At 44.5% G+C, this 288,358-nt stretch overlaps 4 protein-coding genes across 7 annotated transcripts; all 4 read right to left on the bottom strand.

Annotated features, from left to right (window-relative positions):
• Positions 1 to 17,355: 17,355 nt before the first annotated feature.
• On the bottom strand, positions 17,356 to 18,504 carry LOC140065266 (protein BTG4-like; the record flags this gene model as incomplete). Its single annotated transcript, XM_072112865.1, has 3 exons — positions 18,305 to 18,504; positions 17,534 to 17,668; positions 17,356 to 17,440 (listed from the first exon to the last, which is right to left on the bottom strand). Coding segments are annotated over exons 1-3 (393 nt in total), but the record flags the coding sequence as incomplete, so codon positions are not given.
• A 36,561-nt stretch (positions 18,505 to 55,065) lies between these two features.
• On the bottom strand, positions 55,066 to 56,061 carry LOC140065265 (chemerin-like receptor 1). The gene has a single exon (XM_072112864.1). The coding sequence runs from the start codon at positions 56,059 to 56,061 to the stop codon at positions 55,066 to 55,068; it is 996 nt and encodes a 331-aa protein (XP_071968965.1).
• A 9,918-nt stretch (positions 56,062 to 65,979) lies between these two features.
• On the bottom strand, positions 65,980 to 267,342 carry LOC140134559 (chemerin-like receptor 1). Of its 4 annotated transcripts, none has more exons than XM_072154956.1 (3): positions 80,351 to 80,579; positions 78,695 to 78,773; positions 65,980 to 68,793 (listed from the first exon to the last, which is right to left on the bottom strand). In XM_072154956.1, the coding sequence occupies exon 3, from the start codon at positions 68,759 to 68,761 to the stop codon at positions 67,697 to 67,699; it is 1,065 nt and encodes a 354-aa protein (XP_072011057.1). In that variant the 5' UTR covers positions 68,762 to 68,793; positions 78,695 to 78,773; positions 80,351 to 80,579; the 3' UTR covers positions 65,980 to 67,696. The 4 variants fall into 4 exon arrangements, 3 of the variants coding, with proteins under 3 accessions (XP_072011057.1, XP_072011058.1, XP_072011056.1); XR_011856359.1 differs by lacking the exon at positions 65,980 to 68,793 and adding an exon at positions 75,075 to 75,201 and having other exon boundaries at positions 80,351 to 80,614; XM_072154957.1 differs by lacking the exons at positions 78,695 to 78,773; positions 80,351 to 80,579 and adding an exon at positions 267,242 to 267,342.
• LOC140134558 (chemerin-like receptor 1) lies at positions 137,176 to 141,781 on the bottom strand. The gene is made up of 2 exons (XM_072154954.1): positions 141,617 to 141,781; positions 137,176 to 139,610 (listed from the first exon to the last, which is right to left on the bottom strand). Exon 2 carries the CDS (start codon positions 139,597 to 139,599, stop codon positions 138,502 to 138,504), a length of 1,098 nt encoding a protein of 365 aa, XP_072011055.1. The 5' UTR covers positions 139,600 to 139,610; positions 141,617 to 141,781; the 3' UTR covers positions 137,176 to 138,501.
• Positions 267,343 to 288,358: the final 21,016 nt, after the last annotated feature.

Genomic DNA, 288,358 nt, shown 5'->3' with positions numbered 1-288,358 from the left:
CACGGTGGGGGGGGGGGTTATAGCCACAACTGAGGGAGAAGCTCCTCCTGCAATTAAGGACCTGCCACTCAGATGAGATCTAGAGGACGCTGTTCCTCTGCCTTACACATATACATAACATATGCCTAGAGTAGGACCGGGCATTGTGCAGCCGCAGGTCACATCCGGCACAGGGAATATTCGGCACTATTGTGGTGGGCAGTCAGGCAGGGACATTGGTGGCAGGACATGAGCTGGTGCTGTACAGCAGTAGGGATCGCGGCTTGTGTGCAGTAATACACTCCCTGCTGCCACTAGGGGCAGCACCGCTCCCAGCGCAGGCACCCTAATGCTACATGAGGGGTCAACATGAAAAAAAACAAAGGGGGCACTATAAATTAGGGAATAAGGAGATGGGGCATTATATATGGGGGCATAATAAGAGGGGTATGATGAAGGGGGGCACCAGGTATTACATCTAAAAGCATTCCACTTTCTCATGTGGCCACAGGGAAAGATTATTTGCCCCCTTGTTATGGAGGGGGGTCTCCTATTTATATCTATCAACTCCAAAACCCCATAAGTCATTGCGCTATACATGGTGGTCCCCATGTGCTAGTCCTTACATGTCACACTATATATTATATTTTGGCTGTTGCATATTTACCTGTATGTAAGATACATGAATGGCGGCCTCCCCTGTAGTAAGATGGCGGCAGGGAGGTGACCAGGATATCTGCCAGTAAGGAATCCCTCTTCCTATAATACTCCGTATGGATGATGGTGGACAATTTCCAGTACTAATGACTGTCCCACATATCTACGGACAGATTGGGAGAAGACAACTATCCATACACGGTGGGGAGCTTCTACCCAAAGAAGCCTCATCATCCAGATCCCATAGAAGAGCAGCAAGTGTCATCTGGTTCCAGTCCCATCACTGGGTCTGAGTGGGGAAGAAACAGACAGCGGTATAGATATTAACAGCGATGGGACTACTCCAAGATCAGAATGTGGAGGACATATGGGAGAACCCTGCACCAATAACAGGTGAGGAATGGTTTATCCAATCAGGAGTTTGCCCAGAAGTTCCCTTCACTTGCTCAAGTTACCAAAATTTCCTATCGCTATTGACAACCAGTTAATTACTACAAAGGATTTCATGAGTGATCTGTATACATGTACTGTCCATGGTCAGATGTAGAGAATTCCCTGCATCGTGTATCGGCAGCTTCAAACATTTGTAATGGTTTTTATATTGTGCCATTATTATTATTCTATTTCATCCATTTCGTTTATTGAAAACAATTCTAAAGATTCCAACATCGATTCATCAACTTCTCAAATAAATGACAGTTTTATTGTCCCTATAATAACCAAAATAATTCTCCCCACTGGTCCATGTCCAGATCTAGAATATTTCAATGTTGGTTGATAAGTAATTAACCACTTTTATTCCACATATTTCATTCCGTGCCCATAAAGTTCTCATCTTGGTCCTTCCATATAGATCTATCAGGATATCTAGATGTGAAGTTCTCAAAACCCATCATTAATCATCTCTAGACGACCTCATGCAGGTCCATCAGGATCTTCTCTCTAACGTGTAATATTTGCCTATTTCAGGTGTATCCGGGTGAACAGGAATGACCGGGAGGAGACCATCCTGGAGACCTGTGTCCATAGTGGCCTCAACTACCAGGACCTGTCCCTCCCCAAGGAGATGACCCTGTGGATCGATCCCTATGAGGTCTCCTGCCGGTGAGTTGTCCCTCCTCCTGTAATACTCAGTAGGGCTGGTGGTGGATGTTTCCGGTACTAATGGCCGTGTCTCACATTTCTTTCTATGGACAGAATGGGTGAGGATAATTATCCTTATACGGTAGCGAGCTTCCATCCAAAGAAGCCGCGTCTTCCGGATCCAGTAGAAGAGCAGCAAATGTCATCTGGATCTAGTCCCATCACCAAGTCTGAGTGGAGAAGAAACAGACAGTGGTATAGATGGCTCCAGTCCCATCACTTGCTCCACAGTCCCATTATCAGTAAGTGGGGAACAAACCGGAGTAGATACTAATAGTAATGGGACTACAACCCCCACAAGTGTAGAAGTTCCAAAGTTAAACCTTCATTGTCCAATAAGCGAGACATTGCCTCTTGTATACATAACTGGGTGCTCTGGGCACAGCTACAACTAATCAGAACCACCAGCTGCCATTTTTCATGGAAAAAAAAAAAAAAAAATTGTTAGATTGAAGTCTGAAGGACCTGCCAACAGGATAATGTGACAATGGTTCATGAAACTAATTTGGTGGCACCGTCCTAGCACCTCCGGGAAGCATTTACATGGAGGGGGGGGGGGGGTTGTTTAGTTCTTACGAACCAGAGGAACAGTGAAAACCCAGATACAGTGCATGTACAATATTGCCAGGAGCCGCATAAGATGGAGGAACTGGAAGTCTTAGTGTTGGAAGGGAAATACGATAGTGGGCATCAGTGAGACATGGCAGATAACCACCAGGAAATTATAGAAGATTCCACCACTCAATCTCAAGAAAGTCCAACATCATGGTGCTCCAGGGCTTCCTGCCTACAAGCTGAATACAAGACTCCAACACAATTACAAATTGGGCAGGTAAAGAATTTTGATTTTAGTAAGAATTCTATAAACCTCAATATAGGTCACCAGCGTCTGAGCAACTTCTATTTGTCATACGGATGTATCAGGATCAATAGATGTGAGACCATCTCAGAAGCTTGTGTCCCCGGTGTCCTAGAGTACCAGGACCTGTCCAGAGATGACCCCATGGATGAACCCACATGAAGTCTGCCTGTGAGTAGCCCCTCCAATACTTGGTCATCCACGACTAACCCTCAGAGGTTCAGCTCCTTCTACAGTTTGTGAGAAGAAAACCCAACTAACTACATTTCATGTTCTGTAATTCTGCAGGACGACTTCTGTAGGTCATCACCTCCAACCAAACACAATGTCCCACACTGCCCTGCAGAGGAACATTTGATGGCGGAGCTTTGGAGAACACTAGCTCCTTGTCAGACAGGTTATGCATGGAACAAGTCACAGCAGGTTATACACAACCGGCAGTGATCAAAGGATAATTAATAACTTTAACAGATTGATAAATTGTGGCCACCATGGATGTGGAGTCTCTATACACTAACATCCCCATATAGATGGGATAGCAGCATGCCGGGCACAAGGAGAAGCACAACCTACCTACAGAACTGGCCTCAGATCTCATACAATGTGTGGTCACCCACAACTATTTCTCATCCGGAGAGGATCTGTACCTACAGTATATGGGAACATCAATGAGGTCAGGGTGTGCACCACAGGATGCTGATCTGTTTATGGCTGAACTGGAAGCTGCTTACTTATCCACATGCCCCACAAAACCCATGACCTACCTCCGGGATATTGAGGATATTCTGATTATCTGGACGGCAGGTGAGGAGGTCCTGATTCAATTCCATGAGAGCTACAACAACGTTCACCCCAACATCATCTGAAACTAAGTTATTCAGATAAGGAGATACTTTCTGCATTCCACCATACAGATTAAAAGACAGAACGACCTACCTGAGTAATAACAGCTTCCACCCCAAACATACAAGAGAGTATCACATACAGCCAGGCCATACGCTACATCCGTATCTATCATATACAGCCAGGCCATACGCTACATCCGTATCCATCACATACAGCCAGGCCATACGCTACATCCGTATCCATCACATACAGCCAGGCCATACGCTACATCCGTATCCATCATATACAGCCATACACTACATCCGTATCTATCATATACAGCCAGGCCATACACTACATCCGTATCCATCATATACAGCCATACACTACATCCGTATCCATCACATACAGCCATACACTACATCCGTATCCATCACATACAGCCATACACTACATCCGTATCCATCACATACGGCCAGGCCATACGCTACATCCGTATCCATCACATACAGCCATACACTACATCCGTATCCATCACATACAGCCAGGCCATACGCTACATCCGTATCCATCACATACAGCCAGGCCATACGCTACATCCGTATCCATCATATACAGCCATACACTACATCCGTATCCATCATATACAGCCAGGCCATACACTACATCCGTATCCATCACATACAGCCATACACTACATCCGTATCCATCACATACAGCCATACACTACATCCGTATCCATCACATACAGCCATACACTACATCCGTATCCATCACATACGGCCAGGCCATACGCTACATCCGTATCCATCACATACAGCCAGGCCATACGCTACATCCGTATCCATCACATACAGCCAGGCCATACGCTACATCCGTATCCATCATATACAGCCATACACTACATCCGTATCTATCATATACAGCCAGGCCATACGCTACATCCGTATCCATCATATACAGCCATACACTACATCCGTATCCATCACATACAGCCAGGCCATACACTACATCCGTATCCATCACATACAGCCATACACTACATCCGTATCCATCACATACAGCCATACACTACATCCGTATCCATCACATACAGCCATACACTACATCCGTATCCATCACATACGGCCAGGCCATACGCTACATCCGTATCCATCACATACAGCCAGGCCATACGCTACATCCGTATCCATCACATACAGCCAGGCCATACGCTACATCCGTATCCATCACATACAGCCAGGCCATACGCTACATCCGTATCCATCATATACAGCCATACGCTACATCCGTATCTATCATATACAGCCAGGCCATACGCTACATCCGTATCCATCACATACAGCCAGGCCATACGCTACATCCGTATCCATCACATACAGCCAGGCCATACGCTACATCCGTATCCATCATATACAGCCATACACTACATCCGTATCTATCATATACAGCCAGGCCATACACTACATCCGTATCCATCATATACAGCCATACACTACATCCGTATCCATCACATACAGCCATACACTACATCCGTATCCATCACATACAGCCATACACTACATCCGTATCCATCACATACGGCCAGGCCATACGCTACATCCGTATCCATCACATACAGCCATACACTACATCCGTATCCATCACATACAGCCAGGCCATACGCTACATCCGTATCCATCACATACAGCCAGGCCATACGCTACATCCGTATCCATCATATACAGCCATACACTACATCCGTATCCATCATATACAGCCAGGCCATACACTACATCCGTATCCATCACATACAGCCATACACTACATCCGTATCCATCACATACAGCCATACACTACATCCGTATCCATCACATACAGCCATACACTACATCCGTATCCATCACATACGGCCAGGCCATACGCTACATCCGTATCCATCACATACAGCCAGGCCATACGCTACATCCGTATCCATCACATACAGCCAGGCCATACGCTACATCCGTATCCATCACATACAGCCAGGCCATACGCTACATCCGTATCCATCACATACAGCCAGGCCATACGCTACATCCGTATCCATCATATACAGCCATACACTACATCCGTATCCATCACATACAGCCATACACTACATCCGTATCCATCACATACAGCCATACACTACATCCGTATCCATCACATACGGCCAGGCCATACGCTACATCCGTATCCATCACATACAGCCAGGCCATACGCTACATCCGTATCCATCACATACAGCCAGGCCATACGCTACATCCGTATCCATCACATACAGCCAGGCCATACGCTACATCCGTATCCATCACATACAGCCAGGCCATACGCTACATCCGTATCCATCACATACAGCCAGGCCATACGCTACATCCGTATCCATCACATACAGCCAGGCCATACACTACATCCGTATCCATCACATACAGCCAGGCCATACACTACATCCGTATCCATCACATACAGCCAGGCCATACACTACATCCGTATCCATCACATACAGCCATACACTACATCCGTATCCATCACATACGGCCAGGCCATACGCTACATCCGTATCCATCACATACAGCCATACACTACATCCGTATCCATCACATACAGCCATACACTACATCCGTATCCATCACATACGGCCAGGCCATACGCTACATCCGTATCCATCACATACGGCCAGGCCATACGCTACATCCGTATCCATCATATACAGCCAGGCCATACGCTACATCCGTATCCATCACATACAGCCAGGCCATACGCTACATCCGTATCCATCACATACAGCCAGGCCATACGCTACATCCGTATCCATCATATACAGCCAGGCTATACACTACATCCGTATCCATCACATACAGCCAGGCCATACACTACATCCGTATCCATCACATACAGCCAGGCCATACGCTACATCCGTATCCATCACATACAGCCAGGTCATACGCTACATCCGTATCCATCATATACAGCCAGGCCATACACTACATCCGTATCCATCACATACAGCCAGGCCATACACTACATCCGTATCCATCACATACAGCCAGGCCATACACTACATCCGTATCCATCATATACAGCCAGGCCATACACTACATCTGTATCCATCATATACAGCCAGGCCATACGCTACATCCGTATCCATCATATACAGCCAGACCATACACTACAACTGGATCTGTTCAGACAAGAAAGTCCTGGAAAAACACCTCCTGGAGCTCAGGTCTGAATTTCTCCCGTTGGGCTACAGGCCAAAAGTGACAGATGACCAAATAAAATTGATAGCCCCACGGCTAAGCGCCTACGGGCTAATGACTGCCTGCAAGTTTGGGCATAAAAGTTAGTGGGGTTTTTTAGCAGGTGCAGCATGGCCCCTTTAAGAGAAGTTGGTTTATTTCTGGGTGCATGGGCTACAGGTGTGAGTGGTATTAAGGGGTGGGCTACAAGTGTGGACTCCCCCTCTTTCCTGCCCTCCCTTCCCTCTTTGCGGTTCTAATGTCACAGTGCAGTGACCCAGAGGGGCCACTCTGGTATGTTTAGGGTTTTCCTGTACCTTTGATGGCAGATGTTATAGTGGCACTGCATAGGTCATGTACGGCACTGCATAGGTCATGTACGGCACTGTGTTTTACAGGTTTGCACAAATACACCTATTTTCAGATTGATATTGTTTTATACTTCCTATACTGACTTGATATTGTGATTGAAATGTGATTGCTACAGTTATGCAAGAGCCGATAGGTCACTGTAGGGATCTTCTCTCCTCCTCTCTCACTCTTGGATTCACTCAGAATATTCTGGAACCCTCCGGAAGTCCCTGTGTGAAGGCCTTACATAGTGGGTTTACACACTATTTGGCTGGGGAGACCCTGTAGGAGGTGGGTTTTTGGTTAGTTATCCCTGGGCCTACACAGGTAGTGTGTGCTGGGCCTTAGCCAGAGGCCTGCTCCTGCTCTCCATCCATAACCTACCTTAAGCCGCTGCCCTGGTGGCTAGAGTCAGACTCAGGTTTGCTATTTTGATTCAAAGTATACTACATGAACTTTTGGGACCAGCTCCGCAACCAGGAGGAAATTTTGGTATTTTTCTTCAACACATTCCTGCAGTTATTCATCAGAGAAGATAACAGTAAGTCAGGGGCTTCTCTGCCGAGTATTGTTGGTTCCCCAGCGCAGTACGCTTAAGAAGACGGATCCGTTAATAGAGTTGGACCGCCTCATTACCCACGGTAAGCCAAGCTGTGGAAGTCCCTGGATTGCAGTAAAGTCATTGAGCTCGGAGCCTCCATTTTCCTAACTGGCACAAGAGACTATCCTTAATCCTTGCCTACCCATCCCAAGAGAGAGCGTGAAGGAGATTACTGGAGAATCTATCAGCTATACTCCGCTAACTAACTTATATTACACAGGACTGAGAGTTTTCTGGCACCACATTCAGTAAGAAGCTTCACCTGAACTTTGTGATAGAAGTTATTTACCCTGCACACTGCACTAAGGTGATCCGGAAGAACTGTCGGGGTCCGTGTGGTACTTGGGAACTCTAGGGCTGCGTACTGCCACGTGACACCACAACAACCAGCAAGCCCAATGCTCCCAGGTTACTGCAACAGCTGGTGGTTTTTTTTATTGAGTTTGAGACCTACCTGCCCTCTGAGAGGTGGGTACACAGGGGCCCGGGTTTATCTGTTATATTTATCAGTAGAAGTTATTTGTTACATAGTTACATACAGCTGTGCCTGACTCTCTCGTCGTCATACCACAAAGTTAAAGGTTTAATGTGTCCGGTCTTTTAGTTGAGATAAAGGGGCAGTTCGTTCGGCCGATCCGGGTTACAGGAAAAGATATGCAGGCAGTCAACAACAGATTATTTACTCACATATAAGGAGACCCCACCGGAGGCCAGAGTGCCCCTAGCAGTCACTTACAGCGACAACTGGAGATCCTACGTCACATTCCAAGGAACTCCAACCGATCCTACATAAGGACACAAGACTAAAAGAAATATTCCCGGTCCCTCCTCTCCGGTCCATCCGGCAACCACCAAACCTGAAACTGATTGTCCGGAGCCCTGATACCTCCATCAGAAAATGTCCCCTCACCTGCCTGCATGCGGGTGTAACACATGCAGCACATCCGCACATGGGGGACCAGGTACATGAGATGAAGGGAACCTTCTCCTGCAGGTCCTCTAATGTGGTACCTTATTATGTGTCAGCAGTGTCCAACCACAGGCCTTTATGTCGGGGAAACATCCAGAGACTCCATCAGCGCATGAACTCGCACAGATCTGATATTACACATGAAAGGAAAGATCTCCCAGCGGCTGCACATTTCTCCATAGGACCTCACTATGGGGGATCTGCAGGTCACTATTATAATGGGATATAAGACCCAGCACTCTGCTGCGCTCCATGGAGTACATCATTCCTTCTCCATGAAGAATGAGCCAAGCACAATAACCAAGAGGGCTCCATGTAGTTCAATAATAAAGTAGAGAACCTTCAATACCAGGAGTCTCTCCGATTACTCGTCCAGGCCTGGAGCAGAGGCGATTACATATCGGAGCAGAGGCGATTACATATCGGAGCAGAGGCGATTACATATCGGAGCAGCGCAGGGTCTCATGTGCAATACAAAGCAGTGGCCGCGTCACCCCAAGAAAGACTCCACTTCTCGTGGTGGAGTAGATGACCGGCCTATAGCTGGAGCCTTCTCCTGAGATCTTGAAGATATCTTCATACCAGACTTACCACTCCCATCATCTGTGGAGACACTGACAAGGGGATAGGTGGCATCTGGAGACTATGACCCCAGCACCAATATCATGGGATACGGCTTCAGTACAGCTTTGTAATACTACAACTTCCATTATCTACATAATGTACAGCAGGACACCAACACTTGGGGCGCAGGATGAGGGCTTGGGGTTTATTTTGTTGGAGTGGAAGGTAAAGAAGCGGATGGAAGAACAGTCCGGTGTTTCTGAAGTCTCCTCTATTCCCGCACTAGGATCACTGAAGGCAACAAACCCGAGTCTGAACTGCGCCCTAGGAGGGATAATTGCTCCCAAATTCAGTACATTAATCCTGTACAGGAGCCTTTCCCCGGCACAGACACATCAGTGGCTCCGCACGTGCCGCCTTGTACAATATCCACATAATAAATACAAATCTACAAAAATTGTTAAGCATCAAGTCACATAAAACGCCCTCACCTGGGGGTCTCCAAGCAAAAGACGTTACTATGAAATTACTGGGACCGGAAATAAAAAAAGCTGAATTTACCCCTAGATGCTGACCTGATGGAGGCGCTGTTCCCTGTTTCTGCAGCAGTACACATCACGAATCTGCAGCAGACAGAACGATGCATCTGTGGCCTCCATACTGGTGTAGGGTTTGATGTTCTGTTGTGCTAGGAGTGAGAAAGTGACCCCCTGAGCTTCCCACAACCCCTGTCCCTACCTACTTGCCAGGCCCTGTGCTAAATCACAGGCGGCAACTGGGCGGCGGTCCCTACACTGGTAAGTGCTCAGCAAAAGAGATGAATACAGACAGACAAACAGCTAAAGGTAATGTCATACTAACTGGGTCAGAACCAAGATGGCTGTGAAGTACAAAACCTGCCACAGGAACTCAATATAGGTACCCAGCTATATACTGCTGCACTAGGACAGGGGTGAGGTGTGCAGACCACCAGTGATCGCTGCCAGCTCCAACATAAAGTCCTCTCTACCCAAAACTTAACCCAAGACTAAACATTTAGTCTTTCCAGAAAAGGATAAAAATCCAAAACTCCGGCTCCGAACAGGAGATAAGAAAAATAAATAAAAACACCCATCAGTGAGACAATGTATAGCAGAGGGGAGAAGGCTCCGCGCCCCCTATAGGTGTCAGACACCTTAGTGACTTGGTGAGTATTGGAAGCACCGAGGAGCAGGAGGAGGTCACCACAATAGTCCAACCTATCCATGTCAGGAGAACTTCTAACAAGAGACACTACGAGACCTCCAGCACCGAGCACCCGCATGTTACCTGCTCAGGGACACCCAACCAGAAAACACACAATGAATGAAGCACTTACAGTCTGAGATACTTGGATCTGTTCAGACACAGAAGAGGTTTTCCATCAACAAAGGCATCGCCCACCGGTCATAGAGTAACATCCAAAGAGCCACAAGTAGTCCTGGAGCCGCCTCCTGGATAACATACACAGAGCGCCCCCTAGTGGTCACGTGTCACCCTCCTGGATTATATGCACAGAGCGCCCCCTAGTGGTCACGTGTCACCCTCCTGGATTACACACACAGAGCGACCCCTAGTGGTCACGTGTCACCCTCCTGGATTATATGCACAGAGCGCCCCCTAGTGGTCACGTGTCACCCTCCTGGATTACACACACAGAGCGACCCCTAGTGGTCACGTGTCACCCTCCTGGATAACATACACAGAGCGGCCCCTAGTGGTCATGTGCAACCCTTAAAGACAGACAAGAGCCGCCTTGACACGACTGCATGGGGACACCTGTACGACCACAAGCTTTGGCCGGCGCATACGTCCCCTATAGCCAGCAATTGCCGCACGGGGTGATACGGTGCCGCACTGTACACTGGGAAAAAAAAAAAAACTTGTGCACGGACCGTACCTGGTGCATCTGTGGAGAGGGGAAGGGTCAGTGGAGGTGTTCCCGCCCGGCCAGATATTTGGCTGTAGGCAATGAGATAAATATGAGGAACCTCCTGGTCAGGAGAGGCTCTCACCACCACAGACGGGCACCTACCCTTCCCCAGCTGGGGTGTCCGGCATCACAGGGGTCGGAGGTCCCAGCAGCTCTAGTACATTGCTAGGTCCTGCTCATCATTCCCACCCATAGCGGTGGCAGAAGACATCTCCACCCCAAACACCCGGGTTATACTGGGGCAATTACCACCCATGTGCCCTTATGGCATCAGCACACTAGTGATGGGTCATTCATGAACGAGCCGGCTTATTCATGTGAATGCCCTGAGCCGGCTCACTAAACCCCTCCCCTAAATGGCTCACCACACCCCTTTACCCAAATAAAAAAAAAGTTAAGTGCAGAGGCGTGGGGTGACTGCCCTGCGCCAGGAGAGCCGGCTCTTAGTAAGCAGAGCCTAATGAGCCGGATGACTAAGAAGAGCCGGACTCCCCATCACTACTGCACACGATCAGCCTTTCGTCAGGGTTCTGCATCAGTATCTTAGTTATGACCAGGAAGGGTCCAGAGCGGATAACACACAGATCCTGCGCTACACGTCCTCACATACAAAACCCTTACACTGAGCGCGTGCAGACGCCATTGGGGCGCGTTCACACATTCAGTCCTTTACATGCAGTTTTTGATGCCAAAAAGAGAAAAAAAAAAGCTGCTCAACAACCATAATCCACATGTGGACCTGCACCCACCACACAGAACCACACCCACATTATCACAGGCTCCTCCTCTGTCCTCCAAAACAAGGCCCCTTTATCGGGTGAAGTTACTATGAAGTGTTGATCAGCAAGGGGTTAACCTGAGTATTTTTCATATGGACCACTGAAGCCTCTTCATTTATTTAAAGGGATTGTCCAGTGACAACGAGTTAACCCCTCCCCTATTCTCAGGGTCCATGGTGGTCCCATCACTGAGCCCCACCATCAGCAGGTCCGGCCCGATCCTATGGAAAGGGGTTAATGTGCTGAATGGACAATCCCTTTAATCATAGAACCTTCATGCTCTGAACCCAAGAGATCGTCCCCGAGATTCTCCGAGAAATGTATCATTATATAACATTCCAAACATAAAGGATAAGAACCGGAGGACTGGACCCAATAATAATCTGCCCCCCGGGGGGTTACCTGCACCTGGGGGTCGCTCCAAGCCCCCAACATCTTCACACAACCAAGAGATGACGACCCAAGGAGGATCCGACTCCCATCCCAGGACCTCACAAGGTCCAGTATCGTCCTCAGCCAAGACCAAGATTATCAGAAGCAGCAGAGAATCAGTGACCCAGAGGAACCAGCAGCAGGTCCAGACTGAGGACACCTGAGTATATATGGAGGGTCAGGACCCGCCCCTGCAGCTGATTGGTCCAGGCTTCAGAGACACACCCCCAGCCCAGGGAGGCGGCTTCTTGTCAATCATCAGAGGATAACCCCAGGTGTAGCCTCCAGCCCAGAGACACCACAGCAAGAACCAGGACACAGAGTTCTACCAAATGGTTCTGATCCACAGACAGGACCGGTGAAAATGTGGGTCCAGTATTCAAAATGCAAAACTACATATCACAGGTCCTGACAGACTTATCACAATCAAGTAATAGCCCCACAGCTTCACCAGATATTACACTGATAGCACAACAGCTTCCCCAGATATTACACTGATAGCTCCACAGCTTCCCCAGATATTACACTGATAGCACCTCCCAGCAGATATTACACTGATAGCACCTCCCAGCAGATATTACACTGATAGCACCTCCCAGCAGATATTATACTGATAGCACCTCCCAGCAGATATTACACTGATAGCACCGAACCTCCCAGCAGATATTACACTGATAGCACTGCACCTCCCGGCAGATATTACACTGATAGCACCTCCCAGAAGATATTACACTGATAGCACCTCCCAGCAGATATTACACTGATAGCACCTCCCAGCAGATATTACACTGATAGCACCTCCCAGCAGATATTACACTGATAGCACCTCCGGCAGATATTACACTGATAGCATCTACCGGCAGATATTACACTGATAGCACCACACCTCCCAGCAGATATTACACTGATTGCACCATACCTCCCAGCAGATATTACACTGATAGCACCACACCTCCCAGCAGATATTACACTGATAGCACCTCCCAGCAGATATTACACTGATAGCACCACACCTCCCAGCAGATATTACACTGATAGCACCTCCCTGGAGATATTACACTGATAGCAGCTCCCAGCAGATATTACACTGATAGCACCGCACCTCCCAGCAGATATTATAATGATAGCACCGCACCTCCCAGCAGAAATTACACTGATTGCACCTCCCAGCAGATATTACACTGATAGCACCTCCCAGCAGATATTACACTGATAGCACCTCCCGGCAGATATTACACTGATAGCATCTACCGGCAGATATTACACTGATAGCACCTCCCAGCAGATATTACACTGATAGCACCTCCCAGCAGATATTACACTGATAGCACCTCCCAGCAGATATTACACTGATAGCACCACACCTCCCAGCAGATATTACACTGATAGCACCACACCTCCCAGCAGATATTACACTGATAGCACCTCCCAGCAGATATTACACTGATAGCACAGCACCTCCCAGCAGATATTACACTGATAGCACCTCCCAGCAGATATTACACTGATAGCACCTCCCAGCAGATATTACACTGATAGCACCGCACCTCCCAGCAGATATTACACTGATAGCACCACACCTCCCAGCAGATATTACACTGATAGCACCTCCCAGCAGATATTACACTGATAGCACCTCCCAGCAGATATTACACTGATAGCACCTCCCAGCAGATATTACACTGATAGCACCTCCCAGCAGATATTACACTGAGCACCACCTGCAGATATTATCAGGGTGTGATACCCCGGATATTATATGTAATAGAGATGAATTGTGATTTCATGTGTTTTATATTTTATTACTTCATTACATTTGATTACTTGGTATATTTGGTATTCGATGTGTTCATGACAGCAGGAGGGAAGGTCCTGCACCTGTCCTGGCTCTCCTGCCATCTCTCTGTATTGGAGTCTATTCCATATTCCTTACATACAGGAGGAGACTGCTGACCCCGCGGTGATATCTAAGCTTCTCCCTCCCCCTCCTCCTCGCTGGCGTCACGACCACATTCACATCCAAAGCCGGAAAGTGCAGGAGCCGGTTATCTCCGTCTGTCATACAGATGTACTAGGGGCAGAGTGTCCTCCCCACTCACTGTAGTGACTCACTGCTGCCCCCTGCTGCCGGGGGGACTGGCTGCACCGGGACATGTGAAAGGAGCAGTTCGACCCCCCACCCTTGGGAAACAGCTTCTCCATGTGACCTTTTCAAATATATGAATAACTCCCATCACTTGGCTTAGCGACGCCCCCTGCTCCTCTACAGCCAATCCCGAGTGAGGGGAGTTATTCATATATTTGAAAAGGTCACATGTTTCCCAAGGGTGGGGGGGGGAACTGCTCCTTTCCAGCCCCTCCCATTTGGCAACTGCCTAGTCGCACAGCAGATGCTAATGAAAGGTACAATATAACATCTTTTTTTCTGTAAAAACAATTTTTTATACAAAAACACTTTGGCAGTGTATGTACTATGCTCTGTGGGGACTGGGGGAGTGCTAAAAAAGGGTCTCCTGGTGACAGGTTCCCTTTAAATCATCAATCTGGGACATAAATCCTTATCTTGAGGGAATAAATCTGGGGGAATTATTGATCACATTTCGTGTGGGATCCAGTTTTCTCTGGAATATTCCCCTTGTGTATGTATATGAGGGGGTGTGGTCTCCCCAAACCCACTAACCACAGCGCCCCCTTGTGTATGTATATGAGGGGGTGTGGTCTCCCCAGACCCACTGACCACAGCGCCCCCTTGTGTATGTATATGAGGGGGTGTGGTCTCCCCAAACCCACTGACCACAGCGCCCCCTTGTGTATGTATATGAGGGGGTGTGGTCTCTCCAGACCCACTGACCACAGTGCCCCCTTGTGTATGTATATGAGGGGGTGTGGTCTCTCCAGACCCACTGACCACAGCGCCCCCTTGTGTATGTATATGAGGGGGTGTGGTCTCTCCAGACCCACTGACCACAGCGCCCCCTTGTGTATGTATATGAGGGGGTGTGGTCTCTCCAGACCCACTGACCACAGCGCCCCCTTGTGTATGTATATGAGGGGGTGTGGTCTCTCCAGACCCACTGACCACAGCGCCCCCTGGTGTATGTATATGAGGGGGTGTGGTCTCCCCAAACCCACTAACCACAGCGCCCCCTTGTGTATGTATATGAGGGGGTGTGGTCTCCCCAGACCCACTGACCACAGCGCCCCCTTGTGTATGTATATGAGGGGGTGTGGTCCCCCCAGACCCACTGACCACAGCGCCCCCTTGTGTATGTATATGAGGGGGTGTGGTCCCCCCAGACCCACTGACCACAGCGCCCCCTTGTGTATGTATATGAGGGGGTGTGGTCCCCCCAGACCCACTGACCACAGCGCCCCCTTGTGTATGTATATGAGGGGGTGTGGTCCCCCCAGACCCACTGACCACAGCGCCCCCTTGTGTATGTATACAAGGGGGTGTGGACTCCCCAGACCCACTGACCACAGCGCCCCCTTGTGTATGTATATGAGGGGGTGTGGTCTCCCCAAACCCACTAAACACAGCGCCCCCTTGTGTATGTATATGAGGGGGTGTGGTCTCCCCAGACCCACTGACCACAGCGCCCCCTTGTGTATGTATATGAGGGGGTGTGGTCTCCCCAAACCCACTGACCACAGAGCCCCCTTGTGTATGTATATGAGGGGGTGTGGTCCCCCCCAGACCCACTGACCACAGCGCCCCCTTGTGTATGTATATGAGGGGGTGTGGTCTCTCCAGACCCACTGACCACAGCGCCCCCTTGTGTATGTATATGAGGGGGTGTGGTCTCTCCAGACCCACTGACCACAGCGCCCCCTTGTGTATGTATATGAGGGGGTGTGGTCTCTCCAGACCCACTGACCACAGCGCCCCCTTGTGTATGTTTATGAGGGGGTGTGGTCTCTCCAGACCCACTGACCACAGCGCCCCCTTGTGTATGTATATGAGGGGGTGTGGTCTCTCCAGACCCACTGACCACAGCGCCCCCTGGTGTATGTATATGAGGGGGTGTGGTCTCCCCAAACCCACTAACCACAGCGCCCCCTTGTGTATGTCTATGAGGGGGTGTGGTCTCCCCAGACCCACTGACCACAGCGCCCCCTTGTGTATGTATATGAGGGGGTGTGGTCTCTCCAGACCCACTGACCACAGCGCCCCCTTGTGTATGTATATGAGGGGGTGTGGTCTCTCCAGACCCACTGACCACAGCGCCCCCTTGTGTATGTATATGAGGGGGTGTGGTCTCCCCAGACGCACTGACCACATCGCCCCCTTGTGTATGTATATGAGGGGGTGTGGTCTCACCTTCATTAAAGACATAGCAGCCGATTTATCTCCAGATGTTTATTACAATATAAAAGTTTACAGTTTTTTAGTTTCTTTACAAAAAAAATAAATAAAATCATCTCTATAATATATATATATACACCCCCCGCCCGGAACCCCCATAATTATCAGCCAAGAGGATCTGCTACCCACACCTCCTGTGCCCAGAATCCTTGCCGATGGTCTTCAGGGGAATTTTGATAGAACTGTGGGGCCCTCCACCCGGGGATCCAGAGGGGGGCCGCGGTCCTGAAGACAGCTCGGGGGGCCTGAGGAGACAGAATAAAAGAAACAACATCAATCATAGGAACTCATCTCGCTATAACCCCCGAGATCGTCATCACCCTGCACCCCCACAGCGTCATCACCCCGCACCCCCACAGCGTCATCACCCCACACCCCACCTCCCCTGAGTGTCCTCATCCCGCACCGCCCCCTCCCCTCGAGCGTCATCACCCCTCAGCTACAAGTGTCAGGTTAATCATTCCTCACCGGTATAGGGACTGGGTCCTCCACATTGCGGCTCCCTGGTCTGGTGGGGGTAGTAGTCCCATCCTCTATACCGCTGTCTTCCCCACTCAGACTCGGGGATGATGGAACTGTGGCGCCGCCATCTTCTGGTGGTGGGGTGGAGGAAGTGATGGGACCGGGTCCAGATGGCACCTTCTCCTCTCCTACTCGATCCGGAAGACGCGGCTTCTTTGGATGGAAGCTCGCTACCGTATAAGGATAATTATCCTCACCCAATCTGTCCATAGAAAGAAATGTGAGACACGGCCATTAGTACCGGAAACATCCACCACCAGCCCTACTGAGTATTACAGGAGGAGGGACTACTCACCGGCAGGAGACCTCGTAGGGATCGATCCATAGGGTCATCTCCTTGGGGAGGGACAGGTCCTGGTAGCTGAGGTCACTATGGGCACAGGCCTCCAGGATGGTCTCCTCCCGGTCATGTCTGTTCACCCTGATGCACCTGAAATAGGCAAATATTACACGTTAGAGAGAAGATCCTGATGGACCTGCATGAGGTCGTCTAGAGATGAGGATCCATGATGGGTTTTCTAGATATCCGGATGGATCTATATGGAGTTATCGAAAGATTTGATGGTGGGAAATTTATGGACATACAAAGTAATAAGGAAAAAAATGGCAAAATGCTGAAATACAGAAATATTCTACACCTGGACATGGATATAAAACATCTCCCAATAGAACAATGGAGTCATTTATGTGAGAAGCTGATGGATCAATGTTGGAATTTTTAGAATTATTGCCAATAGACAAAACTGGGATTACTAAAAAGAACAATAATGGAACAATATAAAAACATTCAAGAATTTTTGAAAATGCCAAAACCCAATGTAGGAAATTCTCTAGAAGCGACTTTGGAGCAGGATGACATTGTCAGAGATCAGTCAGAAAACCATTTGTAGTATTTTCCTGGATGCTGCTGCTCATATACCGGGAATTATTCCATTTATTCAATGAGCAAGTGAGGGAAACTTTTAGGCAAATTACTGATTTAGGAATTTTGGTAATTGATCTAAATGGGAGATTCTGATGGATCAATTCTGGAATGATGTTACCACATATAAGAGCAGTGCGTTACCTGTAGGCCTGGCCTCTCATTGGCTTCTCCGGGTACCAGTGTCCAGTGTATTTTTTGGAGAGTATTTCTAAGACCTTGTCTCCGAATATATTGATCTTCATTGGGTCCAGTTTTTGGAATCTGTTGGCCAGAGTCTTAATATAACCAACCCCGGCCAACAGCTCCTCTCTCATCTCCAGGGGGACGAATGTATATGAGGCCATTATATCTATGGGAGGAAACAAGAACAGGGCAACTTTTAGTAAGAAAAATAAATCTCTATAAGATATTGGTGGGGGGGGGGGGGAGTTAGAAAGATGGAGGAGATATGGGAAGAGCAGCAACAAGACCGGATACAGAAAGGACCCCGAGCTCCTCTATACAAAGAGAAATAGACAGCCAGAGAGCGAGAGCCCAACCCCAATAGTAGAGCAAGAGCCCAACCCTCGATACTAGAGCGAGAGCCCAACCCTCGATACTAGAGCGAGAGCCCAACCCCAATAGTAGAGCGAGAGCCCAACCCTCGATACTAGAGCGAGAGCCCAACCCTCGATACTAGAGCGAGAGCCCAACCCCAATAGTAGAGCGAGAGCCCAACCCCAATAGTAGAGCGAGAGCCCAACCCCAATAGTAGAGCGAGAGCCCAACCCCAATAGTAGAGCGAGAGCCCAACCCCAATAGTAGAGCGAGAGCCCAACCCCAATAGTAGAGCGAGAGCCCAACCCCAATAGTAGAGCGAGAGCCCAACCCCAATAGTAGAGCGAGAGCCCAACCCCAATAGTAGAGCGAGAGCCCAACCCCAGTAGTAGAGCGAGAGCCCAACCCCAGTAGTAGAGCGAGAGCCCAACCCCAGTAGTAGAGCGAGAGCCCAACCCCAGTAGTAGAGCGAGAGCCCAACCCCAATAGTAGAGCGAGAGCCCAACCCCAATAGTAGAGCGAGAGCCCAACCCCAATAGTAGAGCGAGAGCCCAACCCCAATAGTAGAGCAAGAGCCCAACCCCAATAGTAGAGCAAGAGCCCAACCCCAATAGTAGAGCGAGAGCCCAACTCCAATAGTAGAGCGAGAGCCCAGGCCCGATACTAGAGCGAGAGCCCAAACCCAATAGTAGTGCGAGAGCCCAAACCCCGATAGTAGTGCGAGAGCCCAAACCAAATAGCAGAGCGAGAGCCCAAACCCCGATAGTAGTGCGAGAGCCCAAACCAAATAGCAGAGCGAGAGCCAAACCCCGATAGTAGAGCGAGAGCCCAAACCCCGATAGTAGAGCAAGAGCCCAAACCCCGATAGTAGAGCGAGAGCCCAAACCCCGATAGTAGAGCGAGAGCCCAAACCCCGATAGTAGAGCGAGAGCCCAAACCCCGATAGTAGAGCGAGAGCCCAAACCCCGATAGTAGAGCGAGAGCCCAAACCCCGATAGTAGAGCGAGAGCCCAAACCCCGATAGTAGAGCGAGAGCCCAAACCCCGATAGTAGAGCGAGAGCCCAAACCCCGATAGTAGAGCGAGAGCCCAAACCCCGATACTAGAGCGAGAGCCCAACCCCGATACTAGAGCGAGAGCCCAACCCCGATACTAGAGCCGCACCAAGACTGAGATACAGTGAGACAGATATAGATGAGATAAATAGATAGATAGATAGGAGATAGATAGATAGATAGATAGATAGATAGATAGATAGGAGAGAGATAATGGATGGAGATAATGGATGGAGAGAGATGAGATGTACAGATTATAAAATTTAAATGAATGAAATTAAGAAACCCAAATAGAAATTAAAAAGGAACATAAAAATGTTGTTCCCCTTCCCTATGGGATGTCGGGATATATGGATATATGTAAAGATAGGTGATCGGGGGTCATTAGTTGTCAGTCTATTTTTTGCACCTCATTTGTCTTTGTCGTTTTGGCTCTTTGTGAAATGCAGTTTTTTTTAGCCTTATTGGGCCAAATTTGAAAAAAGATGCAATTTGTTGCACAAATCCCTCCATTGCCTTTCCTAAACGTGGTCAGGACTGGCGAGTCATTGCCCAATTATTTGCGGCCATGTAGGCGCAGGAGTATAATAAACAGGTGGAAACATCTATAAATAGGGCGCAAAGTAATAACAAATGGAACACAACAACACGCGGCGAACTGAGGGGTAACATTCCAAAAAAAAGCACAAAATAGGCGCAAAACAGCCAATACACAGCAAAAAGGGGCAAAAACACAAACCACAAGGGAAAAAGAAATGATAAATGACCCCCATAGAGAGATGGAGAGATGAGATTTATAATATAAATCACATGTAAGAAAGTAAAATAGAGAAAAGCAGAGATAAGATGATGATGAGATGATGATGGATGTGAGAGAAGAAGGAAAGATCCTCATTACAGACAAATAAGGGAAAAGCTAAAGCTCCAAAAGTAAGAAAGTAAAGTATAAGAAATAAATAAACCATGTAGAGAACCTTCCATGGTCTGCAGTGAGACCTGAGGTGCCTGGGGGTCACTTACCTTACAGGTGATTGTGGAGGTAGGTGTGCGCTGTGCAGGGTCTTCACCAGGAGTGATGGAGGAGGGAGGCAGGAGCCGGGTTATATCAGGGCAGGGGGCGTGGCCTCAATTGTGTCATCTCATTTACATATCACATGTCTATTCACTGACCACAGGCCACGCCCACAACATCCCATCATACAGGGGTCCCTACAACCCCTGCCCCCCCCCCTCCTGTCTGCTATCTACTGTATTATCCTATATCTAACTAATATCTATCTACATCATATCTATCAAAAATCGGAGAGAAGCGGCTCCAGGACCGGCGGCCGCTATCCAGGACATGATCCAAAGGATCCAATGTAATAATACGAGAAATAGGAGCAAAACAACTTAGAAAAGTGACAACGTGTAGATTCATTCCCCCATATACAAAACCTTCCCCGTCCATCTATTCATTTCCCTGGTGTCTCTCTGGTGTCACTCAGTGTGAACAGTCTCCTAAGAAGGAGCAGGGGGGGGGGGGGGGCAGCGGATACAATGTATCTATTGTATATATTTCCTGTCTATCTCATATCTAAGAATCTATATTGATATCAGTCCCTGGTGTCACACGTGTCCCAGTCTGTGGCAATGACATCTTGTGTGGCTGTGGCCATTGTGGTCTCCTCTTCCCGCAGCAGGATGGATCTTCTATCTAACCATCTCCATCTCCTATCTATCTATCTCATATATATCTATCTATATCTATCTATCTATCTCCTATATATCTATCTATATCTATCTATCTATATCTATCTATCTATCTCCTATATATCTATCTATATCTATCTATCTATCTCCTATCTATCTATATCTATCTATCTATCTCCTATCTATCTATCTATCTATCTCCTATCTATCTCCTATATATCTATCTCCTATCTATCTATCTATCTATCTCCTATCTATCTATATCTATCTATCTATCTATCTATCTATCTATCTATCTATCTATCTATCTATCTATCTATCTCCTATATATCTATCTATATCTATCTATCTATCTATCTATCTATCTATCTATCTCATATCTATCTATCTATCTATCTCCTATCTATCTATCTATCTCCTATCTATCTATCTCCTATCTATCTATCTATCTATCTATCTATCTATCTATCTATCTATCTCCTATATATCACATATCTTCTATCTATCTCCCATCTATCTCCTATCTATCTATCTATCTCCTATCTATCTATCTATCTATCTCCTATATATCACATATCTTCTATCTATCTCCCATCTATCTCCTATCTATCTATCTATCTATCTATCTCCTATATATCTATCTATCATCTATCTCCTATCTATCTCCTATCTATCTCCTATCTATCTCCTATCTATCTATATCTATATCTATCTATCTATCTATCTCCTATCTATCTCCTATCTAGCTATCTCCTATCTATCTATCTATCTATCTATCTCCTATATATCTATCTATCTATCATCTATCTCCTATCTATCTATATCTATCTATCTATCTATCTCCTATCTATCTATCTATCTCTTATCTATCTATCTATCTCCTATCTATCTCTCTATCTATCTATCTATCTCCTATCTATCTCCTATCTATCTATCTCCTATCTATCTATCTCCTATCTATCTCCTATCTATCTATCTATCTATCTCCTATCTATCTATCTATCTATCTCCTATCTATCTATCGATCTATCTATCTATCTATCTCCTATCTATCTATCTATCTATCTATCTATCTATCTATCTCCTATCTATCTATCTATCTATCTATCTATCTCCTATCTATCTATCTATCTATCTCCTATCTATCTATCTATCTATCTATCTATCTATCTCCTATCTATCTCCTATCTATCTATCTATCTATCTCCTATCTATCTATCTATCTATCTCCTATCTATCTATCTATCTATCTCCTATCTATCTATCTATCTATCTATCTATCTCCTATATATCACATATCTTCTATCTATCTCACATCTATCTCCTATCTATCTATCTATCTCCTATCTATCTATCTATCTATCTATCTATCTATCTATCTCCTATCTATCTCCTATCTATCTATCTATCTATCTATCTCCTATCTATCTCCTATCTATCTATCTATCTATCTATGAAATGATCTCCTGCCCCCATGTTCCTCCTCCTGCAGGACGCGTCTCACTATTGGATATTATCTCTCGTACATATTATATATTATATCTCTCCATCTAGATACATCCCGGTCACTGATAATGAGAGACATAAAGACCTGAGTAATAATCTTGTCTCCTCCGGGGGGTGAATGTGATTATATAATGGACCTTATAGAATTATCTATGAGACACAATGTATAGATGTCTCCTATGTAGAACAATGCGGGTGTAATCCCATCATCCTCTGTAGTGTAGTATATGACACGTCCAGCAGCAGGAGAAGACCCCGGCACATCCCCCGGAGACCCCGGACACTTCATATGTAGATGCCCGGAACAATCACATGGAGAGCGGATAGAAGACACTACACACAAGGTGATGGGTTACACCCGCATTGTGCTGCATAGGTGACAGGTATCATTGTGTCTCATAGACTTCAATAAAGGGTTAATTACATAACACAAGGCACAGACGTCCCCACCCAAACCCCCAGTGTCCCCGACCCCAAACCAAAATATCCTCCATATACAAGGTCAGTATCAGGGGGAGGGGAGGGGGTTCCTGGCATCACTTTCCTTCCTTCCATGGGGTTTTCTATTTCCATCTAAATTGGTAGAAAGTAAAAAAAACTGTAGATGGGAAAGAAACAGAAAGATGGAGAAATATACAGATAGATGGATATATAGATATATAGATGGATGGAGATATAGATAGATATATAGATGGATGGAGATATATAGATGTATAGATGGATGGATGGAGAAATATATAGATAGATGGATGGAGAGATAGATATATAGATGTATAGATGGAGATATAATAGTAGGAGGTAACAATGGGACATAATAAGTGTCTGTAGATGGATAAATATATAAATAGATATGAAATGTATAAATGTCCACATAAAAGAATAGAAATAGTTTGGAGCGTCTCATGTTAGTGGAAAGGCCGGACCCGTCCACATCAATATCCAAAATGTACAAAGTGATGAAGCAGCAGCCGAAGAATCCGCCAGATACTTGGGGGAATAAGATGAGACATTGTTTGGCTGCTTCAACATTCTTTAGGTTTTTCAATACAAAGATGTATAGTCCCCCAGATCCATCCATCCATATAATATCTATCTATCTCCTATCTATCTATCTCCTATCTATCTATCTATCTATCTATCTATCTATCTATCTATCTATCTCCTATCTATCTATCTATCTATCTATCTATCTATCTCCTATCTATCTCCTATCTATCTATCTATCTATCTATCTATCTATCTATCTATCTATCTATCTCCTATCTATCTATCTATCTATCTATCTATCTATCTATCTTCTATCTATCTATCTATCTATCTATCTATCTATCTATCTATCTATCTCCTATCTATCTATCTATCTATCTATCTTCTATCTATCTATCTATCTATCTATCTATCTATCTATCTATCTATCTATCTATCTATCTCCAATCTATCTATCCATCTCATATCTATCTTTCCCCCCAGATCTTTTAGGTTGAATTCTAATAGTATTTAGAAAATCTTCCTCACGATAAAACCTCTTATTCCTTTGTTTTCCTGGAGTCGGATACATAAAGACTTCGGGTGACTTTCCAGATTCCAGTTATTGGTTTCGGTGAGAAGTTTATAAAGAAATGTCACTTTATTGTATTTTTTTTTTGTTTATAAAACTTTATTTTCAAGAACTTCAATAAAGGTGAGGCCACACCCTCTCATTTACATACACATGGGGGCGCTGGGAGGGAGGGGGATCATGTGACCACAGGTCCTACAGCACGAGATGAAGTAACAACTTAATGTAACCACTAGGAGGCAGCACAGCAATAGAAGATGAGAAGAATTATGAAGTGTACATGACGGGGGCAGAACATAACTAGGGGGGGGGGGGCGCTGTGTAACCACATCATTCTCCCGCTGTCACATGATCGCGTTTTGATTAAACTGAATCAAAGACAATTGCATTACATTCAGGCTGACGATTACTGGCGTTTACATACAAACACTTATGGTCAGAATAAACTTCTATTCATCGCACAGAGAGACCTAAAGAGACTGATACATAAACCTGATACATGTTTACACAACAACATCTTATATCTGCATAGAAAGCATTTCCTCCACACATAGAAATCTCTGTAATGGAGAAACAAACCTTCCGTATTCATGGAGCCGGGGACGGGAATGCCGGATAATCCTCAAAAACTCTTATTCTCTGCAACTACAATACAAAAGACTCTGGGGGTCATTTACTAAGGGCCCGAGTCACGTTTTCCCGACGTGTTACACAAATATTTCCGATTTGTGACGATTTTCCCTGTATTGCCCCGGGTTTTTGGCGCACTCGATCGGATTGTGGCGCATCGGCGCCGGCATACACGCGACGGAAATCGGGGGGTGTGGCCGTAAGAAAACCTGACGGATTCGGAGAAACCGCCGCATTTAAAAAAAAAAAAAGTGTCATGGGACTCTCGCTTACCTTCACCAGGTATAGGATGGTGCATTCCGGCGGGCTTTGGGGAACTTCAGCGCAGCAGCGACATCTGGTGGACGGCGGAGGAACTGCCTTAGTGAATCGCCGGAAGACCCGAATCCACCGCAGAGAACGCGCCGCTGGATCGCAAATGGGCCGGGTAAGTAAATCTGCCCCATTATATAAAGTGGTATCCAGGTGATATAACACTCCAGAGCAGCTGCACAGGATAGATGGTCTGCAGTGAGACCTGAGGTGCTTGGGGGTCACTTACCATATATACTCGAGTATAAGCCGAGGCCCCTAATTTTACCACCAAAAACTGGGAAAACCTATTGACTCGAGTATAAGCAGAGGGTGGGAAATGTATTGGTCACAGACCCCCCCCAGTATACAGCCAACCAGCCCCCTATAGTATACAGCCTGCCCCCAGTAGTAAACAGCCAGCCCCATGGAGTATACAGCTTGCCCCCGGTAGTATACAGCTTGCCCCCGGTAGTATACAGCCATCCCAGCCTGCCCCCAGTAGTATACCGCCACCTCAGCCTGCCCCCAGTAGTATACAGCCAGTCCCCAGTAGTATACAGCCAGTCCCCAGTAGTATACAGCCAGTCCCCAGTAGTATACAGCACAGCCCAGCCAGCCCCAGTAGTATACAGCCTGCCCCAGTAGTATACAGCCTGCCCCCACTAATATACAGCCAGTCCCCTGTAGTATACAGCCAGTCCCCTGTAGTATACAGCCTGCCCTCAGTAGTATACAGCCTGCCCCCAGTAGTATACAGCCAGTCCCCAGTAGTATACAGCCTGCCCCCAGTAGTATACAGCACTGCCCCCAGTAGTTTACAGCCTGTCCCCAGTAGTATACAGCCAGTTCCCAGTAGTATACAGCACCCCAGTAGTATACAGCACCCCAGCCTTCCCCGTGTAGTATACAGCCTTCCCCCAGTAGTATACAGCCTGTCCCCAGTAGTATACAGCACCCCAGTAGTATACAGCACCCCAGCCTGCCCCGTGTAGTATACAGCCTTCCCCCAGTAGTATACAGCACCCCAGCCTGCCCCGTGTAGTATACAGCCTGCTCCGTGTAGTATACAGCACCCCAGCCTGCCCCGTGTAGTATACAGCCTGCCCCGTGTAGTATACAGCCTGCCCCCAGTAGTATACAGCCAGTCCCCTGTAGTATACAGCCAGTCCCCAGTAGTATACAGCCTGCCCCGTGTAGTATACAGCACCCCAGCCTGCCCCAGTAGTATACAGCCTGCCCCGTGTAGTATACAGCACCCCAGCCTGCCCCGTGTATTATACAGCACCCCAGCATAAAAAAAAAAAAAAAACTTATACTCACCCTCCGGTGGCCCCGATGCGCAGTGCTGCTCCCCCGTTGTCCGCGCGGCTCGTCTTCAGGCTTCTGCGCCCGTCTTCCTTCTTCTGTGGGGCACCGCCATTCCTCTCTCCCGGGCCGGCGCCTAGTATGACGAGCCGCTGCTGACGTCATGCTAGGCGCCGCCCGGGGGAAAAACAATGGCGGCGCCCAGCAGAGGAAAGAAGACGGGTGCAGAAGCCTGAAGACGAGCCGCGCGGACATCGGGGGAGCAGCGCTGCGCATCGGGGCCACCGGAGGATGAGTATATAAGTTTATTTAAGTAATTCTGACTGACTGACTCGTGTATAAGCCGAGGGGACGTTTTTCAGCACATTTTTTGTGCTGAAAAACTCTGCTTATACACGAGTATATATGGTACCTAACAGGTGACTTTTTTTTTTTTTTTTTTTTTTTTTTAAGGGAACCTAATCGTAGTGATCCATAGAATAAAGATAATATAGTATTTTTAGTGTACGGGGAACGACCCCCAAAAAATACCAAAAGAAAGTTAACCAAAATTGACAATTTTCTTTTCACCCATACATTCAAGAGTTAATAAAATGTCCTCAATAAGCTAATGACCCACTAAAATGAAGTATTTGTAAAGTGCATCTCATGTCGCAATAAATAAGCCCTTATATGTCCAAATTGCCAAAAAAATAAAGATTGTATAGCCAATAAAAAGTGACAATGCATAATCTGCTCTGAATGGCGCAGCTCCCCCCTAAAATAAGAGGATGCATAAAAAACCTTGTCCACATAAAGTAGACTTTCGGTGAATGTTAGTTATTAAGTATTTTTGCGGTTATGACTATGTGTGGAAAAAGTAGAACATTTTGCAGTTCGAAAATTAAGAATTTTTCCAAATTTTCACCAAATATCTGATTTTCTCATAAATAAATGCAAAACATAACACCAAAATTTTTCAACTAACATGAAGTACAAAGTGTCACAAGAAAAAGATTTTAAAATCACTTGGATATGTTATAGCGTTCCGAAGTTATAACCACTTATAGTGACACAGGGGAGATTTGAAAAAAATGGGCCGTGTCAGGAAGGTGAAAAGGGGATTCGGCATTAAGGGGTTAATATAAAAATTGTTATCCAGTAACTGATCGAGGAATTTGATGGATCAATATTGGAATTATTTTACCACATATAATACAGATCAGTGAGTTACCTTTAGGCTTGGCCTCTCATTGGCTGCTCCGGTGCCAGCATCAACTGTGGGTGTTACCAGTGGGTGTTTGCTGCAATATACAGCAAACACCCACCTTGTATGGAGAAGGCTCAGCCCTTGGGTCTGCTCCAGACACCCGCAGCCAACATGTGACAACTATTACTTCACATGTTGGTAGGGACTGGAATCTGTTGACGAGAGTCTTTGTGTAGTCCACACCAGCCAGAAGGACACGTGGTGATTATTCTGTGGGAGAAACACTATATGAGGAGCATCAGATACATGTGAGAAGTCTCCTGCCTCCTCCACCGGTTCTCCTCCTACTCCACTTCTCTGGGTCTGATCCATATAAGCCTCCTCCACCGGTTCTCCTCCTACTCCACTTCTCTGGGTCTGATCCATATAAGCCTCCTGTGGAGAGCGGTTAGAAGATGATTACGGTCTCTTGGACTTTCTGTGGAGAACCATTAGAAGATACATTAATAAATAATGAATTCTAGATCTGACCCAAACATCTGGTCTCCGGATCTTTCCCAGTTCCAGGTTTATCTTTTCCATTCGATAAGTTTTCTACATCTATAAATCCTCATAGTCCCGTTAGAATAGTCGTTTTTATCCCCTTTTCTGTCTATACAAGTGAGATGTTTGGGTAGAACATTAGAAATCTCTTGTTGCAGATGATGAATATTTAGGAGCATTAAATTATCAATCTGGGACATAAGACTTTGGGGCAGATTTATCAAGCTTTCTGAAAGTCAGAATATTTCTAGTTGCCCATGGCAACCAATCACAGCTCAGCTTTCATTTTACCAGTGCTCATGAATATTTTAAAGGAGAGCTGTGATTGGTTGCCATGGGCAACTGGAAATATTCTGACTTTCAGACTGCTTGATAAATCTGCCCCTTTATCTTGTGGGAATAAATCTGGGGGAATTATTGATCACATTTTGTGTGGGATCCAGTTTTCTCTAGAACATTCCCCAGTGTTATAAGATGTCATATAATGGTCACCGACCTTCTGGATTGTGCTTCATCCCGTCCTCTATATTCATTAATGGCGGGAGGTGTCGGCGTGTGACGGCGTGATGTGAAGCTGCACGTCACTGCCACTTCCTCCCTGAGGATCCTCCCCCGTTCCATGCGAGCGAGAGATGCCACGTACCGTGGGTGGAATGAGCGCTGACCGGCGCTAACAGGCTTGAGCAGCTTGGGCTTGGAGCACGCAGGGTCCCTGGCATCTCGGAGCTCACCTCTAGGTGAGAGCAAAGGTCGGGCAGAGGTGACAACGGGCCAGCGCAGCGGGGGATTGATGTACCGATGGAGGCCCTTTTTTTTTTTTTTTTTTAAGAAATGTCATTCTGTAATACGAAAATATTAACATGGAATGTTAGGGGTCTGAGCGACCGGATAAAAAGGTGTATCGTATCGTGCATCTGCCAGCCATTGTATGCCTAAGAGAAACCCATCTGACGCCAGATCTCAGAAACAGGGTTAGGAAGAAATGGGTGGGGGAAAGAATTCCATTGGTTGGTAGCATCTATTGGAGAGGGGTTTCAATATTGGTTCATTCGAAAATTGATTTTCAGATTTTGAGTAAACAAATTGATCGGGAGGGGAGATATGTGTTTTTGGGTGGATCTCTATACGGTAACAAAATTCTACTGGTCTGTGTGTATACCCCCCCCCCCCCCCTCCTTTTCGTTAGAGGTCTTTGGGGAGATTTTGAAGTTTAGGGAGGGGAAGGAGGATTTTCCAATTGATCATAATGGGGGATCTTAATGCAACCTTTGATGAGGGTTTGGACCGTGTTAACCTGGAAGGGAAGCGGGATAATCGCCCAGGAACTGCAGTCTCTAAACTCGCCCTTTTCTGTGAGGAATTCAATTTAATGGATGTTTGGCGATCTAAACACGGAGCTAAAAAAGTGTTTGACATAATAAGACACATAGGGGTCATTTACTAACGGCCCGATTCGCGTTTTCCCAATGTGTTACCCGAATATTTCCGATTTGCGCCGATTTCCCCTGTATTGCCCCGGGATTTTGGCGCACGCGATCGGATTGTGGCGCATCGGCGCTGGCATGCACGTGACGGAAATCGGTGGTCGTGGCCGAGCGAAAACCCGATGGATTCGGAAAAACCACGACATTTAAAAAAAGAAATGTGTCGCTTGGGAAGCGCTTACCTTCACTTGGTCCGGGTCGGTGAACTCCAGCGCGTTCAGATGCTTTTCAGCGCAGCAGCGCCACCTGGTGGACGGCGGAGGAACTACCTTGATGAATCCCGGCCGGACCCGAATCCAGCGCACAGAACGCGCCCCTGCATCGCGAATGGACCGGGTAAGTAAATCTGCCCCAATATACGCTATCTAGGATAGATCACTGCTTGGTAAGCCCCTCCTTAGTTTCTAGCATCAGCAGAATAAGGTATGAACCAATCGTAATTTCTGATCACGGTCCGGTGGTGGTAACTATGGGCGAAGTGGAAACTAAGAATCTTAATTTTAGATTAAATTCACATTCACATTGTCTTTCTCTTCTAGGAGATAATCCGGATGTAAAAAGGCTGCTGGCCGAGTTCTGGAAGGGAAATATAAGAACAACAGGCCTATCAGAAGTATGGGATACGCTCAAAGCTTATTTGAGGGGGATATTTAAGAAGGAGATAGGGGAAACTAGACGTAAATATAGCCAACAGGAGGAGTAGTTGTATAAACAATACAAATTAGCTGAACAGGATTTGGGGGATCGGTTGGACAATGTTAATAAGAGGCGGTTAGAGGAGGCTAAAAACGAGTTTTTGACAATTAAGGCCCAACATAAAATGTTCTTCCGTGGTCAAAAGTTCTTCTCGGAAGGGGTTAAAGCGGGGAAAATCTTAGCCCAGATGGTGTGTGCCTCCAGAAACAATGGATATATTGTGGCTATCAGAAGTGCCCAGGGGGCAATAGAAAAAGAACCACATCGGGTAAGGGCACAATTTAACCGGTTCGCGACCGCCCGCCGTGTATTCACGGCGGCGGTCGCGTTCCGATACATGGAGAGGGTTCGTGGGCCGAGCCCTCTCCATAGCCGGTAAGTCTCTGCTGCATATTGCAGCAAAGGCTTACCGGTAACACCCGCAATCGGTGCCGGCACCGATCGCGGGTGTTTTCTTGCTGATCGCCGCCGGCAAAGCTTTCCCTTTCCCTAGAACTGATATAAATATAAATAAACAGCAAAAATCATAAACACATTAGGTATCGCCGCGTCCGAAAATGCCCGATCTATCAAAATATGATAACGGTTTTTCACTGTGTTTAACCCCGTAACGGAAAATCGTGTCCAAAGTCAAAACTGGAACTTTTTTGCCATTTAAAAAAAATTTAAAAATTCTATAAAAAGTGATCAATGTCGTACAGTCCTAAAAATAATATCATTGAAAACATCATCAAAAGTCGCAAAAGATGACACCACCCTCAACTCCGTACAACAAAGTATGGAAAAGTTATAAGCACAAGAAGACGGCAAAATAAGAAAAAGATTTTTTGTACATGAGGTTTTAATTTTTGTAAATGTATGAAAACATTATAAAACCTATACAAATTTGGTATCCCTGTAATCGTATTGACCCAAAGAATAAATTAGATGCGTCATTTGTGGCGTGAAGTGAAAGACGTAATATCCAATCCCACAAGAATACGACACAAATGCGTTTTTTCACCATTTTCACTGCATTTGGAATTTTTTTCCCGCTTCCCAGTACATAGCATGGAATATTCAATGCGATCACTATGAAGTGCAATTTGTTACGCAAAAAACGAGCCGTCACATAGCTTTGTAAAAATAAAAAAGTTATAGATTTTTGAAGGTGGGGAGTGAAAAATGGAAATGAAAAATCGGGGAAGGGCCCGGTCCTTAACCGGTTAAAATCTTCTATGAGGAACTCTATAAGTCTAGCTTAGAACCAACAAGACGGTCCGCTGAAGATTTTCTGGGGAAAATTACATTTCCCAAGTTAGACGAGGGACAGATACAAATGCTAGACGCCCCAATAACAATCGAGGAATTGAGAGACACAGCAATAGGATGCACAAAAGATTCCTCTCCGGGGACAGGCGGATTTCCGTTTGCTGTGTATAGGAAATACGGAGAAGAGCTCTTGCCCTTATTATTGGAGGTTCTGAATGAATCTAAAATCACTGGTAGATCGCCCGGATCTATGATGGAGGCGGATATCGTTTTGATTAAAAAAAAAGATAAGGATAAGTTAGAAATGGGTTCATATTGGCCCATTTCACTTCTAAACACGGACGTGAAGATCATAGCGAAATTACTAGCCAATAGGCTGCAGAGGGTAATCGCCTCCATCATACACGAAGATCAAAACGGGTTTATCCCTGGAAGGAAACTAAATAATTGTATACACCGACTGTTAGAGATGGGTGAGGGGGGGGGGGGGGGGGGCTCCATCCTGTCCTTAGACGCGGTGAAGGCGTTTGACAGGGTGGAGTGGAGCCTTCTTTGGTTTGGTTTGGGCCAGCCTTTATAGGTTGGGTACAGGCACTATACACTGCCCCGGTTGCAAGGGTGGTGATAAATGGGGTCCGCTCTGAACCTTTCACATTATCTAGAGGGACAAGGCAGGGGTGCCCCCTATCTCCGTTATTATACGCTTTATATATTGAACCACTAGCAATTTTACTAAGGGACGACCAGCGAATAATGGGAGGGGGGTGCGGGGGTAAGGAGGATAAGCTGTGTTTACAGATAGCGTCTCGGCAGTACCTGGAGTAATAGAGGTGATAGAAGAATACGGGGAATGGTCAGGACTTCAAATAAATTGGGCAAAGTCGCAATTGCTCCATCTGGACCAGAAGGTTAAAAGGGGGCTAGCAGACTATGAGATCTCTATCTGTGACGAGAGTTTCAGATATTTAGGTATACAAGTGGCCAAAGAGCTGGATAGGTTTGTGGAAATGAATTTGTTGCCACTATTGAAGGCTATAAAGAGAAAGAATGCACTGCTGGGATAGGTTACCGTTATCACGAGCAGATAAAATCGGTCTTATCAAGACGACGCTCCTCCCACAAATCTTATTTGTTCTTGCAGCTAGTCCAGTCTGGATAAGAGGAGTCGATGTTTAAGGTCATCGAGGCAATGCTGAATGACCTTATATGGGGACGGAAAAAAGTTTGCATGAAGATATGTCATCTATATCGCCCCCTGGAGGAAGGGGGATTGGGAGTCCCATTCTTTAAGGGTTACTTTATTGCATCACAAATTAGTAGATCAGTAAGATGGGAAGGTAATCCGGCAATTTTGGGGGTGTTAAGGGATGCACCGTTTTCAAAGGATTCAGTAGTGGAGATGTTAGAGAGTGGCAGAAGGAGAAGGAATTACCTAAGTTACTATTTAAATGTTGGATAGAGGTAAAGAAAATGTTGAATATTCACTTTTTTGGGAAAAAACACAGTTATGGGAAAATTATCAGATAAAAGAGTTATTTAGTATCCTGGATTCCGGGTTTTGGAAAAGGTTAGGGGTTAAATATGTATCACAATTTTTGTCTGAGGGGGAGATTAGACCCTTCTCATATTTTGAAGGAGTATATCACTTAAAAAAAGGGGACTTTTAATAATTAATAATATATACACATTCACTTCCTTACTGGACGTTAAATTCACCCGATTAAAGGGGTATTCCTCTTACAAAGACAAGTTTCTTCTATGTTCTCAGGATAACAAAATAACACATTCTCTAAGTTACTGTTATTTACAAAAAATCCAGCATTTCACAGATAGACTGACCTGTCTCTATCAGTCCTGGTGTACACAATACCAGTTTCCCATAGACACGACCCTGTAACTTCTGACTTGGGGCTGGGTGTTCGCCATCTTAGAGTTTGTCTCTCTGCTGTGTGCCTGTAGCCCCGCCCCCTGCACGGAGCTCACACTGATTCTCTCTGCTCACAATCTCCTAGGAGGAAGAAGAGGCTGCAAACTACAAGGAGATAAGTGATCCAGGGGAAGGGGGAGGCAGGCACATATCTGTGATATGTAGCAGAGCTCACAGTGTAAAAGTCTGTTAGCCTCTTTCTAAGTGTCAGTGTGTTAGTACAGTGTCAGAAGCCAGCCCACAGAACTAGATGGATCATAATGTGTCTGCTTAGAGACCCTGCCCACACCCTGGGATTTTGCACTGAGCAGCCTAGGGAGTGATAGGCGTTAAAAAGTAAGGGGTTAAAATTATCTTTATTGTGATAACATCACTAGGGGATTGAAATGTCAGAATTTTCTTTCGTGTGAAACCCCCTTTAATAGATGTAGGTACAATAGAGCGTCTAAATCCATCTGTCCTGCATTGTAAATATCTGTTACCAAAAACACTTTTTTGATCTTTAATATATTGTGGATTGGATGCCCTCAGCGCCTCCAGATCTCATCTAAATTATGTATTTTTTTTTTAATACAACTTTTATTTGGATTAATTTTCCTGATAACTAGAGATGAGCGAGCACTAAAATGCTCGAGTACTCGTTATTCGAGACAAACTTTTCCCGATGCTCGAGTGCATTTTTCAAGGGGACCAAGGCTCTGCACAGGGAAGCTTGGCCAAACACCCGGAAATCTCAGAAAATGATGGAAACACCACGGAAATGGACAGGAAACAGCAGGGGCAGCATGCATGGATGCCTCTGAGACTGCTTAATCGCACCATTATGCAAAAATTATGGGCAACAGCATGGCCATGACAGAGTGACCGAATGAGGCTAGATAGCATCTAAAACATCCAATAATTGACCCTGACACTATAGGGGATGGCATGCAGAGGCAGCGGCAGCAGTGGCAGGCTAGAGAGTCTCATGACGACATACCCTAAATGGACTCAGGCTTCAAACCAATGGGTGGCAGAGAGGAATCAAAGGAGGTGAGCAAGAAGCGCTGAAATGATTTCCTATGTGAACAAAAGTTTGACGGTATATTTAGTCGATAACACAGCATGGTGGCGACATAGTGACCAAGTTCCATAACGTATCTGGTGAAACACCTGAAAAATGAGCCTGACACAGCTCGTTTGATAAAGGGATGACATGTGGAGGCAGCCATGGAGACGACTTCCATGATTAAGAGTGACAGTATGGGGCATTCATATTGCGCTGCTATGATTGCAACTTCAGGTCTCCAGCATGGCGGCGACAGATGGGCCGAGTTCCACTATGTATCTGGTGAAACACCTGAAAATTCTGCCTGACACAGCTCGTTTGATAAGGGGATGATGTGCTGCATATCCTCTCGTGCTCCAGCATCTGGGGTATAGACAGTTGATATGAGACATTGATGGACGCTGTGGAGGATCGTGGAGGCAAACAGCAGGGGCAGCATGCATGGATGCCTCTGAGGCTGCCTAATCTTGGGATGGAGCTGGCGGTCCACTGCCAGGCGAGCTTTCGCCTGTCCAAGCCCCTGTCTCTCGGCTCCTCCCCACCCAAAATGGGCCTGGGGGCCAGAAGCGTTTACTTTGAAAAAATTATAATTTTCAAATCAGGCCGGGTCGTTTGAATATTTCACCTAGGAATAATGGAATAGCATAGTGGTTCTATTTTTAATTGTTTTTACGGAAATGGTTCCATGATTAAGAGCGACAGTATGGGGCATCCATATTGCGCTGCTATGATTGCAACTTCAGGTCTCCAACATGGCGGCGACAGATGGGACGCGTTCCACTATGTATCTGGTGAAACACCTGAAAATTCTGCCTGACACAGCTCGTTTGATAAGGAGACCATGTATGGAGGCAGTGAACTAGTAGTAGATTAAAGGTGCTGCAGTTAAAACTATGTTAGTTGGATCTTGGCATGGAGCTGGCGCTCCGCTGCCAGGCGAGCTTTCGCCAATCCAAGCCCCTGTCTCTAGGCTACTCCCCAAACAGCACTTCTAAGAACCTTTTGTATAAGATCAAGTGTAGTAGCGTTCTTATAAGTTTGGGATATGGCGGGTGAGGGGAATGTAAACAGATGCGCAAGAAGCGCTGAAATAATATCGGTAAATGATAAAAGTTTGCCAGTATATTTTGTGGATTACACAGCAGGGTGGCGACAAAGTTAACAAGTTTGATGTGGAATCCATGAAAACAACCCAAAATTCTGCCTGACACAGTTCGTTTGATAAGGAGACCATGTATGGAGGCAGCTATATGGACGACTTTTGGAGGCAGCTATGGCGATGACGTGTGGAGGTAGCAATGGAGACAACGTGTGGAGCCAGCTAAAAGACGACATGTGGAGACAATTTAATTTGGATAGTGCCTGTATGTGGCAGTCCAAAAAAGTTTTCAAACCAGAGGAGCAGGTAGGTGGTCCTCCAGAAAAATTAAATAGATTGAGTGCCTGTATGTGGCACTCCCAAAAATTGCTTAAAACAGAGGACCGGGTAGGTGGCCCTCCAGAAAAATTAAATACATAGAGTACTATAGCTAGAGCCAGTTGGCCCTGGCAAAAAATAGCCAGTTTCCTCTGCTTTAGTGTACAAAGAGGAGGAGAAGGAGAACAATGAGGAGGAGGATTGCATACATTATTCAGATTGAGCTTCTGTCACCTGGTGGAGAATGAAAATCCAGAGAAATCCAGGCTTTATTCATCTTGATAAGCGTCAGCCTGTCAGCGCTGTCAGTCGACAGGGGTGTACGCTTATCGGTGATGATGCCACCAGCTGCACTGAAAACCCGCTCAGACAACACGCTAGCGGCAGGCCAGGCAAGAACCTCCAAGGTGTACAGCGCCAGTTCGTGCCACATGTCCAGCATTGAAACCCAGTAGTTGTAGGGAGCTGTGTGATCATTTAGGACGATGGTATGGTCAGCTATGTACTCCCTCACCATCTTTCTGTAAAGATCAGCCCTACTCTGCCGAGACTGGGGACAGGTGACAGTGTCTTGCTGGGGTGACATAAAGCTGGCAAAGGCCTTGTAAAGCGTACCATTGCCAGTGCTGGACAAGCTGCCTGCTCGCCTACTCTCCCTCGCTACTTGTCCCGCAGAAGTACGCCCTCTGCCACTAGCGCTGTCAGAAGGGAAATACTGTTTCAGCTTGTGCACCAGAGCCTGCTGGTATTCATGCATTCTCACACTCCTTTCCTCTCCAGGGATGAGAGTGGAAAGATTTTGCTTGTACCGTGGGTCCAGGAGAGTGAATACCCAGTAATCGGTGCTGGAAAAAATTCTTTGAACGCGAGGGTCACGGGATAGGCAGCCTAGCATGAAATCTGCCATATGCGCAAGAGTCCCAACGCGCAAGAATTCACTCCCCTCACTGGCCTGACTGTCCATTTCCTCCTCCTCCAACTCCTCCAACTCCTCTTCTTCTGCCCATACACGCTGAACAGTGAAGGACTGAACAATGGTCCCCTCTTCTGTCTCGCCAACATTCTCCTTCTCTTCCTCCTCATCCTCCTCCACCTCCTCCGATATGCGCTGAGAAACAGACCTAAGGGTGCTTTGGCTATCAACAAAGGAATCTTCTTCCCCCGTCTCTTGTGACGAGCGCAAAGCTTCCGACTTCATGCTGATCAGAGAGTTTTTCAACAGGCCAAGCAGCGGGATGGTGAGGCTGATGATGGCGGCATCGCCACTGACCATCTGTGTTGACTCCTCAAAGTTACTCAGCACCTGACAGATATCAGACATCCACGTCCACTCCTCATTGTAGACTTGAGGAAGCTGACTGACCTGACTACCAGTTCTGGTGGAAGTTGACATCTGGCAGTCTACAATCGCTCTGCGCTGCTGGTAAACTCTGGATAACATGGTTAATGTTGAATTCCACCTCGTGGGCACGTCGCACAACAGTCGGTGAGCAGGCAGTTGGAGGCGGCGCTGCGCTGCCCTGAGAGTGGCAGCATCTGTGCTGGACTTCCTGAAATGCGCACAGATGTGGCACACCTTAGTGAGCAAATAAGACAGATTGGGGTATGTCTTGAGGAAACGCTGAACTATGAGATTTAACACATGGGCCAGGCATGGCACATGTGTCAGTCTGCCGAGTTGCAGAGCCGCCACCAGGTTACGGCCGTTGTCACACACAACCATGCCTGGCTTCAGGTTCAGCGGTGCCAGCCACAGATCGGTCTGCGCTGTGATGCCCTGTAATAGCTCTTGGGCTGTGTGCCTTTTATCGCCTAGGCTCAGCAGTTTGAGCACCGCCTGCTGTCGCTTAGCGACGGCACTGCTGCTGTGCCTAGAGCTACCGACTGATGGCACCATGCCCACGGATGGTAATTCAGAGGAGGAGGAGGTGGAGGAGGGGTGGGAGGAGGAGGAGGCATAGTAGGCCTTTGAGACCTGGACCGAGGTAGGCCCCGCAATCCTCGGCGTCGGCAGTATATGACCAGCCCCAGGGTCAGACTCGGTCCCAGCCTCCACCAAGTTAACCCAATGTGCCGTCAGCGATATATGGTGGCCCTGCCCGGCAGCACTCGTCCACGTGTCCGTGGTCAGGTGGACCTTGTCAGAAACTGCGTTGGTCAGGGCACGGATGATGTTCTCTGACACGTGCTTGTGCAGGGCTGGGACGGCACATCGGAAAAAGTAGTGGCGGCTGGGGACCGAATACCGAGGGGCGGCCGCCGTCATGAGGTTTTGAAAGGCCTCGGTCTTTACCAGCCTATAGGGCAGCATCTCAAGGCTAAGCAACTTGGAGATGTGGACGTTGAGGGCTTGGGCGTGTGGGTGGGTTGCGCTATACTTCCTTTTGCGCTCCAGCGTCTGGGGTATGGAGAGCTGAACGCTGGTGGATGCTGTGGAGGATCGTGGAGGCGAAGATGGTGTTTTCGCACGGGAGGTGTTTGGGCCGTGGTCCTGGGCAGGGGGCTGACTAGCAGATGACACAGGGGAAGGAGCAGTGGTGTGCCCGGCCGGAGGTGAATGGGCTTGGTGCCATTGAGTGGGGTGTTTAGCATTTAGATGCCTGCGCATACTGGTGGTAGTTAAGCTAGTAGTGGTGGAACCCCTGCTGGTCCTGGTTTGGCAAAGGTTGCACACCACAGTCCGTCGGTCATCCGGTGTTTCTTTAAAGAACCTCCAGACTTCTGAAAATCTAGCCCTCGCCACGGGAGCTTGACTATGGGCAACATTTGGCGCTGATGCACCAGCTCTGGCCCTGCCTCTCCGTCTGGCCCCACCACTGCCTCTTCCAACCTGTTCTGCTATAGGACTCGCCTCCGTCTCAGAAGCACTGTGTTCACCCGGCCTATCAACCCAGCTTGGGTCTGTCACCTCATCATCCTCCGATCCCTCAGTCTGCTCCCCCCTCGGACTTCCTGCCCTGACAACAACTTCACCACTGTCTGACAACCGTGTCTCCTCATCGTCTGACACCTCTTTACACACTTCTTCCACTACGTCAATAATGTCATCATCACCCACAGACTGCGACTGGTGGAAAACCTGGGCATCGGAAAATTGCTCAGCAGCAACCGGACAAGTGGTTTGTGACTGTGGGAAGGGTCCAGAAAACAGTTCCTCAGAGTATGCCGGTTCAAATGCCAAATTTTGCTGGGAGGGGGCAGACTGGGGGGAAGGAGGCTGAGGTGGAGGAGCTGGAGGAGTGCTGATTTCGGTGACATGGGTGGACTGCGTGGAAGACTGACTGGTGGACAAATGGCTAGAAGCATTGTCCGCAATCCACGACATCACTTCTTCGCACTGTTCTGGCCTCAACGGTGCTCTACCCAGTAACTTGAGACATGATGAACCTATGGAGTGTAGCTCTGCGGCGTTCCCCTGCTCCCTCATCAGCAGGTGGTGTCTCACCCCACCCAGGACCACGGCCTCTGACCCCTGCAGTAGTTGGACGCCCACGTCCACGCCCTCGTCCTCTACCCCTAGCCCTCGGGTTGAACATTTTCAAAATTAAAGTGTAAACATCAAATTTTTTTTTTTAAACAAAACGATGCTATCCTATTGCTATGGCTAGTTTCTAACCTACACTGACAGCACACAACTGGATTTTGTGCTGTGCCAGATGACTTTGAGTTATAAGAGAAATAAACGTAAAAAATGAATAAATCAGCAGACTCGGCGTAATTCTAATCAAACCCCTAATAAATTGTCCCACTTCGGTGTTTGAGGTGGATACGCGTGTCACTAAGAGCTAAACACAAGTCTCCCTGCAAATTCCTCACAATATGGCACTAGCTGCACTACTAATGCCAGCAAGCCCAGCCACAAGCAAACCAAAAAAAAGGAAAATATAACGCTATTGTAGGCCTAAGAAGGGCTGTTGGGTTCTTGTAGAATCACTCCTGCCTAACACTATTCTAATAGAACACCCTAACGCTATCCCTGCAGCAGCAGCTCTCTCCCTAGCTGCATCCAGACAGAGAATGATCCGAGCAGCGCGGGCAGCGGCTAGTCTATTCCAGGGTCACCTGATCTGGCCAGCCAACCACTGCTATCGACGTGTAAGGGTACCACGTCATGCTGGGTGGAGTGCAGAGTCTCCTGGCTTGTGATTGGCTATGTTTCTGGCCACCAAAAAGCAAAACGGCGGGAGATGCCATTTTCTCGAGCTGGCGAAATACTCGTCCGAGCAACGAACAGTTTCGAGTACGCTAATGCTCCAACCAGCATCAAGCTCGGACGAGTATGTTCGCTCATCTCTACTGATAACATCTGAATCTTCCATAATCATCTCATGTTTACACTATAAAACACACATCTTGTACATTACAAATATATGTAGACTCCATCTATTTTTACTTCTTTCCCCTCAGAATTATTTAGTTCTGGGTTTTAGGACCCATGGTCACTTGTTCCTGGTAGCAGGTGTAAGTATACAAGTGGGTGTGGTCTCTCTTACCTTCATTAAAGACACAGCAGCGGATTTATTTCCAGATTTTTATTACAATATAAAAATTTACAGATACAATTATCTCTCTCTATACACACACATCCCCCCCCCCCCCCCCCGGGACCCCACTATCTTATTCGGCAATGAGGATTTGGAACCCACATGGCCTGTACCCAGAATCCTTGCTGAAGGACTTCAGGGGAATTCCGAAAAAACTGTGGGGCCCTCCATCCGGGGATCCAGAGGGGCGACGCAGTCCTGAAGACAGGTCGGGGGGCCTGAAGAGAAAAAAAAAATCATAATTAATTATAGGAACTTATAACTCTGCACCCCAGCATGTCATCAGCCTGCATGGGCCTAGAGCCAAACCCCACCCCAAGAGTCTTGCACAACGCCCTCCCGAGTGTCAGCACCGCACTCTCCTGACCATCATCACCCTGTGCCCGCAACTGTCAGACTGTGTAGAGGAGGGCAAGTAAATCATTCCTCACCTGTAATGGTACAGGGTTCTCCCATATTTCCTCCACATTCTGGCTCCATTGTCCCGGTGTAGACCCGTCATCCTCTAGTGGGGGCGTAGAGCGAGTGGCTGGACCGAAACCAGATGCCACCTGCCCCTCTTCTAATGAATGACGAGGCTTTCTTGGGTCGAAGGTGGCCACCGTGTACGGACCGCTATACTCATCCAATCTGTTCATAGAAAGATATGCAAGACACGGTCATTAGTCCTGGCAGGACAGTTTCTAGGTAATACTTTGTACAGTTAAAATCTCAAAAAGTTGTGCAATAGGCCATCATTTTTAGCATAAACTGTCCCAGTTAACTTAGACATTGCTCCCCCCAAATTAAAACATTTAGAGCCCCCCTTTTAATAAAAATGTGCAGAGTCTTCCAAATTATAATATTGTGCCCGTCAAGAATTATTATAATGGTGATATACATATATACCTCACCAGAACAAAGCTTATTATAAATACAGCACCAGTATTCAGTCCAATACATAAGTACAGTACTAGAACCGAGCTTCATACAGAAACACAGCACCAAGGCCAAGTCCCGGTCACACTGTCCGGTATACAGCAAACTAGTATACAGCAGACTGCCGCCCCCCCTCCCCAGCTCGCTCTCCCCCCTACAGTATATAGACAGTCAGTACACTGCCCCAGCACATAAAACTCCATCTCTGCTCCTCTTCAATCTGTAGCAGTAGCGGGACCCAGATTTGTGCGCTCTGCCAACGCGCACACTATGACCTCACACGGAGCTGGGTCACGCTACTGCTGATGATAGAAGAGGAGCACTGGATGGCGAGTACTTAGTTTATTTTTTTTTTTTACTGGGTACTGGCTACTAGAGGACACGGACCAAGTACTGGAAACCAAATATCTCCAACCCTACTGAGTTATAGAAAGAGGGACTACTCACCGGCAGGAGACCTCATAGGGATCGATCCACATGGTCATCTCCTTGGGTAGGTCCAGGTCCTGGTAGTCAAGGCCACTATGGACACAGGCCTCCAGGATGGTCTCATCCCGGTCATTCCTGATGACCCTGATACACCTGAAATAGGCAAATATTACACGTTAGAAAAGTTCCTGCTGGACTTCCACGGGGTTGTCTAGAGATGATGATCCATGATGGGTTTATGTATAAAATTTTATCAAGTAACCAATCCAGGAATTTTTGAAGATGCTGATGGATATTGCAATTATTTTACCACATATAATACAGAGCAGTAAGTTACCTGTAGGCCCGATCCTTCATTGGCTCCTCCGGAAACCAATGACCTGTAAATTTTTTTGAAACTATTTCCAGCAGATGTTCCCCAAATTTCTCGACCTTCACCGGGTCCAATTTACGGAATCTGTTAGCCAAAGTTCTGATATATCTCACCCCGGCCAACAGCTCCTCTCTCATCTCCAGGGGGATAAATGAATATTTGGCCATTTTCTATCTACAGGGGAAAACAAGAACATACATTTTAGTAAGAGAAAAAAAATATAAATCTCTGTAAGATATGAGGGGGGGGGGGGGTGGAGGGTAGTTAGAAAGATGGATAAGATATGGGAAGAAGAACAGCAGCAACAGGATCAGATACAGGAAAGACCCCGAGCTCCTATATACAAAAAGCACAGGGTGAACCTTAAAAGGTTGGGGGCCACAAGTCCTGGCTTGGACCTTACATACATACAAATGGAGGAGGCAGCGCTCACAGAAATCCAGAAAATACTTCCATGTGCAGACACAATGTTCCAGAACTTTCTCCATAGATAATTGGTGGATGGAAGTGACAAGATATATATATATATTGGATTATTCACCCAGAGAGCTAGGGCCCATCCCCGATACTAGAGCGAGAGCCAAACCCCGATACTAGAGCGAGAGCCCAAACCCCGATAGTAGAGCGAGAGCCAAACCCCGATACTAGAGCGAGAGCCAAACCCCGATACTAGAGCGAGAGCCCAAACCCTGATACTAGAGCGAGAGCCCAGGCCCGATACTAGAGCGAGAGCCCAGGCCCGATACTAGAGCGAGAGCCCAAACCCCGTTAGTAGAGCGAGAGCCAAACCCCGATACTAGAGCGAGAGCCAAACCCCGATACTAGAGCGAGAGCCAAACCCCGATAATAGAGCGAGAGCCAAACCCCGATAATAGAGCGAGAGCCCAAACCCCGATACTAGAGCGAGAGCCAAACCCCGATACTAGAGCAAGAGCCCAAACCCCGATACTAGAGCGAGAGCCAAACCCCGATACTAGAGCAAGAGCCCAAACCCCGATACTAGAGCAAGAGCCCAAACCCCGATACTGGAGCGAGAGCCAAACCCCGATAATAGAGCGAGAGCCCAAACCCCGATACTAGAGCGAGAGCCAAACCCCGATACTAGAGCGAGAGCCCAAACCCTGATACTAGAGCGAGGGCCCAACCCTGATACTAGAGCGAGAGCCCAAACCCTGATACTAGAGCGAGAGCCCAAACCCTGATACTAGAGCGAGGGCCCAACCCCGATACTAGAGCGAGAGCCAAACTCCCATACTAGAGCGAGAGCCCAAACCCCGATACTAGAGCGAGGGCCCAACCCCGATACTAGAGCGAGAGCCCAAACCCCGATAGTAGAGCGAGAGCCCAAACCCCGATACTAGAGCGAGGGCCCAACCCCGATACTAGAGCGAGAGCCAAACCCCGATACTAGAGCGAGAGCCAAACCCCGATACTAGAGCGAGAGCCAAACCCCGATACTAGAGCGAGGGCCCAACCCCGATACTAGAGCGAGAGCCCAAACCCCGATAGTAGAGCGAGAGCCCAAACCCCGATACTAGAGCGAGAGCCCAAACCCCGATAGTAGAACGAGAGCCCAAACCCCGATACTAGAGCGAGGGCCCAACCCCGATACTAGAGCGAGAGCCAAACCCCGATACTAGAGCGAGAGCCCAAACCCCGATACTAGAGCGAGGGCCCAACCCCGATAGTAGAGCGAGAGCCCAAACCCCGATACTAGAGCGAGGGCCAAACCCCGATACTAGAGCGAGATCCCAGGCCCGATACTAGAGCAGCACCAAAACTGAGATTAAAATAAATGAACAACATTCATCTGTCTAAGAAACTAGAATAGAACATAAAGATAAATCTGGTGCTGCCCTTACATATAAGATGTATGGAGAGACATATAGATAAATATGAGACAGATCCGTGATGCAAGACAAATAACTGAAAGATTAAAACCTCTAAGAAAGAAAGTAAAATAGAAGAAATAAATAAACCATGTAGAGAACCTTCCATGGTCTGCAGTGAGACCTGAGGTGCCTGGGGGTCACTTACCTTACAGGTGATGGTGGAGGTAGGTGTGCGCTGTGCAGGGTCTTCACCAGGAGTGATGGAGGAGGGAGGCAGGACCCGGCTTATATCAGGGCAGGGGGCAGAGGGCGGGGCCTACACTGTGTCATCTCATTTACATATCACATGTCTTTTCACTGACTACAGACCCCACCCACAACATCCCATCATACAGGGGTCCCTACAACCCCTGCCCCCCCCCCCCCCCCCAGGACTGGAGATTCACCTGTCTGATATCTACTGTATTATCCTATATCTATATAATATCCATCTCCTATCTATCTTATATCTATCATCTATCTACCTCATATCTACCAAAACCCAGAGAGAAGAAGCTACAGGACCGGCGGCCGCAATCCAGGACATGATCCACCTGTAATAAACCACGGAAATAGGAGGGTGTAATAAGTCCAGGCCTCCAGCGGATACAATGTATCTCATGTGTCGCTCTTCTATCTATTATATATACATCTCCTCTCTATCAATCTCTCTCCCATCTATCTATCTATCTATCTATCTCCTATTCATCTATCTATCTATCTATCTACCTATCTATCTATCTATCTATCTATCTATCTATCTATCTATCCATCTATCTATCTCCTATCTATCTATCTATCTATCTCATATCTATCTATCTATCTATCTATCTCCTATCTATCTATCTATCTATCTATCTATCTCCTATCTATCTATCTATCTATCTATCTATCTCCTATCTATCTATCTCTTATCTATCTCCTATCTATCTATCTATCTATCTATCTATCTATCTATCTCCTATCTATCTATCTATCTATCTATCTATCTCATATCTATCTATCTATCTATCTATCTATCTCCTATCTATCTATCTATCTATCTATCTATCTATCTATATATCTCCTATCTATCTATCTCCTATCTATCTATCTCTTATCTATCTCCTATCTATCTATCTATCTATCTATCTATCTATCTATCTATCTATCTCCTATCTATCTATCTATCTATCTATCTATCTATCTATCTATCTCCTATCTATCTATCTATCTCCTATCTATCTATCTATCTATCTTCTATCTATCTATCTATCTATCTCCTATCTATCTATCTTTCTCCTATCTATCTATCTCTTATCTATCTATCTCCTATCTATCTATCTATCTATCTATCTATCTATCTATCTATCTCCTATCTATCTATCTCCTATCTATCTATCTATCTATCTCCTATCTATCTATCTATCTATCTATCTATCTCCTATCTATCTATCTATCTATCTATCTATCTATCTATCTATCTCCTATCTATCTATCTATCTATCTATCTATCTATCTGTCTATCTATCTCCTATCTATCTATCTATCTTTCTCCTATCTATCTATCTCTTATCTATCTATCTCCTATCTATCTATCTATCTATCTAGCTATCTCCTATCTATCTATCTCCTATCTATCTATCTACCTGTCTATCTCCTATCTATCTATCTATCTCCTATCTATCTATCTATCTATCTATCTATCTATCTCCTATCTATCTATCTATCTATCTATCTATCTATCTATCTCCTATATATCTATCTCCTATATATCTATTTCCTATATATATATTTCCTATCTATCTCCCATCTATCTAACATGTAACATTTCTGTCTCTTCCTATGTCATATCTGTATGAAATGATCTCCTGCCCCCATGTTGCTCCTCCTGCAGGACGCGTCTCACTATTGGATATTATCTCTCGGTACATATTATATATTATATCTCTCCATCTAGATACATCCCGGTCACTGATAATGAGAGACATATAGACCTGAGTAATAATCTTGTCTCCTCCGGGGGGTGAATGTGATTATATAATGGACCTTATAGAATTATCTATGAGACACAATGTATAGATGTCTCCTATGTAGAACAATGCGGGTGTAATCCCATCATCCTCTGTAGTGTAGTATATGACACGTCCAGCAGCAGGAGAAGCCCCCGGCACATCCCCCGGAGACCCCGGACACTTCATATGTAGATGCCCGGAACAATCACATGGAGAGCGGATAGAAGACGCTACACACAAGGTGATGGGTTACACCCGCATTGTGCTACATAGGTGACAGGTATCAATGTGTCTCATAGACGTCAATAAAGGGTTAATTACATAACACAAGGCACAGACGTCCCCACCCAAACCCCCAGTGTCCCCGACCCCAAATCAAAATATCCTCCATATACAAGGTCAGTATCAGGGGGAGGGGAGGGGGTTCCTGGCATCACTTTCCTTCCTTCCATGGGGTTTTCTATTTCCATCTAAATTGGTAGAAAGTAAAAAAAACTGTAAATAGGAAAAAATACAGAAAGATGGAGAAATATACAGATAGATAGATGTGAGAGATATATAGATGTATAGATGGATGGAGATATATAGATGGATGGAGATATATAGATGGATGGAGATATATAGATGGATGGAGATATATAGATGGATGGATGGATGGATGGATGGATGGAGATATATACAGATGGATGGATATGAGAGATATATAGATGTATATATAGATAGATGGATGGAGATATATAGATGTATAGATGGATGTGAGAGATATATAGATGGATGGATGGAGATATATAGATGTATAGATGGATGTGAGAGATATATAGATGGATGGATGGAGATATATAGATGGAGATATATAGATGGATGGAGATATAGATAGATATATAGATGGATGGATGGAGATATATAGATGGAGATATATAGATGGATGGAGATATAGATAGATATATAGATGGATGGATGGAGATATATAGATGGAGATATATAGATGGATGGAGATATAGATAGATATATAGATGGATGGAGATATATAGATGGATGGAGATATATAGATGGATGGAGATATATAGATGTATAGATGGATGGATGGAGATATAGATAGATATATAGATGGATGGATGGGGATATTTAGATGGAGATATATAGATGGATGGAGATATAATACTAGGAGGTAACAATGTGACATAATAAGTGTCTGTAGATGGATAAATATATAAATAGATATGAAATGTATAAATGTCCACATAAAAGATTAGTAATAGTTTGGAGCGTCTCATGTTAGTGGAAAGGCCGGACCCGTCCACATCAATATCCAAAATGTACAAAGTGATGAAGCAGCAGCCGAAGAATCCGCCAGATACTTGGGGGAATAAGATGATACATTGTTTGGCTGCTTCAACATTCTTTAGGTTTTTCAATACAAAGATGTATAGTCCCCCAGATCCATCCATCTCCTATCTATCTATCTATCTATCTATCTCCTATCTATCTATCTATCTCCTATCTATCTCCTATCTATCTATCTATCTATCTATCTATCTATCTATCTATCTATCTATCTATCTATCTATCTATCTCCTATCTATCTATCTATCTATCTATCTATCTATCTCCTATCTATCTCCTATCTATCTATCTATCTCCTATCTATCTATCTATCTATCTATCTATCTATCTCCTATCTATCTATCTGTCTATCTCCTTTCTATCTATCTATCTATCTATCTATCTATCTATGCATCTCCTATCTATCTATCTATCTATCTATCTATCTATCTATCTATCTATCTTCTATCTATCTATCTATCTATCTATCTATCTTCTATCCATCTCCTATCTATCTATCTATCTATCTATCTATCTATCTATCTATCTATCTATCTATCTATCTATCTATCTATCTCCCTATCTATCTCTCTATCTATCTATCTCCCTATCTATCTATCTATCTATCTATCTATCTCCTATCTATCTCCTATCTATCTATCTATCTATCTATCTATCTATCTATCTATCTATCTATCTATCTATCTATATATCTATCTATCTTCTATCTATCTATCTTCTATCCATCTCCTATCTATCTCTCTATCTATCTATCTCCCTATCTATCTATCTATCTATCTATCTCCTATCTATCTATCTATCTATCTATCTATCTATCTATCTATCTATCTCCTATCTATCTATCTATCTATCTATCTCCTATCTATCTATCTATCTATCTATCTCCTATCTATCTATCTCCTATCTATCTATCTATCCATCTCTCTCTCTATCTTTCCCCCCAGATCTTTTAGGTTGAATTCTAATAGTATTTAGAAAATCTTCCTCATGATAAATCCTCTTATTCCTTTGTTTTCCTGGAGTCGGATACATAAAGTCTTCGGGTGACTTTCCAGATTCCAGTTATTGGTTTCGGTGAGAAGTTTATTGTTTTGTTTTTTTTTTGTTTATAAAACTTTATTTTCAAAAACTTCAATAAAGGTGAGGCCACACCCTCTCATTTACATACACATGGGGGCGCTGGGAGGGATCATGTGACCACAGGTCCGACAGCACTAGATGAAGTAACAACTTAATGTAGCCACTAGGAGGCAGCACAGCAATAGAAGATTATAAGAATTATGAAGTATACATGACGGGGGCAGAACATAACTAGGGGGGGGGGGGGGCGCTGTGTAACCACATCATTCTCCCGCTGTCACATGATCACGTTTTGATTAAACTGAATCAAAGACAATTGCATTACATTCAGGCTGACGATTACTGGCGTTTACATACAAACACTTATGGTCAGAATAAACTTCTATTCATCGCACAGAGAGACCTAAAGAGACTCGGAGAAGACAATCTCCTCTCATCAACATCAAGAAAGGAGCCGCCCACTCAGAGATTTACATAAACCTGATACATGTTTACACAACAACATCTTATATCTGCATAGAAAGCATTTCCTCCACACATAGAAATCTCTGTAATGGAGTAACAAACCTTCCGTATTCATGGAGCCGGGGACGGGAATGCCGGATAATCCTCAAAAACTCTTATTCTCTGCAACTACAATACAAAAGACTCTTTATAAAGTGTTACCCAGGTGATATAACGCTCCAGAGCAGCGGCACAGACCTGAGTGAAGTCCCCCCCCCCCCCACACACACCTTGTTCAAATCTAACGAAATTGTTAAACTTTTGTGCTCCGTTTATGCAGCAGAAATCTTGTCATTGCTAAGATATTAATAAAAGTTTTCCAGAGGTCATCAGAGGTCAACCAGCACCCCCCCCCCCGACATTGGCCAAATCAAACAAAACTGGTGCCAATCAGTTCTGCTACGTTTGTGCTGTTTTGCGCTGCTCACATTTTTGTTTGTGCCGCTATCATTTTCAAGGTATGTTCAGGGGTTTACAAAAGTTAAAGGAAACCTACCCCTACTGCAAGCACGGAATGAGTGGAGCACACCACCCTGGAGGCTATTTTATGCTGATCACGACACATTCTTTGGTTAGTGAAATAAACCCATGGTTTATGTGAAAAAACGTTTTACTCACATATGCAAATGAGGCTCCGGTGCTACCCCTTCGCTATTTCGCTCCCTGCTGAACATTAATTATGCACGCCTCCCTCTTTCTAAGCTCCCTCCTTCAGTTGCCGAAAGCGGTGACGTCACCAACCTCTCGGTTGTTATCGCGCATGCGCGTACAGCAAATCTCGCGGTGCCTGCTTCTCCGCTCACTGCGGCTGCGCAAGAGCGGTCTGCGTGGGTTTTCAGCGCGACGGTATATGTCGCTATACTCCCACTTACACCAACGATTCTGCTATGCTCCCACTACCACCAATATATACACAGATATACCCACTGACACCAATGACATATATAAATATATATATAATTATTAGTATATATTTATATGTAATAGCCACTGACACCAATGTGAGTATATATATATACACTCACCAGCCACTTTATTAGGTACACCTGTCCAACTGCTCGTTAACACTTAATTTCTAATCGGCCAATCACATGGCGGCAACTCAGTGCATTTAGGCATGTAGACATGGTCAAGACAATCTCCTGCAGTTCTCCCGAGCATCAGTATGGGGAAGAAAGGTGATTTGTGGCCTTTGAACGTGGCATGGTTGTTGGTGCCAGAAGGGCTGGTCTGAGTATTTCAGAAACTGCTGATCTACTGGGATTTTCACGCACAACCATCTCTAGGGTTTACAGAGAATGGTCCGAAAAAGAAAAAACATCCAGTGAGCGGCAGTTCTGTGGGCGGAAATGCCTTGTTGATGCCAGAGGTCAGAGGAGAATGGGCAGACTGGTTCAAGCTGATAGAAAGGCAACAGTGACTCAAATTGCCACCCGTTACAACCAAGGTAGGCAGAAGAGCATCTCTGAACGCACAGTGCGTCCAACTTTGAGGCAGATGGGCTACAGCAGTAGAAGACCACACCGGGTGCCACTCCTTTCAGCTAAGAACAGAAAAACTGAGGCTACAATTTGCACAAGCTCATGGAAATTGGACAGTAGAAGATTGGAAAAAAGTTGCCTGGTCTGATGACTCTCGATTTCTGCTGCGACATTCGGATGGTAGGGTCAGAATTTGGTGTCAACAACATGAAAGCATGGATCCATCCTGCCTTGTATCAGCGGGTCAGGCTGGTGGTGGTGGTGTCATGGATCCATCCTGCCTTGTATCAGCGGCTCAGGCTGGTGGTGGTGGTGTCATGGATCCATCCTGCCTTGTATCAGCGGCTCAGGCTGGTGGTGGTGGTGTCATGGATCCATCCTGCCTTGTATCAGCGGCTCAGGCTGGTGGTGGTGGTGTCATGGATCCATCCTGCCTTGTATCAGCGGGTCAGGCTGGTGGTGCTGGTGTCATGGATCCATCCTGCCTTGTATCAGCGGGTCAGGCTGGTGGTGGTGGTGTCATGGATCCATCCTGCCTTGTATCAGCGGCTCAGGCTGGTGGTGCTGGTGTCATGGATCCATCCTGCCTTGTATCAGCGGGTCAGGCTGGTGGTGGTGGTGTCATGGTGTCTTTGGGTCCCTTGGTACAACGCCACAGCCTACCTGAGTATTGTTGCTGACCATGTCCATCCCTTTATGAGCACAATGTACCCTGTAACATCTGATGGCTACTTTCAGCAGGATAATGCGCCATGTCATAAAGCTGGAATCATCTCAGACTGGTTTCTTGAACATGACAATGAGGTCACTGGACACAAATGGCCTCCACAGTCACCAGATCTCAATCCAATAGAGCATCTTTGGGATGTGGTGGAACGGGAGATTCGCATCATGGATGTGCAGCCGACAAATCTGCGGCAACTGTGTGATGCCATCATGTCAATATGGACCAAAATCTCTGAGGAGCTTCCAGCACCTTGTTGTATCTATGCCACGAAGAATTGAGGCAGTTCTGAAGGCAAAAGGGGGTCCAACCCGTTACTAGCATGGTGCACCTAATAAAGTGACCGGTGAGTGTATAAATCAGGAAGAACATGCATTGCTGTGCTCTCCCCAAATACATTTTCATCAGAAGGCCTCCAGTGGGAAATCCCCAATCCAAAAAGTGAAGTAGCAACCACAAAATGTCTACAGTCATTAAAATCTATTTCTACAAGATGAGAAAAAGAGACGATGTACTGTCCTAAATAAGAGATTGTCAGACGATTCTTAGGGCCTGGACTATGACGATGGCCATTATGTCTCAATGAAGGAGACAAGGAATCTTAGGTAGATTTTCCTATAAGGTATCACACACAACTGTTTAGAGCCCCAGAGACCTGGGGACCCGACACAGTGATGGGATGCAAGTCCTTCAACCAGGGGAACCAGTGGGGAGCGGGATGAAGACCTGCATCCTCCTTATCTGCCCATTGACGTGATGAGATGCTTCTCTTTGTCTCAGTCCAGTTTCTTCCTTGTTGGCAGCACCACATCACAACAACAGGCTGTATAGCATTCGGGGAACCCCAAGACTTTGCTTAGTGCATCTAAAATGGCTAATTTTTCCATGATTATATCTTCTCAAATTGTATCCTCATGTATAGGACTGCACATACATACTACAGCATTCATGTTACCCCTAAAGAGGCCCAAGTGTTGGATTGGGGTTCCTTGTGTATACAAATTGATTATTGCTGGACTTCCAATGCCCATTACTTTGGTAAACGATTCCCTGGGACACTGATAGGCCAAACCCATTACAATGCCCCTTAAACTGAATGTCCGAGACGACAGAAGAAAAATGAGGTAGCCGGGGGTTGGCTGCAAAAAAAAAAAAAAATAACTAGTACTTACCTCTTCTGGAGCTCCCTATGTCCTACGTTATCCTCTCTCCATGCCACTGTTTGTTTACTGGGACATGGAAGCTCCACTCAGACAGCTTCCAGCCGATGCTGGGTCGGCAGGGGCAAAGCTTTCATGCCCCTGTGAACATGGGCATGGCTTTGGACAAAAAATGTGATGAAAAACATCCCCTCGGCTTATACACGAGTCAGTCAGTCAAAATTACTTTAAAAAAAAATAAACTTATATACTCACCCTCCGGTGGCCCCGATGCGCAGCGCTGCTCCCCCGATGTCTGCGCGGCTTGTCTTCAGGCTTCTGCGCCCGTCTTCTGTCTTCTGCAGGGCGCCGCCATTGTTTTTCCCCCGGGTGGCGGCTAGCATGACGTCAGCAGCGGCTCGTCATACTAGGCGCTGGCCCGGGAGAGAGGAATGGCAGCGCCCTGCAGAAGGCAGAAGACGGGCGCAGAAGCCTGAAGACGAGCCGCGCAGACATGGGGGGAGCAGCGCTGCGCATCGGGGCCACCGGAGGGTGAGTATATAAGTTTATTTTTTTATGCTGGGGTGGCTGTATACTACACGGGGCAGGCTGTATACTACTGGGGGCAGGCTGGGCTGGGCTGTATACTACATGGGGCAGGCTGGGGTGCTGTATACTACATGGGGCAGGCTGGGGTGCTGTATACTACTGGGGGCAGGCTGTATACTACTGGGGGCAAGCTGTATACTACATGGGGCTGGCTGTATACTACATAGGGGCTGGCTGTATACTACATGGGGCGGGCTGTATACTACTGGGGGCAGGCTGTATACTACTGGGGGCAAGCTGTATACTACATGGGGCTGGCTGTATACTACATAGGGGCTGGCTGTATACTACATGGGGCTGGCTGTATACTACTGGGGGCAAGCTGTATACTACTGGGGGCAGGCTGTATACTACTGGGGGCAAGCTGTATACTACTGGGGGCAGGCTGTATACTACATGGGGCTGGCTGTATACTACATAGGGGCAGGCTGTATACTACTGGGGGCAGGCTGTATACTACATGGGGCTGGCTGTATACTACTAGGGGCAAGCTGTATACTACTGGGGGCAGGCTGTATACTACTGGGGGCAAGCTGTATACTACTGGGGGCAGGCTGTATACTACATGGGGCTGGCTGTATACTACATGGGGCTAGCTGTATACTACATGGGGCTAGCTGTATACTACATGGAGCTAGCTGTATACTACATGGGGCTGGCTGTATACTACATGGGGCTAGCTGTATACTACATGGAGCTAGCTGTATACTACATGGGGCTGGCTGTATACTACATGGGGCTAGCTGTATACTACATGGAGCTAGCTGTATACTACATGGAGCTAGCTGTATACTACATGGGGCTGGCTGTATACTACATGGGTCTAGCTGTATACTACATGGGACTGGCTGTATACTACATGGGTCTAGCTGTATACTACATGGGGCTCGCTGTATACTACATGGGGCAGGCTGTATACTACATGGGGCTAGCTGTATATTACATGGGGCTAGCTGTATACTACATGGGGCTGGCTGTATACTACTAGGGGCAAGCTGGGCTGGCTGTATACTACTGGGGGCAAGCTGGGATGGCTGTATACTACTGGGGGCAGGCTGTATACTATAGGGGGCTGGCTGGCTATATACTGGGGGGGCTGTGACCAATGCATTTCCCACCCTCGGCTTATACTCGAGTCAATAGTTTTTCCCAGTTTTGGTGGGAAAATTAAGGGCCTTGGCTTATACTCGGGTCGGCTTATACTCGAGTATATACGGTATTATTAAAAATAACTGAAAAATCTTTAAGACACGCGATGCATATCATATATCATAGTTCAAAAGTAATTTATTAAATGACAAACACACAAAAGGAGAGCGAGCAGGAAGAATGTTTTATCCATTGGGCACTATATCACAAAATATTTTTTTAATGCTGCCCTGCTCTAAAGGGCTTGGTTTCTTTTATTTTTGAGTTGTATGAGGGGTGATTTTTTGTGGGACAATCTGTACTTTTTAGTGATCTTAAAGGCTACATAATGACGTTTTGATTTCGGTTTTATTCTTTTCTATTTTCTATGTTTCATTACTAGTATGTTGCTTTATCACGATTGTGTGGTTTGTGTGGCCATGAGAAGTCTTGGTCCAAAACACTGATCGGATAATCCACCGTTGACCAGTAGAGCCATGTGACAGGAATCATTGCTTGGGATTGGTTGGGGCAAGAGAAAAAGTCCCATCTGTGTCAGAATCAGTGGAGTTGGCCTCTTGAAGCAAAGCGTTGGAGTTGGCGGAAGTGAAGATAGTTTGTCTTGGAGTAGCTTTATAGCAGAGACGCGGTAATCTGACTTAACTCTCTATTCCCCGCGCTGGCTTCAGGTCTCCTAGAAGACGTGTTTTCGAAATCCTCATTGAGGACCTTTTCAAACAATCCCTGGCAAAGACTACACAGCTTTTTCTTAAAATCCCGACCAATAAAGACATAAAGTAATGGATTGATACAACTATTGATGATCATCAGGTTGTTGCTAATGACCGCTATGATACGAAATTTTCTCTTATCAATTTTCTCAGCTTCAATTGTCCTTAGAAGGGAAAAGACGTTATATGGAACCCAGCAGATGAGGAATGCCCCAATAATGGCCAAGATTACTTTATAGGGTCGCGATCTGGAAGTCAGGTGTTTACTTCTCATACGTAAGTAGATGGCTATATAACATGAGAGAATAACGAGGAACGGGAGAAGGAAGAAAACAACAAATTTTAGGATCCCCATCCATCTTATTTTACCATAGATATCAGCCTGGTGATAGCAGGAATTCTTCTTCATCTCATATTTGTTAGCGGCAATGAGGAAAGACAAACAAAATGTTACAGAAACAATCCAAATTGCCAGAGCCACCAACAAAGCCCGTCTTGGTTTCCGGTGGTTTTGGCACCAAACTGGAGAAAAGACACAGAGGAAACGATCGAGACTGATGACCATGAGCTGTAGGACACTGACAGTGGTGTTGAGGAAGAAGAGGAACCAGTATAGGTCACAGAGGAATGGTCCCAATGTCCATTGGCGAATCACATAATACTTTATACGGACAGGTAGAGCTAAAGTGAAGATAAAATCAGTGACAGCGAGATTGAGGAACCACACCACATTGACAGTCTTCTTCAATCTGAACATACCGAACCAGATGACCAGACCATTTCCAATGGATCCCAGTGAGAACACCACCGAGTAGACCACAATATTAAAAGTAATTAATCTGTGATCATGTTGAGTCTTTGTATGGTTAAGTGGTTGTATCCTGGTGACATTCTCCATACTTAGAGTTTGAGCCTAAAAAAAATTGATAAGACATTAGTTTAATATTATTATTATTATTATGCTTAATTTTGGTGTAGGGGATATATAGTATATCTTTTAGGGGCGCGGTGTGGGGCTGTAAGTTTGAGATACTGTAAGTGCATTGTTAAGATGATGACATCTCAGGACAAATTCACCAGTGATAATCCAAGGCCAGAAGTCACAAGGAAGTTCCAAATTGGAAGGAACAGATCATATCATGTAAGTTTCTAGATGCCACTTCTTTCTGTGTCTGTTTATTACTGTAGTCATAGACTAATCTTCTATTGTATAAGACATTTATATGAATGTCATATGAAACAATCTGCAATCAAGGCCAGATTATATGGAGGGGACACAGGACCACTTCCCCTTGGGGCCTCCGCCACTTTAGAGATAGTAAGGGGCTGTTAGCAGACCTGCAAGTGCAGATGATTAATCGTGATGATTAGAGATGAGCGAACATACTCGTCCGAGCTTGATGCTCATTCAAACATTAGCGTACTTGCAACTGCTCGTTGCTTGGACAAGTATTTCGCCAGCTCGAGAAAATGGCATCTCCCGACATTTAAATTTTTGGCATCCAGAAACAGAGCCAATCACAAGCCAGGAGACTCTGCACTCCACCCAGCATGACGTGGTACCCTTACACGTCGATAGCAGTGGTTGGCTGGCCAGATCAGGTGACCCTGGGATAGACTAGCCGCTGCCCGCGCTGCTCGGATCATTCTGTGTCTGGATGCCGCTAGGGAGAGAGCAGCTGCTGGTCAGGGAAAGCGTTAGGCTGTTCTATTAGAATAGTGTTAGGCAGGAGTGATTCTACAAGAACCCAACAGCCCTTGTTAGGGCTACATTAGCGTTTTTCAAAAGTTAAAGTGACACACTCAGTCACAGCACAAAATCCTTTTCTGTGCTGTCAGTGTAGGTTAGAAACTAGCCATAGCAATCATCTTCTGAGGTTGCTGTCTGATTTCTTCTGCATGTTTTGTTCTATTTAAAAAAAAGAAATTACAGTTTATATTTCTGTTTTGTCTATAAAAAAATTTTGGAAAATGTTGAACCCGAGGGCTAAGGGTAGAGGACGAGGGCGTGGGCTTGGGCATCCAATTATTGCAGGGGTCAGAGGCCGTGGTCCTGGGCGGGGTGAGACACCACCTGCTGATGAGGGAGCAGGGGAACGCCGCAGAGCTACACTCCCTAGGTTCATGTCTGAAGTTACTGGGACTCGTGGTAGAGCACTGTTGAGGCCAGAACAGTGCGAACAGGTGATGTCGTGGATTGCGGACAATGCTTCTAGCCATTTGTCCACCAGTCAGTCTTCCACGCAGTCCACCCATGTTACCCAAGTGAGCACTCCTCCAGCTCCTCCACCTCAACCTCCTTCCCTCCAGTCTGCCCCCTCCCAGGAAAATTTGTAATTTCATTCGGAATACTCTGATTTCTGGACCCTTCCCAGAGCCACAAACCACTTCTCAGGTTGCTGCAGAGCTCTTTCCCGATGCCCAGGTTTTCCAATGGTCGCAGTCTGTGGGTGATGATGACATTGTAAACGTAGTGGAAGAAGTGTGTAAGGAGGTGTCGGACGATGAGGAGACACGGTTGTCAGACAGTGGTGAAGTTGTTGTCTGGGCAGGAAGTCCGAGGGGGGAGCAAATCTAGGGATCGGAGGATGCTGAGGTGACAGACCCAAGCTGGGTTGATAGGCCGGGAGAAGACAGTGCTTGTGAGACGGAGGCGAGTCCTATACAAGAACAGGTTGGAAGAGGCAGTGGTGGGGCCAGACGGAGAGGCAGGGCCAGAGCTGGTGCATCAGCGCCAAATGTTTCACGTAGTCAAGCTCCCGTGGCGAGGGCTAGATGTTCTCAAGTCTGGAGGTTCTTTAAAGAAACAGCGGATGACCGAAGGACTGTGGTGTGCAGCCTGTGCCACACCAGGATCAGCAGGGGTTCCACCACTACCAGCTTAACCACCACCAGTATGCGCAGGCATATGAGTGCTAAACACCCCACCCAATGGCACCAAGGCCGTTCACCTCCGGCTGGGCCGACCACTGCTCCTTCCCCTGTGTCATCTGCTAGTCAGCCCCCTGCCCAGGACCCTGGCACAAACACCTCCCACTCGAAAACCACACCTTCGCCTCCACAATCTTCCACAGCTTCCACCAATGTCTCCATGCGCAGTGTTCAGCTGTCTATACCCCAGACGCTGGAGCACAAGAGGAAATACAGTTCCACCCACCCACACGCCCAAGCCCTCAATGTCCACATCTCCAAATCACTCAGCCTGGAGATGCTGCCCTATAGTCTGGTAGAGAAAGAAGCCTTTCGCAACCTCATGGCAGCGGCCGCCCCTTGGTATTTGGTCCCCAGCCGTCACTACTTTTCCCAATGTGCCGTCCCAGCCCTGCACCAGCACGTGTCAGACAACAACATCCGTGCCATGACCAACGCCGTTTCTGACAAGGTCCACCTAACCACGGACGAGTGCTGCTGGGCAGGGCCACTATAAATCGCTGGGTTAACTTGGTGGAGGCTGGGACCGAGTCCGACCCTGGGGCCGCTCATATACTGCCGACGCCGAGGATTGCAGGGCCTACCTCGATCATGGTCTCTCGGACCTACTATGCCTCCTCCCACCCCTCCTCCTCCGAATTACCATTCGTGGGCATGGTGCCATCAGTTGGTAGCTCTAGGCACAGCAGCAGTGCCCTCGCTAAGCGACAGCAGGCGGTGCTCAAACTGCTGAACCTAGGCGATAAAAGGCACACTGCCCAAGAGCTATTACAGGGCATAACGGCGCAGACCGAAGCCAGGCATGGTGGTGTGTGACAATGGCCGTAACCTGGTGGCGGCTCTGCAACTCGGCAGACTGACACATGTGCCATGCCCGGCCCATATGTTAAATCTCATAGTTCAGTGGTTCCTCAAGACATACCCCAATCTGTCTGATTTGCTCACGAAGGTGCGCCGCATCTGTGCGCATTTCAGGAAGTCCAGCACAGATGCTGCCACTCTCAGGGCAGCGCAGCGCCGCCTCCAACTGCCCGCTCACCGACTGTTGCGCGACGTGCCCACGAGGTGGAATTCAACATTAACCATGTTATCCAGAGTTTACCAGCAGTGCAGAGCGATTGTAGACTGCCAGATGTCAACTTCCACCAGAACTGCTAGTCAGGTCAGTCAGCTTCCTCAAGTCTACAATGAGGAGTGGACGTGGATGTCTGATATCTGTCAGGTGCTGAGTAACTTTGAGGAGTCAACACAGATGGTCAGTGGCGATGCCGCCATCATCAGCCTCACCATCCCGCTGATTGGCCTGTTGAAAAACTCTCTGGTCAGCAAGAAGTCGGAAGCTTTGCGCTCCTCACAAGAGACGGGGAAGAAGATTCCCTTGTTGATAGCCAAAGTACCCTCAGGTCTGTTTCTCAGCGCATATCGGAGGAGGTGGAGGAGAAAGAGGAGGAGATTGTTGGCGAGACAGAAGAGGGGAGCATCGCTCAGTCCTTATTAACTGCTCAGTGTGTATGGGCAGAAGAAGAGGAGTTGGAGGAGGAGGAAATGGGCAGTCAGGCCAGTGAGGGGAGTGAATTCTTGCGCGTTGGGACTCTGGCACATATGGCAGATTTCATGCTAGGCTGCCTATCCCGTGACCCTCGCGTTCAAAGAATTTATTCCAGCACCGATTACTGGGTATTCACTCTCCTGGACCCACGGTACAAGCAAAATCTTTCCACTCTCATCCCTGGAGAGGAAAGGAGTGTGAGAATGCATGAATACCAGCAGGCCCTGGTGCACAAGCTGAAACAGTATTTCCCTTCTGACAGCGCTAGCGGCAGAGTGCGTAGTTCTGCGGGACAAGTAGCGAGGAAGAGTAGGCGAGCAGGCAGCTTGTCCAGCACTGGCAAGGGTACGCTTTACAAGGCTTTTGCCAGCTTTATGTCACCCCAGCAAGACACTGTCACCTGTCCCCAGTCTCGGCAGAGTAGGGCTGATCTTTACAGAAAGATGGTGAGGGAGTACGTAGCTGACCATACCATCGTCCTAAATGATCACACAGCTCCCTACAACTACTGGGTTTCAAAGCTGGACATGTGGCACGAACTGGCGCTGTATGCCTTGGAGGTTCTTGCCTGCCCTGCCGCTAGCGTGTTGTCCGAGCGGGTTTTCAGTGCAGCTGGTGGCATCATCACCGATAAGCGTACACGCCTGTCGACTGACAGCGCTGACAGGCTGACGCTTATCAAGATGAATAAAGCCTGGATTTCTCCGGATTTTCATTCTCCACCAGGTGAAAGAAGCTGAACCTGAATAATGTATGCACTCCTCCTCCTCATTGTCCTCCTTCCCCTCCTCTTTGTACACTAAAGCAGAGGAAACTGGCTATTTTTTGCCTGGGCCAACTGGCTCTAGCTATAGTACTCTATGTATTTAATTTTTCTGGAGGGCCACCGACCCGGTCCTCTGTTTTTGAAAACTTTATTGGACTGCCATGTACAGGCACTATCCAAATTTAATTGTCTCCATAGCAGCCTCACTCGGTCACTCTGTCATGGCCATGCTGTTGCCCATAATTTTGGCATAATGGTGCGATTAAGCAGCCTCAGAGGCATCCATGCATGCTGCCCCTGCTGTTTCCTGTCCATTTCCGTGGTGTTTCCATCCTTTTCTGAGGTTTCCAAGTGTTTGGCCAAGCTTCCCTGTGCAGAGCCTTGGTCCCCTTGAAAAATGCTCGAGTCTCCCATTAACTTTAATGGGGTTCGTTATTCGAGACGAGCACTCGAGCATCGGGAAAAGTTCAACTCAAATAACGAGCACCCGAGCATTTTAGTGCTCGCTCATCTCTAGTGATGACCCTGCACCATGAGGGCACCTGGGGTGACACAAGCCCTGATAGAGCAGCACAAAGAGGATGGTTACGGACTCCTCTGTTATGTTCTGCTGGAGCTCAGGGTAGAAGCAGCCGCTGTCGGCGTGACCCAATAACTATCTCCCCTCTGTCTAGGAGGACAGACAATTATTGTGTCCAGTGGGTGGCATCATGGTCAAAACGATGCTACTTCCTACTAAAGCCGACAACAGGACAGTCCAAGAGGGGAGATGGAGAGGACAAGGGTGAGGAGGTAAATCAGATATATATATATACCATGGACCTACTTGTATGCCCCAGGCTGACTCCTGTGCTATCACTGTATACTTATAGACAGACATGGAGTAAATATATCACTTCTCTGTCTTTTGGCTAAGATCAAGTGTATAATCCAAAAACAATAAGTCATACATTAAGTAGTACTCCAGGTAATCTGACAGTAATATATACCAGAAAAGCCAAGACAAGACAAGAGGAAGAAAACAAGGCTACACAATAATTAATGAAAAATCGTAATCTTTATTACACATACATAGCACAAACAAGAGAGTAACCCGAATATACTCGAGTATAAGCTGACCCAAGTATAAGCCGAGTCCCCTAATTTTACCTCAAAACCTGGTAAAACCTATATTTTTTTTACTCTAGTATAAGCCGAGTTTGGGTTTCCAGCACACTTTTTTTGTGCTGAAAAACTAGGCTTATACTCGAGTATATATGGTAATACAGATAATAGATAATACAAAATGACAGGGACAGATATAATATGGCAAAAGGTAGCAATGCATAAGAGCTAGTATACATATACATGCTAAACAAGCAGTAAAGCTACCAAACAATATGGGGCACATTTACTAAGGGTCCGCAGCCGCGAATCCTTCGGGTTTTCCCGAATATTTCCGCTTTGCGCTGTATTTCATGGGATTGATTTTTGGCGCAATCGCGCCGACTTTCGCGCGACAGAAATCGGGGGGCGTGGCCACCGTACAACCCGAAGGATTCGGAAAAACCGCAGAATTTAAAAAGCCATTTGTGACGCAAGATCAAGCACTCACATACACCAGAAAAAAGCAGGTGAACTCCGGCGGACCTTGGCGCAGTAGCGACACCTGGTGAATATCGGCGCACGGACCTTACTGAATCCCGGCAGAACCCGAATCAGCGCCGGAGAACCCGCCGTTGGATCGCGACTGGACCGGGTAAGTAAATGTGCCCCTATGAGTCACAGAAGCGCGGCACAGCCAGGGATGAACAAATAAATGCCAGAAGGTGGCGAAAATGGCGCTAGGTGACAGGAAGGAGGACAAACTATTACCGGGCGTGCATTGTGTATCTCGCCCTGTGATGCACTCATATTATATACATATATTTTTTATGCTTTCTATGTGTAATAAAGATTACGATTTCTCATTAATTATCGTGTAGCCTTGTTTTCTTCCTCTTTTCTTCTTTTAGGTCAAACAGAGAAGAACTACAAAGTGGGGAAAAATGGTTCCATTAGAATTAAACCCATGAGGTGCCCAGAATTTTCCCTGGGGCCCCCCCACTGCTTGTAACATTGTTAATACTGGTGTCTTCTTATCTGGCAGGGGTGTTACACACCAGGTCCTCCACCCACTGTAGCCACTACACAGAGTACAATAGACAATGACATCATCACCAACCTGTGACCTCATGAGCCTAATCCCACATAGTGATCGCAGTCCACTCCGATGTGTCTCTGTGATGCCTCTCTTACCTGATGGTGTCCTCGCTAGGTTAGTCCTCTTCTAGATTCCTGCTCTTCGGGACGTCTGAAGAACTTCTCAGCCCTTTCATCAGACGTCTGGTCTGAGATGGCTTGTGGTGATGTTACTACAGTAGATTACTCAAAATCTTACCAAAGTTTCTTTTCGCATGGAATCCCATTTTTAGCAGCTGGAGAGTCACAGACATTTGAGCTGCTACATAAGACCCTTATTAGGGAATATTACTGGGGATAACTTAAAGGGCACCTACCACCCCGATTCTACCTATAAAGGTAGAAGGGGTGGTAGGTGGATGGATGGGACGTGAGGAGAGACCTTTTTTGGGCTAATCCCCATGTCCCGGGTGTCTTTTAGAAAACTTTATTGCAGGCATATGTAAATTTTTTTATGCGGCTACTGGGACGTGGAGTAGCCGGACATGAGGCTACTAGTCACGGCTATTCTACGCTCTCGTAGCTGCGCGCCCTCGTCCTCGACCCGGCATCTGCGGCCTTCCGCGCATGCACAGTAGCTCCGGCCTCGGAGCCGCGGCCGGCCAGCCGAAGGCGTGGAATAGCTGCGACTAGTAGCCTCATGTCCGGCTACTCCACGCCCCAGTAGCCGCATAAAAAAATTTACATATGCCTCCAATAAAGTTTTCTAAAAGACACCCGGGACGTGAGGATTAGCCCAAAAAAGGGCTATCCTCACGTCCCATCCATCCACCTACCACCCCTTCTACCTTTATAGGTAGAATCGGGGTGGTAGGTGCCCTTTAAGTATCAAGTCAAGACACCAATCACTGGTCCTCATCAACCAACAAAGATAAACATGAAAAAAGCTCAGAACAGATGGATATAAAGATACTCAATAAAGCCAAACAAATTAGGAAAAGGGCGAGGAAACGTACACACTTTAATGACACTACAACCGAAATGGCTTCATGGGGAATCTCATGTAACATCTGGGGTAAAGCAGGAACACAAACTCTAGCTGATTATACGCTGATAGGGTGCTACCTTCATTCTCAGACTTGTGATCTGGACCAGACAAGGTTTTACAGATACCTTCAACTGCGGCACAACCTTCATGGCCATAATAACTGCTTGCACATGCTCTGTTGCTTCTGCCTCCGTCCCTCCTACTGTAGGCTACAGGAATTGTCATGGGTCCTCCTTCTGGAGCTCGATGTTCTTGCATCCTGGTATTGTACACATCAGTGGGCCTAAGGTAGATCATGTTCAATAGCAGAAGGTGGGCACATGCACAAGAGTAGTAATAGTGAGGACAGAAGAAGAGCCTAGAAGTTTTGTCAGTGTTTTGTGTAAATGCGTATAGGATCTATGTGGTCTATGTGTGTATATAGATTATTCTATGGATGCCCGTGAATTGCTCAAAAACAAGAAGCTCCACACACAGGAAATGTCACCACCGCAGCAGACGTTGCTCCACACTGACCACCGAGGATCTCACCAGCTTCACCATCTGCTTCTTATGAAAGCACAAACACAACTGGAACATTTCCTGAATGTGTCTACACGGACATCACAGAAAGTGTCTAGACAGAGATACATTTATCCCAAAACCTTAACTGCGCTAGAATAACATGACTCACCTCTCCCTGGTACCATGGCCAGAGGTGGCTCCGCAGGTTTCCTCCTGTGAGGAGCAGCTCACCTTCTAGTGACCTGCACATGACGAGAAACATTGTTTCCAGTCATTATGTGATTTATGACCCAGATTTTCCAGCAGTTTTTCCCTCTGCAGACTTATGTTGCCTCAATGAGCATCTCTCTGTCTTGCTAGCAAGATGGAAGTCAGCAAAACTCACAAAGAGAAAAGCAGATTAGGAGGGAGGATGATGAGAGTCAATTTAAAGAGGACCTTCCACCACCTCAGATGTGATGATTAGCAAGCCATTCTGTTGGGGCTGCGTCACGGCGAATTTTATTTCTAGCCCCCACGGTATAATCCTCTCCAGTGTCAGAGAGGAGGTGCTGGAGCAGAGGAGGGGGTGTGTTTCATGCTACTCTTCACTGACACCACCCAATTATCGGCAGATGGTATTCGAAAAGCTTTTTCGTACAATCTACAGACTGGGGCAGATTTACCTACCCGGTCGATTCGCGATCCAGCGGCGCGTTCTCTGCGGTGGATTCGGGTTCTGCCGGGATTCACTAAGGCAGTTCCTCCCACGCCAACCAGGTGTCGCTGCTGCGCTGAAGTTCCCCGGAATGCACTGATCTTCACCAAGCCGGACCGAGTGAAGGTAAGCGAGAGTCCCGTGACACTTTTTTTAAAAAAATGCGGCAGGGTTTGTTTCGAATCCGTCGGGTTTTCGTTCGGCCACGGCCCCCGATTTCCATCGCGTGCATGCCAGCGCCGATGCGCCACAATCCCATCGCGTGCGCTAAAATCCCGGGGCAATTCAGGGAAAATCGGCGCAAATCGGAAATATTCGGGTAACACGTTAGGAAAACGCGAATCGACCCTTAGTAAACCCTTAGTGACCCCCATTGTGTTCACACATTGGCCCACATTTATTAGGCTTCTTGTGCCGGTTTTCTGGCGGTCTTTGTGCACACATCGTGCACATGTATTTATAAATCTTGTGCACCTTTTTTAGTACAAGAGGTTTTGATTTTTTTAAATGTATTAAAACACAATGGGGGACATGTATCAAACTTTTGGCTTATCTTTTCCTTTAATTTCTGAGACTTTTCCTTGTGTTTGTGTCATTTGTGACTTTTTTGGCGCCTAAAACTGTCTCCTTTCAAACGTGGCCATTGTTTAGTTTCCTCCAGTGTTCCCTGAGTTATCACCATAATCCAGATGTGAAACTAAACCTAAAGCTGCCCCTGACCAAGCGTAGTAATTAGAGTCACAAATTTGCTAAAGACCAAATGCCACATGTATCAATAAGGAAAAATATTGGATGTTCAGATGGCGCAGATGTGATAAGTATTCCTAGGTCTGTATACATCTATTTAAAAGACATCGCGTTTCGCACTCAGCGCCACTTTATAGATCTTTTCTTATTCAGCGGGTGTTACTCGTTGGTGTCTGGCCTGACCGAGTCCACTCATCACTATTTATTATCTGTTATACTTAATGCAAATCTCATAAGACTATCCTGCAGCGGGGAGGGGGGGGGGCTGAGGTGTCCGCTTGACAGGTGTAAAATTCAAGTATAAATGTGATGACTCATCGCAAGATAAATTCTTCCGTTTTTTAAATTCTTTTAAGTTTACTATTTAATTCACAATTTCAATTATAATAATAAAAAAATGTTTATTTACTGAACTGGTAAAATTAATTGTCACAATAGATGTAAGAATAAATGGTTCAATATCTTCAGAAGTGATAATCCTTCCAACAATCATTTTAAAAGAATAATAGTTGATATTTTAACAAATCTATAATAGGAAAATAAATGTGACTACCTGGAGCTATCACTAGAGGGAGCTCACAGACTTACTGTGTTATAAATTGAACTCTATGACAACACAGTATTCAATCAGCTAATGAGCTCCCTCTAGTGGTGGCTGACAGTTTTAATATTTAAATATATGGAGGAAATGTATAACTCCAGCATATTTTTATTGACTTATGATATTTTAACAACTTAAAGGGGGGTTACCAGTATTATGATACTACTTACAAATCTTTGAGATCAGTCATAAACATCCGTGGTGGTCCCACCCTTACTCTGAATACCTCATGATTTAGCTGTTGGAAAGGACATTGGCACTGGAGTCAGTATATCACCATCTCCCGCTGATGTCACATCCATTTGTTCCAGTTCAGTTCAATAGGGATAAGTTGCAACACCAAGTACACTTATAATACATTGAATAGCCCCAGCTTGGTGACCAGTGAAGAGATGGTTTCTGCAAACAGTTGAGCAGTCAAGGTTGGTTTTCAGAGCACCACTTGTTTCATATTGATGATCCCTTTAATTAACGCTGATATTAAGGGAATGTTCGAAAAAAGCAAATCTGCTGCAAAAGTTTTCTGAAGCTGTCACACAAACCATCCCATTCAGACCAGTAGGACTGGGCTTTCTATCCGCAGTGGGGTCCCTGTTTAGCCACGACATTGAGCTGCTACAAACAGTCAGGTGGATGTATTATTAGGGAGGTACAAAAAGTCTAAAAACACATAAAAAAATCTGGTGGAGAGAATGTACAGCATGTTTTGACACAAAATGGACCTGATTTCTCTGGAGGACTCAGCACTAGAGATGAGAGGACTTGACTTTCAAGTTTGGGTTCGGCCCCCTGACCAGGACATGTAGCCATGTTACCGGATTCCATTTACCGGATTGACTGTTCGGCCACCAATCCGGCACACAGCTGACCCATTGGAGTCAGACACTTGGTCAACCATTGAGACATCTCGTCCTTAGCTAATTTCTAAGGACATTATACAAAAGGTGGCTATGGTGTGATCTAATTATAATGTACAAATGTATCACCTATTACATCGAGACCGGTAATCACAACAAGGTCTACGGCTCAAGAGAATAGAAGGTTTGCAGATCTCATTCTCAGTTTTCCTGCCACAGGATCTTGTGAAGTTTCAAACATTCTACAAGTTACTGTGGTGCCCAAATGTGTATCCTGAAAGCAAGACTGTTACTCTATTAGAGCTAAAATCTTGAGATTGGATGTTGTTCTAGTGACTATTCTGCATGATACAAAGGGAAAGTCAGGTCCAACGTGAGTCCCACCCCGAACCCAACCCACTCAACAATGAAGTTTTAGAGGCTAGACTTTGTCCAAATGTATCTATTCAAGGTTGAATTTAGCTTTCGAGAGTAACTCTCACACTCTGGTAGCCTATAATTTAGGTCACCCACAATGCATTAAGACCAAACTGAAAATGTGTAGTTCTTTAAATAAAAATGTCTACCAAAAAGTCTTTAAAATCATCTTTCTAGGCGATTCAGTCCACCCATTAAGTGTTGAGGAACCTTAAAAGTCAAGGAAGAAGTTCATCTTTGAAGGTGGCTCCACGGTTCAGACCACCTGAGAGTTAGATGTTGACTTGGTCTTGCTGATAAGATCTTTTGCCACTGAATCCTCATTGAAAGCTTTCTCGAATATGCTGTGGAAAGACCTGCAGATGTTGTCCTTAAAGTCCCGACCAATGAAAACATAGAGGAAAGGATTGACACAGCTGTTCATGAAGGCCAGGCTGGAAGCAAAAGGAATGGCAGCACTTATCTTATAGAACAGATCAGAATCGTGATAAAAGGAATGTAATTCCAGCAAGGAGAAAATATGGTAAGGAATCCAACAGACAAAGAAGCAAATGATCACGGTGATGATGACCTTGAAGGGCTTGGTAGAGGTGGTCAAGTGATTTCTATAGATCCGTTGGGCAATCACAGAGTAACAGGTGACAATGATGGTGAAAGGTATTAGAAATCCCACCAAGAATCGCATTGTGACTAAAGACTTGTGTCGGATCCTAGCATCATCTATTGACCCATTAAGTTTATAGTTGTTACTACAACGGATTGTGTAATTATAATCTTCAGTGTCTCGAAATATGAAGTAAGGTAAGCTACATAGAAGAGCCAGGAACCAAACTACGATGACAACGAACAAAGCCAGTCTTGGAGTTCGGTGGTTTTGACACCAAACCGGGAAGATAACCGAGATCAAACGGTCAATGCTGATGACTGTGAGCAGGAAAACACTCGCAAAGAGGTTGACGAAAGCCAAGGTACTGTTAAACTTACACATGAAGCTCCCGAAGGACCAATGAAATCCATTAAGAAGATAGGATATGCTGAAGGGGAGAAATAAGGTAAAGGTGAAATCCGCAATCGATAAGTTAAGAAACCAAATAACGTTGACTGTTTTCTTCATCTTGAAGATCGAGAACCAGATGACCAGACCATTCCCGATAGTCCCAAGGAGAAAATCCAAAATGTAGACCACCGCAGTGAAATAATGCAGGGGAGAAAGTTGAAAATCTTCATAATCATCATAATCATAATAATCAGTGGTATTGGCCGAGGTGTTGTACACATTGGTAATATTGGTGGCCAGATAGGTTGTTGTGGTGGTCTCCATGACTTCAATGGTGGACGATGCGTTTATAGAACCTATAAAAAAAAGAACAAAAAAATATTACAAATAAACGATAAAATTGTCCAAATCCTCAAGGTTTTAAAAAAACATGTGACCTTTCACTATCAATTAAAGTTTGGTTTAGAGTCTGACAACAAGCAACTATGAACACATACTATATACATACACATCAACTGTGAATATGGTCTATATGTTTGTGTGCATTTTATTCACAGTTGATCTATATTTGTGTGTTTATGTATATTCACTGTTTGAATATATTTATATGTGCAGTGTATTCACTGCTGGTATATATTCATGTCTGCTATATAATCATTGCTGGTGTATATTTACATTACCACTAAAAAGTTTGGAGTCACTTAGAAATGTCATTATTTTTTAAAGAAAAGTACATTTTCATTCAATGAAGCTAACATCAAATGAATCCAAAATACATTGTTAAATGTGGTAAATGACTATTTTAGCTGCAAACATCTGGTTTTTAATGCAATATCTACATAGGTGTATATAGACCCATTTCCAACAACACCATTTCAGTGGTTTACTGGTACATTGTGTTTGCTAACTGTGTAAGACTAATGGATGTTAAGAAAACCTTTGAAACCCTTGTTCAAGTATGCTAGCACATCTGAAAACAGTTTGGCTGTTTAGAGAAGATATAAAACTGACTTTCCTTTGAGCCGGTTGAGAATCTGGAGCATCACATTTGTTTGTTCTATGAAACCCTCACAATGGCCAGAAAACAAGATCTTTCATGTGAAACGTCACAGTCTATTCTTGTTCTTGAAAATAAAGTCCATACCATGTGACAAATTGCCAAGATACTGAAGATTTCCTACAATGGTGTATACTACTCCCTTTAGAGCAGAGCACAAACAGGCTTTATCCAGAGTATAAAGAGAAGTCCCCCTGCACAACTAAGCAACAAGATAAGTACATTAGAGTCTCCGACGCCTCACAGGTCCTCAACCTCACAGGCCCTCTACATTGAAGAGACGACTCCAGGATGCTGCCCTAAGGTCAGAGGGCAAAGAAAAAGCCATATCTGAGACTGGCTAATAAAAGTAAAAGATTAATATGGGCAAAAGAACAGACATTGGACAGAGGAAGTGTAATGGACAGACAGATCTAAGTTTGAGGCATTTGGACCACACAGAAGAACATTTGTGAGAACCACTGAAAAGAGGGTGGATGACGCCTGACGCCATTTTTCACATGGTGAGGGTCATGTGATGGTCTGAGGTAAAGGGGTAAATTAGTGCAAGGTGAAAGAGATTTGGAATAAGGAAGGCTATCACTTCATTTTGAAACATCACCATACCCTGTGGACAGCGCTTGATTGGCACCAATTTTATCCTACAACAGGACAATGACCCAAAGCCTCCAAATTATACATGACCTATAAGGGAAGAAGCAGCTGCTGGTATCTATGTGTAATGAAGCGGCCGCCCAGTTACCAGATCTCACCCCATTCCGCTGTTGTCGGAGTAGTTTGACCATAGGGTACAGAAAAAGTGCCCAGCAAGCTGATGCAATTTGGCGTAGGGGCTTCTAGATGCATGGGGTGAAATTTCTCCAGATTACCTCAGCAAATTAACAGTTAGAAACCAAATGTCTGCAATTCTGTAATTGAAGCAATGCAGCATTCTCTGATGAAAGCAAATTTTGAAGGAGAAAATTAAAACTTCAAATGATGTGTATCATCTGGAGTGTATATTTATGTGTGCAGTATATTCACTGTTAGTGTATATTTATGTTTGAGGTATATTCACTGCTGGGGTATATTTATGTGTGCTATATATTCACTGCTGGTATATTTTTATGTATGTAGTATATTTGCTACTGGTATATATTTATGGGTATAGTATATTCACTGCTAGTGTAAATTTATGTGTGCTATATATTCACTGCTGGTATATTTTTATGTGTGTAGTATATTTACTACTGGTGTATATTTATGGGTATAGTATATTCACTGTTGGTGTATATTTATGTGTGCAGTTTATTTACTGCTGGTGTTAATTATGTGTGCTATATATTCACTGCTGGTGTATATTTATATATTAATACTTCAAATAAAAAAATATATTAAAAAAATTGTCAGTGTCTGGACTGGATGTGTATTCACTGCTGGTGTATATTTATGTTTTCAGTATATTCACTGCTAGTGTATGTTTATGTGTGAGGTATATTCACTGCTGGGGTATGTTTATGTGTGTGGTATATTCACTACTGGTGTATATTTATGGGTGTAGTATATCCACTGCTGGTGTATATTTATGTGTGCAGTTTATTTACTGCTGGTGTTTATTTATGCATGCTATGTATTCACTGCTGGTGTATATTTATATATTAATACTTCAAATAAAAAAATATATTAAAAAAATTGTCAGTGTCTGGACTGGATGTGTATTCACTGCTGGTGTATATTTATGTTTTCAGTATATTTACTGCTAGTGTATGTTTATGTGTGAGGTATATTCACTGCTGGGGTATGTTTATGTGTGCTATATATTCACTTCTGGTGTATTTTTATGTGTGTGGTATATTCACTACTGGTGTATATTTATGGGTGTAGTATATCCACTGCTGGTGTATATTTATGTGTGCAGTTTATTTACTGCTGGTGTTTATTTATGCATGCTATGTATTCACTGCTGGTGTATATTTATATATTAATACTTCAAATAAAAAAATATATGTAAAATATTGTCATTGTCTGGACTGAATGTGTATTCACTGCATGTGTTTATTTAAGTTTGTAGTATATTCACTGTTAGTGTATATTTATGTGTGCAGTATATTCACTGCTAGTGTATATTTATGTGTGAGGTATAATCACTGCTGGGGTATATTTATGTGTGCTATATATTCACTGCTGGTGTATATTTGTGTGCTATATATTCACTGCTGGGGTATATTTATGTGTGAGTTATATTCACTGCTGGTATATTTTTTTGTGTGTTGTATATTCACTCCTGGTGTATATATTTATGTGTGAGGTATAATCACTGCTGGGGTATATTTATGTGTGCTATATATTCACTGCTGGTGTATATTTGTGTGCTATATATTTACTGCTGGTGTATATTTATGTGTGATTTGTTCACTGCTGCAGTATATTTATGTGTACTCTATTTTAACTGCTGGTGTATATTTATGTGTGCAGTATATTCACTGCTAGTGTATATTTATGTTTAAGGTATATTCACTGCTGGTGTATATTTACGTGTGCACTATATTCACTACTGGTGTATATTTATGTGTGCAGTATATTCCCTGCTGGTGTATATTTATGTGTACAGTATATTTGATGCATGGACATATTTATGTGCAGTTTATTCATTTCCATATATATTTATACACCTACCGGCCACTTTATTAGGTACACCTGTCCAACTGCTCGTTAACACTTAATTTCTAATCAGCCAATCACATGGAGGCAACTCAGTGCATTTAGGCATGTAGACATGGTCAAGACAATCTCCTGCAGTTCTCCCGAGCATCAGTATGGGGAAGAAAGGTGATTTGACGCCTTTGAACGTGGCATGGTTGTTGGTGCCAGAAGGGCTGGTTTGAGTATTTCAGAAACTGCTGATCTACTGGGATTTTCACGCACAACCATCTCTAGAGTTTACAGAGAATGGTCCGAAAAAGAAAAAACATCCAGTGAGCGGCAGTTCTGTGGGCGGAAATGCCTTGTTGATGCCAGAGGTCAGAGGAGAATGGGCAGACTGGTTCGAGCTGATAGAAAGGCAACAGTGACTCAAATCGCCACCCGTTACAACCAAGGTAGGCAGAAGAGCATCTCTGAACGCACAGTACGTCCAAATTTGAGGCAGATGGGCTACAGCAGCAGAAGACCACACCGGGTGCCACTCCTTTCAGCTAAGAACAGGAAACTGAGGCTACAATTTGCACAAGCTCATCGAAATTGGACAGTAGAAGATTGGAAAAACGTTGCCTGGTCTGATGAGTCTCAATTTCTGCTGCGACATTCGGATGGTAGGGAACTCTTTGGGCCCCTTGGTACCAATTGAGCATTGTTGCAACGCCACAGCCTACCTGAGTATTGTTGCTGACCATGTCCATCCCTTTATGAGCACAATGTACCCTGTAACATCTGATGGCTACTTTCAGCAGGATAATGCGCCATGGCATAAAGCTGGAATCATCTCAGACTGGTTTCTTGAACATGACAATGAGGTCACTGGACACAAATGGCCTCCACAGTCACCAGATCTCAATCCAATAGAGCAGTGATGGCGAACCTTTTAGAGACCGAGTGCCCAAACTGCAACCCAAAACCAAATTACTTATCGCAAAGTGCCAGTACGGCAATTTAACCAGAAAACTGACGGTTTAGTTTAGAATCAATTTACACAGGACTGTCTGAGCTCGGATTCCAGCAGTCCTATACACACTGAAACGCCACTTTTACACCATTTTACATCACATAAAAGAGTAATAAAAAGTTATCGAAATGTCACGCAGTCCTCAAATTAAGCTCATTAAGCAAAAAAAATCGCACCTCCCCAGCTCCGTGCACTAAAGTTATTAGCGTCACAAGATGGCGAAACTATTTTCTTTTTCGTACACTGTTTTAATTATAGAAAAAGCATTAAAACACAATAAAACCTACAAATCTGGTATCACTGCGATAGGACCGAACCAAAGAATAAAGGAGACAAATGATTTGGAGCGCACAGCGAAAGTATTAAAATCCAGCTTCCCAGTACACGACATGGAATAATAAATGAGAAGTAAAATATGTTACGCAAAAAATAAGCCCTCACACAGGTATAAATATATAAATGCACATATAAATATATAATATGCATATACATAAATAAAAATACATATGTTACTTACTTACAGGTGTCTGTTATTCCGGGGGGGGGGGGAGGTGCAGCATCTGGAGTTCGGTTCAGTGTGGTTATGAGGCATGAGTTCCAGGGGAGGGGGTGATGGGGGGCAGTGACCGGAGTTGAGCGGGGGGGGGGGGGGTGTTTTAGTGAGAGCGGCCGGAGTTCTTGCGGGGGGGCGGGGGGGGTCGGCGGGTTGCGGTAGCAGGCATAACAGGCTGGGGTTCGGGCGGGCGCGCGCGCGGGGGGGGGGGGATCTGGCTTGTGGTAGCAGGCGCAGTTTGTGCCGTGAGTATCGGCCCGGTTGCGGGCGGAGTTTTATGGGAGGTGCGGGAGCGGGCAGGATGGATGCGCTGAATTAAAAAAAATAAATAAATACACTCACCTCAGACTCGTTCCTCCGGCTGATCACTGCAGCGCACACGGAGTAAGGTGCCCAGCGCTGGCAGCGTAATTACATCATTACGCTACCAGCGCGGGGATGCTTACCGTCCTGTGCGCTGCAGTGATCAGAGTGACGGCAGTGTCAGCGCCCCGCTCTGTCATGGCTGTTAGCAGTATCGGAGCAGCTCCGATACTGCTAACAGCCATGACAACCAGGTGTGGACAGTGGTTGTCCGCACCTGGCAGTTGTTGGGAGGATGGGGCGCGTGCCAGCAGTGAGGGCTTTGCGTGCCCTCTCTGGCACGCGTGCCATAGGTTCGCCACCGCTGCAATAGAGCATCTTTGGGATGTGGTGGAACGGGAGATTCGCATCATGGATGTGCAGCCGACAAATCTGCGGCAACTGTGTGATGCCATCATGTCAATATGGAGCAAAATCTCTGAGGAGCTTCCAGCACCTTGTTGAATCTATGCCACGAAGAATTGAGGCAGTTCTGAAGGCAAAAGGGGGTCCAACCCGTTACTAGCATGGTGTACCTAATAAAGTGGCCGCTGAGTGTATATTTCAGTGCACATATTTAAGTGCCGTTGTTTTGTGGGATTGTTACTCCACTGACTGGGGATATCAGTGAACAATAAGGGGCAATTTATTATCTAGCACCACAACGGCTACATGAGCAACTGAGACCATGGGAAGCTCCAAAATATTGAAGCAATTGGGCATTCTGGAGAATAGGTTAAACTTGATGGAGGTGGCCTTGTGCCTTTTCCAGTGTTGCCATGATACAATGTGGTGCAGAGTATTGCAGCGCTATACAGTGACCACCAGGTGGAGCTGTATAGTAGTCTCTGACTTCTTCATATGTTTATAGAAGTTTTAGCCTTAGAGGACAGATGGAAACAGGCAGTAGATAAATAGAAGAAACCCTCTTGTGTGGTTTTTGAGGAAATCTGTCAGCTTCCTTTTTGAGAACCTCTTGTACAAAAATGATCAAATCATCAGTTTTTGCAATTATGTTATTTATTTGGCTGACGACTAATGTACTAGTGCAGCATGTGACTAGGCTCCAATCCTGACGCAGCAGAGCTAATGTGCGCTCCACTCTGCTGCACCGGACTTCTAGGTCATTACTGAGGCTGTAATCTGGGCGCTGTTCACACTGATGAGTCCATCTATAACAACAGGCATAAGAATAGGTAAATAGATAATAGGTGGATGGATGTATAGATCGATGGATAGATAGATAGGAGATAGATGAAAAGATAAATAATAGATATATAGAAACAAAGGGCCACATGTATCACTCGCTTTTTTTCTGCACCATTTTTGCGATTATACGCCAAACTAGCCGCGCAGCAAAAATAACCAGGTTTCCCTTATCTATCTTACCAATCCAGATGTTTTGTTGCGCCTAATGATATTCATCACTTGCGACTTTTCATTTAGGCGCAAAAACACTCCAGCCCGAAGGCTGAGAAGTAACCACTGAGCCCCTGTGCAGAACAGCTCATTTCTAGCAGCAGAGCTCAGGCAGACACTAGTACAGATAATACAGACATTACATACACTGCAGACACTAGTACAGATAATACAGACATTACATACACTGCAGACACTAGTACAGATAATACAGACATTACATACACTACAGACACTAGTACAGATAATACAGACATTATATACACTGCAGACACTAGTACAGATAATACAGACATTACATACACTGCAGACACTAGTACAGATAATACAGACATTACATACACTGCAGACACTAGTACAGATAATACAGACATTACATATACTGCAGACACTTGTACAGATAATACAGACATTACATACACTGCAGACACTAGTACAGATAATACAGACATTAGATACTCTGCAGACACTAGAACAGATAATACAGACATTACATACACTGCAGACACTAGTACAGATAATACAGACATTACAGACACTGCAGACACAAGTACAGATAATACAGACATTACATACACTGCAGACACTAGAACATATAATACAGACATTACATACACTGCAGACACTAGAACATATAATACAGACATTACATACACTGCAGACACTAGTAAAGATAATACAGACATTACATACACTGCAGACACTAGTACAGATCATACAGACATTACATACACTGCAGACACTAGAACATATAATACAGACATTACATACACTGCAGACACTAGTACAGATAATACAGACATTACAGACACTGCAGACACTAGTACAGATAATACAGACATTACATACACTGCAGACACTAGTACAGATAATACAGACATTACATACACTGCAGACACTAGTACAGATAATACAGACATTACATACACTGCAGACACTAGAACATATAATACAGACATTACATACACTGCAGACACTAGTAAAGATAATACAGACATTACATACACTGCAGACACTAGTACAGATCATACAGACATTACATACACTGCAGACACTAGAACATATAATACAGACATTACATACACTGCAGACACTAGAACATATAATACAGACATTACATACACTGCAGACACTAGTAAAGATAATACAGACATTACATACACTGCAGACACTAGTACAGATAATACAGACATTACATACACTGCAGACACTAGTACAGATAATACAGACATTACATACACTGCAGACACTAGTACAGATAATACAGACATTACATACAACAGACACTTGTACAGATAATACAGACATTACATACACTACAGACACTAGTACAGATAATACAGACATTACATACACTGCAGACACCAGTACAGATAATACAGACATTACATACACTGCAGACACTAGTACAGATAATACAGACATTACATACACTGCAGACACTAGTACAGATAATACAGACATTATATACACTGCAGACACTAGTACAGATAATACAGACATTACATACACTACAGACACTAGTACAGATGATACAGACACTACAGACACTAGTACAGATAATACAGACATTACATACACTGCAGACACTAGTACAGATAGTACAGACATTACATACACTGCAGACACTAGAACAGATAATACAGACATTAGATACACTGCAGACACCAGTACAGATAATACAGACATTACATACCCTGCAGACACTAGTACAGATAATACAGACATTACATACACTGCAGACACTAGTACAGATAATACAGACATTACATACACTGCAGACACTAGTACAGATAATACAGACATTACATACACTGCAGACACTAGTACATATAATACAGACATTACATACACTGCAGACACTAGTACATATAATACAGACATTACATACACTACAGACACCAGTACAGATAATACAGACATTACATACACTGCAGACACTAGTACAGATAATACAGACATTACATACACTGCAGACACTAGTACATATAATACAGACATTACATACTCTGCAGACACTAGTACAGATAATACAGACATTAGATACATTACAGACACTAGTACAGATAATACAGACATTACATACACTGCAGACACTAGTACAGATAATACAGACATTACATACACTGCAGACACTAGTACAGATAATACAGACATTACATACACTGCAGACACTAGTACAGATAATACAGACATTACATACACTGCAGACACTAGTACAGATAATACAGACATTACATACACTGCAGACACTAGTACAGATAATACAGACATTACATACCCTGCAGACACTAGTACAGATAATACAGACATTACATACACTACAGACACTAGTACAGATAATACAGACATTACATACACTGCAGACACTAGTACATATAATACAGACATTACATACTCTGCAGACACTAGTACAGATAATACAGACATTAGATACATTACAGACACTAGTACAGATAATACAGACATTACATACACTGCAGACACTAGTACAGATAATACAGACATTACATACACTGCAGACACTAGTACAGATAATACAGACATTACATACACTGCAGACACTAGTACAGATAATACAGACATTACATACACTGCAGACACTAGTACAGATAATACAGACATTATATACACTGCAGACACTAGTACAGATAATACAGACATTACATACACTGCAGACACTAGAACAGATAATACAGACATTACATACACTGCAGACACTAGTACAGATAATACAGACATTACATACACTGCAGACACTAGTACAGATAATACAGACATTACATACACTGCAGACACTAGTACATATAATACAGACATTACATACTCTGCAGACACTAGTACAGATAATACAGACATTAGATACATTACAGACACTAGTACAGATAATACAGAAATTACATACACTGCAGACACTAGTAGAGATAATACAGACATTAGATACATTACAGACACTAGAACATATAATACAGACATTACATACATTACAGACAGGAGCTGCAGACTCTATTTACAGTTCATCACCTTCTATTTACAAAACATTCTGCAGAATCCTGAGCTCACAGCAAGAGAGAAGAGAACTTTGCAGAATGTTGCAGATATTACAGACAAGTGTCCCCCATGTAATTCTGCACAGTATCACCAGTGTGTCTGAGGGGGATACTGTGCAGAATTACAGGGGGCAGCAGGAGACCCTCCGGGAGAAGCCCCTGCTGAGGAGGTCACTGGGTGCAGGGTGTCACACACCTGGGTGCTGCTGAGGAGGTCACTGGGTGCAGGGTGTCACACACCTGGGTGCTGCTGTGAGTGTTATCTTCATTCTGGGCTGTGGGAGAAGCAGAGAGGAGCTTGTAGCAGGATGACATGTAAGTGCCTGAATCTAACATTGCGCCTAAACTGTGATAAAGTAAAGTGATTAATAAGAGGCAGGAAATTACCTTATCACAGATGGCTGTAGCTTGTGATAATTCTGGCAAAACAGTGCGCCACAATTTAGGCGCAACTACTACACAAAAGTGATAAATGTGGCCCACTAGATAGATAGATAGATAGATAGATAGGTAGATAGATAGATAGATAGATAGATAGATAGATAGATAGATAGGAGATAGATAGGTAGATAGATAGATAGGACATAGATAGATAGATAGATAGATAGGTAGATAGATAGGAGATAGATAGATAGATAGGAGATAGATATATAGATAGGAGATAGATAGATAGATAGATAGATAGATAGATAGATAGATAGATAGATAGGAGATAGATAGGAGATAGATAGATAGATAGATAGATAGATAGATAGATAGGAGATAGATAGATAGATAGATAGACAGATAGATAGGAGATAGATAGATAGATAGATAGATAGATAGATAGATAGGAGATAGATAGATAGATAGATAGATAGATAGATAGGAGATAGATAGATAGATAGATAGATAGATAGATAGATAGATAGGAGATAGACAGATAGGAGATAGATAGATAGATAGATAGATAGATAGATAGATAGATAGGAGATAGATAGATAGATAGATAGATAGATAGATAGATAGGAGATAGATAGATAGATAGATAGACAGATAGATAGGAGATAGATAGATAGTAGATAGATAGATAGATAGATAGATAGATAGGAGATAGATAGATAGATAGATAGATAGATAGATAGATAGATAGATAGATAGGAGATATATAGATAGATAGACAGATATGAGATAGATAGATAGGAGATAGATAGATAGATAGATAGGAGATAGATAGATAGATAGATAGATAGATAGATAGATAGATAGGAGATAGATAGATAGATAGATAGATAGATAGGAGATAGATAGATAGAGGATAGATAGATAGATAGATAGATAGATAGATAGATAGATAGATAGATAGATAGATAGATAGATAGGAGATAGATAGATAGGAGATAGATAGATAGATATTGGATCTTTTCAGATGTAGGCACTACTCCTGGGAAGCCGTCAGTATTTTGGGTGTGAATTGAGTTGTTACACGTTAAGTTCTTCAATGCAACATCCCAAAATGTCACATAAAATTGTCAGAAAGTCACTTCCACGGGACAGGAGCTAAACTACCTGCACATTACAGCAGCTCAGACTCCAGCACAACCACCAGTGAGAATTCCCCTGAAAGGGTTTTTAGAAAGTTCTAGAACTCTCTAAATACAAAGATTACATATGTGTATAAATCCTTGGGATCCCCCTATAAGGTAGGTAGGTAGGTAGGTGGGTAGGTTCAGGGGGTCATGTGATGTCAGTATCAGGCAATAGATGATGATATCCGTGCCGGGGACATATAATCCGGATATTATAGATGTAACAGCACATAATAACAGAATAAACCATTATATACCATAACACAGACACAGCGGCCACTTACCTGCTGATCTCTGGCTCCTGCTTCTTGTTTGTGTCACTTTCTAAGAAAAAAATATCTCCCAGATCTCAGCCCAATATATAGAGAACCCGGGCAGTGACATCACCGCACAAACCTCCGGTCACTAGGAAATCCTCTTTTTTTGCCTTGCAGAGAACCTTCCCCTGATACCATCTCCAGCAACCGCCCTGCCACACCCGGACCCTGTAAGTGAGTGACCCCCTGATACCATCTCCAGCAACCGCCCTGCCAGACCCGGACCCTGTAAGTAAGTGACCCCCTGATACCATCTCCAGCAGCCGCCCTACCACACCCGGACCCTGTAAGTAAGTGACCCCCTGATACCATCTCCAGCAACCGCCCTGCCACACCCGGACACTGTAAGTAAGTGACCCCCTGATACCATCACCAACAACCGCCCTGCCACACCCGGACCCTGTAAGTGAGTGACCCCCTGATACCATCTCCAGCAACCGCCCTGCCACACCCGGACCCTGTAAGTGAGTGACCCCCTGATACCATCTCCAGCAACCGCCCTGCCACACCCGGACCCTGTAAGTAAGTGACCCCCTGATACCATCTCCAGCAGCCGCCCTGCCACACCCGGACACTGTAAGTAAGTGACCCCCTGATACCATCTCCAGCAACCGCCCTGCCAGACCCGGACCCTGTAAGTAAGTGACCCCCTGATACCATCTCCAGCAACCGCCCTGCCAGACCCTGACCCTGTAAGTAAGTGACCCCCTGATACCATCTCCAGCAACCGCCCTGCCAGACCCTGACCCTGTAAGTGAGTGACCCCCTGATACCATCTCCAGCAACCGCCCTGCCACACCCGGACCCTGTAAGTAAGTGACCCCCTGATACCATCTCCAGCAGCCGCCCTGCCACACCCGGACACTGTAAGTAAGTGACCCCCTGATACCATCTCCAGCAACCGCCCTGCCAGACCCGGACCCTGTAAGTAAGTGACCCCCTGATACCATCTCCAGCAACCGCCCTGCCAGACCCTGACCCTGTAAGTAAGTGACCCCCTGATACCATCTCCAGCAACCGCCCTGCCAGACCCTGACCCTGTAAGTAAGTGACCCCCTGATACCATCTCCAGCAACCGCCCTGCCAGACCCGGACACTGTAAGTAAGTGACCCCCTGATACCATCTCCAGCAGCCGCCCTGCCAGATCCGGACCCTGTAAGTAAGTGACCCCCTGACTACACCGGCCAGCTGGGCATCTAGTCCATATGCTCAGGGGCAGAAGATCCGGGTGGTCGGTGTGTGGGATCACAGGTTTTATGGGAAATTGCTCAAAAACAACAAGAAACTCCAGGAAATGTCATCACCGCAGAAAACATTGCGCCACAATGACCAGAGGCGACTCCCAACCTACTTCTCCTGGAGTAATAACATAAACCCCATATACAGGATGGCAACATAGCGAAGTACCTACAGGCGGAGGAGATGTACACTTATGCTGTACAATGCCCCCTACTACACTGTATGATGCCTCCTTCCTGTGTCCCTCCTACAGTCACGGCCATAAGTTCTGAGAATGATACAAATGGTAATTGTTACAAAGTCTCCGGCATCAGGTTTTTTAATGGTAACTTGCATAAACTCCAGAATGTTATAAAGAGGGATCAGCTTATCAGCAATTAATTGCAAAGTCAATATTTGCCTAGAAAATGAACTTTTTCCCCCAAAACACATTTCCCCTTCATTGCAGGCGCCTTAGGCGGAGCAGCGGCCATGGTGTCAGTGATGTCTCCAGTAACACAGGTGCGGGGGCTGGTGAGGACAGGGCTGGGGGACAATCTGTCAGGAGTAAGTAAGAATCACACTCCTGGACACTTTACAAGGAGGCTGGTGCTTGGCATCATTGTTTCTCTTCTGTTACCCATGGTTATCTCTAATAAAACACGTGCAGTCATCATTGCACTGCACAAAACTGGCCCAACAGGGAAGAGTATCACAGCTAGAAAGATGTCACCTCAGTCACCAATCTATCGCATCATCAAGGGATTCATGGAGAGAGGCTCCATTGTTACCAAAAAGGCTCCAGGGCCCAAGAAGGACCAGCAAGCGCCAGGACCGTCTTTTACAAGTGTCTCAGCTTGGGGATGGGGCTCCCAGCATCACAGAGCTCAGGAATGGCAGCAGCAGGTGTGAGGCATCTGCACGCACCGTGACACTGCGGAGACTGGGGGAAAGTCATTGGGGGTCATTTACTAAGGGCCCGATTCGCGTTTTCCCGACGTGTTACCCGAATATTTCCGATTTCCCCTGAATTGCCCCGGGTTTTTGGCGCACGCGATCGGATTGTGGCGCATCGGCGCATGCGTGCGACGGAAATCGGGGGCCGTGGCCGCACGAAAACCCGACGTATTAGAAAAAAACGCCGCATTTAAACAAGGGAAATGTGTCTCTTGGGACGCGCTTACCTTCACTTGGTCCGGCTCGGTGAATATCAGTGCATTCGGATGCTTTTCAGCACAGCAGCGCCACCTGGTGGACGGCGGAGGAACTACCTTAGTGAATCCCGGCCGGACCCGAATCCACCGCAGAGAACGCGCCGCTGGATCGCGAATGGGCCGGGTAAGTAAATCTGCCCCATTGTCTCTGATGATTCCCCTTTCCGATTGTTTGGAACATCTGGAAAACAGATTGTTGGGAGAAGACAAGGTGAGCGATGCCCCCAGTCCTGGCTCCTGCACCTGTAAAGCATCCTGCAGCCATTCATGTGTGGGGCGGCTTCTCAGCCAAGGGAATCGGCTCTCTCACAGTCTTACCTAAAAACACATCCATGAATAAAGAATGGGACCAGAATGTCCTCCAAGAGCAACTTCTCCCAAAAGAGCAGTTTGGTGATGAACAATGCCTCCTCCAGCATGATGGAGCACCTGCCATAAAGCAAAGGGGAGAACTAAATGGCTCAGGGAACAAAACACAGAGATTCTGGGTCCATGGCCTGGAAACTCCCCAGATCTTATCCCAATTTGTGGTCAATCATCAAGAGACGGGTGGACAAACAAAAACCAACAAATTGTGACACAATGCAGCAGTGATTGTGCGGGAATGGACGGCGATCAGTCAGGATTTGCTCCAGAAGGTGATTGAGAGCTGCCAGGGGGAATTGCAGAGGTCCTGAAGAAGGAGAGGTCCTGAAGAAGAAGGGGCAACACTGCAAATACTGACTTGCTGCAGTAATTCCTTCTCATCTGCGTTTCTATGGAAACGCTTGTGATCGTGAATGAGCCGCCAGTGTTTTGCGTTAATTTAATGCGCCCCGGTGGGTGCGGCTTTGTTTGCGTTTTCAAACGCAGACAAAGCGTTACGTGTGGCATCAGCCTTAGACTGCAGGCCAGAAGCAGTAGGAGAGGCACTACCTGGAGAGCTGAAGGCTGGACCGTGTTCACACAGCAAAGGTAACTGAGTGCCTCCTGATATTCTGCTGGCCAAGAGTGTGTGCCAGGCAGCCTGGTACATGTATAGCTAGGTGCTGTTATTGTATTAGGCAGTGCCCAGTCGGGCAGGGTTTATTTTTGGTATTTTGTATGTGCCTAAGCCAAGGCTGAATTTGTGTTTTGTCAAGGAAGTGTGAATAAACACTTGATTTTTTTGGACTTTTGCGTGTCCCTGCTTCCTGCACTGCTACAAAGCATCTACCACACTGTACACTGTACTATGCCCCCATCCTGTTCCCCTTACACTGTACAATACCCCTGTTCTGTGCCCTCAACTACAATGTACAATGCCTCCATCCTGTGCCCAACAAATTATAATACCTCATTCCTGTGGCCCCTACAACACTTTACTGACTATATAATGACCCCTTCCAATGGCAAACTTAATGCCCCCTTTCTGTGACCCCTACACTGTACAATGCCCTCTTCCTGTACCCCCCTACTACTCTGTATAATGTCCCCTTACTATGCCCCCTAATCAATACTGGATTATTAATAGGCAGTCTGTGCGGCAGCCTGGGACCCAATCCTTCCACGGGGCCCATGGCCACCCAAACCACCCGCCAAATTGTATACTCAGTAGGACCTTCACCCATGAAATACTCTTACATCTGTACAATGTCACCTACTATACTGTACAATGCCCCCTTCCTCTGCCCCCTACACTGTACAATACCCCTGTCCTGTGAACCTCCTATATGGTACAATCACCCCCTCCTGTGCCCCCTACTATCAATGTCCTGTGCCCCCAACTACAATGTACAATGACCCCCTACTGTACCCCCTCCTACACTGTACAATCCCCCCATCCTCTGCCCCCTACTACCTCCGTCTCTGCAGTCGTGTGGATGACTTTATTAGATGTTTTATTAGTTGTGATGACAGGACAGATACCCCCATGAGGGGCAGTTACACCCAGTCCGGGGCAGGAGGGAGGTTACACATAGAAGCTAAAGCAACAAGAAAATGTCACCACTGCAGCCAACATGGCGCTATACGGACCAATGGCGGAACCTCGGGCTTCACCATCGGCAGATCATAAGGCTGTATCTACAGACAGGAAGATGTATCCTGAACCCTCAATTACCACGGGTTCTCACAATGAAACTGTTCTCAGTCTTCTCCGATACTATGTCTGGACTTGGCTCAGGTTTCCTCTTTCCAGTAATCGCTACATTGTAACAATGTTTCCAGTTACCTGGCGGGTTTCCCCTCTGCAGCCTCCATCTGTAGCCGGCAGCTGCTGTGACTCACTGCTCCCCCTCTCTTCTCAGTAGACTATGCTCTCACTGCTACCGACTGTCACTGCTTGCAGGATGGAATTCAGCCAAAATCACAAAGAGAAAAGCAGGAGGGACGGGTGAAGGATGACAAGGAATCACCCATAAAATCTCATCAAGAAATTACTCATAGATCCAGGCACCGGGACTGTGATTTCTTCTTATATTTCTTATCCATGGCCTCCTTCCTTCTAAAATCAACTTTTATAATTATGTTAATAAGCCAGAAGGACTCTGAGAGTGTTACTAGAGACCTTCCATGATGTAGATTCACAAGCTGTTACATTGTGTAAGAGCACATCCCCCTTCCACTGTGTGAGATTACATCAGGCAGAGGCAGGGGGTGCTGAGGGAGCAACGGGGAGACAGACAGTGTAACAGCCTGTGAAGCTACTGAATGGAGGGGCTCTGGTGACAACCCTTAAAGGGAAACTGTCACCAGGAGACCCATTTTTAGCACCCCCCAGTCCCCACAGAGCATATTACATACACTGCCAAAGTGTTTATGTATTAAAAACAGGTTTTACAGGAAAAAAGATCTGTTATATTGTACCTTTCATTAGCATCTGCTGTGTGACTAGGCACTAGGCACCTGGGAGTGGCTGGAAAGGAGCAGTTTCCCATCCCACCTTGGGAAACCTCTCCTCCATGTGTCCTTTTCAAATATTAAAGGTTCCCTTTAAGTCCTTAGACTCATAATGATGATTTTAGAAGTTGATTTCAGAAGGAAGGACATCATGGATAACAAAGTCACCAACGAAAGATACCACAGTCACAGTGCCTGGATCTATAATGTCCCTAACGAGTAATGTCCCTGGTTTATCGGGGTGGATGGTGCTGGTGGATTTCCGTTACCACTGATAAGACATATTTCACAGTTTCTTGCAGTCACTTATATTACTGATTTGACACTTGATAGTGACCCTGTAACTCCTTTGAAAGTTCCTTTTAATCTGCACTTGATGGAACTCCCCTTGAATAATTTTTAGCCACATTTTTACGCTGAGGTTAATGCAAGATGAGGATGTGGGCTCTGATAAGGGTCGCACCACTATCACTTTATCTCCAACTCCCCCACCCACACGCACACAGACAAACACTTATGTTAAGGGATTGTCTGGGGTCATTAATAAGGAATTCCTACACATCTTGTCTCATTGGGCGTCTTCCAATGGGCGCGTGCCCGTCACCTTATATCCTGGTGGGAGGAAGAATACGTGTTCACCGAGGATCATCCCCTTATTGGTCTGGCAGACTGGTTACCGGCTTATAGGCGGCAGAGATCACCGACTCTGTATCTCCATCGGAATCAGATAGTGGGGAGACCTTTGAACAATCCCATTGGTCCATCTCCTGAAGGATCTTACCCATGTGGGGTAATCGTTGTGTAATATGTATCTTCTCATAAAAATCATTTAACATCTGATCATATTAAAAAGGGGTCGTCTGAGAATAGAAACTCTTTGTATATGGTTGGGGGTGGGGGGGCAATAAATATGATAGACCAATTATACTCACCTCTCTCCAAGCTCCCATTCCACTGCTGTGCTGCCCATCACTGCCGCTCTCTGTATAAATACAGCAGCAGTTGCAGGCTGTAGCAGGCGCGCCCCTGTTGATATGATGTCATTGCCGCATAAAAGGTAGTGATAGAAAACAGAGGGTCGTCATTAATGGCACATTCTCAGATTGGGTTGACATTACCAGTGGAGTACAACTTTGTGGTAGGTGGCACTCACCACCTTTAGTAAAATTCTTCACTTTTATTAATCCATTTTAAAATTCGGCGTACACAACAGGGGAGGGTAGCGAAGGAGGATGCGTTCTATCACCAGGGACGAATCGTTTCGCACTTTGAGTTAGCGCTTCATCTTGCCTGTCTCTATAATCTTCTATAATGCACGGGACCCCTTAGACCAAGTTTACATTGCCATAGTAACGACGGACGCACATGAATAGCGTCCTCTTGGGTGGCGGAGCATCGCAGCTGTCAGTTTTCCTTCAGGTCCGCTTGCATTCACGCAGTACTGGCAGATACAACTGATGAACACGTGCCTTATATTAGCTCCGCCCCCACCGGCACGGCTTCTCTGATTGGCCAAACTCCGTACAAACTCCGCCCCCCCACCAGTACGCTTACCTTATTGGTCCGATAAGTAGTCTCCAGTTCTCCTTCAGGTCCGCTTTTATTTTCCTATCTGCCTCCATGCTCGCTATTGCCATTCAACTGGGGCGGGACAAAAACTTACTTCCCCACCCCATATTGTTTTTAGCCAATGTGTTAACCTTTAGATTGTAGGTGTGGCTGCACAGGCAGCGGAGTCTCCTGGCGCCCTCGTCTATAAAACAGATGAGGACGCACGGAGAGACAGGCAAGATGAAGCGCTAACTCAAAGTGCGAAACGATTCGTCCCTGGTGATAGAACGCATCCTCCTTCGCTACCCTCCCCTGTTGTGCACGCCGAATTTTAAAATGGATTAATAAAAGTGAAGAATTTTACTAAAATTTTGTTCCTTTTCTCTACCACGAAGTTGTATACTAATGACCTGTTACTGCAGTTAGAGCACCACACCGAAGTCTATATTCCTACAGTTTGGTCTCCATGCAAGCTATACGCTGAGGTTTTGTCTCCTCTGACGACCACAATAGTGCCCTCGAGCACCCTCTCGACTAAAATCTTATTACTAGTGGAGTGCCACAGGGGTCAGTATTGGGGCCACTTCTTTTTAATATTTCTATTAATGACCTTGTAGTGGGTTTACACAGTCAAGTTTCAATATTTGCAGATGATACTAAGCTGTGTAAAGTAATAAATACTGAGGTCGATAGTTTAGTATCAGAGGGAATTGTGGAAGCTTGAGGGATGGGCAGAGAAATGGTTGATGAGGTTTAATGTAGATAAATGTAAAGTTATGCACTTGGGACGTGGAAACACCAAGTATAATCATGTTCTAAACAGTCGATTACTTGGTAAAACTGGAGCTGAAAAGGACTTGGGGGTATTGGTGGATGGTAAACTTAATTTTAGTGACCAGAGCCAGGCGGCTGCTGCTAAAGCAAATAAAATTATGGGATGTATCAAGAGAGGAATAGATTTTCATGATAAGGAAAAAGTTTTGGCCTTATACAAATCAGTGGTCAGACCACACATGGAATATTGGGGGTCATTTACTAAGGGCCCGATTCGCGTTTTCTCGACGTGTTACCCGAATATTTTGGCGCACGCAACGGAAATCGGGGGGCGTGGCCGAACGAAAATACGATGGTTTCAGAAAAGCCACCGCATTTAAAATAAGAAAAGTGTCGCGGGGCTTGCACTTACCTTCACTAGGAATAGGCCGGTGAACTTGAGTGCGTTCCGATGCTCTTCAGCGCAGCAGCGCCACCTGGTGGACGTCGGAGGAACTGCCTTAATGAATCGTTGCCGGACCCGAATCCACCGCAAAGAACGCGCCGCTGGATCCCGAATGGACCGGGTAAGTAAATCTGCCCCATTGTGTACAGTTTTAGGCACCGGTGTTGAAAAAAAGTAGGATTGGAACGGGTGCAGAGGAGAGCAACCAAGATTATTTGGGGAATGGGGGAACTAGAATACAAGGAGAGATTACAAATTTTGGGATTATTGAGTTTAGAAAAAGACAACAGAGGGGAGACCTCATTATAATGTACAAATACCCGAACATGCAGATCTTTGGTCTCTCCAAAGATCTTTTTATACCTAGGCCAGTGACCAGAACAAGGGGGCATCCTCTATACCTAGAGGAGATTCTACCATCACCATAGACAGGGGGCATCCTCTACAGCTAGAGGAGAGGAGGTTTTACCATCACCATAGACAAGGGGCATCCTCTACACCTAGAGGAGAGGAGGTTCTACCATCACCATAGGCAGGGGGCATCCTCTACGCCTAGAGGAGAGGAGGTTCTACCATCACCACAGACAGGGGACATCTTCTACACCTAGAGGAGAGGAGGTTCTACCATCACCATAGACAGGGGGCATCCTCTACACCTAGAGGAAAGGAGGTTCTACAATCACCATAGGCAGGGGGCATCATCTACACCTAGAGGAGAGGAGGTTCTACAATCACTATAGACAGGGGGCATCCTCTACACCTAGAGGAGAGGAGGTTCTACCATCACCATAGGCAGGGGGCATCCTCTACACCTAGAGGAGAGGTGGTTCTACCATCAACATAGACAGGGGGCATCCTCTACAGCTAGAAGAGAGGAGGTTCTACCATCACCATAGACAGGGGGCATCCTCTACGCCTAGAGGAGAGGAGGTACTACCATTACCATAGACAAGGGGCATCCTCTACAACTAGAGGAAAGGAGCTTCTAGCATCACCATAGACAGGGGGCATCCTCTACAACAAGAGGAAAGGAGATTCTAGCACCACCATAGACAGGGGGCATCCTCTACACCTAGAGGAGAGGAGGTTCTACCATCACCATAGACAGGTGTATCCTCTACACCTAGAGGAGAGGAGGTTCTATCATCACCATAGACAGGGGGCATCCTCTACACCTAGAGGAGAGGTGGTTCTACCATCGCCATAGACAGGTGCCATCCTCCACACCTAGAGGAGAGGAGGTTCTACCATCACCATAGACAGGGGACATCCTTCACAAATAGAGGAGAGGTAGTTCTACCAACATCATAGACAGGGGGCATCCTCAACACCTAGAGGAGAGGAGGTTCTACCATCACCATAGACAGGGGGCATCCTCTACACCTAGAGGAGAGGAGGTTCTACCATCACCATAGACAGGGGGCATCCTCTACACCTAGAGGAGAGAAGGTTCTACCATCACCATAGACAAGGGGCATCCTCTACACCAAGAGGATAGAAGGTTCTACCATCACCATAGACAGGGGCATCCTCTACACCTAGAGGAGAGGCAGTTCTACCATCACCATAGACAAGGGGCATCCTCTACACCAAGAGGATAGAAGGTTCTACCATCACCATAGACAGGGGCATCCTCTACACCTAGAGGAGAGGCAGTTCTACCATCACCATAGACAAGGGGCATCCTCTACACCAAGAGGATAGAAGGTTCTACCATCACCATAGACAGGAGGCATCCTCTACACCTAGAGAAGAGGCGGTTCTACCATCACCATAAACAGGGGCATCCTCTACACCTCGAGGAGAGGAGGTTCTACCATCGCCAAAGACAGGGGGCATCTTCTACACCTAGAGGAGAGGAGGTTCTACCATCGCTATAAAAAGGGGGCATCCTCTACACCTAAAGGAGAGGCAGTTCTACCATCGTCATAGACAGGGGGCATCCTCTGCACCTAGAGGAGAGGAGGTTCTACCATCACGATAGACAGGGGGCATCCTCTACACCTAGAGGAAAGGGGGTTCTACCATCAGCATAGACAGAGGGCATCCTCTACACCTAGAGGAGAGGAGATTCTACCATCACCATAGATAAGGGGCATCCTCTACACCTAGAGGACAGGAGGTTCTACCATCACCATAGACAGGGGACATCCTCTACAGCTAGAGCAGAGGTGGTTCTACCATCACCATAGACAAGGGGAATCCTCTACACCTAGAGGAGAGGAGGTTCTACCATCACCATAGACAAGGGGCATCCTCTACACCTAGAGTAAAGGAGGTTCTACCATCACCATAGACAGGGGGCATCCTCTACACCTAGAGGAGAGGAGGTTCTACATCACCATAGACAGGTGGCATCCTCTACACCTATAGGAGAGGCAGTTCTACCATCACCATAGACAAGGGGCATCCTCTACACCAAGAGGATAGAAGGTTCTACCATCACCATAGACAGGGGTATCCTCTACACCAAGAGGATAGAAGGTTCTACCATCACCATAGACAGGGGCATCCACTACACCTAGAGAAGAGGCAGTTCTACCATCACCATAGACAAGGGGCATCCTCTACGCCTAGAGGATAGAAGGTTCTACCATCACCATAGACAGGGGCATCCTCTACACCTAGAGGAGAGGCAGTTCTACCATTACCATAGACAAGGGGCATCCTCTACACCAAGAGGATAGAAGGTTCTACCATCACCATAGACAGGAGGCATCCTCTACACCTAGAGAAGAGGCCGTTCTACCATCACCATAGACAGGGGCATCCTCTACACCTCGAGGAGAGGAGGTTCTACCATCACCAAAGACAGGGGGCATCTTCTACAACTAGAGGAGAGGAGGTTCTACCATCGCTATAAAAAGGGGGCATCCTCTACACCTAAAGGAGAGGCAGTTCTACCATCGTCATAGACAGGGGGCATCCTCTGCACCTAGAGCAGAGGTGGTTCTACCATCACGATAGACAGGGGGCATCCTCTACACCTAGAGGAAAGGGGGTTCTACCATCAGCATAGACAGAGGGCATCCTCTACACCTAGAGGAGAGGAGATTCTACCATCACCATAGACAAGGGGTATCCTCTACACCTAGAGGAGAGGAGGTTCTACCATCACCAAAGACAGGGGACATCCTCTACAGCTAGAAAAGAGGTGGTTCTACCATCACCATAGACAAGGGGAATCCTCTACACCTAGAGGAGAGGAGGTTCTACCATCACCATAGACAAGGGGCATCCTCTACACCTAGAGTAAAGGAGGTTCTACCATCATCATAGACAGGGAACACCCTCTACACCTAGAGGAGAGGAGGTTCTACCATCGTCATAGACAGGGGGCATCCTCTACACCTAGAGGAGAGGAGGTTCTACCATCAACATAGACAAGGGGCATCATCTACACCTACAGGAGAGGAGGCTCTACCATCACCATAGACAGGGGGCATCCTCTACACCTATAGGAGAGGCGGTTCTACCATCACCATAGACAGGGGGCATCCTCTACACCTAGAGGAGAGGTGGTTCTACCATCGCCATAGACAGGGGCCATGCTCCACACCTAGAGGAGAGGAGGTTCTACCATCACCATAGACAGGGGACATCCTTCACAAATAGAGGAGAGGTAGTTCTACCAACATCATAGACAGGGGGCATCCTCAACACCTAGAGGAGAGGAGGTTCTACCATCACCATAGACAGGGGGCATCCTCTACACCTAGAGGAGAGGAGGTTCTACCATCACCATAGACAGGGGGCATCCTCTACACCTAGAGGAGAGAAGGTTCTACCATCACCATAGACAAGGGGCATCCTCTACACCAAGAGGATAGAAGGTTCTACCATCACCATAGACAGGGGCATCCTCTACACCTAGAGGAGAGGCAGTTCTACCATCACCATAGACAAGGGGCATCCTCTACACCAAGAGGATAGAAGGTTCTACCATCACCATAGACAGGGGCATCCTCTACACCTAGAGGAGAGGCAGTTCTACCATCACCATAGACAAGGGGCATCCTCTACACCAAGAGGATAGAAGGTTCTACCATCACCATAGACAGGAGGCATCCTCTACACCTAGAGAAGAGGCGGTTCTACCATCACCATAAACAGGGGCATCCTCTACACCTCGAGGAGAGGAGGTTCTACCATCGCCAAAGACAGGGGGCATCTTCTACACCTAGAGGAGAGGAGGTTCTACCATCGCTATAAAAAGGGGGCATCCTCTACACCTAAAGGAGAGGCAGTTCTACCATCGTCATAGACAGGGGGCATCCTCTGCACCTAGAGGAGAGGAGGTTCTACCATCACGATAGACAGGGGGCATCCTCTACACCTAGAGGAAAGGGGGTTCTACCATCAGCATAGACAGAGGGCATCCTCTACACCTAGAGGAGAGGAGATTCTACCATCACCATAGATAAGGGGCATCCTCTACACCTAGAGGACAGGAGGTTCTACCATCACCATAGACAGGGGACATCCTCTACAGCTAGAGTAGAGGTGGTTCTACCATCACCATAGACAAGGGGAATCCTCTACACCTAGAGGAGAGGAGGTTCTACCATCACCATAGACAAGGGGCATCCTCTACACCTAGAGTAAAGGAGGTTCTACCATCACCATAGACAGGGGGCATCCTCTACACCTAGAGGAGAGGAGGTTCTACATCACCATAGACAGGGGGCATCCTCTACACCTATAGGAGAGGCAGTTCTACCATCACCATAGACAAGGGGCATCCTCTACACCAAGAGGATAGAAGGTTCTACCATCACCATAGACAGGGGTATCCTCTACACCAAGAGGATAGAAGGTTCTACCATCACCATAGACAGGGGCATCCTCTACACCTAGAGAAGAGGCAGTTCTACCATCACCATAGACAAGGGGCATCCTCTACACCAAGAGGATAGAAGGTTCTACCATCACCATAGACAGGGGCATCCTCTACACCTAGAGGAGAGGCAGTTCTACCATTACCATAGACAAGGGGCATCCTCTACACCAAGAGGATAGAAGGTTCTACCATCACCATAGACAGGAGGCATCCTCTACACCTAGAGAAGAGGCCGTTCTACCATCACCATAGACAGGGGCATCCTCTACACCTCGAGGAGAGGAGGTTCTACCATCACCAAAGACAGGGGGCATCTTCTACACCTAGAGGAGAGGAGGTTCTACCATCGCTATAAAAAGGGGGCATCCTCTTCACCTAAAGGAGAGGCAGTTCTACCATCGTCATAGACAGGGGGCATCCTCTGCACCTAGAGGAGAGGAGGTTCTACCATCACGATAGACAGGAGGCATCCTCTACACCTAGAGGAAAGGGGGTTCTACCATCAGCATAGACAGAGGGCATCCTCTACACCTAGAGGAGAGGAGATTCTACCATCACCATAGATAAGGGCATCCTCTACACCTAGAGGAGAGGAGGTTCTACCATCACCATAGACAGGGGACATCCTCTACAGCTAGAGCAGAGGTGGTTCTACCATCACCATAGACAAGGGGAATCCTCTACACCTAGAGGAGAGGAGGTTCTACCATCACCATAGACAAGGGGCATCCTCTACACCTAGAGTAAAGGAGGTTCTACCATCACCATAGACAGGGAACACCCTCTACACCTAGAGGAGAGGAGGTTTTACCATCATCATAGACAGGGGGCATCCTCTACACCTAGAGGAGAGGAGGTTCTACCATCACCATAGACAAGGGGCATCCTCTACACTAAGAGGATAGAAGGTTTTACCATCACCATAGACAGGGGCATCCTCTACACCTAGAGGAGATGCAGTTCTACCATCTCCATAGACAAGGGGCATCCTCTACACCAAGAGGATAGAAGGTTCTCCCATCACCATAGACAGGAGGCATCCTCTACACCTAGAGAAGAGGCGGTTCTACCATCACCATAAACAGGGGGCATCCTCTACACCTCGAGGAGAGGAGGTTCTACCATCACCAAAGACAGGGGGCATCTTCTACACCTAGAGGAGAGGAGGTTCTACCATCGCTATAAAAAGGGGGCATCCTCTACACCTAAAGGAGAGGCAGTTCTACCATCGTCATAGACAGGGGGCATCCTCTGCACCTAGAGCAGAGGTGGTTCTACCATCACGATAGACAGGGGGCATCCTCTACACCTAGAGGAAAGGGGGTTCTACCATCAGCATAGACAGAGGGCATCCTCTACACCTAGAGGAGAGGAGATTCTACCATCACCATAGACAAGGGGTATCCTCTACACCTAGAGGAGAGGAGGTTGTACCATCACCAAAGACAGGGGACATCCTCTACAGCTAGAAAAGAGGTGGTTCTACCATCACCATAGACAAGGGGAATCTTCTACACCTAGAGGAGAGGAGGTTCTACCATCACCATAGACAAGGGGCATCCTCTACACCTAGAGTAAAGGAGGTTCTACCATCATCATAGACAGGGAACACCCTCTACACCTAGAGGAGAGGAGGTTCTACCATCGTCATAGACAGGGGGCATCCTCTACACCTAGAGGAGAGGAGGTTCTACCATCAACATAGACAAGGGGCATCATCTACACCTACAGGAGAGGAGGCTCTACCATCACCATAGACAGGGGGCATCCTCTACACCTATAGGAGAGGCAGTTCTACCATCACCATAGACAGGGGGCATCCTCTACACCTATAGGAGAGGCGGTTCTACCATCACCATAGACAGGGGGCATCCAGTACACCTAGAGGAGAGGAGGTTCTACCATCACCATAGACAAGGGGCATCCAGTACACCTAGAGGAGAGGAGGTTCTACCATCGTCATAGACAAGGGGCATCCCCTACACCTAGATGAGAGGAGGTTCTACCATCACCATAGACAGGGGACATCCTCTACACCTAGAGGAGAGGTGGTTCTACCATCACGATAGTCAGGCAGCATCCTCTACACCTAGAGGAAAGGGGGTTCTACCATCACCATAGGCAGGGGGCATCCTCTACACCTAGAGGAGAGGAGGTTCTACCATCACCATAGACAGGGGGCATCCTCTACGCCTAGAAGACAGGAGGTTCTACCATCACCATAGACAGGGGGCATCCTCTACACCTTGAGGAGAGGAGGGTTTACCATCACAATAAACAGAGGGCATCCTCTACACCTAGAGGAGAGGAGGTTCTACCATCACCATAGACAGGGGTCATCCTCCACACCTAGAGGAGAGGATGCTCTACCATCACCATAGACAGGGGTCATCCTCCACACCTAGAGGAGAGGAGGCTCTACCATCACCATAGACAGGGGGCATCCTCTACACCTAGAGGAGAGGAGGTTCTACCATCACCATAGACAGGGGACATCCTCTACACCTAGAGGAGAGGAGGTTTTACCATCATCATAGACAGGGGGCATCCTCTACACCTAGAGGAGAGAAGGTTCTACCATCACCATAGACAGGGGGCATCCTCTACACCTAGAGGAGCGGAGGTTCTACCATCTCCATAGACAGGGGGCATACTCTACACCTAGAGTATAGGAGGTTCTACCATCGTCATAGACAGGGGGCATCCTCTAACGCTAGAGGAGAGGAGGTTCTACCATCTCCATAGACAGGGGGCATCCTCTACACCTAGAGGAGAGGAGGTTCTACCATCGTCATAGACAGGGGGCATCCTCTACAGCTAGAGGAGAGGAGATTCTGCCTAGAGACCTTGACTTAGATAGCAGACATACACATGAAAGACTTTTTTTACTGCACCTAGCTACAAGAGCTGGATCATCAATTTCATTTGAAGGAACCTCCATTCTCGAGATTGGGACAGTGGTGATTTTATGTCAATGTCTTGACTTTTAGGGCTCCACAAGAGGAGTGGTTGTGGATGTGATGTGACGGCTTTAGCTTCTGTTTGTAAACAGAGACTGATGGTGACAAAAGACATTGCGCTGGACCAGAAACGGGAAGGAAGTTAAGAAGGGGTTCATCTGCTACTAAACATTTGCTTCCTAACTTGAGGTTCATAGAAAGATAATGGTGGTAGTTCCCGGTCTGATCTTCATGACATGGATCAACTTTGGGGAAGTAGTTTTCTGCCAGGTGGAAGAAGGATAATGTAAGGAGAGTAGAAGCTATAGTAGGAAGCCAATGGTTCTCGGTGATGTTGAAAGCATCAGACTGACCTTGTGTCTATTATGTCACATTCTTACCCCAGCGCATAGAATAAGGAAGTCTTCAGAGTTGTGAAAGATTTCTTGTTGAGTAGGAGAAAAACTTATGCTCTGAAGTTCTACTGAGAAGACATAGTGGCTACATCGACGGTTAAAGGTTGACAGAAATGGAAGATGCTCTTCATGGTCTCTCTTTAGATATTGTTATGGTAAAAGTCTACATATCCCATATAAATATTGGAAAACAACTGGATTCCAGATTGTTTGGAGGAGGAGATTCCATTTATTATTGAAGAAACAAAGCATTGCTCTGGGAGAAGCATGTAAATAATCTTATACCGGCAAACCATGGAGACCCCTCTATAGACACCCACGTTGGGTTGTTTGCCCTCATCAGTACCGGGCAAGGTCCCAGATGGGTGATGACATTAAGTGGGGGGGGGGACTGTTTCTCAATGGACCATTCAGTGACTCTACACTATGTATGGCCAGATGACGTATAGACCCTCCAGTATGACCAGATCATCCAGCTCACTTACCATTTTGTAACCCTACTGTATCAGGGGGTGTATGGACCCATAACCATAAGAAGGTAAGTACATTTGACACCACATTACATATTGAATTGAAGTCTTTCTTCAGTATCACTCACATTGTAGGTTCCTTTTTCTCCCAAGCCTCATCCTAGTAAACCATAAATGGACGGCGGATGATGCATCTCCTCTCCCCCTCATTCTTCGTATTACACCAGACACAATGTACATCATCAGAAAATATTCCATCAAGTGAATAAGTCCTTTGTGTCTTTCTGTCACTGGACTTCATACTAAAGCGATTGTGTCTCAGTGATGTCTCGTGCAGAGGGACAAGAATAGAAGACGAGCCAATAAAGACTTTTCTTCCTGCACGACCCCCACAAAGATCCAATCATTGTACATCTATAATGTTTACTGAAGATAATGTAAAATAAAAGAAATTAAGGTTTCATATTGAACCCTTGCTGGTGATGTGAGGATGTAGAGGGATCCATGCTATACATATGGCGGCCATCTTTGAATTATACAGTGATATTTCCCCGGAGCTGGCGCTCTTATTTATGTTCCCTTGCAAAATAACTCTATTATGCCACTTAATTATGTCTTTAAGATACCCCGGTTGTGGCGATCCTTTGATGCACTCAAGAAAACTCAATGGATAGAAGCCCTTGGCTCAATTAGACATATAGAAGAGTTGTGGGCTGGCGATGACGGCACATCTGAGGTGTTTCATGGCTCGATTTAATGAGTCCACCAACTACCAATGACTGGTTGACTGCCGTCAGCTCCTCCTCTATGGTGGACACCTAGAAGCCGGTCACACCCTGATAAATAGCCCCTAGATTGCCACAACCCCTATTATGTCCCCACCACAAATCACAATAGGAGATATTTATGGTTCAACAATAGTTTATTATTTGTTGCACATGTAGAGCGTAAAAAATAAGTGATGTCACAAGAGATCGCAAAAGCAGAAAAATGTACAATTCAAGGGTGTTAGTTGGTACAACCATGAAGGTGAAGTCCAACTCGGATAACTATGGAAATGGCTAATAAAAATTAGGCGGACAAACATGGTCAACAGTAACTGCAAAGCTTAAGTGAATGCATACAGTAGCAGGTTAGAGGATAATATTTGGTCGCTGGGCTCCAGATATCTTCTCACCGATATCTTTCCTACGGCTGGTGACTGGATCCTACAAGACAACCGCAGAGCCTGATGGTCCCCTCATCCCCCAACATGTAGACATCAGAGTCAGATCTTCAGGTTCCTACCACAAGGAACAGACAAGTCGTCATCTTTGCCCCACAATATTCTACTCCAAAATGATGAAGATATTATTTTTATCCTTTGTGTCTGGTCGGGGAGTAGGAGGTGATGTCTTATGCCGTCACATCCAGTGATTCATGGTCTAGTTGTTCAGCTTCCTCATCACCAAAGGCCTTTCTTGACGTCAGAAGGATAAGAACTTTAGAGGGTCAACCTGAAATGTCCTCTTTTTTTCAGGAATTGTTTTTAGGGCATTACCATCATGATATTTGTTTTTTCAAATAATAAACTCAAAGACATCCTGGTGACCTGCACCAATCTGTGTACATTCCCCCACCCACAACACTCTATCTAAGCTCCAGGACCCCTTAAAAATACACTATTTTAGGGCATGGGTTTCACCATGTCTATGGTTAAAAAAAGACAAAATTACTATAGATTTGTAACAGGGCACCAGGTGTCGCTGCTGCGCTGAAGTCCGCCAAGGTCCGCCGGAGTTCACGATCCATTGCCAGGTGAAGGTAAGCACGTTTTTTTTTTAAATGCGGTGGTTTTTCCGAATCCGTCGGGATTTCGTTCGGCCATGCCCCACGATTTCCGGCGCTTGCATTCCGGCACCGATGCGCCACAATCCGATCGCGTGCGGCAAAAAAACCGGGGCAATTCAGGGAAAATCGATGCAAAAAGGAAAAATTGGGGTAACCCGCCGTAAAAACGCGATTTGGGCCCTTAGTAAATGACCCCCAGTGACCACTAACTTGGTGACGATTTCTTCCTATACTAAAGTACAAACCACGGAGACAAAGACAAAACAGAACAAACAGATAAGAGAAGTCACCAGAGCCGGGTCACAACAGAGAGAGCAAATGCAGCACAAAATCTATAGCCAATAGGGAAAAAACAGAAAGACAAGTGAAGGCTCAGAAGATGCCAAATATTAGTAGCTATATATAGTAAGAGAATACACACAGGCTTGCACAATTGTAAACTATAACAAGCGTTGAGGAAAGATTTTCCAAGCCTTTTATGTGATGTCAGAAATCTGATAGGATAAGGATTCTGTCCATCAGAGAAGCGAGAGAGTACAATAGGTGGGTAACGTTTGTTCCCAACCTCATCCACCTAGTAGGAAAATGTAGAAGTACAAATGGCGGAGAACTATAACTTAAAAAGGTATATTTTTATTGGAAATTCAAGAGTTAAAAACGAAGAAAAAGACACTGCCCATGGTCAAGGGTGTTTTAGACCAGAGCAGTACACCGACAGTAGAAAAAGAGTGAGCCTCTCTTTAGTGGACGAAGCGGGGCTTGGGTTCCCTCCAGAGAGACTAGGTGTCCCTGTTGTACCCTAACGGGGATATGAGAGACCTGTAAAGCCCTGATAGGACCTAAACTCGGGGTTGCAGCCCTAAGCAACTGCCCCCGACTGGAACCTTACCCTATTCTTGGTCGCCTAACCCTATGTCTAGAAGGGACGGGAGAGAAAGGGGAGGCTTCATTGACAACGAATAGCACTCGGAATTAAGTGCCGATTCATAGGCCAGTCTGTGCGATGGCAGTACCCGTCAAAGTGTCATGGTAACATTTGTTGGGTTCAATAAGACAATACGGTATGCGTATCGTTTTGCTATGTCAAAATTCCACAAGGAGCGGATAAGACGTATGCACACTCGTTAGTGCCCATAGAAACACACTAGTGCAGTGTTAATCTAATGAAGGTCAAAAAGAAGGTATCCAATCTAATTTGTGTAGGTCAGGATTCCCTACATGACATGTTTCGCCTGTGTAAAACAGGTTCTTCAGGGGAAATGCGACCGATGAGTTCCTGCACCTGATGTGGGCAACTTAGGGTATCCTCGGATGGGATGGTAAACCTATGGGGGGTCTGTGCTGATAATGGCTTCCTAAAAACATCCGAGGCCCAACTGGAGAAGAAAGGCGCTGTCCCGAATGAGCACCAGTGCTGCACAATGGTGATGCAGCGGTGCACGGGGTTGGAGAGCGCTTGGGCAGAGTTTGTCAGATGAGCAGACTCCTGCTCCAATGACAAACTCTGCCCAGGCGCTCTCCAACCCCGTGCACCGCTGCATCACCATTGTGCAGCACTGGTGCTCATTCGGAACAGCGCCTTTCTCCTGCTCCAGACTCCTGCTCCAGACTCCTGCTCCAATGACAAACTCTGCCCAGTCGCTCTCCAACCCCGTGCACCGCTGCATCACCATTGTGCAGCACTGGTGCTCATTCGGAACAGCGCCTTTCTGCTGCTCCAGACTCCTGCTCCAGACTTCTGCTCCAATGACAAACTCTGCCCAGGCACTCTCCAACCCCGTGCACCGCTGCATCACCATTGTGCAGCACTGGTGCTCATTCGGAACAGCGCCTTTCTCCTGCTCCAGACTTCTGCTCCAATGAAAACTCTGCCCAGGCGCTCTCCAACCCCGTGCACCGCTGCATCACCATTGTGCAGCACTGGTGCTCATTCGGAACAGCGCCTTTCTCCTGCTCCAGACTCCTGCTCCAATGACAAACTCTGCCCAGGGACTCTCCAACCCCGTGCACCGCTGCATCACCATTGTGCAGCACTGGTGCTCATTAGGGACAGCGCCTTTCTCCTGCTCCAGACTCCTACTCCAATGACAAACTCTGCCCAGGCGCTCTCCAACCCCGTGCACCGCTGCATCACCATTGTGCAGCACTGGTGCTCATTCGGAACATCGCCTTTCTCCTGCTCCAGACTCCTGCTCCAGACTCCTGCTCCAATGACAAACTCTGCCCAGGCACTCTCCAACCCCGTGCACCGCTGCATCACCATTGTGCAGCACTGGTGCTCATTCGGGACAGCGCCTTTATCCTGCTCCAGACTCCTGCTCCAATGACAAACTCTGCCCAGGCGCTCTCCAACCCCGCGCACCGCTGCATCACCATTGTGCAGCACTGGTGCTCATTCGGGACAGCGCCTTTCTCCTGCTCCAGACTCCTGCTCCAATGACAAACTCTTCCCAGGCGCTCTCCAACCCCGTGCACCACTGCATCACCATTGTGCAGCACATTGTACTATATATCCGGGGCGACATATGTCCGCGTTGACGCCGCGCTTGATAAATCTCCACCTATATATTTGAAAAAATTGACATCAATATTCTTTATATGGTTCAGGAGCTAAATATGTTCTAATGTAATTGAAATTGTATTTAGATGAAATACATTTCGGTTGTTAGGGGAATTATCACGACTCATCGCTAAAACCTGAAAATACATCAGGGCAGGAAGGAGAGCGGGAAAGATTCGGGGAAGGAAGTGGTTTTATTTTATTTTATTTTTTTCTACCATTTTTAAAGTTCAGGTAACTTTTTATTTCTATTTTCAGGAGGCAAAAAGGGAACAGAAAACAAAATGAGAGCATCGCAATTTGTTTCTATTAATATGGATGGATGAAGGCTGCACATAAATGTTACATTTGTTTAAAAAAAAGATTAAAAAAAGGAAATTATTTATTTGGCAGAGGATTTTATATCATTTTTTAAACTCTAAACACTAAACCCCGAACTAACTTCCATGTTATGTAGGGCTCTGCGCACTCCTGCCACCCAGGCCTCTGCTTTCATTTTTCTTCTTCTTATGAGACAAAACTTTATAAATATGCAAATGAGGCTGAAGTGCTTTAGGGGATGGCAGCGGAGCACTTTAGGGGGCAAGCTGTATACTCACTTTATTGTCCTCAAGGAAGCTCCTCAGTGAAAACAACGCCCCCTGCTGCACCTCCATCTCCTAGAACCTATCTCACTCCAGGACCCAGTGAGAGACATGCGGTCCCTCTGAAAGTACTTCAGCCTCATTTGCATATTCGTAGAGTGACGTTTTGGCATAAAATGTGAGGGCAAAGCCTATTGTAACATTCCAGTAAGTTCGCGTAGGGATATTGTGGTGACACAGTTAGTTTTGTAAAGGTATGTGGGAATGCCATCCTTCACTTCCGCAATATGCTGCAGTACATCTGTTTAGCAGTTATACGCTGCAGTACATCTGTTTAGCAGTTATACGCTGCAGTACATCTGTTTAGCAGTTATACCCTGCAGTACATCTGTTTAGCAGTTATAGGCTGCAGTACATCTGTTTAGCAGTTATACGCTGCAGTACATCTGTTTAGCAGTTATATGCTGCAGTACATCTGTTTAGCAGTTATACGCTGCAGTACATCTGTTTAGCAGTTATACGCTGCAGTACATCTGTTTAGCAGTTATACGCTGCAGTACATCTGTTTAGCAGTTATACGCTGCAGTACATCTGTTTAGCAGTTATACGCTGCAGTACATCTGTTTAGCAGTTATACGCTGCAGTACATCTGTTTAGCAGTTATATGCTGCAGTACATCTGTTTAGCAGTTATACGCTGCAGTACATCTGTTTAGCAGTTTTATGCTGCAGTACATCTGTTTAGCAGTTATACGCTGCAGTACATCTGTTTAGCAGTTATACGCTGCAGTACATCTGTTTAGCAGTTATACGCTGCAGTACATCTGTTTAGCAGTTATACGCTGCAGTACATCTGTTTAGCAGTTATACGCTGCAGTACATCTGTTTAGCAGTTATACGCTGCAGTACATCTGTTTAGCAGTTATACGCTGCAGTACATCTGTTTAGCAGTTATACGCTGCAGTATATCTGTTTAGCAGTTATACGCTGCAGTACATCTGTTTAGCAGTTATACGCTGCAGTACATCTGTTTAGCAGTTATACGCTGCAGTACATCTGTTTAGCAGTTATACGCTGCAGTACATTTGTTTAGCAGTTATACGCTGCAGTACATCTGTTTAGCAGTTTTATGCTGCAGTACATCTGTTTAGCAGTTATACGCTGCAGTACATCTGTTTAGCAGTTATATGCTGCAGTACATCTGTTTAGCAGTTATACGCTGCAGTACATCTGTTTAGCAGTTATACGCTGCAGTACATCTGTTTAGCAGTTATACGCTGCAGTGCATCTGTTTAGCAGTTATACGCTGCAGTGCATCTGTTTAGCAGTTATATGCTGCAGTACATCTGTTTAGCAGTTATACGCTGTAGTACATCTGTTTAGCAGTTATATCCTGCAGTACATCTGTTTAGCAGTTATATGCTGCAGTACATCTGTTTAGCAGTTATATGCTGTAGTACATCTGTTTAGCAGTTATACCCTGCAGTACATCTGTTTAGCAGTTATATGCTGCAGTACATCTGTTTAGCAGTTATACGCTGCAGTGCATCTGTTTAGCAGTTATACGCTGCAGTACATCTGTTTAGCAGTTATATGCTGCAGTACATCTGTTTAGCAGTTATATGCTGTAGTACATCTGTTTAGCAGTTATACGCTGCAGTACATCTGTTTAGCAGTTATACGCTGCAGTACATCTGTTTAGCAGTTATACGCTGTAGTACATCTGTTTAGCAGTTATACCCTGCAGTACATCTGTTTAGCAGTTATACGCTGCAGTACATCTGTTTAGCAGTTATACGCTGCAGTGCATCTGTTTAGCAGTTATACGCTGCAGTGCATCTGTTTAGCAGTTATACGCTGCAGTACATCTGTTTAGCAGTTATACGCTGCAGTACATCTGTTTAGCAGTTATACGCTGCAGTACATCTGTTTAGCAGTTATACGCTGCAGTACATCTGTTTAGCAGTTATATGCTGCAGTACATCTGTTTAGCAGTTATATGCTGCAGTACATCTGTTTAGCAGTTATACGCTGCAGTACATCTGTTTAGCAGTTATACGCTGCAGTACATCTGTTTAGCAGTTATATGCTGCAGTACATCTGTTTAGCAGTTATATGCTGCAGTACATCTGTTTAGCAGTTATACGCTGCAATACATCTGTTTAGCAGTTATACGCTGCAGTACATCTGTTTAGCAGTTATATGCTGCAGTGCATCTGTTTAGCAGTTATACGCTGCAGTACATCTGTTTAGCAGTTATACGCTGCAGTACATCTGTTTAGCAGTTATACGCTGCAGTACATCTGTTTAGCAGTTATAGGCTGCAGTACATCTGTTTAGCAATGTACTATCCTTTTTGTATTACAACGTTGAAATGCTTTTCACCCCTCCCCCACGTGTGTCATAGCAGATATGGGCACTGCCATTGTGTAGGCTTACTGAACACTATCAGTCTGAATTGTGAACTATTAGGATGGTTTTGCGGATTTGGGGATTTCCACGCCTAAACAATAAGCAGTAAATTCCTATATCTTTACAGGGATTTTTAAAAAAAACCAAATCTCTGCCAACTGGAAAGATAGATTCATAATTCATCAGCGCAGTAACCTGTTCCTCTTTTCCCCGTTGTTTCTCATTTTTCAGTCCTTTTATGACAAGTTTGATTATTACGCAATGTGTTGTAGGGATTGCTGGGGCCCTATGAGCGGGGGTTACACTATGGATGTGACAGTCAGATGAAACACTTTGATCTCTGTGCACATTTTGCCATTAAAGCATTGTAAATCCTTCACACTTACTCTTTACGTTGAGATTTATGACACATTCTGCCCCCTTCCCTTAGTCTGCTTAATGTTACAGGTAGCAGTAGGTCAGTACGCGGTCACGTATCTGCGCCTATAGGGAAATCTGCAGCTACGAGGGCTACAGTCTTCTCCTTTTACTCACAACTTACAGAGAAGATGTGACTGGATATAACTGGAGAGTAATCACTGTGTACAGCCGGTATACATACAATACAATGCGGTATCTAAGCTTCTATTGTAGGTACCCGACTTACACAGAGCTGCTGTATCTAAACTGCCATCATATACATATCCACCTTACATAGAGCTGAGCTGCGGTATCTAAGCTGCCATCATATACATATTCACATTACATAGAGCTGAGCTGCGGTATCTAAGCTGTCATTATATACATATTCACATTACATAGAGCTGAGCTGCGGTATCTAAGCTGCCATCATATACATATTCACATTACATAGAGCTGAGCTGCGGTATCTAAGCTGTCATTATATACATATTCACATTACATAGAGCTGAGCTGCTGTATCTAAGCTGCCATCATATACATATTCACATTACATAGAGCTGAGCTGCAGTATCTAAGCTGCCATTATATAGGCATCCACCTTACATGGAGCTGAGCTGCTGTATCTAAGCTGCCATTATATAGGCATCCACCTTACATGGAGCTGAGCTGCTGTATCTAAGCTGCCATTATATACATATTCACATTACATAAAGCTGAGCTGCTGTATCTAAGCTGCCATTATATAGGACACACCTATCATAGAGCTAAGCTGCTGTATCTAAGCTGTCATTATATACATATCCACCTTACATGGAGCTGAGCTGCTGTGTCTAAGCTGTCATTATATAGGACCCACCTAACTTAGAGCTAAACTGCTGTATCTAAGCTGCCATTATATAGGCATCCACCTTACATGGAGCTGAGCTGCTGTATCTAAGCTGCCATTATATACATATTCACATTACATAAAGCTGAGCTGCTGTATCTAAGCTGCCATTATATAGGACACACCTATCATAGAGCTAAGCTGCTGTATCTAAGCTGTCATTATATACATATCCACCTTACATGGAGCTGAGCTGCTGTGTCTAAGCTGTCATTATATAGGACCCACCTAACTTAGAGCTAAACTGCTGTATCTAAGCTGCCATTATATAGGCATCCACCTTACATGGAGCTGAGCTGCTGTATCTAAGCTGCCATTATATAGGCATCCACCTTACATGGAGCTGAGCTGCTGTACCTAAGCTGCCATTATATAGACATCCACCTTACATGGAGCTGAGCTGCTGTATCTAAGCTGCCATTATATAGGACACACCTATCATAGAGCTAAGCTGCTGTATCTAAGCTGCCATTATATAGGACACACCTATCATAGAGCTAAGCTGCTGTATCTAAGCTGCCATTATATAGGACACACCTATCATAGAGCTGAGCTGCTGTACCTAAGCTGCCATTATATAGACATCCACCTTACATGGAGCTGAGCTGCTGTATCTAAGCTGCCATTATATAGGACACACCTATCATAGAGCTAAGCTGCTGTATCTAAGCTGCCATTATATAGGACACACCTATCATAGAGCTAAGCTGCTGTATCTAAGCTGCCATTATATAGGACACACCTATCATAGAGCTGAGCTGCTGTATCTAAGCTGCCATTATATAGACATCCACCTTACATGGAGCTGAGCTGCTGTATCTAAGCTGCCATTATATAGGACACACCTATCATAGAGCTAAGCTGCTGTATCTAAGCTGCCATTATATAGGACACACCTATCATAGAGCTAAGCTGCTGTATCTAAGCTGCCATTATATAGGACACACCTATCATAGAGCTAAGCTGCTGTATCTAAGCTGCCATTATATAGGCATCTACCTTACATGGAGCTGAGCTGCTGTATCTAAGCTGCCAGTACTCACTTCCCGTTACTCAGTGGAACTTCCCCTCGAGATAAATCAGATGGAGTCACCTACCTCCAGGTAGATTATCACACAGATCTACATTATCCCAGAGAACTGAAGAACGGAATTATTGTCCGATTATTGGCTCCGGCTGTAACAATGGGAGTTTTGTAGCAGTGGAAGTAAAGATGTAGCAGAGGGGAGTGTGTCACTTACCTCACATGACAAGAGGGGATGGTGTCACTTACCTCACATCACAAGAGGGGATGGTGTCACTTACCTCACATCACAAGAGTGGATGGTGTCACTTACCTCACATCACAAGAGGAGGACCGTTTGCCTACCAAAATCAGGCAAATATGACTCTTCTCACCTCGTTTTCTCTTACATAGCACCTAGTAACGTGCTGTTGGTGTCATGTTAAAGATAAGGATCTCATCTTATGAACTACAGAACCAAAGACACAAGTAACTTAGAACACAGGGAGGAATTTATCATAGCCCGAAGCTTGTGAGCTGGTGTATGATAAAGGCCGCCCCCAGTCACCGCAGATGTATGCATTGGGTGGCAGCGCCGCCGCGCAAGGCTACGCCAGCAACAATGCAGGAACACCCCGTGCTGGCGCACTTTTCATCCGGTAGCCAAGCCCTGGCGTATAAGAACTGATATATTCAATCCACAGCTATTTCCCACCTATTTTTTAACTGTGCCTGTATCTCCAGTTCTGTAGCTCTCAGAACCATAATCCCGATGGACCTGACAGATGAGATTTTTATCTTTAGTAGGACACCAGCAGCAGGTTTCTAGTATCTATAGAACAGACAATAGGGGCGTTTGATGTGACACTGCTCCTGCAACCACTAAACTTGACTCATCTCATCAAAAAGGACAGACACTAACACTAACCGCAGGACGGACACTAACCGCAGGATGGACACTAACCGCAGGACGGACACTAACCGCAGGGCAGACACTAACCGCAGGACAGACACTAACCGCAGGACGGGCACTAACCTCAGGACGGACACTAACACTAACCGCAGAACGGACACTAACCGCAGGACAAACACTAACACTAACCGCAGGACGGACATTAACCGCAGGACAGACACTAACACTAACCGCAGGACGGACACTAACCGCAGGACGGACACTAACCGCAGGACGGACACTAACACTAACCGCAGGACAAACACTAACACTAACCGCAGGACGGACACTAACACTAACCGCAGGACGGACACTAACCGCAGGACGGACACTAACCGCAGGACGGACACTAACACTAACCGCAGGACGGACACTAACCGCAGGACGGACACTAACACTAACCGCAGGACGGACACTAACACTAACCGCAGGACGGAAACTAACACTAACCGCAGGACAGACACTAACACTAACCGCAGGACGGACACTAACCACAGGACGGACACTAACCGCAGGACGGACACTAACACTAACCGCTGGACGGACACTAACACTAATCGCAGGACAGACACTAACACTAACCGCAGGACAGACACTAACACTAACCGCAGGACGGACACTAACCACAGGACGGACACTAACCGCAGGACGGACACTAACACTAACCGCAGGACGGACACTAATCGCAGGACAGACACTAACACTAACCGCAGGACGGACACTAACACTAATCGCAGGACGGACACTAACACTAACCGCAGGACGGACACTAACACTAACCGCAGGACGGACACTAACACTAACCACAGGACGGACACTAACACTAACCGCAGGACAGACACTAACACTAACCGCAGGACGGACACTAACCGCAGGACGGACACTAACACTAACCGCAGGACGGACACTAACCGCAGGACGGACACTAACACTAACCGCAGGACGGACACTAACCGCAGGACAGACACTAACACTAACCGCAAGACGGACACTAACACTAACCGCAGGACGGACACTAACCGCAGGACGGACACTAACACTAACCGCAGGACGGACACTAACACTAACCGCAGGACGGACACTAACCGCAGGACGGACACTAACACTAACCGCAGGACGGACACTAACACTAACCGCAGGACGGACACTAACACTAACCGCAGGACGGACACTAACCGCAGGACGGACACTAACACTAACCGCAGGACGGACACTAACACTAACCGCAGGACGGACACTAACCGCAGGACGGACACTAACACTAACCGCAGGACAGACACTAACACTAACCGCAGGACGGACACTAACACTAACCGCAGGACAGACACTAACACTAACCGCAGGACAGACACTAACACTAACCGCAGGACAGACACTAACACTAACCGCAGGACGGACACTAACCGCAGGACGGACACTAACACTAACCGCAGGACGGACACTAACACTAACCGCAGGACGGACACTAACACTAACCGCAGGACAGACACTAACACTAACCGCAGGACGGACACTAACACTAACCGCAGGACAGACACTAACACTAACCGCAGGACGGACACTAACCGCAGGACGGACACTAACACTAACCGCAGGACGGACACTAACACTAACCGCAGGACAGGCACTAACACTAACCGCAGGACAGACACTAACCGCAGGACGGACACTAACACTAACCGCAGGACGGACACTAACCGCAGGACGCACACTAACACTAACCGAAGGACAGACACTAACACTAACCGAAGGACGGACACTAACACTAACCGCAGGACGGACACTAACACTAACCGCAGGACAGACACTAACCGCAGGACGGACACTAACACTAACCGCAGGACGACACTAACCGCAGGACGGACACTAACACTAACCGCAGGACGGACACTAACCGCAGGACAGACACTAACACTAACCGAAGGACGGACACTAACCGCAGGACAGACACTAACACTAACCGCAGGACGGACACTAACACTAACCGCAGGACGGACACTAACACTAACCGCAGGACAGACACTAACACTAACCGAAGGACGGACACTAACCGCAGGACGGACACTAACACTAACCGCAGGACGGACACTAACACTAACCGCAGGACAGACACTAACACTAACCGCAGGACGGACACTAAACGCAGGACGGACACTAACACTAACCGCAGGACGGACACTAACCGCAGGACAGACACTAACACTAACCGAAGGACGGACACTAACCGCAGGACGGACACTAACACTAACCGCAGGACGGACACTAACACTAACCGCAGGACAGACACTAACCGCAGGACGGACACTAACCGCAGGACGGACACTAACCGCAGGACAGACACTAACACTAACCGCAGGACGGACACTAACACTAACCGCAGGACGGACACTAACCGCAGGACGGACACTAACACTAACCGCAGGACGGACACTAACACTAACCGCAGGACAGACACTAACACTAACCGCAGGACAGACACTAACCGCAGGACAGACACTAACACTAACCGTAGGACGGACACTAACACTAACCGCAGGACGGACACTAACCACAGGTCGGACACTAACACTAACCGCAGGACGGACACTAACCGCAGGACGGACACTAACACTAACCGCAGGACGGACACTAACACTAACCGAAGGACGGACACTAACACTAACCGCAGGACAGACACTAACACTAACCGCAGGACGGACACTAACCACAGGACGAACACTAACCGCAGGACGGACACTAACACTAACCGCAGGACGGACACTAACACTAATCGCAGGACAGACACTAACACTAACCGCAGGACGGACACTAACCACAGGACGGACACTAACCGCAGGACGGACACTAACACTAACCGCAGGACGGACACTAATCGCAGGACAGACACTAACACTAACCGCAGGACGGACACTAACACTAATCGCAGGACGGACACTAACACTAACCGCAGGACGGACACTAACACTAACCGCAGGACGGACACTAACACTAACCACAGGACGGACACTAACACTAATCGCAGGACAGACACTAACACTAACCGCAGGACGGACACTAACCACAGGACGGACACTAACCGCAGGACGGACACTAACACTAACCGCAGGACGGACACTAATCGCAGGACAGACACTAACACTAACCGCAGGACGGACACTAACACTAATCGCAGGACAGACACTAACACTAACCGCAGGACGGACACTAACACTAATCGCAGGACAGACACTAACACTAACCGCAGGACGGACACTAACCGCAGGACGGACACTAACACTAAACGCAGGACAGACACTAACACTAACCGCAAGACGGACACTAACCGCAGGACGGACACTAACACTAACCGCAGGACGGACACTAACACTAACCGCAGGACAGACACTAACCGCAGGACGGACACTAACACTAACCGCAGGACGGACACTAACACTAACCGCAGGACGGACACTAACCGCAGGACGGACACTAACACTAACCGCAGGACGGACACTAACCGCAGGACGGACACTAACCGCAGGACGGACACTAACACTAAACGCAGGACAGACACTAACACTAACCGCAAGACGGACACTAACACTAACCGCAGGACGGACACTAACCGCAGGACGGACACTAACACTAACCGCAGGACGGACACTAACACTAACCGCAGGACGGACACTAACCGCAGGACGGACACTAACACTAAACGCAGGACAGACACTAACACTAACCGCAAGACGGACACTAACCACAGGACGGACACTAACCGCAGGACGGACACTAACACTAACCGCAGGACGGACACTAACACTAACCGCAGGACGGACACTAACACTAACCGCAGGACGGACACTAACCGCAGGACGGACACTAACACTAACCGCAGGACGGACACTAACACTAACCGCAGGACGGACACTAACCGCAGGACGGACACTAACACTAACCGCAGGACGGACACTAACACTAACCGCAGGACGGACACTAACACTAACCGCAGGACGGACACTAACCGCAGGACGGACACTAACACTAACCGCAGGACAGACACTAACACTAACCGCAGGACGGACACTAACACTAACCGCAGGACAGACACTAACACTAACCGCAGGACGGACACTAACACTAACCGCAGGACAGACACTAACACTAACCGCAGGACAGACACTAACACTAACCGCAGGACGGACACTAACCGCAGGACGGACACTAACACTAACCGCAGGACGGACACTAACCGCAGGACGCACACTAACACTAACCGAAGGACAGACACTAACACTAACCGAAGGACGGACACTAACACTAACCGCAGGACGGACACTAACACTAACCGCAGGACAGACACTAACACTAACCGCAGGACGGACACTAACCGCAGGACGGACACTAACACTAACCGAAGGACAGACACTAACACTAACCGCAGGACGGACACTAACCGCAGGACGCACACTAACACTAACCGAAGGACAGACACTAACACTAACCGAAGGACGGACACTAACACTAACCGCAGGACGGACACTAACACTAACCGCAGGACAGACACTAACACTAACCGCAGGACGGACACTAACCGCAGGACAGACACTAACACTAACCGAAGGACGGACACTAACCGCAGGACAGACACTAACCGCAGGACGGACACTAACCGCAGGACGGACACTAACACTAACCGCAGGACGGACACTAACACTAACCGCAGGACAGACACTAACACTAACCGCAGGACGGACACTAACACTAACCGCAGGACGGACACTAACACTAACCGCAGGACAGACACTAACACTAACCGCAGGACGGACACTAAACGCAGGACGGACACTAACACTAACTGCAGGACGGACACTAACCGCAGGACAGACACTAACACTAACCGAAGGACGGACACTAACCGCAGGACGGACACTAACACTAACCGCAGGACGGACACTAACACTAACCGCAGGACAGACACTAACACTAACCGCAGGACGGACACTAACACTAACCGCAGGACGGACACTAACACTAACCGCAGGACAGACACTAACACTAACCGCAGGACGGACACTAAACGCAGGACGGACACTAACACTAACTGCAGGACGGACACTAACCGCAGGACAGACACTAACACTAACCGAAGGACGGACACTAACCGCAGGACGGACACTAACACTAACCGCAGGACGGACACTAACCGCAGGACGGACACTAACCGCAGGACGGACACTAACCGCAGGACGGACACTAACCGCAGGACAGACACTAACACTAACCGCAGGACGGACACTAACACTAACCGCAGGACGGACACTAACACTAACCGCAGGACGGACACTAACACTAACCGCAGGAAAGACACTAACACTAACCGCAGGACAGACACTAACCGCAGGACAGACACTAACACTAACCGTAGGACGGACACTAACACTAACCGCAGGACAGACACTAACACTAACCGCAGGACGGACACTAACCGCAGGACGGACACTAACCGCAGGACAGACACTAACACTAACCGCAGGATGGACACTAACCGCAGGACGGACACTAACCGCAGGACGGACACTAACCGCAGGACGGACACTAACACTAACCGCAGGAGAGACACTAACACTAACCGCAGGACGGACACTAACCGCAGGACGGACACTAACACTAACCGAAGGACGGACACTAACCGCAGGACGGACACTAACACTAACCGAAGGACGGACACTAACCGCAGGACGGACACCGACTCTAACCGCAGGAAGGACACTAACCGCAGGACGGACACTAACACTAACCGCAAGACGGACACTTACCACAGGACGGACACTAACCGCAGGGCGAACACTAACACTAACCGCAGGACGGACACTAACCGCAGGACGGACACTAACCGCAGGACGGACACTAACACTAACCGCAGGACGGACACTAACCACAGGACGGACACTAACACTAACCGCAGGACGGACACTAACCGCAGGACGGACACTAACACTAACCGCAGGACGGACACTAACACTAACCGCAGGACGGACACTAACACTAACCTCAGGACAGACACTAAGCGCAGGACGGACACCAACTCTAACCGCAGGACGGACACTAACCGCAGGACGCACACTAACACTAACCACAGGACGGACACTAACACTAACCTCAGGACAGACACTAACCGCAGGACGGACACTAACCGGAGGACGCACACTAACACTAACCGCAGGACGGACACTAACCGCAGGACGCACACTAACACTAACCACAGGACGGACACTAACCACAGGACGGACACTAACACTAACCGCAGGACGGACACTAACCGCAGGACGCACACTAACCGCAGGACGGACACTAACCGCAGGACGGACACTAACCGCAGGACGGACACTAACACTAACCGCAGGACGGACACTAACCGCAGGACAGACACTAACACTAACCGAAGGACGGACACTAACCGCAGGACAGACACTAACACTAACCGCAGGACGGACACTAACACTAACCGCAGGACGGACACTAACACTAACCGCAGGACAGACACTAACACTAACCGCAGGACGGACACTAAACGCAGGACGGACACTAACACTAACCGCAGGACGGACACTAACCGCAGGACAGACACTAACACTAACCGAAGGACGGACACTAACCGCAGGACGGACACTAACACTAACCGCAGGACGGACACTAACCGCAGGACGGACACTAACCGCAGGACAGACACTAACACTAACCGCAGGACGGACACTAACACTAACCGCAGGACGGACACTAACCGCAGGACGGACACTAACCCTAACCGCAGGACGGACACTAACACTAACCGCAGGACAGACACTAACACTAACCGCAGGACGGACACTAACCGCAGGACAGACACTAACACTAACCGCAGGACGGACACTAACCGCAGGACGGACACTAACACTAACCGCAGGACAGACACTAACACTAACCGCAGGACGGACACTAACCGCAGGACGGACACTAACCGCAGGACAGACACTAACACTAACCGCAGGACGGACACTAACCGCAGGACGGACACTAACCGCAGGACGGACACTAACACTAACCGCAGGAGAGACACTAACACTAACCGCAGGACGGACACTAACACTAACCGCAGGAGAGACACTAACACTAACCGCAGGACGGACACTAACCGCAGGACGGACACTAACACTGACCGAAGGACGGACACTAACCGCAGGACGGACACTAACACTAACCGCAGGACGGACACCAACTCTAACCGCAGGAAGGACACTAACCGCAGGACGGACACTAACACTAACCGCAGGACGGACACTAACCGCAGGACGGACACTAACCGCAGGACAGACACTAACACTAACCGCAGGACGGACACTAACCGCAGGACGGACACTAACCGCAGGACGGACACTAACCGCAGGACGGACACTAACACTAACCGCAGGAGAGACACTAACACTAACCGCAGGACGGACACTAACCGCAGGACGGACACTAACACTAACCGAAGGACGGACACTAACCGCAGGACGGACACTAACACTAACCGAAGGACGAACACTAACCGCAGGACGGACACCAACTCTAACCGCAGGAAGGACACTAACAACAGGACGGACACTAACACTAACCGCAGGACGGACACTAACCACAGGACGGACACTAACCGCAGGACGAACACTAACACTAACCGCAGGACGGACACTAACACTAACCGCAGGACGGACACTAACACTAACCTCAGGACAGACACTAAGCGCAGGACGAACACTAACACTAACCTCAGGACGGACACTAACACTAACCGCAGGACGGACACTAACCACAGGACGCACACTAACACTAACCGCAGGAGAGACACTAACACTAACCGCAGGACGGTCACTAACCGCAGGACGGACACAAACACTAACCGAAGGACGGACACTAACCGCAGGACGGACACTAACACTAACCGAAGGACAGACACTAACCGCAGGACGGACACCAACTCTAACCGCAGGAAGGACACTAACCGCAGGACGGACACTAACACTAACCGCAGGACGGACACTAACAACAGGACGGACACTAACCACAGGACGGACACTAACCACAGGACGGACACTAACCGCAGGACGGACACTAACCACAGGACGGACACTAACCGCAGGACGAACACTAACACTAACCGCAGGACGGACACTAACACTAACCTCAGGACAGACACTAAGCGCAGGACGGACACTAACCGCAGGACGAACACTAACACTAACCGCAGGACGGACACTAACACTAACCGCAGGACGGACACTAACCGCAGGACGCACACTAACACTAACCACAGGACGGACACTAACACTAACCTCAGGACAGACACTAACCGCAGGACGCACACTAACACTAACCGCAGGACGGACACTAACCACAGGACGGACACTAACACTAACCTCAGGACGGACACTAACCGCAGGACGCACACTAACCGCAGGACGGACACTAACCGCAGGACGGACACTAACCGCAGGACGGACACTAACCGCAGGACGGACACTAACCGCAGGATGGACACTAACACTAACCGCAGGACGGACACTAACACTAACCACAGGACGGACACTAACCGCAGGACGGACAATAACACTAACCGCAGGACGGACACCAACCGCAGGACGGACACTAACCGCAGGATGGACACTAACCGCAGGACGGACACTAACCGCAGGACGGACACTAACCGCAGGACGGACACTAACACTAACCACAGGACAGACACTAACCGCAGGACGGACACCAACACTAACCGCAGGACGGACACTAACCGCAGGACAGACACTAACCGCAGGACGGACACTAACCGCAGGACAGACACTAACCGCAGGACGGACACTAACCGCAGGACGCACACTAACACTAACCGCAGGACGGACACTAACCGCAGGACGGACACTAACACTAACCGCAGGACGGACACTAACACTAACCGCAGGACGGACACTAACTGCAGGACGGACACTAACCGCAGGACAGACACTAACACTAACCGCAGGACGGACACTAACCGCAGGACGGACACTAACCGCAGGACGAACACTAACACTAACCGCAGGACGAACACTAACACTAACCGCAGGACGGACACTAACCGCAGGATCGACACTAACACTAACCGCAGGACGGACACTAACCGCAGGACGGACACTAACACTAACCACAGGACGGACACTAACACTAACCGCAGGACGGACACTAACCGCAGGACGGACACTAACACTAACCGCAGGACGGACACTAACCGCAGGACGGACTCTAACCGCAGGACGGACACTAACACTAACCGCAGGACGGACACTAACACTAACCGCAGGACGGACACTAACCGCAGGACGGACACTATCCGCAGGACGGACACTAACACTAACCGCAGGACGGACACTAACCGCAGGACGGACACTAACCGCAGGACGGACACTAACACTAACCGCAGGACGGACACTAACACTAACCGCAGGACAGACACTAACACTAACCGCAGGACGGACACTAACACTAACCGCAGGACAGACACTAACCGCAGGACGGACACTAACACTAACCGCAGGACGGACACTAACCGCAGGACGGACACTAACAGTAACCTCAGGACGGACACTAACCACAGGACGGACACTAACCTCAGGACGGACACTAACCGCAGGACAGACACTAACACTAACCGCAGGACGGACACTAACCGCAGGACGGACACTAACACTAACCGCAGGACGGACACTAACACTAACCGCAGGACGGACACTAACACTAACCGCAGGGCGGACACTAACACTAACCGCAGGACGGACACTAACACTAACCGCAGGACAGACACTAACACTAACCGCAGGACGGACACTAACCGCAGGACGGACACTAACACTAACCGCAGAACGGACACTAACACTAACCGCAGGACGGACACTAACACTAACCGCAGGACGGACACTAACACTAACCGCAGGGCGGACACTAACACTAGCCGCAGGACGGACACTAACCGCAGGACGGACACTAACCACAGGACGGACACTAACACTAACCGCAGGACGGACACTAACACTAACCGCAGGACGGACACTAACACTAACCGCAGGATGGACACTAACACTAACCGCAGGACGGACACTAACCGCAGGACGGACACTAACACTAACCGCAGGACGGACACTAACCGCAGGACGGACACTAACCACAGGACGGACACTAACACTAACCACAGGACAGACACTAACCGCAGGACGGACACTAACCACAGGACGGACACTAACCGCAGGACGGACACTAACACTAACCGCAGGACGGACGCTAACCGCAGGACGGACACTTACCGCAGGACGGACACTAACCGCAGGACGGACACTAACCGCAGGACGGACACTAACACTAACCGCAGGACGGACACTAACACTAAGCGCAGGACGGACACTAACCGCAGGACGGACACTAACCACAGGACGGACACTAACCGCAGGACGGACACTAACACTAACCGCAGGACGGACACTAACCGCAGGACGGACACTAACACTAACCGCAGGACGGACACTAACCGCAGGACGGACACTAACACTAACCGCAGGACGGACACTAACACTAACCGCAGGACGGACACTAACCGCAGGACGGACACTAACACTAACCGCAGGACGGACACTAACACTAACCGCAGGACGGACACTAACACTAACCGCAGGACGGACACTAACACTAACCGCAGGACAGACACTAACCACAGGACGGACACTAACCGCAGGACGGACACTAACCGCAGGACGGACACTAACACTAACCGCAGGACGGACACTAACCACAGGACGGACACTAACCGCAGGACGGACACTAACACTAACCGCAGGACGGACACTAACACTAACCACAGGACGAACACTAACACTAACCGCAGGACGGACACTAACCGCAGGACGGACACTAACACTAACCGCAGGACGGACACTAACACTAACCGCAGGACGGACACTAACTGCAGGACGGACACTAACACTAACCGCAGGACGGACACTAACCGCAGGACGGACACTAACACTAACCGCAGGACGGACACTAACACTAACCGCAGGACGGACACTAACTGCAGGACGGACACTAACACTAACCGCAGGACGGACACTAACCGCAGGACGGACACTAACCGCAGGACGGACACTAACACTAACCGCAGGACGGACACTAACCGCAGGACGGACACTAACACTAACCACAGGACGGACACTAACCGCAGGACGGACACTAACACTAACCGAAGGACGGACACTAACCGCAGGACGGACACTAACCGCAGGACGGACACTAACCGCAGGACGGACACTAACACTAACCGCAGGACGGACACTAACACTAACCGCAGGACGGACACTAACCGCAGGACGGACACTAACCGCAGGACGGACACTAACACTAACCGCAGGACGGACACTAACACTAACCGCAGGACGGACACTAACTGCTGGACGGACACTAACCGCAGGACGGACACTAACACTAACCGCAGGACGGACACTAACCGCAGGACGGACACTAACACTAACCGCAGGACGGACACTAACCGCAGGACGGACACTAACACTAACCGCAGGACGAACACTAACACTAACCGCAGGACGGACACTAACTGCAGGACGGACACTAACACTAACCGCAGGACGGACACTAACAGTAACCTCAGGACGGACCCTAACCGCAGGACGGACACTAACACTATCCTCAGGACGGACACTAACCGCAGGACAGACACTAACCGCAGGACGGACACTAACACTAACCGCAGGACGGACACTAACCGCAGGACGGACACTAACCGCAGGACGGACACTAACACTAACCGCAGGACGGACACTAACACTAACCGCAGGACGGACACTAACACTAACTGCAGGACGGACACTAACCGCAGGACGGACACTAATCGCAGGACAGACACTAACACTAACCGCAGGACGGACACTAACACTAATCGCAGGACGGACACTAACACTAACCGCAGGACGGACACTAACACTAACCGCAGGACGGACACTAACACTAACCGCAGGACGGACACTAACACTAACCGCAGGACGGACACTAACACTAACCGCAGGACGGACACTAACCGCAGGACGGACACTAACACTAACCGCAGGACGGACACTAACCGCAGGACGGACACTAACCACAGGACGGACACTAACACTAACCACAGGACAGACACTAACCGCAGGACGGACACTAACCACAGGACGGACACTAACCGCAGGACGGACACTAACACTAACCGCAGGACGGACACTAACACTAACCGCAGGACGGACACTAACACTAACCGCAGGACGGACACTAACCGCAGGACGGACACTAACACTAACCGCAGGACGGACACTAACCACAGGACGGACACTAACCGCAGGACGGACACTAACACTAACCGCAGGACGGACACTAACCGCAGGACGGACACTAACACTAACCGCAGGACGGACACTAACCGCAGGACGGACACTAACCGCAGGACGGACACTAACACTAACCGCAGGACGGACACTAACCGCAGGACGGACACTAACCGCAGGACGGACACTAACACTAACCGCAGGACGGACACTAACTGCAGGACGAACACTAACACTAACCGCAGGACGAACACTAACACTAACCGCAGGACGGACACTAACCGCAGGATCGACACTAACACTAGCCGCAGGACGGTCACTAACACTAACCAGAGGACGGACACTAACACTAACCGCAGGACGGACACTAACCGCAGGACGGACACTAACACTAACCGCAGGACGGACACTAACCACAGGACGGACACTAACCGCAGGACGGACACTAACACTAACCGCAGGACGGACACTAACACTAACCACAGGACGGACACTAACACTAACCGCAGGACGGACACTAACCGCAGGACGGACACTAACACTAACCGCAGGACGGACACTAACACTAACCGCAGGACGGACACTAACTGCAGGACGGACACTAACACTAACCGCAGGACGGACACTAACCGCAGGACGGACACTAACACTAACCACAGGACGGACACTAACCGCAGGACGGACACTAACACTAACCGAAGGACGGACACTAACCGCAGGACGGACACTAACCGCAGGACGGACACTAACCGCAGGACGGACACTAACACTAACCGCAGGACGGACACTAACCGCAGGACGGACACTAACCGCAGGACGGACACTAACACTAACCGCAGGACGGACACTAACACTAACCGCAGGACGGACACTAACTGCAGGACGGACACTAACACTAACCGAAGGACGGACACTAACCGCAGGACGGACACTAACTGCAGGACGGACACTAACAGTAACCTCAGGACGGACACTAACTGCAGGACGGACACTAACACTAACCTCAGGACGGACACTAACCGCAGGACAGACACTAACCGCAGGACGGACACTAACACTAACCGCAGGACGGACACTAACCGCAGGACGGACACTAACCGCAGGACGGACACTAACACTAACCGCAGGACGGACACTAACACTAACCGCAGGACGGACACTAACACTAACTGCAGGACGGACACTAACCGCAGGACGGACACTAACCGCAGGACGGACACTAACACTAACCGCAGGACGGACACTAACACTAACCGCAGGACGGACACTAACACTAACCGCAGGACGGACACTAACACTAACCGCAGGACGGACACTAACACTAACCGCAGGACGGACACTAACCGCAGGACGGACACTAACACTAACCGCAGGACGGACACTAACCGCAGGACGGACACTAACCACAGGACGGACACTAACCACAGGACAGACACTAACCGCAGGACGGACACTAACCACAGGACGGACACTAACCGCAGGACGGACACTAACACTAACCGCAGGACGGACACTAACCGCAGGACGGACACTAACACTAACCGCAGGACGGACACTAACACTAACCGCAGGACGGACACTAACCGCAGGACGGACACTAACCGCAGGACGGACACTAACACTGACCGCAGGACGGACACTAACAACAGGACGGACACTAACCGCAGGACGCACACTAACACTAACCGCAGGACGGACACTAACCGCAGGACGGACACTAACCGCAGGACGGACACTAACACTAACCGCAGGACGGACACTAACACTAACCGCAGGACGGACACTAACCGCAGGACGGACACTAACACTAACCGCAGGACGGACACTAACACTAACCGCAGGACGGACACTAACACTAACCGCAGGACGGACACTAACCGCAGGACGGACACTAACCGCAGGACGGACACTAACACTAACCGCAGGACGGACACTAACACTAACCGCAGGACGGACACTAACCGCAGGACGGACACTAACCGCAGGACGGACACTAACACTAACCGCAGGACGGACACTAACACTAACCGCAGGACGGACACTAACACTAACCGCAGGACGGACACTAACCGCAGGACGGACACTAACACTAACCGCAGGACGGACACTAACCGCAGGACGGACACTAACCACAGGACGGACACTAACACTAACCACAGGACAGACACTAACCGCAGGACGGACACTAACCACAGGACGGACACTAACCGCAGGACGGACACTAACACTAACCGCAGGACGGACACTAACCGCAGGACGGACACTAACCGCAGGACGGACACTAACACTAACCGCAGGACGGACACTAACCGCAGGACGGACACTAACACTAACCGCAGGACGGACACTAACCGCAGGACGGACACTAACCGCAGGACGGACACTAACACTAACCGCAGGACGGACACTAACCACAGGACGGACACTAACCGCAGGACGGACACTAACACTAACCGCAGGACGGACACTAACCGCAGGACGGACACTAACCGCAGGACGGACACTAACACTAACCGCAGGACGGACACTAACCGCAGGACGGACACTAACCGCAGGACGGACACTAACACTAACCGCAGGACGGACACTAACACTAACCGCAGGACGGACACTAACTGCAGGACGGACACTAACACTAACCGCAGGAAGGACACTAACCGCAGGACGGACACTAACCGCAGGACGAACACTAACACTAACCGCAGGACGGACACTAACCGCAGGACGGACACTAACACTAACCACAGGACGGTCACTAACACTAACCGCAGGACGGACACTAACACTAACCGCAGGACGGACACTAACCGCAGGACGGACACTAACCGCAGGACGGACACTAACACTAACCGCAGGACGGACACTAACACTAACCGCAGGACGGACACTAACCACAGGACGGACACTAACCGCAGGACGGACACTAACACTAACCGCAGGACGGACACTAACACTAACCACAGGACGGACACTAACACTAACCGCAGGACGGACACTAACCGCAGGACGGACACTAACACTAACCGCAGGACGGACACTAACTGCAGGACGGACACTAACACTAACCGCAGGACGGACACTAACTGCAGGACGGACACTAACACTAACCGCAGGACGGACACTAACCGCAGGACGGACACTAACACTAACCACAGGACGGACACTAACCGCAGGACGGACACTAACACTAACCGAAGGACGGACACTAACCGCAGGACGGACACTAACCGCAGGACGGACACTAACCGCAGGACGGACACTAACACTAACCGCAGGACGGACACTAACACTAACCGCAGGACGGACACTAACCGCAGGACGGACACTAACCGCAGGACGGACACTAACACTAACCGCAGGACGGACACTAACTGCAGGACGGACACTAACCGCAGGACGGACACTAACGCTAACCGCAGGACGGACACTAACCGCAGGACAGACACTAACACTAACCGAAGGACGGACACTAACCACAGGACGGACACTAACACTAACCGCAGGACGGACACTAACCGCAGGACGCACACTAACTGCAGGACGGACACTAACACTAACCGCAGGACGGACACTAACAGTAACCTCAGGACGGACACTAACCGCAGGACGGACACTAACACTAACCGCAGGACGGACACTAACCGCAGGACGGACACTAACACTAACCGCAGGACGGACACTAACCGCAGGACGGACACTAACCGCAGGACGGACACTAACACTAACCGCAGGACGGACACTAACCACAGGACGGACACTAACCGCAGGACGGACACTAACACTAACCGCAGGACGGACACTAACCGCAGGACGGACACTAACACTAACCGCAGGACGGACACTAACCGCAGGACGGACACTAACCGCAGGACGGACACTAACACTAACCGCAGGACGGACACTAACACTAACCGCAGGACGGACACTAACTGCAGGACGGACACTAACACTAACCGCAGGAAGGACACTAACCGCAGGACGGACACTAACCGCAGGACGGACACTAACCGCAGGACGGACACTAACCGCAGGACGGACACTAACACTAACCGCAGGACGGACTCTAACACTAACCGCAGGACGGACACTAACACTAACCGCAGGACGGACACTAACCGCAGGACGGACACTAACCGCAGGACGGACACTAACCGCAGGACGGACACTAACACTAACCGCAGGACGGACACTAACACTAACCGCAGGACGGACACTAACCGCAGGACGGACACTAACACTAACCGCAGGACGGACACTAACACTAACCGCAGGACGGACACTAACACTAACCGCAGGACGGACACTAACACTAACCGCAGGACGGACACTAACCGCAGGACGGACACTAACACTAACCGCAGGACGGACACTAACCGCAGGACGGACACTAACCACAGGACGGACATTAACCACAGGACAGACACTAACCGCAGGACGGACACTAACCACAGGACGGACACTAACCGCAGGACGGACACTAACACTAACCGCAGGACGGACACTAACCGCAGGACGGACACTAACCGCAGGACGGACACTAACACTAACCGCAGGACGGACACTAACAGTAACCGCAGGACGGACACTAACCGCAGGACGGACACTAACCGCAGGACGGACACTAACACTGACCGCAGGACGGACACTAACCACAGGACGGACACTAACCGCAGGACGGACACTAACACTAACCGCAGGACGGACACTAACCGCAGGACGGACACTAACCGCAGGACGGACACTAACACTAACCGCAGGACGGACACTAACACTAACCGCAGGACGGACACTAACCGCAGGACGGACACTAACACTAACCGCAGGACGGACACTAACACTAACCGCAGGACGGACACTAACACTAACCGCAGGACGGACACTAACCGCAGGACGGACACTAACCGCAGGACGGACACTAACACTAACCGCAGGACGGACACTAACACTAACCGCAGGACGGACACTAACCGCAGGACGGACACTAACCGCAGGACGGACACTAACACTAACCGCAGGACGGACACTAACACTAACCGCAGGACGGACACTAACACTAACCGCAGGACGGACACTAACCGCAGGACGGACACTAACACTAACCGCAGGACAGACACTAACCGCAGGACGGACACTAACCACAGGACGGACACTAACACTAACCACAGGACAGACACTAACCGCAGGACGGACACTAACCACAGGACGGACACTAACCGCAGGACGGACACTAACACTAACCGCAGGACGGACACTAACCGCAGGATGGACACTAACACTAACCGCAGGACGGACACTAACACTAACCGCAGGACAGGCACTAACACTAACCGCAGGACGGACACTAACCGCAGGACGGACACTAACCGCAGGACGGACACTAACACTAACCGCAGGACGGACACTAACACTAACCGCAGGACGGACACTAACACTAACCGCAGGACGGACACTAACCGCAGGACGGACACTAACACTAACCGCAGGACGGACACTAACACTAACCGCAGGACGGACACTAACCGCAGGACGGACACTAACACTAACCGCAGGACGGACACTAACCACAGGACGGACACTAACCGCAGGACGGACACTAACACTAACCGCAGGACGGACACTAACCGCAGGACGGACACTAACCGCAGGACGGACACTAACACTAACCGCAGGACGGACACTAACCGCAGGACGGACACTAACCGCAGGACGGACACTAACACTAACCGCAGGACGGACACTAACACTAACCGCAGGACGGACACTAACTGCAGGACGGACACTAACACTAACCGCAGGAAGGACACTAACCGCAGGACGGACACTAACCGCAGGACGAACACTAACACTAACCGCAGGACGAACACTAACACTAACCGCAGGACGGACACTAACCGCAGGATCGACACTAACACTAACCGAAGGACGGACACTAACCGCAGGACGGACACTAACACTAACCACAGGACGGACACTAACACTAACCGCAGGACGGACACTAACCGCAGGACGGACACTAACACTAACCGCAGGATGGACACTAACCACAGGACGGACACTAACCGCAGGACGGACACTAACACTAACCGCAGGACGGACACTAACACTAACCACAGGACGGACACTAACACTAACCGCAGGACGGACACTAACCGCAGGACGGACACTAACACTAACCGCAGGACGGACACTAACTGCAGGACGGACACTAACACTAACCGCAGGACGGACACTAACCGCAGGACGGACACTAACTGCAGGACGGACACTAACACTAACCGCAGGACGGACACTAACCGCAGGACGGACACTAACACTAACCACAGGACGGACACTAACCGCAGGACGTACACTAACACTAACCGAAGGACGGACACTAACCGCAGGACGGACACTAACCGCAGGACGGACACTAACCGCAGGACGGACACTAACACTAACCGCAGGACGGACACTAACACTAACCGCAGGACGGACACTAACCGCAGGACGGACACTAACCGCAGGACGGACACTAACACTAACCGCAGGACGGACACTAACTGCAGGACGGACACTAACCGCAGGACGGACACTAACGCTAACCGCAGGACGGACACTAACCGCAGGACAGACACTAACACTAACCGAAGGACGGACACTAACCACAGGACGGACACTAACCACAGGACGGACACTAACTGCAGGACGGACACTAACACTAACCGCAGGACGGACACTAACAGTAACCTCAGGACGGACACTAACCGCAGGACGGACACTAACACTAACCTCAGGACGGACACTAACCGCAGGACAGACACTAACCGCAGGACGGACACTAACACTAACCGCAGGACGGACACTAACCGCAGGACGGACACTAACCGCAGGACGGACACTAACACTAACCGCAGGACGGACACTAACACTAACCGCAGGACGGACACTAACACTAACCGCAGGACGGACACTAACACTAACCGCAGGACGGACACTAAACGCAGGACGGACACTAACACTAACCGCAGGACGGACACTAACCGCAGGACAGATACTAACACTAACCGCAGGACGGACACTAACACTAACCGCAGGACGGACACTAACCGCAGGACGGACACTAACACTAACCGCAGGACGGACACTAACACTAACCGCAGGACGGACACTAACACTAACCGCAGGACAGACACTAACACTAACCGCAGGACGGACACTAACACTAACCGCAGGACGGACACTAACCGCAGGACGGACACTAACACTAACCGCAGGACGGCCACTAACCGCAGGACGGACACTAACCACAGGACGGACACTAACACTAACCACAGGACAGACACTAACCGCAGGACGGACACTAACCACAGGACGGACACTAACCGCAGGACGGACACTGACACTAACCGCAGGACGGACACTAACCGCAGGACGGACACTAACACTAACCGCAGGACGGACACTAACCGCAGGACGGACACTAACACTAACCGCAGGACGGACACTAACACTAACCGCAGGACGGACACTAACACTAACCGCAGGACGGACACTAACCGCAGGACGGACACTAACACTAACCGCAGGACGGACACTAACCGCAGGACGGACACTAACCACAGGACGGACACTAACCACAGGACAGACACTAACCGCAGGACGGACACTAACCACAGGACGGACACTAACCGCAGGACGGACACTAACACTAACCGCAGGACGGACACTAACCGCAGGACGGACACTAACCGCAGGACGGACACTAACACTAACCGCAGGACGGACACTAACCGCAGGACGGACACTAACCGCAGGACGGACACTAACACTAACCGCAGGACGGACACTAACACTAACCGCAGGACGGACACTAACCGCAGGACGGACACTAACACTAACCGCAGGACGGACACTAACACTAACCGCAGGACGGACACTAACACTAACCGCAGGACGGACACTAACCGCAGGACGGACACTAACCGCAGGACGGACACTAACACTAACCGCAGGACGGACACTAACACTAACCGCAGGACGGACACTAACCGCAGGACGGACACTAACCGCAGGACGGACACTAACACTAACCGCAGGACGGACACTAACACTAACCGCAGGACGGACACTAACACTAACCGCAGGACGGACACTAACCGCAGGACGGACACTAACACTAACCGCAGGACGGACACTAACCGCAGGACGGACACTAACACTAACCGCAGGACGGACACTAACACTAACCACAGGACAGACACTAACCGCAGGACGGACACTAACACTAACCGCAGGACAGACACTAACCGCAGGACGGACACTAACCACAGGACGGACACTAACACTAACCGCAGGACGGACACTAACCGCAGGACGGACACTAACACTAACCGCAGGACAGACACTAACCACAGGACGGACACTAACCACAGGACGGACACTAACCGCAGGACGGACACTAACACTAACCGCAGGACGGACACTAACCGCAGGACGGACACTAACCGCAGGACGGACACTAACACTAACCGCAGGACGGACACTAACCGCAGGACGGACACTAACACTAACCGCAGGACGGACACTAACCCGCAGGACGGACACTAACCGCAGGACGGACACTAACCGCAGGACGGACACTAACACTAACCGCAGGACGGACACTAACCGCAGGACGGACACTAACCGCAGGACGGACACTAACACTAACCGCAGGACGGACACTAACCGCAGGACAGACACTAACACTAACCGCAGGACAGACACTAACACTAACCGCAGGACGGACACTAACTGCAGGACGGACACTAACACTAACCGCAGGAAGGACACTAACCGCAGGACGAACACTAACACTAACCGCAGGACGAACACTAACACTAACCGCAGGACGGACACTAACCGCAGGACGGACACTAACACTAACCGCAGGACGGACACTAACCGCAGGACGGACACTAACACTAACCGCAGGACGAACACTAACACTAACCGCAGGACGGACACTAACCACAGGACGGACACTAACACTAACCGCAGGACGGACACTAACCGCAGGACGGACACTAACACTAACCGCAGGACGGACACTAACCACAGGACGGACACTAACCGCAGGACGGACACTAACACTAACCGCAGGACGGACACTAACACTAACCACAGGACGGACACTAACACTAACCGCAGGACGGACACTAACACTAACCGCAGGACGGACACTAACACTAACCGCAGGACGGACACTAACTGCAGGACGGACACTAACACTAACCGCAGGACGGACACTAACTGCAGGACGGACACTAACACTAACCGCAGGACGGACACTAACCGCAGGACGGACACTAACACTAACCACAGGACGGACACTAACCGCAGGACAGACACTAACACTAACCGCAGGACGGACTATTCTTGTCACAGATTACATCATACACCTTCAGGGAATTTATGTTAACAAACATCCAGTAAGTAGCAATGATCCATTTAAAGGGAACTTGTCTTTAGCTGCTTTGTAAGTAGGATTGTAGCTTCTCCAAGTGTACTGGGGTGGGGGGTGTCCTCACACTGCTGTGCTCTGTGCTCTCTGCAGCCAGTGTTATGTATTGTCCCTGGAGAGATGAATAATCAGACCTCACACTGCTGTGCTCTGTGCTCTCTGCAGCCAGTGTTATGTATAGTCCCTGGAGAGATGTGTAATACCACCTCACACTGCTGTGCTCTGTGCTCTCTGCAGCCAGTGTTATGTATTGTCCCTGGAGAGATGTGTAATCAGACCTCACACTGCTGTGCTCTGTGCTCTCTGCAGCCAGTGTTATGTACTCTCCCTGGAGACATGTGTAATCAGACCTCACACTGCTGTGCTCTGTGCTCTCTGCAGCCAGTGTTATGTATAGTCCCTGGAGAGATGTGTAATCAGCCCTCACACTGCTGTGCTCTGTGCTCTCTGCAGCCAGTGTTATGTACTGTTCCTGGAGAGATGTATAATCAGACCTCACACTGCTGTGCTCTGTGCTCTCTGCAGCCAGTGTTATGTATTGTCCCTGGAGAGATGTGTAATACCACCTCACACTGCTGTGCTCTGTGCTCTCTGCAGCCAGTGTTATGTATAGTCCCTGGAGAGATGTGTAATACCACCTCACACTGCTGTGCTCTGTGCTCTCTGCAGCCAGTGTTATGTATTGTCCCTGGAGAGATGCGTAATCAGACCTCACACTGCTGTGCTCTGTGCTCTCTGCAGCCAGTGTTATGTATAGTCCCTGGAGAGATGTGTAATCAGCCCTCACACTGCTGTGCTCTGTGCTCTCTGCAGCCAGTGTTATGTATTGTCCGTGGAGGGATGTGTAATCAGACCTCACACTGCTGTGCTCTGTGCTCTCTGCAGCCAGTGTTATGTATTGTCCCTGGAGAGATGTGTAATCAGACCTCACACTGCTGTGCTCTGTGCTCCCTGCAGTCAGTGTTATGTATAGTCCATGGAGAGATGTGTAATCAGACCTCACACTGCTGTGCTCTGTGCTCTCTGCAGCCAGTGTTATGTATTGTCCCTGGAGAGATGTGTAATCAGACCTCACACTGCTGTCCTCTGAGCTCTCTGCAGCCAGTCTTATGTATTGTCCCTGGAGAGATGTGTAATCAGACCTCACACTGCTGTGCTCTGTGCTCTCTGCAGCCAGTGTTATGTACTCTCCCTGGAGAGATGTGTAATCAGACCTCACACTGCTGTGCTCTGTGCTCTCTGCAGCCAGTGTTATGTACTCTCCCTGGAGAGATGTGTAATCAGACCTCACACTGCTGTGCTCTGTGCTCTCTGCAGCCAGTATTATGTATAGTCCCTGGAGAGATGTGTAATCAGACCTCACACTGCTGTGCTCTGTGCTCTCTGCAGCCAGTGTTATGTATTGTCCCTGGAGAGATGTGTAATCAGACCTCACACTGCTGTGCTCTGTGCTCTCTGCAGCCAGTGTTATGTATTGTCCCTGGAGAGATGTGTAATCAGACCTCACACTGCTGTGCTCTGTGCTCTCTGCAGCCAGTGTTATGTACTGTCCCTGGAGAGATGTGTAATCAGACCTCACACTGCTGTGCTCTGTGCTCTCTGCAGCCAGTGTTATGTATAGTCCCTGGAGAGATGTGAAATCAGACCTCACACTGCTGTGCTCTGTTCTCTCTGCAGCCAGTGTTATGCATTGTCCCTGGAGAGATGTGTAATCAGACCTCACACTGCTGTGCTCTGTGCTCTCTGCAGCCAGTGTTATGTATTGTCCCTGGAGAGATGTGTAATCAGACCTCACACTGCTGTGCTCTGTGCTCTCTGCAGCCAGTGTTATGTATTGTCCCTGGATAGATGTGTAATCAGACCTCACACTGCTGTGCTCTGTGCTCTCTGCAGCCAGTGTTATGTACTGTCCCTGGAGAGATGTGTAATCAGACCTCACACTGCTGTGCTCTGAGCTCTCTGCAGCCAGTGTTATGTATTGTCCCTGGAGAGATGTGTAATCAGACCTCACACTGCTGTGCTCTGTGCTCTCTGCAGCCAGTGTTATGTATTGTCCCTGGAGAGATGTGTAATCAGACCTCACACTGCTGTGCTCTGTGCTCTCTGCAGCCAGTATTATGTTTTGTCCCTGGAGAGATGTGTAATCAGACCTCACACTGCTGTGCTCTGTGCTCTCTGCAGCCAGTGTTATGTATTGTCCCTGGAGAGATGTGTAATCAGACCTCACACTGCTGTGCTCTGTGAACTCTGCAGCCAGTGTTACATATGGTCACTGGAGAGATGTGTAATCAGACCTCACACTGCTGTGCTCTGTGCTTTCTGCAGCCAGTATTATGTTTTGTCTCTGGAGAGATGTGTAATCAGACCTCACACTGCTGTGCTCTGTGCTCTCTGCAGCCAGTGTTATGTACTGTCCCTGGAGAGATGTGTAATCAGACCTCACACTGCTGTGCTCTGTGAACTCTGCAGCCAGTGTTACATATGGTCACTGGAGAGATGTGTAATCAGACCTCACACTGCTGTGCTCTGTGCTCTCTGCAGCCAGTGTTATGCATTGTCCCTGGAGAGATGTGTAATCAGACCTCACACTGCTGTGCTCTGTGCTCTCTGCAGCCAGTATTATGTTTTGTCCCTGGAGAGATGTGTAATCAGACCTCACACTGCTGTGCTCTGTGCTCTCTGCAGCCAGTGTTATGTACTGTCCCTGGAGAGATGTGTAATCAGACCTCACACTGCTGTGCTCTGCGAACTCTGCAGCCAGTGTTACATATGGTCACTGGAGAGATGTGTAATCAGACCTCACACTGCTGTGCTCTATGCTCTCAGCAGCCAGTGTTATGTATTGTCCCTGGAGAGATGTGTAATCAGACCTCACACTGCTGTGCTCTGTGCTCTCTGCAGCCAGTGTTATGTACTGTCCCTGGAGAGATGTGTAATCAGACCTCACACTGCTGTGCTCTGTGAACTCTGCAGCCAGTGTTACATATGGTCACTGGAGAGATGTGTAATCAGACCTCACACTGCTGTGCTCTATGCTCTCAGCAGCCAGTGTTATGTATTGTCCCTGGAGAGATGTGTAATACCACCTCACACTGCTGTGCTCTGTGCTCTCTGCAGCCAGTGTTATGTATTGTCCCTGGAGAGATGTGTAATCAGACCTCACACTGCTGTGCTCTGTGCTCTCTGCAGCCAGTGTTATGTATAGTCCCTGGAGAGATGTGTAATCAGCCCTCACACTGCTGTGCTCTGTGCTCTCTGCAGCCAGTGTTATGTACTGTTCCTGGAGAGATGTATAATCAGACCTCACACTGCTGTGCTCTGTGCTCTCTGCAGCCAGTGTTATGTATTGTCCCTGGAGAGATGTGTAATACCACCTCACACTGCTGTGCTCTGTGCTCTCTGCAGCCAGTGTTATGTATAGTCCCTGGAGAGATGTGTAATACCACCTCACACTGCTGTGCTCTGTGCTCTCTGCAGCCAGTGTTATGTATTGTCCCTGGAGAGATGCGTAATCAGACCTCACACTGCTGTGCTCTGTGCTCTCTGCAGCCAGTGTTATGTATAGTCCCTGGAGAGATGTGTAATCAGCCCTCACACTGCTGTGCTCTGTGCTCTCTGCAGCCAGTGTTATGTACTCTCCCTGGAGACATGTGTAATCAGACCTCACACTGCTGTGCTCTGTGCTCTCTGCAGCCAGTGTTATGTATAGTCCCTGGAGAGATGTGTAATCAGCCCTCACACTGCTGTGCTCTGTGCTCTCTGCAGCCAGTGTTATGTACTGTTCCTGGAGAGATGTATAATCAGACCTCACACTGCTGTGCTCTGTGCTCTCTGCAGCCAGTGTTATGTATTGTCCCTGGAGAGATGTGTAATACCACCTCACACTGCTGTGCTCTGTGCTCTCTGCAGCCAGTGTTATGTATAGTCCCTGGAGAGATGTGTAATACCACCTCACACTGCTGTGCTCTGTGCTCTCTGCAGCCAGTGTTATGTATTGTCCCTGGAGAGATGCGTAATCAGACCTCACACTGCTGTGCTCTGTGCTCTCTGCAGCCAGTGTTATGTATAGTCCCTGGAGAGATGTGTAATCAGCCCTCACACTGCTGTGCTCTGTGCTCTCTGCAGCCAGTGTTATGTATTGTCCCTGGAGGGATGTGTAATCAGACCTCACACTGCTGTGCTCTGTGCTCTCTGCAGCCAGTGTTATGTATTGTCCCTGGAGAGATGTGTAATCAGACCTCACACTGCTGTGCTCTGTGCTCCCTGCAGTCAGTGTTATGTATAGTCCATGGAGAGATGTGTAATCAGACCTCACACTGCTGTGCTCTGTGCTCTCTGCAGCCAGTGTTATGTATTGTCCCTGGAGAGATGTGTAATCAGACCTCACACTGCTGTCCTCTGAGCTCTCTGCAGCCAGTCTTATGTATTGTCCCTGGAGAGATGTGTAATCAGACCTCACACTGCTGTGCTCTGTGCTCTCTGCAGCCAGTGTTATGTACTCTCCCTGGAGAGATGTGTAATCAGACCTCACACTGCTGTGCTCTGTGCTCTCTGCAGCCAGTGTTATGTACTCTCCCTGGAGAGATGTGTAATCAGACCTCACACTGCTGTGCTCTGTGCTCTCTGCAGCCAGTATTATGTATAGTCCCTGGAGAGATGTGTAATCAGACCTCACACTGCTGTGCTCTGTGCTCTCTGCAGCCAGTGTTATGTATTGTCCCTGGAGAGATGTGTAATCAGACCTCACACTGCTGTGCTCTGTGCTCTCTGCAGCCAGTGTTATGTATTGTCCCTGGAGAGATGTGTAATCAGACCTCACACTGCTGTGCTCTGTGCTCTCTGCAGCCAGTATTATGTATAGTCCCTGGAGAGATGTGTAATCAGACCTCACACTGCTGTGCTCTGTGCTCTCTGCAGCCAGTGTTATGTATTGTCCCTGGAGAGATGTGTAATCAGACCTCACACTGCTGTGCTCTGTGCTCTCTGCAGCCAGTGTTATGTATTGTCCCTGGAGAGATGTGTAATCAGACCTCACACTGCTGTGCTCTGTGCTCTCTGCAGCCAGTGTTATGTACTGTCCCTGGAGAGATGTGTAATCAGACCTCACACTGCTGTGCTCTGTGCTCTCTGCAGCCAGTGTTATGTATAGTCCCTGGAGAGATGTGAAATCAGACCTCACACTGCTGTGCTCTGTTCTCTCTGCAGCCAGTGTTATGCATTGTCCCTGGAGAGATGTGTAATCAGACCTCACACTGCTGTGCTCTGTGCTCTCTGCAGCCAGTGTTATGTATTGTCCCTGGATAGATGTGTAATCAGACCTCACACTGCTGTGCTCTGTGCTCTCTGCAGCCAGTGTTATGTACTGTCCCTGGAGAGATGTGTAATCAGACCTCACACTGCTGTGCTCTGAGCTCTCTGCAGCCAGTGTTATGTATTGTCCCTGGAGAGATGTGTAATCAGACCTCACACTGCTGTGCTCTGTGCTCTCTGCAGCCAGTGTTATGTATTGTCCCTGGAGAGATGTGTAATCAGACCTCACACTGCTGTGCTCTGTGCTCTCTGCAGCCAGTATTATGTTTTGTCCCTGGAGAGATGTGTAATCAGACCTCACACTGCTGTGCTCTGTGCTCTCTGCAGCCAGTGTTATGTATTGTCCCTGGAGAGATGTGTAATCAGACCTCACACTGCTGTGCTCTGTGAACTCTGCAGCCAGTGTTACATATGGTCACTGGAGAGATGTGTAATCAGACCTCACACTGCTGTGCTCTGTGCTTTCTGCAGCCAGTATTATGTTTTGTCCCTGGAGAGATGTGTAATCAGACCTCACACTGCTGTGCTCTGTGCTCTCTGCAGCCAGTGTTATGTACTGTCCCTGGAGAGATGTGTAATCAGACCTCACACTGCTGTGCTCTGTGAACTCTGCAGCCAGTGTTACATATGGTCACTGGAGAGATGTGTAATCAGACCTCACACTGCTGTGCTCTGTGCTCTCTGCAGCCAGTGTTATGCATTGTCCCTGGAGAGATGTGTAATCAGACCTCACACTGCTGTGCTCTGTGCTCTCTGCAGCCAGTATTATGTTTTGTCCCTGGAGAGATGTGTAATCAGACCTCACACTGCTGTGCTCTGTGCTCTCTGCAGCCAGTGTTATGTACTGTCCCTGGAGAGATGTGTAATCAGACCTCACACTGCTGTGCTCTGCGAACTCTGCAGCCAGTGTTACATATGGTCACTGGAGAGATGTGTAATCAGACCTCACACTGCTGTGCTCTATGCTCTCAGCAGCCAGTGTTATGTATTGTCCCTGGAGAGATGTGTAATCAGACCTCACACTGCTGTGCTCTGTGCTCTCTGCAGCCAGTGTTATGTACTGTCCCTGGAGAGATGTGTAATCAGACCTCACACTGCTGTGCTCTGTGAACTCTGCAGCCAGTGTTACATATGGTCACTGGAGAGATGTGTAATCAGACCTCACACTGCTGTGCTCTATGCTCTCAGCAGCCAGTGTTATGTATTGTCCCTGGAGAGATGTGTAATCAGACCTCACACTGCTGTGCTCTGTGCTCTCTGCAGCCAGTGTTATGCATTGTCCCTGGAGAGATGTGTAATCAGACCTCACACTGCTGTGCTCTGTGCTCTCTGCAGCCAGTGTTATGTATTGTCCCTGGAGAGATGTGTAATCAGACTTTTGTGTATGTTGTTAGTAGCAGCAGGACTGTGAAATACGGATTTATATTCCAGGATTGCACTGGGTGTCAGTCCTCACACTGCTGTGCTCTGTGCACTCTGCAGCCACTGTTATATATTTCCCTGGAGATATGTGTAATCAGACTTTTGTGTTTGTTGTTTGTAGCAGCTGGACTGTGAAATATGGATTTATATTCTAGTATTACACTGGGTGTCAGTCCTCACACTGCTGTGCTCGGTGCTTTCTACAGCCAGTATTACATATTGTCCCTGGAGAGATGTGTAATCAGATCTTTGTATATGTTGTTAGTAGCAGCAGGACAGTGAAATATGGATTTATATTCCAAGATTACAGCTTCTCCAAGTGCACTGGGTGTGTGTCCTCACACTGCTGTGCTCTGTACTTGGTACAGTGAACTTTTACCCCTATTTGACACATGTAATATTTACTGCATCAGGAAAAACCACAATCCTGGAATAGAAATCCTTATTTGACAGTCCTGCTGCTACTTACAGTACACACAAGCTATGACTACAAATCTCTCCAAGGACAATACATAACACTCTGCACGGAGCACAGAGCTCAGCAGTGTGAGGACAACCCCCAGTATACTGGCTGTAATGCTGGAATATAAATCCATATATCACAGCCCTGCTGCTACCAACAATATACACAATAGTGTGATTACACATCTCCCCAGGGACAACACCTACTTACTGCAGAGATCGTGGATATTGTGTTAAGGAAGTGGCTAGTAAGTGTTCAATTCCCCTGCAGCGCCCCCGCAGGTGATATGAAGCATTACACCGCTGCCTTTCATGTAACAAGCGTCTCCCTCCACTCACCCCGCAGCAGGGACAGGACATGCCATTGTCTTATACACTGGAGCAGTTTATTATATTGTATACATCAATACATATAAGACATGATATATATGACATATAAACCTGACAACATGCAGAACATAAATCTAATACTTAAAGGAAATGTCCATTTTTATGAATAGTCAGTGATGGAAATGTATTGTAAGTTCCTGGCTATTAGTCAGTAGCTATAATAGGCGCTAGTTCAGACATAACTTCAGTGTCCCCCTGAGGATCGGTGCAGCCTTTCCAGATATTTGTAATTTTTCCCATCAATTCATATAAACCCCCCACCATTTACTAAATAACTAATGGGCCGAGCGCCCCCCAAATTTCAGTCTTATTGCCATTGAAACCACAGAGTTGTTCCATGCTCCTCAGGGGCGGGGCTCTTGGTCACATGGCTGCCCACTTGTCTATTTGCATCATGAAGACTTTGATTCAGTTCTTCTACATCTTTAAGGCACTTCTGAAAAACATATATTTTTGAAAAAAATTTAAAGGGGTGGTCCGAGAGTTTGAAAAAATTAGTAGCTGGGCTGGGGGCGGGCTTTTAAAAAAAATGAACTGGTACACTTAGCTCCTCCGTTGCTCCTGTTGTCCCTGCAGGGGCAGGAAAGCTGTGCTCGGGGAGTTTCTGCCCCACTCAGGTGGTCGACCATGTCCACCCATCACCATATCCCACCACCCGATCCAGTGCTGAGATCTAGGGATGGATGAGAGTGTCCGGGCAACTTGGCCAGCCGGAAGCTCCCCGAGCACAACATCCGTGCCCCAGTAAACAAACAGGGGTACGGAACAGACAGACCGCGGCTCAGGAAATCAGCAGCAACGGAGGAGGTGAGTACACGCTTATTTTTTTAAATAGCCCCTCCCAGTCCGGCTACTAATTTTTTCCAACTCTTGAACCCCTTTAAGGCATCAGGAATGTGCAGCGTATTGGCTACTGGTGATGGGTTTGAGGTTGCACCAAGTAGCAGAGATGACCAGAGGTGGAGCATGGGATCAGTCAGAAGAACATGCATGTTGGGCTATACCTCTGGTTTTTGGACAATCCGGTGTAGCCCAATATGTACTGTACGTTCTTCCAACTGGTCCCATGTATGGTCCCATTGGGTACTTCTGAGTCATGTGCAGTATGGCCGAATATTTTTGAGTTTCCATAAGAAAGCAAAATTCCAGAAAAATCCAAACTATGTGATGACCTTAGATAACAAAATGGTTCTTCAGGTTGAGATCTGATATGACTCCAGATGAGGGCTGAGATATGATTGGACTGCGAAAAGCAGGAGATGTTCAACGTAAACTTATGATTGCTCGCAAGTCATGGCAGAGAGTCCAGGCTCAGTCATGTGAATTGAGACGACTGGTCAGAGATTGATCGTGATTTCTCTTGGCTATTGGTATTTTTACCATGTTCTTCACTAAATGCACTTTCGAAGGCCAAAAGGATGGATCTACGCAATGATTCCTTAAAGTCCCTCCCCAAGAAGACATAAAGGAACGGATTCAAGCAGCTGTTGAAGAAGGCCAAGCTCGTAGCTAGAGGACTACCTATAAGAACCGCTGACTTTAGCGTTTTGTTGTCCCAGTGGTGCATAACGACTTCTAAAACTGAAAGGATGTGATAGGGGAACCAACAAATGAAGAAAGCCACCACCACAGTGGCCATGACTTTGAATGGTCGGCTGGACCAAGAAAGATGACTCCTCCTCAACTTGAGGGCCATCAAGGAGTAAAACACCAAGATAAGCCCAAAGGGGAGTAAGAACCCAAAAAGAAACCGCACTGAGATCATCACCTGGTGCCTCATCGATCTTAGGGCCACCACCTCCAGGTCATCAAAGTCGGTAGAGAAGGCATAATTGTTATAGCAATGAGTCACATTGGTTTCATTATCTTGTATGGTGTCCCTGAAGGCCAGGTATGGAGAGCAGAGGCAGAAGGCAACCAGCCAGATAGCCATAGTTATGGCACTGGCTAGCCTGGTGGTCCTATAGTTCTGAGCCCACACAGGTCTGACAACTGAGACACATCGGTCAGCGCTGATGATGGTGAGGAGGAAAACACTGGCGAATAAGTTCAAGAAAGCCACGGTGCTGTTGAGTTTACATAGTAAGGTGCCAAAGGGCCAATCAAACCCAAGGGCTGTGTACGCGATACTCAGCGGTAAGAAGAACGTGAAGATGAAGTCAGCAATGGCGAGGTGCGAAAACCACACCGTGTTAACCGTCTTCTTCATCCGAAATCCAGCGATCCAGATCACCAAACCGTTGCCTATGGTTCCCAGGAGGAAGGCTATGCTGTAGATGATAATGGACAAGTACCGGAGAGTGGTCTCCAGCTCCGAAGGAAGATCATCCACGAGGACATACTCATCTTCTTCTTCCTCCAGCTGCAGCGCCAAAGGGTTGGGTGAGGATGGAAACAGGGTGGAAAGTTCCATAATGAGGAAGTCTGAAGACAAAAACAGAACAGTACTTGTTATGTTTTTAGAGAGTCACATGACACATACAGCTCTGCTACATATCAGTGCTTTGGAGTAAAGCTTTTACATATGGAATCATCTTCTAGTATTTGACTGCGTGGACCATGCTGCTATGGGATCCTCACCAAGGTGCCCTGAGGGAACGTTCATCGGTTCCCAGCAAGATCTCTACAGTAAACATACACATGGGATTCAATGCTGAGCCCCATTGCTGAAAATTATTGCCCTATATAAGAAGAACTTCAATCCCAGGACATCCATCAAGTCAGGAGAACATCAGTACTATGTAATTTTCCAAGTAAGTAGAGAATCCGTACTATGCCCACCTACCCAGAAAACAATTCATCAGTATCATGCCACCTACCATGTAGGACATCAGTGCCATACACGTACCAGGTAAGAAGAACATTAGGGCTATGACATCTATTGAGTTAGAACTTCAGTACTGTGCCAACTATTGAGTAAGAAGGGCTTCAGCACCATGCAATCTACCAAGTATGGACTACGCACCATGCTGCCTACCAGGTAAAACCTCAGTACCATGCCACATGCAAAGTAAGTAGAACAATAGAGCTTCAGGATCATTCAACCTACAAAGTTGAACTCCAGCCTATGCCACCGATGCCAGGTAGAACTTCATCGTTATGGTATGGTAGAACTCCAGCCTATGCCACCTGTCAGGTAGAACTTCATTGTTATGGTATGGTAGAACTCCAGCCTATGCCACCTGTCAGGTAGAACTTCATCGTTATGGTATGGTAGAACTGCAGCCTATGCCACCTGTCAGGTAGAACTTCATTGTTATGGTATGGTAGAACTGCAGCCTATGCCACCTGTCAGGTAGAACTTCGGCACTAGACTATCTAGCTTTATTACCAAGCCTTCCACCAAGCTGAACCTCAATATTATGTCACCTTCCAAGAAGAACTTAAATTCAATGAGGTACCGTAAGTAGAACTTAATACCTTGTCAAACATGGATAAGTAGAGCTTCAGTATTAAGCCACCTACCAAGTAAGAAGAACCTCTGTACCATGACCTTCTACCAAGTACTATACAACCTACCAACATAGAAGAACTGCAGTCACATTGTAGCTACAACATAATGAGGAACATCTGCACCTTCCCACCTCCAAAATAGAACTTCATGACCATGCTACCTCCCAAATTGGTAGAACTTCAGCCCCCTGCCCCATAAGAGGAGAAACATCAGTCCTATTCTACCACCAGCTAAGAACTTCAGTGTCCTGTCAACCATGAAGTAAGCAGAACTTCAGACCCATGACGTTAATTGGACATTCACAACCAGAACATCTATTACGGTGCCATCCTCCAGGTAGAACTTCAGCCCCGACCATCTTTAGTGCATGAGCCATGGTTCTCTATTGTCTCATGGTTCTCTATGTTTTAGACATATGTCCAGGAATTGACCACACCTGGTGGCCATGTGGATGGTGGTTGGCACCAACGTGTCTTATTGTTGTAGATCTTACACTAGGTGCTCGCACATTGTCCTCCTACAACAGGTGTCAGGGAGGTAAGAAGACACTTGTAGGTTCTCCAGGAGAACTTTGGGCAGGAGACCACCTCAGTGGGCTTCATGGCTTCTCAGGTCCTCCATGAGCCTCAAAAAAAGCCTCCAATCTGACATTCTGGAGAGATGACCTGTGATAACGTTGAGCCGTGTGTGTCAGCAGCGTCCATGAGTCCCTTTTCTTGGAATCAGCCAACTATGACCGCCCAAGATAACTCAGCCCCTCCAAGACTCCCACCTGAGATGGTGTATTGTCTCCTGTCTCCCTCAGCTTAGCATAGAACATATCTCAGATGTAGCAGAGTTGAGTTTGTTATTTGGTCTCAGGAATCAGCTTTTTCCATTAGGTTTCGTCTTCTTCATTCATTCAGAGGTTTGTCCTGATGCAAAGACCATTCAGCTCTGCTACATCTGTGCAGACCATGGATAGAGAGCTCCCTACCTGCTGCTCCTTCAGGCTCCTTGGAAGAATCCGCTGGAATATGAAGACTGGAAGAGTTTTGTGAGTCACACCGCAGCGACGCTCACCCCCCTCTCTGCACAGAACTTAAAGGGGCAGGAGAACAGCAGGGACTGGACACAGGACTGAATACAAGGGGGGGGGGGTCCTATAGGAAGTTTCCAGACTCCATAGAGGCGTCTTATGAGATTCTGCAGCAGCTGTGGTGTGTATGATGAGGTTCTGCAGCAGCTGAGGTGTGAATGATGAGGTTCTGCAGCAGCTGAGGTGTGTATGATGAGGTTCTGCAGCAGCTGAGGTGTGTATGATGAGGTTCTGCAGCAGCTGAGGTGTGAATGATGAGGTTCTGCAGCAGCTGAGGTGTGTATGATGAGGTTCTGCAGCAGCTGAGGTGTGTATGATGAGGTTCTGCAGCAGCTGAGGTGTGTATGATGAGGTTCTGCAGCAGCTGATGTGTGTATTAGGAGGTTCTGCAGCAGCGATTGTGTGTATTATGAGGTTCTGCATCAGCTGTTGTGCGTGTAATGAGGTTCTGCAGCAGCAGAGGTGTGTATTATGATGTTCTGTAGCATCTCTGGTGTGTATTATGAGGTTCTGCAACAGAAGCTGTGTGTATTTTGAGGTTCTGCAGCAGCTGTGGTGTGTATTATGAGGTTCTGCAGCAGCTGAGGTGTGTATGATGAGGTTCTGCCGCAGCTGAGTTGTGTTTGATGAAGTTCTTCAGCAGCTGAGGTGTGTATGATGAGGTTCTGCAGCAGCTGTGGTGTGTATGATGAGGTTCTGCAGTAGCTGTGGTGTGTATTATGAGGTTCTGCAGCAGCTGAGGTGTGTATGATGAGGTTCTGCCGCAGCTGAGTTGTGTTTGATGAAGTTCTTCAGCAGTTGAGGTGTGTATGATGAGGTTCTGCAGCAGCTGAGGTGTGTATTATGAGGTTCTGCCGCAGCTGAGTTGTGTTTGATGAAGTTCTTCAGCAGCTGAGGTGTGTATGATGAAGTTCTGCAGCAGCTGAGGTGTGTATGATGAGGTTCTGCAGCAGCTGAGGTGTGTATGATGAGGTTCTGCAGCAGCTGATGTGTGTATTAGGAGGTTCTGCAGCAGCGATTGTGTGTATTATGAGGTTCTGCATCAGCTGTGGTGCGTGTAATGCGGTTCTGCAGCAGCAGAGGTGTGTATGATGATGTTCTGTAGCATCTCTGGTGTGTATTATGAGGTTCTGCAGCAGAAGCTTTGTGTATTATGAGGTTCTGCAGCAGCTGAGGTGTCTATTAGGAGGTTCTGCAGCAGCTGAGGTGTGTATAATGAGGTTCTGTAGCAGCTGTTGTGTGTACTATGAGGTTCTGCAGCAGCTGTGGTGTGTGTGATGGGGTTCTGCAGCAGCTGTGGTGTGTGATGAGGTTCTGCAACAGCTGAGGTGTGTATGATGGGTTTCTGCAGCAGCTCAGGTGTGTGCGATGAGCTTCTGCAGTAGCTGAGTTGTGTATGATGAGATTCTGCAGCAGCTGTGGTGTGTGATGAGGTTCTGCAACAGCTGAGGTGTGTATGATGGGTTTCTGCAGCAGCTCAGGTGTGTGTGATGAGCTTCTGCAGCAGCTCAGGTGTGTATGATGAGGTTCTGCAGCAGCTGAGGTGTGTATGATGAGGTTCTGCTGCTGCTGATGTGTGTAGTATGAGGTTCTGCAGCAGCTGTGGTGTGTGATGAGGTTCTGCAGAAGCTGTGGTGTGTGATGAGGTTCTGCAGCAGCTGTGGTGTGTGTGATGAGGTTCTGCAGCAGCTGTGGTGTGTATGTATATGCTGGGCAATGCTCCATCACACATGTATAAGTTAGAGTTCAGTGAAGGTAACACTTCCCCTCCCGATATTTTGGCAGGACTCCTGTGGATCACGTTACGCCCGGGCAGAAATTCTTAGACCTTGAACACATCCAGACGCTGTTCATATTCCTCATAACCAAAGAAAATAAACGTTTTCTTGGATGTAGCAGAGGGGACATTGCTGGTGCAACGGAGCTGAGGTTGTAGTGCGGCTCCCCTCGTGCTGATACGTGTTGTCCGGATAATACTTGTCCTTATCACAACTAGTGTCCTAATTCTACTGATATACCGCCATATGGTGACAAGATAATGCTGCCATATAGAGTGTATCACCGTGTACAGAGAAGATCATATGCAGTATCAAATTAAGGTTCCCTTATAGAGCCACATAATACTGCCCTATAGTACTACCATATAGTACTGCCCTATAGTACTGCCCTATAGTACTGCCCTATAGTACTGCCCTATACTACTGCCCTATAGTACTGCCCTATAGTACTGCCCTATAGTACTACCATATAGTACTGCCCTATACTACTGCCCTATAGTACTGCCCTATACTACTGCCCTATAGTACTGCCCTATAGTAATGCCCTATAGTACTACCATATAGTACTGCCCTATAGTACTGCCCTATAGTACTGCCCTATAGTACTGCCCTATACTACTGCCCTATAGTACTGCCCTATAGTACTGCCCTATAGTACTACCATATAGTACTGCCCTATACTACTGCCCTATAGTACTGCCCTATACTACTGCCCTATAGTACTGCCCTATAGTAATGCCCTATAGTACTACCATATAGTACTGCCCTATAGTACTGCCCTATAGTACAGCCCTATGGTACTGCCCTATACTACTGCCCTATACTACTGCCCTATAGTACTGCCATATAGTAATGCCCTATAGTACTACCATATAGTACTGCCCTATAGTACTGCCCTATAGTACTGCCCTATAGCACTGCCCTATACTACTGCCCTATACTACTGTCCTATAGTACTGCCCTATAGTACAGCCCTATGGTACTGCCCTATAGTACTGCCCTATACTACTGCCCTATAGTACTGCCCTATAGTACTGCCCTATAGTACTGCCCTATACTACTGCCCTATCGTACTGCCCTATAGTACTGCCCTATAGTACTGCCGTATAGTACTGCCCTACAGTACTGCCCTATAGTACAGCCCTATGGTACTGCCCTATACTACTGCCCTATACTACTGCCCTATAGTACTGCCCTATAGTACTGCCCTATACTACTGCCCTATAGTACTGCCCTATAGTACAGCCCTATGGTACTGCCCTATACTACTGTCCTATACTACTGCCCTATAGTACTGCCCTACAGTACTGCCCTATACTACTGCCCTATACTACTGCCCTATAGTACTGCCCTATAGTACAGCCCTATGGTACTGCCCTATACTACTGCCCTATACTACTGCCCTATAGTACTACCATATAGTACTGCCCTATACTACTGCCCTATATTACTACCATATAGTACTGCCCTATACTACTGCCCTATAGTACTGCCCTATAGTACTGCCCTATACTACTGCCCTATACTACTGCCCTATACTACTGCCCTATAGTACTGCCCTATAGTACTGCCCTATAGTACTACCATATAGTACTGCCCTATAGTACTGCCCTATAGTACTGCCCTATACTACTGCCCTATACTACTGCCCTATAGTACTGCCCTATAGTACTGCCCTATAGTACTACCATATAGTACTGCCCTATAGTACTGCCCTATACTACTGCCCTATACTACTGCCCTATAGTACTGCCCTATAGTACTGCCCTATAGTACTGCCCTATACTACTGCCCTATACTACTGCCCTATAGTACAGCCCTATGGTACTGCCCTATACTACTGCCCTATACTACTGCCCTATAGTACTGCCCTATAGTACTGCCCTATACTACTGCCCTATAGTACTGCCCTATACTACTGCCCTATACTACTGCCCTATAGTACTGCCCTATACTACTGCCCTATAGTACTGCCATATAGTAATGCCCTATAGTACTACCATATAGTACTGCCCTATAGTACTGCCCTATACTACTGCCCTATAGTACTGCCCTATACTACTGCCCTATACTACTGCCCTATACTACTGCCCTATAGTACTGCCCTATACTACTGCCCTATAGTACTGCCCTATACTACTGCCCTATACTACTGCCCTATAGTACTGCCCTATACTACTGCCCTATACTACTGCCCTATACTACTGCCCTATAGTACAGCCCTATAGTACTGCCCTATACTACTGCCCTATAGTACTGCCCTATAGTACTGCCCTATAGTACTGCCCTATAGTACAGCCCTATAGTACTGCCCTATAGTACTGCCCTATAGTACAGCCCTATAGTACTGCCCTATAGTACTGCCCTATAATACTGCCATATAGTACTGCCATATAGTACTGCCCTATAGTACTGCCCTATAGTACAGCTAAATAGTACTGCCCTATAGTACAGCCCTATAGTACTGCCCTATAGTACTGCCCTATAGTACAGCTAAATAGTACTGCCCTATAGTACTGCCCTATAGTACTGCCCTATAGTACAGCCCTATAGTACTGCCCTATAGTACTGCCCTATAGTACTGCCCTATAGTACTGCCATATAGTACTGCCCTATAATACTGCCCTATAGTACTGCCCTATAGTACTGCCCTAAAGTACTGCCATATAGTACTGCCCTATAGTACAGCCCTATAGTACTGCCCTATAGTACTGCCATATAGAACCCAGATTTTACCACCATATTGTGCCCAATTAACAATGACATATATCCAAATAACACTATATAGTTACAAGAAAATACTGCCACATCTATCTATATAATACTGCCATATATACCCTACATAATACTGCCATACAAACCCTACATAATACTGCCATACAAACCCTACATAATACTGCCATACAAACCCTACATAATACTGCCATATATACCCTACATAATACTGCCATACAAACCCTACATAATCCTGCCATATACTTCATACATAATACTGCCATATCCACCCTACATAATACTTCTATATATACCCTACATACTGCCATATAGTTCATATATAATACTGCCATATACTTTGTGTATGAGATAAAGCTTCCATATGAAAACTACCTAATGAAGCCTAATAGCACCATATAGTGAAAGTATACATCTACATATATGCTACATAATACCGCCACATAGTCCTTGTGTGCATCAGCAGCTTCCTCCCAGCATCTTGGGGGTTAATGCTGAATGATTCATTTTTAGCAAGACTTAGAAAGATCAAAAGCTTAGAAGTTGCATCGAAACAGAACGGGGGCCCCCGAGGGGTGGGGGTGCGGTCAGGGTGCAGGACAATAAGAGACCCCGTAACCACAGGGCGCAGCTGTGACCGCAGCCACAGCTCATAAACACACAGACGACTCAGCTGCCTCAGGAACCGACAGACCGAGCTGCAGGCTTAAAGGGGCGCTCCTTATAAACTGTATCTGCGAAAATATTAGGAGCGCTGTGTGGTGCCTCAACTCCTGTGCCTCTTTACCATCTCTAAGACTTTAGCCATCTCCCCCCTACACCATAACCCTGGCAACTGCCCTTGCCCCCAACTAGTATGGTGATGAAAGCGGTCAGCACCGTCCTCCCGGCTCCCTGCTCCCCCGCTGTCCTCCTGCTCAGTGTGTGACTAGGCTGCCATTTGATCCTGGCTACATTGGTTCCTGATTTGCCCCTGAGTTGTTCCGGCTCCATTGCTTCCTGCCACGGTGAGGCAATTGTTCAATCTGAGGAAGGGGATACATAGAAGACCCCTCAATGGTCGTGGTAAGGTGAAAACAATGCCCAACCACCTCTGGACCTCTTTTGGTACAGCCCCTTTGTCTCTCTACTGCCAAATCTGGCCAGAGCAGGAGGAGGTCCCATGACCACAAATCACCGGCTTTAGGGGTCACATGGACATGGTTGGCAATGACTCAGGACCAGAAGCTGAGGGGAACGTGCGTCCATGACCGCCCACTGAGAGGTTTTCTGATTTGTAAAATTCCTTTAACACCGAAGAACCAGGACACTAAGATGGTCCAGATACGTCCTATAGACACTTTACGTTATCGGAGTTTACGTTAAAAGTTAAAAGGGGATTTTCAGAAGAAAAAATTGTCGGCAGAGAAAAAACAAGTTCCATCGTCGTCGTTCTGCTTACACTCTCACTAGTGGATCGGGGCCAATGAGAAGCCTCATCGGGGCTCAGTGATATGAAACAAGTGATTGGCCCCTGATTGGGCACCGTGGTCCCGTGATCATGGACACTTTCGGGCCAGTGGATCAACAAACCAACAAGACAGGACGACGCTGAAGCGGGGTAAGTAACACCCTGACCCGGTGGCCCACAGGGTGTTTCAAAAACACAACTTTCCTTTAACTCACCAAGGTCCAGCACAAGGTACACCGACAGCATTCACTTCCTAGAGGGTCGGAGTTTAGTATTTGGGGAAAGTTATCCCCTCTATGAATAGAGTCACAACCACCAAAGCCGATACCGAAAAAGACATCGATGAAAGGCGTCGCGTGCCACCGAGAGCCGAAGGTCAGCAGCTCAGGAGCGGCTCTGATGGACACATTTCGGGGGAGGAATTACACCATATTTAGGTTTTATTACATGATTTATGTTGTTTTTCTTTACTGTCCAATGAGTTCGGAAAAATAAATGTGACAATTACAGGGAGTAATAATAACACAGCAGAGAGTAGGAATACGATAAAATGGTCTGGGGGTTCAAGAACAAAACTCAAAGAGGGACCCCGATCCCGGTGACATCATCAAAATGACTCAATTCTAGGACAATGCATAAATAATTAAAATTTTGACTAGAAAAAATATGACATTGTCCAATTATAAAAAGACGGTCACGTTAAAGTTAAAATTTTTAAAAAAATATTTACTGGATTCCACATGAAAAAATAATTTACAGTTTTCAAATACATTTGTCTGTGCAGTGTGTCTAAAAATGCTCCTCTCGAAAGGCGTCCATCCCACACTGTAAGGGTTAAAAATAGACTACTTTTGGGTAGTGTTCATTTTGAACAGTGTTGTTAACTGTTTGATTCAAAAATACCCAAAAAGTCCAGTTCATAAGGGGTTAAAGGCTAAAGGCTAAAATTGTCAAAAGTCCTGATTTAGCAGCTGAAATAACAACATTTCAGCTGATTGTGACTATGGAGCAAGTCGTCTCCTCGTATTTCAGTATCTTGAGAAATGTCCCATGTAGATACCTCCCCAGTAACACCCTTCCCAATGATGCCACACCGATCACATGATCACAAAAAGAGGACCTGAGAGAGGACAGGAAACTGCAGTGACACAAGAACCGACGTTTCCTGCAGACACACCGGATCCAAGAACCATAAAAAAGAAAAACATTGCGAAAGAAATCCGCAGAGTAAAAAAGTTATAACATAAAATTCTCATGACTCCCGTCTCAAACATCTTCTCATCCATGAAGCACTCCTCCTATTCATCCATGAAGCACTCCTCCTATCCATCCATGAAGCACTCCTCCTATCCATCCATGAAGCACTCCTCCTATCCATCCATGAAGCACTCCTCCTATCCATCCATGAAGCAATCCTCCTATCCATCCATGAAGCACTCCTCCTATCCATCCATGAAGGACACCTCCTATCCATCCATGAAGCACTCCTCCTATCCATCCATGAAGCACTCCTCCTATCCATCCATGAAGGACACCTCCTATCCATCCATGAAGGACACCTCCTATCCATCCATGAAGCACTCCTCCTATCCATCCATAAAGGACACCTCCTATCCATCCATGAAGCACTCCTACTATTCATCCATGAAGCACTCCTCCTATCCATCCATGAAGGACACCTCCTATCCATCCATGAAGCACTCCTCCTATCCATCCATGAAGCACTCCTCCTATCCATCCATGAAGCACTCCTCCTATCCATCCATGAAGCACTCCTCCTATCCATCCATGAAGCACTCCTCCTATCCATCCATGAAGGACACCTCCTATCCATCCATGAAGCACTCCTCCTATCCATCCATGAAGCACTCCTCCTATCCATCCATGAAGGACACCTCCTATCCATCCATGAAGGACACCTCCTATCCATCCATGAAGCACTCCTCCTATCCATCCATAAAGGACACCTCCTATCCATCCATGAAGCACTCCTCCTATTCATCCATGAAGCACTCCTCCTATCCATCCATGAAGGACACCTCCTATCCATCCATGAAGCACTCCTCCTATCCATCCATGAAGCACTCCTCCTATCCATCCATGAAGCACTCCTCCTATCCATCCATGAAGGACACCTCCTATCCATCCATGAAGCACTCCTCCTATCCATCCATGAAGCACTCCTCCTATCCATCCATGAAGGACACCTCCTATCCATCCATGAAGCACTCCTCCTATCCATCCATGAAGCACTCCTCCTATCCATCCATGAAGCACTCCTCCTATCCATCCATGAAGGACACATCCTATCCATCCATGAAGCACTTCTCCTATCCATCCATGAAGCACTCCTCCTATCCATCCATGAAGCACTCCTCCTATCCATCCATGAAGCACTCCTCCTATCCATCCATGAAGGACACCTCCTATCCATCCATGAAACACTCCTCCTATCCATCCATGAAGCACTCCTCCTATCCATCCATGAAGCACTCCTCCGATCCATCCATAAAGCACTCCTCCTATCCATCCATGAAGCACTCCTCCTATCCATCCATGACTGACACCTCCTATCCATCCATGAAGCACTCTTCCTATCCATCCATGAAGGACACCTCCTATCTATCCATGAAGGACACCTCCTATCCATCCAAGAAGCACTCCTCCTATCCATCCATGAAGCACTCCTCCTATCCATCCATGAAGGACACATCCTATCCATCCATGAAGCACTTCTCCTATCCATCCATGAAGCACTCCTCCTATCCATCCATGAAGCACTCCTCCCATCCATCCATGAAGCACTCCTCCTATCCATCCATGAAGGACACCTCCTATCCATCCATGAAACACTCCTCCTATCCATCCATGAAGCACTCCTCCTATCCATCCATGAAGCACTCCTCCTATCCATCCATGAAGGACACCTCTTATCCATCCATGACTGAAACCTCCTATCCATCCATGAAGCACTCCTCCTATCCATCCATGAAGCACTCCTCCTATCCATTCATGAAGAAAACCTCCTATCCATCCATGACTGACACCTCCCATCCATCGACGAAGCACTCCTCCTATCCATCCATGAAATACACCTCCTATCCATCCATGAAGCACTACTCCTATCCATCCATGAAGCACTCCTCCTATCCATCCATGAAGGACACCTCCTATCCATCCATGAAGCAATCCTCCTATCCATCCATGAAGCACTCCTCCTATCCATCCATGAAGCACACCTCCTATCCATCCACGAAGCACTCCTCCTATCCATCCATGAAGCACTCCTCCTATCCATCCATAAAGCACTCCTCCTATCCATCCATGAAGCACTCCTCCTATCCACCCATGAAGCACTCCTCCTATCCATCCATGAAGCACTCCTCCTATCCATCCATGAAGGACACCATCTATCCATCCACGAAGCACTCCTCCTATCCATCCATGAAACACTCCTCCTATCCATCCATGAAGGACACCTCCTATCCATCCTTGAAGCACACCTCCTTTCCATCCATGAAGGACTCCTTCTTTCCATCCACGAAGCACTCCTCCTATCCATCCATGAAGCACTCCTCCTATCCATCCATGAAGCACTCCTCCTATCCATCCATGAAGCTTTCCTCCTATCCATCCATGAAGCACTCCTCCTATCCATCCATGAAGGACACCTCCTATCCATCCATGAAGCACTCCTCCTCTTCCTCCTATCCATCCATGAAGGGCACCTCCTATCCATCCATGAAGCACTCCTCCTATCCATCCATGAAGCACTCCTCCTCCTCCTCCTATCCATCCATGAATTAAACCTCCTACCCATCCATTAATGACACCTCCTACCCATCCTTGAAGCACTCCTCCTATCCATCCATGAAGCACTCCTCCTATCCATCCATAAAGGACACCTCCTATCCATTCTTGAAGCACACCTCCTATCCATCCACGAGGGACACCTCCTATCCATCCATGAAGCACTCCTCCTATCCATCCATGAAGCACTTCTCCTATCCATCCATGAAGCACTCCTCCTATCTATCCATGAAGCACTCCTCCTATCCATCCATGAAGGACACATCCTATCCTTCCATGAAGGACACATCCTATCCATCCATGAAGCACTCCTCCTATCCATCCATGAAGCACTCCTCCTATCCATCCATGAAGCTTTCCTCCTATCCATCCATGAAGCACTCCACCTATCCATCCATGAAGGACACCTCCTATCCATCCATGAAGCACTCCTCCTCTTCCTCCTATCCATCCATGAAGGGCACCTCCTATCCATCCATGAAGGGCACCTCCTATCCATCCATGAAGCACTCCTCCTATCCATCCATGAAGCACTCCTCCTCCTATCCATCCATGAATGAAACCTCCTACCCATCCATTAATGACACCTCCTACCCTTCCTTGAAGCACTCCTCCTATCCATCCATGAAGCACTCCTCCTATCCATCCATGAAGGACACCTCCTATCCATTCTTGAAGCACACCTCCTATCCATCCACGAAGGACACCTCCTATCCATCCACGAAGCACTCCTCCTATCTATCCATGAAGCACTTCTCCTATCCATCCATGAAGCACTCCTCCTATCTATCCATGAAGCACTCCTCCTATCCATCCATGAAGGACACATCCTATCCATCCATGAAGGACACATCCTATCCATCTATGAAGCACTCCTCCTATCCATCCATGAAGGACACTTCCTATCCATCCACGAAGGACATCTCCTATCCATCCATGAAGCACACCTCCTATCCTCCATGAAGCACTCCTCCTATCGATACATGAAGGACACCTCCTATCCATCCATGAAAGACATCTGCTATCCATCTTGAAGGACTCCTCCTATCCATCCATGAATGACACCTCCTGTACGTCCATGAAGGACACATCCTATCCATCTATGAAGGACACCTCCTATCCATCCATGAAGGACATCTCCTATCCATCCATGAAGCACACCTCCTATCCATCCATGAAGCACTCCTCCTATCCATCCATGAAGGACACCTCCTATCCATCGATGAAAGACATCTCCTATCCATCCATGAATGACACCTCCTGTACGACTATGAAGGACACCTCCTATCCATCTATGAAGGACACCTCATATCCATCCATGAAGCACACCTCCTCTCAATCTTTGGAGCACACCTCCTATCCATCCATGACTGACACCTCCTATCCATCCATGAAGCACACCTCCTAGCCATCCATGAAGCACACATCCTATCCTTCATGCAGCATACCTCATATCCCTCCATGAAGGACACCTCATATCTATCCATGTAGCATACCTCCAAACCATCCATGAAGAACACCTCCTATCCATCCATGAAGAACACCTCCTATCCATCCATGAAGGACACCTCCTATCCATCCATGACCAACACCTCCTATCCATACATGAAGCACACATCCTACCCATCCATGAAGCACTCCTCCTATGCATCCATGAAGGACACCTCCTATCCATCCATGAAGAACACCTCCTATCCATCCATGAAGGACACCTCCTATCCATCCATGAAGGACACCTCCTATCCATCCATGACCAACACCTCCTATCCATACATGAAGCACACATCCTATCCATCCATGAAGCACACCTCCTTTCCACCCAGGAAGCACACCTCCTATCCATCATGAAGCACTCCTCCTCTCCATCCATGAAGGACATCTATCCACCCAGGAAGCACACCTCCTATCCATCTATGAAGGATACCTCCTATTCATCTATGAAGGATACCTCCTATTCATCCATCCATGAAGGACACCTCCTATTCATCCATGAATGAAACCTCCTACCCATCCATGAATGACACCTCCTACCCATCTGTGAATGACACCTCGTTCCCATCCATGAAGGACACCTTCTATCCATCCATGAAGCACAACTACTATCCATCCAGGAAGAGCACCTTCTATCTCCAAAAAGTGGAGGATCTTCTTCAGACTGGGTGGTGGATGGGACCGTCTAAGTGGGATTGTGGTTGGGTTTCATGTTTGCCAAATGTTTCCATTGTTTTGTCTGGATATTAATTTAGGGGTGTGATTAAGGGTCCGATATTAACAAGAAGGATCCAAGTGCTGGTGCATTTTTCCCAGATACAAATAATCTGGATCTACTGTTATGGGAAACGGTGGTTCTGATATTAATATAGAGCTCTGGTAATCTGGTCTATAACTTATTAAAATAGAGATCTGGTCTGGGGTCTAATAGTAATACAGATGTCTGGTATGGGGTCTGATATTAATATAGAGGTCTGACCTGGGGTCTAATATTAATATAGAGGTCTGGTCTGGGGTCTAATATTAATATAGACGTCTGACCTGATATTAATATAGAGGTCTGGTCTACGGTCTATTAGTAATATAGAGGTCCAAAATTAATGTATTAGCCTAGCCCTGGCCCTGTGACACATCCAGCTCTTGGGCCCTGTGACACATCCTGCGCTGGGGCCCTGTGACACATCCTGCGCTGGGGCCCTGTGACACATCCTGCACTGGGGCCCTGTGACACATCCTGCGCTGGGGCCCTGTGACACATCCTGCGCTGGGGCCCTGTGACACATCCAGCGCTTGGGCCCTGTGACACATCAAGCGCTTGGGCCCTGTGACACATCCAGCGCTGGGGCCCTGTGACACATCCAGCACTGGGGCCCTGTGACACATCCAGCACTGGGGCCCTGTGACACATCCAGCGCTGGGGCCCTGTGACACATCCTGCGCTGGGGCCCTGTGACACATCCAGCGCTTGGGCCCTGTGACACATCCAGCGCTGGGGCCCTGTGACACATCCAGCGCTGGGGCCCTGTGACACATCCTGCGCTGGGGCCCTGTGACACATCCTGCGCTGGGGCCCAGGGGCTTCCAGGTACATTACATGGGGCCAGTACATGCCATATAAATATGGCGCCGCCTGTATACGTTTCAGTCTTCGCTGCAGTCCTGGAATCCTTTTCCTTGATATGTGAAATAAATTGTATGAGAACAGATTAAAAAACATAAAACCGGAGTCAAATAATACATTAAACATCAGGAAGCCAAATAACATTAACCCCGGGGGGGGGCAGGAATAATATCACAGCCGTGCGCCAAGTAAACCGCACAAATCACACAACCAAGAATAGAAACGCTGGGCACGAGTTTTCACAAATCCCGCGTTTGTTTGTAAAGAACCAGATGTGAAAACGGAAAGAAACTCTGCAAATTTCTGGGAAAATTAAAAAAAAAATCTTTATTGTTTTTTTCGTATCAGATCAAAAAAAACCCTTCTGGTGGAAGGACGGAACTTCTAACCCTTCCTAATTACAGGGTGGAGGGTCCCGGCGGCGCCGCGTCACCCGCATTGGGGCAATTCTGTAGTCTCCTGGTTCGGCAGAATGTAATCTACAAACAAATGACAAAGTTGTTCATCAAAATTACTCAAAGATTTACAAAAATTGGGCACAAAATTACCCCAAAAACTCACCTGGCACTTAAATTTGGTACATCTTATGCAATATTCCTAAGCAGCCCCATAGGAGTCTATGGAGTGTCGGCCATTCATGGGCACCAGGTCCTTATTTCTCGGGAATGATCAGAATTTTAGACCCGTATCTTCATGGGACAATCCCTTTAAGTCACACCTTTAGCCACACCCTCTTTACTAGGCAAAGTAGCTATAACATTTGTCAAAATATACTTTATTACAGTAGAAAATCTCAATAAATCTCTTTTATGGATATCAAACCTTGCATCTTGATTTGCATGACTAACTTAAGCCCCACCCTCAATCTGCCTGGGAACACCCACTAACTGCCCATAATGTCTAGTGTTATGAAAATTGGTGGAAACCTCGCCCATTTTTTAGCCTATTGGACAATCCCATAGAAAAGCACAGTTGAGAGGTGTGGCTTGATCTTCATGTGAACCAATCACAGAGCAGATGTAGTTTTCCCACAGTTGGGAGGTGTGGCTTGTCCTCCATGTAGACCAATCACAGAGCAGATTTAGTTTTACCACAGTTGGGAGGTGTGGCTTGTACTCCATGTAGACCAATCACAGAGCAGATTTAGTTTTACCACAGTTGGGAGGTGTGGCTTGTACTCAATGTAGACCAATCACAGAGCAGATTTCGTTTACCACAGTTAGGAGGTGTGGCTTGTCCTCCATGGGGGCCAATCACAGAGCAGGTCTAGTTTTCCTACTGTGTTTAGTTCTTGGTGTATGTTTGGTAGGAAACCTGAGAAAACATGGGGAGAAGACAAAAATTTGCACTCAAGATCCCAGACCTGTGACAAAATATGACCTCATGTTGCCCCGGGCTTTCATTAATCCCAAAACTCAAGGATACTTGGCACCACATTTTTGGTCCACCTGGAAACACAAAATACTTAAAACTGAAACAACCACCCTAATATGAAATGAGAGGCACATGGATCCACTCAGGCTCATTTACTGACATTGTACTGGTTCTGAAAGCCCCTGTAGGGCGACCTAAATGATAAAGAGAGGTGGTTCCTTAAGTCACTTTATCATCAATATATTCGGTGCAAACATTTGGCCATAGAACCCAAGGGTCTACAGTACCATTCTATGCCGAAAGTTTTGTCCTTCCAAATACGATTTTTAATCAAATTGATCCCCTCCCGCAAAAAAACAAGACTTTATACAATTATGTTAAGAAAAACAAACAAAAAGTTCTTGCCCAAAAAAGTTGCGGCATCCTGAAGTCGTCTGATTCTGAAGGGGTTAAACCAGGGGCCCCCGAGACTTTTTGTGCCTTTGCTCATTGTGTTGTGCTGCATCTCACGGCTTCATGTGGTTCTTTTGGACTCTGTAATTAGTGAGTCAGAGAAGAAGAAGCAGACAGATGACAAAAGCCAATAAAATGGGATTATTGTCCGGTTTATGACCAATTCCTCATCTGTCCGCGATGTGACATATGACCACAGAAAGGGGGAGGTTTATGACTGGACTGTAGTCAGAGACATGATGACAAGGTGATTGCCGCTAATTACTGGCACAGGAAAGACAGGTTTTGTCATATTTTTAAATAAAATTTTTAAAAAAACATGAATTTTTATGGAAATTGTTTTCGAGAAAAACTGCTGCCCTAAATATTTGGATATGGTGGAGCAGGTGAGTGCTATGTGGGGCTGCTGAAGAGAGCACAGTACAGAACTCTGCTCTCTGACCACTACTATATTCAGTTCCTGATACAGTCCTATATCCAGCAGTCCCGTTGAAGACGATAGAGTGGTGGTCATACATGGACATGGCCTATCCATTCACACGTAGTGATCGGTAGGTTTCCTAGTACGGGGATTCACAGAGATGTAGAACTACAGATAAGGGAGAAGTTTTGTGGAGAGTCATGTACCACCACTGGGTCAACATCCATAAAAAGTAAAAAAATTTGGTCAATGTGGACATCGGTCATACAAAGCCAACAAACCTTGGTTACGTGTTTCGGTTCCAGGTTCAAGCCTTAGTTTATTTTTATTGGGCCTCGGCCAAAGAGAGTGATACATTTCATAAAAATCTGGGACAAAACACAACATGGTCCTATAGTCTCACTATGGATTCTTGTATTGATTTTAGGATGAACGTAACTCTCTTCCGAATGAATGTAAATCTTTAGGAGTTGAATAACTCTATACACACCCAGTGGAAGTGATCATTTCTCAAACCTTCAATGGTCTTTCTCAAAATAAACCAACTCAAAATCTCAAGTTGACGTTGGTCAATGCTGGAGATTACCAGACCCAATAAATAGTTTTCGGTAGTTTCTAAGGGGTCCATCTCCAGCTAACTCCTCCTACAAGCCAAAATTACTCTCTCCCCACATCTTACCAATCCATTATGGAGTAGCCATTGTGACTGAGGATCTGCCCAAGCAACCCCAGCTTTACTAACTCTCACAAGTGCACTTGGTACATCTTGCCATCCAAATCCGCTACTGGAATGAGGATCTAAAGCTCCTGCCAACAGAAATGGGAAACAGTCAGCACCAGCAGTATAAATCCCTGGAACATGGTGAGTTCAGAAATTAGGAGTTCCAAAAAGCACAAGACTAAAGGACGGAGAAAACTGGATGGAAAGAAGATGAAACACTTTGAATACCGTTGACGACGCTCAAGTGGTCAACCTACTCAACCTAGGTCAACCTTGGATACTTCTGTGGTTTACCCATTTGTTGACATTAAAAAAAGAGAATTATAGGAAAAAGTTTTGACAAATTGTGATTTTTGCTCAAGCGAGCTTTGGAGCACACCCCTGGCCAAACAGAGGCCAATCCAAAGTGAATACAGCTCCCAAACAGCAAGAGTCAACGAAGAACAAAGGCGTCTACAGATGTGGCCAATGCATTTCCTCCGAACAAAAAAGTCAACTTTCAGTATTTTAGTTAGACACAAATGTGGCCGTGCACTGATTTTTAATCCTAATAATCTATGTGGGCATAGCCCTGACCATCGGCAGAATCCATTGAGATACCATGTAGAGTAGTAGAAACCAGCCAAAAACATTCAATAAAAAAGATTCTTCTGCTCCTGTGTTGAAAGACTTCACTGAGCAAAGTTACATTCAGAGCGGCCGTGTCCAACGTCTTCCCACAAAAATGTAAGCAGGCCTGGAGTTTCAGCTTCAGAGTAATCCCGTCATTTTCCTTCCACCATTTTTAGAACCTCAGTGACTTTGATAGATGCTTGGTCAGACCATAAAGAATCCGATGGTCGAACAAGTTTTCTTCGGTCCTTTTTCTATTCCGGAAGGCATCCAATGTTTGTTGGAAATCTTATAGGTATTGTCCATCAGTATAGAATTCAAAAATGGGCAGAATGGGATAAAAAATAAGCATTACCTCAAAGATCCCCTACAACCTCCCCAATCACCTTCTACTATCCACTTCCTGTTTCCTCTCAAGACAGGAAATGACCACAGTGATGGCCTAGACTGGTGCTGGACTGGTGGTGAGCGAGCAAGAATTAGAGATTGTTGGGGATCCAGGAACATCAATTACAGGGGAAATTTTAACCAATTATGTTCATTTTTTGAATTTTATCCTGATGCACAAGCCCTATGAGATTTCCAAAGAACATTGGATGCCTACGAACAACAGGACCAAGAAAACTCAAAAAAACCAGTTCTGTATGAGCTGACGAAGGACCCACCACAGTCTAAAAGTGGTAGAAGGAAAATATAAACACAGGATCGCTCCGACACTTCTGCGAAATGAGCAGCCATAATATTTTAAAAGTGATGAAACTTGGATCCTCTGCCAAAATAAAAACTGATGCAAGTGATTCTGAGAAGAGATGAGAAAACCGAGGTCTGAGTAGTGTAAAGCTGCAATGGGGGAAGAAGTAGGAGGCATCATCCTCAACTTCTCGCTCCCCGGCCACCACAACACTGAGGTTTTTCCACTTCCATGATTCCTCTTCCTCTACTTACTTTGGCTCCAGTCCCTTACACTGCTGACTACAGACCAGGACCTGTCCGGATGTGACATTTGTTGTTTGTGTTTTTTGCTATTTTTTCTCCAGGCTTGAAGTATGAAGAACATCTACAATGTGGTATGAGGTTGGATGAAGTCTCCTAAGGACTAGGAGATAGTGGTTGCTCCTGAACCCTGATCCTCATGGACACACAGTGACCCCTTTGCCAAAGGATCAGAGGTTGTAGGTGGAGCTGGTGCCTGAGGGGTCAGTACCTACCAATATGATGTGTAGCACCTGCTAGATTTGGGCCCATTGCAGATTCTGTGGCCCGAATCCTTGTGTTCCTCCTCTGCCCTCTACATGAGGACATGTTCTGGCTGCCGTATACATCTGTACAGGGAGACATCACTGCTCTTCATCTCCTCCTATCTCTCCCTCTACATCTCACCTGCAGTTCCAGTCTACCACCAGAGGGGGAGCCAGATGTGAGCCCCGCCCCTCCGCAGGATCGGGGAGATGTGACTAATTATGGGACTTTATTTGTACATTGCACCAGAACATCACAAACGTCCAAATCAAAATAACATTTAGTGGGAAAAGATTTTGTGGTGAAGAAACAGAGAAACGCCTGAACCACAGACATTCCACGGAGAAGGCGGAACCCCCGGCAGATGCCTTCACACCCTACACAGGAGGCTCATAGTATAGAATGTATATAATAAGCTAAGGAGAAGCACCCAAATTATAGAAGCGATAATGACAAGGGGGCGGGGCCAATCCCAGGGGAGCTAAATGTGCACATAATTACAAGGTGCCCGGGATAGAAATACATAGTGACTGCAGGACCTCCCAAAGTACAGCGACATGCAAACACAACCTGTTATATATTTAGGGTATCAGACGTCTGCATAAGATCCGCCTCCAATATCAGTATGAGATCAGCAGGGGCAGAATCCCCCAATGGTGGAGCTGTGTACATATATATGTAAGGACATCCCCTAGTGGTGGAGCTGTGTACATATATATGTAAGGACATCCCCTAGTGGTGGAGCTGTATACATATATATGTAAGGACGTCTCCTAGTGGTGGAGCTGTATACATATATATGTAAGGACGTCCCCTGGTGGTGGAGCTGTATACATATATATGTAAGGACGTCCCCTAGTGGTGGAGCTGTATACATATATATGTAAGGACATACCCTAGTGGTGGAGCTGTATACATATATATGTAAGGACGTCCCCTAGTGGTGGAGCTGTGTACATATATATGTAAGGACATCCCCTAGTGGTGGAGCTGTGTACATATATATGTAAGGACATCCCCTAGTGGTGGAGCTGTATACATATATATGTAAGGACATACCCTAGTGGTGGAGCTGTATACATATATATGTAAGGACGTCCCCTAGTGGTGGAGCTGTGTACATATATATGTAAGGATGTCCCCTAGTGGTGGAGCTGTATACATATATATGTAAGGACATCCCCTAGTGGTGGAGCTGTATACATATATATGTAAGGACGTCCCCTAGTGGTGGAGCTGTATACATATATATGTAAGGACATCCCCTAGTGGTGGAGCTGTATACATATATATGTAAGGACGTCCCCTAGTGGTGGAGCTGTATACATATATATGTAAGGACATCCCCTAGTGGTGGAGCTGTATACATATATATGTAAGGACGTCTCCTAGTGGTGGAGCTGTATACATATATATGTAAGGACGTCCCCTAGTGGTGGAGCTGTATACATATATATGTAAGGACATCCCCTAGTGGTGGAGCTGTATACATATATATGTAAGGACGTCCCCTAGTGGTGGAGCTGTATACATATATATGTAAGGACGTCCCCTAGTGGTGGAGCTGTATACATATATATGTAAGGACGTCTCCTAGTGGTGGAGCTGTATACATATATATGTAAGGACGTCTCCTAGTGGTGGAGCTGTATACATATATATGTAAGGACGTCTCCTAGTGGTGGAGCTGTATACATATATATGTAAGGACGTCCCCTAGTGGTGGAGCTGTATACATATATATGTAAGGACGTCCCCTAGTGGTGGAGCTGTATACATATATATGTAAGGACATCCCCTAGTGGTGGAGCTGTATACATATATATGTAAGGACACCCCCTAGTGGTGGAGCTGTATACATATATATGTAAGGACGTCCCCTAGTGGTGGAGCTGTATACATATATATGTAAGGACGTCCCCTAGTGGTGGAGCTGTATACATATATATGTAAGGACATCCCCTAGTGGTGGAGCTGTATACATATATATGTAAGGACGTCTCCTAGTGGTGGAGCTGTATACATATATATGTAAGGACATCCCCTAGTGGTGGAGCTGTATACATATATATGTAAGGACGTCCCCTAGTGGTGGAGCTGTATACATATATATGTAAGGACGTCCCCTAGTGGTGGAGCTGTATACATATATATGTAAGGGCATCTCCTAGTGGTGGAGCTGTATACATATATATGTAAGGACGTCCCCTAGTGGTGGAGCTGTATACATATATATGTAAGGGCGTCCCCTAGTGGTGGAGCTGTATACATATATATGTAAGGACGTCCCCTAGTGGTGGAGCTGTACACATATATATGTAAGGACGTCCCCTAGTGGTGGAGCTGTATACATATATATGTAAGGGCGTCCCCTAGTGGTGGAGCTGTATACATATATATGTAAGGACGTCCCCTAGTGGTGGAGCTGTATACATATATATGTAAGGACGTCCCCTAGTGGTGGAGCTGTATACATATATATGTAAGGATGTCCCCTAGTGGTGGAGCTGTATACATATATATGTAAGGACGTCCCCTAGTGGTGGAGCTGTATACATATATATGTAAGGACGTCCCCTAGTGGTGGAGCTGTATACATATATATGTAAGGGTGTCCCCTAGTGGTGGAGCTGTATACATATATATGTAAGGACGTCCCCTAGTGGTGGAGCTGTATACATATATATGTAAGGGTGTCCCCTAGTGGTGGAGCTGTATACATATATATGTAAGGGTGTCCCCTAGTGGTGGAGCTGTATACATATATATGTAAGGACGTCCCCTAGTGGTGGAGCTGTATACATATATATGTAAGGGTGTCCCCTAGTGGTGGAGCTGTATACATATATATGTAAGGACGTCCCCTAGTGGTGGAGCTGTATACATATATATGTAAGGACATCCCCTAGTGGTGGAGCTGTATACATATATATGTAAGGACATCCCCTAGTGGTGGAGCTGTATACATATATATGTAAGGACATCCCCTAGTGGTGGAGCTGTATACATATATATGTAAGGACATCCCCTAGTGGTGGAGCTGTATACATATATATGTAAGGACGTCCCCTAGTGGTGGAGCTGTATACATATACATGTAAGGACATCCCCTAGTGGTGGAGCTGTATACATATATATGTAAGGACATCCCCTAGTGGTGGAGCTGTATACATATATATGTAAGGACACCCCCTAGTGGTGGAGCTGTATACATATATATGTAAGGACGTCCCCTAGTGGTGGAGCTGTGTACATATATATGTAAGGACATCCCCTAGTGGTGGAGCTGTATACATATATATGTAAGGACGTCTCCTAGTGGTGGAGCTGTATAGATATATATGTAAGGACATCCCCTAGTGGTGGAGCTGTGTACATATATATGTAAGGACACCCCCTAGTGGTGGAGCTGTATACATATATATGTAAGGACGTCTCCTAGTGGTGGAGCTGTATAGATATATATGTAAGGACATCCCCTAGTGGTGGAGCTGTGTACATATATATGTAAGGACATCCCCTAGTGGTGGAGCTGTATACATATATATGTAAGGACGTCTCCTAGTGGTGGAGCTGTATACATATATATGTAAGGACGTCCCCTAGTGGTGGAGCTGTATACATATATATGTAAGGACATCCCCTAGTGGTGGAGCTGTATACATATATATGTAAGGACATCCCCTAGTGGTGGAGCTGTATACATATATATGTAAGGACGTCCCCTAGTGGTGGAGCTGTATACATATATATGTAAGGACGTCCCCTAGTGGTGGAGCTGTATACATATATATGTAAGGGCATCCCCTAGTGGTGGAGCTGTATACATATATATGTAAGGACGTCCCCTAGTGGTGGGGCTGTATACATATATATGTAAGGGCATCCCCTAGTGGTGGAGCTGTATACATATATATGTAAGGGCATCCCCTAGTGGTGGAGCTGTATACATATATATGTAAGGACACCCCCTAGTGGTGGAGCTTTATACATATATATGTAAGGACATCCCCTAGTGGTGGAGCTGTATACATATATATGTAAGGACACCCCCTAGTGGTGGAGCTTTATACATATATATGTAAGGGCGTCTCCTAGTGGTGGAGCTGTATACATATATATGTAAGGACGTCTCCTAGTGGTGGAGCTGTATACATATATATGTAAGGACGTCTCCTAGTGGTGGAGCTGTATACATATATATGTAAGGACGTCTCCTAGTGGTGGAGCTGTATACATATATATGTAAGGACGTCCCCTAGTGGTGGAGCTGTATACATATATATGTAAGGACATCCCCTAGTGGTGGAGCTGTATACATATATATGTAAGGGCGTCTCCTAGTGGTGGAGCTGTATACATATATATGTAAGGACGTCCCCTAGTGGTGGAGCTGTATACATATATATGTAAGGACGTCTTCTAGTGGTGGAGCTGTATACATATATATGTAAGGACGTCCCCTAGTGGTGGAGCTGTATACATATATATGTAAGGACATCTCCTAGTGGTGGAGCTGTATACATATATATGTAAGGACATCCCCTAGTGGTGGAGCTGTATACATATATATGTAAGGACGTCTCCTAGTGGTGGAGCTGTATACATATATATGTAAGGACGTCTCCTAGTGGTGGAGCTGTATACATATATATGTAAGGACGTCCCCTAGTGGTGGAGCTGTATACATATATATGTAAGGACGTCCCCTAGTGGTGGAGCTGTATACATATATATGTAAGGACATCCCCTAGTGGTGGAGCTGTATACATATATATGTAAGGACGTCCCCTAGAGGTGGAGCTGTATACATATATATGTAAGGACATCCCCTAGTGGTGGAGCTGTATACATATATATGTAAGGGTGTCTCCTAGTGGTGGAGCTGTATACATATATATGTAAGGACGTCCCCTAGTGGTGGAGCTGTATACATATATATGTAAGGATGTCCCCTAGTGGTGGAGCTGTATACATATATATGTAAGGATGTCCCCTAGTGGTGGAGCTGTATACATATATATGTAAGGACGTCCCCTAGTGGTGGAGCTGTATACATATATATGTAAGGACGTCCCTTAGTGGTGGAGCTGTATACATATATATGTAAGGACGTCCCCTAGTGGTGGAGCTGTATACATATATATGTAAGGGCGCCCCCTAGTGGTGGAGCTGTATACATATATATGTAAGGACGTCTCCTAGTGGTGGAGCTGTATACATATATATGTAAGGACGTCTCCTAGTGGTGGAGCTGTATACATATATATGTAAGGACGTCCCCTAGTGGTGGAGCTGTATACATATATATGTAAGGACGTCCCCTAGTGGTGGAGCTGTATACATATATATGTAAGGACGTCCCCTAGTGGTGGAGCTGTATACATATATATGTAAGGACGTCCCCTAGTGGTGGAGCTGTATACATATATATGTAAGGACGTCCCCTAGTGATGGAGCTGTATACATATATATGTAAGGACGTCTCCTAGTGGTGGAGCTGTATACATATATATGTAAGGACGTCCCCTAGTGGTGGAGCTGTATACATATATATGTAAGGGCGTCTCCTAGTGGTGGAGCTGTATACATATATATGTAAGGATGTCCCCTAGTGGTGGAGCTGTATACATATATATGTAAGGACATCCCCTAGTGGTGGAGCTGTATACATATATATGTAAGGACGTCTCCTAGTGGTGGAGCTGTATACATATATATGTAAGGACATCCCCTAGTGGTAGAGCTGTATACATATATATGTAAGGATGTCTCCTAGTGGTGGAGCTGTATACATATATATGTAAGGGCGTCTCCTAGTGGTGGAGCTGTATACATATATATGGAAGGGCGTCCCCTAGTGGTGGAGCTGTATACATATATATGTAAGGACATCCCCTAGTGGTGGAGCTGTATACATATATATGTAAGGACATCCCCTAGTGGTGGAGCTGTATACATATATATGTAAGGATGTCCCCTAGTGGTGGAGCTGTATACATATATATGTAAGGATGTCCCCTAGTGGTGGAGCTGTATACATATATATGTAAGGATGTCCCCTAGTGGTGGAGCTGTATACATATATATGTAAGGACGTCCCCTAGTGGTGGAGCTGTATACATATATATGTAAGGATGTCCCCTAGTGGTGGAGCTGTATACATATATATGTAAGGATGTCTCCTAGTGGTGGAGCTGTATACATATATATGGAAGGGCGTCCCCTAGTGGTGGAGCTGTATACATATATATGTAAGGACATCCCCTAGTGGTGGAGCTGTATACATATATATGTAAGGACGTCTCCTAGTGGTGGAGCTGTATACATATATATGTAAGGACGTCTCCTAGTGGTGGAGCTGTATACATATATATGTAAGGACATCCCCTAGTGGTGGAGCTGTATACATATATATGTAAGGACGTCCCCTAGTGGTGGAGCTGTATAAATATATATGTAAGGACATCCCCTAGTGGTGGAGCTGTATACATATATATGTAAGGGCGTCTCCTAGTGGTGGAGCTGTATACATATATATGTAAGGACATCCCCTAGTGGTGGAGCTGTATACATATATATGTAAGGACGTCCCCTAGTGGTGGAGCTGTATACATATATATGTAAGGACATCCCCTAGTGGTGGAGCTGTATACATATATATGTAAGGACGTCCCCTAGTGGTGGAGCTGTATACATATATATGTAAGGGCGTCTCCTAGTGATGGAGCTGTATACATATATATGTAAGGACGTCCCCTAGTGGTGGAGCTGTATACATATATATGTAAGGGCGTCTCCTAGTGGTGGAGCTGTATACATATATATGTAAGGACATCCCCTAGTGGTGGAGCTGTATACATATATATGTAAGGACGTCCCCTAGTGGTGGAGCTGTATACATATATATGTAAGGGTGTCCCCTAGTGGTGGAGCTGTATACATATATATGTAAGGACATCCCCTAGTGGTGGAGCTGTATACATATATATGTAAGGACGTCCCCTAGTGGTGGAGCTGTATACATATATATGTAAGGACGTCCCCTAGTGGTGGAGCTGTATACATATATATGTAAGGACGTCCCCTAGTGGTGGAGCTGTATACATATATATGTAAGGACGTCCCCTAGTGGTGGAGCTGTATACATATATATGTAAGGACGTCCCCTAGTGGTGGAGCTGTATACATATATATGTAAGGACATCCCCTAGTGGTGGAGCTGTATACATATATATGTAAGGACATCCCCTAGTGGTGGAGCTGTATACATATATATGTAAGGGCGTCTCCTAGTGGTGGAGCTGTATACATATATATGTAAGGGCGTCCCCTAGTGGTGGAGCTGTATACATATATATGTAAGGACGTCCCCTAGTGGTGGAGCTGTATACATATATATGTAAGGACATCCCCTAGTGGTGGAGCTGTATACATATATATGTAAGGACATCCCCTAGTGGTGGAGCTGTATACATATATATGTAAGGACGTCCCCTAGTGGTGGAGCTGTATACATATATATGTAAGGACATCCCCTAGTGGTGGAGCTGTATACATATATATGTAAGGACATCCCCTAGTGGTGGAGCTGTATACATATATATGTAAGGACATCCCCTAGTGGTGGAGCTGTATACATATATATGTAAGGACGTCCCCTAGTGGTGGAGCTGTATACATATATATGTAAGGACATCCCCTAGTGGTGGAGCTGTATACATATATATGTAAGGACATCCCCTAGTGGTGGAGCTGTATACATATATATGTAAGGACGTCCCCTAGTGGTGGAGCTGTATACATATATATGTAAGGACGTCCCCTAGTGGTGGAGCTGTATACATATATATGTAAGGACGTCTCCTAGTGGTGGAGCTGTATACATATATATGTAAGGACGTCTCCTAGTGGTGGAGCTGTATACATATATATGTAAGGACGTCTCCTAGTGGTGGAGCTGTATACATATATATGTAAGGACGTCCCCTAGTGGTGGAGCTGTATACATATATATGTAAGGACATCCCCTAGTGGTGGAGCTGTATACATATATATGTAAGGACGTCTCCTAGTGGTGGGGCTGTATACATATATATGTAAGGACATCCCCTAGTGGTGGAGCTGTATACATATATATGTAAGGGCATCTCCTAGTGGTGGAGCTGTATACATATATATGTAAGGACGTCCCCTAGTGGTGGAGCTGTATACATATATATGTAAGTACATCCCCTAGTGGTGGAGCTGTATACATATATATGTAAGGACGTCCCCTAGTGGTGGAGCTGTATACATATATATGTAAGGGCGTCTCCTAGTGGTGGAGCTGTATACATATATATGTAAGGACGTCCCCTAGTGGTGGAGCTGTATACATATATATGTAAGGACGTCCCCTAGTGGTGGAGCTGTATACATATATATGTAAGGACGTCCCCTAGTGGTGGAGCTGTATACATATATATGTAAGGGCGTCTCCTAGTGGTGGAGCTGTATACATATATATGTAAGGACGTCCCCTAGTGGTGGAGCTGTATATATATATATGTAAGGACGTCCCCTAGTGGTGGAGCTGTATATATATATATGTAAGGACGTCCCCTAGTGGTGGAGCTGTATACATATATATGTAAGGACGTCCCCTAGTGGTGGAGCTGTATACATATATATGTAAGGACGTCCCCTAGTGGTGGAGCTGTATACATATATATGTAAGGACGTCCCCTAGTGGTGTAGCTGTATACATATATATGTAAGGACGTCTCCTAGTGGTGGAGCTGTATACATATACATGTAAGGACATCCCCTAGTGGTGGAGCTGTATACATATATATGTAAGGACGTCCCCTAGTGGTAGAGCTGTATACATATATATGTAAGGACGTCTCCTAGTGGTGGAGCTGTATACATATATATGTAAGGACGTCTCCTAGTGGTGGAGCTGTATACATATATATGTAAGGACGTCCCCTAGTGGTGGAGCTGCATACATATATATGTAAGGACATCCCCTAGTGGTGGAGCTGTATACATATATATGTAAGGACATCCCCTAGTGGTGGAGCTGTATACATATATTTGTAAGGACGTCCCCTAGTGGTGGAGCTGTATACATATATATGTAAGGACATCCCCTAGTGGTGGAGCTGTATATATATATATATGTAAGGACGTCCCCTAGTGGTGGAGCTGTATACATATATATGTAAGGACGTCCCCTAGTGGTGGAGCTGTATACATATATATGTAAGGACGTCCCCTAGTGGTGGAGCTGTATACATATATATGTAAGGACGTCCCCTAGTGGTGGAGCTGTATACATATATATGTAAGGACATCCCCTAGTGGTGGAGCTGTATACATATATATGTAAGGACGTCCCCTAGTGGTGGAGCTGTATACATATATATGTAAGGACATCCCCTAGTGGTGGAGCTGTATACATATATATGTAAGGGTGTCTCCTAGTGGTGGAGCTGTATACATATATATGTAAGGACGTCCCCTAGTGGTGGAGCTGTATATATATATATGTAAGGACGTCCCCTAGTGGTGGAGCTGTATACATATATATGTAAGGACGTCCCCTAGTGGTGGAGCTGTATACATATATATGTAAGGACGTCCCCTAGTGGTGGAGCTGTATACATATATATGTAAGGACGTCCCCTAGTGGTGTAGCTGTATACATATATATGTAAGGACGTCTCCTAGTGGTGGAGCTGTATACATATATATGTAAGGACGTCCCCTAGTGGTGGAGCTGTATACATATATATGTAAGGACATCCCCTAGTGGTGGAGCTGTATACATATATATGTAAGGACATCCCCTAGTGGTGGAGCTGTATACATATATATGTAAGGACGTCCCCTAGTGGTGGAGCTGTATACATATATATGTAAGGACGTCCCCTAGTGGTGGAGCTGTATACATATATATGTAAGGACGTCTCCTAGTGGTGGAGCTGTATACATATATATGTAAGGACGTCTCCTAGTGGTGGAGCTGTATACATATATATGTAAGGACGTCTCCTAGTGGTAGAGCTGTATACATATATATGTAAGGACGTCTCCTAGTGGTGGAGCTGTATACATATATATGTAAGGACATCCCCTAGTGGTGGAGCTGTATACATATATATGTAAGGGCATCTCCTAGTGGTGGAGCTGTATACATATATATGTAAGGACGTCCCCTAGTGGTGGAGCTGTATACATATATATGTAAGTACATCCCCTAGTGGTGGAGCTGTATACATATATATGTAAGGACGTCCCCTAGTGGTGGAGCTGTATACATATATATGTAAGGGCGTCTCCTAGTGGTGGAGCTGTATACATATATATGTAAGGACGTCCCCTAGTGGTGGAGCTGTATACATATATATGTAAGGACGTCCCCTAGTGGTGGAGCTGTATACATATATATGTAAGGACGTCCCCTAGTGGTGGAGCTGTATACATATATATGTAAGTACATCCCCTAGTGGTGGAGCTGTATACATATATATGTAAGGACGTCCCCTAGTGGTGGAGCTGTATACATATATATGTAAGGGCGTCTCCTAGTGGTGGAGCTGTATACATATATATGTAAGGACGTCCCCTAGTGGTGGAGCTGTATACATATATATGTAAGGACGTCCCCTAGTGGTGGAGCTGTATACATATATATGTAAGGACGTCCCCTAGTGGTGGAGCTGTATACATATATATGTAAGGGCGTCTCCTAGTGGTGGAGCTGTATACATATATATGTAAGGACGTCCCCTAGTGGTGGAGCTGTATACATATATATGTAAGGACGTCCCCTAGTGGTGGAGCTGTATATTTATATATGTAAGGACGTCCCCTAGTGGTGGAGCTGTATACATATATATGTAAGGACGTCCCCTAGTGGTGGAGCTGTATACATATATATGTAAGGACGTCCCCTAGTGGTGGAGCTGTATACATATATATGTAAGGACGTCCCCTAGTGGTGGAGCTGTATACATATATATGTAAGGACGTCCCCTAGTGGTGGAGCTGTATACATATATATGTAAGGACGTCCCCTAGTGGTGGAGCTGTATACATATATATGTAAGGGCGTCTCCTAGTGGTGGAGCTGTATACATATATATGTAAGGATGTCCCCTAGTGGTGGAGCTGTATACATATATATGTAAGAACGTCCCCTAGTGGTGGAGCTGTATACATATATATGTAAGGACATACCCTAGTGGTGGAGCTGTATACATATATATGTAAGGATGTCTCCTAGTGGTGGAGCTGTATACATATATATGTAAGGGCGTCTCCTAGTGGTGGAGCTGTATACATATATATGGAAGGGCGTCCCCTAGTGGTGGAGCTGTATACATATATATGTAAGGACATCCCCTAGTGGTGGAGCTGTATACATATATATGTAAGGGCGTCTCCTAGTGGTGGAGCTGTATACATATATATGGAAGGGCGTCCCCTAGTGGTGGAGCTGTATACATATATATGTAAGGACATCCCCTAGTGGTGGAGCTGTATACATATATATGTAAGGACGTCTCCTAGTGGTGGAGCTGTATACATATATATGTAAGGACGTCTCCTAGTGGTGGAGCTGTATACATATATATGTAAGGACATCCCCTAGTGGTGGAGCTGTATACATATATATGTAAGGACGTCCCCTAGTGGTGGAGCTGTATAAATATATATGTAAGGACATCCCCTAGTGGTGGAGCTGTATACATATATATGTAAGGGCGTCTCCTAGTGGTGGAGCTGTATACATATATATGTAAGGACATCCGCTAGTGGTGGAGCTGTATACATATATATGTAAGGACGTCCCCTAGTGGTGGAGCTGTATACATATATATGTAAGGACGTCCCCTAGTGGTGGAGCTGTATACATATATATGTAAGGACATCCCCTAGTGGTGGAGCTGTATACATATATATGTAAGGACGTCCCCTAGTGGTGAAGCTGTATACATATATATGTAAGGACGTCCCCTAGTGGTGGAGCTGTATACATATATATGTAAGGACATCCCCTAGTGGTGGAGCTGTATACATATATATGTAAGGGTGTCCCCCAGTGGTGGAGCTGTATACATATATATGTAAGGACGTCCCCTAGTGGTGGAGCTGTATACATATATATGTAAGGACGTCCCCTAGTGGTGGAGCTGTATACATGTATATGTAAGGACGTCCCCTAGTGGTGTAGCTGTATACATATATATGTAAGGGCGTCCCCTAGTGGTGGAGCAGTATACATATATATGTAAGGACATCCCCTAGTGGTGGAGCTGTATACATATATATGTAAGGACATCCCCTAGTGGTGGAGCTGTATACATATATATGTAAGGACGTCCCCTAGTGGTGGAGCTGTATACATATATATGTAAGGACGTCCCCTAGTGGTGGAGCTGTATACATATATATGTAAGGACGTCCCCTAGTGGTGGAGCTGTATACATATATATGTAAGGACGTCTCCTAGTGGTGGAGCTGTATACATATATATGTAAGGACGTCCCCTAGTGGTGGAGCTGTATACATATATATGTAAGGACATCCCCTAGTGGTGGAGCTGTATACATATATATGTAAGGACATCCCCTAGTGGTGGAGCTGTATACATATATATGTAAGGACGTCCCCTAGTGGTGGAGCTGTATACATATATATGTAAGGACATCCCCTAGTGGTGGAGCTGTATACATATATATGTAAGGACATCCCCTAGTGGTGGAGCTGTATACATATATATTTAAGGACATCCCCTAGTGGTGGAGCTGTATACATATATATGTAAGGACGTCCCCTAGTGGTGGAGCTGTATACATATATATGTAAGGACATCCCCTAGTGGTGGAGCTGTATACATATATATGTAAGGACATCCCCTAGTGGTGGAGCTGTATACATATATATGTAAGGACGTCCCCTAGTGGTGGAGCTGTATACATATATATGTAAGGACGTCCCCTAGTGGTGGAGCTGTATACATATATATGTAAGGACGTCTCCTAGTGGTGGAGCTGTATACATATATATGTAAGGATGTCCCCTAGTGGTGGAGCTGTATACATATATATGTAAGGACATCCCCTAGTGGTGGAGCTGTATACATATATATGTAAGGACGTCTCCTAGTGGTGGAGCTGTATACATATATATGTAAGGACGTCTCCTAGTGGTGGAGCTGTATACATATATATGTAAGGACGTCTCCTAGTGGTGGGGCTGTATACATATATATGTAAGGACATCCCCTAGTGGTGGAGCTGTATACATATATATGCAAGGGCATCTCCTAGTGGTGGAGCTGTATACATATATATGTAAGGACGTCCCCTAGTGGTGGAGCTGTATACATATATATGTAAGTACATCCCCTAGTGGTGGAGCTGTATACATATATATGTAAGGACGTCCCCTAGTGGTGGAGCTGTATACATATATATGTAAGGGCGTCTCCTAGTGGTGGAGCTGTATACATATATATGTAAGGACGTCCCCTAGTGGTGGAGCTGTATACATATATATGTAAGGACGTCCCCTAGTGGTGGAGCTGTATACATATATATGTAAGGACGTCCCCTAGTGGTGGAGCTGTATACATATATATGTAAGGGCGTCTCCTAGTGGTGGAGCTGTATACATATATATGTAAGGACGTCCCCTAGTGGTGGAGCTGTATATATATATATATGTAAGGACGTCCCCTAGTGGTGGAGCTGTATACATATATATGTAAGGACGTCCCCTAGTGGTGGAGCTGTATACATATATATGTAAGGACGTCCCCTAGTGGTGTAGCTGTATACATATATTTGTAAGGACGTCTCCTAGTGGTGGAGCTGTATACATATATATGTAAGGACGTCCCCTAGTGGTGGAGCTGTATACATATATATGTAAGGACATCCCCTAGTGGTGGAGCTGTATACATATATATGTAAGGACATCCCCTAGTGGTGGAGCTGTATATATATATATATGTAAGGACGTCCCCTAGTGGTGGAGCTGTATACATATATATGTAAGGACGTCCCCTAGTGGTGGAGCTGTATACATATATATGTAAGGACGTCCCCTAGTGGTGGAGCTGTATACATATATATGTAAGGACGTCCCCTAGTGGTGGAGCTGTATACATATATATGTAAGGACATCCCCTAGTGGTGGAGCTGTATACATATATATGTAAGGACGTCCCCTAGTGGTGGAGCTGTATACATATATATGTAAGGACATCCCCTAGTGGTGGAGCTGTATACATATATATGTAAGGGTGTCTCCTAGTGGTGGAGCTGTATACATATATATGTAAGGACGTCCCCTAGTGGTGGAGCTGTATATATATATATGTAAGGACGTCCCCTAGTGGTGGAGCTGTATACATATATATGTAAGGACGTCCCCTAGTGGTGGAGCTGTATACATATATATGTAAGGACGTCCCCTAGTGGTGGAGCTGTATACATATATATGTAAGGACGTCCCCTAGTGGTGTAGCTGTATACATATATATGTAAGGACGTCTCCTAGTGGTGGAGCTGTATACATATATATGTAAGGACGTCCCCTAGTGGTGGAGCTGTATACATATATATGTAAGGACATCCCCTAGTGGTGGAGCTGTATACATATATATGTAAGGACATCCCCTAGTGGTGGAGCTGTATACATATATATGTAAGGACGTCCCCTAGTGGTGGAGCTGTATACATATATATGTAAGGACGTCCCCTAGTGGTGGAGCTGTATACATATATATGTAAGGACGTCTCCTAGTGGTGGAGCTGTATACATATATATGTAAGGACATCCCCTAGTGGTGGAGCTGTGTACATATATATGTAAGGACATCCCCTAGTGGTGGAGCTGTATACATATATATGTAAGGACGTCTCCTAGTGGTGGAGCTGTATACATATATATGTAAGGACGTCTCCTAGTGGTAGAGCTGTATACATATATATGTAAGGACGTCTCCTAGTGGTGGAGCTGTATACATATATATGTAAGGACATCCCCTAGTGGTGGAGCTGTATACATATATATGTAAGGACGTCCCCTAGTGGTGGAGCTGTATACATATATATGTAAGGGCATCTCCTAGTGGTGGAGCTGTATACATATATATGTAAGGACGTCCCCTAGTGGTGGAGCTGTATACATATATATGTAAGTACATCCCCTAGTGGTGGAGCTGTATACATATATATGTAAGGACGTCTCCTAGTGGTGGAGCTGTATACATATATATGTAAGGACATCCCCTAGTGGTGGAGCTGTATACATATATATGTAAGGACGTCCCCTAGTGGTGGAGCTGTATACATATATATGTAAGGACGTCTCCTAGTGGTGGAGCTGTATACATATATATGTAAGGACGTCCCCTAGTGGTGGAGCTGTATACATATATATGTAAGGGCGTCTCCTAGTGGTGGAGCTGTATACATATATATGTAAGGACGTCCCCTAGTGGTGGAGCTGTATACATATATATGTAAGGACGTCCCCTAGTGGTGGAGCTGTATACATATATATGTAAGGACGTCCCCTAGTGGTGGAGCTGTATACATATATATGTAAGTACATCCCCTAGTGGTGGAGCTGTATACATATATATGTAAGGACGTCCCCTAGTGGTGGAGCTGTATACATATATATGTAAGGGCGTCTCCTAGTGGTGGAGCTGTATACATATATATGTAAGGACGTCCCCTAGTGGTGGAGCTGTATACATATATATGTAAGTACATCCCCTAGTGGTGGAGCTGTATACATATATATGTAAGGACGTCCCCTAGTGGTGGAGCTGTATACATATATATGTAAGGACGTCCCCTAGTGGTGGAGCTGTATACATATATATGTAAGGACGTCCCCTAGTGGTGGAGCTGTATACATATATATGTAAGGACGTCCCCTAGTGGTGGAGCTGTATACATATATATGTAAGGACACCCCCTAGTGGTAGAGCTGTATACATATATATGTAAGGACGTCCCCTAGTGGTGGAGCTGTATACATATATATGTAAGGACGTCCCCTAGTGGTGGAGCTGTATACATATATATGTAAGGGCGTCTCCTAGTGGTGGAGCTGTATACATATATATGTAAGGACGTCCCCTAGTGGTGGAGCTGTATACATATATATGTAAGGACGTCCCCTAGTGGTGGAGCTGTATATTTATATATGTAAGGACGTCCCCTAGTGGTGGAGCTGTATACATATATATGTAAGGACGTCCCCTAGTGGTGGAGCTGTATACATATATATGTAAGGACGTCTCCTAGTGGTGGAGCTGTATACATATATATGTAAGGACGTCCCCTAGTGGTGGAGCTGTATACATATATATGTAAGGACGTCCCCTAGTGGTGGAGCTGTATACATATATATGTAAGGACGTCTCCTAGTGGTGGAGCTGTATACATATATATGTAAGGACGTCTCCTAGTGGTGGAGCTGTATACATATATATGTAAGGACGTCCCCTAGTGGTGGAGCTGTATACATATATATGTAAGGACATCCCCTAGTGGTGGAGCTGTATACATATATATGTAAGGACATCCCCTAGTGGTGGAGCTGTATACATATATATGTAAGGACATCCCCTAGTGGTGGAGCTGTATACATATATATGTAAGGACATCCCCTAGTGGTGGAGCTGTATACATATATATGTAAGGACATCCCCTAGTGGTGGAGCTGTATACATATATATGTAAGGACGTCCCCTAGTGGTGGAGCTGTATACATATATATGTAAGGACGTCTCCTAGTGGTGGAGCTGTATACATATATATGTAAGGACATCCCCTAGTGGTGGAGCTGTATACATATATATGTAAGGACATCCCCTAGTGGTGGAGCTGTATACATATATATGTAAGGACATCCCCTAGTGGTGGAGCTGTATACATATATATGTAAGGACGTCCCCTAGTGGTGGAGCTGTATACATATATATGTAAGGACATCCCCTAGTGGTGGAGCTGTATACATATATATGTAAGGACGTCCCCTAGTGGTGGAGCTGTATATTTATATATGTAAGGACGTCCCCTAGTGGTGGAGCTGTATACATATATATGTAAGGACGTCCCCTAGTGGTGGAGCTGTATACATATATATGTAAGGACGTCTCCTAGTGGTGGAGCTGTATACATATATATGTAAGGACGTCTCCTAGTGGTAGAGCTGTATACATATATATGTAAGGACGTCTCCTAGTGGTGGAGCTGTATACATATATATGTAAGGACATCCCCTAGTGGTGGAGCTGTATACATATATATGTAAGGGCATCTCCTAGTGGTGGAGCTGTATACATATATATGTAAGGACGTCCCCTAGTGGTGGAGCTGTATACATATATATGTAAGTACATCCCCTAGTGGTGGAGCTGTATACATATATATGTAAGGACGTCTCCTAGTGGTGGAGCTGTATACATATATATGTAAGGACATCCCCTAGTGGTGGAGCTGTATACATATATATGTAAGGACGTCCCCTAGTGGTGGAGCTGTATACATATATATGTAAGGACGTCTCCTAGTGGTGGAGCTGTATACATATATATGTAAGGACGTCCCCTAGTGGTGGAGCTGTATACATATATATGTAAGGGCGTCTCCTAGTGGTGGAGCTGTATACATATATATGTAAGGACGTCCCCTAGTGGTGGAGCTGTATACATATATATGTAAGGACGTCCCCTAGTGGTGGAGCTGTATACATATATATGTAAGGACGTCCCCTAGTGGTGGAGCTGTATACATATATATGTAAGTACATCCCCTAGTGGTGGAGCTGTATACATATATATGTAAGGACGTCCCCTAGTGGTGGAGCTGTATACATATATATGTAAGGGCGTCTCCTAGTGGTGGAGCTGTATACATATATATGTAAGGACGTCCCCTAGTGGTGGAGCTGTATACATATATATGTAAGTACATCCCCTAGTGGTGGAGCTGTATACATATATATGTAAGGACGTCCCCTAGTGGTGGAGCTGTATACATATATATGTAAGGACGTCCCCTAGTGGTGGAGCTGTATACATATATATGTAAGGACGTCCCCTAGTGGTGGAGCTGTATACATATATATGTAAGGACGTCCCCTAGTGGTGGAGCTGTATACATATATATGTAAGGACGTCCCCTAGTGGTGGAGCTGTATACATATATATGTAAGGACATCCCCTAGTGGTGGAGCTGTATACATATATATGTAAGGACACCCCCTAGTGGTAGAGCTGTATACATATATATGTAAGGACGTCCCCTAGTGGTGGAGCTGTATACATATATATGTAAGGACGTCCCCTAGTGGTGGAGCTGTATACATATATATGTAAGGACACCCCCTAGTGGTAGAGCTGTATACATATATATGTAAGGACGTCCCCTAGTGGTGGAGCTGTATACATATATATGTAAGGACGTCCCCTAGTGGTGGAGCTGTATACATATATATGTAAGGGCGTCTCCTAGTGGTGGAGCTGTATACATATATATGTAAGGACGTCCCCTAGTGGTGGAGCTGTATACATATATATGTAAGGACGTCCCCTAGTGGTGGAGCTGTATATTTATATATGTAAGGACGTCCCCTAGTGGTGGAGCTGTATACATATATATGTAAGGACGTCCCCTAGTGGTGGAGCTGTATACATATATATGTAAGGACGTCTCCTAGTGGTGGAGCTGTATACATATATATGTAAGGACGTCCCCTAGTGGTGGAGCTGTATACATATATATGTAAGGACATCTCCTAGTGGTGGAGCTGTATACATATATATGTAAGGACGTCCCCTAGTGGTGGAGCTGTATACATATATATGTAAGGACATCCCCTAGTGGTGGAGCTGTATACATATATATGTAAGGACGTCCCCTAGTGGTGGAGCTGTATACATATATATGTAAGGACATCCCCTAGTGGTGGAGCTGTATACATATATATGTAAGGGCGTCTCCTAGTGGTGGAGCTGTATACATATATATGTAAGGACGTCTCCTAGTGGTGGAGCTGTATACATATATATGTAAGGACATCCCCTAGTGGTGGAGCTGTATACATATATATGTAAGGACGTCTCCTAGTGGTGGAGCTGTATACATATATATGTAAGGACGTCCCCTAGTGGTGGAGCTGTATACATATATATGTAAGGACATCCCCTAGTGGTGGAGCTGTATACATATATATGTAAGGACATCCCCTAGTGGTGGAGCTGTATACATATATATGTAAGGACGTCCCCTAGTGGTGGAGCTGTATACATATATATGTAAGGACGTCTCCTGGTGGTGAAGCTGTATACATATATATGTAAGGACGTCTCCTAGTGGTGAAGCTGTATACATATATATGTAAGGGCGTCTCCTAGTGGTGGAGCTGTATACATATATATGTAAGGACACCCCCTAGTGGTGGAGCTGTATACATATATATGTAAGGACATCCCCTAGTGGTGGAGCTGTATACATATATATGTAAGGGTGTCCCCTAGTGGTGGAGCTGTATACATATATATGTAAGGACATTCCCTAGTGGTGGAGCTGTATACATATATATGTAAGGACATCCCCTAGTGGAGGAGCTGTATACATATATATGTAAGGACGTCCCCTAGTGGTGGAGCTGTATACATATATATGTAAGGACATCCCCTAGTGGTGGAGCTGTATACATATATATGTAAGGACGTCCCCTAGTGGTGGAGCTGTATACATATATATGTAAGGACGTCTCCTAGTGGTGGAGCTGTATACATATATATGTAAGGACGTCCCCTAGTGGTGGAGCTGTGTACATATATATGTAAGGACGTCTCCTAGTGGTGGAGCTGTATACATATATATGTAAGGACGTCTCCTAGTGGTGGAGCTGTATACATATATATGTAAGGACGTCCCCTAGTGGTGGAGCTGTATACATATATATGTAAGGATGTCCCCTAGTGGCGGAGCTGTATACATATATATGTAAGGACGTCCCCTAGTGGTGGAGCTGTATACATATATATGTAAGGATGTCCCCTAGTGGTGGAGCTGTATACATATATATGTAAGGGCATCTCCTAGTGGTGGAGCTGTATACATATATATGTAAGGACATCCCCTAGTGGTGGAGCTGTATACATATATATGTAAGGACGTCCCCTAGTGGTGGAGCTGTATACATATATATGTAAGGACATCCCCTAGTGGTGGAGCTGTATACATATATATGTAAGGACGTCTCCTAGTGGTGGAGCTGTATACATATATATGTAAGGACGTCCCCTAGTGGTGGAGCTGTATACATATATATGTAAGGACATCCCCTAGTGGTGGAGCTGTATACATATATATGTAAGGACGTCCCCTAGTGGTGGAGCTGTATACATATATATGTAAGGACGTCCCCTAGTGGTGGAGCTGTATACATATATATGTAAGGACGTCCCCTAGTGGTGGAGCTGTATACATATATATGTAAGGACGTCTCCTAGTGGTGGAGCTGTATACATATATATGTAAGGACACCCCCTAGTGGTGGAGCTGTATACATATATATGTAAGGATGTCCCCTAGTGGTGGAGCTGTATACATATATATGTAAGGACATCCCCTAGTGGTGGAGCTGTATACATATATATGTAAGGACGTCCCCTAGTGGTGGAGCTGTATACATATATATGTAAGGACGTCTCCTAGTGGTGGAGCTGTATACATATATATGTAAGGACGTCCCCTAGTGGTGGAGCTGTATACATATATATGTAAGGACATCCCCTAGTGGTGGAGCTGTATACATATATATGTAAGGACGTCTCCTAGTGGTGGAGCTGTATACATATATATGTAAGGACGTCCCCTAGTGGTGGAGCTGTATACATATATATGTAAGGACGTCTCCTAGTGGTGGAGCTGTATACATATATATGTAAGGATGTCCCCTAGTGGCGGAGCTGTATACATATATATGTAAGGACGTCTCCTAGTGGTGGAGCTGTATACATATATATGTAAGGACGTCCCCTAGTGGTGGAGCTGTATACATATATATGTAAGGACGTCTCCTAGTGGTGGAGCTGTATACATATATATGTAAGGACGTCCCCTAGTGGTGGAGCTGTATACATATATATGTAAGGACATCCCCTAGTGGTGGAGCTGTATACATATATATGTAAGGACGTCCCCTAGTGGTGGAGCTGTATACATATATATGTAAGGACGTCTCCTAGTGGTGGAGCTGTATACATATATATGTAAGGACGTCCCCTAGTGGTGGAGCTGTATACATATATATGTAAGGACATCCCCTAGTGGTGGAGCTGTATACATATATATGTAAGGACGTCTCCTAGTGGTGGAGCTGTATACATATATATGTAAGGACGTCCCCTAGTGGTGGAGCTGTATACATATATATGTAAGGACGTCTCCTAGTGGTGGAGCTGTATACATATATATGTAAGGACGTCCCCTAGTGGTGGAGCTGTATACATATATATGTAAGGACATCCCCTAGTGGTGGAGCTGTATACATATATATGTAAGGACATCCCCTAGTGGTGGAGCTGTATACATATATATGTAAGGACGTCCCCTAGTGGTGGAGCTGTATACATATATATGTAAAGACGTCCCCTAGTGGTGGAGCTGTATACATATATATGTAAGGACGTCCCCTAGTGGTGGAGCTGTATACATATATATGTAAGGACGTCCCCTAGTGGTGGAGCTGTATACATATATATGTAAGGACGTCTCCTAGTGGTGGAGCTGTATACATATATATGTAAGGACGTCCCCTAGTGGTGGAGCTGTATACATATATATGTAAGGGCGTCTCCTAGTGGTGGAGCTGTATACATATATATGTAAGGACGTCTCCTAGTGGTGGAGCTGTATACATATATATGTAAGGGCGTCTCCTAGTGGTGGAGCTGTGTACATATATATGTAAGGACGTCCCCTAGTGGTGGAGCTGTATACATATATATGTAAGGGCGTCTCCTAGTGGTGGAGCTGTATACATATATATGTAAGGACGTCTCCTAGTGGTGGAGCTGTATACATATATATGTAAGGACGTCCCCTAGTGGTGGAGCTGTATACATATATATGTAAGGATGTCTCCTAGTGGTGGAGCTGTATACATATATATGTAAGGACGTCCCCTAGTGGTGGAGCTGTATACATATATATGTAAGGACGTCCCCTAGTGGTGGAGCTGTATACATATATATGTAAGGACGTCCCCTAGTGGTGGAGCTGTATACATATATATGTAAGGACGTCTCCTAGTGGTGGAGCTGTATACATATATATGTAAGGACATCCCCTAGTGGTGGAGCTGTATACATATATATGTAAGGACATCCCCGAGTGGTGGAGCTGCATACATATATATGTAAGGACGTCCCCTAGTGGTGGAGCTGTATACATATATATGTAAGGACATCCCCTAGTGATGGAGCTGTATACATATATATGTAAGGACGTCTCCTAGTGGTGGAGCTGTATACATATATATGTAAGGACATCCCCTAGTGGTGGAGCTGTATACATATATATGTAAGGACGTCTCCTAGTGGTGGAGCTGTATACATATATATGTAAGGACGTCTCCTAGTGATGGAGCTGTATACATATATATGTAAGGACGTCCCCTAGTGGTTGAGCTGTATACATATATATGTAAGGACGTCCCCTAGTGGTGGAGCTGTATACATATATATGTAAGGATGTCCCCTAGTGGTGGAGCTGTATACATATATATGTAAGGACGTCCCCTAGTGGTGGAGCTGTATACATATATATGTAAGGACGTCCCCTAGTGGTGGAGCTGTATACATATATATGTAAGGACGTCCCCTAGTGGTGGAGCTGTATACATATATATGTAAGGACATCCCCTAGTGGTGGAGCTGTATACATATATATGTAAGGACATCTCCTAGTGGTGGAGCTGTATACATATATATGTAAGGACATCCCCTAGTGGTGGAGCTGTATACATATATATGTAAGGACGTCTCCTAGTGGTGGAGCTGTATACATATATATGTAAGGACGTCTCCTAGTGATGGAGCTGTATACATATATATGTAAGGGCGTCTCCTAGTGGTGGAGCTGTATACATATATATGTAAGGACGTCCTCTAGTGGTGGAGCTGTATACATATATATGAGAGGACGTCCCCTAGTGGTGGAGCTGTATACATATATATGTAAGGACGTCCCCTAGTGGTGGAGCTGTATACATATATATGTAAGGACGTCCCCTAGTGGTGGAGCTGTATACATATATATGTAAGGACGTCTCCTAGTGGTGGAGCTGTATACATATATATGTAAGGACGTCCCCTAGTGGTGGAGCTGTATACATATATATGTAAGGACACCCCCTAGTGGTGGAGCTGTATACATATATATGTAAGGGTGTCCCCTAGTGGTGGAGCTGTATACATATATATGTAAGGATATCCCCTAGTGGTGGAGCTGTATACATATATATATATGTAAGGACGTCCCCTAGTGGTGGAGCTGTATACATATATATGTAAGGATATCCCCTAGTGGTGGAGCTGTATACATATATATATATGTAAGGACGTCCCCTAGTGGTGGAGCTGTATACATATATATGTAAGGACGTCTCCTAGTGGTGGAGCTGTATACATATATATGTAAGGACGTCCCCTAGTGGTGGAGCTGTATACATATATATGTAAGGACGTCCCCTAGTGGTGGAGCTGTATACATATATATGTAAGGATGTCCCCCAGTGGTGGAGCTGTATACATATATATGTAAGGACATCCCCTAGTGGTGGAGCTGTATACATATATATGAGAGGACGTCCCCTAGTGGTGGAGCTGTATACATATATATGTAAGGACGTCTCCTAGTGGTGGAGCTGTATACATATATATGTAAGGACGTCCCCTAGTGGTGTAGCTGTATACATATATATGTAAGGGCGTCCCCTAGTGGTGGAGCTGTATACATATATATGTAAGGACGTCTCCTAGTGGTGGAGCTGTATACATATATAGGTAAGGACGTCCCCTAGTGGTGGAGCTGTATACATATATATGTAAGGACGTCTCCTAGTGGTGGAGCTGTATACATATATATGTAAGGACGTCTCCTAGTGGTGGAGCTGTATACATATATATGTAAGGACGTCTCCTAGTGGTGGAGCTGTATACATATATATGTAAGGGCGTCTCCTAGTGGTGGAGCTGTATACATATATATGTAAGGACATCCCCTAGTGGTGGAGCTGTATACATATATATGTAAGGACGTCCCCTAGTGGTGGAGCTGTATACATATATATGTAAGGACATCCCCTAGTGGTGGAGATGTATACATATATATGTAAGGACATCCCCTAGTGGTGGAGCTGTATACATATATATGTAAGGACGTCCCCTAGTGGTGGAGCTGTATACATATATATGTAAGGGCGTCTCCTAGTGGTGGAGCTGTGTACATATATATGTAAGGACATCCCCTAGTGGTGGAGCTGTATACATATATATGTAAGGACATCCCCTAGTGGTGGAGCTGTATACATATATATGTAAGGACGTCCCCTAGTGGTGGAGCTGTATACATATATATGTAAGGACATTCCCTAGTGGTGGAGCTGTATACATATATATGTAAGGACGTCCCCTAGTGGTGGAGCTGTATACATATATATGTAAGGGCGTCTCCTAGTGGTGGAGCTGTGTACATATATATGTAAGGACATCCCCTAGTGGTGGAGCTGTATACATATATATGTAAGGACATCCCCTAGTGGTGGAGCTGTATACATATATATGTAAGGACGTCCCCTAGTGGTGGAGCTGTATACATATATATGTAAGGACATTCCCTAGTGGTGGAGCTGTATACATATATATGTAAGGACGTCCCCTAGTGGTGGAGCTGTATACATATGTATGTAAGGACATCCCCTAGTGGTGAAGCTGTATACATATATATGTAAGGACGTCCCCTAGTGGTGGAGCTGTATACATATATATGTAAGGACGTCCCCTAGTGGTGGAGCTGTATACATATATATGTAAGGACGTCCCCTAGTGGTGGAGCTGTATACATATATATGTAAGGGCGTCTCCTAGTGGTGGAGCTGTATACATATATATGTAAGGACATCCCCTAGTGGTGGAGCTGTATACATATATATGTAAGGACGTCTCCTAGTGGTGGAGCTGTATACATATATATGTAAGGACGTCCCCTAGTGGTGGAGCTGTATACATATATATGTAAGGACGTCCCCTAGTGGTGGAGCTGTATACATATATATGTAAGGATGTCCCCTAGTGGTGGAGCTGTATACATATATATGTAAGGATGTCCCCTAGTGGTGGAGCTGTATACATATATATGTAAGGATGTCCCCTAGTGGTGGAGCTGTATACATATATATGTAAGGACATCCCCTAGTGGTGGAGCTGAATACATATATATGTAAGGATATCCCCTAGTGGTGGAGCTGTATACATATATATGTAAGGGCGTCTCCTAGTGGTGGAGCTGTATACATATATATGTAAGGACGTCCCCTAGTGGTAGAGCTGTATACATATATATGTAAGGACGTCCCCTAGTGGTGGGGCTGTACACATATATATGTAAGGACGTCCCCTAGTGGTGGAGCTGTATACATATATATGTAAGGGCGTCTCCTAGTGGTGGAGCTGTATACATATATATGTAAGGACATCCCCTAGTGGTGGAGCTGTATACATATATATGTAAGGACGTCTCCTAGTGGTGGAGCTGTATACATATATATGTAAGGGCGTCTCCTAGTGGTGGAGCTGTATACATATATATGTAAGGACGTCTCCTAGTGGTGGAGCTGTATACATATATATGTAAGGGCGTCTCCTAGTGGTGGAGCTGTATACATATATATGTAAGGATGTCCCCTAGTGGTGGAGCTGTATACATATATATGTAAGGACGTCTCCTAGTGGTGGAGCTGTATACATATATATGTAAGGATGTCCCCTAGTGGTGGAGCTGTATACATATATATGTAAGGACGTCTCCTAATGGTGGAGCTGTATACATATATATGTAAGGACGTCTCCTAGTGGTGGAGCTGTATACATATATATGTAAGGACATCCCCTAGTGGTGGAGCTGTATACATATATATGTAAGGACGTCTCCTAGTGGTGGAGCTGTACACATATATATGTAAGGACATCCCCTAGTGGTGGAGCTGTATACATATATATGTAAGGACGTCCCCTAGTGGTGGAGCTATATACATATATATGTAAGGACGTCCCCTAGTGATGGAGATGTATACATATATATGTAAGGACGTCTCCTAGTGTTGGAGCTGTATACATATATATGTAAGGATGTCCCCTAGTGGTGGAGCTGTATACATATATATGTAAGGACGTCCCCTAGTGGTGGAGCTATATACATATATATGTAAGGACGTCCCCTAGTGATGGAGATGTATACATATATATTTAAGGACGTCTCCTAGTGTTGGAGCTGTATACATATATATGTAAGGATGTCCCCTAGTGGTGGAGCTGTGTACATATATATGTAAGGACATCCCCTAGTGGTGGAGCTGTATACATATATATGTAAGGACATCCCCTAGTGGTGGAGCTGTATACATATATATGTAAGGACGTCTCCTAGTGGTGGAGCTGTATACATATATATGTAAGGACGTCCCCTAGTGGTGGAGCTGTATACATATATATGTAAGGACATCCCCTAGTGGTGGAGCTGTATACATATATATGTAAGGACGTCTCCTAGTGGTGGAGCTGTATACATATATATGTAAGGACATCCCCTAGTGGTGGAGCTGTGTACATATATATGTAAGGACATCCCCTAGTGGTGGAGCTGTATACATATATATGTAAGGACGTCTCCTAGTGGTGGAGCTGTATACATATATATGTAAGGACGTCCCCTGGTGGTGGAGCTGTATACATATATATGTAAGGACGTCCCCTAGTGGTGGAGCTGTATACATATATATGTAAGGACATACCCTAGTGGTGGAGCTGTATACATATATATGTAAGGACGTCCCCTAGTGGTGGAGCTGTGTACATATATATGTAAGGACATCCCCTAGTGGTGGAGCTGTGTACATATATATGTAAGGACATCCCCTAGTGGTGGAGCTGTATACATATATATGTAAGGACATACCCTAGTGGTGGAGCTGTATACATATATATGTAAGGACATCCCCTAGTGGTGGAGCTGTATACATATATATGTAAGGACGTCCCCTAGTGGTGGAGCTGTATACATATATATGTAAGGACATCCCCTAGTGGTGGAGCTGTATACATATATATGTAAGGACGTCCCCTAGTGGTGGAGCTGTATACATATATATGTAAGGACATCCCCTAGTGGTGGAGCTGTATACATATATATGTAAGGACGTCTCCTAGTGGTGGAGCTGTATACATATATATGTAAGGACGTCCCCTAGTGGTGGAGCTGTATACATATATATGTAAGGACATCCCCTAGTGGTGGAGCTGTATACATATATATGTAAGGACGTCCCCTAGTGGTGGAGCTGTATACATATATATGTAAGGACGTCCCCTAGTGGTGGAGCTGTATACATATATATGTAAGGACGTCTCCTAGTGGTGGAGCTGTATACATATATATGTAAGGACGTCTCCTAGTGGTGGAGCTGTATACATATATATGTAAGGACGTCTCCTAGTGGTGGAGCTGTATACATATATATGTAAGGACGTCCCCTAGTGGTGGAGCTGTATACATATATATGTAAGGACGTCCCCTAGTGGTGGAGCTGTATACATATATATGTAAGGACATCCCCTAGTGGTGGAGCTGTATACATATATATGTAAGGACACCCCCTAGTGGTGGAGCTGTATACATATATATGTAAGGACGTCCCCTAGTGGTGGAGCTGTATACATATATATGTAAGGACGTCCCCTAGTGGTGGAGCTGTATACATATATATGTAAGGACATCCCCTAGTGGTGGAGCTGTATACATATATATGTAAGGACGTCCCCTAGTGGTGGAGCTGTATACATATATATGTAAGGACGTCCCCTAGTGGTGGAGCTGTATACATATATATGTAAGGACGTCCCCTAGTGGTGGAGCTGTATACATATATATGTAAGGGCATCTCCTAGTGGTGGAGCTGTATACATATATATGTAAGGACGTCCCCTAGTGGTGGAGCTGTATACATATATATGTAAGGGCGTCCCCTAGTGGTGGAGCTGTATACATATATATGTAAGGACGTCCCCTAGTGGTGGAGCTGTACACATATATATGTAAGGACGTCCCCTAGTGGTGGAGCTGTATACATATATATGTAAGGGCGTCCCCTAGTGGTGGAGCTGTATACATATATATGTAAGGACGTCCCCTAGTGGTGGAGCTGTATACATATATATGTAAGGACGTCCCCTAGTGGTGGAGCTGTATACATATATATGTAAGGATGTCCCCTAGTGGTGGAGCTGTATACATATATATGTAAGGACGTCCCCTAGTGGTGGAGCTGTATACATATATATGTAAGGACGTCCCCTAGTGGTGGAGCTGTATACATATATATGTAAGGGTGTCCCCTAGTGGTGGAGCTGTATACATATATATGTAAGGACGTCCCCTAGTGGTGGAGCTGTATACATATATATGTAAGGGTGTCCCCTAGTGGTGGAGCTGTATACATATATATGTAAGGGTGTCCCCTAGTGGTGGAGCTGTATACATATATATGTAAGGACGTCCCCTAGTGGTGGAGCTGTATACATATATATGTAAGGGTGTCCCCTAGTGGTGGAGCTGTATACATATATATGTAAGGACGTCCCCTAGTGGTGGAGCTGTATACATATATATGTAAGGACATCCCCTAGTGGTGGAGCTGTATACATATATATGTAAGGACATCCCCTAGTGGTGGAGCTGTATACATATATATGTAAGGACATCCCCTAGTGGTGGAGCTGTATACATATATATGTAAGGACATCCCCTAGTGGTGGAGCTGTATACATATATATGTAAGGACGTCCCCTAGTGGTGGAGCTGTATACATATACATGTAAGGACATCCCCTAGTGGTGGAGCTGTATACATATATATGTAAGGACATCCCCTAGTGGTGGAGCTGTATACATATATATGTAAGGACACCCCCTAGTGGTGGAGCTGTATACATATATATGTAAGGACGTCCCCTAGTGGTGGAGCTGTGTACATATATATGTAAGGACATCCCCTAGTGGTGGAGCTGTATACATATATATGTAAGGACGTCTCCTAGTGGTGGAGCTGTATAGATATATATGTAAGGACATCCCCTAGTGGTGGAGCTGTGTACATATATATGTAAGGACATCCCCTAGTGGTGGAGCTGTATACATATATATGTAAGGACGTCTCCTAGTGGTGGAGCTGTATACATATATATGTAAGGACGTCCCCTAGTGGTGGAGCTGTATACATATATATGTAAGGACATCCCCTAGTGGTGGAGCTGTATACATATATATGTAAGGACATCCCCTAGTGGTGGAGCTGTATACATATATATGTAAGGACGTCCCCTAGTGGTGGAGCTGTATACATATATATGTAAGGACGTCCCCTAGTGGTGGAGCTGTATACATATATATGTAAGGGCATCCCCTAGTGGTGGAGCTGTATACATATATATGTAAGGACGTCCCCTAGTGGTGGGGCTGTATACATATATATGTAAGGGCATCCCCTAGTGGTGGAGCTGTATACATATATATGTAAGGGCATCCCCTAGTGGTGGAGCTGTATACATATATATGTAAGGACACCCCCTAGTGGTGGAGCTTTATACATATATATGTAAGGACATCCCCTAGTGGTGGAGCTGTATACATATATATGTAAGGACACCCCCTAGTGGTGGAGCTTTATACATATATATGTAAGGGCGTCTCCTAGTGGTGGAGCTGTATACATATATATGTAAGGGCGTCTCCTAGTGGTGGAGCTGTATACATATATATGTAAGGACGTCCCCTAGTGGTGGAGCTGTATACATATATATGTAAGGACGTCTTCTAGTGGTGGAGCTGTATACATATATATGTAAGGACGTCCCCTAGTGGTGGAGCTGTATACATATATATGTAAGGACATCTCCTAGTGGTGGAGCTGTATACATATATATGTAAGGACATCCCCTAGTGGTGGAGCTGTATACATATATATGTAAGGACGTCTCCTAGTGGTGGAGCTGTATACATATATATGTAAGGACGTCTCCTAGTGGTGGAGCTGTATACATATATATGTAAGGACGTCCCCTAGTGGTGGAGCTGTATACATATATATGTAAGGACGTCCCCTAGTGGTGGAGCTGTATACATATATATGTAAGGACATCCCCTAGTGGTGGAGCTGTATACATATATATGTAAGGACGTCCCCTAGAGGTGGAGCTGTATACATATATATGTAAGGACATCCCCTAGTGGTGGAGCTGTATACATATATATGTAAGGGTGTCTCCTAGTGGTGGAGCTGTATACATATATATGTAAGGACGTCCCCTAGTGGTGGAGCTGTATACATATATATGTAAGGATGTCCCCTAGTGGTGGAGCTGTATACATATATATGTAAGGATGTCCCCTAGTGGTGGAGCTGTATACATATATATGTAAGGACGTCCCCTAGTGGTGGAGCTGTATACATATATATGTAAGGACGTCCCTTAGTGGTGGAGCTGTATACATATATATGTAAGGACGTCCCCTAGTGGTGGAGCTGTATACATATATATGTAAGGGCGCCCCCTAGTGGTGGAGCTGTATACATATATATGTAAGGACGTCTCCTAGTGGTGGAGCTGTATACATATATATGTAAGGACGTCTCCTAGTGGTGGAGCTGTATACATATATATGTAAGGACGTCCCCTAGTGGTGGAGCTGTATACATATATATGTAAGGACGTCCCCTAGTGGTGGAGCTGTATACATATATATGTAAGGACGTCCCCTAGTGGTGGAGCTGTATACATATATATGTAAGGACGTCCCCTAGTGGTGGAGCTGTATACATATATATGTAAGGACGTCCCCTAGTGATGGAGCTGTATACATATATATGTAAGGACGTCTCCTAGTGGTGGAGCTGTATACATATATATGTAAGGACGTCCCCTAGTGGTGGAGCTGTATACATATATATGTAAGGGCGTCTCCTAGTGGTGGAGCTGTATACATATATATGTAAGGATGTCCCCTAGTGGTGGAGCTGTATACATATATATGTAAGGATGTCTCCTAGTGGTGGAGCTGTATACATATATATGTAAGGGCGTCTCCTAGTGGTGGAGCTGTATACATATATATGGAAGGGCGTCCCCTAGTGGTGGAGCTGTATACATATATATGTAAGGACATCCCCTAGTGGTGGAGCTGTATACATATATATGTAAGGACATCCCCTAGTGGTGGAGCTGTATACATATATATGTAAGGATGTCCCCTAGTGGTGGAGCTGTATACATATATATGTAAGGATGTCCCCTAGTGGTGGAGCTGTATACATATATATGTAAGGATGTCCCCTAGTGGTGGAGCTGTATACATATATATGTAAGGATGTCTCCTAGTGGTGGAGCTGTATACATATATATGGAAGGGCGTCCCCTAGTGGTGGAGCTGTATACATATATATGTAAGGACATCCCCTAGTGGTGGAGCTGTATACATATATATGTAAGGACGTCTCCTAGTGGTGGAGCTGTATACATATATATGTAAGGACGTCTCCTAGTGGTGGAGCTGTATACATATATATGTAAGGACATCCCCTAGTGGTGGAGCTGTATACATATATATGTAAGGACGTCCCCTAGTGGTGGAGCTGTATAAATATATATGTAAGGACATCCCCTAGTGGTGGAGCTGTATACATATATATGTAAGGGCGTCTCCTAGTGGTGGAGCTGTATACATATATATGTAAGGACATCCCCTAGTGGTGGAGCTGTATACATATATATGTAAGGACGTCCCCTAGTGGTGGAGCTGTATACATATATATGTAAGGACATCCCCTAGTGGTGGAGCTGTATACATATATATGTAAGGACGTCCCCTAGTGGTGGAGCTGTATACATATATATGTAAGGGCGTCTCCTAGTGATGGAGCTGTATACATATATATGTAAGGACGTCCCCTAGTGGTGGAGCTGTATACATATATATGTAAGGGCGTCTCCTAGTGGTGGAGCTGTATACATATATATGTAAGGACATCCCCTAGTGGTGGAGCTGTATACATATATATGTAAGGACGTCCCCTAGTGGTGGAGCTGTATACATATATATGTAAGGGTGTCCCCTAGTGGTGGAGCTGTATACATATATATGTAAGGACATCCCCTAGTGGTGGAGCTGTATACATATATATGTAAGGACGTCCCCTAGTGGTGGAGCTGTATACATATATATGTAAGGACGTCCCCTAGTGGTGGAGCTGTATACATATATATGTAAGGACGTCCCCTAGTGGTGGAGCTGTATACATATATATGTAAGGACGTCCCCTAGTGGTGGAGCTGTATACATATATATGTAAGGACGTCCCCTAGTGGTGGAGCTGTATACATATATATGTAAGGACATCCCCTAGTGGTGGAGCTGTATACATATATATGTAAGGACATCCCCTAGTGGTGGAGCTGTATACATATATATGTAAGGGCGTCTCCTAGTGGTGGAGCTGTATACATATATATGTAAGGGCGTCCCCTAGTGGTGGAGCTGTATACATATATATGTAAGGACGTCCCCTAGTGGTGGAGCTGTATACATATATATGTAAGGACATCCCCTAGTGGTGGAGCTGTATACATATATATGTAAGGACATCCCCTAGTGGTGGAGCTGTATACATATATATGTAAGGACGTCCCCTAGTGGTGGAGCTGTATACATATATATGTAAGGACATCCCCTAGTGGTGGAGCTGTATACATATATATGTAAGGACATCCCCTAGTGGTGGAGCTGTATACATATATATGTAAGGACATCCCCTAGTGGTGGAGCTGTATACATATATATGTAAGGACGTCCCCTAGTGGTGGAGCTGTATACATATATATGTAAGGACATCCCCTAGTGGTGGAGCTGTATACATATATATGTAAGGACATCCCCTAGTGGTGGAGCTGTATACATATATATGTAAGGACGTCCCCTAGTGGTGGAGCTGTATACATATATATGTAAGGACGTCCCCTAGTGGTGGAGCTGTATACATATATATGTAAGGACGTCTCCTAGTGGTGGAGCTGTATACATATATATGTAAGGACGTCTCCTAGTGGTGGAGCTGTATACATATATATGTAAGGACGTCTCCTAGTGGTGGAGCTGTATACATATATATGTAAGGACGTCCCCTAGTGGTGGAGCTGTATACATATATATGTAAGGACATCCCCTAGTGGTGGAGCTGTATACATATATATGTAAGGACGTCTCCTAGTGGTGGGGCTGTATACATATATATGTAAGGACATCCCCTAGTGGTGGAGCTGTATACATATATATGTAAGGGCATCTCCTAGTGGTGGAGCTGTATACATATATATGTAAGGACGTCCCCTAGTGGTGGAGCTGTATACATATATATGTAAGTACATCCCCTAGTGGTGGAGCTGTATACATATATATGTAAGGACGTCCCCTAGTGGTGGAGCTGTATACATATATATGTAAGGGCGTCTCCTAGTGGTGGAGCTGTATACATATATATGTAAGGACGTCCCCTAGTGGTGGAGCTGTATACATATATATGTAAGGACGTCCCCTAGTGGTGGAGCTGTATACATATATATGTAAGGACGTCCCCTAGTGGTGGAGCTGTATACATATATATGTAAGGGCGTCTCCTAGTGGTGGAGCTGTATACATATATATGTAAGGACGTCCCCTAGTGGTGGAGCTGTATATATATATATGTAAGGACGTCCCCTAGTGGTGGAGCTGTATATATATATATGTAAGGACGTCCCCTAGTGGTGGAGCTGTATACATATATATGTAAGGACGTCCCCTAGTGGTGGAGCTGTATACATATATATGTAAGGACGTCCCCTAGTGGTGGAGCTGTATACATATATATGTAAGGACGTCCCCTAGTGGTGTAGCTGTATACATATATATGTAAGGACGTCTCCTAGTGGTGGAGCTGTATACATATACATGTAAGGACATCCCCTAGTGGTGGAGCTGTATACATATATATGTAAGGACGTCCCCTAGTGGTAGAGCTGTATACATATATATGTAAGGACGTCTCCTAGTGGTGGAGCTGTATACATATATATGTAAGGACGTCTCCTAGTGGTGGAGCTGTATACATATATATGTAAGGACGTCCCCTAGTGGTGGAGCTGCATACATATATATGTAAGGACATCCCCTAGTGGTGGAGCTGTATACATATATATGTAAGGACATCCCCTAGTGGTGGAGCTGTATACATATATTTGTAAGGACGTCCCCTAGTGGTGGAGCTGTATACATATATATGTAAGGACATCCCCTAGTGGTGGAGCTGTATATATATATATATGTAAGGACGTCCCCTAGTGGTGGAGCTGTATACATATATATGTAAGGACGTCCCCTAGTGGTGGAGCTGTATACATATATATGTAAGGACGTCCCCTAGTGGTGGAGCTGTATACATATATATGTAAGGACGTCCCCTAGTGGTGGAGCTGTATACATATATATGTAAGGACATCCCCTAGTGGTGGAGCTGTATACATATATATGTAAGGACGTCCCCTAGTGGTGGAGCTGTATACATATATATGTAAGGACATCCCCTAGTGGTGGAGCTGTATACATATATATGTAAGGGTGTCTCCTAGTGGTGGAGCTGTATACATATATATGTAAGGACGTCCCCTAGTGGTGGAGCTGTATATATATATATGTAAGGACGTCCCCTAGTGGTGGAGCTGTATACATATATATGTAAGGACGTCCCCTAGTGGTGGAGCTGTATACATATATATGTAAGGACGTCCCCTAGTGGTGGAGCTGTATACATATATATGTAAGGACGTCCCCTAGTGGTGTAGCTGTATACATATATATGTAAGGACGTCTCCTAGTGGTGGAGCTGTATACATATATATGTAAGGACGTCCCCTAGTGGTGGAGCTGTATACATATATATGTAAGGACATCCCCTAGTGGTGGAGCTGTATACATATATATGTAAGGACATCCCCTAGTGGTGGAGCTGTATACATATATATGTAAGGACGTCCCCTAGTGGTGGAGCTGTATACATATATATGTAAGGACGTCCCCTAGTGGTGGAGCTGTATACATATATATGTAAGGACGTCTCCTAGTGGTGGAGCTGTATACATATATATGTAAGGACGTCTCCTAGTGGTGGAGCTGTATACATATATATGTAAGGACGTCTCCTAGTGGTAGAGCTGTATACATATATATGTAAGGACGTCTCCTAGTGGTGGAGCTGTATACATATATATGTAAGGACATCCCCTAGTGGTGGAGCTGTATACATATATATGTAAGGGCATCTCCTAGTGGTGGAGCTGTATACATATATATGTAAGGACGTCCCCTAGTGGTGGAGCTGTATACATATATATGTAAGTACATCCCCTAGTGGTGGAGCTGTATACATATATATGTAAGGACGTCCCCTAGTGGTGGAGCTGTATACATATATATGTAAGGGCGTCTCCTAGTGGTGGAGCTGTATACATATATATGTAAGGACGTCCCCTAGTGGTGGAGCTGTATACATATATATGTAAGGACGTCCCCTAGTGGTGGAGCTGTATACATATATATGTAAGGACGTCCCCTAGTGGTGGAGCTGTATACATATATATGTAAGTACATCCCCTAGTGGTGGAGCTGTATACATATATATGTAAGGACGTCCCCTAGTGGTGGAGCTGTATACATATATATGTAAGGGCGTCTCCTAGTGGTGGAGCTGTATACATATATATGTAAGGACGTCCCCTAGTGGTGGAGCTGTATACATATATATGTAAGGACGTCCCCTAGTGGTGGAGCTGTATACATATATATGTAAGGACGTCCCCTAGTGGTGGAGCTGTATACATATATATGTAAGGGCGTCTCCTAGTGGTGGAGCTGTATACATATATATGTAAGGACGTCCCCTAGTGGTGGAGCTGTATACATATATATGTAAGGACGTCCCCTAGTGGTGGAGCTGTATATTTATATATGTAAGGACGTCCCCTAGTGGTGGAGCTGTATACATATATATGTAAGGACGTCCCCTAGTGGTGGAGCTGTATACATATATATGTAAGGACGTCCCCTAGTGGTGGAGCTGTATACATATATATGTAAGGACGTCCCCTAGTGGTGGAGCTGTATACATATATATGTAAGGACGTCCCCTAGTGGTGGAGCTGTATACATATATATGTAAGGACGTCCCCTAGTGGTGGAGCTGTATACATATATATGTAAGGACGTCCCCTAGTGATGGAGCTGTATACATATATATGTAAGGACGTCTCCTAGTGGTGGAGCTGTATACATATATATGTAAGGACGTCCCCTAGTGGTGGAGCTGTATACATATATATGTAAGGGCGTCTCCTAGTGGTGGAGCTGTATACATATATATGTAAGGATGTCCCCTAGTGGTGGAGCTGTATACATATATATGTAAGAACGTCCCCTAGTGGTGGAGCTGTATACATATATATGTAAGGACATACCCTAGTGGTGGAGCTGTATACATATATATGTAAGGATGTCTCCTAGTGGTGGAGCTGTATACATATATATGTAAGGGCGTCTCCTAGTGGTGGAGCTGTATACATATATATGGAAGGGCGTCCCCTAGTGGTGGAGCTGTATACATATATATGTAAGGACATCCCCTAGTGGTGGAGCTGTATACATATATATGTAAGGGCGTCTCCTAGTGGTGGAGCTGTATACATATATATGGAAGGGCGTCCCCTAGTGGTGGAGCTGTATACATATATATGTAAGGACATCCCCTAGTGGTGGAGCTGTATACATATATATGTAAGGACGTCTCCTAGTGGTGGAGCTGTATACATATATATGTAAGGACGTCTCCTAGTGGTGGAGCTGTATACATATATATGTAAGGACATCCCCTAGTGGTGGAGCTGTATACATATATATGTAAGGACGTCCCCTAGTGGTGGAGCTGTATAAATATATATGTAAGGACATCCCCTAGTGGTGGAGCTGTATACATATATATGTAAGGGCGTCTCCTAGTGGTGGAGCTGTATACATATATATGTAAGGACATCCGCTAGTGGTGGAGCTGTATACATATATATGTAAGGACGTCCCCTAGTGGTGGAGCTGTATACATATATATGTAAGGACGTCCCCTAGTGGTGGAGCTGTATACATATATATGTAAGGACATCCCCTAGTGGTGGAGCTGTATACATATATATGTAAGGACGTCCCCTAGTGGTGAAGCTGTATACATATATATGTAAGGACGTCCCCTAGTGGTGGAGCTGTATACATATATATGTAAGGACATCCCCTAGTGGTGGAGCTGTATACATATATATGTAAGGGTGTCCCCCAGTGGTGGAGCTGTATACATATATATGTAAGGACGTCCCCTAGTGGTGGAGCTGTATACATATATATGTAAGGACGTCCCCTAGTGGTGGAGCTGTATACATGTATATGTAAGGACGTCCCCTAGTGGTGTAGCTGTATACATATATATGTAAGGGCGTCCCCTAGTGGTGGAGCAGTATACATATATATGTAAGGACATCCCCTAGTGGTGGAGCTGTATACATATATATGTAAGGACATCCCCTAGTGGTGGAGCTGTATACATATATATGTAAGGACGTCCCCTAGTGGTGGAGCTGTATACATATATATGTAAGGACGTCCCCTAGTGGTGGAGCTGTATACATATATATGTAAGGACGTCCCCTAGTGGTGGAGCTGTATACATATATATGTAAGGACGTCTCCTAGTGGTGGAGCTGTATACATATATATGTAAGGACGTCCCCTAGTGGTGGAGCTGTATACATATATACGGTATGTAAGGACATCCCCTAGTGGTGGAGCTGTATACATATAGATGTAAGGACATTCCCTAGTGGTGGAGCTGTATACATATATATGTAAGGACGTCTCCTAGTGGTGGAGCTGTATACATATATATGTAAGGACGTCCCCTAGTGGTGGAGCTGTATACATATATATGTAAGGACGTCCCCTAGTGGTGGAGCTGTATACATATATATGTAAGGACATCCCCTAGTGGTGGAGCTGTATACATATATATGTAAGGACATCCCCTAGTGGTGGAGCTGTATACATATATATGTAAGGGCGTCTCCTAGTGGTGGAGCTGTATACATATATATGTAAGGGCGTCCCCTAGTGGTGGAGCTGTATACATATATATGTAAGGACGTCCCCTAGTGGTGGAGCTGTATACATATATATGTAAGGACATCCCCTAGTGGTGGAGCTGTATACATATATATGTAAGGACATCCCCTAGTGGTGGAGCTGTATACATATATATGTAAGGACGTCCCCTAGTGGTGGAGCTGTATACATATATATGTAAGGACATCCCCTAGTGGTGGAGCTGTATACATATATATGTAAGGACATCCCCTAGTGGTGGAGCTGTATACATATATATTTAAGGACATCCCCTAGTGGTGGAGCTGTATACATATATATGTAAGGACGTCCCCTAGTGGTGGAGCTGTATACATATATATGTAAGGACATCCCCTAGTGGTGGAGCTGTATACATATATATGTAAGGACATCCCCTAGTGGTGGAGCTGTATACATATATATGTAAGGACGTCCCCTAGTGGTGGAGCTGTATACATATATATGTAAGGACGTCCCCTAGTGGTGGAGCTGTATACATATATATGTAAGGACGTCTCCTAGTGGTGGAGCTGTATACATATATATGTAAGGATGTCCCCTAGTGGTGGAGCTGTATACATATATATGTAAGGACATCCCCTAGTGGTGGAGCTGTATACATATATATGTAAGGACGTCTCCTAGTGGTGGAGCTGTATACATATATATGTAAGGACGTCTCCTAGTGGTGGAGCTGTATACATATATATGTAAGGACGTCTCCTAGTGGTGGGGCTGTATACATATATATGTAAGGACATCCCCTAGTGGTGGAGCTGTATACATATATATGCAAGGGCATCTCCTAGTGGTGGAGCTGTATACATATATATGTAAGGACGTCCCCTAGTGGTGGAGCTGTATACATATATATGTAAGTACATCCCCTAGTGGTGGAGCTGTATACATATATATGTAAGGACGTCCCCTAGTGGTGGAGCTGTATACATATATATGTAAGGGCGTCTCCTAGTGGTGGAGCTGTATACATATATATGTAAGGACGTCCCCTAGTGGTGGAGCTGTATACATATATATGTAAGGACGTCCCCTAGTGGTGGAGCTGTATACATATATATGTAAGGACGTCCCCTAGTGGTGGAGCTGTATACATATATATGTAAGGGCGTCTCCTAGTGGTGGAGCTGTATACATATATATGTAAGGACGTCCCCTAGTGGTGGAGCTGTATATATATATATATGTAAGGACGTCCCCTAGTGGTGGAGCTGTATACATATATATGTAAGGACGTCCCCTAGTGGTGGAGCTGTATACATATATATGTAAGGACGTCCCCTAGTGGTGTAGCTGTATACATATATTTGTAAGGACGTCTCCTAGTGGTGGAGCTGTATACATATATATGTAAGGACGTCCCCTAGTGGTGGAGCTGTATACATATATATGTAAGGACATCCCCTAGTGGTGGAGCTGTATACATATATATGTAAGGACATCCCCTAGTGGTGGAGCTGTATATATATATATATGTAAGGACGTCCCCTAGTGGTGGAGCTGTATACATATATATGTAAGGACGTCCCCTAGTGGTGGAGCTGTATACATATATATGTAAGGACGTCCCCTAGTGGTGGAGCTGTATACATATATATGTAAGGACGTCCCCTAGTGGTGGAGCTGTATACATATATATGTAAGGACATCCCCTAGTGGTGGAGCTGTATACATATATATGTAAGGACGTCCCCTAGTGGTGGAGCTGTATACATATATATGTAAGGACATCCCCTAGTGGTGGAGCTGTATACATATATATGTAAGGGTGTCTCCTAGTGGTGGAGCTGTATACATATATATGTAAGGACGTCCCCTAGTGGTGGAGCTGTATATATATATATGTAAGGACGTCCCCTAGTGGTGGAGCTGTATACATATATATGTAAGGACGTCCCCTAGTGGTGGAGCTGTATACATATATATGTAAGGACGTCCCCTAGTGGTGGAGCTGTATACATATATATGTAAGGACGTCCCCTAGTGGTGTAGCTGTATACATATATATGTAAGGACGTCTCCTAGTGGTGGAGCTGTATACATATATATGTAAGGACGTCCCCTAGTGGTGGAGCTGTATACATATATATGTAAGGACGTCCCCTAGTGGTGGAGCTGTATAAATATATATGTAAGGACATCCCCTAGTGGTGGAGCTGTATACATATATATGTAAGGACATCCCCTAGTGGTGGAGCTGTATACATATATATGTAAGGACGTCCCCTAGTGGTGGAGCTGTATACATATATATGTAAGGACGTCCCCTAGTGGTGGAGCTGTATACATATATATGTAAGGACGTCTCCTAGTGGTGGAGCTGTATACATATATATGTAAGGACATCCCCTAGTGGTGGAGCTGTGTACATATATATGTAAGGACATCCCCTAGTGGTGGAGCTGTATACATATATATGTAAGGACGTCTCCTAGTGGTGGAGCTGTATACATATATATGTAAGGACGTCTCCTAGTGGTAGAGCTGTATACATATATATGTAAGGACGTCTCCTAGTGGTGGAGCTGTATACATATATATGTAAGGACATCCCCTAGTGGTGGAGCTGTATACATATATATGTAAGGACGTCCCCTAGTGGTGGAGCTGTATACATATATATGTAAGGGCATCTCCTAGTGGTGGAGCTGTATACATATATATGTAAGGACGTCCCCTAGTGGTGGAGCTGTATACATATATATGTAAGTACATCCCCTAGTGGTGGAGCTGTATACATATATATGTAAGGACGTCTCCTAGTGGTGGAGCTGTATACATATATATGTAAGGACATCCCCTAGTGGTGGAGCTGTATACATATATATGTAAGGACGTCCCCTAGTGGTGGAGCTGTATACATATATATGTAAGGACGTCTCCTAGTGGTGGAGCTGTATACATATATATGTAAGGACGTCCCCTAGTGGTGGAGCTGTATACATATATATGTAAGGGCGTCTCCTAGTGGTGGAGCTGTATACATATATATGTAAGGACGTCCCCTAGTGGTGGAGCTGTATACATATATATGTAAGGACGTCCCCTAGTGGTGGAGCTGTATACATATATATGTAAGGACGTCCCCTAGTGGTGGAGCTGTATACATATATATGTAAGTACATCCCCTAGTGGTGGAGCTGTATACATATATATGTAAGGACGTCCCCTAGTGGTGGAGCTGTATACATATATATGTAAGGGCGTCTCCTAGTGGTGGAGCTGTATACATATATATGTAAGGACGTCCCCTAGTGGTGGAGCTGTATACATATATATGTAAGTACATCCCCTAGTGGTGGAGCTGTATACATATATATGTAAGGACGTCCCCTAGTGGTGGAGCTGTATACATATATATGTAAGGACGTCCCCTAGTGGTGGAGCTGTATACATATATATGTAAGGACGTCCCCTAGTGGTGGAGCTGTATACATATATATGTAAGGACGTCCCCTAGTGGTGGAGCTGTATACATATATATGTAAGGACACCCCCTAGTGGTAGAGCTGTATACATATATATGTAAGGACGTCCCCTAGTGGTGGAGCTGTATACATATATATGTAAGGACGTCCCCTAGTGGTGGAGCTGTATACATATATATGTAAGGGCGTCTCCTAGTGGTGGAGCTGTATACATATATATGTAAGGACGTCCCCTAGTGGTGGAGCTGTATACATATATATGTAAGGACGTCCCCTAGTGGTGGAGCTGTATATTTATATATGTAAGGACGTCCCCTAGTGGTGGAGCTGTATACATATATATGTAAGGACGTCCCCTAGTGGTGGAGCTGTATACATATATATGTAAGGACGTCTCCTAGTGGTGGAGCTGTATACATATATATGTAAGGACGTCCCCTAGTGGTGGAGCTGTATACATATATATGTAAGGACGTCCCCTAGTGGTGGAGCTGTATACATATATATGTAAGGACGTCTCCTAGTGGTGGAGCTGTATACATATATATGTAAGGACGTCTCCTAGTGGTGGAGCTGTATACATATATATGTAAGGACGTCTCCTAGTGGTAGAGCTGTATACATATATATGTAAGGACGTCTCCTAGTGGTGGAGCTGTATACATATATATGTAAGGACATCCCCTAGTGGTGGAGCTGTATACATATATATGTAAGGGCATCTCCTAGTGGTGGAGCTGTATACATATATATGTAAGGACGTCCCCTAGTGGTGGAGCTGTATACATATATATGTAAGTACATCCCCTAGTGGTGGAGCTGTATACATATATATGTAAGGACGTCTCCTAGTGGTGGAGCTGTATACATATATATGTAAGGACATCCCCTAGTGGTGGAGCTGTATACATATATATGTAAGGACGTCCCCTAGTGGTGGAGCTGTATACATATATATGTAAGGACGTCTCCTAGTGGTGGAGCTGTATACATATATATGTAAGGACGTCCCCTAGTGGTGGAGCTGTATACATATATATGTAAGGGCGTCTCCTAGTGGTGGAGCTGTATACATATATATGTAAGGACGTCCCCTAGTGGTGGAGCTGTATACATATATATGTAAGGACGTCCCCTAGTGGTGGAGCTGTATACATATATATGTAAGGACGTCCCCTAGTGGTGGAGCTGTATACATATATATGTAAGTACATCCCCTAGTGGTGGAGCTGTATACATATATATGTAAGGACGTCCCCTAGTGGTGGAGCTGTATACATATATATGTAAGGGCGTCTCCTAGTGGTGGAGCTGTATACATATATATGTAAGGACGTCCCCTAGTGGTGGAGCTGTATACATATATATGTAAGTACATCCCCTAGTGGTGGAGCTGTATACATATATATGTAAGGACGTCCCCTAGTGGTGGAGCTGTATACATATATATGTAAGGACGTCCCCTAGTGGTGGAGCTGTATACATATATATGTAAGGACGTCCCCTAGTGGTGGAGCTGTATACATATATATGTAAGGACGTCCCCTAGTGGTGGAGCTGTATACATATATATGTAAGGACGTCCCCTAGTGGTGGAGCTGTATACATATATATGTAAGGACATCCCCTAGTGGTGGAGCTGTATACATATATATGTAAGGACACCCCCTAGTGGTAGAGCTGTATACATATATATGTAAGGACGTCCCCTAGTGGTGGAGCTGTATACATATATATGTAAGGACGTCCCCTAGTGGTGGAGCTGTATACATATATATGTAAGGACACCCCCTAGTGGTAGAGCTGTATACATATATATGTAAGGACGTCCCCTAGTGCTGGAGCTGTATACATATATATGTAAGGACGTCCCCTAGTGGTGGAGCTGTATACATATATATGTAAGGGCGTCTCCTAGTGGTGGAGCTGTATACATATATATGTAAGGACGTCCCCTAGTGGTGGAGCTGTATACATATATATGTAAGGACGTCCCCTAGTGGTGGAGCTGTATATTTATATATGTAAGGACGTCCCCTAGTGGTGGAGCTGTATACATATATATGTAAGGACGTCCCCTAGTGGTGGAGCTGTATACATATATATGTAAGGACGTCTCCTAGTGGTGGAGCTGTATACATATATATGTAAGGACATCCCCTAGTGGTGGAGCTGTATACATATATATGTAAGGACGTCCCCTAGTGGTGGAGCTGTATACATATATATGTAAGGACATCCCCTAGTGGTGGAGCTGTATACATATATATGTAAGGGCGTCTCCTAGTGGTGGAGCTGTATACATATATATGTAAGGACGTCTCCTAGTGGTGGAGCTGTATACATATATATGTAAGGACATCCCCTAGTGGTGGAGCTGTATACATATATATGTAAGGACGTCTCCTAGTGGTGGAGCTGTATACATATATATGTAAGGACGTCCCCTAGTGGTGGAGCTGTATACATATATATGTAAGGACATCCCCTAGTGGTGGAGCTGTATACATATATATGTAAGGACATCCCCTAGTGGTGGAGCTGTATACATATATATGTAAGGACGTCCCCTAGTGGTGGAGCTGTATACATATATATGTAAGGACGTCTCCTGGTGGTGAAGCTGTATACATATATATGTAAGGACGTCTCCTAGTGGTGAAGCTGTATACATATATATGTAAGGGCGTCTCCTAGTGGTGGAGCTGTATACATATATATGTAAGGACACCCCCTAGTGGTGGAGCTGTATACATATATATGTAAGGACATCCCCTAGTGGTGGAGCTGTATACATATATATGTAAGGGTGTCCCCTAGTGGTGGAGCTGTATACATATATATGTAAGGACATTCCCTAGTGGTGGAGCTGTATACATATATATGTAAGGACATCCCCTAGTGGAGGAGCTGTATACATATATATGTAAGGACGTCCCCTAGTGGTGGAGCTGTATACATATATATGTAAGGACATCCCCTAGTGGTGGAGCTGTATACATATATATGTAAGGACGTCCCCTAGTGGTGGAGCTGTATACATATATATGTAAGGACGTCTCCTAGTGGTGGAGCTGTATACATATATATGTAAGGACGTCCCCTAGTGGTGGAGCTGTGTACATATATATGTAAGGACGTCTCCTAGTGGTGGAGCTGTATACATATATATGTAAGGACGTCTCCTAGTGGTGGAGCTGTATACATATATATGTAAGGACGTCCCCTAGTGGTGGAGCTGTATACATATATATGTAAGGATGTCCCCTAGTGGCGGAGCTGTATACATATATATGTAAGGACGTCCCCTAGTGGTGGAGCTGTATACATATATATGTAAGGATGTCCCCTAGTGGTGGAGCTGTATACATATATATGTAAGGGCATCTCCTAGTGGTGGAGCTGTATACATATATATGTAAGGACATCCCCTAGTGGTGGAGCTGTATACATATATATGTAAGGACGTCCCCTAGTGGTGGAGCTGTATACATATATATGTAAGGACATCCCCTAGTGGTGGAGCTGTATACATATATATGTAAGGACGTCTCCTAGTGGTGGAGCTGTATACATATATATGTAAGGACGTCCCCTAGTGGTGGAGCTGTATACATATATATGTAAGGACATCCCCTAGTGGTGGAGCTGTATACATATATATGTAAGGACGTCCCCTAGTGGTGGAGCTGTATACATATATATGTAAGGACGTCCCCTAGTGGTGGAGCTGTATACATATATATGTAAGGACGTCCCCTAGTGGTGGAGCTGTATACATATATATGTAAGGACGTCTCCTAGTGGTGGAGCTGTATACATATATATGTAAGGACACCCCCTAGTGGTGGAGCTGTATACATATATATGTAAGGATGTCCCCTAGTGGTGGAGCTGTATACATATATATGTAAGGACATCCCCTAGTGGTGGAGCTGTATACATATATATGTAAGGACGTCCCCTAGTGGTGGAGCTGTATACATATATATGTAAGGACGTCTCCTAGTGGTGGAGCTGTATACATATATATGTAAGGACGTCCCCTAGTGGTGGAGCTGTATACATATATATGTAAGGACATCCCCTAGTGGTGGAGCTGTATACATATATATGTAAGGACGTCTCCTAGTGGTGGAGCTGTATACATATATATGTAAGGACGTCCCCTAGTGGTGGAGCTGTATACATATATATGTAAGGACGTCTCCTAGTGGTGGAGCTGTATACATATATATGTAAGGATGTCCCCTAGTGGCGGAGCTGTATACATATATATGTAAGGACGTCTCCTAGTGGTGGAGCTGTATACATATATATGTAAGGACGTCCCCTAGTGGTGGAGCTGTATACATATATATGTAAGGACGTCTCCTAGTGGTGGAGCTGTATACATATATATGTAAGGACGTCCCCTAGTGGTGGAGCTGTATACATATATATGTAAGGACATCCCCTAGTGGTGGAGCTGTATACATATATATGTAAGGACGTCCCCTAGTGGTGGAGCTGTATACATATATATGTAAGGACGTCTCCTAGTGGTGGAGCTGTATACATATATATGTAAGGACGTCCCCTAGTGGTGGAGCTGTATACATATATATGTAAGGACATCCCCTAGTGGTGGAGCTGTATACATATATATGTAAGGACGTCTCCTAGTGGTGGAGCTGTATACATATATATGTAAGGACGTCCCCTAGTGGTGGAGCTGTATACATATATATGTAAGGACGTCTCCTAGTGGTGGAGCTGTATACATATATATGTAAGGACGTCCCCTAGTGGTGGAGCTGTATACATATATATGTAAGGACATCCCCTAGTGGTGGAGCTGTATACATATATATGTAAGGACATCCCCTAGTGGTGGAGCTGTATACATATATATGTAAGGACGTCCCCTAGTGGTGGAGCTGTATACATATATATGTAAAGACGTCCCCTAGTGGTGGAGCTGTATACATATATATGTAAGGACGTCCCCTAGTGGTGGAGCTGTATACATATATATGTAAGGACGTCCCCTAGTGGTGGAGCTGTATACATATATATGTAAGGACGTCTCCTAGTGGTGGAGCTGTATACATATATATGTAAGGACGTCCCCTAGTGGTGGAGCTGTATACATATATATGTAAGGGCGTCTCCTAGTGGTGGAGCTGTATACATATATATGTAAGGACGTCTCCTAGTGGTGGAGCTGTATACATATATATGTAAGGGCGTCTCCTAGTGGTGGAGCTGTGTACATATATATGTAAGGACGTCCCCTAGTGGTGGAGCTGTATACATATATATGTAAGGGCGTCTCCTAGTGGTGGAGCTGTATACATATATATGTAAGGACGTCTCCTAGTGGTGGAGCTGTATACATATATATGTAAGGACGTCCCCTAGTGGTGGAGCTGTATACATATATATGTAAGGATGTCTCCTAGTGGTGGAGCTGTATACATATATATGTAAGGACGTCCCCTAGTGGTGGAGCTGTATACATATATATGTAAGGACGTCCCCTAGTGGTGGAGCTGTATACATATATATGTAAGGACGTCCCCTAGTGGTGGAGCTGTATACATATATATGTAAGGACGTCTCCTAGTGGTGGAGCTGTATACATATATATGTAAGGACATCCCCTAGTGGTGGAGCTGTATACATATATATGTAAGGACATCCCCGAGTGGTGGAGCTGCATACATATATATGTAAGGACGTCCCCTAGTGGTGGAGCTGTATACATATATATGTAAGGACATCCCCTAGTGATGGAGCTGTATACATATATATGTAAGGACGTCTCCTAGTGGTGGAGCTGTATACATATATATGTAAGGACATCCCCTAGTGGTGGAGCTGTATACATATATATGTAAGGACGTCTCCTAGTGGTGGAGCTGTATACATATATATGTAAGGACGTCTCCTAGTGATGGAGCTGTATACATATATATGTAAGGACGTCCCCTAGTGGTTGAGCTGTATACATATATATGTAAGGACGTCCCCTAGTGGTGGAGCTGTATACATATATATGTAAGGATGTCCCCTAGTGGTGGAGCTGTATACATATATATGTAAGGACGTCCCCTAGTGGTGGAGCTGTATACATATATATGTAAGGACGTCCCCTAGTGGTGGAGCTGTATACATATATATGTAAGGACGTCCCCTAGTGGTGGAGCTGTATACATATATATGTAAGGACATCCCCTAGTGGTGGAGCTGTATACATATATATGTAAGGACATCTCCTAGTGGTGGAGCTGTATACATATATATGTAAGGACATCCCCTAGTGGTGGAGCTGTATACATATATATGTAAGGACGTCTCCTAGTGGTGGAGCTGTATACATATATATGTAAGGACGTCTCCTAGTGATGGAGCTGTATACATATATATGTAAGGGCGTCTCCTAGTGGTGGAGCTGTATACATATATATGTAAGGACGTCCTCTAGTGGTGGAGCTGTATACATATATATGAGAGGACGTCCCCTAGTGGTGGAGCTGTATACATATATATGTAAGGACGTCCCCTAGTGGTGGAGCTGTATACATATATATGTAAGGACGTCCCCTAGTGGTGGAGCTGTATACATATATATGTAAGGACGTCTCCTAGTGGTGGAGCTGTATACATATATATGTAAGGACGTCCCCTAGTGGTGGAGCTGTATACATATATATGTAAGGACACCCCCTAGTGGTGGAGCTGTATACATATATATGTAAGGGTGTCCCCTAGTGGTGGAGCTGTATACATATATATGTAAGGATATCCCCTAGTGGTGGAGCTGTATACATATATATATATGTAAGGACGTCCCCTAGTGGTGGAGCTGTATACATATATATGTAAGGATATCCCCTAGTGGTGGAGCTGTATACATATATATATATGTAAGGACGTCCCCTAGTGGTGGAGCTGTATACATATATATGTAAGGACGTCTCCTAGTGGTGGAGCTGTATACATATATATGTAAGGACGTCCCCTAGTGGTGGAGCTGTATACATATATATGTAAGGACGTCCCCTAGTGGTGGAGCTGTATACATATATATGTAAGGATGTCCCCCAGTGGTGGAGCTGTATACATATATATGTAAGGACATCCCCTAGTGGTGGAGCTGTATACATATATATGAGAGGACGTCCCCTAGTGGTGGAGCTGTATACATATATATGTAAGGACGTCTCCTAGTGGTGGAGCTGTATACATATATATGTAAGGACGTCCCCTAGTGGTGTAGCTGTATACATATATATGTAAGGGCGTCCCCTAGTGGTGGAGCTGTATACATATATATGTAAGGACGTCTCCTAGTGGTGGAGCTGTATACATATATAGGTAAGGACGTCCCCTAGTGGTGGAGCTGTATACATATATATGTAAGGACGTCTCCTAGTGGTGGAGCTGTATACATATATATGTAAGGACGTCTCCTAGTGGTGGAGCTGTATACATATATATGTAAGGACGTCTCCTAGTGGTGGAGCTGTATACATATATATGTAAGGGCGTCTCCTAGTGGTGGAGCTGTATACATATATATGTAAGGACATCCCCTAGTGGTGGAGCTGTATACATATATATGTAAGGACGTCCCCTAGTGGTGGAGCTGTATACATATATATGTAAGGACATCCCCTAGTGGTGGAGATGTATACATATATATGTAAGGACATCCCCTAGTGGTGGAGCTGTATACATATATATGTAAGGACGTCCCCTAGTGGTGGAGCTGTATACATATATATGTAAGGGCGTCTCCTAGTGGTGGAGCTGTGTACATATATATGTAAGGACATCCCCTAGTGGTGGAGCTGTATACATATATATGTAAGGACATCCCCTAGTGGTGGAGCTGTATACATATATATGTAAGGACGTCCCCTAGTGGTGGAGCTGTATACATATATATGTAAGGACATTCCCTAGTGGTGGAGCTGTATACATATATATGTAAGGACGTCCCCTAGTGGTGGAGCTGTATACATATATATGTAAGGGCGTCTCCTAGTGGTGGAGCTGTGTACATATATATGTAAGGACATCCCCTAGTGGTGGAGCTGTATACATATATATGTAAGGACATCCCCTAGTGGTGGAGCTGTATACATATATATGTAAGGACGTCCCCTAGTGGTGGAGCTGTATACATATATATGTAAGGACATTCCCTAGTGGTGGAGCTGTATACATATATATGTAAGGACGTCCCCTAGTGGTGGAGCTGTATACATATGTATGTAAGGACATCCCCTAGTGGTGAAGCTGTATACATATATATGTAAGGACGTCCCCTAGTGGTGGAGCTGTATACATATATATGTAAGGACGTCCCCTAGTGGTGGAGCTGTATACATATATATGTAAGGACGTCCCCTAGTGGTGGAGCTGTATACATATATATGTAAGGGCGTCTCCTAGTGGTGGAGCTGTATACATATATATGTAAGGACATCCCCTAGTGGTGGAGCTGTATACATATATATGTAAGGACGTCTCCTAGTGGTGGAGCTGTATACATATATATGTAAGGACGTCCCCTAGTGGTGGAGCTGTATACATATATATGTAAGGACGTCCCCTAGTGGTGGAGCTGTATACATATATATGTAAGGATGTCCCCTAGTGGTGGAGCTGTATACATATATATGTAAGGATGTCCCCTAGTGGTGGAGCTGTATACATATATATGTAAGGATGTCCCCTAGTGGTGGAGCTGTATACATATATATGTAAGGACATCCCCTAGTGGTGGAGCTGAATACATATATATGTAAGGATATCCCCTAGTGGTGGAGCTGTATACATATATATGTAAGGGCGTCTCCTAGTGGTGGAGCTGTATACATATATATGTAAGGACGTCCCCTAGTGGTAGAGCTGTATACATATATATGTAAGGACGTCCCCTAGTGGTGGGGCTGTACACATATATATGTAAGGACGTCCCCTAGTGGTGGAGCTGTATACATATATATGTAAGGGCGTCTCCTAGTGGTGGAGCTGTATACATATATATGTAAGGACATCCCCTAGTGGTGGAGCTGTATACATATATATGTAAGGACGTCTCCTAGTGGTGGAGCTGTATACATATATATGTAAGGGCGTCTCCTAGTGGTGGAGCTGTATACATATATATGTAAGGACGTCTCCTAGTGGTGGAGCTGTATACATATATATGTAAGGGCGTCTCCTAGTGGTGGAGCTGTATACATATATATGTAAGGATGTCCCCTAGTGGTGGAGCTGTATACATATATATGTAAGGACGTCTCCTAGTGGTGGAGCTGTATACATATATATGTAAGGATGTCCCCTAGTGGTGGAGCTGTATACATATATATGTAAGGACGTCTCCTAATGGTGGAGCTGTATACATATATATGTAAGGACGTCTCCTAGTGGTGGAGCTGTATACATATATATGTAAGGACATCCCCTAGTGGTGGAGCTGTATACATATATATGTAAGGACGTCTCCTAATGGTGGAGCTGTACACATATATATGTAAGGACATCCCCTAGTGGTGGAGCTGTATACATATATATGTAAGGACATCCCCTAGTGGTGGAGCTGTATACATATATATGTAAGGACACCCCCTAGTGGTGGAGCTGTATACATATATATGTAAGGACGTCCCCTAGTGGTGGAGCTATATACATATATATGTAAGGACGTCCCCTAGTGATGGAGATGTATACATATATATGTAAGGACGTCTCCTAGTGTTGGAGCTGTATACATATATATGTAAGGATGTCCCCTAGTGGTGGAGCTGTATACATATATATGTAAGGACGTCCCCTAGTGGTGGAGCTATATACATATATATGTAAGGACGTCCCCTAGTGATGGAGATGTATACATATATATTTAAGGACGTCTCCTAGTGTTGGAGCTGTATACATATATATGTAAGGATGTCCCCTAGTGGTGGAGCTGTGTACATATATATGTAAGGACATCCCCTAGTGGTGGAGCTGTATACATATATATGTAAGGACATCCCCTAGTGGTGGAGCTGTATACATATATATGTAAGGACGTCTCCTAGTGGTGGAGCTGTATACATATATATGTAAGGACGTCCCCTAGTGGTGGAGCTGTATACATATATATGTAAGGACATCCCCTAGTGGTGGAGCTGTATACATATATATGTAAGGACGTCTCCTAGTGGTGGAGCTGTATACATATATATGTAAGGACGTCTCCCTAGTGGTGGAGCTGTATACATATATATGTAAGGACGTCTCCTAGTGATGGAGCTGTATACATATATATGTAAGGGCGTCTCCTAGTGGTGGAGCTGTATACATATATATGTAAGGACGTCCTCTAGTGGTGGAGCTGTATACATATATATGAGAGGACGTCCCCTAGTGGTGGAGCTGTATACATATATATGTAAGGGTGTCCCCTAGTGGTGGAGCTGTATACATATATATGTAAGGATATCCCCTAGTGGTGGAGCTGTATACATATATATATATGTAAGGACGTCCCCTAGTGGTGGAGCTGTATACATATATATGTAAGGACGTCCCCTAGTGGTGGAGCTGTATACATATATATGTAAGGATATCCCCTAGTGGTGGAGCTGTATACATATATATATATGTAAGGACGTCCCCTAGTGGTGGAGCTGTATACATATATATGTAAGGACGTCTCCTAGTGGTGGAGCTGTATACATATATATGTAAGGACGTCCCCTAGTGGTGGAGCTGTATACATATATATGTAAGGACGTCCCCTAGTGGTGGAGCTGTATACATATATATGTAAGGATGTCCCCCAGTGGTGGAGCTGTATACATATATATGTAAGGACATCCCCTAGTGGTGGAGCTGTATACATATATATGAGAGGACGTCCCCTAGTGGTGGAGCTGTATACATATATATGTAAGGACGTCTCCTAGTGGTGGAGCTGTATACATATATATGTAAGGACGTCCCCTAGTGGTGTAGCTGTATACATATATATGTAAGGGCGTCCCCTAGTGGTGGAGCTGTATACATATATATGTAAGGACGTCTCCTAGTGGTGGAGCTGTATACATATATAGGTAAGGACGTCCCCTAGTGGTGGAGCTGTATACATATATATGTAAGGACGTCTCCTAGTGGTGGAGCTGTATACATATATATGTAAGGACGTCTCCTAGTGGTGGAGCTGTATACATATATATGTAAGGACGTCTCCTAGTGGTGGAGCTGTATACATATATATGTAAGGGCGTCTCCTAGTGGTGGAGCTGTATACATATATATGTAAGGACATCCCCTAGTGGTGGAGCTGTATACATATATATGTAAGGACGTCCCCTAGTGGTGGAGCTGTATACATATATATGTAAGGACATCCCCTAGTGGTGGAGATGTATACATATATATGTAAGGACATCCCCTAGTGGTGGAGCTGTATACATATATATGTAAGGACGTCCCCTAGTGGTGGAGCTGTATACATATATATGTAAGGGCGTCTCCTAGTGGTGGAGCTGTGTACATATATATGTAAGGACATCCCCTAGTGGTGGAGCTGTATACATATATATGTAAGGACATCCCCTAGTGGTGGAGCTGTATACATATATATGTAAGGACGTCCCCTAGTGGTGGAGCTGTATACATATATATGTAAGGACATTCCCTAGTGGTGGAGCTGTATACATATATATGTAAGGACGTCCCCTAGTGGTGGAGCTGTATACATATATATGTAAGGGCGTCTCCTAGTGGTGGAGCTGTGTACATATATATGTAAGGACATCCCCTAGTGGTGGAGCTGTATACATATATATGTAAGGACATCCCCTAGTGGTGGAGCTGTATACATATATATGTAAGGACGTCCCCTAGTGGTGGAGCTGTATACATATATATGTAAGGACATTCCCTAGTGGTGGAGCTGTATACATATATATGTAAGGACGTCCCCTAGTGGTGGAGCTGTATACATATGTATGTAAGGACATCCCCTAGTGGTGAAGCTGTATACATATATATGTAAGGACGTCCCCTAGTGGTGGAGCTGTATACATATATATGTAAGGACGTCCCCTAGTGGTGGAGCTGTATACATATATATGTAAGGACGTCCCCTAGTGGTGGAGCTGTATACATATATATGTAAGGGCGTCTCCTAGTGGTGGAGCTGTATACATATATATGTAAGGATATCCCCTAGTGGTGGAGCTGTATACATATATATATATGTAAGGACGTCCCCTAGTGGTGGAGCTGTATACATATATATGTAAGGACGTCCCCTAGTGGTGGAGCTGTATACATATATATGTAAGGATATCCCCTAGTGGTGGAGCTGTATACATATATATATATGTAAGGACGTCCCCTAGTGGTGGAGCTGTATACATATATATGTAAGGACGTCTCCTAGTGGTGGAGCTGTATACATATATATGTAAGGACGTCCCCTAGTGGTGGAGCTGTATACATATATATGTAAGGACGTCCCCTAGTGGTGGAGCTGTATACATATATATGTAAGGATGTCCCCCAGTGGTGGAGCTGTATACATATATATGTAAGGACATCCCCTAGTGGTGGAGCTGTATACATATATATGAGAGGACGTCCCCTAGTGGTGGAGCTGTATACATATATATGTAAGGACGTCTCCTAGTGGTGGAGCTGTATACATATATATGTAAGGACGTCCCCTAGTGGTGTAGCTGTATACATATATATGTAAGGGCGTCCCCTAGTGGTGGAGCTGTATACATATATATGTAAGGACGTCTCCTAGTGGTGGAGCTGTATACATATATAGGTAAGGACGTCCTCTAGTGGTGGAGCTGTATACATATATATGTAAGGACGTCTCCTAGTGGTGGAGCTGTATACATATATATGTAAGGACGTCTCCTAGTGGTGGAGCTGTATACATATATATGTAAGGACGTCTCCTAGTGGTGGAGCTGTATACATATATATGTAAGGGCGTCTCCTAGTGGTGGAGCTGTATACATATATATGTAAGGACATCCCCTAGTGGTGGAGCTGTATACATATATATGTAAGGACGTCCCCTAGTGGTGGAGCTGTATACATATATATGTAAGGACATCCCCTAGTGGTGGAGATGTATACATATATATGTAAGGACATCCCTTAGTGGTGGAGCTGTATACATATATATGTAAGGACGTCCCCTAGTGGTGGAGCTGTATACATATATATGTAAGGGCGTCTCCTAGTGGTGGAGCTGTGTACATATATATGTAAGGACATCCCCTAGTGGTGGAGCTGTATACATATATATGTAAGGACATCCCCTAGTGGTGGAGCTGTATACATATATATGTAAGGACGTCCCCTAGTGGTGGAGCTGTATACATATATATGTAAGGACATTCCCTAGTGGTGGAGCTGTATACATATATATGTAAGGACGTCCCCTAGTGGTGGAGCTGTATACATATATATGTAAGGGCGTCTCCTAGTGGTGGAGCTGTGTACATATATATGTAAGGACATCCCCTAGTGGTGGAGCTGTATACATATATATGTAAGGACATCCCCTAGTGGTGGAGCTGTATACATATATATGTAAGGACGTCCCCTAGTGGTGGAGCTGTATACATATATATGTAAGGACATTCCCTAGTGGTGGAGCTGTATACATATATATGTAAGGACGTCCCCTAGTGGTGGAGCTGTATACATATGTATGTAAGGACATCCCCTAGTGGTGAAGCTGTATACATATATATGTAAGGACGTCCCCTAGTGGTGGAGCTGTATACATATATATGTAAGGACGTCCCCTAGTGGTGGAGCTGTATACATATATATGTAAGGACGTCCCCTAGTGGTGGAGCTGTATACATATATATGTAAGGGCGTCTCCTAGTGGTGGAGCTGTATACATATATATGTAAGGACATCCCCTAGTGGTGGAGCTGTATACATATATATGTAAGGACGTCTCCTAGTGGTGGAGCTGTATACATATATATGTAAGGACGTCCCCTAGTGGTGGAGCTGTATACATATATATGTAAGGACGTCTCCTAGTGGTGGAGCTGTATACATATATATGTAAGGACGTCGCCTAGTGGTGGAGCTGTATACATATATATGTAAGGGTGTCCCCTAGTGGTGGAGCTGTATACATATATATGAGAGGACGTCCCCTAGTGGTGGAGCTGTATACATATATATGTAAGGACGTCCCCTAGTGGTGGAGCTGTATACATATATATGTAAGGACGTCCCCTAGTGGTGGAGCTGTGTACATATATATGTAAGGATGTCCCCTAGTGGTGGAGCTGTATACATATATATGTAAGGATGTCCCCTAGTGGTGGAGCTGTATACATATATATGTAAGGACGTCCCCTAGTGGTGGAGCTGTATACATATATATGTAAGGACGTCCCCTAGTGGTGGAGCTGTATACATATATATGTAAGGACATCCCCTAGTGGTGGAGCTGTATACATATATATGTAAGGATGTCCCCTAGTGGTGGAGCTGTATACATATATATGTAAGGACGTCCCCTAGTGGTGGAGCTGTATACATATATATGTAAGGGCGTCTCCTAGTGGTGGAGCTGTATACATATATATGTAAGGATGTCCCCTAGTGGTGGAGCTGTATACATATATATGTAAGGATGTCCCCTAGTGGTGGAGCTGTATACATATATATGTAAGGATGTCCCCTAGTGGTGGAGCTGTATACATATATATGTAAGGACATCCCCTAGTGGTGGAGCTGAATACATATATATGTAAGGATATCCCCTAGTGGTGGAGCTGTATACATATATATGTAAGGACATCCCCTAGTGGTGGAGCTGTATACATATATATGTAAGGACGTCTCCTAGTGGTGGAGCTGTATACATATATATGTAAGGGCGTCTCCTAGTGGTGGCGCTGTATACATATATATGTAAGGACGTCTCCTAGTGGTGGAGCTGTATACATATATATGTAAGGGCGTCTCCTAGTGGTGGAGCTGTATACATATATATGTAAGGATGTCCCCTAGTGGTGGAGCTGTATACATATATATGTAAGGATGTCCCCTAGTGGTGGAGCTGTATACATATATATGTAAGGACGTCTCCTAGTGGTGGAGCTGTATACATATATATGTAAGGATGTCCCCTAGTGGTGGAGCTGTATACATATATATGTAAGGACGTCTCCTAGTGGTGGAGCTGTATACATATATATGTAAGGACGTCTCCTAGTGGTGGAGCTGTACACATATATATGTAAGGACATCCCCTAGTGGTGGAGCTGTATACATATATATGTAAGGACGTCCCCTAGTGGTGGAGCTATATACATATATATGTAAGGACGTCCCCTAGTGATGGAGATGTATACATATATATGTAAGGACGTCTCCTAGTGTTGGAGCTGTATACATATATATGTAAGGATGTCCCCTAGTGGTGGAGCTGTATACATATATATGTAAGGATGTCCCCTAGTGGTGGAGCTGTATACATATATATGTAAGGACGTCTCCTGGTGGTGGAGCTGTATACATATATATGTAAGGGTGTCCCCTAGTGGTGGAGCTGTATACATATATATGTAAGGACGTCTCCTAGTGGTGGAGCTGTATACATATATATGTAAGGACATTCCCTAGTGGTGGAGCTGTATACATATATATGTAAGGACGTCTCCTAGTGGTGGAGCTGTATACATATATATGTAAGGACGTCTCCTGGTGGTGGAGCTGTATACATATATATGTAAGGACATTCCCTAGTGGTGGAGCTGTATACATATATATGTAAGGACGTCCCCTAGTGGTGGAGATGTATACATATATATGTAAGGACATCCCCTAGTGGTGGAGCTGTATACATATATATGTAAGGACGTCCCCTAGTGATGGAGCTGTATACATATATATGTAAGGACGTCCCCTAGTGGTGGAGCTGTATACATATATATGTAAGGACATCCCCTAGTGGTGGAGCTGTATACATATATATGTAAGGACATCCCCTAGTGGTGGAGCTGTATACATATATATGTAAGGACGTCCCCTAGTGGTGGAGCTGTATACATATATATGTAAGGACGTCCCCTAGTGGTGGAGCTGTATACATATATATGTAAGGACGTCTCCTAGTGGTGGAGCTGTATACATATATATGTAAGGGCGTCTCCTAGTGGTGGAGCTGTATACATATATATGTAAGGACGTCCCCTAGGGGTGGAGCTGTATACATATATATGTAAGGACACCCCCTAGTGGTGGAGCTGTATACATATATATGTAAGGACATCCCCTAGTGGTGGAGCTGTATACATATATATGTAAGGACATCCCCTAGTGGTGGAGCTGTATACATATATATGTAAGGACATCCCCTAGTGGTGGAGCTGTATACATATATATGAGAGGACGTCCCCTAGTGGTGGAGCTGTATACATATATTTGTAAGGACGTCTCCTAGTGGTGGAGCTGTATACATATATATGTAAGGGCGTCTCCTAGTGGTGGAGCTGTATACATATATATGTAAGGACGTCCCCTAGTGGTGGAGCTGTATACATATATATGTAAGGACATCCCCTAGTGGTGGAGCTGTATACATATAAATGTAAGGACATCCCCTAGTGGTGGAGCTGTATACATATATATGTAAGGACATCCCCTAGTGGTGGAGCTGTATACATATATATGTAAGGACGTCTCCTAGTGGTGGAGCTGTATACATATATATGTAAGGACGTCTCCTAGTGGTGGAGCTGTATACATATATATGTAAGGACATCCCCTAGTGGTGGAGCTGTATACATATATATGTAAGGGTGTCCCCTAGTGGTGGAGCTGTATACATATATATGTAAGGACGTCTCCTAGTGGTGGAGCTGTATACATATATATGTAAGGACGTCCCCTAGTGGTGGAGCTGTATACATATATATGTAAGGACGTCCCCTAGTGGTGGAGCTGTATACATATATATGTAAGGACATCCACTAGTGGTGGAGCTGTATACATATATATGTAAGGACGTCCCCTAGTGGTGGAGCTGTATACATATATATGTAAGGACGTCCCCTAGTGGTGGAGATGTATACATATATATGTAAGGACGTCTCCTAGTGGTGGAGCTGTATACATATATATGTAAGGATGTCCCCTAGTGGTGGAGCTGTATACATATATATGTAAGGACGTCCCCTAGTGGTGGAGCTGTATACATATATATGTAAGGGCGTCCCCTAGTGGTGGAGCTGTATACATATATATGTAAGGACGTCTCCTAGTGGTGGAGCTGTATACATATATATGTAAGGACGTCTCCTAGTGGTGGAGCTGTATACATATATATGTAAGGATATCCCCTAGTGGTGGAGCTGTATACATATATATGTAAGGACGTCCCCTAGTGGTGGAGCTGTATACATATATATGTAAGGACGTCTCCTAGTGGTGGAGCTGTATACATATATATGTAAGGACGTCTCCTAGTGGTGGAGCTGTATACATATATATGTAAGGACACCCCCTAGTGGTGGAGCTGTATACATATATATGTAAGAACGTCCCCTAGTGGTGGAGCTGTATACATATATATGTAAGGACACCCCCTAGTGGTGGAGCTGTATACATATATATGTAAGAACGTCCCCTAGTGGTGGAGCTGTATACATATATATGTAAGGACATCCCCTAGTGGTGGAGCTGTATACATATATATGTAAGAACGTCCCCTAGTGGTGGAGCTGTATACATATATATGTAAGGATATCCCCTAGTGCTGGAGCTGTATACATATATATGTAAGGACGTCCCCTAGTGGTGGAGCTGTATACATATATATGTAAGGACGTCCCCTAGTGGTGGAGCTGTATACATATATATGTAAGGACGTCCCCTAGTGGTGGAGCTGTATACATATATATGTAAGGACGTCCCCTAGTGGTGGAGCTGTATACATATATATGTAAGGACGTCCCCTAGTGGTGGAGCTGTATACATATATATGTAAGGACGTCCCCTAGTGGTGGAGCTGTATACATATATATGTAAGGGCGTCTCCTAGTGGTGGAGCTGTATACATATATATGAGAGGACGTCCCCTAGTGGTGGAGCTGTATACATATATATGTAAGGACATCCCCTAGTGGTGGAGCTGTATACATATATATGTAAGGACATCCCCTAGTGGTGGAGCTGTATACATATATATGTAAGGGCGTCTCCTAGTGGTGGAGCTGTATACATATATATGTAAGTACATCCCCTAGTGGTGGAGCTGTATACATATATATGTAAGGACGTCCCCTAGTGGTGGAGCTGTATACATATATATGTAAGGACGTCCCCTAGTGGTGGAGCTGTATACATATATATGTAAGGACGTCTCCTAGTGGTGGAGCTGTATACATATATATGTAAGGACGTCCCCTAGTGGTGGAGCTGTATACATATATATGTAAGGACATCCCCTAGTGGTGGAGCTGTATACATATATATGTAAGGACATCCCCTAGTGGTGGAGCTGTATACATATATATGTAAGGACGTCTCCTAGTGGTGGAGCTGTATACATATATATGTAAGGACATCCCCTAGTGGTGGAGCTGTATACATATATATGTAAGGACGTCTCCTAGTGGTGGAGCTGTATACATATATATGTAAGGACGTCTCCTAGTGGTGGAGCTGTATACATATATATGTAAGGACATCCCCTAGTGGTGGAGCTGTATACATATATATGTAAGGACGTCTCCTAGTGGTGGAGCTGTATACATATATATGTAAGGACGTCCCCTAGTGGTGGAGCTGTATACATATATATGTAAGGACGTCTCCTAGTGGTGGAGCTGTATACATATATATGTAAGGACGTCTCCTAGTGGTGGAGCTGTATACATATATATGTAAGGACGTCCCCTAGTGGTGGAGCTGTATACATATATATGTAAGGACATCCCCTAGTGGTGGAGCTGTATACATATATATGTAAGGACACCCCCTAGTGGTGGAGCTGTATACATATATATGTAAGGACGTCCCCTAGTGGTGGAGCTGTATACATATATATGTAAGGACGTCTCCTAGTGGTGGAGCAGTATACATATGTATGTAAGGACATCTCCTAGTGGTGGAGCTGTATACATATAAATGTAAGGACACCCCCTAGTGGTGGAGCTGTATACATATATATGTAAGGACGTCCCCTAGTGGTGGAGCTGTATACATATATATGTAAGGACGTCTCCTAGTGGTGGAGCAGTATACATATGTATGTAAGGACATCTCCTAGTGGTGGAGCTGTATACATATATATGTAAGGACGTCCCCTAGTGGTGGAGCTGTATACATATATATGTAAGGACGTCTCCTAGTGGTGGAGCTGTATACATATATATGTAAGGACATCCCCTAGTGGTGGAGCTGTATACATATATATGTAAGGACGTCTCCTAGTGGTGGAGCTGTATACATATATATGTAAGGACATCCCCTAGTGGTGGAGCTGTATACATATATATGTAAGGACGTCCCCTGGTGGTGGAGATGTATACATATATATGTAAGGACGTCCCCTAGTGGTGGAGCTGTATACATATATATGTAAGGACATCCCCTGGTGGTGGAGCTGTATACATATATATGTAAGGACGTCCCCTAGTGGTGGAGCTGTATACATATATATGTAAGGACACCCCCTAGTGGTGGAGCTGTATACATATATATGTAAGGACGTCCCCTAGTGGTGGAGCTGTATACATATATATGTAAGGACGTCCCCTAGTGGTGGAGCTGTATACATATATATGTAAGGACACCCCCTAGTGGTGGAGCTGTATACATATATATGTAAGGGCATCCCCTAGTGGTGGAGCTGTATACATATATATGTAAGGACATCCCCTAGTGGTGGAGCTGTATACATATATATGTAAGGGTGTCCCCTAGTGGTGGAGCTGTATACATATATATGTAAGGACGTCCCCTAGTGGTGGAGCTGTATACATATATATGTAAGGACATCCCCTAGTGGTGGAGCTGTATACATATATATGTAAGGACGTCCCCTAGTGATGGAGCTGTATACATATATATGTAAGGACGTCCCCTAGTGGTGGAGCTGTATACATATATATGTAAGGACATCCCCTAGTGGTGGAGCTGTATACATATATATGTAAGGACGTCTCCTAGTGGTGGAGCTGTATACATATATATGTAAGGACATCCCCTAGTGGTGGAGCTGTATACATATATATGTAAGGACGTCTCCTAGTGGTGGAGCTGTATACATATATATGTAAGGGCGTCCCCTAGTGGTGGAGCTGTATACATATATATGTAAGGACGTCCCCTAGTGGTGGAGCTGTATACATATATATGTAAGGACATCCCCTAGTGGTGAAGCTGTATACATATATATGTAAGGGCATCTCCTAGTGGTGGAGCTGTATACATATATATGTAAGGACATCCCCTAGTGGTGGAGCTGTATACATATATATGTAAGGACGTCCCCTAGTGGTGGAGCTGTATACATATATATGTAAGGACATCCCCTAGTGGTGGAGCTGTATACATATATATGTAAGGACGTCCCCTAGTGATGGAGCTGTATACATATATATGTAAGGACGTCCCCTAGTGGTGGAGCTGTATACATATATATGTAAGGACGTCCCCTAGTGGTGGAGCTGTATACATATATATGTAAGGACATCCCCTAGTGGTGGAGCTGTATACATATATATGTAAGGACACCCCCTAGTGGTGGAGCTGTATACATATATATGTAAGGACGTCCCCTAGTGGTGGAGCTGTATACATATATATGTAAGGACATCCCCTAGTGGTGGAGCTGTATACATATATATGTAAGGACGTCTCCTAGTGGTGGAGCTGTATACATATATATGTAAGGATGTCTCCTAGTGGTGGAGCTGTATACATATATATGTAAGGACGTCCCCTAGTGGTGGAGCTGTATACATATATATGTAAGGACGTCCCCTAGTGGTGGAGCTGTATACATATATATGTAAGGACGTCTCCTAGTGGTGGAGCTGTATACATATATATGTAAGGACATCCCCTAGTGGTAGAGCTGTATACATATATATGTAAGGACGTCTCCTAGTGGTGGAGCTGTATACATATATATGTAAGGACGTCCCCTAGTGGTGGAGCTGTATACATATATATGTAAGGACGTCTCCTAGTGCTGGAGCTGTATACATATATATGTAAGGACGTCCCCTAGTGGTGGAGCTGTATACATATATATGTAAGGGCGTCTCCTAGTGGTGGAGCTGTATACATATATATGTAAGGACGTCCCCTAGTGGTGGGGCTGTACACATATATATGTAAGGACGTCCCCTAGTGGTGGAGCTGTATACATATATATGTAAGGACGTCTCCTAGTGGTGGAGCTGTATACAAATATATGTAAGGACATCCCCTAGTGGTGGAGCTGTATACATATATATGTAAGGGCGTCCCCTAGTGGTGGAGCTGTATACATATATATGTAAGGACGTCTCCTAGTGGTGGAGCTGTATACATATATATGTAAGGGTGTCCCCTAGTGGTGGAGCTGTATACATATATATGTAAGGACATCCCCTAGTGGTGGAGCTGTATACATATATATGTAAGGACGTCCCCTAGTGGTGGAGCTGTATACATATATATGTAAGGACGTCTCCTAGTGGTGGAGCTGTATACATATATATGTAAGGACGTCCCCTAGTGGTGGAGCTGTATACATATATATGTAAGGGCGTCTCCTAGTGGTGGAGCTGTATACATATGTATGTAAGGATGTCCCCTAGTGGTGGAGCTGTATACATATATATGTAAGGGTGTCCCCTAGTGGTGGAGCTGTATACATATATATGTAAGGACGTCCCCTAGTGGTGGAGCTGTATACATATATATGTAAGGACATCCCCTAGTGGTGGAGCTGTATACATATATATGTAAGGATGTCCCCTAGTGGTGGAGCTGTATACATATATATGTAAGGACGTCTCCTAGTGGTGGAGCTGTATACATATATATGTAAGGACGTCTCCTAGTGGTGGAGCTGTATACATATATATGTAAGGACGTCCCCTAGTGGTGGAGCTGTATACATATATATGTAAGGACATCCCCTAGTGGTGGAGCTGTATACATATATATGTAAGGACGTCGCCTAGTGGTGGAGCTGTATACATATATATGTAAGGACGTCCCCTAGTGGTGGAGCTGTATACAAATATATGTAAGGACGTCTCCTAGTGGTGGAGCTGTATACATATATATGTAAGGGCGTCTCCTGGTGGTGGAGCTGTATACATATATATGTAAGGACGTCTCCTAGTGGTGGAGCTGTATACATATATATGTAAGGACATCCCCTAGTGGTGGAGCTGTATACATATATATGTAAGGACACCCCCTAGTGGTGGAGCTGTATACATATATATGTAAGGACGTCCCCTAGTGGTGGAGCTGTATACATATATATGTAAGGACATCCCCTAGTGGTGGAGCTGTATACATATATATGTAAGGACATCCCCTAGTGGTGAAGCTGTATACATATATATGTAAGGACGTCCCCTAGTGGTGGAGCTGTATACATATATATGTAAGGACATCCCCTAGTGGTGGAGCTGTATACATATATATGTAAGGACGTCTCCTAGTGGTGGAGCTGTATACATATATATGTAAGGACATCCCCTAGTGGTGGAGCTGTATACATATATATGTAAGGACACCCCCTAGTGGTGGAGCTGTATACATATATATGTAAGGACGTCCCCTAGTGGTGGAGCTGTATACATATATATGTAAGGACGTCCCCTAGTGGTGGAGCTGTATACATATATATGTAAGGACATCCCCTAGTGGTGAAGCTGTATACATATATATGTAAGGACGTCCCCTAGTGGTGGAGCTGTATACATATATATGTAAGGACATCCCCTAGTGGTGGAGCTGTATACATATATATGTAAGGGCGTCCCCTAGTGGTGGAGATGTATACATATATATGTAAGGACATCCCCTAGTGGTGGAGCTGTATACATATATATGTAAGGACATCCCCTAGTGGTGGAGCTGTATACATATATATGTAAGGACGTCCCCTAGTGGTGGAGCTGTATACATATATATGTAAGGACGTCCCCTAGTGGTGGAGCTGTATACATATATATGTAAGGACATCCCCTAGTGGTGGAGCTGTATACATATATATGTAAGGACGTCCCCTAGTGGTGGAGCTGTATACATATATATGTAAGGGCGTCTCCTAGTGGTGGAGCTGTATACATATATATGTAAGGACGTCCCCTAGTGGTGGAGCTGTATACATATATATGTAAGGACGTCCCCTAGTGGTGGAGCTGTATACATATATATGTAAGGACGTCTCCTAGTGGTGGAGCTGTATACATATATATGTAAGGACGTCCCCTAGTGGTGGAGCTGTATACATATATATGTAAGGACGTCTCCTAGTGGTGGAGCTGTATACATATATATGTAAGGACATCCCCTAGTGGTGGAGCTGTATACATATATATGTAAGGACATTCCCTAGTGGTGGAGCTGTATACATATATATGTAAGGACATCCCCTAGTGGTGGAGCTGTATACATATATATGTAAGGACATCCCCTAGTGGTGGAGCTGTATACATATATATGTAAGGGCGTCTCCTAGTGGTGGAGCTGTATACATATATATGTAAAGACATCCCCTAGTGGTGGAGCTGTATACATATATATGTAAGGACGTCTCCTAGTGGTGGAGCTGTATACATATATATGTAAGGACACCCCCTAGTGGTGGAGCTGTATACATATAAATGTAAGGATGTCCCCTAGTGGTGGAGCTGTATACATATATATGTAAGGACATCCCCTAGTGGTGGAGCTGTATACATATATATGTAAGGACACCCCCTAGTGGTGGAGCTGTATACATATATATGTAAGGACACCCCCTAGTGGTGGAGCTGTATACATATATATGTAAGGACATCCCCTAGTGGTGGAGCTGTATACATATATATGTAAGGACATCCCCTAGTGGTGGAGCTGTATACATATATATGTAAGGACACCCCCTAGTGGTGGAGCTGTATACATATATATGTAAGGACGTCCCCTAGTGGTGAAGCTGTATACATATATATGTAAGGACGTCCCCTAGTGGTGGAGCTGTATACATATATATGTAAGGACGTCCCCTAGTGGTGCAGCTGTATACATATATATGTAAGGACATCCCCTAGTGGTGGAGCTGTATACATATATATGTAAGGACATCCCCTAGTGGTGGAGCTGTATACATATATATGTAAGGACGTCCCCTAGTGGTGGAGCTGTATACATATATATGTAAGGACGTCCCCTGGTGGTGGAGATGTATACATATATATGTAAGGACGTCCCCTAGTGGTGGAGCTGTATACATATATATGTAAGGACATCCCCTAGTGGTGGAGCTGTATACATATATATGTAAGGACGTCCCCTGGTGGTGGAGCTGTATACATATATATGTAAGGACGTCCCCTAGTGGTGGAGCTGTATACATATATATGTAAGGACGTCTCCTGGTGGTGGAGCTGTATACATATATATGTAAGGACGTCCCCTAGTGGTGGAGCTGTATACATATATATGTAAGGACGTCCCCTAGTGGTGGAGCTGTATACATATATATGTAAGGACGTCCCCTGGTGGTGGAGCTGTATACATATATATGTAAGGACGTCTCCTAGTGGTGGAGCTGTATACATATATATGTAAGGACGTCTCCTAGTGGTGGAGCTGTATACATATATATGTAAGGACGTCCCCTAGTGGTGGAGCTGTATACATATATATGTAAGGACATCCCCTAGTGGTAGAGCTGTATACATATATATGTAAGGACGTCTCCTGGTGGTGGAGCTGTATACATATATATGTAAGGACGTCCCCTAGTGGTGGAGCTGTATACATATATATGTAAGGACGTCCCCTAGTGGTGGAGCTGTATACATATATATGTAAGGACGTCCCCTGGTGGTGGAGCTGTATACATATATATGTAAGGACGTCCCCTAGTGGTGGAGCTGTATACATATATATGTAAGGACGTCTCCTAGTGGTGGAGCTGTATACATATATATGTAAGGACGTCTCCTAGTGGTGGAGCTGTATACATATATATGTAAGGACATCCCCTAGTGGTGGAGCTGTATACATATATATGTAAGGACGTCTCCTAGTGGTGGAGCTGTATACATATATATGTAAGGATGTCCCCTAGTGGTGGAGCTGTATACATATATATGTAAGGACGTCCCCTAGTGGTGGAGCTGTATACATATATATGTAAGGACATCCCCTAGTGGTGGAGCTGTATACATATATATGTAAGGACGTCTCCTAGTGGTGGAGCTGTATACATATATATGTAAGGACATCCCCTAGTGGTGGAGCTGTATACATATATATGTAAGGACGTCTCCTAGTGGTGGAGCTGTATACATATATATGTAAGGACACCCCCTAGTGGTGGAGCTGTATACATATATATGTAAGGACGTCCCCTAGTGGTGGAGCTGTATACATATATATGTAAGGACGTCTCCTAGTGGTGGAGCAGTATACATATGTATGTAAGGACATCTCCTAGTGGTGGAGCTGTATACATATATATGTAAGGACGTCCCCTAGTGGTGGAGCTGTATACATATATATGTAAGGACGTCTCCTAGTGGTGGAGCTGTATACATATATATGTAAGGACATCCCCTAGTGGTGGAGCTGTATACATATATATGTAAGGACGTCTCCTAGTGGTGGAGCTGTATACATATATATGTAAGGACATCCCCTAGTGGTGGAGCTGTATACATATATATGTAAGGACATTCCCTAGTGGTGGAGCTGTATACATATATATGTAAGGACATCCCCTAGTGGTGGAGCTGTATACATATATATGTAAGGACATCCCCTAGTGGTGGAGCTGTATACATATATATGTAAGGGCGTCTCCTAGTGGTGGAGCTGTATACATATATATGTAAAGACATCCCCTAGTGGTGGAGCTGTATACATATATATGTAAGGACGTCTCCTAGTGGTGGAGCTGTATACATATATATGTAAGGACACCCCCTAGTGGTGGAGCTGTATACATATAAATGTAAGGATGTCCCCTAGTGGTGGAGCTGTATACATATATATGTAAGGACATCCCCTAGTGGTGGAGCTGTATACATATATATGTAAGGACACCCCCTAGTGGTGGAGCTGTATACATATATATGTAAGGACACCCCCTAGTGGTGGAGCTGTATACATATATATGTAAGGACATCCCCTAGTGGTGGAGCTGTATACATATATATGTAAGGACATCCCCTAGTGGTGGAGCTGTATACATATATATGTAAGGACACCCCCTAGTGGTGGAGCTGTATACATATATATGTAAGGACGTCCCCTAGTGGTGAAGCTGTATACATATATATGTAAGGACGTCCCCTAGTGGTGGAGCTGTATACATATATATGTAAGGACGTCCCCTAGTGGTGCAGCTGTATACATATATATGTAAGGACATCCCCTAGTGGTGGAGCTGTATACATATATATGTAAGGACATCCCCTAGTGGTGGAGCTGTATACATATATATGTAAGGACGTCCCCTAGTGGTGGAGCTGTATACATATATATGTAAGGACGTCCCCTGGTGGTGGAGATGTATACATATATATGTAAGGACGTCCCCTAGTGGTGGAGCTGTATACATATATATGTAAGGACATCCCCTAGTGGTGGAGCTGTATACATATATATGTAAGGACGTCCCCTGGTGGTGGAGCTGTATACATATATATGTAAGGACGTCCCCTAGTGGTGGAGCTGTATACATATATATGTAAGGACGTCTCCTGGTGGTGGAGCTGTATACATATATATGTAAGGACGTCCCCTAGTGGTGGAGCTGTATACATATATATGTAAGGACGTCCCCTAGTGGTGGAGCTGTATACATATATATGTAAGGACGTCCCCTGGTGGTGGAGCTGTATACATATATATGTAAGGACGTCCCCTAGTGGTGGAGCTGTATACATATATATGTAAGGACGTCTCCTAGTGGTGGAGCTGTATACATATATATGTAAGGACGTCTCCTAGTGGTGGAGCTGTATACATATATATGTAAGGACATCCCCTAGTGGTGGAGCTGTATACATATATATGTAAGGACGTCTCCTAGTGGTGGAGCTGTATACATATATATGTAAGGATGTCCCCTAGTGGTGGAGCTGTATACATATATATGTAAGGACGTCCCCTAGTGGTGGAGCTGTATACATATATATGTAAGGACATCCCCTAGTGGTGGAGCTGTATACATATATATGTAAGGACGTCTCCTAGTGGTGGAGCTGTATACATATATATGTAAGGACATCCCCTAGTGGTGGAGCTGTATACATATATATGTAAGGACGTCTCCTAGTGGTGGAGCTGTATACATATATATGTAAGGACGTCCCCTAGTGGTGGAGCTGTATACATATATATGTAAGGGCGTCCCCTAGTGGTGGAGCAGTATACATGTATATGTAAGGACATCCCCTAGTGGTGGAGCTGTATACATATATATGTAAGGACATCCCCTAGTGGTGGAGCTGTATACATATATATGTAAGGACGTCCCCCTAGTGGTGGAGCTGTATACATATATATGTAAGGACGTCTCCTAGTGGTGGAGCTGTATACATATATATGTAAGGACGTCCCCTAGTGGTGGAGCTGTATACATATATATGTAAGGACACCCCCTAGTGGTGGAGCTGTATACATATATATGTAAGGACGTCCCCTAGTGGTGGAGCTGTATACATATATATGTAAGGGCGTCTCCTAGTGGTGGAGCTGTATTCATATATATGTAAGGACGTCCCCTAGTGGTGGAGCTGTGTACATATATATGTAAGGACATCCCCTAGTGGTGGAGCTGTATACATATATATGTAAGGACATCTCCTAGTGGTGGAGCTGTATACATATATATGTAAGGACGTCCCCTAGTGGTGGAGCTGTATACATATATATGTAAGGGCGTCTCCTAGTGGTGGAGCTGTATACATATATATGTAAGGACATCCCCTAGTGGTGGAGCTGTATACATATATATGTAAGGACGTCTCCTAGTGGTGGAGCTGTATACATATATATGTAAGGGCGTCTCCTAGTGGTGGAGCTGTATACATATATATGTAAGGACATCCCCTAGTGGTGGAGCTGTATACATATATATGTAAGGACATCCCCTAGTGGTGGAGCTGTATACATATATATGTAAGGACATCCCCTAGTGGTGGAGCTGTATACATATATATGTAAGGACGTCCCCTAGTGGTGGAGCTGTATACATATATATGTAAGGACGTCCCCTAGTGGTGGAGCTGTATACATATATATGTAAGGACATCCCCTAGTGGTGGAGCTGTATACATATATATGTAAGGACGTCTCCTAGTGGTGGAGCTGTATACATATATATGTAAGGACGTCCCCTAGTGGTGGAGCTGTATACATATATATGTAAGGACGTCCCCTAGTGGTGGAGCTGTATACATATATATGTAAGGACGTCCCCTAGTGGTGGAGCTGTATATATATATATATGAGAGGACATCCCCTAGTGGTGGAGCTGTATACATATATATGTAAGGACGTCTCCTAGTGGTGGAGCTGTATACATATATATGTAAGGGCGTCCCCTAGTGGTGGAGCTGTATACATATATATGTAAGGACGTCCCCTAGTGGTGGAGCTGTATACATATATATGTAAGGGCGTCTCCTAGTGGTGGAGCTGTATACATATATATGTAAGGACGTCTCCTAGTGGTGGAGCTGTATACATATATATGTAAGGATGTCCCCTAGTGGTGGAGCTGTATACATATATATGTAAGGACATCCCCTAGTGGTGGAGCTGTATACATACATAGCTCCCAACCGTCCCGATTTTGACGGGACTTTCCCGTTTTTCGTACCCCTGCCCCGCATCACGGGCAGCTATGATATTGTCACGGATTCTCCCCCCAGGTCCCGCTGTGTCCCGCTGCTGTGTCCGCATAGTAAATACTTTGAAAGTCTGAACTCACAGTACAGAATGGCTTCTACAGACATCGGGAGGGAATCCTTTTCAGAGAAGTGTCGGGCTTAGCGCAGAGCAGGGACCACGTCATCAGCTTCAGATCTGTCCATATATGGTCACTGCATCTCCTAGGGTTCTCCAGAGCAGACATCGGGCAGGGAATCCTTTTCAGAGAAGTGTCGGCTTAGTGGAGAGAGCAGGGACTACGTCATCAGCTCAGATCTCTATCTGTCCATATATGGTCTCCAGGTCTTCCCCAGACACAAGCTCTTTATATAATTAAATTAAATAAAGTTTTGCCCAGGCTGAGATTCGAACCTGGGACCCTCTGCACCATAGACAGGAGCCTAACTAACTGAGCTATAAGCCCAGTGATACAGAGCTGAGGATTTCTGGTAAGTAAGACATGTTATCAGCCAGTGTTACATTGTGATACAGACTAATGCACTGATATATAGTGAGGGATCTTCTCAGAGATTATTATTGTAATTATTGAGACTATTATTATTATTATAAATTTTATTATTATGGAGATGATTATTAATAATGGTAAAAATAATAATAATCATCTCAATAATAATAATAATAATAATAGTCTCAATAATTACAATAATCTGAGAAGATCCCTCCCTATATACCAAGGCAGTATATAGTTCTTAGTTACCAAAATTCTCCACTTGTTAATCACTGAGGTTATAGCTCAGTGGGTTGAGGCGCTGTGTTATTATTGTACATGGACACTGCAGGTTCTGGGTTCAAATCCCAATGAGGATAATATTTTTATTTTTTTTTTTTTTAAATTATGATTTTTATTATTTTTAATATGGCTAAAATTTGGGGCGTGGCCAGGGAGTGATTGGGGGTGTGGCTTAGGGGGATCGCCGCGGCACGCTACGCGTGCCGCCATTTTGTCCCTCTTTCCTTTTCCCAAATGTTGGGAGGTATGTACATATATATGTAAGGACGTCCCCTAGTGGTGGAGCTGCACAAATCCCTAAGTGTGGGGCTCCCCCTTTTGGTGCAGTGTTATTATTTTATATGTAAGAGACTCCCCCTAGTGGAGGAGCTGTAGAAACCTATATATGTGTTTGGCGCCCCTCAGTTTTATGTATGGAAGTGGCTCCCCCTAGTGTCAGGCTTTATAAATGTATATGGAATATGTAAGGTGTAAAGGTATAACATGTAACTACCGTCTGATGAGTCTGAGGATGTGATCGGTATCTACAGTATAGATCCCCTGGATTCCTGTATATCCTCCATGTGAGGAGGTACGGACCGTTATGAGGTGTGGGAGGGTCTGGGATTTTGGTCTGAAGCTGCAGGTCCTGGGACTGGGGGCCCATATACAGGACATGGAGCAGGTAGGTGTCTGTGCTGGTGGCGACTCCTCCTGGGATCAGTACATGCAGGTGACATCTCCCATCCTGCACCCTAAGTGTGAGTCACCCCTCAGATCCTCGGTGACCCCTCAGGAATGCGGGTGACATAGGTGGCCCAGTGATCAGGTGTTAGAGCCCCTTGGGATGGGAGTAGTCACTAATTACCCAGATAGAGGACAATAGATGGGGAGAACATTCCTCTCCATTGCCTGATGTCCCACAGGATCCAGTAATATAGTCACCACAGGTGCAGACGGGTTCTGGTAAAAGTCACCCAACTAGCACCCATCCCCCTCCACTCACCTACTGGGACCCTGTCCTTACCTGGGAAACAGGGGCCACATGCGCAGAGAATGTCTAATATTTCTTGGATTAGTCCAAAGATAGAATTCACCAACAGCGCAGCATCAGAAACAGAGGGGATCCAACAAACTCAACGTCTGCCGTCTAAAATTAATATATAGGTCTGGGGTCTAATAATAATATATAGGTCTGGGGTCTAATAATAATATATAGGTCTGGGGTCTAATAATAATATATAGGTCTGGGGTCTAATAATAACATAGAGGTCTAGGGTCTAATAATAATATATAGGTCTGGGGTGTAATAATAATATATAGGTCTGGGGTCTAATAATAACATAGAGGTCTAGGGTCTAATAATAATATAGAGGTCTGGGGTATAATAATAATATATATGTCCGGGGTCTAATAATAATATAGAGGTCTGGGGTATAATAATAATATATAGGTCTGGAGGCCTAATAATAATATAGAGGTCTGGAGGTCTAATAATAATATATAGGTCTGGGGTCTAATAATAACATAGAGGTCTGGGGTCTAATAATAATATATAGGTCTGGAGGTCTAATAATAATATAGAGGTCTGGAGGTCTAATAATAATATATAGGTCTGGGGTCTAATAATAACATAGAGGTCTGGGGTCTAATAATAATATATAGGTCTGGGGTCTAATAATAATATATAGGTCTGGGGTCTAATAATAATATACAGGTCTGGGGTCTAATAATAATATATAGGTCTGGGGTCTAATAATAATATATAGGTCTGGGGTCTAATAATAATATATAGGTCTGGGGTCTAATAATAATATATAGGTCTGGGGTCTAATAATAATATAGAGGTCTGGGGTCTAATAATAACATAGAGGTCTGGGGTCTAATAATGATTTATAGGTCTGGGGTCTAATAATAATATAGAGGTCTGGGGTCTAATAATAATATAAAGGTCTAGGGTCTAATAATAATATAGAGGTCTGGGGTCTAATAATAATATATAGGTCTGGGGTCTAATAATAATATAGAGGTCTGGGGTCTAATAATAATATAGAGGTCTGGGGTCTAATAATAATATAGAGGTCTGGGGTCTAATAATGATATATAGGTCTGGGGTCTAATAATAATATAGAGGTCTGGGGTCTAATAATAATATAGAGGTCTGGGGTCTAATAATAATATATTGGTCTGGGGTCTAATAATAATATATAGGTCTGGGGTCTAATAATAATATATAGGTCTGGGGTCTAATAATAATATAGAGGTCTGGGGTCTAATAATAATATAGAGGTCTGGGGTCTAATAATAATATATAGGTCTGGGGTCTAATAATAATATAGAGGTCTGGGGTCTAATAGTAATATATAGGTCTGGCGTCTAATAATAATATAGAGGTCTGGGGTCTAATAATAATATATAGGTCTGGGATCTATTAATAATATAGAGGTCTGGGGTATAATAATAATATATAGGTCTGGGGGTCTAATAATAATATAGAGGTCTGGGGTATAATAATAATATATAGGTCTGGGGTCTAATAATAATATATAGGTCAGAGGTCTAATAATAATGTATAGGTCTGGGGTAAAATAATAGTAATATAGAGGTCTGGGGGTCTAATAATAATATATAGGTCTGGGGTCTAATAATGATATAGAGGTCTGGGGTCTAATAATAATATATAGGTCTGGGGGTCTAATAATAATATATAGGTCTGGGATCTAATAATAATATATAGGTCTGGGGGTCTAATAATAATATATAGGTCTGGGATCTAATAATAATATATAGGTCAGAGGTCTAATAATAATGTATAGGTCTGGGGTATAATAATAATAATATAGAGGTCTGGGGGTCTAATAATAATATATAGGTCTGGGGTCTAATAATGATATAGAGGTCTGGCGTCTAATAATGATATATAGGTCTGGCGTCTAATAATAATGTATAGGTCTGGGGTCTAATAATAATAATATAGAGGTCTGGGGTCTAATAGTAATATATAGGTCTGGCGTCTAATAATAATATATAGGTCTGGGGTCTAATAATAATATATAGGTCTGGGGTCTAATAATAATATATAGGTCTGGGGTCTAATAATAATATATAGGTCTGGGGTATAATAATAATAATAATATATAGGTCTGGGGTCTAATAATAATATAGAGGTCAGAGGTCTAATAATAATGTATAGGTCTGGGGTCTAATAATAATGTATAGGTCTGGGGTATAATAATAATAATATAGAGGTCTGGGGGTCTAATAATAATATAGAGGTCTGGCGTCTAATAATAATATATAGGTCTGAGGTATAATAATAATAATATAGAGGTCTGGGGTCTAATAATAATGTATAGGTCTGGGGTATAATAATAATAATAATATATAGGTCTGGGGTCTAATAATAATATATAGGTCAGAGGTCTAATAATAATGTATAGGTCTGGGGTCTAATAATAATAATATAGAGGTCTGGGGGTCTAATAATAATATAGAGGTCTGGCGTCTAATAATAATATATAGGTCTGAGGTATAATAATAATAATATAGAGGTCTGGGGTCTAATAATAATATATAGGTCTGGGGTATAATAATAATAATATAGAGGTCTGGGGGTCTAATAATAATATATAGGTCTGGGGTCTAATAATGATATAGAGGTCTGGCGTCTAATAATAATATATAGGTCTGGGGTATAATAATAATAATATAGAGGTCTGGGGGTCTAATAATAATATATAGGTCTGGGGTCTAATAATGATATAGAGGTCTGGCGTCTAATAATAATATATAGGTCTGGGGTCTAATAATAATATATAGGTCTGGGGGTCTAATAATAATATATAGGTCAGAGGTCTAATAATAATATATAGGTCTGGGGGTCTAATAATAATATATAGGTCAGAGGTCTAATAATAATATATAGGTCTGGGGTCTAATAATAATAATATAGAGGTCTGGGGTCTAATAGTAATATATAGGTCTGGGGTCTAATAATAATATATAGGTCTGGCGTCTAATAATAATATATAGGTCTGGGGTCTAATAATAATATACAGGTCTGGGGTCTAATAATAATATATAGGTCTGGGGTATAATAATAATAATAATATATAGGTCTGGGGTCTAATAATAATATAGAGGTCTGGGGTCTAATAATAATATAGAGGTCTGGGGTCTAATAATAATGTATAGGTCTGGGGTATAATAATAATAATATAGAGGTCTGGGGTCTAATAATAATATAGAGGTCTGGGGTCTAATAATAATGTATAGGTCTGGGGTATAATAATAATAATAATAATATATAGGTCTGGGGTATAATAATAATAATATATAGGTCTGGGGTCTAATAATAATATAGAGGTCTGGGGTCTAATAATAATATATAGGTCTGGGGTCTAATAGTAATATATAGGTCTGGCGTCTAATAATAATATAGAGGTCTGGGGGTCTAATAATAATATAGAGGTCTGGGGGTCTAATAATAATATAGAGGTCTGGGGTCTAATAATAATATATAGGTCTGGGGTCTAAAAATGATATAGAGGTCTGGGGTCTAATAATAATATAGAGGTCTGGGGTCTAATAATAACATAGAGGTCTGGGGTCTAATAATGATATAGAGGTCTGGGATCTAATAATAATATATAGGTCTGGGGTCTAATAATAATATATAGGTCTGGGGTCTAATAATAATATATAGGTCTGGGGTCTAATAATAATATATAGGTCTGGGGTCTAATAATAATATAGAGGTCTGGGGTCTAATAATAATATATAGGTCTGGGGTCTAATAATAATATAGAGGTCTGGGGTCTAATAGTAATATAGAGGTCTGGGGTCTAATAATAATATATAGGTCTGGGGTCTAATAATAATATAGAGGTCTGGGGTCTAATAATAATATATAGGTCAGAGGTCTAATAATAATGTATAGGTCTGGGGTATAATAATAATAATATAGAGGTCTGGGGGTCTAATAATGATATATAGGTCTGGGGTCTAATAATAATAATATAGAGGTCTGGGGGTCTAATAATAATATATAGGTCTGGGGTCTAATAATGATATAGAGGTCTGGCGTCTAATAATAATATATAGGTCTGGGGTCTAATAATAATATATAGGTCAGAGGTCTAATAATAATGTATAGGTCTGGGGTCTAATAATAATAATATATAGGTCTGGGGTCTAATAATAATATATAGGTCTGGGGTCTAATAATAATATAGAGGTCTGGGGTCTAATAATAATATATAGGTCTGGGGTCTAATAATAATATAGAGGTCTGGGGTCTAATAATAATATATAGGTCTGGGGTATAATAATAATAATAATAATAATAATATAGAGGTCTGGGGTCTAATAATAATGTATAGGTCTGGGGTATAATAATAATAATAATATATAGGTCTGGGGTCTAATAATAATATAGAGGTCTGGGGGTCTAATAATAATATAGAGGTCTGGGGTCTAATAATAATATAGAGGTCTGGGGTCTAATAATAATATAGAGGTCTGGGGTCTAATAATAATATATAGGTCTGGGGTCTAATAATGATATAGAGGTATGGGGTCAAATAATAATATAGAGGTCTGGGGTCTAATAATGATATTTAGGTCTGGGGTCTAATAATAATATATAGGTCTGGGGTCTAATAATAATATAGAGGTCTGGGATCTAATAATAATATATAGGTCTGAGATCTAATAATAATATATAGGTCTGGGGTCTAATAATAATATATAGGTCTGGGGTATAATAATAATATAGAGGTCTGGGGTCTAATAATAATATATAGGTGTGGGGTCTAATAATAATATATAGGTCAGAGGTCTAATAATAATGTATAGGTCTGGGGTCTAATAATAATATAGAGGTCTGGGGTCTAATAATAATATAGAGGTCTGGGGTCTAATAATAATATATAGGTCTGGGGTCTAATAATAATGTATAGGTCTGGGATCTATTAATAATATATAGGTCTGGGGTCTAATAATAATATAGAGGTCTGGGGTCTAATAATAATATATAGGTCTGGGGTCTAATAATAATATATAGGTCTGGTGTCTAATAATAATATAGAGGTCTGGGGTCTAATAATAATATATAGGTCTGGGGTCTAATAATAATATAGAGGTCTTGGGTCTAATAATAATATATAGGTCTGGGGTCTAATAATAATATATAGATCTGGGGTCTAATAATGATATAGAGGTCTGGGGTCTAATAATGATATAGAGGTCTGGGGTCTAATAATAATATATAGATCTGGGGTCTAATAATGATATAGAGGTCTGGGGGTCTAATAAGAACATATAGCTATGGGGTCTAATAATGATATAGAGGTCTGGGGTCTAATAATAATATATAGGTCTGGGGTCTAATAATAATATAGAGGTCTTGGGTCTAATAATAATATATAGGTCTGGGGTCTAATGATAATATATAGATCTGGGGTCTAATAATGATATAGAGGTCTGGGGTCTAATAATAATATATAGGTCTGGGGTCTAATAATGATATAGAGGTCTGGGGGTCTAATAATAATATATAGGTCTGGGGTCTAATAATGATATAGAGGTATTGGGTCTAATAATGATATAGAGGTCTGGGGTCTAATAATGATATACAGGTCTGGGGTCTATTAATAATATAAAGATGTGTGATCTAATAATAATATATAGGTCTGGGGTCTAATAATAATATAGAGGTCTGGGGTCTAATAATGATATAGAGGTCTGGGGTCTAATAATAATATATAGGTCTGGGGTCTAACAATGATATACAGGTCTGGGGTCTATTAATAATATAAAGATGTGGGATCTAATAATAATATATAGGTCTGGGGTATAATAATAATAATAATATATAGGACAGAGGTCTGATAATAATATAGAGGTCTGGGGTCTAATAATAATGTATAGGTCTGGGGTATAATAATAATAATATAGAGGTCTGGGGTCTAGTAATAATATATAGGTCTGGGGTCTAATAATAATATATAGGTCTGGGGTCTAATAATAATATAGAGGTCTGGGGTCTAATAATAATATAGAGGTCTGGGGTCTAATAATAATATATAGGTCTGGGGTCTAATAATAATATATAGGTCTGGGGTCTAATAATAACATAGAGGTCTGGGGTCTAATAATGATTTATAGGTCTGGGGTCTAATAATAATATATAGGTCTGGGGTCTAATAATAACATAGAGGTCTGGGGTCTAATAATAATATAGAGGTCTGGGGTATAATAATAATATAGAGGTCTGGGTTATAATAATAATATATAGGTCTGGGGTCTAATAATAGTATATAGGTCTGGGGTCTAATAATAACATAGAGGTCTGGGGTCTAATAATGATTTATAGGTCTGGGGTCTAATAATAATATATAGGTCTGGGGTCTAATAATAACATAGAGGTCTGGGGTCTAATAATGATTTATAGGTCTGGGGTCTAATAATAATATAGAGGTCTGGGGTCTAATAATAATATAGAGGTCTGGGGTCTAATAATAATATAGAGGTCTGGGGTCTAATAATAATGTATAGGTCTGGGGTATAATAATAATAATATAGAGGTCTGGGGTCTAGTAATAATATATAGGTCTGGGGTCTAATAATAATATATAGGTCTGGGGTCTAATAATAACATAGAGGTCTGGGGTCTAATAATAATATATAGGTCTGGGGTCTAATAATAATATAGAGGTCTGGGGTCTAATAATGATATATAGGTCTGGGGTCTAATAATAATATATAGGTCTGGGGTCTAATAATAATGTATAGGTCTGGGGTATAATAATAATATTGAGGTCTGGGGTCTAATAATAATATATAGGTCTGGGGTCTAATAATAATGTATAGGTCAGGGGTCTAATAATAATATATAGGTCTGGGGTCTAATAATAATATATAGGTGTGGGGTATAATAATAATATCGAGGTCTGGGGTCTAATAATAATATATAGGTCTGGGGTATAATAATAATATCGAGGTCTGGGATCTAATAATAGTATATAGGTCTGGGGTCTAATAATAATATCGAGGTCTGGGGTCTAATAATAGTATATAGGTCTGGGGTCTAATAATGATATAGAGGTCTGGGGTCATATAATAATGTATAGGTCTGGGGTCTAATAATAATATAGAGGTCTGGGGTCTAATAATAATATATAGGTCTGGGGTCTAATAATAATATAGAGGTCTGGGGTCTAATAATAATATATAGGTCTGGGGTCTAATAATAATATAGAGGTCTGGGGTCTAATAATAATATAGAGGTCTGGGGTCTAATAATGATATAGAGGTCTGGGGTCTAATAATAATATATAGGTCTGGGGTCTAATAATAATATATAGGTCTGGGGTCTAATAATAATATAGAGGTCAGAGGTCTAATAATAATGTATAGGTCTGGGGTCTAATAGTAATATATAGGTCTGGCGTCTAATAATGATATAGAGGCCTGGGGTCTAATAATAATATAGAGGTCTGGGATCTAATAATAATATATTGGTCTGGGGTCTAATAATAATATAGAGGTCTGGGGTCTAATAATAATGCATAGGTCTGGGGTATAATAATAATATAGAGGTCTTGGGTCTAATAATAATATAGAGGTCTGGGGGTATAATAATAATATAGAGGTCTGGGGTCTAATAATAACATATAGGTCTGGGGTCTAATAATAATATAAAGGTCTGGGGTCTAATAATAATATATAGGTCTGGGGTCTAATAATAATATATAGGTCTGGGGTCTAATAATAATATATAGGTCTGGGGTCTAATAATAATATAGAGGTCTGGGGTCTAATAATAATATAGAGGTCTGGGGTCTAATAGTAATATATAGGTCTGGCGTCTAATAATAATATAGAGGTCTGGGGTCTAATAATAATATATAGGTCTGGGATCTAATAATAATATATAGGTCTGGGGTCTAATAATAATATATAGGTCTGGGGTCTAATAATAGTATATAGGTCTGGGGTCTAATAATAATATATAGGTCTGGGGTCTAATAATAATATAGAGGTCTGGGGTCTAATAATAATATAGAGGTCTGGGGTCTAATAATAATATATAGGTCTGGGGTCTAATAATAATATATAGGTCTGGGGGTCTAATAATAATATATAGGTCTGGGGTCTAATAATGATATAGAGGTCTGGCGTCTAATAATAATATATAGGTCTGGGGTCTAATAATAGTATATAGGTCTGGGGTCTAATAATAATATAGAGGTCTGGGGTCTAATAATAATATATAGGTCTGGGGTCTAATAATAATATATAGGTCTGGGGTCTAATAATAGTATATAGGTCTGGGGTCTAATAATAATATATAGGTCTGGGGGTCTAATAATAATATATAGGTCTGGGGTCTAATAATGATATAGAGGTCTGGCGTCTAATAATAATATATAGGTCTGGGGTATAATAATAATATATAGGTCTGGGGTCTAATAATAATATATAGGTCTGGGATCTAATAATAATATATAGGTCAGAGGTCTAATAATAATGTATAGGTCGGGGTATAATAATAATAATATAGAGGTCTGGGGGTCTAATAATAATATATAGGTCTGGGGTCTAATAATGATATAGAGGTCTGGGGTCTAATAATAATATATAGGTCTGGGGTCTAATAATAATACATAGGTCAGAGGTCTAATAATAATGTATAGGTCTGGGGTCTAATAATAATAATAATATAGAGGTCTGGGGTCTAATAATAATATATAGGTCTGGCGTCTAATAATAATATATAGGTCTGGCGTCTAATAATAATATATAGGTCTGGGGTCTAATAATAATATATAGGTCTGGGATCTATTAATAATATATAGGTCTGGGGTCTAATAATAATATAGAGGTCTGGGGTATAATAATAATAATAATAATATAGAGGTCTGGGGTCTAATAATAATGTATAGGTCTGGGGTCTAATAATAATAATAATATAGAGGTCTGGGGTCTAATAATAATATAGAGGTCTGGGGTCTAATAATAATATAGAGGTCTGGGGTCTAATAATGATATAGATGTCTGGGGTCTAATAATAATATATAGGTCTGGGGTCTAATAATAATATAGAGGTCAGAGGTCTAATAATAATATATAGGTCTGGCGTCTAATAATGATATAGAGGCCTGGGGTCTAATAATAATATAGAGGTCTGGGATCTAATAATAATATATTGGTCTGGGGTCTAATAATAATATAGAGGTCTGGGATCTATTAATAATATATAGGTCTGGGGTCTAATAATAATGCATAGGTCTGGGGTATAATAATCATATAGAGGTCTTGGGTCTAATAATAATATAGAGGTCTGGGGGTCTAATAATAATATAGAGGTCTGGGGTCTAATAATAATATATAGGTCTGGGGTCTAATAATAATATAGAGGTCTGGGGTCTAATAATAACATATAGGTCTGGGGTCTAATAATAATATAAAGGTCTGGGGTCTAATAATAATATATAGGTCTGGGGTCTAATAATAATATATAGGTCTGGGGTCTAATAATAATATATAGGTCTGGGGTCTAATAATAATATAGAGGTCTGGGGTCTAATAATAATATAGAGGTCTGGGGTCTAATAATAATATATAGGTCTGGGGTCTAATAATAATATATAGGTCTGGGGGTCTAATAATAATATATAGGTCTGGGGTCTAATAATGATATAGAGGTCTGGCGTCTAATAATAATATATAGGTCTGGGGTCTAATAATAGTATATAGGTCTGGGGTCTAATAATAATATAGAGGTCTGGGGTCTAATAATAATATATAGGTCTGGGGTCTAATAATAATATATAGGTCTGGGGTCTAATAATAGTATATAGGTCTGGGGTCTAATAATAATATATAGGTCTGGGGGTCTAATAATAATATATAGGTCTGGGGTCTAATAATGATATAGAGGTCTGGCGTCTAATAATAATATAGGGGTCTGGGGTCTAATAATGATATATAGGTCAGGGGTCTAATAATAATACATAGGTCTAGGGTCTAATAATAATATATAGGTCTGGGGTATAATAATAATATATAGGTCTGGGGTCTAATAATAATATATAGGTCTGGGATCTAATAATAATATATAGGTCAGAGGTCTAATAATAATGTATAGGTCGGGGTATAATAATAATAATATAGAGGTCTGGGGGTCTAATAATAATATATAGGTCTGGGGTCTAATAATGATATAGAGGTCTGGGGTCTAATAATAATATATAGGTCTGGGGTCTAATAATAATATATAGGTCAGAGGTCTAATAATAATGTATAGGTCTGGGGTCTAATAATAATAATAATATAGAGGTCTGGGGTCTAATAATAATATATAGGTCTGGCGTCTAATAATAATATATAGGTCTGGCGTCTAATAATAATATATAGGTCTGGGGTCTAATAATAATATATAGGTCTGGGATCTATTAATAATATATAAGTCTGGGGTCTAATAATAATATAGAGGTCTGGGGTATAATAATAATAATAATATAGAGGTCTGGGGTCTAATAATAATGTATAGGTCTGGGGTCTAATAATAATAATAATATAGAGGTCTGGGGTCTAATAATAATATATAGGTCTGGGGTCTAATAATAATATAGAGGTCTGGGGTCTAATAATAATATAGAGGTCTGGGGTCTAATAATGATATAGATGTCTGGGGTCTAATAATAATATATAGGTCTGGGGTCTAATAATAATATAGAGGTCAGAGGTCTAATAATAATATATAGGTCTGGCGTCTAATAATGATATAGAGGTCTGGGATCTAATAATAATATATTGGTCTGGGGTCTAATAATAATATAGAGGTCTGGGATCTATTAATAATATATAGGTCTGGGGTCTAATAATAATGCATAGGTCTGGGGTATAATAATCATATAGAGGTCTTGGGTCTAATAATAATATAGAGGTCTGGGGGTCTAATAATAATATAGAGGTCTGGGGTCTAATAATAACATATAGGTCTGGGGTCTAATAATAATATAAAGGTCTGGGGTCTAATAATAATATATAGGTCTGGGGTCTAATAATAATATATAGGTCTGGGGTCTAATAATAATATAGAGGTCTGGGGTCTAATAATAATATAGAGGTCTGGGGTCTAATAGTAATATATAGGTCTGGCGTCTAATAATAATATAGAGGTCTGGGGTCTAATAATAATATATAGGTCTGGGATCTAATAATAATATATAGGTCTGGGGTCTAATAATAATATATAGGTCTGGGGTCTAATAATAGTATATAGGTCTGGGGTCTAATAATAATATAGAGGTCTGGGGTCTAATAATAATATATAGGTCTGGGGTCTAATAATAATATATAGGTCTGGGGTCTAATAATAATACATAGGTCTGGGGTCTAATAATAGTATATAGGTCTGGGGTCTAATAATAATATAGAGGTCTGGGGTCTAATAATAATATAGAGGTCTGGGGTCTAATAATAATATATAGGTCTGGGGTCTAATAATAATATATAGGTCTGGGGGTCTAATAATAATATATAGGTCTGGGGTCTAATAATGATATAGAGGTCTGGCGTCTAATAATAATATATAGGTCTGGGGTCTAATAATAGTATATAGGTCTGGGGTCTAATAATAATATAGAGGTCTGGGGTCTAATAATAATATATAGGTCTGGGGTCTAATAATAATACATAGGTCTGGGGTCTAATAATAATATATAGGTCTGGGGTCTAATAATAGTATATAGGTCTGGGGTCTAATAATAATATATAGGTCTGGGGGTCTAATAATAATATATAGGTCTGGGGTCTAATAATGATATAGAGGTCTGGCGTCTAATAATAATATATAGGTCTGGGGTATAATAATAATATATAGGTCTGGGGTATAATAATAATATATAGGTCTGGGATCTAATAATAATATATAGGTCAGAGGTCTAATAATAATGTATAGGTCGGGGTATAATAATAATAATATAGAGGTCTGGGGGTCTAATAATAATATATAGGTCTGGGGTCTAATAATGATATAGAGGTCTGGCGTCTAATAATAATATATAGTTCTGGGGTCTAATAATAATATATAGGTCAGAGGTCTAATAATAATGTATAGGTCTGGCGTCTAATAATAATATATAGGTCTGGCGTCTAATAATAATATATAGGTCTGGGGTCTAATAATAATATATAGGTCTGGGATCTATTAATAATATATAGGTCTGGGGTCTAATAATAATATAGAGGTCTGGGGTATAATAATAATAATAATATAGAGGTCTGGGGTCTAATAATAATGTATAGGTCTGGGGTCTAATAATAATAATAATATAGAGGTCTGGGGTCTAATAATAATATAGAGGTCTGGGGGTCTAATAATAATATATAGGTCTGGGGTCTAATAATGATATAGAGGTATGGGGTCAAATAATAATATAGAGGTCTGGGGTCTAATAATGATATTTAGGTCTGGGGTCTAATAATAATATATAGGTCTGAGGTCTAATAATAATATAGAGGTCTGGGATCTAATAATAATATATAGGTCTGGGGTCTAATAATAATATATAGGTCTGGGGTCTAATAATAATATATAGGTCTGGGGTATAATAATATAGAGGTCTGGGGTCTAATAATAATATATAGGTCTGGGGTCTAATAATAATGTATAGGTCTGGGGTCTAATAATAATATATAGGTCTGGGGTCTAATAATAATATATAGGTCTGGGGTCTAATAATAATATATAGGTCTGGGGTATAATAATATAGAGGTCTGGGGTCTAATAATAATATATAGTTCTGGGGTCTAATAATAATATATAGGTCTGGTGTCTAATAATAATATAGAGGTCTGGGGTCTAATAATAATATAGAGGTCTGGTGTCTAATAATAATATAGAGGTCTGGGGTCTAATAATAATATATAGGTCTGGGGTCTAATAATGATATAGAGGTCTGGCGTCTAATAATAATATATAGGTCTGGGGTCTAATAATAATATATAGGTCAGAGGTCTAATAATAATGTATAGGTCTGGGGTCTAATAATAATATAGAGGTCTGGTGTCTAATAATAATATAGAGGTCTGGGGTCTAATAATAATATATAGGTCTGGGGTCTAATAATGATATAGAGGTCTGGCGTCTAATAATAATATATAGGTCTGGGGTCTAATAATAATATATAGGTCTGGGGTCTAATAATAATATATAGGTCAGAGGTCTAATAATAATATATAGGTCTGGTGTCTAATAATAATATAGAGGTCTGGGGTCTAATAGTAATATATAGATCTGGGGTCTAATAATGATATAGAGGTCTGGGGGTCTAATAAGAATATATAGCTATGGGGTCTAATAATAATATAGAGGTCTGGGGGTCTAATAATAATATATAGGTCTGGGGTCTAATAATGATATAGAGGTCTGGGGTCTAATAATAATATAAAGATGTGGGATCTAATAATGATATAGAGGTCTGGGGTCTAATAATAATATTTAGGTCTGGGGTCTAATAATAGTATATAAGTCTGGGGTCTAATAATAATATATAGGTCTGGGGTCTAATAATAATATATAGGTTTGGGGTCTAATAATAATATATAGGTCTGGGGGTCTAATAATCATATAGAGGTCTGGGGTCTAATAATGATATACAGGTCTGGGGTCTAATAATAATATAGAGGTCTGGGGTCTAATAATAATATATAGGTCTGGGGTCTAATAATGATATAGAGGTCTGGGGTCTAATAATAATATATAGGTCTGGGGTCTAACAATGATATACAGGTCTGGGGTCTATTAATAATATAAAGATGTGGGATCTAATAATAATATATAGGTCTGGGATCTAATAATAATATATAGGTCAGAGGTCTAATAATAATATATAGGTCTGGGGTCTAATAATAATATATAGGTCAGAGGTCTAATAATAATATATAGGTCAGAGGTCTAATAATAATATAGAGGTCTGGGGTCTAATAATAATATATAGGTCTGGGGTCTAATAATAACATAGAGGTCTGGGGTCTAATAATAATATAGAGGTCTGGGGTCTAATAATAATATATAGGTGTGGGGTCTAATAATGATATAGAGGTCTGGCGTCTAATAATAATATATAGGTCTGGGGTCTAATAATAATATATAGGTCTGGGGTCTAATAATAATATATAGGTCAGAGGTCTAATAATAATATATAGGTCTGGTGTCTAATAATAATATAGAGGTCTGGGGTCTAATAGTAATATATAGATCTGGGGTCTAATAATGATATAGAGGTCTGGGGGTCTAATAAGAATATATAGCTATGGGGTCTAATAATAATATAGAGGTCTGGGGGTCTAATAATAATATATAGGTCTGGGGTCTAATAATGATATAGAGGTCTGGGGTCTAATAATAATATAAAGATGTGGGATCTAATAATGATATAGAGGTCTGGGGTCTAATAATAATATTTAGGTCTGGGGTCTAATAATAGTATATAAGTCTGGGGTCTAATAATAATATATAGGTCTGGGGTCTAATAATAATATATAGGTTTGGGGTCTAATAATAATATATAGGTCTGGGGGTCTAATAATCATATAGAGGTCTGGGGTCTAATAATGATATACAGGTCTGGGGTCTAATAATAATATAGAGGTCTGGGGTCTAATAATAATACATAGGTCTGGGGTCTAATAATGATATAGAGGTCTGGGGTCTAATAATAATATATAGGTCTGGGGTCTAACAATGATATACAGGTCTGGGGTCTATTAATAATATAAAGATGTGGGATCTAATAATAATATATAGGTCTGGGATCTAATAATAATATATAGGTCAGAGGTCTAATAATAATATATAGGTCTGGGGTCTAATAATAATATATAGGTCAGAGGTCTAATAATAATATATAGGTCAGAGGTCTAATAATAATATAGAGGTCTGGGGTATAATAATAATATATAGGTCTGGGGTCTAATAATAACATAGAGGTCTGGGGTCTAATAATAATATAGAGGTCTGGGGTCTAATAATAATATATAGGTGTGGGGTCTAATAATGATATATAGGTCTGGCGTCTAATAATAATATATAGGTCTGGGGTCTAATAATAATATATAGGTCTGGGGTCTAATAATAATATATAGGTTTGGGGTCTAATAATAATATATAGGTCTGGGGTCTAATAATAATGTATAGGTCTGGGGTCTAATAATAGTATATAGGTCTGGGGTCTAATAATAATATAGAGGTCTGGGGTCTAATAATAATATAGAGGTCTGGAGGTCTAATAATAATATAGAGGTCTGGAGGTCTAATAATAATATAGAGGTCTGGGGTCTAATAATAATATAGAGGTCTGGGGTCTAATAATAATATAGAGGTCTGGGGTCTAATAATAATATATAGGTCTGGGGTCTAATAATAATATAGAGGTCTGGGGTCTAATAATAATATAGGGGTCTGGGGTCTAATAATAATATATAGGTCTGGGGTCTAATAATAATATAGAGGTCTGGGGTCTAATAATAATATATAGGTCTGGGGTCTAATAATGATATAGAGGTATGGGGTCTAATAATAATATATAGGTCTGGGGTCTAATAATGATATAGAGGTATGGGGTCAAATAATAATATAGAGGTCTGGGGTCTAATAATGATATTTAGGTCTGGGGTCTAATAATAATATATAGGTCTGGGGTCTAATAATAATATATAGGTCTGGGGTCTAATAATAATATATAAGTCTGGGGTCTAATTATAATATATAGGTCTGGGGTATAACAATAATATAGAGGTCTGGGGTCTAATAATAATATATAAGTCTGGGGTCTAATTATAATATATAGGTCTGGGGTATAATAATAATATAGAGGTCTGGGGTCTAATAATAATATATAGGTCTGGGGTCTAATAATAGTATATAAGTCTGGGGTCTAATAATAATATATTGGTCTGGGGTCTAATAATAATATAGATGTCTGGGGTATAATAATAATATATAGGTCTGGGGTCTTATAATAATGTATAGGTCTGGGGTCTAATAATAATATAGAGGTCTGGGGTCTAATAATAATATATAGGTCTGGGGTATAATAATAATATATAGGTCTGGGGTCTAATAATAATGTATAGGTCTGGGGTCTAATAATAATGTATAGGTCTGGGGTATAATAATAATATAGAGGTCTGGGGTCTAATAATAATGTATAGGTCTGGGGTATAATAATAATATAGAGGTCTGGGGTCTAATAATAATATATAGGTCTGGGGTCTAATAATAATATATAGGTCTGGGGGTCTAATAATCATATAGAGGTCTGGGGGTCTTATAATAATATAGAGGTCTGGGGTCTAATAATAATATATAGGTCTGGGGTCTAATAATAATGTATAGGTCTGGGGTCTAATAATAATATATAGGTCGGGGGTCTAATAATAATATAGAGGTCTGAGGTCTAATAATAGTATATAAGTCTGGGGTCTAATAATAATATAGAGGTCTGGGGTCTAATAATAATGTATAGGTCTGGGGTATAATAATAATATAGAGGTCTGGGGTATAATAATAATATAGAGGTCTGGGGTCTAATAATAGTATATAAGTCTGGGGTCTAATAATAATATATAGGGCTGGGGTCTTATAATAATATAGAGGTCTGGGGTCTAATAATAATATATAGGTCTGGGGTCTAATAATAATGTATAGGTCTGGGGTCTAATAATAATATATAGGTCTGGGGTCTAATAATGATATATAGGTCTGGGGTCTAATAATGATATAGAGGTCTGGGGGTCTAATAAGAATATATAGCTGTGGGGTCTAATAATATAGAGGTCTGGGGGTCTAATAATATATAGGTCTGGGGTCTAATAATGATATAGAGGTATTGGGTCTAATAATGATGTATAGGTCTGGGATCTAATAATAATATATAGGTCTGGGGTCTAATAATAATATATAGGTCTGGGGTCTAATAATGATATAGAGGTATGGGGTCTAATAATAATATCGAGGTCTGGGGTCTATTAATAATATAAAGATGTGGGATCTAATAGTAATATATAGGTCTGGGGTCTTATAATAATATATAGGTCTGGGGTCTAATAATAATATATAGGTCTGGGGTCTAATAATGATATAGAGGTCTGGGGTCTAATAATAATATAGAGGTCTGGGGTCTAATAATAATATATAGGTCTGGGGTCTAATAATAATATAAAGATGTGGGATCTAATAATAATATATAGCTGTGGGGTCTAATAATAATATAGAGGTCTGGGGTCTAATAATAGTATATAGGTCTGGGGTCTAATAATAATATATAGGTCTGGGGTCTAATAATAATATAGAGGTCTGGGGTCTAATAATAATATATAGGTCTGGGGTCTAATAATAATATAGAGGTCTGGGGTCTAATAATAATATATAGGTCTGGGGTCTAATAATAATATATAGGTCTGGGGGTCTAATAATAATATATAGGTCTGGGGTCTAATAATGATATAGAGGTCTGGCGTCTAATAATAATATATAGGTCTGGGGTCTAATAATAATATAGAGGTCTGGGGTCTAATAATAGTATATAGGTCTGGGGTCTAATAATAATATAGAGGTCTGGGGTCTAATAATAATATATAGGTCTGGGGTCTAATAATAATATATAGGTCTGGGGTCTAATAATAGTATATAGGTCTGGGGTCTAATAATAATATATAGGTCTGGGGGTCTAATAATAATATATAGGTCTGGCGTCTAATAATAATATATAGGTCTGGGGTATAATAATAATATATAGGTCTGGGGTCTAATAATAATATATAGGTCTGGGATCTAATAATAATATATAGGTCAGAGGTCTAATAATAATGTATAGGTCGGGGTATAATAATAATAATATAGAGGTCTGGGGGTCTAATAATAATATATAGGTCTGGGGTCTAATAATGATATAGAGGTCTGGCGTCTAATAATAATATATAGGTCTGGGGTCTAATAATAATATATAGGTCAGAGGTCTAATAATAATGTATAGGTCTGGCGTCTAATAATAATATATAGGTCTGGCGTCTAATAATAATATATAGGTCTGGGGTCTAATAATAATATATAGGTCTGGGATCTATTAATAATATATAGGTCTGGGGTCTAATAATAATATAGAGGTCTGGGGTATAATAATAATAATAATATAGAGGTCTGGGGTCTAATAATAATGTATAGGTCTGGGGTCTAATAATAATAATAATATAGAGGTCTGGGGTCTAATAATAATATAGAGGTCTGGGGGTCTAATAATAATATATAGGTCTGGGGTCTAATAATGATATAGAGGTATGGGGTCAAATATTAATATAGAGGTCTGGGGTCTAATAATGATATTTAGGTCTGGGGTCTAATAATAATATATAGGTCTGAGGTCTAATAATAATATAGAGGTCTGGGATCTAATAATAATATATAGGTCTGGGGTCTAATAATAATATATAGGTCTGGGGTCTAATAATAATATATAGGTCTGGGGTATAATAATATAGAGGTCTGGGGTCTAATAATAATATATAGGTCTGGGGTCTAATAATAATGTATAGGTCTGGGGTCTAATAATAATATATAGGTCTGGAGTCTAATAATAATATATAGGTCTGGGGTCTAATAATAATATATAGGTCTGGGGTATAATAATATAGAGGTCTGGGGTCTAATAATAATATATAGTTCTGGGGTCTAATAATAATGTATAGGTCTGGTGTCTAATAATAATATAGAGGTCTGGGGTCTAATAATAATATAGAGGTCTGGTGTCTAATAATAATATAGAGGTCTGGGGTCTAATAATAATATATAGGTCTGGGGTCTAATAATAATATAGAGGTCTGGGGTCTAATAATAATACATAGGTCTGGGGTCTAATAATAATATAGAGGTCTGGGGTCTAATAATAATATAGAGGTCTGGGGTCTAATAATAATATATAGGTCTGGGGTCTAATAATAATATAGAGGTCTGGGGTCTAATAATAATATAGAGGTCTGGGGTCTAATAATAATATATAGGTCTGGGGTCTAATAATGATATAGAGGTCTGGCGTCTAATAATAATATATAGGTCTGGGGTCTAATAATAATATATAGGTCAGAGGTCTAATAATAATGTATAGGTCTGGGGTCTAATAATAATATAGAGGTCTGGTGTCTAATAATAATATAGAGGTCTGGCGTCTAATAATAATATATAGGTCTGGGGTCTAATAATAATATATAGGTCTGGGGTCTAATAATAATATATAGGTCAGAGGTCTAATAATAATATATAGGTCTGGTGTCTAATAATAATATAGAGGTCTGGGGTCTAATAGTAATATATAGATCTGGGGTCTAATAATGATATAGAGGTCTGGGGGTCTAATAAGAATATATAGCTATGGGGTCTAATAATAATATAGAGGTCTGGGGGTCTAATAATAATATATAGGTCTGGGGTCTAATAATGATATAGAGGTCTGGGGTCTAATAATAATATAAAGATGTGGGATCTAATAATGATATAGAGGTCTGGGGTCTAATAATAATATTTAGGTCTGGGGTCTAATAATAGTATATAAGTCTGGGGTCTAATAATAATATATAGGTCTGGGGTCTAATAATAATATATAGGTTTGGGGTCTAATAATAATATATAGGTCTGGGGGTCTAATAATCATATAGAGGTCTGGGGTCTAATAATGATATACAGGTCTGGGGTCTAATAATAATATAGAGGTCTGGGGTCTAATAATAATACATAGGTCTGGGGTCTAATAATGATATAGAGGTCTGGGGTCTAATAATAATATATAGGTCTGGGGTCTAACAATGATATACAGGTCTGGGGTCTATTAATAATATAAAGATGTGGGATCTAATAATAATATATAGGTCTGGGATCTAATAATAATATATAGGTCAGAGGTCTAATAATAATATATAGGTCTGGGGTCTAATAATAATATATAGGTCAGAGGTCTAATAATAATATATAGGTCAGAGGTCTAATAATAATATAGAGGTCTGGGGTATAATAATAATATATAGGTCTGGGGTCTAATAATAACATAGAGGTCTGGGGTCTAATAATAATATAGAGGTCTGGGGTCTAATAATAATATATAGGTGTGGGGTCTAATAATGATATATAGGTCTGGCGTCTAATAATAATATATAGGTCTGGGGTCTAATAATAATATATAGGTCTGGGGTCTAATAATAATATATAGGTTTGGGGTCTAATAATAATATATAGGTCTGGGGTCTAATAATAATGTATAGGTCTGGGGTCTAATAATAGTATATAGGTCTGGGGTCTAATAATAATATAGAGGTCTGGAGTCTAATAATAATATATAGGTCTGGAGGTCTAATAATAATATAGAGGTCTGGAGGTCTAATAATAATATAGAGGTCTGGGGTCTAATAATAATATAGAGGTCTGGGGTCTAATAATAATATAGAGGTCTGGGGTCTAATAATAATATATAGGTCTGGGGTCTAATAATAATATAGAGGTCTGGGGTCTAATAATAATATAGAGGTCTGGGGTCTAATAATAATATATAGGTCTGGGGTCTAATAATAATATAGAGGTCTGGGGTCTAATAATAATATATAGGTCTGGGGTCTAATAATGATATAGAGGTATGGGGTCTAATAATAATATAGAGGTCTGGGGTCTAATAATGATATAGAGGTATGGGGTCAAATAATAATATAGAGGTCTGGGGTCTAATAATGATATTTAGGTCTGGGGTCTAATAATAATATATAGGTCTGGGGTCTAATAATAATATATAGGTCTGGGGTCTAATAATAATATATAAGTCTGGGGTCTAATTATAATATATAGGTCTGGGGTATAACAATAATATAGAGGTCTGGGGTCTAATAATAATATATAAGTCTGGGGTCTAATTATAATATATAGGTCTGGGGTATAATAATAATATAGAGGTCTGGGGTCTAATAATAATATATAGGTCTGGGGTCTAATAATAGTATATAAGTCTGGGGTCTAATAATAATATATTGGTCTGGGGTCTAATAATAATATAGATGTCTGGGGTATAATAATAATATATAGGTCTGGGGTCTTATAATAATGTATAGGTCTGGGGTCTAATAATAATATAGAGGTCTGGGGTCTAATAATAATATATAGGTCTGGGGTATAATAATAATATATAGGTCTGGGGTCTAATAATAATGTATAGGTCTGGGGTCTAATAATAATGTATAGGTCTGGGGTATAATAATAATATAGAGGTCTGGGGTCTAATAATAATGTATAGGTCTGGGGTATAATAATAATATAGAGGTCTGGGGTCTAATAATAATATATAGGTCTGGGGTCTAATAATAATATATAGGTCTGGGGGTCTAATAATCATATAGAGGTCTGGGGGTCTTATAATAATATAGAGGTCTGGGGTCTAATAATAATATATAGGTCTGGGGTCTAATAATAATGTATAGGTCTGGGGTCTAATAATAATATATAGGTCGGGGGTCTAATAATAATATAGAGGTCTGAGGTCTAATAATAGTATATAAGTCTGGGGTCTAATAATAATATAGAGGTCTGGGGTCTAATAATAATGTATAGGTCTGGGGTATAATAATAATATAGAGGTCTGGGGTATAATAATAATATAGAGGTCTGGGGTCTAATAATAGTATATAAGTCTGGGGTCTAATAATAATATATAGGGCTGGGGTCTTATAATAATATAGAGGTCTGGGGTCTAATAATAATATATAGCTGTGGGGTCTAATAATAATATAGAGGTCTGGGGTATAATAATAATATAGAGGTCTGGGGTCTAGTAATAATATATAAGTCTGGGGTCTAATAATAATATATAGGTCTGGGGTCTAATAATAATGTATAGGTCTGGGGTCTAATAATAATATATAGGTCTGGGGTCTAATAATGATATATAGGTCTGGGGTCTAATAATGATATAGAGGTCTGGGGGTCTAATAAGAATATATAGCTGTGGGGTCTAATAATATAGAGGTCTGGGGGTCTAATAATATATAGGTCTGGGGTCTAATAATGATATAGAGGTATTGGGTCTAATAATGATGTATAGGTCTGGGATCTAATAATAATATATAGGTCTGGGGTCTAATAATAATATATAGGTCTGGGGTCTAATAATGATATAGAGGTATGGGGTCTAATAATAATATCGAGGTCTGGGGTCTATTAATAATATAAAGATGTGGGATCTAATAGTAATATATAGGTCTGGGGTCTTATAATAATATATAGGTCTGGGGTCTAATAATAATATATAGGTCTGGGGTCTAATAATGATATAGAGGTCTGGGGTCTAATAATAATATAGAGGTCTGGGGTCTAATAATAATATATAGGTCTGGGGTCTAATAATAATATAAAGATGTGGGGTCTAATAATAATATAGAGGTCTGGGGTCTAATAATAGTATATAGGTCTGGGGTCTAATAATAATATATAGGTCTGGGGTCTAATAATAATATAGAGGTCTGGGGTCTAATAATAATATATAGGTCTGGGGTCTAATAATAATATATAGGTCTGGGGTCTAATAATAATATAGAGGTCTGGGGTCTAATAATGATATAAAGATGTGGGATCTAATAATAATATATAGCTGTGGGGTCTAATAATAATATAGAGGTCAGGGTCTAATAATATTACAAAGGTCCGGGGTCTAATAATAATATATAGGTCTGGGGTCTAATAATAATATATATGTCCGGGGTCTAATAATAATATATAGGTCTGGGGTCTAATAATAATATATAGGTCTGGGGTCTAATAATAATATAGAGGTCTGGGGTCTAATAATGATATAGAGGTCTGGGGTCTAATAATAATATAGAGGCCTGGGGTCTAATAATAATATAGAGGTCTGGGGGTCTAATAATAATATAGAGGTCTGGGGTCTAATAATAGTATATAGGTCTGGGGTCTAATAATAATATAGAGGCCTGGGGTCTAATAATAATATAGAGGTCTGGGGGTCTAATAATAATATAGAGGCCTGGGGTCCAATAATAGTATATAGGTCTGGGGTCTAATAATAATTTAGAGGTCTGGGGTCTAATAATAATATATAGGTCTGGGGTCTAATAATAATATAGAGGTCTGGGGTCTAATAATAATACATAGGTCTGGGGTCTAATAATAATATAGAGGTCTGGGGTCTAATAATAATATATAGGTCTGGGGTCTAATAATAATATATATGTCCGGGGTCTAATAATAATATAGAGGTCTGGGGTCTAATAATAATATATAGGTCTGGGGTCTAATAATAATATAGAGGTCTGGGGTCTAATAATGATATAGAGGTCTGGGGTCTAATAATAATATAGAGGCCTGGGGTCTAATAATAATATAGAGGTCTGGGGGTCTAATAATAATATAGAGGTCTGGGGTCTAATAATAGTATATAGGTCTGGGGTCTAATAATAATATAGAGGCCTGGGGTCTAATAATAATATAGAGGTCTGGGGGTCTAATAATAATATAGAGGCCTGGGGTCCAATAATAGTATATAGGTCTGGGGTCTAATAATAATTTAGAGGTCTGGGGTCTAATAATAATATATAGGTCTGGGGTCTAATAATAATATAGAGGTCTGGGGTCTAATAATAATACATAGGTCTGGGGTCTAATAATAATATAGAGGTCTGGGGTCTAATAATAATATATAGGTCTGGGGTCTAGTAATAATATATAGGTCTGGGGTCTAATAATAATATAGAGGTCTGGGGTCTAATAATAATATAGAGGTCTGGGGTCTAATAATAATATATAGGTCTGGGGTCTAATAATGATATATAGGTCTGGGGTCTAATAATAATATATAGGTCTGGGGTCTAATAATAATATATAGGTCTGGGGTCTAATAATAATATAGAGGTCTGGGGTCTAATAATATATAGGTCTGGGGTCTAATAATAACATAGAGGTCTGGGGTCTAATAATAATATAGAGGTCTGGGGTCTAATAATAATATATAGGTGTGGGGTCTAATAACAATATATAGGTCTGGGGTCTAATAATAATATAGAGGTTTAGGGTCTAATAATAATATAGAGGTCTGGGGTCTAATAATAATATATAGGTCTGGGGTCTAATAATAATATATAGGTCTGGGGTCTAATAATAGTATATAGGTCTGGGGTCTAATAATAATATATAGGTCTGGCAGAACATTCCAAAAACTGCAATTCTCCTCTGGGTGCAAAACTATAAATTTCATTGTGTGGTCCATGGTATTCCACGAGTTTAATCTCCTTGCCTACCCAAATTGTAATCCCTTCATCTATGTATCTCCCCCCAGTGTATCACAAAGCCAAGTTTTATATTCCTCCAGATGTCTCAAATATATATTTGTTTATGTTGTAGCCACATGGGACCCCATCCACGAGGGAAAATAGTTATACCTCAAATTAGTACCAAGTGCTCAATCAGTAATTGTTTACATTCCTCCGTGTATAAAGAGCCCCCAACATCACTGCAGCATCCGGAACACTACATGATATATTGTATCGAAATGCAATATTCACGTTTGTAGTAAAGCCCTTGATGTAACATCTGTCCCTTTACTGCTCCAGTGTCATCCTCTGTCCATAAGGCACAGCAGAAGATGTGCAGAAGATGGGATTTTGTACTTAGTTTGCCTTCTGTCCTGCACTAGTCTGAACACGGCTTTACTTCACTCCTGACTGTCTTACTTGATTTCCACTTCACCTGTTGTCTCCTGCTAACTTTTTCTTGGCTTGATTTAGACTGTAGATGGTTAATTTAGCTGTGATGGACAAATGTCTACTCCACTCTAATTCCTTCTCCTCTAGACTGGATATGACGGAACCAGTCCAATCACTCTCTGGACCAGGACCCTGATATATCATAAGAGGATTGTCTTCCCACTTCCCAGTACTTGATATAATTCTTCTTTGGACCTTGCTAGAATTTTCTGGACTACTGTATTTGTGGTCTTATGACCGTTGCTTGTCTTTTGACCACCCATTTGTGTATTGATTCTGTACTTCTTTGACCTCTTGGTTTTGGCCCATATTTGTGCAAGTAAACTTCTTTGTGTGTTGTGTCTCAGTGTCTTCATTTTGGAGCAGGAAGGGGAATGTCAGCCAGTTGTCACCTACAATCTAGGGTAGTACGGCAAGTAGGTAAGTCTTGCTTTTGGGAATTTTTCCATCTTATTGTCTGTTCCCAAACAGAAGAATTACACCTGTACTGTCACATGACGTGTTATGTATTTACTATATAAGAATGTTGGTATGTAGATCACATTTGATAAAGGCTTCTGAATGAGATCTGAAAGGTAGCACTTTGTTAAATAAACTACACGATTTTTCTAATTTTATATTAGTGTGCTGCATCTTTTGACCCTCGCTTGTTTACTGACTACCCATTTTTTGTCTTGATTCAGTACTGATTTGTCCTCTTGATTTTAACCCTATTTTCCTTCTGTGTTTGTTTTGTCCTGTTTGTTTTCACTTTGAAGCAGAAAGGGAATGTCAGCCAGTTGTCACCTACCATCTAAGGTAGGATCAGGAGTTAGGTAGATAATACATTTAAGAATGCATATAAGAATGGTAGTATGTCAATTCCTTTGGTGGAGAAAGGCTTCTGAATAGGAGCAGAAAGGAAGCATGTTGGTAAATATTTTTAGTTTTTAGTTGCCGAGCCAGTTTTCAATCTTAGATATATATATATAGATCAAAAATAGCAGCACATGACATTAGGTTAAGGTCATTTATACACTACAGATGCAAATTTTTGGTTCCTCCCAGATGACTTTCTCAACCAATTTGAAGTGTGAGGTAGACAGATAAATAGATAGAAATAAGGCAAAAACGGGTGCAGAAACACTCCAGCCCGAAGGTGGCATTAACTGAGAAGTAACACTGAGCCCCTGTGCAGAGCAGCTCATCCACAGCAGCAAAGCTCAGCCAGACACTATAACAGATAATAGACACACTACATACACTGCAGACACTAGTACAGATAATAGACACACTACATACACTGCAGACACTTGTACAGATAATACAGACATAAGATACTCTGCAGACACTAGTACAGATAATACAGACATTACATACACTGCAGACACTAGTACAGATAATACAGACATAAGATACACTGCAGACACTAGTACAGATAATACAGACATTACATACACTGCAGACACTAGTACAGATAATACAGACATTACATACACTGCAGACACGAGTACAGATAATACAGACATTACATACACTGCAGACACTAGTACAGATAATACAGACATTACATATACTGCAGACACTAGTACAGATAATACAGACATTACATAAACTGCGGACACTAGTACAGATAATACAGACATTACATATACTGCAGACACTAGTACAGATAATACAGACATTACATACACTGCAGACACTAGTACAGATAATACAGACATTACATACACTGCAGACACTAGTACAGATAATACAGACATTACATATACTGCAGACACTAGTACAGATAATACAGACATTACACACACTGCAGACACTAGTACAGATAATACAGACATTACATACACTGCAGACACTAGTACAGATAATACAGACATTACATACACTGCAGACACTAGTACAGATAATACAGACATTACATACACTGCAGACACTAGTACAGATAATACAGACATTACATACACTGCAGACACTAGTACAGATAATACAGACATTACATACACTGCAGACACTAGTACAGATAATACAGACATTACATACACTGCAGACACTAGTACATATAATACAGACATTACATACACTGCAGACACTAGTACAGATAATACAGACATTACATACACTGCAGACACTAGTACATATAATACAGACATTACATACACTGCAGACACTAGTACAGATAATACAGACATTACATACTCTGCAGATACTAGTACATATAATACAGACATTACATACACTGCAGACACTAGAACAGATAATACAGACATTACATACTCTGCAGACACTAGTACAGATAATACAGACATTACATACTCTGCAGATACTAGTACAGATAATACAGACATTACATACTCTGCAGATACTAGTACAGATATTACAGACATTACATACACTGCAGACACTAGAACAGATAATACAGACATTACATACACTGCAGACACTAGAACAGATAATACAGACATTACATACTCTGCAGACACTAGTACAGATAAGACACACACTACATACACTGCAGACACTAGTACAGATAATACAGACATTACATACTAGTGCAAACACTAGTACAGACAATACAGACACTGCAGACACTAGTACAGATAATACAGACATTACATACACTGCAGACACTAGTACAGATAATACAGACATTACATACACTACAGACACTAGTACAGATAATAGATACATTACATACACTGCAGACACTAGTACAGATAATACAGACATTACATACACTGCAGACACTAGTACAGATAATACACACACTACATACTCTGCAGACACTAGTACAGATAATACAGACATTACATACACTACAGACACTAATACAGATAATACACACACTACATACACTGCAGACACTAGTACAGATAATACACACACTACATACACTGCAGACACTAGTACAGATAATACAGACATTAGATACACTGCAGACACTAGTACAGATAATACAGACATTACATACACTGCAGATACTAGTACATATAATACAGACATTAGATACACTGCAGACACTAGTACAGATAATACAGACATTAGATACACTGGACACACTACAACAGATAATACAAACATTACATACACTGCAGACACTAGTACAGATAATACAGACATTACATACACTGCAGACACTAGTACAGATAATACACACACTACATACACTGCAGACACTAGTACAGATAATACACACACTACATACACTGCAGACACTAGTACAGATAATACAGACATTAGATACACTGCAGACACTAGTACAGATAATACAGACATTACATACACTGCAGATACTAGTACATATAATACAGACATTAGATACACTGCAGACACTAGTACAGATAATACAGACATTACATACACTGCAGACACTAGTACAGATAATACAGACATTACATACACTGCAGACACTAGTACAGATAATACAGACATTACATACACTGCAGACACTAATACAGATAATACAGACATTACATACACTGCAGACACTAGTACAGATAATACAGACATTACATACACTGCAGACACTAGTACAGATAATACAGATATTACATACACTGCAGACACTAGTACAGATAATACAGACATTACATACACTGCAGACACTAGTACTGATAATACAGACACTACATACACTACAGACACTAGTACAGATAATACAGACATTACATACACTGCAGACACTAGTACAGATAATACAGACATTACATACACTGCAGACACTAGTACAGATAATACAGACATTACATGCACTGCAGACACTAGTACAGATAATACAGACATTACATACACTGCAGACACTAGTACTGATAATACAGACACTACATACACTACAGACACTAGTACAGATAATACAGACATTACATACACTGCAGACACTAGTACAGATAATACAGACATTACATACACTGCAGACACTAGTACAGACATTACATACACTGCAGACACTAGTACAGATAATACAGACATTACATGCACTGCAGACACTAGTACAGATAATACAGACATTACATACACTACAGACACTAGTACAGATAATACAGACATTACATACACTGCAGACACTAGTACTGATAATACAGACACTACATACACTACAGACACTAGTACAGATAATACAGACATTACATACACTGCAGACACTAGTACAGATAATACAGACATTACATACACTGCAGACACTAGTACAGATAATACAGACATTACATACACTGCAGACACTAGTACAGACATTACATACACTGCAGACACTAGTACAGATAATACAGACATTACATGCACTGCAGACACTAGTACAGATAATACAGACATTACATACACTGCAGACACTAGTACTGATAATACAGACACTACATACACTGCAGACACTAGTACAGATAATACAGACACTACATACACTACAGACACTAGTACAGATAATACAGACATTACATACACTGCAGACACTAGTACAGATAATACAGACATTACATACACTGCAGACACTAGTACAGATAATACAGACATTACATACACTGCAGACACTAGTACAGACATTACATACACTGCAGACACTAGTACAGATAATACAGACATTACATGCACTGCAGACACTAGTACAGATAATACAGACATTACATACACTGCAGACACTAGTACTGATAATACAGACACTACATACACTGCAGACACTAGTACTGATAATACAGACATTACATGCACTGCAGACACTAGTACAGATAATACAGACATTACATACACTACAGACACTAGTACAGATAATACAGACATTACATACACTGCAGACACTAGTACAGATAATACAGACATTACATACACTGCAGACACTAGTACAGACATTACATACACTGCAGACACTAGTACAGATAAGACACACATTACATACACTGCAGACACTGGTACAGATAATACAGACACTGAAGACACTGGTACAGATAATACAGACATTACATACACTGCAGACACTAGTACAGACATTACATACACTGCAGACACTAGTACAGATAATACAGACATTATATACACTGCAGACACTAGTACAGACATTATAGACACTGCAGACACTAGTACAGATAATACAGACATTACATACACTGCAGATACTAGTACAGATAATACAGACACTGCAGACACTAGTACAGACATTATATACACTGCAGACACTAGTACAGATAATACAGACATTGCATACACTACAGACACTAGTACAGATAATACAGACATTACATACACTACAGACACTAGTACAGATAATACAGACATTACATACACTGCAGACACTAGTACAGATAATACAGACATTACATACACTGCAGACACTAGAACAGATAATACAGACATTACATACACTGCAGACACTAGTACAGATAATGCAGACACGACAGACACTAGTACAGATAATACAGACATTATATACACTGCTGACACTAGTACAGATAATACAGACATTACATACACTGCAGACACTAGAACAGATAATACAGACATTACATACACTGCAGACACTAGTACAGATAATACAGACATTACATACACTGCAGATACTAGTACAGATAATGCAGACACGACAGACACTAGTACAGATAATACAGACATTATATACACTGCTGACACTAGTACAGACATTATATACACTGCAGACACTAGTACAGATAATACAGACATTATATACACTGCAGACACTAGTACAGATAATACAGACATTACATACACTGCAGACACTAGAACAGATAATACAGACATTACATACACTCCAGACACTAGTACAGATAATACAGACACTACATACACTGCAGACACTAGTACAGATAATACAGACATTATATACACTGCAGACACTAGTACAGATAATACAGACATTACATACATTGCAGACACTAGAACAGATAATACAGACATTACATACACTGCAGACACTAGTACAGATAATACAGACACTACATACACTGCAGACACTAGTACAGATAATACAGACATTATATACACTGCAGACACTAGTACAGATAATACAGACATTACATACACTGCAGACACTAGTACAGATAATACAGACACTACATACACTGCAGACACTAGTACAGATAATACAGACATTACATACACTGCAGACACTAGTACAGATAATACAGACACTACATACACTAGTACAGACATTATATACACTGCAGACACTAGTACAGATAATACAGACATTGCATACACTACAGACACTAGTACAGATAATACAGACATTACATACACTACAGACACTAGTACAGATAATACAGACATTACATACACTACAGACACTAGTACAGATAATACAGACATTATATACACTGCAGACACTAGTACAGATAATACAGACATTACATACACTGCAGACACTAGAACAGATAATACAGACATTACATACACTGCAGACACTAGTACAGATAATACAGACATTACATACACTGCAGACACTAGTACAGATAATACAGACATTACATACACTGCAGACACTAGAACAGATAATACAGACATTACATACACTGCAGACACTAGTACAGATAATACAGACATTACATACACTGCAGACACTAGTACAGATAATACAGACATTACAGACACTGCAGACACTAGTACAGATAATACAGACATTACATTCACTGCAGACACTAGTACAGATAATACAGACATTACATACACTGCAGACACTAGAACAGATAATACAGACATTACATACACTGCAGACACTAGTACAGATAATACAGACATTACATACACTGCAGACACTAGTACAGATAATACAGACATTACATACACTGCAGACACTAGAACAGATAATACAGACATTACATACACTGCAGACACTAGTACAGATAATACAGACATTACATACACTGCAGACACTAGAACAGATAATACAGACATTACATACACTGCAGACACTAGTACAGATAATACAGACATTACATACACTGCAGACACTAGTACAGATAATGCAGACATTACAGACACTGCAGACACTAGTACAGATAATACAGACATTACATTCACTGCAGACACTAGTACAGATAATGCAGACATTACAGACACTGCAGACACTAGTACAGATAATACAGACATTACATTCACTGCAGACACTAGTACAGATAATACAGACATTACATACACTGCAGACACTAGAACAGATAATACAGACATAAGATACTCTGCAGACACTAGTACATATAATACAGACATTACATACACTGCAGACACTAGTACAGATAATACAGACATTACATACACTGCAGACACTAGTGCAGATAATACAGACATTACATACACTGCAGACACTAGTACAGATAATACAGACATTGCAGGCACTGCAGACACTAGTACAGATAATACAGACATTGCAGGCACTGCAGACACTAGCACAGATAATGCAGACATTACATACACTATAGACACTAGTACAGATAATACAGACATTACATACACTGCAGACACTAGTACAGATAATACAGACATTACATACACTGCAGACACTAGTACAGATAATACAGACATTACTTACACTGCAGACACTAGTACAGATAATACAGACATTACAGACACTGCAGACACTAGTACAGATAATACACACACTACATACACTGCAGACACTAGTACAGATAATACAGACATTATATACACTGCAGACACTAGTACAGATAATACAGACATTACAGACACTGCAGACACTAGTACAGATAATACACACACTACATACACTACAGACACTAGTACAGATAATACAGACATTACAGACACTGCAGACACTAGTACAGATAATACAGACATTACATACACTGCAGACACTAGTACAGATAATGCAGACATTACATACACTGCAGACACTAGTACAGATAATACAGACATTACATACACTGCAGACACTAGTACAGATAATACAGAAACTACATACACTGCAGACACTAGTACAGATAATACAGACATTATATACACTGCAGACACTAGTACAGATAATACAGACATTACAGACACTGCAGACACTAGTACAGATAATACACACACTACATACACTACAGACACTAGTACAGATAATACAGACATTACATACACTACAGACACTAGTACAGATAATACACACACTACATACACTACAGACACTAGTACAGATAATACAGACATTACATACACTGCAGACACTAGTACAGATAATACAGACATTACATACACTGCAGACACTAGTACAGATAATACAGACATTACATACACTGTAGACACTAGTACAGATAATACAGACACTACATACACTGCAGACACTAGTACATATAATACAGACATTACATACACTGCAGACACTAGTACAGATAATACAGACATTACATACACTGCAGACACTAGTACATACACTACATACACTGCAGACACTAGTACATACACTACATACACTGCAGACACTAGTACAGATAATATAGACACTACATACACTGCAGACACTAGAACAGATAATACAGACATTACATACACTGCAGACACTAGTACATACACTACATACACTGCAGACACTAGTACATACACTACATACACTGCAGACACTAGTACAGATAATACAGACACTACATACACTGCAGACACTAGTACAGATAATACAGACATTACATACACTGCAGACACTAGTACAGATAATACAGACACTACATACACTGCAGACACTAGAACAGATAATACAGACATTAGATACACTGCAGACACTAGTACAGATAATACAGACATTACATATACTGCAGACACTAGTACAGATAATACAGACATTACATACACTGCAGACACTAGTACAGATAATACAGACATTACATACACTGCAGACACTAGTACAGATAATACAGACATTACATACACTGCAGACACTAGTACAGATAATACAGACATTACATACACTGCAGACACTAATACAGATATTACAGACATTACATACACTGCAGACACTAGTACAGATAATACAGACATTACATACACTACAGACACTAGTACAGATAATACAGACATTACATACACTGCAGACACTAGTACAGATAATACAGACACTACATACACTGTAGACACTAGAACAGATAATACAGACATTAGATACACTGCAGACACTAGTACAGATAATACAGACATTACATATACTGCAGACACTAGTACAGATAATACAGACATTACATACACTGCAGACACTAGTACAGATAATACAGACATTACATACACTGCAGACACTAGTACAGATAATACAGACATTACATACACTGCAGACACTAGTACAGATAATACAGAAATTACATACACTGCAGACACTAATACAGATATTACAGACATTACATACACTGCAGACACTAGTACAGATAATACAGACATTACATACACTACAGACACTAGTACAGATAATACAGACATTACAGACACTGCAGACACTAGTACAGATAATACAGACATTACAGACACTGCAGACACTAGTACAGATAATACAGACATTACATACACTGCAGACACTAGTACAGATAATACAGACATTACATACACTGCAGACACTAGTACAGATAATACAGACATTACATACACTGCAGACACTAGTACAGATAATACAGACATTAGATACTCTGCAGACACTAGTACAGATAATACAGACATTACATACACTGCAGACACTAGTACAGATAATACAGACATTACATACACTGCAGACACTAGTACAGATAATACAGACATTAGATACTCTGCAGACACTAGTACAGATAATACAGACATTAGATACATTACAGACAGGAGCTGCAGACTCTATTTACAGTTCATCACCTTATATTTACAAAACATTCTGCAGAATCCTGAGCTCAGGGCAAGAGCTGAGAACTTTGCAGAATGTTGCAGATACTACAGACAAGTGTCCCCCATGTAATTCTGCAGAGTATCACCAGTGTGTCTGAGGGGGATACTGTGCAGAATTACAGGTGTGCAGCAGGAGACCAGCACTGGGGGATCCCCTCCAGGAGAAGCCCCTGCTGAGGAGGTCACTGGGGGCAGGGTGTCACACACCTGGGTGCTGCTGAGGAGGTCACTGGGTGCTAGGTGTCACACACCTGGGTGCTGCTGAGGAGGTCACTGGGTGCAGGGTGTCACACACCTGGGTGCTGCTGAGGAGGTCACTGGGTGCAGGGTGTCACACACCTGGGTGCTGCTGAGGAGGTCACTGGGTGCTGGGTGTCACACACCTGGGTGCTGCTGAGGAGGTCACTGGGTGCTGGGTGTCACACACCTGGGAGCTGCTGAGGAGGTGACTGGGTGCTGGGTGTCACACACCTGGGTGCTGCTGAGGAGGTCACTGGGTGCAGGGTGTCACACACCTGGGTGCAGCTGAGGAGGTCACTGGGTACTGGGTGTCACACACCTGGGTGCTGCTGAGGAGGTCACTGGGTGCTGGGTGTCACACACCTGGGTGCTGCTGAGGAGGTCACTGGGTGCAGGGTGTCACACACCTGGGTGCTGCTGTGAGTGTTATCTTCATTCTGGGCTGTGGGAGAAGCAGAGAGGAGCTTGTAGCAGGATCACATGTAACTGCCCGAATCTAACATTGCACCGAAACTGTGTTATAGTAAAGTGATTAATAAGAGGCAGGAAATTACCTTATCACAGATGGTTGTAGCTTGTGATAATTCTGGCGCAACTACTACACTTAGGTGCATAAAAGTGATAAATGTGGCCCTGTGTTTATACTTCAAATTGGCAAAAGCCAAATGACGTTCTCACCTCCGCTACACGATACAATCTCTCTTTGGCATCATACATGTATTTTCCCACTAGGGGGCAGTGATGTTCTAGAACATATTCATGGTACACAGAAGAGGTTCCAGCATTACATCATTGTATATAGAAAAGTAAAAAAGGAACGGAGTGCACGTGGAGCGCTTATAGTGCCAATGCCCAAAAAATCCAAGATACCAATGCAGTTATATTCTTAAAATAGCAAACATTTAATGCTTAAAACTTACAGTTACAAACACGATTAAAAGTATCTAGCATTACATCATGGCGGTGGATAAACCCTTTCCTTTTGTTTTAGTTCTTAAAGACAAGACATTGCTGAAGCATCTGCATTGCTGTATGTACATAAGTAGAAATATACCATAAATGTTATAAACTGTTATAATAAAGCATAAGAAAAAAAATGTAAAAAAAACATAAAAAAAAGAAAAAAACCACATATTTAATAATGCACTGCAGAGAACTTGTCACATCAGTCACATTTGCGAATGCCGTGTCTACAACTACACTAAATGCAACGCAGTATCCAGGCCACTTAGTAGTGAAAGCTTTATATGAAGAAATGATACATAAACTGGGGGGAAAAAATTAGAAATGTAATGTTTGATCCCCTCATCTCCAAAAAAAAGACAAAAAAGAAATAATCCAAAAGTTATGTGTAATACAGATGGATCACCATGAAATGAACAACTCTACCTACAAAAAACAAGCCCCCATGCCGCACAATCAGTGGGAAAATGAACGGAAAGATGACAACATTAAAAAAGAATGATTTTATTGTGTTGAGGAGGAGTCAATGAAATTCGGTCAATAACTTTCAAGCATCTCAAAATGTCACCGGCAAAAAATATAAATCCAAGTGCAAAAAATAAGTCCTCAAGCTACAAATAAAAAAGGGGAGAATACATCACACTGTTGACTTTTAAGGCAAAGATTATGAAGGGATTTACATGGGATGTGTTCATGTTCTGTATAGATGGGGGTGGGTCCAGGGAACCCCATTGCAGACGCATAGTATACTGTACATGGACAATCCCTCGAAGTTATGACCGTGTAAGACAGGAATGCAGATTCTTCTCTTGTCACACTCTTCTTGTGCCTTACGGGTGCGGGACAGACGTCGTGATGTATTTCTGGTGCAATGTATTTTAGGTACAGGACTCGATGTACCTGGACATAACGAGGGCGGAGCCTCTTTCACCCCCACCCCGCTGGCGGTGAGAGCTTTTCATGTGGTCACCACCGGTCTATGGGAAGGGAGTGACGTCTTATATGAAGACTCTTACATGTTATAGGAGCATAAACCAGTTCATCATTTGGGACCCAACGGGATCTTTCTTACAAATAGGAACTGTCCAAAGTAAGGGCCAATGTAACGTGGGTGGAGACAGTCGGCAAACCTCATAAAAGGTCTAAGTAATAATACATATGATATCACGTCATTACACGTAACCAGAATCCCAGGAAAAATGTCCAACTTTCTGTTCGTTAAGACTCATTGTAAATGTTACATTTTGTGTTTTGGGGCGTGGTGGCAGCGGTGGTAGGGCATGGGTGGTGGGTGCCAAAGAGGGCGGGAACCAGATAATGGGATGGTAAAGCAAACTGAATCTACAGAAGGATGAGAAAGACTATGGGACTATTCTACTATCCTCAGTCCAGCCCACCCTCAATAGCATCGCCCCAAAGAGTGGTTGTCATGGTGGCTGTATGTCTAGTATTGTAATATATGACCGCCATCTTAGTACACCCATTACACTCACAGATAGGGTACAATAGTCACAATGCAGCCTGTCCAGTACTGTAGCCCAGTGGAAATGAGTACAAAGGATTTGGCAAAAATCTCTATTGTCCAAAAAACCTTCAGGACCTTCAAGCCAGGGAAAAATTCCAGGTCCCCTGTATAGAATAATGAGATCAGAGACTGTGGTTAGGTAGATGGGATATCGATGGAGATGTATCAGTGGACCAACCATTAATCAGTAAAAACTAGGGATCCTGGTAAAGTCAGAGAATTCCAGGACCAGGGAAACCCAGGACCTGTGTCAGTGGCTGTGGACCTTGTAGACCAGGACAAAGAACAAGTCCTCCTATCCTTGGTTCTGGAATTCTAACCGGGCCATAGCTTCAGCCTCCCCAGTCTTGTCACTTGGGATACTGTCAAAACAGAATAAACTTATTGGGACCAAATCGATAGACTTGGACCCCTCTCTCTCTCTACATATATATATATATATATAAATTTTTACTGAATTTGTTTCCACATTCTGCTCCAAAAGGTTCGACTGTTGCATTAAAACAACATCTAATCCCACTAAAAAACAAACCCTTATTCAGAAAAATCAATTGAAAAATAAATGGCCCACGAAAAGAAAGGATGAGAATAAGAACTGAGTCGCCTTTATCAACGTAGCTTCACCGGGATGTTGTAGAACATTGCAGAGAACGGCCTTTCATTTCTACAGAATTACGAGAAAATCTTGACCCCCCACCACCACCACCCCCCACCCACCAATGCTTTCTCGTGACATGTGAAAACACAGGTGCTTCCAGTTATTAAGGGGTTAATGGGGCAGGCAAACAGTTCATGATGGAGGAAAGCACCTAAAAACTAACAGAACCTGCAAGACAATGGATTCAACCAGGGTGGCCCAAAGGATGGACATATGGTAGAAGGCATCTGCCAAACTCTGGCCTTTCCAAACTCTGGTTCCCTCACTGTGATTACAGTTAAGGGACTCCACACCCCACAGGTAGATATTTTTAGGGGAACTAGACGGGGTTGCCGATTTTTCACCTCCATATTAACCTTTCCCTAGACCCCCTGCTTGACCACCTGAACGACCACCTCTAGCTGGAAAGGACTGTATTTGGGAGCAAGGGCAATACAGGTTTCTGCTTTGACAGAACCAAAGACAACCAGGGTCTACAATTTGGCAGCTGACATGAGGATCATTAGGGACTGGATACACAGCCCCTCAGTCTACACTGATGTTTCTATAAACCAACAGGTGTTACCCGCTACATATGACCGCACATACGACAACGAACCCCTTGAAAATATCATCTTGGCATCGACACTCCAACCACAGTCCCTCATGTTCCACACATCTGCAACACCCTCGCCGATGCAATGGCGAAGGAGTGCTTGCGAATAAGCCCCACAGCATGTCATCACATAACACAGGGGACATTGCAGTGGTTAATCCTGCCTGGCAAGGCAGAAGTTAATTGTTCTGTGTGATGTAAGAGTCTAGTAACCAATCACATGTATTGCATCCTGTCTCTGTAAGCTGAGAGGTAATTGGAGGAGCAGCCACCACCTGACCAAGGGGGGATGATAAAACCCCTGGCCCAGAATGTTCTAGAGAATTTAGGAATGTGAGGAGTTAGTAGCTAGCTGAGCTGTAGCTCAGGGGGAGACTGGAGTCTCTCCAGTACAGGCTCTTATGAGTCTGTACCCTTAGCACACCAGACCAGAGCAGGAAGAGCCTAGCCCCTGCCTCTGAAGAGTGGAACTAGGAGTTAGTGTAATGAGGAAAGGGGTATCATCCTACCTTTAAGGGTGATACCTGAAGCCCCTGAGAACAAGCTGAAGCATCCTACTAGGACCCAGCTACCACCCAGCCTGCCATCTGCATCCAGGCTGGTGCTCTACTCCTGTGGCTCCCTCCAAGTACCTCTCCAGCACTCCACCACTTTGTTCACGGCATGTTGCTGAAGTTCCTGCGGTTCCAATAAAGAACTGTAAGTGTTTTTGTTCAACCTCTGCCTCCATCTGGTCCCTGCTACTACAACTACCATCATCACAGGCACCGTGTCCACCACACAGAGACTTATACTCTAGACACCAAAGGGTTGCCCCAGGGAGATCCGCTATAGCAGCCTCTCCCTCATCATTTCTTGCCAACACCACCCTGCTGGAGACCTGCCAGGCTGTAGGACAGCCCTCCGGTTCCCCATACCAAGCACCGTGACACTAGCGTGCCTAGGCCGCAACCGCCAGCCACTCAGGTACTGCGGGCCCCGGCTGTCTCCAGGCCCCGAGAAAAGGCTAGGCCCCGGTGGGGGATGTTGCAAGTGGCGTCACGAACAGGATTGATACTTCTGTGCCTTATTACGGCATTAAAGACTTTCCTTTATTAAAAAAAAGACTGTGCTGCCTAACCCTGCTGCCATCCGGGTTTAGGCCCAAGTACTTGTGTGTTTCTGGACTGAATTGTGTTACACTGCTGCCACGTGCTGTCGAGCGCCGCTCCAGCACTCAAGAGGTTAATCCCTGCAAGAACTGTACCAGCTCTGCTACATCCGGCGCTGCCTCGCCTAAAGATTTTACCTCAGAAACTGTGGCGCAGCAAGTAATTCCAGCCCGCCAAAATCTTCACTGGCGGGAAACCCAGACGACACACCAAGCTCCACCCACGCGCGAAGGGTGCGAACCCCGCCTCCTGTGGCGCAGGAAAAATTAGAGCCCGCCACAGCTCTTGGCGGGAAGGACTTGGACTCCTCCCCCTGGCGCGACGCGGACTTCCTGCCCCGCCTCAACAGAACGCCAGAACTCATGCGGATCTTGGACTGTGAGGTCAACACCATGTGGGGTCCTCCGCCATTCCCTCCTGTGGAGCGTCCAGAGTTTTACGAAGTGTTAGAGACTATGGTTGTGGTCTCTGCGCAGCCGGTCCGGAGGCCCTTTGCTGGGCACCGGCTGCATCGAGGACTGACCCGAGCATTCGTCACCCGGAGGTATGTCCAGACGGTGACGGAGTACCAACTACATCCCGGGCGGTTCCTCATGCCTCTCCCGGTTACCATGCCGGTACCGCGGGCCCACGTGGAGGCGCCACGTGGGGAGGCCCCGACTCCTGTCGAGCCAGCGCCTGGGCCTACTGCTGCTGTGCCACCTGCTACGAGGCCTGCTGTCCCTGCTGTTCGGCCTGCTAGCCCTGCTGAGACGGTTCCTGATCCTCCGGCTGCTCCTGCTCCTGTTCCGGCACCTGCCCGACCAACACGGAGAGCCGAGCCTGCACCGGAGCCACGAGCCCCAGCACCGGCACCTCCGAAGCCTCGAGGCCGAGGTGAGGCCGTCCGCCAGCGACTCCGAGACGCGGTCTCAGAACAGCGACGCCGCGAGAAGGAGGCCCAACGTTACATGGCCGGCCGGTCTGCAGCTGGAGCCTGGGTGGAAAAGAACCGCACCACCGGCATGGTCCGGTACTTTGACAAACAATGCGGCTATGGCTTCGCCACCCAAGACTACACCGGACGGGAGGTATTTATTCCCCGCCGGTCTGTTAAGAGGCCTGACTTGCCGGAGAGCCTGCACAACCTGAAGCCAGGGGAGTGTATTGAGTTCTCCCTGCAGGAGGGCCCCCGAGGACCATGGGCGGCTGGTGTGATCCGGATCCCCGACTCCGATGAGGACCGCTACCCACCGTATGATGAGCTATATGAGGACGACGAGTGGCCGGAATCCCCGAACACCTCCTCTTCCTCGGCTGCGAGTCCCCGGGCGGTGACCCACATGAATGCTCCGTCCACGGTAATCGTGAGTACGGGTCCCATTGCCATCCATGGGCCGGGCATGATCCAGGGCGCCACCCCCACGGTCTCCCCTGCCGGGAGCCTTGCCAGGTCCCGTAGTTCTTCTGTGGGAGAAGACATCCAGGCTACGGAACCTTGTCCGGAGGTTCCGACGAGGTCTACTTCTCCACTTGCCGGTTACCAATGGGGTGATGACCCGGCCCCAGAAGAACCGGAGCTAGAGGGAGCCACGGCGCTGCCGCAGGCCCCTATTTATTTACTGCTGGACCCCTCTGTGGTCCCTGGCTCAGTTGAGCCCCCGGCTGGAACAGCCGACATCCCGGGCGACAGCGCTCCTCCCCCTGAAAGTCAGGAGGATGTTGCTGCACCTGCAGTACCCGCTACTGCCACCGGGTGTCCCCAGCCGGAACCCATTCCCACTGAGGATGTACAGGATCCCTTGCTGGAGCTGGATCTTGTCTTTGCTGAACCCAGCGATGCCGAGTAACCCCTGATGGGCTGAAAGCCTTCTTCAGGTACTGTGTACATATGTATATTTATTTCTGCCCTACCCTATAGAGCCAGAAACTGTCCTGAGACTCTTACCCTTATTTATCTCAGTCAAGAGATTATACACTGCCCTGTGCTATGATAGCACCTCTTCCTCTGCCACAGCAGAGATTCCTACCAAAGGACTCTGTCCCTCTACACATAGAGGAGACCCTTTGCATCTTTATTGCACTTTTCCCCACATCAAGGGCTGTGCCCAGAAGATGGACTTTCCTATTGGAGACCTTCTGAGAGACTGTTGCCAATCTTGAGGAAAAGTTGCCATGTAATTTATTACTATTTTGCACTTAATGCCTTCCCTCTTAGGTACGGACATTATGTTTGCACTTTTATGCCTTTTCCTTTCCAGGTAAAGAGACATTTACTATCCTGCTACCCTGAGTAGCCTAACTTCCTATGTAACGTTTGTAACGTTTTAAGATGTGTACCCATTGGGCTCCTAAGCCAATGTGAGCTTACAATATGTTTGCACACTGTCATATATGCCAGTAGTCTGCATTAACCCTTTCATAGGCTTTACAGGTTGTAGTGTGGCTGTGTCGGACCGTCTTTTTGTAAAACACTGACCGTTACCTTATCCCCAAACCGAGGTTTGCACATGGGGGTAGTCCGTAAACTGCGGGTCCTACGGGGACCGGGGGTGTTACACAGTTAGCACCTGGATGCCACCCATACATGGGTAAGGATGCCAGTCAGGAGGTACTCGTGTCGCATATGCTAACGCAATGCATATACACACTATATAATTGCCGCCAGGGAAGAAGCGTTGATACAACAAATATACAGGCCTTGGTGCAAGGAGTGGATTACAGGACATGACACCACACCTTTCCTACTGTACAGTTCGGTTTAATGGCGTCAGCGACCAACTGTCATACAACTACATGTTTTGTCTTAGTCCGACACCAACCCAGGTGCCTGTCTCCAGGACCATGGGCGGTTTGTCCCTACACCTCACATAGCCTGCACTTCCTAGAAGTGCCCTTAGCCCCCTCTGTGCCCAAACCACCTATAGTCGAGCCGAGGGCGGCTCTTTCAATTGCCCCCGGGGTATGCAACACCCTCGCCGATGCAATGGCAAAGGAGTGCTTGCGAATAAGCCCCACAGCATGTCATCACATAACACAGGGGACATTGCAGTGGTTAATCCTGCCTGGCAAGGCAGAAGTTAATTGTTCTGTGTGATGTAAGAGTCTAGTAACCAATCACATGTATTGCATCCTGTCTCTGTAAGCTGAGAGGTAATTGGAGGAGCAGCCACCACCTGACCAAGGGGGGATGATAAAACCCCTGGCCCAGAATGTTCTAGAGAATTTAGGAATGTGAGGAGTTAGTAGCTAACTGAGCTGTAGCTCAGGGGGAGACTGGAGTCTCTCCAGTACAGGCTCTTATGAGTCTGTACCCTTAGCACACCAGACCAGAGCAGGAAGAGCCTAGCCCCTGCCTCTGAAGAGTGGAACTAGGAGTTAGTGTAGTGAGGAAAGGGGTATCATCCTACCTTTAAGGGTGATACCTGAAGCCCCTGAGAACAAGCTGAAGCATCCTACTAGGACACAGCTGCCGCCCAGCCTGCCATCTGCATCCAGGCTAGTGCTCTACTCCTGTGGCTCCCTCCAAGTACCTCTCCAGCACTCCACCAATTTGTTCACGGCATGTTGCTGAAGTTCCTGCGGTTCCAATAAAGAACTGTAAGTGTATTTGTTCAACCTCTGCCTCCGTCTGGTCCCTGCTACTACAACTACCATCATCACAGGCACCCTGTCCACCACACAGAGACTTATACTCTAGACACCAAAGGGTTGCCCCAGGGAGATCCGCTATAGCAGCCTCTCCCTCATCATTTCTTGCCAACACCACCCTGCTGGAGACCTGCCAGGCTGTAGGACAGCCCTCCGGTTCCCCTTACCAAGCACCGTGACAATAGCGTGCTTAGGCCGCAACCGCCAGCCACTCCGGTACCGCGGGCCCCGGCTGTCTCCAGGCCCCGAGAAAAGGCTAGGCCCCGGTGGGGGATGTTGCACATCCGTCACTCATTTGCAATCCCGAATTGTACGGTCACCCACCCGGTGACTTCTATACATGGTATAGGGCAGGATTCCGGAGCATCTAATACACAACACTGAAAAATGTGCCAAAGAACTACAGGGGAAATTGCCCGACCTCTAGATTGCTTTCTTTTCTTACATGCAGGCCTTGAGAAAGCTCTGGCAGGTCTTGTCTATAAGGACAGGATCCCCAGCTGACGTGCTTGGTTTAACAGTCAGTAAACACAGGTCTCATTAAACTACCCACTAATCCAACCCAAACTGGGTTATGTCACCTTGTCTGCCTCGTTGGCCAAATAGCAACAAGATCGGTCCATCACCCCCTCAAAGCTCCGTCGCCAACCGTCGCCACGCTTCCAGAAGATGCACCTCCAGCTTTGGCACCGCTCCTCCATCACCCATTCAAGGGGTTTCCATAGGGGTTTACGACATGACCACATGATGGCAATATCCCAGTGAGGGAACCGGCCTCTATCACACGACTGCCCAACTATCCGACCATTCTGGCACACAATTATGCCAAATATCTTGCAAATGATGTCCCCAGAGACCCAATGTGGGTGATCTTTGGGTTTGTAGACACAGAGATCCACCGCTGTCCCACGGGTCGTCTGAGACTCCTTACGGCAGTGGTTGGCAGCCTCCAAACCTGGCTCAGCCCCACGGCGCCCCCTATCAGGATTTGATTTAGATAAGCTTAGGTTCATAGTGGGTATGGATTGGATAGAAGACTCCCTGAGTAGGAAAATTGTTTTTTTTTAACAGTTTCATCACTTTAATGTCATGGGAGATGAAGCCGGATATCAGAGAATGTAGGAGACCCTCCAATGTTCTAGGATTGTTCTACAATGTTATAAGAATATTTACTCTTCTAACTCTACACTGGTTCTGATCTCTTACCGGAAGATGGACTCATCAAATACCGGAGTGACAGGTCCAAATGGGACCCAGCAAACGACTGCAGGACCCTTCCCCTTCGCACCCTTACACCCTCTTTCCACTTGTGTCTTTGGACCTACTGTTTGCATTGTTGGCTCCATGTTAAGATCTTATGTTTTATTCAAAAAATGTTCAATACATACAGTTTATAAAAAAAGATTACAAGTAACAGAATGTTCTGCAGCACAAATTTGTAAAAAAAAAATGTCAGCTTTTTAAGCTTTAGGCGAGGCGACTCCAAATCCTCCTCCGAGGCCGAGTGACATCTCATCAGAGTCATCAGGGACGAAGAAAATGTCAACAAAAGATTGGTTTCAAATTAAAAAATGTAACCTCAAAAACTTACTTTGTTCTAAAAGAGGGGAAAAATAGTTTTTTTTCACTTATTTTTAAAAATTTTTTTGTAAAAATACAAGTTTATTGCTTTTTAATTTTGCTGTAAACTCAAAAAGAGATGTAAATTTTTTATGTCACATACGTCAATAATCTGAGCTCGGGGACGGGAGAAGACGTGCAGGAAATTATGGACGTCCACAAGTTACATCTGCGAGAGAAAAAACATAAAGTAAGAAAAACATCTCAAAACTCTTAAGGAAAATATGTAGGGGAACAGAAGTTAAAACAGGAATGAATAAATAACTAGATAAAGAAATAAAGGAGTAAAGTGAGAAAAAGAAATAAAAGAAAAAGGAATAAATAAAACTAAAATAAAATAACCACAAAACAATAAAATAACAAAAATAAATGAACGATAAATAACAAAACAGCAAAATAATTTAGCAAAAAAAAAAAGAGGCAAAATATGAAAATACAGAACGATAAAGACAAAAAGTGAAAATTTAAATTAACAGTAAAAAAAAGTTAAAGTATAAATAGCAATGGAACAAGTAAAAAGGAAAAAAAATACACAAAAAGGAGCATTTTAACAAAAAAAAAAATGAATTAAAGAGGTAAAGGGAAAAATTGATACCCCCCCCCCAAAAAAGAATTAAAGACTAATTAAATGTCAAACAAACCAAATTGACTGCCGGATCCTAGAACCATCAACCATTCACTGTCTGTAAGGCAGATTCCTCATTCTTAGGTGCCTGAGCAATGGGTTCCCTGTTTGTACCACCCCCTTGCAGAGCTCCCATATCACTTTGTCTATTTGCCAACATCCCACCTGTTTCCTGATTAACCTGTTCAAGTGAGATTATAATATGGGCAGTTTGGGTGGCGGCCTGGGGGCCCAGGTCTTCTAGGGGGCCCATGGCCACCCAAACCACCTACCAAATTTTATACTGAGAAGAACATTCACCCATGAAATCCTTGTACATCTCTTCCTGCTCTCAATACACATGCACACAAGAGCCATTTCAGGACCTTAGAAGGTCCTCCAAAGGTCCTGATTGTAGTCCCAGATCTAGGAAGCCAATGGGGCTATAATATTCATGTAGTTCAGGGCCCATGGAGTGTGGTTGTCCTTATAAGAAGCAGTAGAGAATGACAGACACAGAGAAGATGCCAAGACCACAGGGCATCACTCGAGGAAGTCCAACCTCTGTCAATGCACAATGAAACTGAACAGATTATTTGAAGGTCCTGACCACAAAAATGCGGTGACTTCCACTGTAGCCGCAGCGCGAGGCGATACCAATGACAATGATCAATAGGACCATTACACTGAGAAAATACTCCTCCCATTACTAATCATGTCGTGTCCTAATTATTAGCCTCCAGCATTGCACCATAACTGCACAGAAGCATCTAACCTTCACATGACCTGAAAAACTTTGGCACCAAGCTTTGGGGTGTATATAGAGTATGTAGTAATCTCCTGAGCTCCCCCTCATAGTGGCTGTATATACAGTATGTAGTAATCTCCTGAGCTCCTCCTAGTAGTTGTGTATATACAGTATGAAGTAATCTCCTGAGCCCCCCCTAGTGGTGGCTGTATATACAGTATGTAGTAATCTCCTGAGCTCCCCCTAGTGGTGGTGCATATACAGTATGTAGTAATCTCCTGAGCTCCTCCTAGTGGTGGCTGTATATACAGTATGTAGTAATCTCCTGAGCTCCCCCTAGTGGTGGCTGTATATACAGTATATAGTAATCTCCTGAGCTCCCCTTAGTGGTGACTGTATATACAGAATGTAGTAATCTCCTGAGCTCCCCCTAGTGGTGGCTGTATATACAGTATGTAGTAATCTCCTGTGCTCCCTGTAGTGGTGACTGTATATACAGTATGTAGTGATCTCCTGAGCTCCCCCTAGTGGTGGTGTATATACAGTATGTAGTAATCTCCTGAGCTCCCCCTAGTGGTGGTGTATATACAGTATGTAGTAATCTCCTGAGCTCCCCTAGTGGTGGTGTATATACAGTATGTAGTAATCTCCTGAGCTCCTCCTAGTAGTGGTGTATATACAGTATGTAGTAATCTCCTGAGCTCCCCCTAGTGGTGGTGTATATACAGTATGTAGTAATCTCCTGAGCTCCTCCTAGTAGTGGTGTATATACAGTATGTAGTAATCTCCTGAGCTCCCCCTAGTGGTGGTGTATATACAGTATGTAGTAATCTCCTGAGCTCCCCCTAGTGGTGGTGTATATACAGTATGTAGTAATCTCCTGAGCTCCCCCTAGTGGTGGTGTATATACAGTATGTAGTAATCTCCTGAGCTCCTCCTAGTAGTGGTGTATATACAGTATGTAGTAATCTCCAGAGCCCCCCCTAGTGGTGGCTGTATATACAGTATGTAGTAATCTCCTGAGATCCCCCTAGTGGTGGTGTTTATACAGTATGTAGTAATCTCCTAAGCTCCTCCTAGTGGTGGCTGTATATACAGAATGTAGTAATCTCCTGAGCTCCTCCTAGTGGTGGCTGTATATACAGTATGTAGTAATATCCTGAGCTCCCCCTAGTAGTGGTGTATATACAGTATGTAGTAATCTCCTGAGCCCCCCCTAGTGGTGGCTGTATATACAGAATGTAGTAATCTCCTGAGCTCCTCCTAGTGGTGGTTGTATATACAGAATGTAGTAATCTCCTGAGCTCCTCCTAGTGGTGGCTGTATATACAGTATGTAGTAATATCCTGAGCTCCCCCTAGTAGTGGTGTATATACAGTATGTAGTAATCTCCTGAGCCCCCCCTAGTGGTGGCTGTATATACAGAATGTAGTAATCTCCTGAGCTCCCCCTAGTGGTGTCTGTATATACAGTATGTAGTAATCTCCTGAGCTCCTCCTAGTGGTGGCTGTATATACAGTATGTAGTAATCTCCTGAGTTTCCCCTAGTGGTGGCTGTATATACAGTATGTAGTAATCTCCTGAGCTCCCCTTAGTGGTGGCTGTATATACAGTATGTAGTAATCTCCTGAGCTCCCCCTAGTGGTGGTGTATATACAGTATGTAGTAATCTCCTGAGTTTCCCCTAGTGGTGGCTGTATATACAGTATGTAGTAATCTCCTGAGCTCCCCCTAGTGGTGGCTGTATATACAATATGTAGTAATCTCCTTAGCTCCCCCTAGTGGTGGTGTATATACAGTATGTAGTAATCTCCTGAGCTCCCCTAGTGGTGGTGTATATACAGTATGTAGTAATCTCCTGAGCTCCTCCTAGTAGTGGTGTATATACAGTATGTAGTAATCTCCTGAGCCCCCCCTAGTGGTGGTGTATATACAGTATGTAGTAATCTCCTGAGCTCCCCCTAGTGGTGGTGTATATACAGTATGTAGTAATCTCCTGAGCTCCCCCTAGTGGTGGTGTATATACAGTATGTAGTAATCTCCTGAGCTCCTCCTAGTAGTGGTGTATATACAGTATGTAGTAATCTCCAGAGCCCCCCCTAGTGGTGGCTGTATATACAGTATGTAGTAATCTCCTGAGATCCCCCTAGTGGTGGTGTATATACAGTATGTAGTAATCTCCTAAGCTCCTCCTAGTGGTGGCTGTATATACAGAATGTAGTAATCTCCTGAGCTCCTCCTAGTGGTGGCTGTATATACAGTATGTAGTAATATCCTGAGCCCCCCCTAGTAGTGGTGTATATACAGTATGTAGTAATCTCCTGAGCCCCCCCTAGTGGTGGCTGTATATACAGTATGTAGTAATCTCCTGAGCTCCTCCTAGTGGTGGCTGTATATACAGAATGTAGTAATCTCCTGAGCTCCTCCTAGTGGTGGCTGTATATACAGTATGTAGTAATATCCTGAGCTCCCCCTAGTAGTGGTGTATATACAGTATGTAGTAATCTCCTGAGCCCCCCCTAGTGGTGGCTGTATATACAGAATGTAGTAATCTCCTGAGCTCCCCCTAGTGGTGTCTGTATATACAGTATGTAGTCATCTCCTGAGCTCCTCCTAGTGGTGGCTGTATATACAGTATGTAGTAATCTCCTGAGTTTCCCCTAGAGGTGGCTGTATATACAGTATGTAGTAATCTCCTGAGCTCCCCTTAGTGGTGGCTGTATATACAGTATGTAGTAATCTCCTGAGCTCCCCCTAGTGGTGGTGTATATACAGTATGTAGTAATCTCCTGAGTTTCCCCTAGTGGTGGCTGTATATACAGTATGTACTAATCTCCTGAGCTCCCCCTAGTGGTGGCTGTATATACAGTATGTAGTAATCTCCTGAGCTCCTCCTAGTGGTGGTGTATATACAGTATATAGTAATCTCCTGAGCTCCCCCTAGTGGTGGCTGTATATACAGTATGTAGTAATCTCCTGAGCTCCTCCTAGTGGTGGCTGTATATACAATATGTAGTAATCTCCTGAGCTCCCCCTAGTGGTGGCTGTATATACAGTATGTAGTAATCTCCTGAGCTCCCCCTAGTGGTGGCTGTATATACAATATGTAGTAATCTCCTGAGCTCCTCCTATTAGGCTTAATGTTCTCCCGCAGTCACTGAAGGCCTCCGTGCTATATATGATGTAATAACCTGGATTTCTGCATTTTGCTCTTTGTGCACTTTATGTGGGTCCAGTACAAACATCTGTGCAGCAGGAAGGGTTTATACTATATATAGCACATTGCATTACTATGCGCCCCCTAGCACTGGTCTAGTGTCTTCAGTCTACTACATCATAACCCCTTCCCCGCTGCCTGCTATCATATTGTTGGGGTGTTCAGTATGTTATAATGGGGGTGCAGGAGGGGGCACATTGCTGTTGTTGATGAAGTTACGTCTCTTACATGAGTTTCAGAGTTTCCTGGCACGGAGCAGCTGAGGCAGCGTTACACCAAGGGGTGTGGTGGCATCTGTTCTCTTACGCATCGCATGGCTATGGGTACACGATTATCAGTCATGTCTCACAGGCGGACATGGGGGGTGCAATATAGGGGAACACATCCCTGACAGACAGCTACGGACAGGGATGGGGTGAGAAACTGCGAAAAGTCTTACAAAAACATTTCCGGCCATTTCCCCTTTTCTGTTATTCCCAGGTTTTATACACAGGATTTATTTGTATATAACGATTTTTAATTTGAATGGTTCTTTTTTTAGTTTTGTACTTTACTCGCCCCCTCCCCCTTTCCTCTACTCATATGGAACTATGGGGAGTTCCACACTGGGAGGTACCTCAGATTTACGTACCCGTCCTGCGTGTTCCGGAGGTGCGTTCCCCAACCAGATTGCACAGCTGCCGCCATTCACTAAGATCGTGCGCTCAGTCGGAATCAGTCCGACAGCCGCCCCCCGATTTGTGTCACATGAACGCCGCCAAAATCCGATCTTGTGCGCCAAAATCCCCAGTTAAATGCGCCACAAATCAGCGGACTATCTGACGATAGAGCGGTCTGCGGACCCTTAATAAATGAGCTCCAATGGGGCACATTTACTTACCCGGTCCAGAGGAGATCCCGAAAGTGCAATGTCCGATGACAATGCACTGTGCCGCGATTCAATAAGATCGTGCACCCGATTTCGGCACCGAGCACCTCCAGCTTGTTATAGGAGTATTCATGAGCAGCTGATCTGTGGGGTCCTGGGAATCGGATATTAGTGACTTCTCTTTAGATCATCAATACATGAATCTGGAAACCCCTGGACGTTTGCTTGAGTCAACCTTAAACCATATCAAAATTTTTTACTTCCTATCAGAGAACGAGATGAAGAATTTTTGTCTGGTGCACACTGGTAGTCGGGAATGGTCAGGGGTTTGTAGTCCAATGCCTCGATGTCTCACAACGCGTTTCGGGTCACAAAGTGCCCCTTTATCAAGAGCAAGAGACTGATATTTAGGATAATCCGGAGAGGACCAGAAGCTCCGACAGCTCAGATAGCTTTGGGTCCACTCCGGCTTATCCCAAGTATCAGTCTCTTGCTCTTGATAAAGGGGCACTTTGTGACCCGAAATGCGTTGTGAGACATCGAGGCATTGGACTACAAACCCCTGACCATTCCCGACTACCAGTGTGCGCCAGACAAAAATACTTCATCTTGTTCTCTGATAGGTCGCAAAAAATTTGTTGATATGGTTTACGGCCGCCTCTAGCAAACGTCCAGAGGTTTCCAGATTCATGTATGGATGATCTAAAGAGAAGTCACTAATATCCGATTCCCAGGACCCCACAGATTAGCTGCTCATGAATACTCCTGAAGGGGCGAGGTGCCATTAGTGGACATCAAAACACACTCTTCTCCCTAAAAAATTTTAAAACACAAAATAACCAGGGAAATAACCGGAAAATGTTTAAACCAAGGCAATAACAAGAGTTGTGTCTAACTAGAGATCTTCTTTCTACCATTTTTTGTACAATCATTAGTTACACTTCTCGTTGTCTTCTCTCTTTCTACACTCCACGTTAAGGTAAAGTCAGAGCCTCCAAAACCAGACCTAAGCTTCACCTAAGGCTTTGGGGTGGAGTAGGGAATTGCTGAGTCGGCTCCCAGGTTTGGACTGTTGGTGCCGGAGCAGACAGAGTTGATATAATTCCTTAATGGACGTTTTCTGAGCAGATTTTTTTTTTTCACAAACATTCGCTCATTAGAGTCCGAGGATCGAGCACCGGATACAGTTTCTGCACAACGAGCCGCCCAGTCAGGTCTGTAATTGGGATAAGAGAACAAACACAAAGTTACCAGCAATGAACTAAGAGAAAATAGTAGAGAAAATCCAAACATTTCCTGAAATGAACAAAAAAGTCAATGGATTCTGGCAAAACATGAAGAGATTAATTCTCAAGGCAGTTATATCGACCACAGATGATACATGGTACAGGGTCAGGAGGGGCCAAGATGTCTGATACATGGTACAGGGTCAGGAGGGGTTGGGATGTCTGCAGTGTAATAATATCACATGTTATGGATGATACATGGTACAGGGTCAGGAGGGGCCGGGATGTCTGCAGTGTAACAATATCACATGTTATGGCTGATACATGGTACAGGGTCAGGAGGGGCGGGATGTCTGCAGTGTAATAATATCACATGTTATGGATGATACATGGTACAGGGTCAGGAGGGCTGGGATGTCTGCAGTGTAATAATATCACATGTTATGGATGATACATGGTACAGGGTCAGGAGGGGCCGGGATGTCTGCAGTGTAACAATATCACATGTTATGGATGATACATGGTACAGGGTCAGGAGGGACTGGGATGTCTGCAGTGTAATAATATCACACGTTATGGATTATACATGGTACAGGGTCAGGAGGGTCTGGAATGTCTGCAGTGTAATAATATCACATGTTATGGATGATACATGGTACAGGGTCAGGAGGGGCCGGGATGTCTGCAGTGTAACAATATCACATGTTATGGATGATACATGGTACAGGGTCAGGAGGGGCTAGGATGTCTGCAGTGTAACAATATCACATGTTATGGATGATACATGGTACAGGGTCAGGAGGGACTGGGATGTCTGCAGTGTAATAATATCACACGTTATGGATTATACATGGTACAGGATCAGGAGGGACCAGGATGTCTGCAGAGTAATAATATCACATGTTATGGATGATACATGGTACAGGGTCAGGAGGGGCCGGGATGCCTGCAGTGTAATAATGTCACATGTTATGAATGATACATGGTACAGGGTCAGGAGGGGCCGGGATGTCTGCAGTGTAATAATATCACATGTTATGGATGATACATGGTACAGGGTCAGGAGGGGCCGGGATGTCTGCAGTGTAATAATATCACATGTTATGGATGATACATGGTACAGAGTCAGGAGGGGCCGGGATGTCTGCAGTGTAACAATATCACATGTTATGGATGATACATGGTACAGGGTCAGGAGGGGCCGGGATGACTGCAGTGTAATAATATCACATGATATGGATGATACATGGTACAGGGTCAGGAGGGGCCAGGATGTCTGCAATGTAATAATATCACATGTTATGGATGATACATGGTACAGGGTCAGGAGGGGCCGGGATGTCTGCAGTGTAATAATATCACATGTTATGGATGATACATGGTACAGAGTAAGGAGGGACCGGGATGTCTGCAGTGTAATAATATCACATGTTATGGATGATACATGGTACAGGGTCAGGAGGGGTCAGAATGTCTGCAGTGTAATAATATCACATGTTATGGATGATATATGGTACAGGGTCAGGAGGGGCCGGGATGTCTGCAGTGTAATAATATCACATGTTATGGATTATAAATGGTACAGGGTCAGGAGGGGCTAGGATGTCTGCAGTGTAATAATATCACATGTTATGGATGATACATGGTACTGGGTCAGGAGGGGCTGGGATGTCTGCAGTGTAATAATATTACATGTTATAGATGATGCATGGTACAGGGTCAGGGGGGGGGCGGGATGTCTGCAGTGTAACAATATCACATGTTATGGATGATACATGGTACAGGGTCAGGAGGGGCCAGGATGTCTGCAGTGTAATAATATCACATGTTATGGATGACACATGGTACAGGGTCAGGAGGGGCCGGGATGTCTGCAGTGTAACAATATCACATGTTATGGATGATACATGGTACAGGGTCAGGAGGGGCCAGGATGTCTGCAGTGTAACAATATCACATGTTATGGATGATACATGGTACAGGGACAGGAGGGACCAGGATGTCTGCAGTGTAACAATATCACATGTTATGGATGATACATGGTACAGGGTCAGGAGGGGTCTGGATGTCTGATACATGGTACAGGGTCAGGAGGGGATGGGATGTCTGCAGAGTAGTAATATCACATGTCATGGATGATACATGGTACAGGGACAGGAGGGGCCGGGATGTCTGCAGTGTAATAATATTACATGTTATGGATGATACATGGTACAGGGTCAGGAGGGGCCGGGATGTCTGCAGAGTAATAATATCACATGTTATGGATGATACATGGTACAGGGTCAGGAGGGGCCGGGATGTCTGCAGTGCAATAATATCACACGTTATGGATGATACATGGTACAGGGTCAGGAGGGGCCGGGATGTCTGCAGTGTAACAATATCACATGTTAAGGATGATACAGGGTACAGGGTCAGGAGGGGTCGGGATGTCTGATACATGGTACAGGGTCAGGAGGGGATGGGATGTCTGCAGAGTAGTAATATCACATGTCATGGATGATACATGGTACAGGGACAGGAGGGGCCGGGATGTCTGCAGTGTAATAATATTACATGTTATGGATGATACATGGTACAGGGTCAGGAGGGGCCGGGATGTCTGCAGAGTAATAATATCACATGTTATGGATGATACATGGTACAGGGACAGGAGGGGCCGGGATGTCTGCAGTGCAATAATATCACACGTTATGGATGATACATGGTACAGGGTCAGGAGGGGCCGGGATGTCTGCAGTGTAACAATATCACATGTTATGGATGATACAGGGTACAGGGTCAGGAGGGGCCAGGATGTCTGCAGTGTAACAGTATCACATGTTATGGATGATACATGGTACAGGGTCAGGTGGGGCCGGGATGTCTGCAGTGTAATAATATCACATGGTATGGATGATACATGGTACAGGGTCAGGAGGGGCCGGGATGTCTGCAGTGTAATAATATCACATGGTATGGATGATACATGGTACAGGGTCAGGAGGGGTCGGGATGTCTGCAGTGTAATAATATCACATGTTATGGATGATACATGGTACAGGGTCAGGAGGGGTCGGGCTATCTGCAGTGTAATAATATCACATGTTATGGATGATACATGGTACAGGGTCAGGAGGGGTCGGGATGTCTGATACATGGTACAGGGTCAGGAGGGGATGGGATGTCTGCAGAGTAATAATATCACATGATATGGATGATACATGGTACAGGGACAGGAGGGGCCGGGATGTCTGCAGTGTAATAATATCACATGTTATGGATGATACATGGTACATGGTCAGGAGGGGCCGGGATGTCTGCAGAGTAATTATATCACATGTTATGGATGATACATGGTGCAGGGTCAGGAGGGGCCGGGATGTCTGCAGTGTAATAATATCACATGTTATGGATGATACAGGGTACAGGGTCAGGAGGGGCTGGGATGTCTGCAGTGTAATAATATCACATGTTATGGATGATACATGGTACAGGGTCAGGACGGGCCGGGATGTCTGCAGTGCAATAATATCACAAGTTATGGATGATACATGGTACAGGGTCAGGAGGGGCTAGGATGTCTGCAGTGTAATAATATCACAAGTTATGGATGATGCATGGTACAGGGTCAGGAGGGGCTAGGATGTCTGCAGTGTAATAATATCACATGTTATGGATGATGCATGGTACAGGGTCAGGAGGGGCTAGGATGTCTGCAGTGTAATAATATCACATGTTATGGATGATACATGGTACAGGGTCAGGAGGGGCCGGGATGTCTGCAGTGTAATAATATCACATGTTATGGATGATACATGGTATAGGGTCAGGAGGGGAGGGGATGTCTGCAGTGTAATAATATCACATGCTATGGATGATACATGGTACAGGGTCAGGAGGGTCCGGGATGTCTGCAGTGTAATAATATCACATGTTATGGATGATACATGGTACAGGGTCAGGAGGGGCCGTGATGTGTGCAGTGTAATAATATCACATGTTATGGATGATACATGGTACAGGGTCAGGAGGGGCTGAGATGTCTGCAGTGTAATAATATCATGTTATGGCTGATACATGGTACAGGGTCAGGAGGGGCCGGGATGTCTGCAGTGTAATAATATCATGTTATGGCTGATACATGGTACAGGGTAAGGAGGGGCCGGGATGTCTGCAGTGTAATAATATCACATGTTATGGATGATACATGGTACAGGGTCAGGAGGGGCTGGGATGTCTGCAGTGTAATAATATCACATGTTATGGATGATACATGGTACAGGGTCAGGAGGGGCCGGTATTTCTGCAGTGTAATAATATTACATGTTTGGGATGATA

Source organism: Engystomops pustulosus, chromosome 6, assembly GCF_040894005.1.
Source record: "Engystomops pustulosus chromosome 6, aEngPut4.maternal, whole genome shotgun sequence".
Taxonomy (NCBI): Eukaryota; Metazoa; Chordata; class Amphibia; order Anura; family Leptodactylidae; genus Engystomops; species Engystomops pustulosus.
Note: the sequence above shows the minus strand (reverse complement) of the source record. Positions and strands in the feature narration are given on the sequence as shown.

What these genes read in the sequence shown, in the direction of transcription:
- LOC140065265 (XM_072112864.1), bottom strand. Translation starts at nt 56,061, where the DNA reads ATGGAGAATGTCACCAGGATACAACCACTTAACCATACAAAGACTCAA.
- LOC140134558 (XM_072154954.1), bottom strand. Translation starts at nt 139,599, where the DNA reads ATGGAACTTTCCACCCTGTTTCCATCCTCACCCAACCCTTTGGCGCTG.
- LOC140134559 (XM_072154957.1), bottom strand. Translation starts at nt 68,761, where the DNA reads ATGGAGACCACCACAACAACCTATCTGGCCACCAATATTACCAATGTG.